This window comes from Galleria mellonella, unplaced genomic scaffold (assembly GCF_026898425.1).
Source record: "Galleria mellonella isolate WM207_F2 unplaced genomic scaffold, CSIRO_AGI_GalMel_v1 utg424, whole genome shotgun sequence".
Classification (NCBI taxonomy): Eukaryota; Metazoa; Arthropoda; class Insecta; order Lepidoptera; family Pyralidae; genus Galleria; species Galleria mellonella.
This window is the reverse complement of record NW_026442097.1, coordinates 1,806,391-2,023,249: the sequence shown is the minus strand read 5'-3', so window position 1 is coordinate 2,023,249 and position 216,859 is coordinate 1,806,391. Positions and strand designations below refer to the sequence as shown.

At 36.2% G+C, this 216,859-nt stretch overlaps 11 protein-coding genes and 2 long non-coding RNA genes across 17 annotated transcripts; 8 read left to right on the top strand and 5 right to left on the bottom strand.

Annotated features, from left to right (window-relative positions):
* The first annotated feature begins 338 nt into the window (after nucleotides 1–338).
* Nucleotides 339–2,512, top strand: LOC113519493 (uncharacterized). The gene is made up of 2 exons (XM_026904608.3): nucleotides 339–483; nucleotides 2,043–2,512. Exons 1-2 carry the CDS (start codon nucleotides 430–432, stop codon nucleotides 2,469–2,471), a joined length of 483 nt encoding a protein of 160 aa, XP_026760409.2. The 5' UTR covers nucleotides 339–429; the 3' UTR covers nucleotides 2,472–2,512.
* A 1,269-nt stretch (nucleotides 2,513–3,781) lies between these two features.
* Nucleotides 3,782–71,788, bottom strand: LOC113519494 (ITG-like peptide). Of its 2 annotated transcripts, none has more exons than XM_052898297.1 (6): nucleotides 71,673–71,788; nucleotides 63,976–64,123; nucleotides 29,307–29,445; nucleotides 11,151–11,261; nucleotides 7,669–7,805; nucleotides 3,782–5,988 (listed from the first exon to the last, which is right to left on the bottom strand). In XM_052898297.1, exons 1-6 carry the CDS (start codon nucleotides 71,678–71,680, stop codon nucleotides 5,869–5,871), a joined length of 663 nt encoding a protein of 220 aa, XP_052754257.1. In that variant the 5' UTR covers nucleotides 71,681–71,788; the 3' UTR covers nucleotides 3,782–5,868. The 2 variants fall into 2 exon arrangements, with proteins under 2 accessions (XP_052754257.1, XP_026760410.2); XM_026904609.3 differs by having other exon boundaries at nucleotides 11,151–11,258.
* On the bottom strand, nucleotides 20,784–25,959 carry LOC113522127 (uncharacterized). The gene has a single exon (XM_031912442.2). The coding sequence runs from the start codon at nucleotides 25,679–25,681 to the stop codon at nucleotides 22,853–22,855; it is 2,829 nt and encodes a 942-aa protein (XP_031768302.2). The 5' UTR covers nucleotides 25,682–25,959; the 3' UTR covers nucleotides 20,784–22,852.
* Nucleotides 32,698–35,058, top strand: LOC113519579 (hemolymph trypsin inhibitor B). The gene is made up of 3 exons (XM_052898305.1): nucleotides 32,698–32,825; nucleotides 33,671–33,725; nucleotides 34,790–35,058. Exons 1-3 carry the CDS (start codon nucleotides 32,762–32,764, stop codon nucleotides 34,899–34,901), a joined length of 231 nt encoding a protein of 76 aa, XP_052754265.1. The 5' UTR covers nucleotides 32,698–32,761; the 3' UTR covers nucleotides 34,902–35,058.
* On the top strand, nucleotides 41,037–44,818 carry LOC113519578 (trypsin inhibitor-like). Of its 2 annotated transcripts, none has more exons than XM_026904691.3 (3): nucleotides 41,037–41,145; nucleotides 42,785–42,836; nucleotides 44,623–44,818. In XM_026904691.3, exons 1-3 carry the CDS (start codon nucleotides 41,082–41,084, stop codon nucleotides 44,729–44,731), a joined length of 225 nt encoding a protein of 74 aa, XP_026760492.2. In that variant the 5' UTR covers nucleotides 41,037–41,081; the 3' UTR covers nucleotides 44,732–44,818. The 2 variants fall into 2 exon arrangements, with proteins under 2 accessions (XP_026760492.2, XP_026760491.2); XM_026904690.3 differs by lacking the exon at nucleotides 42,785–42,836 and adding an exon at nucleotides 42,699–42,753.
* LOC116413752 (trypsin inhibitor-like) lies at nucleotides 50,884–52,757 on the top strand. The gene is made up of 3 exons (XM_031914467.2): nucleotides 50,884–51,033; nucleotides 51,747–51,804; nucleotides 52,476–52,757. Exons 1-3 carry the CDS (start codon nucleotides 50,961–50,963, stop codon nucleotides 52,585–52,587), a joined length of 243 nt encoding a protein of 80 aa, XP_031770327.2. The 5' UTR covers nucleotides 50,884–50,960; the 3' UTR covers nucleotides 52,588–52,757.
* Nucleotides 55,258–58,325, top strand: LOC116413762 (uncharacterized). Its single transcript, XR_004224237.2, has 3 exons — nucleotides 55,258–55,404; nucleotides 56,615–56,641; nucleotides 58,074–58,325. It is a non-coding gene; the product is annotated as an uncharacterized LOC116413762 (long non-coding RNA).
* LOC116413771 (kunitz-type serine protease inhibitor LmKTT-1c-like) lies at nucleotides 61,038–63,583 on the top strand. Its single transcript, XM_052898304.1, has 3 exons — nucleotides 61,038–61,193; nucleotides 62,558–62,609; nucleotides 63,188–63,583. Exons 1-3 carry the CDS (start codon nucleotides 61,106–61,108, stop codon nucleotides 63,297–63,299), a joined length of 252 nt encoding a protein of 83 aa, XP_052754264.1. The 5' UTR covers nucleotides 61,038–61,105; the 3' UTR covers nucleotides 63,300–63,583.
* A 4,627-nt stretch (nucleotides 71,789–76,415) lies between the features above and the next one.
* Nucleotides 76,416–78,881, bottom strand: LOC113517894 (uncharacterized). The gene is made up of 2 exons (XR_008253234.1): nucleotides 78,665–78,881; nucleotides 76,416–77,125 (listed from the first exon to the last, which is right to left on the bottom strand). It is a non-coding gene; the product is annotated as an uncharacterized LOC113517894 (long non-coding RNA).
* An 11,054-nt stretch (nucleotides 78,882–89,935) lies between these two features.
* Nucleotides 89,936–165,126, top strand: LOC113516087 (uncharacterized). The gene is made up of 10 exons (XM_052898292.1): nucleotides 89,936–90,148; nucleotides 95,733–95,843; nucleotides 148,822–148,917; nucleotides 154,299–154,405; nucleotides 155,850–155,998; nucleotides 156,630–156,710; nucleotides 158,257–158,406; nucleotides 160,157–160,304; nucleotides 161,199–161,337; nucleotides 162,064–165,126. Exons 2-10 carry the CDS (start codon nucleotides 95,786–95,788, stop codon nucleotides 162,273–162,275), a joined length of 1,140 nt encoding a protein of 379 aa, XP_052754252.1. The 5' UTR covers nucleotides 89,936–90,148; nucleotides 95,733–95,785; the 3' UTR covers nucleotides 162,276–165,126.
* Nucleotides 165,127–167,549: 2,423 nt separating this feature from the next.
* LOC113515877 (uncharacterized) lies at nucleotides 167,550–207,358 on the bottom strand. Of its 3 annotated transcripts, none has more exons than XM_031914468.2 (16): nucleotides 207,094–207,358; nucleotides 188,413–188,524; nucleotides 187,736–187,889; nucleotides 183,937–184,121; nucleotides 183,055–183,126; nucleotides 181,773–181,858; nucleotides 181,033–181,130; nucleotides 179,919–180,063; nucleotides 176,816–176,921; nucleotides 176,066–176,147; nucleotides 175,572–175,665; nucleotides 174,671–175,036; nucleotides 173,598–174,082; nucleotides 173,194–173,275; nucleotides 172,220–172,316; nucleotides 167,550–171,662 (listed from the first exon to the last, which is right to left on the bottom strand). In XM_031914468.2, exons 2-16 carry the CDS (start codon nucleotides 188,509–188,511, stop codon nucleotides 170,547–170,549), a joined length of 3,267 nt encoding a protein of 1,088 aa, XP_031770328.2. In that variant the 5' UTR covers nucleotides 188,512–188,524; nucleotides 207,094–207,358; the 3' UTR covers nucleotides 167,550–170,546. The 3 variants fall into 3 exon arrangements, with proteins under 3 accessions (XP_031770328.2, XP_026755974.2, XP_031770329.2); XM_026900173.3 differs by having other exon boundaries at nucleotides 183,064–183,126; XM_031914469.2 differs by lacking the exons at nucleotides 187,736–187,889; nucleotides 188,413–188,524; nucleotides 207,094–207,358 and adding an exon at nucleotides 185,534–186,209.
* LOC113515887 (coiled-coil domain-containing protein 113-like) lies at nucleotides 177,942–179,324 on the top strand. The gene has a single exon (XM_026900183.3). It carries the CDS (start codon nucleotides 178,024–178,026, stop codon nucleotides 179,263–179,265), a length of 1,242 nt encoding a protein of 413 aa, XP_026755984.2. The 5' UTR covers nucleotides 177,942–178,023; the 3' UTR covers nucleotides 179,266–179,324.
* A 4,356-nt stretch (nucleotides 207,359–211,714) lies between the features above and the next one.
* On the bottom strand, nucleotides 211,715–215,545 carry LOC113516125 (probable NADH dehydrogenase [ubiquinone] 1 alpha subcomplex subunit 12). Its single transcript, XM_026900500.3, has 4 exons — nucleotides 215,361–215,545; nucleotides 213,996–214,137; nucleotides 212,884–212,940; nucleotides 211,715–212,330 (listed from the first exon to the last, which is right to left on the bottom strand). Exons 1-4 carry the CDS (start codon nucleotides 215,459–215,461, stop codon nucleotides 212,193–212,195), a joined length of 438 nt encoding a protein of 145 aa, XP_026756301.3. The 5' UTR covers nucleotides 215,462–215,545; the 3' UTR covers nucleotides 211,715–212,192.
* Nucleotides 215,546–216,859: the final 1,314 nt, after the last annotated feature.

Below are 216,859 nucleotides of genomic sequence, written 5' to 3'. Positions count from 1 at the left end.
CAGTTCCCTCTGGAAACTATCTTGGTGAATTCTAGTGGAATTCGTCACGATGGGCCAACTGTTTTCATCCACACCTATCATGTCTCACTGGTGCCCCGCCAGCGTATACCGATAGCGCAGGCGGGGTTACCATACCATTTTCACCTATTAAAACAATATTGATAACAATGTTAGTTTGATAACATAGTAATATGTTACATAAGTTATGTTATATGTTTCTAACAATATACTATACAATATGTGTTAATATTAAGCCAACTTCTCATATTATATTATCTACTATGTAATTTTGCAATTTTTTCATATATATATTACGTTTAATATTATTTTTTAATACAAAGTAAATCAGATATTTGGGGAAGTAAGGTGTTTTGGGTAAAACGAAATTGACAAGCAAAAAAAATATATATATATTTTAAAAAAAAAAAAATGTCACTCAAAATAACGCTTGCATTGTTCTTAGTCGCTGCTTGTACTTTAACGGTGAGTTTTAAATATATTTTCATGTTATTCCTTTAAGGAGGAGAGTTCTCAATTCATCCATATTTTCTATTATTGAAAGAACGGTTTTTTTAGGCAGAAAAATCTGTGACACTGCGACCTTTCCATGATCTTTGTGGTCGCCCTTTTGTAAAGTTCGCTGCTAACTCCTATCAGCGATAGGAATTTTAAGATGTTCTTTGTAGCGATGTTTTTTATCTTCTCAAGGTATAGAGTGTGTTTTCCAAAGGAGATATATCGTTTATGTACGAATAGGCTACAGCCACACATTGAGTGCTGCGGCGTTTCTTCCTCACTGTGACAAAATCTGCAAACACTTTTTGGGCATAAGCCTAGTTGGGCCATGTGCTTGTTTAGTTTGCAGAATTTACATTTTTAATGGTACACAATTACTTAATAAATTTTGAGCCGATATTGATGGTTCTTTTTGCAATCGACAGGGTCTGCCATGTTAACTTTGTGACATTTAAAACTGCCATTGTTTCTGCTAACTTTCCCATGACTATTTCCCTGCATGTGTCAACACATAAAATATCTATTCTTATACTATGTATTAAGTTAGGATACATAAGTTATATCCTAACTTAATACATAGATATTAAGTTAGGATATAACTTACTCAAATTTTATTCAAATCCAATAAATACCTACCCAAATGTTGTCTGGAAGAGATTGCTCAGCGATAAGGCCGCCTTTTGTATCACTTCTCTTTAATATTTACTGTATTCGTTATTTTTTTTTATTTGGTGCAATAAAGTGTAAAGTAAATAAATAAATAGCTAAATTTAAATGTTATTGAGTAACAAACATATATACATAAAATAAAATATTAAAATGAGCATTTTTCATAAGACACATTTCTTGCGCCAAATAGCTACCGCATTGTTTCTTTACTCCCAACCCAAATATTGTCTGGAAGAGATTGCTTTAGCTACCGTCTTTTGAAATTTATAAGCGTAATAATGTTGCCAACCCACTTGCCAAGCGTGGCAAATACTGGCAAAACCCTTCTTTATGGTCTTATGTTTATCAGTGGACAGTTAAAGGCTAAAAGTTTTAAAAGGTCGGCAGCACACCTGCAATGCCGCTGGTGTTGTGGGTGATCATGGGCGGCTGTAGTCACTTACCGTCAGGTGAGCCGCATGCTCGTTTGCCCCCTGCGTAGTAAAAAAAAAAATAATATGATGATGATGAATCTTAGGCCACTGATGTCAGATGACGGGCAGCAGCGTCCCTCTTAAAACATCTCTAAAAAATCTAAATGCGTTTGCCAATCCCAGTACTCCTCTTATGGAGAAGACTTCATCAGTGGACATTCAAGAGCTCATATGATGACGTCCTTAGAGTATCCCTAATTGATATAGCAGAACAATGTTTGCCGGGTCAGTTCATATATGTAATGTAACTTACAATTAAGAGTTAATAAATATGTACATACAAACATATTTACAAGTTTAGGATACTTTCATCCAAATTTGCATGTGTGCAAAGCCATGAATTATAGTCGAAAATTAATACTAACTTCTGTGTTCTATCCACAGCCCCCAGTCGCAGCGACAGGCGTCCAGCTCCCAGCAGTATACCCCCTCGTCAATGTTCTTCTACCACTTCTGAATAATGTCTACAATCTTCTGCTCTCACTTCTTTCAATCTTCGACACACTACCGCCCTCTATCACTTGCATGATACCCGTAGACTTGGGCGCATTGGAGACGTCACTGTTGAAGCTTTACTCCCAAGCGTTGGCAATTGTCAACTTCTTAAGATCACTACCCGAGTACGCGGCCGGTGCTAACCCGTCCACTCCGCCCACCAACATAGTTAATATCCAAGGGTTACTGTCAACCCTGATATCAACAGTTACTGATCTAGCTGATGATGTGTTGATTGGAATCGGCGGTGGACTGCTACCTGGACTTCTGCAGTTGGTGCTGTGTGTTGTTCAAACATTACTCACTCTATTATTGTAAATTTTAGGTTATTGTTATTTAATAAATATAAATGAGTTATACTTTGAATTTTTATTTGATCTTTTTTATACCACTGAGGTCGCAAAGAAGAATACGGCCCACCTGATAGTAAGCGATTACCGTAGCCTATGAACGCCTACAATACCAGGGGCATTGGGCATTACCAGAGGGAGACTTTGTACAAAAGTCGATTACTTGGGTACCTCGGTTCCATTCGTGTTTTAACCGTGAAGCAGTTGTGTTTGCATGGCTGTGTTTCGGTTTGAAGGGTGGGATATGGCGTGAATTTACTGGATACAGAGGAATAACACCTGAGTCCTCAGGCAACGCATGGGGGGTATCATGGGCGAAACAGTATACTCTGTTATGTCCATGGTACTGCTCATGTCTATAGGCGACGGTTACTATATTCCATCAGGTGGGCCGTCAGCTTGTTTACAATTCTAAGTTGTTTTAAAAAAAAGGGCATTACCGATTTGGCGATTTGCCGAATTTTGCCAATTCTGAAGAAACCTTTTTACCTCCCTTTTAAAGAACCCCATTGTAGTCTCTTAGCAAAACCTTGGCAGGAAGCTCATTCCATAACCTTAGTATTCGAGGGAGAAAACTTATTTTATTATTATTATTTCAGCCGTTACCTGTCCACTGCTAAACATAAACCTTCCCCATAAGAAGAGTTTTGCCAGTAGTCGTTACGCTTGGCAGGCGGGTTGCAATCGTGGTTAGGCTTTAGAGATGCTTTAAGAGAAACGCTGCTACCCATCCCTCGCCCTCCTTAGTTGCCTGTTACGACACCCACGGGAAAGGAAGGGGTGACCCATCCTATGCCGGGTACGTAATAATGTGATATGACATTTTTTCATCAGGCATTAACTGTCCACTACTAATTACGGAACAGGCCTATTTATAAAGAGAGTTTGGCAACCGCAGTTAGACTTTAAGAGGAACGCTGCTGGCTATCTCTCGACCATTAACTTCCCTTAGCTTTTTTTTTATACAACTTAGAATGGCAAACAAGCTGACGGCCCACCTGATGGAAAGTGGTAACCGTCGCCTATAGACATGAGCAGTACCATGGACATAACAGAGTATACTGTTTCGCCCTTGATACCCCTCCATGCGTTGCCATTCCTAAGGACTCAGATGTTATTCCTCTGTACGCAGTAAATTCACGCCATATCCCACCCTTCAAACCGAAACACAGCCATGTAAACACAACTGCTTCACGGTTGAAACACGAATTAGCTGCCTCTTACGACACCCACGTATACGTACGACTCAAATGTATAGGATATTAAATAACAACTACATTGCAGACATAATTTGTATATTATAACACATAATAATATGTTTAATACATAAGTTGCAGTACAGTACAACAATTCAACTTATATCTAGCTAACAATTATATTATGAATTTCTTGCTTCACTATTTCTATAAGCCATACTAATTCTTAGGCCAATCTGTAACTTTTCATATATAATATTCCATGTCGAAAAGTGTAACCAGTAAACAAATAGAAAATGTATTCGAGAAGATATTTGATATCTTTAACAACTATTTAGAAGATTCATTGGCAGAAAAATATTTTTTTTATCCTTTATTTTTTTTTTCCCCCATTTTTACTTATACATCTTCAGAAAATATGTAGACACATCACAGTACTTAGGCTAAGTTTTTTCATCATTATTAAAATACAACAGTGTGTTTTTTTTTTCTTAAAACCGTGTGTTTTTTTTTTTATATAAAGTGTGTTACGTCTAATATTAATTTTTAAAAAAAAACGACTATATTTATTATATTGATATGTATTTTACCTAGGCACCTAGAATAGTTTTGATTCGAAAATTTTTTTTACCTAAAATTTTATAATAAAAAATTAAGCGAAAAAATGAAAAAATATATTACACTTATATGGTAAAGAGCAGCTTATGCTTATACATGATATGTTTAGTACGTAGTTTAATATAATAATAAATTTAACACCAATATTATTAAATACTACAATTATACCATAAATGCCCCAGCCAGTAAGATATGTATTTGTTTCAATCTTTGAAGACTTAGTTACAATTAATATTTAAATCTAATCATAGTTTAATTTTAAATTTAATGATTAAACATATTAGAATACTAATAATGCGATGTTTCACGCTGTAATTACTAATATTTAAATAACATTCATAAGTATGAATTAGTTTTTAAACATCCATTATAATTAATTTTGTTAAATTCTAAAATCTCTACACATGTAATTAATTTAATTAAAAATAAAAACTAAAATGATATGTCTCGATTTTTGTCTATTATATTTTATATGATTCTTTTTTTAATTTTTTAAAACTTTAATAATTTCGAAATAAAAGCATCATTGCTAATCGGTCAACCATTATTCAAAGCAATATATTCATTTATTTTTTCCAACAACGCTTCGAAATTACACTATTAAAAAAGTAATAATTACATAAAAAAAATATATAGATAGTATAAAATAGCTAAAAACAGTCATTAGTGTATTGATATTTAAGAAAATTAGTTAATAAATTTAAATTTAAAAAAATAATTTAATTATGTTAAGAAGTTATTTAACTCACGAAAATAAACTACAATATTACAAATTAATTTATCTTTACTATACATTTTAATAACGTAATTTCCAAGCTTGATTTAAAATTTAGAAAAAATGTTAAAAGTTTCGAATTAAAAAGTTGCAAACCATAAATTATATAGACTTTTTTTAAATTATTAATTAACATATGATCGTGAAGTAAATACAATTACATGTTAAATACAGATTAATTACAGTTATACAGAATACACTGCAATTAATCTCGAATACATAAACATGTAATTACTGCCTGTTACATGAAACATTATATTTATGATCTCCAAAGTATTGTTCGTATGAATTATATCAATATTTTAATTAATTTATATTTAGATAATATAATATAATATTAAAAAAACTAATGGAAAACTTTTAACATTTTTTTCCAATTCCCCTTACCTTTTACTAATAAAAGCATGTAATTCATTATTGATGTATTTATTATATGTCAATATAACATACATGGTTAGGTATAGTCAGTATTATAATATTTTTATTAGTAAAAGATATTATGAAACATACTTTACACAGTCTGTAATGGACAGTTACATTAAAATTTCGTTTATTTTTGTTAATTGTATTCTATGCAAATAAAAATAGCAATTGGTATTTACATTTTGTAATGTAATTAATTAATTTTTGTTGACTGTATTTTTACAAAATAGTTGATTGTATTCTTTATGAATAAGAATACCAATCGCTATTTAAAATTTCAATTTATCATGTTAATAAGTTTTTGTGTGTATTTTAACTGTCTATTATATACTGTGTAAATGTAGTGAGTTAATTTAGTGTAGTCTGTAAACGCCAACCCGTTTTTCTCCGGCTGTATGCTGCACAAACTCTCGGATCTGGTCCGTAGCTACTGGACCGATGCAGACCAAGGGTTCTTTGAAGTATCCGCAGCTCTAAAAACCAGAAAGAGAATATATATACGAGTAATATACATGGATAATTAAATAGGTACAAAATGACAAGGACTATATATACTGCGTGGGGGGAAGGGATTGTTAGTAATGGGGATCTAATAGCTCTATTGCTAATAATGTACCCTATCAGGTTGATTTCCACGCGGTTCCTCCTGGAAACCATCTTGTTTAATTTTTATAGAATTTGTCACGATGAGCTAACTGACCTTCTTTCATCCTCACCTATCATCCCTCACTGGTACCTCGCCAGCGTATACCAACAGTACATACATACACATATATAAATATATACTACGTACATCCTACTAATTTTAATTATGCAACTTAGAATGGCAAACAAGCTGACGACCCACTTAATTGAAAGTGGTAACCGTCTCCTATAGGCATGAACAGTACATTATACATAACAGAGTATACTCTCGAGTAACTAGATGATTTATGTACATGAAAGATATTTAATTTAAATATCTTCCATGTACATATGTTTATATTTTTTAAATTAAAACGTCATCTAGATAAAAGTGGTCTTTAAGTGGTTCATTGGTATTCTATAGTTTTCAAATCCACACATACGAAGTAACGGGTAAATCAGCCTTTAACTGTCCATTGCTAATAGGCCTCCCCCTTTGGAAGTTATGCCAGTAGTTGCCACGCTTTGTAGGCGGATTGGCAACCGCAGTGAGGCTTTGGAAATGTTTTAAGAATGACACTGCTACTCATCCCTCGACCATTAAACTTTAGAGGAATAACATCTGAGTCCTCAGGAATGCCAACGCATGGGGGGTACCATGGGCGAAACAGTATACTCTGTTATGTCCATGGTACTGCTCATGTCTATAGGCGACGGTTACCACTTTCCATCAGGTGGGCCGTCAGCAAACATGCCATTCTAAGTTGTATAAAAAAAAACTCCTACAGTCGTCTCTTACAACACTCACGAGAAAGAAAGAGATGGCCTATTCTATGCCAGGACTAGAGGACAAACATACTATTATTATATATAATATGTAAAATAATAAGTAATGTAATAATAGCAAAAGCCTAGAATTAAGATTTGAATACACACAAAATTTTCGTTTGCATTCCAGAAATCAACAATACGAACTCAACAAATTGAACGCAATTCGTAACCGAAATTATTTGACTTACTAACGTTATAATTGTAAAAGTTTGTACTGATGTTTGCATTCGGGAAGTTCACGGCAGCTACACAGGGTGATATAAAAATTATCAGAGTTCTGCCAGTGTAACCGAATATGTTAAAGGAACGTGGGTCGAAATATACAATCTTTTTTTTTATACCACTGAATTGGCAAACAAGCTTACGGCCCATCTGATGGTAAGTGGTTACCGTAGCCTATGAACGCCTGCAATACAAGAGGTATTACGCGCGCGTTGCCGACCCTGAAGAAACCTCTTTACCCCCCTTTTGAAGAACCCCATGCTGTAGTCTCTTGGGAAAACCTCGGCAGAGAGCTCATTCCACAACCTGTTACATTTTTCCCGCGACTCCGTCTGCCTAATCGCAATATGATCAGGGAAATATTATTCTATATTCTTCTCTATCCCATGTAATTCTCTGTGTTTCTCAACAATTTTTATGTTGCGACCCACAAAAGGCAAAAATCTTGCGACGTTGCTACTCATGAAAGTTATTACCTTCCTGGGCTTCTGGCGGTGTCTACGCTGCATGATGCAGCACAATCCCCTGGTGATGTCGCATTCACTCGAGGAGTTGCAATCATCGTTGTACTGTTTGCGACCAGCTGACGGTGGACGGCACACGTGCATTTCACCTGCGAAGAATAAAACCTGATGTTAAACATAGCGCACTACATGTAAATAAATAATTGATTGATTAATCGATTGATTAATTGGTTGGTTGATTGATTGATTAATTGATTGACTGTTTGATTAATTTTGTTGGTTCAATGATTGGTTTATTGATGGATTGCTTTATTGATTGCTTGTTTGATTGATTAATTGCTTAACACATAAGTGCATCAGTTATAAACAGATTTGGAATTTTTTTATATTTTCTGAAAAGACAGACATTACCCATTGGTAATTTCATCAAAATCGGTTCAATAATTTAGTTTTGAAATCAAAATAACCGGTTTTATTACAACCGAAGTTGTATTTTTTTTATTATTATCTTATTGATTGAACATTATGTTTTTAGACTATTTGTTAGATTTTGTATATACTGATTGGCCTGATTTTTCTGTATCGCTGGTCTGGAAGTTTTCTTTGAAAATAAAATCTTATTTGGAAACATTTTAAGTGACGCCCACATATTTTCTTTTATGTTTCATAAAATTCGTTGCTTCAATATAAAACGGGGAAAAGTAAACAAATAATTTGTAGATATGAGAAAAAAGAATTTCTGTATAAGTTTATAATATTCCTTTGATAAACTTAAGCTGTTTAATTTCGTTTTCAAGTTGTTCACAGTAAAGTAATTTTGTAATTCGAAAAGTTTTGCCCTATTTAATAAATCGTAGATCTCGCGAATTTATTACCGTTAAATTTTAAGATAGCAATTTTATTTTTAAGGTAGCTACTTAGCGATAAGGCGCCCATAGCTGCGTCTTTACTTCACTACTTCAAATTAGACTTTTTTTTATACAACTTAGAATGGCAAACAAGGTGACGCCCCATCTAGTGTAAAGTGGTAACCGTCGCCTATAGACATGAGCAGTGCCATGGACATAACAGAGTATACTGTTTCGCCCATGATACCCCCCATGCGTTGCCATTCCTGAGGACTCAGGTGTTATTGAATGAATGAATGAGTATTCTTTATTTACATTATACAATATAGGAAATAAGCGAGACAATTTACAAACACAACGATACAATTGTATAAGTACAGTAAGGCGGTGTTATTCCTCTGTACCCTGTAAATTCACGCCATATCCCACCCTTCAAACCGAAACACAGCCTTCACGGTAGAAACACGAATGGGACAGAGGACCCAAGCAATCGACTTTTATACAAAGTCTCCCACTAGTAGAGTTTTTTATTTATATATTTATTTATTCTTTATTGCACAATAAAACTTTGTACAAATGGCGAGCTTAATATCATATGGTATTCTCTACCAGCTAATCATTAGGTAAAAACAGAAAGCGTATGAAGAGAACAGATATGCTAAAAAATATGTGACTGAAACATACTGAAATAATTATACATAATGTGTTTTATATACATATTTTTTGTATCAGCTATTAACTTTCCACTGAACATCTTCCCCTTGATTTTGCCAGTAGTTGCCACGCTTGGCAGGCGGATTGGCAACCGCAGTTAGGCTTTAGAAATGTTTTAAGACGCTGCTGCCCTTCTTCGCCCCTCTTAGTTGCTTCTTACAACACTCACGGGTAAATATAATTTGGTAATTTGAAAAGTTTTACCCTCTTACCTAGGTGATAGATCACGCTGATTTATTACGGTTAAATTTTAAGGTAACAGAGTTATTTTGAAGATAACTATTTAGCGATAAGACCGCCCATAGCTGCCTGTGTACTTCGCTTCTTTCAATTAAGATTTTTATGCACATATTGTTAAAATAATTTATATTTAGTATCAGCTGTTATTTGTCCACAGTTGAACATGAGTCTTCCCCTTGGGGGGTATTGTCAGTAGTTGCCACGCTTGGCAGGCGGTTTAGCAACAGCAGTTAGGGCCTTGGAGATGTTTATTAATATAATAAAATACCAAAATCAATAAGAGAACTATCAGTAAGTCACTTTAAATTACGGTTAAAAAAATGGTTACTGGAATGCAATTTTTATTTAATAAATGACTTTTTAAAAAATTAAATGAATGTATGCAAATGTGTAATTTCATTTGTATTGTATGACATTTGTTATATTATTGACTTGTTATGTATTTGTTTTTGTTTAGTTTGTATTTGTATTTGTTTAGTCTGCTACCACTAGTATGTGTGCGGCTGCCAATATTTATGGATTGATCCTACTAGGCTATTAATATACGTAAGCCACTAAATTATAATACTAAATTTGCACGCCTTTAGATAAGGCGAAATGTGTAGATCTATTATATTTAAGACCATTATTATTACCACATCTCTAGCAAATAAATAAATTATTATTATTATTTAAAGAGGGACACTGCTGCCCATCCTTTTGTCGCTTCTTAAAACACCCACGATAAAGAAAGAGGTGGCCAATTCTATACCGAGCCCACACGAAGGATAGTAGATATTTTCCGGACAAATTCAGGGGAACAAAGTCGTAGGTAAAAGCTAGTCATATATAAATCCATTGCTTATAATTTTAGTCTTCATTAAGTAATTAATTAAACATACCCACCAGCAAACAGAAGGAAGGTCACAGCAATTTATTAATTGAAGCACGAAACAAGGATAAAGGGACTCCAGCGGTATTTATAGAAATGACGGTCTTAACATACGTGACTCTAATAATGACGACAAGTAATGAAGTTAACAGAGTATTTCAATAAAACATAATGAGAATGTAAACAAACGAATAGTACTAGCCACTTGATTAGAATTATTTTCAATTGCCTTCAAAAAAATAAGACGGTTCACATTTCTGTTGTGTTTTATTTTTGTTTGTTTCATAACTCCGTCGGTTATTAACTTTTTTTTTTATATAACTTAGAATGGCAAACAAGCTGACGGTCCACCTGATGGAAAGTGTTAACCGTCGCCTATAGACATGAGCAGTACCATGGACATAACAGATAAAACTGATTTGGAAAATTATTTTTTTTATCTGAAAGGTTTTTAAATTGTTGTTTTGGATATTTTATCAAAATCGGTTTTGTAGTTTAGTTTTCAATCAAAATAACAAGTTATGCCGTAATTGAAATCTGGTTTTTTTTTAAGAAAAACACTTTTATTATTATATTTATTTATTTAAACTTTAATGCGCCGTTGTTAAATTCTATATTACATATGGCGGACTTAACATCGAACGGTGTTCTCTACAAGTCAACCACGGGGCAAACAGAAATTGCTGAATTTCTTACGGGTTCTTGTCAGCAGATAACATTCCGAACTTAGCAGTAGAATCATAAAGAATTCACGATTTGAAAGAGCTTGAAAAAAGTCTATTTAAAAAGAAAATCTATTTCCTTCTACTCGGTATACGTACCTGGTACCACTTCTTCGCAGACCAGACCGGCATCACATTGGTTCTCCCTGTTACATATTTCACCGAGCTTCCTCCCGGCGAACGCTGGCAAACAGCGGCCGCCGTCGTCTGGTGACAAACGAAAACAATTGTAATTGTAAAAATCTTTATCGTACATAACTCAGATTAAATACTGGTAAATGATTTAATATACAATGGCGGACTTATCCCATAGAGGGATCTCTTACAGTCTTACAATGTTAAAAAATAAAGCACATTTAAAGAATAACTTTCTTATAAGGATGATTTTTTGACTATATTTTTAATAAACAATGTTAGTGAAGTAAACAATTTAGTTTCATAAAAAAACAGCAGCTTCAATCATAAAACACACATTCACACACACACAAACACACACCGACAACACGCACGTACGCAGAGTACGCATTATCACATCCAAGTGCGCTCCCACGCGCGCACCCACGCACGCACCCACGCATCCACGAATTCATCCATGCTCGAATACACATACATAAAAATTCAAAGAACGACGCGATGTTACATAAACACATGCATTGTAAATATTTTAACTGAAACTGCGTAATTATACTCAATAGCAGAATATTATAAATAGACTCGCTTATTTATAAATAGACTTCTCAACAAACAGTTCTTTGTTCCACAAAGAAATCCATTTAGAATTATTTTGTTTAATTCCGCTACCATTAGTGTGCGTCAAAAAATAATTGTAATCGATAATGGTAAAAAAAAAATATTATTCAAAAATGTTTAAACCTGAATTAACTGGAATAAAAATATTTCCTTCTTTCCTTCTTCTTTATCAACTGACCGATGATGAATTGAATTTTCGCAATATGAAGAACAGTAAAATGTTTACAAAGAAATACGGCCAATTCAATCGTCTTGCAAATGATATGGGACCAAACGGAGTTTTCTATCGAATGTTAAAAAAAAATATAAAAATCTATTCAGAACTGACGACATAAACGTGTAAAATAGCTACACAGGAAATACAGACGAATAGAGAACTCCCTTCTTTAACCGACTTCAGAATGGTAGGTTCTAAGTTCAGCGTTTTTTTCCATTTGTGTTGGTTGTTATCTCATATCTCCGTCAGTTAAAACTAGATTTGGAATATTCTTTTTTTTTACTTGAAAGGATGTACTTTCAGATTGGCGCCTTATAATTTTATCAAAGTCGGCTAAGTAGTTTAGTTTGTTTTTTTATGCAACTTAGAATAGCAAACAAGTTGACGGCCCACCTGATGGATAGTGATAACCGACACCTATAGACACGAGCAGTATCATGGACATAACAGAGTATACTGTTTCGCCCATGATACCCCTATGCGTTGCCATACCTGAGGACTCAGGTATTAATCCTCTGTATCCAATAAATTCACTGCCATACCCCACCCTTCAAACCGAAACACAGCCATGCAAACACAACTGCTTCACGGTAGAAACACGAATGGGACAGAGGTGCTCAAACAAACGACATTTGTACAAAATCTCCCACTGGTAAATCAAATTTATTTGTTAATCAAAATAACTGATTTAGCAAACAAACAAACTCACTATGAATATTTTAACAAAGAAACCTCTGCATCCATAAACTTTCGAATATAAAATTTATCTTAAAAACATTCCAAACAGAATACATAAGCGTAAAACGCTAGGAGTCGTTATCTTTAACAATAAAGAACGCGGAGGGAGATTCATCATGTTTATAGAACCCGGTGGTCTACCATAAAATGAAATTCCAAATTTTCGGGCTCAATTTCGTATTTTTGTTCGCACCGAAATCGGCTCAGTAAATGCAGCTTAATATTTCGTACATCATAAATCCTATCCTAATAGTGCAGAGGAATGATATTTTAACATTTTTAACAACTTTAAACGGCATGTATAACGTAATTTTAACATCAAATTTCAGTTTCGTTCGTGCCCGAAATTTCGGAAAATATTTCATGGTAGGCCCTCCGAGACGTTTGTTCCACGACCAATTTACATCATGGGCGGCGGAAGCGTCCGTAATATCGTTGCCTTGTCTGCAATCAAAAATATTTATTCAACCCTTACTACTGTTGTGTGGAAATGAATTTGTCTGTTGGCGTCTTAACGGCTTTAATCGTGATTTTTTTATTTATACAACCTAGAATGGCAAACAATCTGACGGCCCACCTGATGGAAAGTGGTAACCGTCGCCTATAGACATGAGCAGTACCGTGGACATAACAGAGTATACTGTTTCGCCCATGATACCCCCGATGCGTTGCCATTCCTAAGGACTCTGATGTTATTCCTGTTTAATGTAGTTTAACTGAAGTTTAACGTAAAATAAGTAAGGATTGTGTTCCAGAAAAAACCGACATCAATTGTGACAAATCCAGTTGTTTTGATCTAAAACCCAAACTATTGAACCGATTTTGATAAAACTTCTACGGGACCAATCTGTAAGTATATCCTTTTAGATAAAAAAGAATGTTGCAAATCGGTTTAGGACTAACTGAATTATGAGGTAATAAACATTAAAAAAAATACAACAGTATCGAGTACCTCCTTCTATTTTTTTTTTTGATGGGTGATAATGGGATGGGAACACCAGCCGCGCTATCGGTATACACTGGCGGGGCACCAGTGAGAGATGACAGGTGAGGGTAAAGCAGGCCAGTTAGTTAATCGTAACGAACAGTGGCGTAACAATAGAGTGGCAAGGCTGGCAAAATGCCACATGCCCCCGACCCAAAAGGGCTCAAGAGGCTGCGAGCTCAAAAATATTTTTTTGTACCTGAGTATTTTATTTTACTTGAAAAGTATTTTTTTTTTACTGATAGGGCCCCATCAAAAAAGTTTGCTACAAGCCCCAAATAGTTACGCCACTGGTGACGAACTCAACAAAAATCGTTCACGATGGTTTTCAGGAGGAACCACGGGTAGGTCGACATTATAGGGCGCATTGTCAGCAATGGGGCTGTCAAACTCCAACGCCTTCAATCCCTTTTCCCCCTTCTATTCCTTCTATTTGAAGCCACTTGAAAAGTGACTTCGATAAACGATTTTCAATTTAATTATAGGAGTTTGATATACACGTATTATATATATTTCGGCCATTAAACATGTCCTGATCAAACGGACGAAGCTGCAGGTAAAAATTAGTGTGAATATAATAATGTCCTATCTGATACAATAACAATAACAATACGAAGAAAATACCCCATTACCACTACACCTAATAAAATGTTTTTACCACAGGGCCTAAGTGTGAAAATAAAATAATTTTCTAGGACACGGAACACAATAAAGTTTGTACGTGGGACTTGCTAATAGCTTTTGTTGTTTTATATTTGTTTTTATTGTCTCTTAACTACGTGACGGTGTTTATTTCGAATCAGAAAAATCTCTCCCTAGATCCCTCTTTTTCTTTTTTAACCCCCAACGTAAAAAGAAGGGTATTATAAGTTTAAAGTGCTGTATGTCTCTGCGGCATCGTAGCTTCTAAACGAATGGACAGATTAAGACGCGGTTTTTTGTTTAAAAGCTGACGTGATAGAGCCAAGAACTGACTGCAATTTTTGAAGATCTGTTCAGGCATTTCAAGATCATTGTTTCGAGCTCTTGTTTTAGGTTTGTTTGTATAGGGGCTTTTTTTTATAATTAATTTATACTTATTTATTATTCAAACTTACAGTGCATTTGATGTAATAGTATGTTAGTTGTACTTTTCTGTAACAAACAATGCTAATAGCGATCACGTGGCAATAAAGAGAACTAATTCATGATAGTAATTTAAGTTCCAAAAACCCTTTGCCATCAACAAGACCGTCTCTTATCAATAGACTTCAAGAAATAAAGATTGTGTCCCAAAAAACCGACTTCAATTGAAACAAACCCAGTGATTTTGATTTAAAAACAAAACTACTGCATCGATATGTTTAAAATGCTATGGGACCAATCTGTAAGTACATCCTCAGAAAAAAAATCCCAAGTGGGTATACAACTGACGTAGTTATGAGGTAACTAACATGAAAAAACAAACAACCGAACCGAGAACCGTCTTATTTTTTTAAAGTCGCTTAAAAATAACTTGTAAACGAGTCTAATTTACTAAAGATTACTTCTATTTTATTCTGTTGAAGCAGTTCAGTAATAATTTAGATCAGCAATGCTCTCCATTCTAATCCTACAAAAATTCAACGTCACGCGAACCGGATATTAACACTTCCTGGTAAAGCGCTAACATTAAACAACATGCCACCCTGGCTTAATTCCAGAGAATGTTTACATGCGAAACATATTATTTGGCGCTGTCACAATAAATCAGAATGTCCTTTGACATTTACTAGATAACGTTCCTTTATTCACTACATATATATATATATATATATATATATATATATATATATATATATGTATCACATTTCCCATATTTAGAACTAACAAAATCTTTCATCGTGCCTCCCACCAAATTGTTTATAATTACTCCTCTCCATCCAAAGGTTGCCTAGAAGAGATCGCTCTTAGCGATAAGGCCGCCCATTGTTTTCTCATTGTGATTATTTCTTGTAATTATTTATATTTATAATAAGTTTACTATTGTAATCTTTTGGAGGAAACAATAAAGAGTATCTATCTATCTATCACTATATGTATTTATCTATAGACATGTCTCTACGTAGTAATAACAAAGTCGCTTACCATCGTTTGTACGTTCAGACCTATTAAACTATGCAACGGATAAATGCAGTTGCCATCAAAAGATAGAGTAATTCAAGAAGAAGTTTTATACGTACAGATTAATATTTATTATATTATGCACACACACACACACACAGCAATAACCATGCCTAGCAGACGGATTGGCAACCACATTTAGGCTTTGGTGAAATTTAAATAGGGACACATCCTTCGATCATTACCTCAGATCATAATTCCCTTAGTCTTCTCTTAAGATACCCACGCGAAAGAAAGAGATGGCTCATTCTATGTCATCACAAAAAATCGTCGAGATCATACGAAAAATCTGATGTATATTTACATTAATAGCTTATCAAGATAAGTTCATAGTGCTCTAGAGTTTTTAGTTGATTTTTCTGATTTTAAATCCACACCCACACACACACACACACACACACACACACACACACACGCACACGCACACACACACGTACACGCACACGCACACGCACACGCACATAACATAAAAGTATTTGAATCCTATCTACTTAGTAATAATAGTTTTTATTATAAATAACTGCGGTAAAAACAATATTTAGATGTGGCGAAAGCATTTCATAGGGTCTCAAGTGTCTTTCCACTCTTGCTCTCAAATAAAGAGAAACAGTTATACTTGAAAAATGCAATTGTATTTTGAAATTATCTAAATTTAAAGTACATGGAAATGAAATCGGTGACCTGAATAGTCCTGATTACCTCATCAATTTTGGCGTACCACAAGGGCGTGTGATTGGACCGTAATTGATTTCGAATTCGGAGAGTAACGTGAACGAACGTCAATACAAGATATGTATATATTGTATTTTATTTTTTTATTAAAGAAAAACCTACAGCTAGAGAATTTCATAATAAAAAAGACAGGAAAGGCAAAAAGCTAATTACAGATTTGCACAAATAAAAATAATAATAAATACATAACCTTGCCAATACTTTAAACACATTATAGGTAGCATATTTTTATAAACTAAAATTTCATCCCAACCATCTGGACGAGTGGCGGTCCTCCACCGTGCGTTTTTCAAGGCACTTTCTCCCACGCACAACCACTCTTTGGAATCAACTTCCAGCAGCAGTATTTCCGAACCGATACGACAACATAACCTTCAAGAAAAGAGCATATTCCTTTTTAAAAGGCCGGCAGCACACCTGCAATGCCGTAGGTGTTGTGGGTGACCATGGGCGGCGGTAGTCACTTACCATCAGGTGAGCCGCATGCTCGTTTGCCCCCTGTGTTGTAAAAAAAAAAAAGATAGGCAGTTATGCAAAATAAAAATTTGAAATCACACATTCAAAGAAAGATGAACTATCAAAGAATTACTGACTCAGCACATGTCTTGAGGATTCTATCTTAGAATTAAATAAAACTAAATCGAGATCTCTAGATATTTTATTAAAACTGTCGCTTGCAGGCCTGAAATATGATTTTTTTTTCTGTAATTAATAGAAAAAAATGGAAGAATTATGGTGCCATTCGTTCTTAATAATTTAATTGAGACACTTATTATAATGTATGTAACCTGAGGAAACTAAAATTTAAGAACTTTAGTCTTAAATTGACAAAAATCTAGGGTTGATACTAAAAGTAAACTACAATATCTCACTGTATTATTAATCACTTTTTTTCATATTATTTGTTATTAATTCTACGTTATTTTTACTGTTTAAAGTATATAAATGTTCTATTTTGCCCTTATCCTGTAACAAAGATTCTGAGGACATTTTTTTTTATACAACTTAGAATGACAAACAAGCTGACAGCCCACCTGATGGAAAGTGGTAACAGTCGCCTATAGACATGAACAATACTATGGACATAACAGAGTATACTGTTTCGTCCATGATACCCCCCATGCGTTGCCATTCCTGAGGACTCAGGTATTATTCCTCTGTACCCTGTAAATTGACGCCATATCCCACTCTTCAAACCGAAACACAGCCATGCAAACACAACTGCTTCACGGTAGAAACACGAAAGAGACAGAGGTACCCAAGCAATTGACTTCTGTACAAAGTCTCCCTCATAATGAAATTGTTGTAATTATCCCTTCAAATTGCCCAATTATAAAGGGATTCGGTGTCTAAATGGACGGTATCAAATTAAACTGTTGTCTACCTGCAATATCACTCTACTTCATATATCTCAGGTCGTTGGTTTACATGGATGTTGTAACTGTATCAGCCTTTAATTGACCACTGCTGGGGGAAAGGGATTGTTAGTAATGGAGACTGAGAATCCCATCGCTAGCAATATACCCAACCAGGTCGACCTCCTCGCGGTTCCCCCTGGAAACTATCATGGTTAATTCCTGATGAATTCATCATGATGGGCTAACTGGCCTGTTTTCATTCTCATCTATCACCCTTCACTGGTACTCCGCCAGCGTATCCCGTTAGCGCAGGCGGGGCTACCATACCATTTTCACTCATCAAAAAAAAAACTGACCACTGCTGAATATAGCCTCTTTCATAAGGGGGGTTTTGCCAATAGTTGTCGATGAACAATATGACCGAAATATCCAAGAATCTCCCGATAGCAGACTGTCAAGGGCCTATCTTTTATGCGTTTTTATTTTTATTAAATAAATTAATAAATGTTCATAAAGATAGAAGATGCTCTTTAAGTCTCCTCTTAACAAGATTTAGGAGTTGACTCACGGATAGACATACGCATAGGCAATTGTTATCTTTCAAAATATTTATTTAATTTACAAATTTTTTTATTTCAATTTATGCACCGCCATTTGCTCTCTCTGTTGATCGTAACGGTTGACTGGTAGAGGAATGCCATCAGGCATTAAATCCGCCATGTACATATTTTCTGATCTGTGTAAAAGTATAAATAAATAAATAGGCGTTTTTTTTTTTTCATTTAAGATTTTCCTCTTGTCGGTGCGACTAATTCATGCATCTTCTTCCAGCCAGCTGTAAGCTTAGCTGTAAGCTACCAACGGGGTCCACGGGTGGTGGATAGTGGAATGACCGTCAGATATGGTGGTTAGCTCTGAATATATAGAATAAGGAGCCCCCAACCAACAGCGGTAGTGTCAACAAGATGTAGTGGGTTTGGTGGGACAAGATTACCTATAAAAAGCTACAAGAATCTTATGACGATACAATGACATGGCGAATAAATGCCGCCATTAAAAAAGCATTCCTCTGATATGGGGCAGCAGCCATATCAGTACTGGTAGAAGGCCGAAGAAGAGACCTCTGGAAGGGCTTCTATTCAGCGATCAGAGGGCGAAATATCGGTCTCTGAATTGGGGTGAAGAAAGCAAGATGGGAAACTACTGTACTATAATCCCATAAGTAGCAACTAACGGAATGTAAAAATAGGCATAATAATGCAATAAATAATAATACTGCATTTACTAAATAGAGAATCTACATAGATATAATAAATTACGATTCCCTCGAGAGGCCAGATATCATTTCCAGACCACAAACACTTAATGTAATCAATTGGGCAGGCCATTAACAGGCTACCAATTAGCGGCGTTTCATTTTATACGCCCCCAGCAATACCACACTACAAAAGGTTAGGGCCCCAATATAATACAACGGTCGTTTGAACGCGTACATAATGTTATGTTAGGATGTTGGCGCGTGTACCCTACAAAAAGGTTTCATTTACTTTTTTGGTTTCTACGTATAAATTAGATTTACATTATATATTTTGAATGTCTCATGTACTAAGCTTTTACCCGCGACTTCGTTCGCGTGACCGGGATAATAATTTTATATCCTTCTCCATCTCGTATAGTACGTGGATACCAAATTTCATAGTGATTGGTCAAGCCGTTAAGGCGCTATAAGGTAACAAACAAACACACTTTCACATTTATAAATAAACTAGCTGTTGCCTGCGACTTCGTCCGCGTTTCCGTGGAGAGAGGAGGAGAGGGACACTTTGTACAAAAGTCGATTGCTTAGGTACCTCTGTCCCATTTGTGTTTCAACCGTGAAGCAGCTGTGTTTGCATGGCTGTGTTTCGGTTTGAAGGGTGGGATATGGCGTGAATTTACTAGGTACAGAGGAATAACACCTGAATCCTCAGGAATGGCAACGCATGGGTATCATGGGCGAAATAATATACTCTGTTATGTCCATGGTACTGCTCGTGTCTATACGCGACAGTTGCCACTTTCCATCAGGTGGACCGTCAGCTTGTTTGCCATTCTAAGTTGTATAAAAAAAAAAATTAAAAAAAAAACAATAATATAATCAAAAATAATAAAATCTCTATTGTATGTGTTGTAATTTTTTCACCGCATAATAAAATTTTTCTGTTTTGCCAAAGGTTGACTGCGAGAGAATGCTATATAGTATTAAGTCCGCCTTTTGTACCAGACATTTTTTGTAATGTGGTCAATAAAGAATAAGAGTGCGTGCGTGCGTACGTACCTGCGTGTGTGTGTGTGTGTGTGTGTGTGTGTGTGTGTGTGTGTGTGTGTGTGTGTGTGTGTGTGTGTGTGTGTGTGTGTGTGTGTGTGTGCGTGTGTGTGTGCGTGAGTAACAAACGTTTGCGTGTATATCTCTGTTAAAGCGATTCCCTTGGGATTTATATCCCGAGAGATAGTTTCCTTCGACTAGACTGTCATCACAGGATCACGATTCGGGCAAATTAAGGAGTTACGAGCGTACCTGGATTCTGCTATGGCGGCTGCTGCAGGAACCGATTTGCGTGTCACCACACCACACGCGCGGCGGAATTAGTGTATATACACCTTCACTATCACAGCACCGACATACAGCTTGATAATTTGATAGTTTTAATGAATTAATTATTTTTACACGTAATTATGTATGTGCGAGCGGCGTTTCTCAGATTCGAGCGGGAAAAACGAACAGAGCCGCCATCTTTTTTCCCAGCAGCGGCGCGGGTGTACTCGGCTCCTTTCGGCCCTAGATCGTGAAGTATGTCTGTCCTTGTCTACACGAAATGTGAATTTAAACTAGTTGTGGCGCAAACATTCCCCCGGCCTTAAAGGGTTGCCTTTAAAAAAAATAATAATATATATATATATAACTGGGAAATGAATAGCAGATGATGAGTTATAGCAATATGCGGAAGATATATATATATAAATAAAATGAGCGGTATATTAATGTGTATAAGATTAATCATAAGCGGGAAATTATTTGAGATTATGTGAATACGATATATGAATTAAACTTATATATATAACTAAGCTAAATCTAAATTTCTTTTAAATTAAATATCTGAAACTATTGATGCGGCAATGGGCACAAACGAACTACCGGGCGAAGGTAGCTACCCTTTGACGTCCTAACAGTGACCACTCGCGTGGTTCCGTCTTTAGAAGGATGTACCTTTTCAACGACAGCTAATGGCCATGAAAAGGGCGGTGCGTTGTCTATTACTATAATAACAACAGTACCCTCTTTAATGGGAACTGATGGAAGATTCCATTTAGCGCGTGTCTGCAATTGATGCAGATACTCCATTCGCCACCGGCGCCAGAAAGACTGTACAATGCTATCCAAAAGGGAATGGCGTTGATTTAAATCGTGCGTGCTAGCTTCTGGCGCTGGGATGGATGAAAGAGGGACAGTGTTTAAAAAATGAGCCGGCGTAAGAGCAGACGGCTCAGCGGGGTCACTACTTCTAGCTGTGAGTGGACGCGAATTAATAAGTGCCTCAACCTGAGAAAGCACTGTTATAAGTTCCTCATAAGAGAGAATTTGTGATCCTATCACTTTAAACAAATTATTTTTAACAATTTTTACGATGCTTTCCCAACTTCCACCGAAGTGGGGAGCAGCGGGAGGAATGAATTTCATATTTATGCGATTTTCTGAAAGTTCTAATTCTAAATGCGGGCGATATTCATCAAGAAATTTATATAAATCGCGAAGATACTTGCGAGCACCTACGAAACATGTCCCATTATCCGTATATAAACAGTTTATTGGGCCTCGGCGAGATAAGAATCGTTTAAGTGCGGATAAGAAACTAACCGTGCTTAAATCAGTAGCAACTTCAATATGAGTAGCACGGGTTGTCAAACACGTGAAAATACATAGCCATGCTTTGCGGCTTTTAACCCCCCGACCACGAATAGGTGTATACTGTAAGGGACCGGCATAGTCACAGCCTACATGCGTAAATGCCTTATCAACTTGAGTGACGCGGTGGCTCGGTAGATCGGCCATAAGTGGAAACGTAGGGCGCGGTTTTATTTTAAAACAAGCGTTACATTTATGAATGCGATAACGTATTAAGCGGCGAGCGGACTGGATCCAGTACTTCTGCCTGAGTAAGGACATAAGTAGCTCTGGTCCAGCATGAAGATGCTTCTTATGATAAAAATCAATAAGAATATCGATAACATGATCGCGGCGCGGTAAAAGTAGAGGATACTTAGTACAGTAATCCTCAGCGGAACTTGACAAGCGACCACCGACGCGAATGACATCGTCCTTGTCTATAAATGGTCGGAGCTTGTTTAAAGCGGAAGAACAATATTTATTATTTTTTAAATTATTAAATTCATGTGCAAAATAAACTTCTTGCACGGCGCGAATTAATTTGATTTCAGCAAAGTCTAAGTCTTCACTCGTAATAACGATATTACGAGGAAGGCGTTTAATAAATTTATAAATGTAAACAATAGTCCGTAATAATTTTGAATATCCTGAAAGGCGTTGAGATAGCGCGTAAAGTAGTGATTCAGAGGTATTTGAAATGAATGTGTGTATAACAGTCCGTTGTTCGGGAATGTCTTCATTCGATAAGTCGTGATTGACAACAAGTGGCCACTCGGCCGGGTTACTTAAAACCCATGAAGGTCCGGTGTACCATAGCGGATGGTTTACTAGCTTGTCTGGCGTGAGACCACGAGAAAGGCAGTCTGCAGGATTGTCGGAACCAGCAACGTGATAGAAACAGTCTGCCGGGACGTTATCGATAATTTGTACTACCCGATTGGCAACGAAAGTTTGTCAGCGGTGCGGAGAAGAGTAGATCCAACAAAGAGCCACTTTCGAATCACTAAAAGCGTATATTTTATTTACAGGATACCGTGGTGCGATGGTATCAGCAACCTTACGAAGTAGTTTTGCGAGTAATACGGCTGCGCATAATTCTAATCTCGCGATGGATACAATTTTTACAGGCGAGACCTTTGACTTGGCGCATAATAATTGAACAAAATATTTATTATCAACCCGAATGTGTAGGTAGACTACACCGCCATAAGCACGTTCACTAGCGTCAGCAAATCCTAAAATATTCAATTGACAATCCTCAACCACTCCTAGGTGTCGCGGTATGCGAAGCCTATTAAGCGAAGGCAGTTCTAAACAGAACTGTCTCCAGGCTGCGATGATATGATGCGGGGGTTGAGCATCCCAATCACATTTTAACAACCAGAGTTCCTTAATAAGGAGCTTGGCGTACAAAATAGTGGGAGCCACGAAACCTAAAATGTCCCATAAACGGGCTACAGCGGAGAGAATAGCGCGCTTAGTACATATAGCGTCTGGCGTGATTACTTCGAACCTAAAAGAATCATTAGATTTATCCCAAAATAGACCTAAGATCTTGTGCGAGGTGGAATTATCAAATGATTTGTCACTGAGGGTTTTGTGTGTATCCGGGATGTGAGCAAGCACGTCGCTGGAGTTGCTCGTCCACTTTACAAGATCAAACTGAGCCATTTTAAAAAGTGCAATGAGCTCGTTACTGATGGTAATAGCCTGTTCATCTGTCATAACAGAAGATACAATATCATCCATATATAGTGCAGACGAAACAACAGCGGCAGCAGCAGGGAATTTATCCCCTTCATCTTCAACTAGTTGGTGAACAACACGGAGCGCGTGAAATGGACTCGACCTCAGTCCGAAGCATACACGATTAAATTCATATTCAGTCACAGGATCATCTGTACTGAAGCGGTACAAAATTCGCTGAAATCTACGATCAGGTTCGCGTACAACTATTTGATGAAACATTTGACAACAGTCTGCGGATATACAAATTTTAAAAAGACGAAAATTAATTAAAATACAAAATAAATCACCCTGTAGGTTGGCACCACTATGCAATATATCATTTAACGAACGACCAGATGTCGTTTTACAACTGGCATCTAAAACCACGCGCAATTTAGTGGTGACCTTATCCTCTCGTAGCACTCCGTGATGTGGAATGTAGTACGAGGGTAGAAGTGAATCATCTTGATGCGATTTGACTGGACTTAAATAGCCCTTATCAATATAGGTGCGAATTACTTCATTATAAGTAAAACGAAAATGAGGTGAGGCTTCCAACTTACGTTCTAAACATAAATAACGTCTATGTGCGGCAGCGAATGAGTCGCCTAAGGAGAACATGTCCTCGCGAAACGGCAAGGATACGATATATCTACCACTATCATCACGAGTAGTGGTGGCGCGAAAATAATGTTCACACTCGAGGTCATCGGCACTCTGAGCGGGCGGCGCGGTTATCTCCTCCAATTCCCAAAAACGTTGGAAGAGAGTGTCCATGCGATCATGAATCACGGAACAACACGAGGTTGTATATGCGGTATTTAATAATGCGGAATTAGGCGATTCGGAATTAAAAGTGGGTACGGAACCCATAACTACAAACCCTAAAACGGTTTGTATCGCGGGCGGAATATTACGGTGCTTGCTATGCACAATACCCGGCAATAGCAAGTGCGGGAATATAGAACTACCTATAAGTACGTCTATGTTACTAGGAATGGCAAACTCGCCGTCTGCCAGCGGTAGGTTTTTAATGTGTGAAAATGCGGCGGTATTGACAGTAACGGAAGGCAAACTGTCCGTAATACGGTCAACAACAAGCGCGGAAATATTAAAGTTAACATTTAAATTAAAACGAGAAAATATATTAAATTCTACTGAACCCTTAACGGTTTTTTGTGAGCCACCGATACCCTTTACCATCGTGGATGAATATTTTAATTCATTTAATAAACCTAAGCGGTCACAACATTCATAAGTAATAAAATTACTTTGGGACGCACTGTCCAATAAACATCGAACTAAGTGTTGTTTACCTAATGCGTCATACACAATAACCTGTGCGGTCGCTAGTAACACGGTTTCGTTACTGACCGTACAAAGCGACAGATTACTCTGCGCGGCTACGGCCGCGCCGCTGTGTGACGGGGACAGGGGTGAAGCGATGCAACTAGAGGGCGCGGGCGCGGGCGCGGACGATTCGTGCGTGGGCCGCGAGCTCCGCTCCGTGGCAAAGTGTAGCAAAGAATGATGACGCTTTTGACATACACGACACGAAGATTTTGATGTACAAACACCTGACTTATGTTTGGTACTTAAACAATTTACACATGAATTGTTGACTTTAATATGTTTATAACGATCGAAAGGTGACAATTTTTCGAATGCACTACATTTATAAAAATGATCATGCATATTACTATTACAAAGTGAACATTTTATAGGTGTTACACTTGAAACATAAGACTGCGGGTTTGGATACTTATTAGAAGGCGGGCGGTATTTATTTAACTTTGTACTGGTGGCGGGCGCGGGTTGTGTATTTTCATAAATACGGCATTGCGTTTTTATAAAATTAATAAATCCGTCAAAATCCCGTGATTTTGTTATAGAAGAGTGTAATTCGAACGCGCGTAATGTTTCTGAATCGAATTTACGTTTCGCAATATATAATAAAATGAAATCAGATAAATTTTCTATACCTAAACCCTTTAACGACATAGCGGCGGTGACATAATTATCTATAAATAATTGAAAACTTGCGGCGGAAGGCATGTTGCCTAATTTAAGATTTAAAATCTGGTCTAAGTAATTAGAACCGAGAACGTGAATATCTTGATACTTATCAAGCAGAGACTTAAATATAATTTCATAGTTTTCGGCGCAGGGTGTAATACCTGCAAATACCGATTGTACCTTGGGTGATAACTTGCCCAGTAAATAATACAGTTTTTCTGCGTTTGTAAGTGAGGAGTTGTCGTGTACAGTAGATTTGTAACTGGCGTAAAATAAATTCCAATCCTGATAATTCCCACTGAAGCCGACTAATTCCAGGGGGGAGCCTGGGCCTAGATACAGGTGCATCTATCCCACTCGAGTTCCCGCCCGTGGGCGCAGAAGAAAGATCAGAAAATGTCTGTTTAATTGAACAAAACATATCCTCAAATGAGTCATATACATGAAAATTAGGTACAGCAGAAGGATTTTCATCAAGCATCTTCTCATTATATTCATCGAGTACGTCTTGAAACTTATTACGAACGTCATCGATGGTTATACATGAACTAAGAAACATACGTCTTTTTTCTTCCGATTCAGTAGCCAACTTCGACTTATCGTAAATACCTTGTATTCGTTGAAATAAAGCATTACGTTTAGCTTCTAACATAATAAGTTGACGACTAGGTGAAAAGGTAGGCGCATCTTTGTCTTTACGAGACATAATGATTTAATGCAATATAACTATAGGTAATTATACAAAGTGACCTGTCAATAGACAGCGTAAGCGGACCGTAACGAAATAAAAATGCAATGTAGGTATGCAGCGAAAACACGGTTATAAGTGTTGCATAGATTACTATATAAAATATAACGGAATGCGGGATATATGTAATTATATTTGTATATTATGGGTGTGCGGGATGTGTATATATTAAATATAGTATACTTATAGGATAAAACTATAAGACTATACTATAAATGCGATGCTGAATACTTATTATCTAATGAAATAATAAAGAGGAATGCGGGATATTATATGGTATTATAAGCGGTATATAATAAATATGTTTATAAATAATAAACTATTACACATATAGGTGCTTGTTGCGGTATAATATAAAGAAATAACAAGGCAATCCTATACGGCTGCGCGGGTATGTCTGAGAAACTATAAGTTGGTAGTATAAGAATAAATAAGCGGATTTTATATTATCAATTTTGAAAGCGGTTTATAATAAAAATATTAAACGAAGGACCTTGCGAATAAATAGCAAAAGGGGTACGTTATTAAATGTAACTCAATTTAAAGATAGTAAATGCATCCGGTTCGTAACGGGCCAAAAAATGTTAAAGCGATTCCCTTGGGATTTATATCCCGAGAGATAGTTTCCTTCGACTAGACTGTCATCACAGGATCACGATTCGGGCAAATTAAGGAGTTACGAGCGTACCTGGATTCTGCTATGGCGGCTGCTGCAGGAACCGATTTGCGTGTCACCACACCACACGCGCGGCGGAATTAGTGTATATACACCTTCACTATCACACCACCGACATACAGCTTGATAATTTGATAGTTTTAATGAATTAATTATTTTTACACGTAATTATGTATGTGCGAGCGGCGTTTCTCAGATTCGAGCGGGAAAAACGAACAGAGCCGCCATCTTTTTTCCCAGCAGCGGCACGGGTGTACTCGGCTCCTTTCGGCCCTAGATCGTGAAGTATGTCTGTCCTTGTCTACACGAAATGTGAATTTAAACTAGTTGTGGCGCAAACAATCTCTGTATAGTTGTGTGTATTTGCGTAAAATGTCTTCACTACAATATTTCAACAAATGAATGTTCAAACTTCAGTCGTTGTATTTCGAAACGAGCACTTAGCAAACGAATGCGACGGTATACATAGCCGCTTCTGTCCAACATTATTTTATGTCGTAAATTTACATAGCTCTCCGCTCTTAAGGAAAATGGCGGAGCGTCGCCGCGGGTGTTAGGTATTGTTCTGATTTATGAATGTTACTTTGCCAGTTATGTTTTCAGACATTTGTTTCACGACTCGAAATGGCGTGCGAGCTAATGGCCCACGTGATAGTAAATGGTACCTAACCGTCGTGTATTGACAGCGTCCCATTATAGCAATGTACCTTGTTAGGTCGACCGCCACGTGGTCCCTGGAAACCATCGTGGTTAATTCTTGTGGTATTCGTCACGATGGACTAAACTGACCTGCTTTCATCCTCACCTGCCATCTATCACTGGTGCCCCGCCAGTGTATGCTGATAGTGTTGGCGGGGTTACCATACCATTATCACCAATAAAAAAAACCGTCGTGTAAAGGGGGGGAAGAGATTTTTAGTAATACGGACTACCAGTCTCATTGTTAGCAATACACTTTGTCAGGTCGACCTCCACGTGGTTCCACCTGTTAATTCTTGTGGAATTCGTCACGATGGGCTAATTGACCTGCTTTCAACTATCACTGGTGCCCCGCCAGTATATACTGATAACGCAGGCGAGGTTACCATACCATTATCAGCCATATAAAAAACGTCGTGTATAAACAAAGATAACCTATTATTAACCATCTTCCAAAAAGACGGAAGTTTTCAATTCGGTATGTCTTTCTTATATTTATTGAAATAAATATTTTTATTCAAGTAAACTCAGACTTAAGCATTTTTGAATAGTAACTTTCATTGCCGCCCATTCGGAACGCAATTTCAACCAAGAAGAACGGTCAAGGAAGCTGTTGATATTTTCAAAAAGTTTAATTATATAAGTAATAAATATGTAGGAATACAAAATGTTAACAAGTATCAGAACATAATATACCTCATAACTCCGTAATTTATAAAATGGTTTGGAAAGTTTATAACTATAAAATCGCAACGCATGGGGGGTATCATGGGCGAAACGGTATAGTCTGTTATGTCCACGGTACTGCTCATGTCTATAGGCGACGGTTACCACTTTCTATCAAGTGGATCGTCAGATTGTTTGTCATTGTAAGTTGTATAAAAAAAAGTTCCTTTTTTTATCTGAAAGAATATACTTGCATTAATATGGGACTAATGTCCCATAGAAATTTCGTCAAAATTGGAGCAGTAATTTAGTTTTTAAATCAAAATAAGTAATTTTGCCATTATTAAAGTCTTTTTTTTTTTTCTAAAAACACAATTTGATTATTATACGTTTGTTTGTAATGGATAAACTGAAAAACTACTCAGCCATTTTTTTTTTATTATTTCAGCTATACAAAGCTTTATTATCAGCAACATTAGGCTATTTATTATTATCAAAATTTCCATCCATGGGAAACTAGGGCGAATCATCTCACCATCTCCGCAATTATTAGTTCACTGCTGAACATATGCCTCCCCCATAGACTATAAAGAACGTTCCTAAGCCACCTTTTTTTTTTCGTGGCCTGCCTCATGCAGACCCATAAGCCCCGGGGGAGGCTTATGGGTACTGCCGTATTCCTACCGGCTAAAACCACCACGGCATCCCTCGCCGCGCCATAGTGTTGGGGACCCGGGTTCCCTTTCGAAATCCACCGAACCCCAATTTCATTCAGCATTTGAAACCGTCACTCCATCTAGAATGGGGCCGTCCTACACTGCGTTTGTCTGTACGGGGTCACTACTCATGAAGCTTTCTTCCCGGTAAGACAGTACCTGTTTCCAAACATAGTAGACCACGGCAGCAATCACCGTTGGTGGTACAAGGAGAGCTGTAACAGTGGGCCGGCTCATCGATGACGTCATCAATTCGGTTTCCCTCCAAGGCTTCAGCGTACACCTCCTCTGGCTCCATCTGGTGGAGAGAAAAGAATAATTTAAAGTACCGTCAAATACAGAAAGATTACAGGAGATTTTAAAGATTACATAGACATAATAAGTTTGCGAGCACACAATATGCTCTTTTAATCTGCTCTTGAATATATTCAGCGATTGACTTTCACGAATATGCAGTGGAAGAGAGTTCCACAGTCTTTTATATTACTTTTATCTACCTTTTGCAGTGAGAGATTGTTTCTTTTTATACTACGAAGATAGCAAACAAGTATACAGCCTGTCTGATGGTAAACGGTCACTGTAGTTCATAGTTTTTACAAAAGTCCATTGCTTGGGTACCTCTGTCGCATTCGTATTCCAACCGTGAAGCAGTTGTGTTTGCATGGCTGTGTTTCGGTTTGAAGGGTGGGATATGTCGTGAATATACAGGGTACAGAGGAATAACACCTGAGTCCTCAGGAATGGCAACGCATGGGTTGTATCATGGGCGAAACAGTATACTCTGTTATGTCCATGGTACTGCTCATGTCTATAGGCGACGGTTACCACTTTCCATCAGGTGGGCCGTCAGCTTGTTTGCCATTCTAAGTTGTATAAAAAAAAACACCTGCAACACTAGGGGTGTCATTATCGGTGCACGTCGGTTGGGGGGGGGCAAGGAAGAGATTATTATTAATGGGATCCGACCACCCGATTGCTAGCAATAAACCCCATGGTAGGCCTTTCTATTTATGGTTTTTCTACTTCCAAAATGCACGTGTACGAAGTAGAGGACAAAGAACTAATTATGTTTATAACTTGTTATTGTACCTCCATGATTAACTGATTGTGAAGCCAAACAGACGTATCTTGTGAGTAAATAATAAATATTAATTTATTATTAAACAAAAAACAATTTTCGTCATTATTTCTTCTTCATTGTTGTTTGTTCAGGTGCATATACCATATATTAGCGTTCACTTTATTTTTTTTTTCATACCACCAAACAAATATGTCGTCAGTTAGAAACAGCCTTGAAATATTAACAAAAAAATGTATTAATTTTCATTTTCAACCGACTAAGACAAAAGATGTTCTCCGTTCGGTTATATTTTTTTTTTATGATTGTTTACTTCGTAAATCCAATATTTGTAAAACGATTTGGATAGGTCTTTTTTTTATCCGAAAGGATATACTATTAGATTGATCCCAGAGGAAATTTTATCAAAATCGATTCAGTATGTTATTGTTTAAATTAAAATAATTGTTATTGTCACGATTGTTTTTTTTTTTTGTGGTATAATCTTAAATTTTCACATAATATCATGTATAATTTTTTATAGATCTACTAGCCGACCCTGTAAACGTTGTTGTGCCATATAAATTTATTTATTTATTTTATTTTTTTATTTATTTAATACAAAAATCCACAGCTCTTAAAAAAACAACTTACATGCTGTCTCTTATAAATAGGAGCCAATAATGGAATTTAATTATATAAACGAAAATTATATTTTTTTAGCAAGGTAGGCAAGTTAGAGTGGGTGTATGGAAGTAAAATAAATAAGGGATAGAGCCACCCTAATCACCTAGCGGTATGAAATATACTTTACGACCTATTTTCATGTCTGCAAAATATACATAAAAGTTTATAAAAATAAATCGAACCGTTCCGGAGGAGTGCGACAACAAACATCGTGACTTTAGATTTTTATACATATGTTACACATTTTACACTATTTTACACTTTATTGCACTATTTATAAAATAATAAATAATTTTAATGAGAAGTGATACAAAAGGCAGCGTTATCACTATGCAATCTCTTCCAGACGACCTTTGAGTTCATTGAGGACATATTTTGAGAAAAAAGACAAAGGGTAGGTATATATATAATATATACGTGTATATATGTATGTATAATGCATATATATATATATATATATATATATATATATATATATATATATATATATATATATAATAGTAGATGTTACTTATGTAATTACGCTCAAACGACTCCAAGGATTTGAAATCCTATGCTTAAAGTTAGGATATAACAAGGGTAGGTTATATCCTAACTTTAAACATAGGATAGGATACGTTATGTACTGATGCACGTGGGCGAAGCCACGAGAAACAGCTAGAAGGTACATAAAATTTGAGATCGGTTTTTAAATTTCTTAAAAATTAAGACAACACATTGTAATATACATAAAGAACGTTATTTGATCACATTCACACTTGTGTTTGTTAATTTGTTCCAATGAGTAAGAATCATGTTCGTCAGAAAATTAAGGGGAACTACATTAAATACAAACAAATAAATATTGCACTTTTTTTTTTAATAGGTGCGGCTGAAATGCTAACCCCGCCTGCGCTATCGGTATACACTGGCGGAGCACCAGTGAGGGATGAGCCGTCGTGACGAATTCGACAAGAATTAACCACGATGGTTTTCAGATTTCTTGTAAATGGATGATAATGGAATCGTAACCCCGCCTGCGCTAACGGTATACACTTTTTTTTAATGGGTGATAATGGAACGGTAACCCCGCCTGCGCTATCGGTATACACTAGCAGGGCACCAGTGAGGAATGATTGGCAAGTATGTTGATGAGCCATCGTGACGAATTCGACAAGAATTAACCACGATGGTTTTCAGGTTTCTTTTAAATGGATGATAATGGAATTGTAACCCCGCCCGCGCTATCGGTATACACTGGCGGGGCACCAGTTAGCGATGAGTAGAGATGAGGATGAAAGCAAGTCAGTAAGCCCATCATTACGAATTCAACTAGAATTAGCCACGATGGTTTCCAGGGGAACCACATGGAGTTGGACCTGACAGGGTATATTGCTAGTAATGTAGCTATTTGACCCCATTACTAACAATTCTGTCTATTTATCTATATGTTTGTTTCAACATTTCTTTCCCTGAAGGTGTAACTTAAGATCTGGTTTACATTTCATCTGGATACACGATCTAAAAGTGATCTATTTAATTGATTTTCCAGCTTCTAAAATCCACACAGCGTCCAGCTTTGAAACCGCACTGTACATGACCACTTATGTTCAAGCGTGTGAGGAAGAAATTCCCTGATGATAACGTGCGGTGCAATGATGAAAGGTGTCTGTGGGCATTATTTAAAATTGAATTAACTTAATTAACAAATTAATTAATTTCCAATTATTTTATTATTTATATTAAGAACATTAACTCTTCCCCTTAATAGTGCATGAAATTAATGTAAATATAGTACAATATAAAACAGTAGGTGTTGTACTGTTCACTCGACATTTCCAATCGACACCAATCGACTCCAATCGATTCGCTCCACCACACGTGTGTAAAAATGTATAAATTCATCGCTCTTATTGTTATTTTATTTATCATGTACAATATTTGTAACGGAGACGGTAAGTTAGTTATTTATTATTTTATATATTTTTTAAGTAACTTAAAAAGTAAACTTAACTCATATTTGAAAAAAAAACAACAGCTGAGTTTCTAGCTTGTTCATCTCAGCTGAAATTGCATACCGAAGTGGGTGGTAGTTTTTTAAAAAAATATGACAATTCAAAAATGCTTATTATTATTGATTTTATTTGAATAGAAAATATTTATTATTATTACATTGTATTATTAAATTGTAAAACTATTTGGAAAAATTATTTCCTTTTTATCTGATTAATTTAAAATTTATATTAAATCGAAATAACTGGTATTACCACAGTTGAAGTCTGTTTTTTTTTGTGGAACAAAATCCTAAGACGTTTATTTATTATATTATTTTATTTAATTATTTATTTAACACATTATTACACTAACATTAGAGGATTAATTACTATTTATTTTAATATTAATATCATGATATAATAATTTCTGTTAATAAATTTATTTACTGCACTCGCATGCGCGCGCACGCGCACTCGCATGCTCACACACACACACACACACACACACACACACACACACACACACACACACACACACACGCACGCACACACACGCACACGCACACACGCAACTCTTCATTTTAATATTAAACCATATTTATTTTTACTCCGCAGAAGTCCCTTTTACTTTTAATTATCAGTACTTTATTAAGGGGAACCTGGTGTCTAAGATACAAGTTACGACTTAGTTTAGGCTCCAGATCTCGCACAAATTACGATACTTTTGTTTTGTATAAAGTAAATAATCTATACATTGTAATTTGTGGAGATGAATAAACTTATTTTATATATTTTTTTCTTTACAGACGACATTTGCTCCTTGCCTTTAAAGACAGGACCGTGTAGAGCGGCATTTCAAAGGTGATTTGTTTTTTTTTTAATGCAATACTATCAAGTCATCATCATTATCATCATCGGTGATAATCAGCTGTTGACTCTCCATCGCTGCACATACCAGAGGGAGACTTTATACAAAAGGCGTTTGCTTAGGCACCTCTGTCCCATTCGTGTTTCTACCGTAAAGCAGTTATGCTTGCATGGCTGTGTTTCGGTTTGAAAGGTGGGATATGAGAGTGAATTTACAGGGTACAGAGGAATAACACCTGACTCCTCAGGAATGGTAACGTATGGGAGGTACCATGAGCGAAACAGTATACTCTGTTATGTCCATGGTACTGCTCATGTCTATAGACGTCGGTTACCACTTCTAATCAGGTGGGCCGTCAGCTTGTTTGCCATTCTAAGTTGCATAAGAAAAATATCCCCATAAGAAGGATTCTGCCAGTAGTTGCCACGCTTGGCAGGCGGATTGGTAACCGCTGTTAGGCTTTAGTGATATTTTTAGAAGGACGCTGCTGGTCATTCCACGACTATTAAATTCGCTTACTCGTCTCTTACGTCACCCACGGGAAAGGAAGGAGTGGCCCATTCTATGCCGGAACCGACACGGCGAAGTATCCACCATTACCCATGCCAAATTTGTAATGTTTTTGGACATTAGCGGACTGTCTTATAGTCGTGTCTCTTATGCCTTTATTTACATTTTCGTCAAAGTTCTTTTATAAAAATTACTAGCTGACCCCGTAATCGTTGTTTTACTACTTATTGCTAAATATAAAAATCGCGATTAAAATACAGGGGTTGATCGTAAAACGATGGAAATTTAAAGTTGTATATATTTTTCAATGCTAAATTATAATAAAATAAAAATAAAAAATTTGTCAAAAAAATAAAAAAATTAAATATTTTGGGGTGGGTCACCCTTATCATTGAGGGGTATGAAAAATAGATGTTGGCCGATTCTCAGACCTATCGATATATACACACAAAATTTTATGAAAATCGGTAAAGCCTTTTCGGAGAAGTTTGGTAACAAACACCGCGACACGAGAATTTTATATATTAGATAAAAAAAATTTTTTCAGATACGGCTACGTCGAAGGCAAAGGCTGCGTACTATTCACGTACGGCGGCTGTCAAGGGAACGCGAACAATTTCGAGACATTAGAAGCGTGCAAAAACGCGTGCGAGAACTAGTGTTACATGAACCTGTCATTACTTTAAACGATTTTTATTTATTTATTAAAAAAAAATAAGTGTAAATAAATTATTTATATACAAAAATAAGATTGAAAATTGTTCAAATAGTTGTTACATGAATAAATGAAAAGTGTTGTTGAAATAACATGTTTATTATTTATTTATTAAACCCGGAAGTAATAATAAGGGTTTTGTAAGGTTGTGATTGTGTTTGTGTGTCTGTCTATGGCATCGTACCTCCTAAACGAACGATTACGATGCGGTTTTATGTTTGAAAGAAGTGGTTCGTAGCTACAATTTATGAAGTTCTGTTCAGGTGTTTTGAGGATTTATTATTTTTTTTTATTTTATTTAACAGAATTCTTTTACCAAAGATATAGATTTTTTACTAGTGGTCCGTCCCGGCGTCGCACAGGTGGACATTTTTAACATTTCCCTTCACTGCTCTGCTCCTATTGATCGTAGCGTGATGAAAAGTATACTATAACCTGTCCAGGAGTATGAAGAATAATTGTACCAAGTTTCGTTAAAATCCGTCAAGTAGTTTTTGTTTCTATAACGAACATACAGACAGACAGACAGACAAAAATTTTACTGATTGCATTTTTGGCATCAGTATCGATCTCTAATTACCCACTGATAGTTATTTTGGAAATATATTTCATGTACAGAATTGACCTCTCTACAGATTTATTATAAGTATAGATTTATGTTACCGTTACCACCCGTTACATAGGTGTGTAAATGTTCTTTTTACAGTTTCTAAAATACAGTAATAATATTAAGAAGTAATATTAACAAAATGAATTACGTTAAATTGCAATTACTACTAATAAATTAATACTGGGCCACCTTATACGACATGACGATTTTTTTTAAAGCATAATAGAAGGAAAGATACAGGGCAAAAGAGGAAGAGGAAGACCGAGGATTAACTACATAGGACAGATAAAGGAAACACTAGGCGTCATGTCGTATAGGGAGATAAAGGATATGGCCTGGGATAGAGCTGGCTGGAGGAAGATGCATGAATTAGTTGCACCGACAAGAGGAAATTTTTAAATGAAAAAAAAAAAAACTAATAAATCATGTTTAGTTTTTACAATGTTGTACATAAATTATAAATTACAATCATTTAAAAAAAAAACCTTTTACAGAATAAAAACAAGAGAAGAAGAGATTAAACACATTTAAAAGAAATTTGTAGAGTAATTAATTATCAATTAGACAGTCGAACAGTTTTCTTTCAAATTTCCTTTCACCAGAGAGAGACTTTGTACAAAAGTCGTTTGCTTGGGCACCTCTACCCCACTCGTGTTTCAACCGTGAAGCAGTTGTGTGTGCATGGTTGTATTTCGGTTTGAAGGGTGGGATATGACAGTGAATTTACAGGGTACAGAGGAGTAACACTTGAGTCATTAGGAATGGCAACGCATGGGGGTATAATGGACGAAACAGTACAGTATGTCCATGGTACTGCTCATGTCTATAGGCGACGGTTTACACTTTCCATCAGGTGGGCCGTCAGCTTGTTTGCCATTCTAAGTAGTATAAAAAAATTTTACCTAAGTTACTTGAATAATAAGTAACGAAGTACAATAATTTTAATGCTGTATTTTTTTTTCATAAATATAACTTACAAGATAAATACAGTTACAAGTAAATAAAAAAAATACAACTTATAAGTAGGTACTTGATAGACAGCAATGACATTGAAACACGAAAAATAACACATCATTCTTGTTTTTTTCAAGAATAGAAATACAATTTAAATAGGCTTACAAATAAATAATAAATTGTATCATAAACAATTGTAAAATGGTTGTTTTTCATTCCATTATTTGTACAAGTGTTCGTTTAAATAATTTATTTTCAAATAATTAAAAAAAAATACGAGGTTCTCAAAACGGTTGTATTATTTTTTTTTATGTTTATTACCTCATAATTTCGTCAGATATAAATTTATTTTCATTTTTTTTTTGTCTGAATTTTTGTATCTGAAAGTATATCCTATACTTTCAGATACAAAAATTCTAAATCATTCGAAAGCCTTAATTATTATATTCTTTATTGCACTGGTAAATTACATTGTTAATGCATTTATAAATATTGTGAGCGAGGGTGGACTTATCTCTGACAGAGATCTCTTCCAGTCAACTCGATGCAGTGAGAAAGCATGTTGTTAGCGGGTAGCTGAAGTGCTACAACTATTAATATTTAGAGTACATAAACAAATATACAGTTAAATAAAATATTAAGATACATAATAAAATGTTACATAAATACATATACTATAAATAAATATAATACCTACCTACTTATACAATAGATGTTAAAATAAATGAATATACTATTTACATTAGAAATTTCGTTTTATGATTTTAAGATTTGACAGTTCAATTAGAAAAATACAGAAAAAATACTACTCAAGGGAAAGAAAATGTGATTTCAACCTCTTCTTGAGAGAGGTAATAGAGGGACTCTCTTGTATGTGGGAAGGGAGTTTGTTCCATAACTGGACAGCTCGATATGAGAAAGAGTTGCCCACAAAATGTGTCCTACACACAGGAAGTTCGAGCGTCCTGAACTGAACTTGACAGGAGCATTTAGGACGGACTGGTGGTGGTAATAATTTAAACCGGGAGCGGAGGTACGATGGAGAATTGGGGTTACTGAGTATGTTATAAAGGAATAGAAATTTAGTGAATGATTTTAAGGTTTGACAGTTAATTAAAGGTGTTTTTAGAAAATTACTATAAGAAATTAGCACTTTTAAGTAAAAATAATGTATGTGTATTAACAAGGGCTCTCACTGGACACTGTAAACTAAACAAGCACATGACCCAACTAGATTTACGCCCGAAAAGTGTTTGCAGATTTTGTCAGAAGCCTTTCCCAAAAGGGGAATTTTGCCAGTAGTTGCCACGCTTGGCAACCGCAATTAGGTTTTAGAGATGTTTTATTAGGGACGCTGCTGTCCATCCCTCGTCCTCCCTTATTCGGCTCCTACGATACTCATGGTTAAGAAAGAAAGAGGTGGCCTACTCTATGCTGGAACTACACGGCCGATTTGCAAAGTTTCGAAGCAATGTCTACTATTAAAGCCACTATTACACGGAGTTTTAATCAAATATTTCTAATACAGAATATCTGCAAAAACTCATATATGTACGAGGTTTGTCCGGAAAGTACGTATAAAAGTTTTTTAAAAATTTTATTTTACAATTATTCAGGTAAATCAATTTTATCCCCTTCAAAGTACTCCCCCTGTGACATAATGCACTTGTGCCAACGCCGTTTCCACTGTGAGAAGGCTCCTTGATGGTTGTAGGTTTCTCAGCTGCCCCGTCGTAGCTTTTTTTATCTCATTTATGTCCCCCAAATGCCGCCCCCGATAATATGGTTTTTGGGAACAAGAAGAAGTCACACGCCCGGCGAATAGGGGGGTGTTCGGTCACCGTAATGGAATTTTTACTCAAAAACTCACGGACAACAAGAGAGGTGTGTGCAGGGGCATTGTCGTGGTGAAGAATCCAACGCCCCTCTCGCGCCAATTCTGGACGAACTCGTGCCACACGAGCTTTGAGGCGTCTGAGCACATCGACGTAGAATTTTCCATCAACTGTCTGGCCTGGAGGGACGAATTCTTGATGGACAATCCCCGAACATCGAAAAAAACAATCAACATTGTCTTGACATTTGAGCGGGATTTTCTTGATTTTTTTGTTCGTGGTTCCCCGGATGTCTTCCACTCTTTGCTTTCACGGCCATTCTTGCCGAGTTTCGAGAGAAACTATTACGACGCGCTGCTCTTCAACGGAAGCGGGCTCCATGCCGACGGGGTTTCGTTAAGAGGTAACTTCACAGATGGCGTGACAAGCCAAACGGCGGTCAGACCAGATATTGTATATAACTTCTTTCTCGCATTCCAGAACACTTTTATACGAACTTTCCGGACAGACCTCGTATATAAGTCATACGTCAGCCATATGTCTGTGTGTGTGCGTGCGTGTGTGCGTGCGTGCGTGCGTGCGTGCGTGCGTGCGTAGGCGGCGTTCGTGCGTGTGTGCGTAAGTAACACACGTCTGCGTGTATCTCTCTGTATATTTGTGTATATATTTATATATCTGTATATTTCCTAAAAAGACGCTGCTGCCCACCCTCGCCCTCTCTTAGTCGCCTCTTACAATACCCACAGGAAAAGAAGGGGTGGCCTATTCTATGTTGAGGCCACACAGCTAAATAATGGGATCTTACTTTTTGCCTGTTGCATAAAAAATAAAAAATAAATTTGTACCTATTTTTAGTTTTTTTTTTGTTTTACATGACAAAAACAACATAATTTACAGCCCTGTTATTCTTTATAATAATATATGGAATGCATATGTTATTTTTATGTTATTTTTATTTATTCAAGTGAATAAAAATTAATTATTTTCTCAATCATAAAAGTTAAGGAGAATAATACTCAACTAGGACTTTTTAAAGCGATTTCTGGATACTATATGGCTAGATGGAGACTAGTTATTAAACATGTCGAATATGAAAAAAAAGATTGTTTTTTTTTGGTGAAAATGGTATGGTAATCCCGCCCGCGCTAACGGGATACGCTGGCAGAGCACCAGTGAAGGGTGACAGATGAGAATGAAAACAGGCCAGTTAGCCTATCATGATGAATTCATCAGGAATTAACCATGATAATTTCAACAAATTGACAGACAAAAATTTTACTGATCGCATTTTTGACATCAGTATCGATCACTAATCACCGCCTGATAGTTGTTTTGGAAATATATTTCATGTACAGAATTGACCTCTCTACAGATTTATTATAAGTATAGATTTATATGCTTTTGTTTCGTATGGTTCCAGCTTATAATAGGCCACTTCTTCCTTTCCCAGAGATGTCGTAAGAGGCGACTAAAAAATAGCGAGGGATGGGCAACAGCGTCCCTCTTAAAATATCTCTAAAAACCTGCGGTTGTTAACCCGCCTGCCAAGCGTGGCAACTACTAGCAAAACTCCCCTTACGGGGAAGGCTTATGTCCAGCAGTGGACAGTTAACGGCTGAAATAATAATAATAAGGACTGCAACTGAACAGCAAAAATAAATTTGAGATACGTAGAAAATCTTTAAATAAATAAATCTAATATTAATATAATCAAAGAAGAACCGAATCGAAATCAAATTGAATGGACATCAAATAGACCCAACGACGAAGTAGATGGTTCGTTTAACGTCTATTCAGTATTAGCCATGGGCAGGATCGCGGTCGATGAAGCTTGTCCCTTTCAGACCTGAACGATACGGGCGTGAGTTGTAACTTTAAAAAATTCTAAAACCGCGCGCAATTCATTTTAACGCACGAAGCTGAAATAACATGATAGTGAGATTCTAAACCAGCCAATGAGAAATCATTTTAGCGGTTAGGTGGTGCAGTAGTCTCGTGCGTGCCGGCAAGATGGCTTGGCTCCAAAACACGAAAATATATTTAATCTGAAAGAAAAGAAATCTTGGGTCTGAAAGGGTTATGGGTGCCGTCAACAAAAAGTTTCTTCTGATTTTTTTTTATTTAATTAGCATGCAAATATATTTAAAAAACTATGGATTTTTTAGTACCACTTAAACCTCTTGGGCTTGTGTGTGATACTTTACATTTCGTTCTCAAATGTCAATATTTACATTAATATTCTGCTGTTTTAGCAAGGTTGGACAGTAAATAAGCTTTCAGTTTAAACTTTTTGAGATTACCAGAGGGAGACTTTGTACAAAAGTCTATTGCTTGGATACCTCTGTCCTATTTGTGTTTCAACCGTGAAGCAGTTGTGTTTGCATGGCTGTGTTTCGGTTGGAAGGGTGTGATATGGCGTGAATTTACTGGGTACAGAGGAATAACACCTGAGTCCTCGGGAATGGCAACGCATGGGGGGTATCATAGGCGAAACAGTACACTCTGTTATGTCCATGGTCATGTCTATAGGCGACGGTTACGACTTTCAATCAGGTGGGCCGTCAGCTTGTTTGCCATTTACAAGTTATATAAAAAAAACCTACAGTTCTTCTCCTTAATTCAACATAAAATTATGTAAATAAAAAATACTATATAAAACATAGTTTACTGGTATATTTTATATAATTCTCAACTGACACAAAACAGTTCATTTTAAAACTGTAAAATGTATAAACTTGTCTCTTTTCTTTTGACTTTTTTCGTCGTGTGTAACATTTGTTATGGAGACGGTGAGAAAGACATTTTTTTTTAAATTAATGTATGGTAATAGAATGTGGTCCCGGCATAGAATTGACCACCCATTCTTTTTCCTAAATTAATGGTTGAGGCATGGCCTACAGCATACCCTCTTAAAACATCACCAAAGCCTAACTGCCTTTAACTGCTTTTCTCGAAACGTTTATATGGAGACACTCTGTATATATAATTTAAAACTAGACCAATTAAATTATAAAATCAATCTTTTAAATTAATTAATTAATTAAATTTCAAACTGTTTATAATTACTCCTCTCCATCCAAATGTTGGCTGGAAGAGATCGCTCTTAGTGATAAGGTCGCCCATTGTTTTCTCATTGTAATTATTTATTATAATTGTTTGCATTTATAATAAGTTTACTATTGTAATCTTTTGGAGGAAACAATAAAGAATATCTATCTATCTGTCTACTGCTGAACATAAGCCTAAACCTTGGGGCGTTTTTCCAGTAGTTGCCATGTTTGGCAAGCGGACTGGCAACCGCAGTTAGGCTTTAGAGATATTTTAAGAGGGACGCTGCTGCCCATCCTTCGCCTTCTCTTAGTTGCCTATTACAACACCCATGGAAAAGGAAGGGGCGGCCTATCCTATGCCATAACCTCACGGCCACAGAGGTCCTGGCATATATATCCACTATCATGTCATCATTATCATGCAGTACATAATATTTTAATCTCAATAATTATATGAAAAAGAAATGTTTTGTTTATAATGAAAAAAATTTTAAACCACTTATAAAAATTCCTCCATATGTAAAGAACTGTATTTTATTAAAAAAAAGGGGTCGCTAAAAGCCGATACATACGATACCGATAGATTACAGCATCGAATCTCAAAAACGGGTCAACTTTTTGTCAGCCAATTGTCAAATTAGTTGACTTGTTTTTTTTTTTGTCAGTGTTCTGTATACTTACGCACACAAATGTATCTTGACGTATCTATATTAATCTGTATAAGTCTGTTAATTATTTAATAAATAAAATAGCAATAAAATTTACGCATTAAAAAGATATAAAAATTGTAAAACAAAATATAGAAGTTATAAAGGAAACACTAATAACTATTTGTCACGCAAAATTGTATAAAAAGTTGGCCCGTTGGTCGCTTTTCTCGAAGCATTTGTATGCAGACACTTTATTTATATAATTTAAAAATAAAGGTTACTTATTAGGTATCCAAGTCATTAAACATATGCCGAATATGCAAACGAAGTCACGGGTAAAACTTAGTAACGAATAAGTCGCTGTGTTTGCCTAATCTACTTATGGCGTGAATTTACTGGGTACAGAGGAATAACACCTGAGTCCTCAGGAATGGCAACGCATGGGGGGTATCATGTGCGAAACAGTATACTCTGTTATGTCCATAGTACTGCTCATGTCTATAGGAGACGGTTACCACTTTCCTTCAGGTGGGTTGTTTGCTAGCCTAAGTTGTATAAAAAAAAAAACTTTTTTATCCCTTTGAAAAAGGCAAAGACGCTAAGCCCATACAGCCGATGTTTTATGAGTATTCCGCTTTACAGATGATACATGCTGCCTGCCTTTAGTGACAGGACCATGTAAAGCAGCTATAAAGAGGTAATTCAAGTTCAATATTTTCTGTTCTCAGACATATGCTCCCTGCCATTAAAGACTGGACCCTGTACTGCGATCTTTAAAAGGTAAAACAACAATTTGATTAATTCTTTGCATGATTTTGTTATTGGTGAAATAAATCAAGGTGATATAATTCATGTTCAAAATTAAAGAAACAATGGTTAAAAAAGTAAATTTGACAGCTATGTTTTTTTTTTTCTGCAATGGACATTAAAACCCAGACACGATCAACTTGAAGTGAGCTTGTTCTTTTATATAATTTTTGAGCATTCAATGTTATGATGGAAATTTCCACCATTATGCAAAGAAGGGTTAACACACTGCAGCTACTACTATGGCAACGCATGAGGGGGGGTATTATGGGCAAAACAGAATATTCTGTTATATCCATGGTACTGCTCATGTCTATAGGCGAAAGTTATCACTTTCCAATAGGTGGGCCGTTACCTTGTTTGCCATTCTGGCATAACAGAAAAAACCTCCACATCCGATATTGTGGATTTGATCTTCACACAATTTTAATTTCATCATCAATCAGAATTTACTTCATCATCAGAATAGCCCATTAGTACAATAATGCTCATATAATTAATTTTTAATTATTTTATACGTCACATTTTACTGTTTGAGAACATACATTAAAATACCAATGGCATCATACCGCGATTAATAAGTTCTCTACCTACCGACTTGCGAAAAAATATCACTGTTAAAAACATAGAGTTTAAACTGAAAGCTTATTTACTGTCTAACCTTGCTAAAACAGCAGAATATTATGGTTGACTGGGAGAGAATGCTTTTAGCATTAAGTCCGCCATGTACACATATTTGTACTAATGAATAAATAAATAAATAAATAAATATTAATGTAAACATTGACATTTGAGAGCGAAACGTAAAGTATCACACACAAGCCCAAGAGGTTTAAGTGGTACTAAAAATCCAGTTTTTTTTTATGTATTTATGCATGCTAAATAAATAAAAAAAAAAACTACTTGTAAACGACGTGTCAAAAAAAGAAGGCAGTTTTTAAGTTAGGCCTTCAGGAATAGCACACGCTATAGTAGCGCAAACCGGAACCATACCAGAACAAACATACAGTCAGACAAACAAAATTTCTAAAAAAAAAACATTATTTTAGCTTCCTAAAACGTTTTGTTGTACATATTTTTAGTGGCTTCTTCTGTGTACAGACATTGTCCTATTTCAATTCTGTTATATTGGTAAAATTGGGGAAAGCACGTGCATTTTTAATAACTCATGTCTCCGAACCGTTTACTTTCCTAATAGTGAAATTAACAAAACTTAGTTGTACCTCCTGCGAAAATGAACCGAATTATTAATTCACTCTTGCGCCACCTACCTACTTCTATATGTTCTCCTTTAACCAAAGGTTGTCTGTAAGAGATTGCCCTAGCGATAAGACCGCCTTTTGTACCTCTATATGTATATTTTGATCTGTACTCCATGCTACTGTATTTCAGTTGGATTGTTTATATGTCATTATTTATTTTTATGTTTTTGGTGCAATGAAGAGTTAAATAAATAAATAAATGCACCAATATCAATTTAACTGAAAACTTTGGTTCCGTACCTTCAATGCACTGTGTCTTTACAAAGTCACTTGTGCATTTATAATATTATATATTTTTTTTAATATTATTTTAAGGGCTTTTACCTTATTCAGGTATATCAGTCCTATAGTCCCTGAACTGATTTCTCAAACAAAACTTTATCTACTTTAGAATTCAAAGATTGCCACTGCTACAAATAATAATCTTTAACGGTACATTCGATAATTGACTTCAATTTTTTTAAACGTTTTTGTGATTTGTTCTTAATATTTTTCAGATACGGCTATGTTGAAGGGCAGGGCTGCATCGAGTTCACATACGGGGGTTGTGATGGAAATGCTAATAATTTCAAAACACTATCCTCCTGTATCGCCGCTTGTGGCTAGTAACTATCCTGTTTCAACCTTTTTTTGTTTCATCCTATAATTGTTTCTATATGTACATGAATAAAACAAATACATTGTATAAACAAATTAGTAGTTTTTTTTTTATTGTCAACCGATTTAAAAAAAAGGAAGTTCTTAATTCGATTGTATTTCTTTTATGTTTGTCACCTCATAACTTCGACAGTTGTAAACCGATTTGGAAAAATATTTTTTATCTGAAAGGTTATGCTTACAGATTGATTAAATTTTATCAAAATGGATTGAGTAGTTTAGTTTTTAAATTTTGGTAAGTTTATAAAATTCCCGTTGAGCATGTATATCGGCCACCCCTTCCTTTCCCGTGTGTGTCGTAAGAGACAACTAAGAGTATTTAATGATCGAAGAATGGGCAGCAGCGTCTCTCTTAAAACGTCACCAAAGCCTAACTGCGGTTGCCAACCCGCCTGCCAAGCGCGGCAACTACTAGCAATACCGTCTAATAGAGAGAGGTCTCTGTTCAGCAATGAACAGTTAACGGCTCATCTGATGATAATGATGATGTACTCGTATATAGACATATTTTCTTCAAACTTGCTGGAATCTCGTCGAGTAACTATGACCCATCCCTCTTTAAAAAGAACGTCTTCAAAAAGAACTTAAAAGTTCTTATACCAAGGAGAAAAGAGTAAGAACATGGCCTGCCATCTCTAAAGGAGAATGGCCTATATTGGTATACGGATGGCTCCAATATGGCAACAGGGGGGGAAAGGGATTGTTAACAATGGAGTTTGACTGCCCCATTGCTAGCAATATGCTTTATTAGGTCGACCTTCACGTGACTCCCCCTGGAAACCATCGTGAACAATTCTTGTTGAATTCGTCACGATGGGCTAACTGACCTGCTTCATCCTCACCTATCATCCTTCACTGGTGCCCCGCCGGAGTATACCGATAGCGCGGATGGGGTTACCATTCCATTATCACCCATTTAAAAAAATATGGGAACAGGTGCTGGAGCTAGAATCGTTTCAAGTGAAAACGAAATAAATCAAAGCACAGGGAAACACTCTACTGTTTTCCAAACAGAAATATATGCTGTTACTACCTATGCAGCTATGAATCTAGATAAACATGTAAAAAACAAGAATATTTATATTTTAAGTGACAGTCAATCGACTTCAAAGCACTTGTATCAACAAGGGTGAATTCAGGGTTAATCTTAAATACTATTCAAAACTTAAATAACTTGGGTAGGCATAATAGGGTTAATTTGCCATGAACCCCTGGACATATAGGAATTAAAAGTAATGAAAAGGCCGATGAGTTGGCGAGAAAGGGACATGTGAGAGAGCGTATGTAAGGTAAAAGCAGGAAAAGAAATAGAGGACTTGAACGGTCTGAGGCATTCTAAAAAGTTCTTAAACGACAATGCTGAGGGATGGGATAAACTCATCTACAGCGGTGGCAGACAATAGGCCAGGACTCATAATGGGTACCTTAACTAGACATATACCAGTAAGACATATATTACGATGGATCTATCCTCGGACACACTGTACAGATTATGGGGTGAGAAATCTGAATCGATCTCCAAGTCACATCACCATATGTAGAAATAACAGAATTTTTCATCGTGCCTCCGATCAAATTGTTTATAATTACTCCTCTCCATCCAAAGATTGAAGAAGAAGAAGCAAGAAGAGATCGCATTTAGCGATAAGGTCGCCCATTGTTTTCTCATTGTGATTATTTCTTATAGTTATTTATATTTATAATAAATTTACTATTGTAATCTTTTGGAGGAATCAATAAAGAGTATATAGATACTGTTCCATAAGTGTTCCATGGATATAGATAGCTATATCCATGGAACACTTACGTTGGCAAATATGCGTGTAAGTCTACTGGGAACGGCTCATCCAGAGCCAGGGGACTACAGATATCTTAAACCGCGGGTTACCGTTAAAGTAACACAGGGTCTATAAAATAATGGTACAAGGTTGGAGGAAGCACAAAAGATCCCGATGAGTCGACTATAACGGCTTAGCTGACCCCATATGTGAATAAAAGATAAGATGACCCTTCGATCATTAAGTTCCCTTAGCCTCTTACGATACTGACGGGAAAGGAACAGATGGCCCATTCTATGCTGGGACCATAAGACGATCAATATCAGGCTAGTTAAAAATATATTTTATTATTATTATTATTGCATGTATCACGTTTCAATATATTTCTTCGTGTTTATTTATTTTTTATTGTGTGCATTTTATCTTTATTATAATATTTTTTTTTAATGGATAAAAATGGAATTTAACCCTGTCTGTGCTTACGGTATACGCTAACGGGGCACCAGTGTGGGATGATAGGTGAGGATGAAGCAGGTCAGTTCACCTATCGTGAAGAATTGAACAATAAATCAATCACGATGGTTTCCAGGGGGGATCGCTTGGAGATCGACATGATCAGATACATTGCTAAGTTTTATTTTGTTATTTAATTGAAGGTGAGGTTTCGTCATCATCATATCAGCTGTTAACTATCCACTGCTGAACATAAGCCTCCCCCATAAAGGAAGTTTAACCAGTAGTTGCCACGCTTGGCAGGCGGGTTGGCAACCATAGCTAGGCTTTGGCAATGTTTTAAGAGGGACACTGCTGCCCATCTCTTGACCGCTAAGTTCCCTTAGCCTCTGACGATACTCACTGGAGAGGAAGGTGTGGCCTATTCTATGCCGGGAACACACGTCCAAAATCCGACTCCAGATATTTCTGAGCTACCTCTAATGTCTTTGTTACTATATTATACACGAAATTGAGAACAATATAAAGTACTTAGTTCTGATTGATGGGAAGGAGGATAATTTCCGTTAAAGTTCAACAAATGAAAATGTTGATGTAAAAAAAAAGAAAAATACACAAAATCAAACTCATTTTCTATTCGATTTCAGAGAAAACTCATTGTAGACTGAAATAACATGGACTGAACTTTTATGGAGACAAGATTATTAAATTATATTTTTGAAATGAAACGTTGCCTTCAGGCGTAGAAAAAAATCTATTATATTTCGAGTTTCGTTCAAAGTTTTATATTTTAATAATTATTTAAATTGCCCGTGTGGTCCTGTCATAGAATGGGCCACCCCTTCCTTTCCCGTGGGTGTCGTAAGAGGCGTCTAATGCAGAGCGAGAGATGGACAGCAACGTCCCTCTTAAAACATCTTTAAAGGTTTAACTGCGGTTACCAATCAACCTGCCAAAAGTGGCAACTACTGGCAACATCAGTGGACAGTTAAGGCTGATTTTTTTTTTATTATTTTAAGGGCTTTTACCTTATTCAGGTGTGTCAGTCCTATCGTACCCTGAACTGATTTCTCAAACAAAACTTTATCTACTTTCCCTGGACGCGGAAAGAGAAGAATTAATGGGCATCAATAATTTACAGAGATGTTAAAAAATTTCTGGTTTAAGTTCAACTAACATAGATTGAATGAGACAAAAAAAAACATCAGTGGACAGTTAAGGCTGATGATGATGATTGATTACAAGAAATAACATTTTTTTGCGTTTTATTTTACTGGGTTCAAATTATTTGTGTTTATTTATACAATTATACCTATGGTTTTTTTTTATACAACTTAGAATGGCAAACAAGCTGACGGCCCACTTGATGGAAAGTGATAACCGTCGCCTATAGACATGAGCAGTACCATGAACATAAAAGAGTATGCTGTTTCGCCCATGATACCCCCCATGCGTTGCCATTCCTGAGGATTCAGGTGTTATTCCTCTGTACCCAGTAAATTCACGCCATATCCCACCCTCAAACCGAAACACAGCCATGCATACACAATTGCTTCACGGTTGAAACACGAATGGGACAGAGGTACCCAAGCAATCGACTTTTGTAAAAGTCTCCCTCTGGTTACAGATGTAGATACCCTAACACACTATAGGCAGTCAATAGGTAAATTATATGTAACATAATTATACACAATAAGTTTTACCAGAGGGAGACTTTGTACAAAAGTCGATTGCTTGGGTACCTCTGTCTCATTCATGTTTCTACCGTTAAGCAGTTTTATTAACATAGTTGTGTACAGGATACAGAGGAATAACACCCGAGTCCTCAGGAATGGCAACGCATGGGGGGTATCATGGGCGAAACAGTATACTCTGTTATGTCCACAGTACTGCTCATGTCTATAAGCGACGGTTACTACTTACTATCAGGTGGACCGTCAGCTTGTTTGCCATTCTAAGTTGTACAACACGTACGTGACACTCCTAGTGTTGCAAGCATCCATAGGCTACAGTGACCGTTTACGATCAGACGGACTGTATGCTTGTTTACCACCTTTGTGGTATAAAAAAATGTAGTTACTGGGATACAGCGCTGTAGACGACGGGCAACTAGACAAAGTTGCCCTACAATAATTTTTTGTCCAATTTGGATACGCAACCCTAAAAACTGACCAATCATTGTAACTGACGTCACCTAATTCCCTTTATAGATGCGCACACTTGTTTATTCTCCTTCAAAGGTCAACGGAACAAGCCTTATTGTTTAGTGACCTTTATCGAATTAATTATGACAATAAATAAAATTTGATATTAAAATTAGATAGACCGTTTAATGCCAACTAAAATAGGAAATATCAATCTTTCATGTCGTGGGTTTGGAAAATTAATTAGATTAATGAAAAGGTTAGGGTATGGGAGGTATCACGGGCGAAACAGTATACTCTGTTATGTCCACGTTACTGCTCATGTTTATAGGCGACGGTTACCACTTTCCATCATGTGGACCGTCAGCTTGTTTGCCATTGTAAGTTGTATAAAAAAAATCAGATCGACCTCCACGTGATTCCTTATTTACCAAACATCATTATTACCCCGTCAACGTTTACCGATAGTGCAGGCAGGGTTACCATTCCATTTTCACCCATTAAAAAATATAATAAATTATATAGCCATGTACATGTAGCCACAAACGTGAGCTAGAAATAATAGTTAAGTCATTAAATACAAACATAAACATTTGTAATGTTATTTTTTTATATATTTTTTATTTTTTCCGGTTAATAATAAAAAATTTTTCTTCGTTGTAAAATAAAAATGATATCTAATGAATGTCAATAATTTTTAATGATTTTTATATAATAATGACTCGATCACGCTTAAACAGCTACAAATATTAATATAAACAAAAAATTTTAACCAAACTGTACCTACTTAGAAGATATTATGAGAAAAATTGATAGGCAGGATCCCAAAAGTACCTAACAGAAATCAAAACAATGTTTTAGTCGGTCATTTGTAAACCTATCTGGAAAACTTTTTGTTTTATCTGAAAGGATATATTTATAGATTGTACTCATAGAAATTTCATCAAAATTGATACAGTAATTAATTACTAATACTAATATTAAGTCGTGTAATCTAGGAATGGAATATGCCACCCCGTCACATGGGTTTTTTTTATATATATAACTTAGAATGGCAAACAAGCTGACGGTCCACCTGATGGAAAGTGGTAACCGTCGCCTATAGACATGTGCAGTATCATGGACATAAAAGAGTATATTGTTTCGCCCATGATACCCCCCATGCGTTGCCATTCCCGAGGACTCAGGTGTTATTCCTCTGTACCCAGTAATTTCACGCCATATCCCACCCTTCAAACCGAAACACAGCTATGCAAACACAATTGCTTCACGGTTGAAACACGAATGGGACAGAGGTGTCCAAGCAATCGACTTTTGTACAAAGTCTCCCTCTAGTAAAGGGTCTGGGTCTCTGGGTATCGTAAGAAGTTACTAAAAGAACTTAATGATCCAGAGACGAGTAGTAGCGTCCTTCTTAAAACATCACCAAAGCTTAACTTTTGTTTAATATTTTAATCTTTTGAAGGAAACAATAAAGAGTATCTATCTATCTATTTATCTATGCACAAATTCTGTAGGCGTTCCAACTTATTTAATCGTTCCTCTATAACACCCAGACAGGATTACTATTATTATTACCAAAAAAATATCAAAATATCACTGACAGGCGAACAAAGTCGCGGGTATAAACTAAATGTGTATTTGTACATAAAAAAGTAATGTAAAAATGCAAATAAAAGTCTAAAAACGTGGCTATAAACTATTATCAGTCGATATAAAATAGGAAACCCGCTGTCATACTGCTAATACAGTACGAGCGCTTACTCTCAATCGATACAAATCAGTCGAACACGTTCATACAGGATGTACAAGTTAATTGTACTTATGGCGTTCTTATTCTTACATGCAGCGACATGCAACGATTGTGGAGGCTATGGTGAGATTGTTTTATTTCGTTTTTTATACCACAAAGAACTATTGAGGACAGAAGGGGAAAAATGTTAGGACACTTGATACGACACGACGAACTTATGAACATTATAATAGAAGGTAAGATAGAAGGAAGAAGGGGAGAGGGAGACCGAGACATAGTTACATCAAGGCAGATCAAGGAAGGAGTTGGTGTCGTGTCGTATCAAGAGGTGAAGAGACTCGCTGCAAATCGTAGTGAGCGGCAAGAGCTCCACCGACAAGAGCGCAGCTCTTAAATAGGATAGATAGACCACAAAGGTAGCAAGCAAGCATACATACATATATAAGTCTGATAGTAAACGGTCACTGTAGCCTATGGACGCTTGCAAGACTAGAGGTGTCACGTGCGCGTTGCCGACCCTGAAGAACCCTTAATATACCTTTTTTGAAGAACCCCATACTGTAGTCTCTAGGGATAACATCGGTAAATTCCATGGCTTGAGCAGTTGTAGGAGAAAATATCTCTGAAACCGCACTGTACGTGACCATTTAGGTTCAAGCGTGTGAGGATAAATTCCCTGTCGATGGCGAGCGGTGCGATGGCAAACATCAATTTTATAACATTACTAGATATATCCAGCGGCTTTGCTCGCGTGATCCATTATATATAGAAACCTAAACGCTAATTTAGGACACAATCTACAAATGCGTCAAGTATTTTTTTTTTTCTGATCACAGATACGAGTATATGTCATCTGCCATTAAGGACTGGTTCGTGCCCAGGGGTTTTGAAAAGGTAAAATTATTAAATAAATCGAATATGTATTATATCCATCGTATGGTCCCGACATAGAATGTTTTAATGGGTGAAAATGGTATGGTAACCCCGCCTGCGCTAACGGGATACGCTGGCGGAGCACCAGTGAAGGGTGATAGATGAGAATGAAAACAGGCCAGTTAGCCCATCGTGATGAATTCATCAGGAATTAACCATGATAGTTTCCAAGAAAAACCGCTAATAAATAAACCGCTAAATATTGCTAGCAATGGGATTATCAGGTCAACCTTCAAATAGTTCTCATTTTTCCGGGGAACCGCAAGGAGGTCGACCTGGTTGGGTATATTGCTAGCAATGGGATTCTCAGTCTCCATTACTGACAGTCCCTTTCCCCCTAACAGCGGACAGTTAACGGTTGAAACGATAATGATGATGTGTGTCTTTCTATACTAACATTACAAAGAGGAAATGTTTGTTTGTTTGTAATGAATAACTCAAACACTCTTTGTTTATCGTAACGGTTGACTGGTAGAGAATGTCATCAGGCATTGAGTCCGCCCTGTAGACATATTCTAATGTGGGCAAAAGTAAGTAAATAAATAAATAACATTTAAACGCGATATCAATTCGAAAAAAGAATTTAAATCAGATTAATTTTTTATCTTTGTTTATTTTTTTTTTTTTTTTAGATACGGCTATGATGTAGCAGTTCACGACTGCGTAGAGTTCACGTACGGGGGGTGTGACGGGAACGCTAATAATTTCGATACTTACAACGAATGCATCGTCGCCTGCGGCTGACATTTCTGTTTCAACCTTTTCCTATTTCAACCTCTTCTTGTTTCATCCCGTATTAATGTCAAAAGTCGATGTAATTTCAAAAGTAAAAAAAAACTTTATCATAACTAACTTAATATTTTTTTTGCAATCAAACTGTGTAATAATTTGAAATAAAACTGCATTCTCTTCTATTTTTTTCTCTTATCTTTCGCCTCTTGCCTTATCCTTCCTTCCTTGTACTTTAGATAATTCTAAATGTTTTTTGGGGAAAAAAATTTTTTTGGGGAAGGTCACCCTTATCATTGAGGAGTATGAAAAATAGATGTTAGCCGATTCTCAGACCTACCGAATATGCACACAAAATTTCATAAATATGGTTAAAGCCGTTTCGGAGGAGTTTGGTAACAAACACCGTGACACGAGAATTTTATATATAAGATATATCATTGTCAGGTCGATCTCCACGTAATTCCTCACCTATCAGCCGTCACTGGACTCCGTCAGCGTATACAACTAGCGCAGGCGGGATTCCTATTTAATTTTCACTTATTAAATAAAATACATTATTAGTAATCATTCTTTAAAACCACATATTGATTTGTCCTCGTATTAGAATTCGTAGAGTAATTGTAGTGTTCAAAAATATTCGACCATATAAATATCGTCAGTCCAAAATTAATGAAAACAATTTACTTTGCTATATGCCAATCTCTTATTCTGTACTGTATCGATTTCTGAGGAAGTGCATATGGGACACGTTCTCATGCTAGAAAGAGCGCAAAGATGTATTCTAAAAGCTAATAATTTTGCCCACACACTTATTCTACTGTACTTCTATACGAAGAGAATAAAGTTCTAACTGTAAGATAATTGATCATTGAAAACTTGTACTTGGCTTACATAAGATAAAAAATTTGCAAATATTTATGTTCGCTGCGAAAAACGTCGTAGTAACTTTTATTTAATAACCCCAAAATGCGACACACCTTTTATCCAAAGATTCCCTTATTACCTTGGACAGATATTTATTAATTACAGCAATATTAATAAAAAGATCAATACATAACAACTAAGTTTCTATAACTGCAAACATAAGCTCTTTAAATAGCTTTTTACATTAAACTATGAAAGTACAGAAGATGTGTTATAAGTCATAAGATTGAATAATAATGCATTTTGCATTTGCAAAACAGCTGTATCTACAGAATACGCTTTGCTCAATTTTATTGTCGAATAAACTTGACGCTTGACAGATGAATTGATTGGCTGCGAGCACTCAGGTAAAGGAATACCTCCTTGCCCAACTTTATTGTTGATCAACTTGATGCTAAGAACAAATGCATGGGTGTTTTCTTAGATTTATCGAAGGCATTCGATAACGTCTCAATCCCCTTACTGGTAAATAAGCTAGAACGTGTAAGGATACCAGGTCTAGCTCTTAAATTGTACACGGATTATCTTACTAATCGTTCACAATGCACTAAAATCAGTAACTATGTTAGCATAGAAGAGAAAATAGATTTCGGTATCCCTCAGGGAAGTATGTTGTCTCCTCTCCTTATTCTGATTTACATAAATGAACTATGTGACCTATCACTTTCTTTTACTAAAATTATAGCTTACGCAGACAACATTGTGATTTTATTACATGGCAAGGATTGGGATACTGCTAGAAAATATAGTTTACCTTATATAGACAATTTATAGCCGTATGGTCCCGGCATAAAATAGGCCATTCCTTCATTTCGCGTGGGTGCCGTAAGAGGCGACTAAGGGAGGACGAGTCTTTCTCTCTATCTCCAAAGCCTAACTGCGATTGCCAATCCGCCTGTCAGGCGTGGTAACTACTGACAAAACTCCTCAAGAGGGGGAGACTTATGTTCAGCAGTGGACAGTGGACAGCGAATATGATGATGAGACAATTGACAACAAAATTAACAAAAAAAGATTAACGTATTACGATTAAGCTTTTATAACTGCAAATATATGCACACACACACACACACGCACACACACACACACACACAACGTATAAATTCTTAGTTTTAAATGTACTAATATGTAGTTGACTGGGAGAGAATGCTATATACTATTATGTCTGCCTTTTGTACCAGACATTTTTTTTTGTAATGTGGTCAATAAAGAGTAAATAAATAAAACATAAATAAATATGTAAGTGCTAATTAATTATGTTTATGCTAGTGACGGTTGGTGTCAAAATTTGGTCTTACAAATCAAGGGAGCACTGAAACCTATAGTACAGGTGTAAAAGCCAGTTTGGGTTCATGTAACTCCTCTCTTTTTAAGGTTGCCTGGAAAAGATGGCTATTTAGCGATAAGGCCGCCCACCGTTGCCTCTTTGTCTTGCTTTTGTATAATTAAGTTTCTGTAAATAGTGAGTTATGAGTCTGATAATTTATATATATAGGAATACCGCAAGGATCAATTCTAGGGCCATACTGTTTATTAAGTTTGTAAACGATATTAATTCAAGTTTTTTGTTAAATTTTACCATAATTATGTAGATGACGTTAAAATCTATAAATTATTCGACATTCCTAACTACCGACGAACAAAGTCGCGGGTATTAACTACATGTGTATTTGTATATAAAAAAGTAATGTAAAAATGCAAATAAAAGTGTGAAAACGTGGCTATAAACTATTATCAGTCGATATAAAATAGGAAACCCGCTGTCATATTGCTAATACAGTACGAGCGCTTACTCTCAATCGATACAAGTCAGTCGAACACGTTCATACAGGATGTACAAGTTAATTGTACTTACGGCGTTCTTATTCTTATATATATTGATACTCGACGCAATTAAGGAAAATCGTGAGTTTGTTTTTTAACGTATCCTATTAGATAAGTTAAAATTTAACTTACATCAAATTAACTTACTTTATTTATTTTTGAAGTCTGTTGATAAAATCTTAGAATATGTCAGAACAAAATAAGCACCATATGGAAAATCGCTGTCATTGCCTATAGACAGAAACAGTACCAAGGATATGACAGAACAGAGTATGAAAGAAATGGTATCCCCTCATTGGTTATTATTTTTGTGGTGGTCTTTGGAGGCCGGTATAAAAGTTATATAATAATACTGGTATTAATGGTATTGATTGCCAAATTTCTCCCTTCAAACCAGAACGTAGCCATTCGAGCACAACTGCTTTACAACAGAAACACGAGTGGGATAGAGGTTAATTTTTGTACAAGGATCCTTATTTGCTAAACCCATAAAGTCGGGGGGGAAAGGGATTGTTAATAATGAGGTCAAATAGCCCCATTACTAGCAATATACCCTGTCAGGTCGACCTCCACGTGGATCCCCCTGGAAACCATCGTGGCTAATTCTAGTTGAATTCGTCAGGATGGGCTAACTGTAACGATTAAATTGTATAATAAATTACCCACTGCATTAAAAACTATTAAAGATTGGAGAATTTTGAAAATAAAACTTTGTACTCTTTTGTTGGAAAGGTGCATCTACTCAATTGATGAATTTTAAAATACTCTTTCATTATTTTATGCCTTACTGATGACTTTTAAATTAATTGTAATGTTATTTTTTGACAATTATTATTGGTTATTTTGTTGCTTCATATTTTTTTTTGTTTGTTATATTTTACGATATCTTCTTGTCACTTGCAAAAATATTCAACACAATGCAATATTGTAACGAATAAAATAAATTGAATTGAATTGAACTGACCTGATTTCAACCTCATTAGTCATCTATCACTGGTACCCCGCCATTGTATACCAACAGCGCATGTGGGGTTACCATTATTTTTGACAAAAAATCTAAATATCACTGACAGTCGAACAAAGTCGCGGGTATTGACTAAATGTGTATTTGTACATAAAAAAGTAATGTAAAAACGCAAATATAAATCTAAAAACGTGGCTATAAACTATTATCAGTCGATATAAAATAGGAAACCCGCTGTCATACTGTCATACTCAATCGATACAAATCATCAATCATACAGGATGTACAAGTTAATTGTACTTATGGCGTTCTTATTCTTACATGTAGCGCTACTCGAAGCAATTAAGAATATTGGTGAGTTTGTTTTTTAACGTATCCTATTAGATAAGTTAAAATTTAACCTACATCAAATTAACTTACTTTATTTCTTTTTGAAGTCTGTTGATAAAACCTTAGAATATGTCAAAACAAAATAAGCACCGTATGAAAAATGGCAATCATTGCCTATAGACAGAAACAGTGCCAAGGATATGACAGAACAAAGAATGAAAGAAATAGTATCCCCACATTGGTTATTATTTTTGTGGTGGTCTATGGAGGCCGGTATAAAAGTATATATAATAATACTAATGGAGGTGTTATGCCTTTGTGTCATTGGTATCGATTGCCAAATTTCTCCCTTCAAACCAGAACATAGCCATTCGAGCACAACTGCTTTACAACAGAAACACGAGTGGGATAGAGGTTAATTTTTGTAGAAGGATCCTTATTTGCTAAACCCATACAGTCGAGGTTTTATGGGTATTTCCCTTTACAGACGGCACATGCAGTCTACCATTAGCGACAGTCCTTTATAGAGTAGCGATAAAAAAGTGTGGTAAAAGATTGTTAGTGAGGGTCTAACAGCCCTACTGCTAGCAATGTACCTTATCAGGTTGACCTCTAAGTGGCTCCCCCTGAAAACTATCGGGATTAATTCTAAAATTCATCACAATGGTTATGACCTGCTGACCTGCTTTCATCCTCACTTATCATCCCTCACTGGTGCCTCGCCAGCGTATACCGACGTACGACATTTACTTATCCTGATATTATAAAGAGGAACGATTTAATTACTTTTTTCGAATGTATAAACTCAACCGATTTTAAAATTTCTTACACCCATAAAAAGCATATATCAGCGAGTAACATATACTACATAATAATTTTCGCAAATTCTATTTACAACACAGAGACCAATTCTATCTATAATACAGGGTTCTTCAAAAAAGAGATAAAAAGATTCCTTTAGGACTGGCAATGCACACACAATGCCCTTTGTATTGCAGACGTTCATAAGATATGGTAACCGCTCATCATCAGGTGGGCCGTACGATTGTTTGCCACCTCAGTGGTATGAAAAAATCTACCCATGTAAGGCCGGGATGGATTACTAGTTTACTAGTGTATTAGGTTTTTATCACTCAAAAATACATAGATATTCAGATATATTTTTTATATTAGTTACCTCAGAACTCCGTCATTTACACTGATTTAAAATTTCTTTTATTTGAAGGGTATGTATAATATGTATGTACTCGTATCTCTGCAGAGCACGAGTATCTCTCTCTTTCTCTCTCTCTCTCTTTTAGGTAAAAGTCTATCCTCTTTTTTACTTTCTTTCACTCATATTCAAACACATTTAACTGATGAAATACAACTTAATAAACATGATAGTCTTGTATGAATATTTTATAAACAATCTCCCTCTAAAATTTGACTCATGGTAATTTTTTTTCAATTTCAGTTAGATTATAGCAAACGGCTGCGTAGCGTACATGGATGGAAGGTGTGATGGAAATGATAATATTTTCGCTTCGATTGAACAATACGCTTTCATCTGTGACTACTATCATTCCTGTTTCAACCTTTTCTTGTTTCATCCTGTACTTATATTCGATGTAATTTCGAAATTAAAGAAAGCTGCATCATAACTTACTAAATGTATTTTACAATCAAATTGTGTAATTATTTGAAATAAAACCGCATTCTCTTCTTTTTTCTTCTCTTATCTTTCACCTCTTGCCTTATCCTTCTTTACTTGTACTTTAGATAATTATATAATATGCATAAATAATAATTATTATAAATAATATTAGTATAATACAGGATTGTATCCCACAAAAGAACCCGGCTTCTATTATGAAAACCCCCATTTTTTTTATTTAAAAACTCAATTAATGAAACAATTTTGTTGAAATTTCTATGAGGTTAATCTCTAAGTGTGTGCCCCGACATTCAATAGGCCACCCCTACCTTTCCCGTGGGTGTCGTAAGAGGAGACTAAGGGAAGACGAAGGATAGGCAGCAGCGTCCCCCTAAAACATCTTTAAAAGCCTAACTGCGGTTACCAACCCGCCGGCCAAGCCTGGCAACTACTGGCAAAACTATGTCCAACAGTGGATAGTTAACGGCTGAAATAATAATAATATATCCTTTCTGATAAAAAAAAAATTTGCATATCTATATAGATCTGACGGAGTTATGAATTAACAAACGTAAAAAAAAAATACAAATGACTAGAATCTCCACCTTTTTGACGCCGGCTGACAAAAATCATTATATCAACCTCCATATATCATGCCCACTGCTGAACATAAGCCTATTTTCTCAGTTACCACGCTTGGCAACTGAATGGAAATTCCTGTGATTGACTGCGAGCACTCAGATAAAGGAATGTCTCCTTGCTCAACTTTACTTGTTGATTGATAATGTCTCAATGCCCATACATATTTTTACTTACATATATACATATACATATATATATATATATATATATATATATATATATATATATATATATATATATATATATATATATATATATATATATATTATGTAAGCGCTAATTATTTATGTATATGCTAGTGACGGTTGGCGTTATAAATTTGGTTTATAACGCCATTCTTACAAAACAAGAGAGCACTGATGCCTATAGCACAAGTGTAAAACCCAGTTTAGGTATACAGGATCCTCACTTTTTAAGGTTGCCTGAAAGAGATGGCTATTTAACGATAAGGCCGCCCACCGTTGGCTCTTTGTCTTGCTTTTGTGTAATTAAGTGTTTTTCTCTGATTTTCTCGATATTTTTGTATAGAGTCAAGCCTTGGACAATAAGAGCAAAGGAGCGGAAAAAGATTGATGCTCTCGAGATATGGTGCTGGCGAAGGATGCTGCGAATTCCCTAGGCAGGAAAGCGCATGAACATATCCATCCTGTCGCAACTCCGAATAAAAGATAGGCTCTCGACAGTCTGTTATCAGAGGATTCTCGGATACTTTGGTCATATTGCTCGCCGACAATCCGACAATCTGGACAAGCTAATGGTTGTACGCAAGATAGAGTGAAAAAGACCACGCGGACGATCACCTAGTCTATAGTCGGACCAAGTAACCGCCGTTACGGGACTATCAATTGCAGCTGCCCTGCGAGAGCTTGAAGACCGTGCGAAATGGAGAAATACCATAAGAGAGGCAACAGACACCTTTCAAGGACACGATCTTCATGTCCAGTGATGAAGTGGACAAAGAGAGAGAGAAATAATTAATTGTTTTATTTTGTTTTTCATATTATTAATTTTTATAATTTGTATGATTTTTTGAAAGGGAACAATAAAAAGTATATAAAAAGTTTTAAAAAAAGGTCACTATTTTTTTAATAATATTTATACGTTTACTACTCAAACAGCTACACGTGTCTTGCTAGTATAATGAAATTGTAACTGGGCGGTGTTTGTACATGGGAGATAATTAAAAAAATTATAAAAATAACGATCTTAATAAGAGTACCCAACAGAAACTAAAACAATATTTTTTTGAAAATTTGTCTTCCTTTCTGTCTATATGTTTTTTCTTAGATCATGTAAAAGTTACTACACGAAATTGGATGCGGTTTACATTCCTTTCAGAAAAAAAATCTAAATTTGGTTTACAACATATCCAGTAGCGCAGACGGGGTTACCACTATTATCTATTAAAAAAACAGCCCCATTAGCAATATAGCAATATACTGGCAATATACCTTAACACTTCTTTGCTGGGGGAAGGGATTGTTAGTAATGGAGACTGAGAATCCCATTGCTAGCAATATACCCAACCAGGTCAGCTGTTCTCTCTAGAAACTATCATGGTTTGCATGATTTTTTTTTTATTGGTGAATTAAATCAAAGTAATATAATTCATGTCCAAAACTAAAAGAAAAGTGGTTAAAAAAATAAAATTGACAGTTATGATTTTTTTTTCTGCAATGGACATTAAAAAGGTATCCAGACACGATCAACTTGAAGTGAACTTGTTCTTATATATAATTTTTGGGCATTCAATGTTATGATGGAAATTTCCACCAGTATTTTACATACTAGAAGGGTTAACAGGTCCACTTTCACGCGGTGGAAACCATCGTATTTAATTATTGATGAAGTGGTCAAGATGGGCCAAGTGACCTGCTTACATCTTCACCTATCATCTCTCACTGGTGCCCCGCCAACATATACCGATAGCGCAGGCGGAGTTACCATTATTTTTCATAAAAAAAAAACAAAATAGTGATATTTAGATTTTTTATGAAAAATAATAGTAACAGGCGAACAAAGTCGTAGGTATTAACTACATGTGTATTTGTACATAAAAAAAGTAATGTAAAAATGCAAATAAAAGTCTAAAAACGTGGCTATAAACTATTATCAGTCGATATAAAATAGGAAACCCGCTGTCATATTGCTAATACAGTACGAGCGCTTACTCTCAATCGATACAAGTCAGTCGAACACGTTCATACAGGATGTACAAGATAATTGTACTTATGGCGTTCTTATTCTTACATGCAACGGCATGCGACGACGACGACGACGAGGACGATGACGAACCTGGTGAGATTGTTTCATTTTTTATTTTTATTTGTTTATTCATTTAGATGGATAGATAATTTATTTACATTACTTACAGCACACAAATTAAAATAAAAAAACATACACATAATACACAGTAAAAGAGATAAAAGAATGAAAATAAAAAAGCACAAATAAAAAAAACAAAATATATAAACTAACAATCTCCTGGAAGAGATCGCTCTTAGCGATAAGGTCGCCCATTGTTTTCTCATTGTTATTATTTCTTGTAATTCTTTATATTTATAATAAGTTTACTATTGTAATCTTTTGGAGGAAACAATAAAGAGTATCTATCTATCTATCTATCCTTTCTTTCCCTTCCTTCATGTGTGTGCCACAGTAACACAAAATGGCCACAACTCTATTGCTTTGCCCTTAAAAGAGCAAAACACTGATATTCTATACTGATATTTAATTCTTCATTGTACACACCAGTTATAAGAATATGACAGTGGTAATCAAATGTACAAAGGCGAGCTTAACTCTAACAGAGTTCTCTTCCAGCAACACGCAAAGTGGAAAGGAGCGTCAATGTCAGCGGGTAGAGCGGTGTACAATTTTTAAATAAACTAGACATAATTAAATTAATTACATTTATTGCAACTTAGAATGACAAACAAGCTGACGATCCACCTGATGGAAAGTGGTAACCGTCGCCTATAGACATGAGCAGTACCATGGACATAACAGAGTATACTGTTTCGTCCATGATACCTCCCATGGGTGGAAAGGGTTGTTAGTAATAAGTTCTAATAGCCCCATTGCTAGCAATATATCCTCTCACGACCTCCACGCGGTTCCATCCGTGCGGAAATCATCATGTTTAATTCATCATGGCGAGCCAACTGACCTGCATTCATTCTCACCTATCATCTTCCACTGGTGCCTCGTCGGTGTATACAGATAGCATGGGCGGGGTTACCATTCCATTTTCAGCCATTAAAAAAAATACCCCCATGCGTTCTTATATATATATAATCTCATAACTCCTACATTTACAACTCGACTTGAATTTTTTTTTTACCTGAAAGGATATACTTTCAGATTGGTCTCAAATAAAAAAAGTGGGGGAAGGGATTGTTAGTAGGGGGTCTAACAGCTCTATTGCTAGCAACATACCTTATCAGGTCAACCTCCACGTGGTTCCCAGCCACGTGGAAACCAATGTGATTAATTCTTAAATTCATCACAATGGGCTAACTGATCTGCTTTCATCCTCACCTATCATCCCCCACTGGTGTCCCGCCAGCGTGTACCGATAGCGCAGGTGGGGTTACCATTTCATTTTTATCCATTAAAAAAACTATAAAGAAGGAATTTTAATTCTTTTTTTCTTTTCACAGATATATGCAATCTGCGATTAGACGTTGGTTCGGGCTCAGAGTCTATCACACGGTAAAACTATTAAAATACGTCTGCTATGTGTGACATACACCTATCTTTATATAATCCAGAGGGAGACTTTGTACAAAAGTCGATTGCTTGGGTACCTCTGTCCCATTCGTGTTTCAACCGTGAAGCAGTTGTGTTTGCATGGCTGTGTTTCGATTTGAAAGGTGGGATATGTTTAACAACTTACAGAGGAATACATACCTGAGTCCTCAAATGGCAGCGCAAATGGGTATCATTCAAACAAACATGTCCATGGTACTGCTTCTTAGGCGACGGATACCACTTTCTATCAGGTGGGCCGTCAGCTTGTTTGCCATTCTAAGTTGTATAAAAAAAAAAAAACCAAAGGTTGTCTGTAAGATATTGCCCTAGCGATAAGACCGCCTTTTGTACCTTTATGTGTATATTTAAATCTGTATTTCACTTGAATTATTCACTTGTCATTGTATTTGTTTATGGTGCAATAAAGAGTTAAATAGATAAATAAATAAACACAATACAGTAAGTACGATAGTCTTACATAAAACTTTTATATACAATCTCCCTTTCTGTTTTAATTTTTATTTTTTTATTTATTATAGTTATGGCTTTATCGGTTCAAGAGGCTGCATCCCGTTCACGTACAAAGGAAATGGAGGAAATGCAAACAATTTCAGTACCCGTTCCGCTTGCCACAGATTTTGTATTTACTGACATCCCTGTTTCAACCTTTCCCTGTTTCAACCTCTTCTTGTTTCATCCTGTATTAATATTCGATATAATTTCAAACGTAAAAAAAAAACTGATTCATAGCTTACTTAATATTTTTTGCAAGCGAATTGTGTGTGAAATGTGAAATAAAACCGCATTCTCTTCTCTTTTCTTCTCTTATCTTTTACCTCTTGCCTTATCCTTCTTTTCTTATACTTTAGATAATTGTATAATGTGTGCCAATAATATAAATTTTAGTATAATATTGTATCCCACAAAAAAACCGACTTTAATTGTGACAAAATCAAAAAGAATTTAGATTTTTAATTAATTAATTTAGATTTTTCACAATTGTAATCTTTTTGTTTGCAATTGTATACAATACAATAAAATTGTAAGTACACGACATCTGTACATGAAAGATATTTAAAAAAAAAAAGATATTAAGTGTACAAATAAGCCTAATAGAAGGCAAACCGCCGTATGGTCCCGGCATAGAATGGGTCACCTCTTCCTTTCCCGTGGGTGTCATAAGAGGAGACTAAGGAGGGCAAGGGACGCTGCTACCCTTCCCTCTTCCTCCCTTAACCGTCTCTTACGACACCCACTGGAAAGGAAAAGGTGGTCCATTCTATGCCGGAACCACACGGCGTAAAATAAATATAAGATTTAAACTTACCTGTCCATACGCATAGTGGCGATACGGGCCCCTCCCGTAGCCCAAATTAGCCAGCATATCGGAGCTGAACCGGTTGAATAGGCCACCCCACGCGTGGGCAGTGGCCACACAGCTCAGCACCAGGAACGCGTTGACAGCCATGGTGGTGCTACGGACAAAATTTACAGTTGAATAAATAAATACGTCTTCAAGTTATTGTACATCATCATCATCATCTCATCATCATCATCATCAATCCAGCCTTAGTAAGATACGTCCTTACTAATATTATAAATGTGAATGTGAGTTTGTTTGTTACCTTATAGCGCCTTAACGGCTTAACCAATCACTATGGGGGGAAAAGGGATTGTTAGTAATTGAGTTTGACAACCCCATTGCTAGCAATATCCCCTATCAGGTCAACCTCCACGCGGTTCCCCCTGGAAACTATCGTGAACAATTCTCGTTGAATTCGTCACGATGGGCCAACTGACCTGTTTCATCTTCATCTATCATCATTCACTGGTGCCCCGCCGGTGTATACCGATAGCGCGGATGGGGTTACTATTCCATTATCACCTATAAAAAAAAACTAATCGCTATGAAGTATTATAATTTACTTATGTAGTCTTTTGGAGGAAACAATAAAGAGTATCTATCTATGAAATTTGTTATATACGTACTATATGGGATGTAGAATGATATAGGCTAAGAACAAGGAATTACATAGAAGAAATGATAAAATAAAAACTATATATCATATAGTTGCCTCCTTTCTTCTTATGCAAATATAATTAGTAAAAAGAGGACGAAAGATACACCATCAGTTGCTATTTCTTGTTCTCAATTCATAGCAGACTAGAAAATGTGTATGTAAAATTTTTGTTCATTTACATTACTATTTTATATATTCGACACAGTTTATGTAGAAAGTATGCAAGCAAGTTTTATCTTTTTTTTTATACAACTTAGAATGGCAAACAAGCTGACGGCCCACCTGATTGGAAGTGGTAACCGTCGCCTATAGACATGAGCAGTACCATGGACATAACAGAGTATACTGTTTCGCCCATGATACCCCCATGCGTTGGCATTCCTAAGGACTCAGGTGTTATTCCTCTGTACCCAGTAAATTCACACCATATCCCACCCTTTAAACCGAAACACAGTCATGCAAACACAGCTGCTTTACGGTTGAAACACGAATGGGACAGAGGTTCCCAAACAATCGACTTTTGTACAAAGTCTCCCTCTGGTATCTGAGTCTGGTAGGATTATACGACCGTATAACATTTTCTATATGGACGGAGGAGTATGAAATTTGGCACACTTTTAGTTTATATATCGAACGATTTATATAAAAAATAAGAAAAGAAGAAGGGCCAAAGTAAAAGTACCCGTAACCGGCGAGAATGTATGAAAAGATTGATGAATGTGGAAGGAGCGAAAGAGGTTTGTTTGAATCGAAGCATTTGGCGTTCCATTGTTTCTGCCTACCGTAATGGGAGACAGGCGTGACAGATATGTATGTATGTATGTATATAAAAAATACATTAAATTAATAAAAAAAAATACACACAATACCTACGTATTTGACACATACACACTATACACTTTTGTTTATTGTTAAAGTCAGTGGTCAAATTGAGAATAGATTAATATCGTTTACCTTTAATATTACTTGTCTATAGTCTCACTGAATGTCAAACATAACCATAATAAATTAATTTATTACTATATATGTTATGGTCGAATTTCGACCACGGGGCGACCACTAGTAATAACAAATCCAAAGCATTAATACATATAAGTATCAAAGCTGAAAAAAGAGAAATGTCGATTTAATTTAAACGCACAAGTATTTGAGTTAATTAACTTTTCAAAACATAAAGGGGTTTATAAAAGAGATCTAATTCATGAAATTGTTTATTAAACGTGTTTGTGGAACGGTAAAGAACATATATATGTTTTATGTAAACGAGAGGAACATATAACCGTATTAAAGCCGAGGTTTTATATAATATAAAAGTATTTTTTTATGCAACTTAGAATGGCAAACAAGCTGACGGCCCACCTGATAGAAAGTGGTAACCGTCGCCTATAGACATGAACAGTACCATGGACAGAGTGTACTGTTTCGCCCATGATACACCCTATACGTTGCTATTTCTAAGGACTCAGGTGTTATTCCTCTGTACCCTGTAAATTCACTACCATATCCCACCCTTCAAACCGAAACACAGCCATGGAAACACAACTGGTTCACGGTTGAAACAAGTTAAAAGTGAGTTAAAATATAAAAGTACGAGGTCGTAGTAATTTCTACCGAAAGCCTACAAATATAAATTAAATAAAATCAAATTAAACCTCCATCCCACTGCGATGAATCGTTCAAATTAAATTGTGAAGTTCCATGATACTTTTTTAACAATTTGAATTTAATGGCTTCAATCCTGCAAGTGAGTTTCGTAACGCAATTAGCGGAATTTCTTGACGGAAAAAAATTTTAGCTTCGAATATCGATTGTAAAAGGAATCATGTAAATTGGTTTAGAATCATGTAAAAAGGTTTACCAGAGGGAGACTTTGTACAAAAGTCGATTGCTTGGCTACCTCTGTCCCATTCGTGTTTCAACCGTGAAGCAGTTGTGTTTGCATGGCTGTGTTTCGGTTTGAATGGTGGGATATGGCATGAATTTACTGGGTACAGAGGAATAACATGTGAGACCTCAGGAATGGCAACGCATGGGGGTATCATGGGCGAAACAGTACACTCTGTTCAGGGTACTGTTCATGTCTATAGGCGACGGTTACTGCTTTCCATCAGGTGGGCCGTCAGCTTGTTTGCCATTGTTTGCCAGCTTTAGTAATTTTAGCTGTGAACTAATAAGACTAAAGAAAAATGTCTACGTAAAGAGAAATGTCTCTTTTCCTAGACTGCTCGCCATTGACAGAAGAAAAAAGAAGATTGAATCCATCCTCACCTAGAACCTGAATGGTCACACAATGCAATTTCAGAGGAGCTTTGTCGTCCTAAGAACAAATAAAGAACAGAAACAGAACTTATAAACCTTTTACAATAATTTTAACCAACATTTAACATTTAAATTACTTGCTTACGCACACACATACACGCACACACCCTTACACACACACACACACAGAGAGAGAGAGAGAGAGATACGTACGCACGTACACACGCATACACGCACGCACGCACACGGACACGCCCACACCTACGCACATCCCAACTCACATTGAATATTACATATTTAAATTAATCTTATTCGCCGCACCATTACTGTTAAATTACTTGCTTTGACTTCCACGAGACAGGCTTTGCCTAAAGTGCGCTCATAGCGCCGTATTGTACCGTAGGCTAATTTTGTATAAAAAAATAAAGTTACTGTTATTATAAGTACATATTACGTTATTATTTTGCTTTTAAATTAAAATTAATAGATGTAATAATTATGTACTTATGCTTTAATTTTCATTACCAAAATTAAAAGCATATTTGTTTGAAAGAGTGCTCTCGTTGTACCAACTTTTGAAAGCTTACTAATTAATTTAAAAGCTCTTAGTAGTAAGTAGGAAAAATAATAGTATATAATTTCAAAAAGTTGCTAAAATTATGCGCAACGTCTTCACTTTAGTGATGTTGATGGAATTTCAACTTTAAAAAGATGGAGGTACTCAATGCGGTTGTATTATTTTTTGTATGTTTGTCACGTCATAACTCCGTCAGTTGTGAACCGATTTGCATAATTCTTTTTTTATCTGAAAGGATATATATATATTTACAAGTTAGTCCCATAGAAATTTTATCAATATCGATTTAGTGGTTTCGTTATTAAATCAAATTGATTCAAACTGATTTTGCCACGATTGAATTTTTTTTGTAACTTAGAATGGCGAACAAGCTGACGATCTACCCGGTTGAAAGTGGTAGCCGTCGCCTATAGACATGAGCAGTACCATGGACATAACAGAGTATACTGTTTCGCCCATGATACCCCCCATGCATTGCCATTCCTGAGGACTCAGATGTTAGTTAGCAATGGGACTGACAATCCGCATTATTAACAATCCCTTCCCCCCTGACGGTATAGGTTAAAACAACGTAGGCCGGGTCAAATATGACTATAATAAATTATTGGATTCCGTGAAAGCGGCCATTTGTAAAATTAATGAATGCAAACAAGACAGATCTTTGTCATAACTGAATGATTTATTGAACAGATTATTTCGGGGGCGATACATTCGAAAATACCCATAGCTAGACTAGACAATTATCCCGACTTCACTTGTGAGAGATATTATAATAATAACTAGCTGACCCGACAGACTTCGTACTGCCTCAATCGATATATAAAAGATCTAAACATTTGTTTAAATAAACTTAATATATATATATATATATATATATATATATATATATATATATATATATATATATATATATATATATATATATATATATATATATATATATATATATATATATATATATATATATATATATATTTGATGAATTCATCACGATGGGCCAACAGACATGCTTCATTCTAACCTCAAACTAGACAGTAAGTTCAGGTCGACTTCCACGAGGTTGCATCTAAAAACCATTACGGTTAACTCCTGTAAAATTCTTCACAATGGATCCACTGACCTATTATATATTATATTATACCTGATACTATCGTGAATAATTCTTGTTGAATTCGTCACGATGGGCTAACTGACCTTCTTCATCCTCATCTTTCATCCCTCACTGGTGCCCCGCCAACGTATACTTTTCTTTTTTTATGGGTGAAAATGGAATGGTAACCCCGCCTGCGCTAACGGGATACGCTGGCGGAGCACCAGTGAAGGGTGATTGATGAGAATGAAAACAGGCCAGTCATCCCATCATGATGAATTCATCAGGAATAAACCATGATAGTTTCCAGGGGGAACCGCGAGGAGGTCGACCTGGTTGGGTATATTGCTAGCAATGGGATTCTCAATCTCCATTACTAACAATCCCTTTCCCCCAAGCCAGCGTATACTGATAGCGCAGGCGGGATTACCATTCCATTATCATCCATTAAAAAACACTGTCCACTGCTGAACATAAGTCTTCCGCTTGAGGATTGCGGATTAGCAACCACAGTTTTTTTTAATGGGTGATGAGGGTATAGCAACCACACCTGCGCTATCTGTATACACTGGCAGGGCACCAGTGAGAGATGACAGATGAGGATTAAAGCAGGTAAATAAGCCCATTTTGACGAATTCAACTAGAATTAACCACGATGGTTTCCAGGGAGAACCACGTGGAGGTCGATCTGATATTTTTTATTTGGGGCTATTTGGCTCCATCACTAACAATCCCTTTCCCCCCTAGCAACAGCAGTTAGGCTTTAGTGATGTTTTAAGAGGGAAAAAAAAAAGCTGCTGCCCGTCCCTCGCCCTCCCTTAGTCGCCTCTTACCACATCCACGGGAAAGGAATCCTTTCAGATAAAAAGAGAATTTTTCAAATCGGTTTATAAATAACGTTTCAAGGTAACAAACATTAAAACAAAATACAGCCTAATTGAGAACCTTTTTCTTTTTAGGGTTCCGTACTAAAAGTGTACAAAGGAACCCTTATGGTGCGACTTTGTCTGTCCATCCGCCTATCAACTTGAAATTTGGAATAATTTCCTACATTGTTGTAACGTATGTATGTATGTATTATCTATTCTTATGAATATGTTGTGTGTGATTAGTAACAAACAAATAAATGATATATCTATCTATCTATAACGCAATGGAAATACTTGAAAAAGTATTTATATTTGCTTTACTAAGGGGTTCAAAAGGGGTATTCAAAATTTCATAAAGGTCTTTCTACTCCAATTGCGTTAACACGTGATAGGGTTAGAATTGGCCATTTAAAAAAAAATCTCTATTTCGAAGTAAGTTGAAAAATTCAGCCGAATCGAGAACCTCGCTTAAACACATTACCCACACTTCTTCCCCAGTCGGGTGAGAGCTGTTCTCACAAAAGTTCCTTTAACTCTATCCGGATATATCTTTATCAACAGCCCTGCCCGGATTTACCGCGATCTTGTATTAAGATAAACAAGTTAGTTTTGCCACAAATCTTGAAATACGGTCTAAATCCCATACCGAGGGGCTAACGCAGATAGGGGCAGGGATTGTTAGTGGCAGGGACTAGCGGCCCCATTGCTATCTATATACCCAATCAAGTCAACCTTTATGCGGAAAGCATAGTGGTTAAATCCTGGTGAATTCATCACAATGGGCTATTAGACTGGCTTTCATCATCGCCTATCATCCCTCACTGGTGCCCCGCCAGCGTATACCGATAGCACAGGCGGGGTACCATTTCATTTATACTCTTTTAAAAAATCCCAAACGGTTAACACGTAACAAACAACGTAACACGTAACTAACAACGTAACACGTAACTAAAAACGTAACACGTAACATGATCTATACTGAGTACCAGAGATTAACAAGGACCTATTAGGAATCCACGACAACTAAAAACTATACAATCTAAGTATTAATCACATAAATGGCAGTCCACAATATTTTTTTTTACAACATAAAATGGCAAACAAGCTGACGGCCCACCTGATGGTAAGTGGTAAGTCGCCTATAGACATAACAGTACCGTGTACGACACAAAAGTAACTATTACATGGTATCTTCTTTTTATACAACTTAGAATGGCTAACAAGCTGACGACCCACCTGATGGAAAGTGGTAACCGTCGCCTATAGACATGAGCAGTACCGTGGACATAACAGAGTATACTGTTTCGCCCATGATACCCCCCATGCGTTGCTATTCCTGAGGACTCAGGTGTTATTCCTCTGTACCCAGTAAATTCACGCCATATCCCACCCTTCAGACCGAAACACAGTCATGCAAACAACTGCTTCACGGTTGAAACACGAATGGGACAGAGGTACCCAAGCAATCGACTTTTGTACAATATCTCCCTCTCTTGAGTCGCCATTCCTGAATACAAAGATGTCTTTGTATCTTATAATTCTACTACTATATCCTACCCTTCAAACCGTAAAACAGTCATTTGAACACAGCTGCTTCACGGCAGAAACTAGAGTGGGATAGAGGTACCCAAACAAATCACTTTTGGACACCCCTAGTTGAGAAAAAACCTGAATTTCAATAATTGAAAACCTTTTTTTTTAAAGTCAAATGAAAAAGGTTATGTGATCTACGTACACATGAAATCGTATCTATTCTGTTCATTATTTAAAACTCTAAAAATTTAGTTTTAAATTAATATAAATGTCAATTTGCTTAATTTCTTTTTAATCTATACTTTTTTAATTAAGCAATTTGTATCTAGTTAAAGCTGGCTGGATAAAAACTGTGTCATTTACAATTCGAATCTCTCTAGTTCTAAATAAAAAATAAAACTGAACTAGACCGAGTGTAATTTAAAAAACTTTCGTTCTAAATTTAAAAATAGATCTATTCTAAAACATTTATATTAAAAACTCTCTTTTATAAACCTCCAAGGTATTCATCTAAGCTAATTTTGTAAAGAAGAAATATTTTTTGTATGTAAAGCTCAAAACTTAAAAAACGCTTAACCGATTTAAAAAAAATTTAAACATGGGCTGGATTTTATATTCAAAATAACCGTACGAAACCGGGGCCTGTTGCTAGTATTATATATATGGAATACTCACCGATGCATGGTGCTGTCCGTCCGGCAGTCAGAGATATACTGCTTGGTTTTCGATCTATATTCAAGCTCTTAGTGCGCATGCATGGGTCTAAGGATGTGTGCACACTGGAGTGGCGGTTACAGCGAATTAAGCTCGGTTTACATTACTAAAACCTGACTTGAAACAAACACTTAATATGCGATACAGGCAGCCGTTATTTTGCTTGTTATCCTGATTTTAATATTAAATTAAAAATTTCGTAAGCACCCATTATATTTTAATGTAATAATTACGGGTTTTAATAGTCAATTAAAAATTTATTATAATTAATTAAAAATTAATTACATCTAATTAAAAATTAATCATAACAAATTAAAAATTAATCATAACAAATTAAAAATTAATTATAACAAATTAAAAATTTGTAACTAATTACATCGAAAAAGCTCGACTAGTTCCGGAATCAATTCGTGATCCTTACTCATGAGCGATTGTGGCGGAAGCACGAGCCGTTACATTAAAAAATAAATCCTATTTCCTAACATTGTAAACAAGTTACTCGCCCGGATTCGAATGGTTGTACTAATGAAGAGAATGAGACCAAATCTCTATGTCACTCCCACGTATCCACTTTTTAATTATGTAATTTTTTTTTTATTTAAAATTTTCCACTATTCCATACGATTTGTAAAATTTTTTTTAATACAACATTTTTTTTAACTTTGTCCTGGCAAGGGAAAGGAAAAGGGAAAGGGAGTAATGGGAACTAAAGACCCCATTGCTGGCAATATACCCAACCAAGCCTCCAAGGATTTTCTGGAAACCATCTCGCTGAATTCCAGGTGTTTTTACCACGATGGGCTAACTGATCTGCATTGAGTGGGAAAGGGATATTTAGCAATGGAGTTTGACAGCCCCATTGCTAGCAATATACCCTATCAATACCACCTCCACGTGGTTCCCCCTGGAAACCATCGTGAACAATTCTCGTTGAATTCGTCACGATGGGTTAACTGACCTGCTTCATCCTCACCTATCATTCTTCACTGGTGCCCCGCCGGTGTATACCGATAGCGCGGGTGGGGTTACTATTTCATTATCACCTATAAAGATAAACTGATCTGCATTTTCATCATCACCTATCATACCTCATTGGTGCCCCGCCAGAGTGTATCGATAGCGCCGACAGGGTTACCATACTGTCACTCTCTCCCAGTCAACCATAGGGAAGTGTCAGAATTTTTTTAAATGATAAATTATAATATACATACATTTTATATTTTTACCTTTTACATTTTATATTTATATATATAAAGGAATAAATATATACCAGAGGGATACTTTGTACAAAAGTCGTTTGCTTGGATACGTCTGTCCCATTCGTGTTTATACCATGAAGCAGTTCTGTTTGCATGGCTGTATTTCGGTTTGAAGGGTGGAATATGGTGAATTTACAGGGTACAGAGGAATAACATCTGAGTCCTCAGGAATGGCAAGGCATGGGGGATATCATGGGCGAAACAGTATACTCTGTTATGTCCATGGTACTGCTCATGTCTATAGGCGACGGTTACCACTTTCCATCAGGTGGGCCGTCGTTTAAATGTAGTCCAAAAAATTCAAGATTTTTAAATTGTTGTGCCTCATGTTGTGTCGCGGACTTTTGTAGATATTTATAAGATCTACAATGCCATTCTAAGTTGCATAAAAAATATACCTATATACGCAACCAGATAAATATATAAATTATATGAATAAATGATAAAAGAATAAAAAAATTATGAATAGCTACAATTGTTGTGATGAGTTAATTAGACTAATCACCAGTGTGAACACACCTTATTGTCCCAGCTCGAGCCAGAACCATTTACTTAACACTGACATCCTCCAGGCTTTACTTTCCTATGTTTTTATATCGCCACCTCCTAAAATAACACCCTTCGACAAGCTGTCGCCCCCGTCTCTGCTCCGCAAGTAATTAAGGACAAGTTTACCTTGTAATATGGAGCTGGGTGAAGGGACTGGTAATAATGGGGACTAATAGCCCCATTCGGTGTCCCGTGGGAATCCTTAAAGTTAATTGCTTGTCATTTCGTCACTATGGGCTGCTTTTATCTGACTTTGTTTTTTTATACCACAAGCATACAGTCCGTCTGATGGTGAACGGGTCACTGTAGCCTATGGACGCCTGCAACACTAGGAGTCTCACGTGCAAGTTGCGGATCCTGAAGAAACCTTAACCCTTTCATTTGGTTAAAAAGGTCAGATTGCTCGTCATGATGATAATAATTCGTCGAGAATTAACTAGTTTTTAGGGGACGTCGCGTGACGTCACGATGGGTCAACTGACCTGCTTTCATCCTCACCTATCATCCCTCACTGGTGCCCCGACAGCGCAGGTGGGGTTACCATTCCAATGAAAAAATATTTACGTTTTATAGCATAGATGGATTTTTAGTTTACCGTTTCGTAGACTCGTAGACATATTATTCGTGTTAATAATAGTGGTCACCCAAATCCTCCCCCCTCCCCCCCTTCAAAGAAAGAAAGAAGAAAGAAATATTTTTGTTCAAGTAAACTTCAATTCAAACATTTTTGAATAGTCTTTTTTGTTATTAATCAAAAAGTAATGTTGATTCTTTTGTTAAATGTGAATGTAAAAAAATGGCTGTATTTCGATTTGAAGGGTGGGATATGGCGTGAATTTACAGGGTACAGAGGAATAACACCTGAGTTCTCAGAAATGGCAACGCATGAGGGGTATCATGGGCGAAACAGTATACTCTGTTATGTGCATTATACTGCTCATGTCTATAGGCGACGGTTACCACTTTCCATCAGGCGGGCCGTCAGCTTGTTTGCCATTCTAAGTGGCAATGAAATGATTGAAATACCTTATTCAGGCAGTAGATTTCCTTTATGACCCACACAATGTAATAGGATTTGTTATATATATATATATATATATATATATATATATATATATATATATATATATATATATATATATATATATATATATATATATATATATATATATATATATATATATATATATATATATATATATATATATATATATATTAAAATCTTAGTGTATGTTTTATCTCTACATGCTATCTAGACGTAGGATTAGGAGAGACAGTATACTCTGTTATGTCCATGGTACTGAATAAGTAAATCTATAATATACAACTAAACTGTTCTATACCTTTTTTAAACATAATCAAAATTGAGTTTATTTTTAACTGTGCGATTTTTACCCTTGAATATTCTATAGTTTTGTTTCAGCTTCTCAAAAGTTGACTGTAAGAGATGCCTCTATGGGATAAGTTAATTATTTTAACGTGTCCAATGTAAATTATGAACAATAAATATTTTACAATACAATACCATACAATAATCTTCGGTAACTTAATTAAACAAGAAAGACTTTAATTGTGACATCTGTCTATAAATCTATAGGTAGATGTCACAATTAAATATATATATATATATATATATATATATATATATATATATATATAACAAGATTACCAGAGGGAGACTTTGTACAAAAGTCGATTGCTTGGGTACCTCTGTCCAATTCGTGTTTTAACCGTGAAACAGTTGTGAATTTACAGGGTACAGAGGAATAACACCTGAGTCCTCAGGAATGGCAACGCATGGGGGGTATCATGGGCGAAACAGTATACTCTGTTATGTTCATGGTTGCTCATGTCTATAGATTTTTCCATCAAGTGGACCGTCAAAATTCTAAGTTGTATAATAAAACATAACAAGATTCAGATTTTTCTACAAAATACCTGATTTTTCTACAAATTGACATCAGATGTCGTACGTGATATTGGAAATACTTCTACAATACAGACTTCAATGGATGACGTCAAAGAATAGGGGGTGAGTAGGAGGGGGTGGGTGAGACGGTGGGCGGTTAGGTTATCCATTCATACCGACCCCTTAGCCTTAGTCCCTTAGCCTTTTTATAAGCTGTTCTCTATTCAAACGGGCGATAAAAATACCGTTACATTTTTTATAGTTACCGTTACGTTATTCGGTGGGGGGCGAATTGATAATCTTTTATTAAACCACTGAGTATATGCAGACATACGGCCCATCTGATGGTAAGACGTTACCGTAGCCTATCAACGCTTGCAATACAAGAGGCATGCACGCGTTGCCGACCCTTTAGAAATTTCTTTACCTCCTTTTTCAAAAACTCCATGCTGATTTCATTGTTTTTACTTTATTACACAGGGGGCAAAGGGGCATGCGGCTGACCTGATGGTAAATGAATACCGCCGCCCATAAGCATCTGCGACACCATAGGAATTGCAAGTGTGTTACCGTCCTTTTGTTTATTAAAACAACTATTGTTTAAATTGTTTAAATAATTTAAAAATTTTCTTTTAAAAAAAACTCGCCTCAGCCATACCAAAGCCAGTTTTGTTTTTAAAACTTAACTATTGGACCGATTTTGGTAAAATTTCTACGGGACTTAGGCTGAAAGTATATCATTTTTGGACAAAAATAAATTTCCAAAACAGTTATATATAATAAATGAAAGAGTTCTGGGGTTACCACGCTTGGCAGGTGGTCTGGCAACATCAGTTAGGCTTTGAAGATATTTTAAAAGGGACACTGCTACCCATCCCCTGACCAATAAGTATCCTTAGTCGCCTCTTACAACACCAACGGGAAAGAATAGGATGGCCCATTCTATGCCTAAACTACACGGCGACATTAAAAATAAAAAGCAAAACATAATATTCACATATTTTATTTTTCTTACAAAAATCGAATTAATAATTGTTAATAAAATGTCAAATATAAACAAAAGTATTTATATTTATAATGTTTTAATTTTAACAAAATCTGAAATAAAACTAAATGAAGTCACAAAATTAAATTAAACTATATGCACTTACATTAGAATCGTAATACTGGCTACTTACTTATTTTTATTATTTTGTTTAATCCCGCTATCATTAGTATACGTGAGGAGTATGAAAGCTAAACAATAATATTAAAATAATTTGTATGAAGTCAGTGAATACAAGTGGCTTAGAACCGTTCTTTTTGGCAGTCTATAGAAGAGGCCTATGTTCAGCAGTAGACAGATAATGGATGACATAATAATGGATATCTCATACATAATAATGTAGCGGAATTAAACAAAATAATTTAGTGGAATTAAACAAAACAAAAATAATAATAAACCAACAAAATAATAAAAAACAGTCAGCTTAATACGTGTCCTTAGTGATTCTATAATTTAACTATATCACAATAATAGTTTTTTTTATCATTTTTTAACCATAGATTAGTGGCGGGGGAGGAGGAGGCAAGGGAGGCAGAGGAGCGTAGACACCTCCGAAGCCTCCATATCCGTAACCATAACGGACTCCTCCGTAACCATAACCATATCCATAGGCCGGACGACCCCATCCCCCAATCCAATGGGCGTTGATGGACTGGAAACAAAACCATTTAATTGAAAATCATTATAGTTGATTGCATTTTATTATATGTATTTTTTACATTACTTTTACATTACTTGCATACACCCGCCCTGACTTGCCTACCTTGCTTTAGAATTATATTTTTCATTTATATAATTAAATTCCGTTATTGGCTGTATTTATAAGAGACAGCATGTAAGTTGTTTATTAAGAGCTGTGGATTTTTGTATTAAATAAATAAATAAATATTTTTATTCCCCCACTATTTCATTTCGATAGATGACGACCTCAAATGCATTACAGGGGGTCAGTGGATGCAAGAAGTCAGGATCGTTCCTTATGGAACATGAATGGCTAATGGCTGAGATGATGATGATGATGATATTTTCACTCATCTTTCATTAAAACTAAGTTTCAATAAAAAAAAATGTACACCTGCAGAAGTTATCAGATCCTAGGCTAATATTTAAAACAGCAGTATTCAAGATATCACATTATATAAACATGCCATTCTTGAAGACTATGGTGTTATACCTCCATACTCCCTAATTTCACTGCCATATCCCCTGGCCGTTTGGTCTCGGCATAGGATAAGCCCTTCCTTTCACATGGATGTTATAAGAGGCGATTAAGGGACGGCAAGAGATGGGGAGCAGCGTCCCTCTTAAAACATCTCTAAAGCCTAACAATTGCGGTAGCCTATCCGCTTGCCAAGCATGGCAACTATTGGCAAAACCCCCCAAGGGGCGCCTATGTTCAGCAATGGACAGTTAAAGGCTGACGATGACGATCCTACCTTTCAAACCGAAACAGTCAAACAAGGACATCTGCTAGATAATAGAAACTAGAAACAAGAGTTCCCACTCTATCCCCAAAAGCACTCAAGCAGACGATCGTGAATTGTTTTTAAAAAAAACTACATAATTGTTATGTAATACATAATTTCATCAAAAACATAAATGTAAAATAAGGTGTCGTTTTGTCTCCGCCAAAAAAAATTAAGGTCTATATGGGAAACAAAGATGGGACGGAGGAAAGGGATTGTTAGTAATGGGGTATACTTGACTTTCGCATAGCTAGCAATACACCCTATCAGATCGACCATCACGCGGTTTCCTCTGGAAACCATCGTGGTTAAGTCTAGTGTAATATATATATATATATATATATATATATATATATATATATATATATATATATATATATATATATATATATATATATATATGCGTGTGTGTGTAGGTGTAAGTATATAAATATAATAATGAGTAGGGATAATATTTATATTATTATACGTATCACATCTCCCATATTTAGAACTAACAAAATTTTTCATCGTGCCTCCCACCAAATTGTTTATAATTACTCCTCTCCATCCAAAGGTTGGCTGGAAGAGATCGCTCTTAGCGATAAGGTCCCTCATTGTTTTCTCCATGTGATTATTTCTTGTAATTGTTTATATTTATAATAAGTTTACTATTGTAATCTTTTGGAGGGAACAATAAAGAGTATCTATCACAGTACAGTATAAAAAATAGTGATAATACTAACCTGAAGGATAACGAAAAAGGTAGCCATAAACACAAATGACCTTAGAAACGAGTCCATCCTAATACAGGGCTCGGAAATTATGTGAAAATATTTAAATAACACATACAAATGTTACAATCGGACAAATTCACTGATATAAAATGTACAAACTGTTGCGGATAACAAAATTGGTCATATATATATTTCATATTTTACAAACTTGTAAATATTCATTGCAATATATCTGTGGTAGCCTTATTTGTATGTGACATAGAGTTCAAATTCGACAAGTTTTATATTTGTGAAGAGATACATTGAATATTGTATTTGTTGTTTTGGTGTTATTCGATTTTGACACATAAGTGAGAAGTGGGTAATTTTTGTTCCCCATTTTCATACCTAATTTGGTAACGAACAATGATTTTTGTAATATCATCTTATCTAGTATTTTTTTTTTTTATCATACCGTGATCACGGCCGTGTGGTCCTGGCATAAAATAGACCACTCCTTCCTTTCCCGTGGGTTTAAATATCTGTCAAATCTTAAAATCATAAAACGAAATTTCTAATGTAAGTAGTATATTCATTTATTTTAACATTTATTATATAAGTAGGTAGGTATTATATGTATTTATAGTGTATGTATTTATGTAATATTTTATTATATATTTTAATATGGCACAGTAAAGAGACAGGCAGCAATATTTAACTGTATATTTGTTTATGTATTAATAGTTGTAGCACTTCAGCTGCCCGCTAACGAAATGCTTTCTCACTGTACTGGGTTGACTGGAAGAGATCTCTGTCAGAGATAAGTCCACCCTTGCTTGCACAACATTTATAAATAGATTATTTTATATGTAACTTACAAGTGCAATAAAGAATATATATATATATATATATATATATATATATATATATATATATATATATATATATATATATATATATATATATATATATATATATATATATATATATATATATATATATATATATATACACGGTTTTTACTTTTCGATTGAAGAGGGTTTTTTTTTCCAAGACTAAATGTACTTATTGCAAAAAAGAACTCAATTTCAAGTAACATTTAGTCTAAATTTAATTGACAAAACTTTTCTATCTACTATTACTTACTAAGATAATGAAACTGCTAACAGGAATTTTAACTAGTTTCTAACATTTAACAAACATTGTTAGAGTTAGTTGAAGCAGACATTAGGTGGTAAAATAGTTTTAAAAATAAAAAAAAAATACATTAGTTTAGTATAAATTCCACTGGTATAAATCCCACTATCCTATCCCACTAATCCTTTTATTTTTTAATGGGTGATAATGGAATGGTAACCCCGCCTGCGCTGTCGGTAGACACTGGCGGGGCACCAATGAGAGATGATAGGTGAGGATGAAAGCAGATCAGTTAACTCATCAAAATGCATTCGACAAGAATTAACCACGATGCTATCAATGATGTAAGTCCCGCCAGAATGGACCACGCCTTACTTTTCCGTGGGTGTCGTAAGAGGGGACTAAGGGAGCTTATGGTGGAGGGATGGGCAGCTGCGTCCCTCTTGAAACATCTGTGAAAGCCTAACTGCGGTTGCTAATTCACCTGCCAAGCATGGTAACTATTGATAAAACTCACCTTATGGGGAAGGCTTATGTTCAGCAGTGGACAGTTAACGGCTGAAATATTCAGGCTGAAAAAAATAGCCCCATTACTAGCAATATACCCTGTCAGGCCGTCCTCCACGTGGTCCCCCCTAGGGACCATCGTGATGAATACCAAATGTATTCATCACGATGGGCTAACTGAACTGCCTTTTCATCCTCACCTATCATCCCTCACTAGTGCCCCGCCAACGTATACCGATAACGCAGACAGGGCTACCATTTCATTATCATTCATTAAAAAAAACATGAACAAATTTACGGGGAAGTACATATAATATAACATGTTACGTTCCAAACTTAGTAATAATTATCGACACATGTCTAATTAAAAAAAAAAACAAAACGAGTCATGTGTATTTGGAAATTACCAAGTAATAGTCGATTCTGTAATGTAAGTAAATCACATTATCGTACTGTGTAAATATCAGTGTCAATGATCTTGATGATTTATACCTTTTTAACGATTTACTAATGATATATATAACATATGATAATGATTTACCAGAGGGAGACTTTGTACAAAAGTCGTTTTTTTTTACAACACAGCGGGCAAACGAGCATGCGGCTCACCTGATGGTAAGTGACTACCGCCGCCCATGATCACCCACAACACCAACGGCATTGCAGGTGTGCTGCCGACCTTTTAAAAAGGAATATACTCTTTTCTTGAAGGTTATGTTGTCGTATCGTTTGCTTGGCCATGTCTGTAGCATTCGTGTTTCTACCGTGAAGCAGTTGTGTTTGAATGGCTGTGTTTCGGTTTGAAAGGTGGGATATGGCAGTGAATTTACACGGTACAGAGGAATAACACCTCAGGAATGTACTCAGGAATGGCAACGTATGGGGGGTATCATGGGCGAAACAGTATACTCTGTTATGTACATGGTACTGCTTATGTCTATGTGGCGGTTACCACTTTCCATTATGTAAGCAGTCAGCTTGTTTGCCATTTTTCTAAGCTGCATAAAAAAATAAAAAAATAAAGTGTTTTAAATAACAAAAAAGTTGAATCCGATTATAAATACAATAAAATTTGAATTAAACGTAAATACCTATTCTCATATTTATTTATACTTTGTTTTATTTACATTTAAATTTACACTTTATTTTACACAAAAATTACATTGTTATAATTTATATTAAATGAAGATCAGCTTTCACACAAAAAACCGCATCATAATCGGACAATTCGTTAAGGAGCAACGATGCCACAGACAGATAGACAGACACGTGAAACTTGATAATTGATGGAAATTTTTGCGTCGGGGTTTTTTTTTCTAAATCTAATTTCTAAACTAAAATGGTGCATCCGGGAGAGCTGCATCGATTGCACTTACGCGCACTGCAGATGCGCCGACCATTGATATATGTAGTGATGCGCTTTAGCCCTATTACATATCGATATTATAATATTTATTTTTATTTATTTATTTATTCATTAGTACATACATCACTGTCCATGACAGACATCGCTGTCTGTACATGGAAGATATATAAGAAAAACTATTATAATGCTTTATGACAAAACAATGATTTTTAGAATTTTTGTCTGTTTGTTTGTACGTTTGTGCACCCTAAACGTAAAAACGGCTTAACCGATTTGAATGCGGTTGTCACTGATACGTTGCGGTTTTCTCCATTTAACATTCAGTGTTTATTTTATTTCAATCGGTTCATAAATAAAAAAGTTACATCAGTCTAAAGATTCGCATATCAAATGCTATAAAACAACTGTAATAATAGTCTGCTTCACGGTAGAAGCACGAATGGGACAGAGGTGCCCAAGCAAACGACTTTTGTACAAAATCTCTCTCTGGTAAATGTACTATGTCTAAAATTACATTGTGGTTAAAAGCTCGTACATGGTTGTAGAAATAGTAGGTAGTACAATAACCATAAAAGTAAAATAGTCGTACTTCATTGAATATATCTTATATATAAAATTCTCGTGTCACGGTGTTTGTTACCAAACTCCTCCGAAACGGCTTTACCGATTTTTATGAAATTTTGTGTGCATATTGGGTAGGTCTGAGAATCGGCCAACATCTATTTTTCATACCCGTCAATAATAAGGGTGACCCACCCCAAAATATTTATTTTTTATTTTTTTGTCAATTTTTTTTATTTTTATTTTATTATAATTTAGCATTGAAAAATACATACAACTTTAAATTTTCACCCTTTTACGATCATATATATATATATATATATATATATATATATATATATATATATATATATATATATATATATATATATATATATATATATATATATATATATATACATATACATGTAATATATATATATATATATATATATATATATGTAATGTAAATAGGACTCTATTTTCCGCGCTTAGCCTCTCATTTGGGCCGTCGTGCGTATGAGTCGTGGCTAGTACAGCCAACCTAGCTCCGCCCAGAGGCACAAAAGCTTTCTAGGATCTTCACAGGCCTCACGAAGCGACCTCACCGTTCCGAGGATTTCTAAGCGTTGACGGGCCACTGCTTCACATTCCAAAATTACGTAAGCAGCCGTTTCTTCGGCGTCGAAACAGCCTCGACATAGAGGGCTGTCTGTGGCTCCTACTGTGTATAAATGTTTGTTTAATGAACAATGGCCCGTTATTGTCCCTATCATTATTTTGAAGTTTTTTCTATCTAGATGTAATAAACGTTTTGATAGTCGTTGTATATAGATAGTCGTCGTAGGCCCGACCAATTTTGATTGTCTACAATCAGTAGCCTGTATCCATCTTTGGTTTTGTATGTCAGCGGATCTTTGACGAATCCATATTCGAAATTGCAAGAACGGAAGAGGAAGAAGTGGATACGGGCCTACCACCCTCGTTCCTGAACCTCTTCTAGTTAGTCTGTGGCAATATATATATATATATATATATATATATATATATATATATATATATATATATATATATATATATATATATATATATATATATATATATATATATATATATATATATATACATGATTTTGTATATTCACCTATATAGAAATTAGGTTTAGTATTATAAAAGAGATTTCTACCAGTCAACATACAAACCCTATAGTTTTTATATAAAGATGTAAAATGATAAAAATAATACGATAAATAACAAACTATTTGTATTAATATTTATTTAACTCGATAATCGAATGAATTATATATAATATCGACAAATTATTTAACGTATTAAACACATCCCTAATAGTCCTGTTTTCCGCTTGCGTCATATTTGTACTTGACCTGCCTTATCTGTTATGTTCAATTTTAACGATAAACAACCATCACGCGATAATCAACCTTGTTATCTTCAGTATAAGGCGCAACATATCTGCAAAACCGACTTGTACCGATGAAGTCCTAACTAGGGCGGGCAAAGCTAAGATTTAATTATTAAAGATGTCTAGATTAGAATGTCTGAAAGCGGAAAGACAAAGATAAACGGCCAGTTTAGTAAACGGTTCATACATTTTTGATGAACGTCTGTGAGAGTCTTTATTTCAATGGAATTTTTATTCTTATCATGGTGAGTGGTCTGAGGAATCGTTCGGAATGATACCTGCTGCTGATTTTCACCACCGTACAATCCGCCATAAAAATAAATGAAGCAGTTGTGTTTTCATGGCTGTGTTTCGGTTTGAAGGGTGGGATATGGCGTAAATTCACTGGGTGCAGAGAATTAACACCTGAGTCCTCAGGAATGGCAACGCATGGAGGGTATCATGGGCGAAACAGTATACTCTATGTTCATAGTACTGCTCATGTCTATAGGCGACGGTTACCACTTTCCATCAGGTGGGCCGTCAGCTTGTTTGCCATTCTATGTTGTATAAAAAAAAAAAAAGATCAGTTGGCCCATCATGACGTATTCATCAATAAGTAACCACGATGATTTCCAAGAGGCACCCCGTAGTGGTCGACCTGACAGGGTATACTGTTGCAATAGAGCCGCTATTCCACATTGTTAATAATCCTTTTCCCCCATTCCTGAGGACTAGGAAGTCATTCCTCCATACAGTGGAATTTAACTACGATATTGTCTTATTTTTTTTTTTTCTATATTATATAATATTATGTTTTTTGAATAAATGACTAATGACTAATGCAAATAAAGTATACTCATTCATTCATTCATTCGAACCATATCTCATATCCCATGCATTTTAATAGAAACACAGCCATTAATTTAATGAAAGGGAACTTAACGATCGAAGGATAGGCGGTAGCGTCCCTCTTAAAACATCACCAAAACCTAACTGCGGTTGCCAATCCGCCTGCCAAGCGTGGCAACTACTGGCAAATCCATCCTTTTGAAGAAGGCCTATGATGAATGATGAAGGGATATGATGATGATGATGACAGCAATGAAAGCACAGTACGGTGGTGACAGAAACATTAGTGGGACTATAGTACCCATGCCGATGACCGTGTAAAGTACATCAGAGGGCCTACCATGAAATGTATTCCGAAATTTCGGAGCCAAACGAAATAGAAATTTGATGTTAAAATTACATAATACATGCCGTTTGGAATTATTAAAAATGTTAAAATATTGTTCCTTTGGACTTTTATGATAGGATGTATGACGAACGAAATGTTAAACTCCACTTATTGGTCCGATTTTGGTATAAACAAAAACACGAAATTGAGTCCGAAATTTCGGAATTTCATTTCATGGTAGACCCGCTGATTAGAAGCACAGTACCTTGATGGTGATGCGACGTGCTGAAGAAGGGCCAAATTAAAAGTACCCGTAACCGGCGAGCGTGTGTGAAAAGATTGATGAATGTGGAGGAAGCGAAAGAGGTTTGTTTGAATCGAAGCATTTGGCGTTCCATTGTTTCTGCCTACCCTAATGGGAGACAGGCGTGACAGATATGTATGTATGTATGTATGTACCTTGACGGCAGAAATACAAGTAGGACAATACCCATACCAATTCTAAAAGTTCTCTCGTAGTACTACCATGATTTTACCACAACCAATAATTTTAATTCTGCGTGCACTGTTCTTATAATTTTAATAATTGTATATTTTAAGTATTGTATGTTTGTTACCTGTATTTTTTTTTTTATGTTTTGCTGCTGTCAGTTTTGTTAATATGTAATCGATGACTTAAGAAAATGTTGTGTACATCTGTTATTATTGGTGTAAATGCAAGATGCAAGCCCGGTATATCAATTGAAATCAATGTCTGTATTTACATTGTTGATGTACCTTTTAAAAATAAATAACAGACAGACAGACAGATAGACAGATAGACAGATAGACAGATAGACAGATAGATAGATAGACAGATAGACAAATAAATAAATAAATAAATGCCAACGACTGTATACCCTCTCCCTCTGATTAGAACTTGTATACTGTAATATTTTATTCATAAAAGGGTTTGTTACAAATTGTAGTAGTTTTCACGTCTGACGGCAAGGGAACTCATTAATTTAAATACCAATGCCATGGATATAAAAATACCCTAGATACACTTTCCTAAAAGCCACCACGGGTCATTTTTTTATGCAACTTAGAATGGCAAATTAGCTCACGGCCCACCAGATGGAAAGTAGTAACTGTCGTTTATAAACATGAGCAGTAGTACCATGGACATAACAGAGTGTACTGTTTCACCCATGATACCCCCCATGCGTTGTCATTCCTGAGGACTCAGGTGTTATTCCTCTGTACCCTGTAAATTCACTGCCACATCGCACCCTTCAAACCGAAACACAGCCATGCAAACACAACTGCTTCACGGTAGAAACACGAAATTTGACGACGAAGACGATTGTGGGTATCTAGGACTTTTTTATATCAATAAGGTCCGCTTATGAATTTCGTATTCGCCTTTCGAGGTTAATGACTACGCGCCCTAAACTGTGTCATTGTGGAATTAATCAAATTAAACCAAGTGATGGTGGTACACTAGTCCCCTGCTGCGTTGGGTTCTAATATACTCGGCGGGGGGAGTTGTTAGTAATAGGGAGGTTAGTACCCGTTGCTATCAATGTACCCTATCAGTTCGACCTCCACGCGGTTCCCCTGGAAACTATCGTTGAATTGGACATGATAGGCTAACTGACCTACCTTTTCATCCTCACCTATCATCTCTCATTGGTACTCCATAAGTGTATACCGATAGCGCAAGCGGATTTAATGTGCCATTTTCACCTTTTAAAAAAATATATATATACAGCGAAATGTAGACATCTCGTGTTATGTTTAACAATGCCAACAGTCGACAAAAAAAAAAACAAAAAAAAAATATTTATACACATTTTTTTTAATGGATAACAATAAAGTTGTAACCCCGCCTGCGCTAATGGTATATGCTGGCGGGACACCAGTGAAGGATGATAGGCGAGGATGAAAGCAGGTCAGTTAGCCCATCATGATGAATACACCTGGAATTCATAGATTTAGTTTGTGATAATCTATAAAACAGTAATTTTGCTAAATTATCAAATTGAAATATATGGTTAAAGGATAAGCTAAGAGAATTGGCGCCATAGAAACAACGCCATAATAAGTTATAAAGCCTTCAGTAAATTTTTTTCAACTAACTTCAAAAAGATTCGGTTCGGTTTCGGTTTTCAATTCTATTGTATTTTTTTATGTTTGTCACCTCATAACTCCGTCAGTTGAAAACCGGTTTGGGAAATTCTCTTTTTTATCTGAAAAGATATACTTACAGATTAGTCCCATAGAAATTTTATCAAAATCGGTTCAGTAATTTAAATTTCAGACCAAAATAACTGATTTTGTTGCAACTGAAGTTATTTTTTTGTGGGACACAATCATTAATTATTGGTAAATAAAAAAACAGGCAAATATCTCGATATGGGTATTATTGCTACTCATATTTTAGTAGGCGCTTTTAGTTCAACGGAAAAGAACTATTTTTAAGGATGAAAATGTAATGGCAACCCCGTCTAATGATATATGAGAATATGAGGATTATAGTTACGAATGAAATCAGGTTAGTTGGCCCATCACAACTGATCCGCCTTCAGCCTAGGTGAGGCTGAAGACGGGTCAGTCATTCACTGGTACCGGTATTCATTTACTGGTATAAACTTTAAGAAAAGAGCATATTCCTTTTTAAAAGGCCGGCAGCACATCGCCACTGCCTTTGGTGTTGTGGGTGATCAAGGGCGACGGTAGTCACTTATCATCAGGTAAGCCGTATGCTCAAAAAAATTAAGAAAAATATAATTAATAATAGAAAAGATTTGGTTTTTTATTTGCAATGAATAAACTCAAAAACTATTTTCAAAATTATTTCACCTATAGAAAAATTACATAATCCACTATATAACAGCCCATCTTTTATTTTCAAAAACCTCATAAAACTGAAGCTATGTAGTTGCTAGTTTAGATTTAAACATACGTTAGACGCTCTTTTGTTGTAAAACTTCGAAATACGTATTTAACATTCATTTATTTATTTATTCCTTATTCACCACATTACAGAAAATGTCCGCTACAAAAGGCGGACTTAATACCACACAGCATTCAGAGTAAGTTAAACTTTTTTTTGTGGTGAGACCCTACGTTTTTTGTCTCGTAAAAATCTGCATTAGTCCACAAAAAAAATACATTGAAAACATGTTTCAATATGGGATTGGATCCCGCTATTTGTCTGACAGTGGCATCCCAAAACCAGTTCCGGTCAATGACCCCCGAATGTAGCTCGATCTGCAATATTAGGCTACCAATTCAATATTATAATTCTCCAATCAGAAATCCTAACGAATGTCACATGTATAAAAGTAAAGGTTCTAATATTGTAAATAGGAAGGGGGATTGTAAGTAATGGGGAAGTTAGGCCCCATTATTGGCAATGGGTGGCACCTCTACGTGATTCTCCTTGGAAACCATCTCCCAGGAAAGAGCATATTGATTTTTAAAAGGCCGGCAGCACACCTGCAATGTCGCCGTCGCCTATAGACATGAGCAGTACCATGGACATAACAGAGTATACTGTTTCGCCCATGATACCCCCATGCGTTGCCACTCCTGAGGACACAGGTGTTATTCCTCTGTACCCAGTAAATTCACGCCATATCACACCCTTCAAACCGAAACACAGCCATGCAAACACAATTGCTTCACGGTTGAAACACGAATGGGACAGTGGTACCCAAGCAATCGACTTTCTCTTAATAATATAATACTCATCATCATCACCATATCAGCCTTTAACTGTCCACTGCTGAACACAAGCCTCCCCTTGGGGGGTTTTGCCAATAGTTGCCACGCTTGGCAGGCGTATCGGGAATCGCAGTCAGGCTTTAGAGATGTATTAAGAGGGACGCTGCTACCCATCCCTCGCCCTCCCTTAGTCGCCTCTTACGACACCCATGGAACAGAAAAAGGTGTATTTTAATGGGTGATAATGGAATGGTAACCCCACCCGCGCTATCGGTATACACCGGCGGGGCACCAGTGAAGGATGATAGGTGAGGATGAAGCAGGTCAGTTAGCCCATCGTGACGAATTCAACAAAAATTTTTCACGGTGGTTTCCAGGGGGAACCACGTGGAGGTCGACCTAATAGAGCATATTATTAGCAATGGGGCTGTCAAACTCCATTGCTAACAATCCCTTTCCCCCGGATAAGAAGGGGTTTTTTTTAATGGGTGATAATGGAATGGTAACCCCAACCGCGCTATCGGTATACACCGGCGGGGCACCAGTGAAGGATGATAGATGAAAATGAAAACAGACCAGTTAGCCCATCATGATGAATTCATCAGGAATTAAACATGATAGTTTCCAGAGGAAACCGCGAGGAGGTAGACTTGGTTAGGTATATTGCTAGCAATGGGATTTTTAGTTACATTTTAGGTACATTTTTACTAACAATCCCTTTGCTCCCGGAAAAGAAGGGGTGGCCTGATCTATGCCGGGACCACACGGCCAATATAATATTAGTATAGGTTAAATATGTATAATATAATTGTACCTTAAGGGGTTAAAAACCTGAAATAAAAAAAAATTTATTAGACTAGTTCTATCCCGCAGTTTCACGCGTAAAATATTATATATTCTAAATTAAGATATAACCTGTCCATGGAGTTTTAATTTAAAACCCTTCACTAGTCTTAACGTAAATATGTAACAAACATTCGTCCAAACATCCTTTTTTATAACAGTGTTGCACAGGGGGAAAAGGGATTGTTGGCAATGGAGTTTGACAGCCCCATTGCTAGCAATATGCCCTATTAGGTCGACCTCCAAGTGGTTCCCCCTAGAAACCATCGTGAACAATTCTTGTTGAATTCGTCACGATGGGCTAACTGACCTGCTTCATTCTCATTTATCATCCTTCACTGGTGCCCCGCCGGTGTATACCGATAGCGCGAGTGAGGTAACCATTCCATTATCACCCATTAAAAAAACAGCGTTGCACAGTATAAAAAAAAACTATAATAATTGTAGGATCTTACTGACGAAATAAGGATAAGAAAGCAAGGATAACACATTCAATTATCTAATTATACGTACTGGTACAAACTAATCGGAATCAGTAGAAAACCAACAATGCCTTTTCCGAAACCGGCTGTGCTGACGGTCTGCGTATGCGCATAACGTCATCAAAGATTCAAGGCGAGCCGCCAGTCGCTCCGCTGCACTCGTGACGCGTGGACGTCCGCGCTCGACGATCGAATTGAAACGAATTATAAAAAAAAAAAAACTAAAAACAAACGCAATGTTTTAAGTAGTATGGTGACATCCTTGTTATCATCTCATCGAAGGCGCCATTTTGTTTGAACAGCTGTTCGTTTGGAGGTTATACTGTTGGACTGTTATGCTATAGTGGTAAGATATGTCATACACTCTCATATTAGTTTTTTGTGCTATTCAGATTTGGTATTATTAAATCTTAATACATTCCCTTTTATTTATAGACATACCTTCACATTATTATTAAAAAAAAACAAGCCATTCGGTAATCAATGACTAATTTGACATTTAATGTCAAATCAGTATAAATAAGTCTCTTCTTTACCAAATTATGTTACTCGGTAATAAATTATTAATGTAACATCTATAAACAAATATAGATAAATCTATACAAAAAAAATCTACTTACTATAAATCATACTACTCGGTAATTAATTCTAAACTTGACATTCAATGTCAAATTCGTACATAATAATTCCCATTATTACCAATCATGTTACTCGGTAATCAATATGTCTACAAAATAAGCTCCCTTCTTATAAAACAGGTTACTTGATAATGCGTGTAAATAAAAATCAATTACTGAATGTAAGCGCATCATTTTGGAATTGCTGCATTTATTTGGCTATTTTTTTGTTGTATTTTAATTGTCAGCTCAATGTGTGTATGCAAGAAAATATTTGATAAATCTAATGAAAAATTTAAAAAAATCTATGTTATAAAATCCCCACATAAAAAGTAAGTGAGTGCGAGAGAAGACTTGGATTCATTTTCTTCATTAGTACACCCGTTCGAAGCCAGGACATGTAAATTATAAATGTAACATTTACGAGTAATATCAAAAACATTCTCTTAATTTTGTCACTTGGTAATTAGTGATCACATGAATTTTCAATATCCATACAAAATAAATTATTTTACTGTTATAAGAAATTGGCCTTACTTTAAATCATGTGACTTGGTAATCAAATATTGATGTAAAGTTTATTTCCAATCAAGCTATTTGGTAATTTAAGTTTGACATTTAATGTCCAATCATAAATGAGAAAGTAACTTTGTATATATGTCCATGTGTTCTTTTTACACCTAAACTGATTTAATTTTGGTGTAAAGGTAAATTGTATGTTGGAGAAAAATATAGGCTACTTTTTGTTCCGAAAATAAAACTTGAAGAGGAGAGATTTCTCAAGTAAAAGACATGAAACTGGATTTAATTATGTTTTTAGTAAGAAATAAGGAATGCTTGTGCGTCTTTTTTTTTAAATGAACTACTTTAAACACTAATTCTATGCAAAAGAAGTCACACACATTAGTTAGTAATTACCAAAACTCAGGCCACTTGGTAATTAGGCAATATTAATTTGTCATTTAATGTTTACAAAATATACTTCTGTATCTCTAAATACAAGAATAATTATCAACATAACATCCGTTAATTGTCCACTGCTGAACATAGACATCATCATCATCATCATCATCATCATCATCATCACCTTCCTACCCTTATCCCAATTAATCGTTGGGGTCGGCCTAATATGTTTTTATCCATATTACACAAAGATTTGGCTTATAGTTTTACGACCTTGCCTGACGTCAATCCTCTTTGGGAAATAGGCCTCCTAATATTAGAAGATTTTACCAGTAGTGACCACCCCTATAGGCTTAAAAATAATGTATATATACTAGCGACCCGCCCCGGCTTCTCACGGATGCACATTACATCACATCATATTAGAAACCTCCAAAATTATCAGTGTTCTTCTACTATATTATGCATGTATTGTACATATAAAGCTTCCCCTTGAATCACTGTATCTGTTAAAAAAACTGCATCAAAATCCGTTGCATAGTTTTAAAGATCTAAGCATACATAGGGTCAGACAGATGGGAAGCGACTTTGTTTTATACTATGTAGTGATAATAGTATATATTTAATAAAAAAAAAAAAGTATATATATTTGCCCATTGCTTGACCAGCGTCCAGTGTTAAGTCCGCCATATGTACTTAGTTTTACTGTGCATTAAAGTTTAAATAAATAAATATTTATAAAAGGGGTATATATATATGTATATATGTATGGGGGATATATATATATATATATATATATATATATATATATATATATATATATATATAAATTTAAACCTTCTTTTAACCACTAAAATAAAAATAAAATCTAATATTTTAGCAACAACAATATAAGAATAGTTAAATGAAATAAAGATATAAATAGTAAACGACCGAATGTTAACCAGTAGTTAAACTTAAATGCGCAAGAGTCTATGTGTTGTGTAAGTTTATGTAACTAGCTGCGAGTGTCGACGTGTTTTAGGTCAAGACTGATGTTTTAAAATGTTGTTCGAGTCAAACAAAAAGCGACATCACAAATGTAAACAACAATAAATTTATTAAAAATAAAAAAAAAAGGAAGGAGTTGGTGTCGTGTCATATCAAGAGGTGAAGAGACTCGCTGAAAATCGTAGTGAATGGCAAGAGCTCCACCGACAAGAGAACAGCACTTAAATGGATAAATAGATAGAAAAAAAAAAGTCCGGTGACCTCGAAACGCCTGGATAGATCTTCCTAAATCGTAGCCAAGGACTATGTCGATAGATAGATATAGATAGATACTCTTTATTGTTTCCTTAAAAAGATTACAATAGTAAATTTATCACGTTAGCTTTCAATAAAAACGCATCATAATCGGACCATTCGTTTAGGAGTTAATGCCACAGAGAAAAACAGAGGTTTAGGGGGAGTAAGGGATTGTTAGTAATTGGGATTAGCAACCCCATTGCTAGCAATAAACTGTATCAGGTCGACCTCCACGCGGTTTCTCCTAGAAACCATCGTGACTAACTTATCGTTGAATTCGTCACGATACGCTAACTGACTTGCTTTATCATCCTCAGCTTTCATCCATCACTGGTGCCCCGCCAGCGTATACCGTTAGCGCAGGCAGGGTTACCATTCCATTATCATACATTAGCGGGGAGAAATCGGAATCCATGGAACACTTGATGTGCAACTGCGATTTGTTGGCAAGTATGCGTATGAGTCTACTGGGAACGGCTTATCCAGAGCCAGGGGACTACAGATATCTTAAACCGCGGGATATCGTTAAGGTAACACATAGGATCTATGAAATGATGGTATAAGGCAGGGGGATGCACAAAAGATCCGTATGGGTCGACGTGCATCGGCTTAGCTGACCCCATATGCGAAAAATAAGATCATACATAAAAAAAAAACTTTTTTGTGGTAAAACCCAATGGTCTTACCACAAAAACTTTAGTATGTTTTGAAACAAATATTATAATCAAATCTACGGCTTGTACATCCGAGTGTAGACCGTATGGGGACAAATGTCACTGGGTAACACACATTGCAACCGGATTCGTCGACGCCAATCAAACAACTTTATGGTAGGGCTAGTAATGACTAGGAGATATTATGTAGGACTCCGCTATCAATAATAGGGTTGCCAACATTTTTGTTTCAGATGTTTATAGATTTTTTTTTTTTTTTATTAAATAATATTATATTTTAATCTGTATTTCATGCTACTGTATTTCGGTTGAATTGTTTATATGTCATTGTTTATTTTTATGTTTTTGGTGCAATAAAGAGTTAAATAAATAAATAATTAATATTAAATAAATGTGGTGATTTATTTATATTTATTTATTTAAACTATAATGCACAGTGAAACTCTAAGGTACATTTGGTGGACTTAACGCCGGACGGTGTTCTCTACCAGTCGACCATTGGGCGAACAGAGAAATAAGTAGGCGGTGCATTATTGAATAGAGGAAATATAAAATGTAATATTTAATATATTCATATATTATAAACATATAATTAGACTAATATAAACATACACCTATTAATAAGGATTATATAAGTAAGCCATGTGGTCCCAGCATAGTATAGACTTTCTTTCCTATCCCGTGGGTGTCGTAAGAGACGACTAAGGGAGGGCTAGCGATTCAAAGCCTAACTGCGGCTGCCAATTCGCCTGCCAGGCGTGGCAACTACTAGCAGAACCTCCTTAGGAGGGAGCTTACGTTTAGCAGTGGACAGTTAAAAGATGCTATTTTAATATGATGATATTAGTAAAGGGGAAAGGGATTGTTAGTGACGAGGACTAATAGCCCCATTGCTAGCAATAGACCCTCTCAGGTCGACCTCCACGCGGTCCCCCCTGGAAACCATCACGGTTAATTCTTGTCGAATTCATCATGGTAGGCCAACTGACCTGCATTCATTCTCACCTATCATCTTCCACTGGTGCCTCGTCCGTGTATACCGATAGCGCGGGAGGGGTTACCATTCCATTTTCAGCCATTAAAAAAAAAGATATTAGTATGATTTCAATCTGTACTCGACTTAACGTCTCGGAACATCACTAACGTTAATAAAACAAACTATATACTATGGTATAACGTGGTCCACGCATGGCCGGCAGCCCAACAGAGCGTATCAGGTTCGATTCTCGCGCTGTGATTGATAATTAAATTAATTACAGAGTGCTTTGACTCCGTACGTGCTTCGAAACTAGTGATGTGAAATGGCTTTGTTCATATAATTGTGTTAGTTAACGGCAATGTGTGGGGGGGAAGGGATTTTTAGTAACGGGGTCTAAATGCCCCATTTCTAGCAATACACCCTATCAGGTCGACCTCCACGTGGTTCACTCTAGTGCAGTTCGTCACGATGGGTCAACTGACATGCTTTCATCCTCACCTGTCATCCCTTACTGGTGCCCCGTCAGCGTATACCGTTAGCGCAGGCGGGGTTACCATACCATTATCACCCATTAAAAAAAAACAGTAATATAATTAATAATTTTTTATGCAACTTAGAATGACAAGCAAACTGACGGCCCACCTGATGGAATAACACCTGAGGACTCAGGTGTTATTCCTCTGTACCCAGTAAATTCACGCCATATCCCACCCTTCAAACCGAAACACAGCTATGCAAACACAACTACTTTACGGTAGAAACACGAATGGGACAGAGGTACCCAAGCAATCGACTTTTGTACAAAGTCTCCCTCTGGTAATAGGACCGCAAAAAAGCCAAAATAACGGTCATAGCCCGAAGTATAAGCAAGCTGAAGTAGCAATGGGCTGGTCACAGAGCTCGAAGAACCGACAACTGATGGGGAAAAAAGGTATTTGAGTAACAACCCTGTACGGGCAAACGTAGTGTAGGACGATCCCTCACTAGATGGAATGCATTGCATGCAAGCAGTCAGTGGATGCAGGTGGCTCAGGAGCATTCTTTATCATTACCAGGTGTATTTATCACGATGGGCTAACTGACCTGCTTTTTCATTCTCACCTATCATCCCTCACTGGTGGCTCGCCAGCGTATACCGTTAGCGCGGACCGGGTTTTTTTTTTATGAGTGAAAATAGTATGGTAACCCCGCCTGCGCTAGCGGGATACACTGGCGGAGCACCAGTGAAGGGTGATAAATGAGAATGAAAACAGGCCAGTTAGCCCATCATGATGAATTCATCAGGAATTTACCATGATGGTTTCCAGGGGGAACCGCGAGCAGTATCTTGCTAGCAATGGGATTCTCAGTCTCCATTACTAACAATCCCTTTCCCCCCGCGGACCGTTACCGTTCCATTACAAAAAAATCCGTTTAAAAAAAAAAGTATTTTTTCTCCATATTTATATGTATAATTTATTATTGTTTCAGATATTAGATAGTGTATTGTGACTGGTGCCAAATTGGAATATTATACAGTCAAGATGGCGTCCGTTAAATTTTTCCTGTGCTTAAGTTTGATTCACGCGGCTCTGGGTAAAGGTGAGCAATTATTTATATTTTTTACTACCGACCCGGTTTTACTTCGAATTTTTTTTTTTAAATAAAATATAGCCCTTGCACTATATTGGGATATAGTGTATATTCTGGTATGTATATATTATAGAGGTCACTGGAATTTAGATGGCGAAAAAAGTTAGGTTGACTGGAAGAAATCTCTTTCAGAGATAACTACGCTTTTGTTTATATTGTTATTAACTTCTTGTTATTATATAGATATTAGATATATTACATTCTCTTTTTTCTAATTTCTTTTATAATTATGACAACGTACCGAATATATAAATATTTGTTGAATATATACAATACTTAGATTATATAGATAGAGTGTCTCCATAGAAATGCTTCGAGACAAGCGGGTCAACTTTTTCATACAATTTTGCGTGATAAATAGTTATTAGTGGTTTCGTGTTTCACCCATAAAGCAGCTGTGTTTGCATGCATATATATATATATATATATATATATATATATATATATATATATATATATATATATATATATATATATATATATATATATATATATATATATATATATATATATATATACATATATATATATACATATATATATATATATATATATATATATTTTATGCGTAAGTACATAGAACACTGACAAAAGAAACGAGTCAGCTAATTTAACAATTAGCTGACAAAAGTTGACCTGTCTTTGAGGCTCGATGCTCTATCTCTATCTAAATCTTAGATTGTAAGAATACATTAAAGATATCATGTTTCTCAATATACAGTTATTGGATATTGGACATATATATAGATTTTGTAACTTAATAAAATATTTATCGACTACCACTAGTTCTATGCAGGACTACAAGTACACGGTTTACACAGAGGGATTGTGTGTACGCGGACAAAAAGTCCGTTGTTTTTTCAATTAGGCCTTAACTCTACCGTTTCAGAATATCAGTGGGGGGAAAGGGATTGTTAGTAATGGAGTTTGACAGCCCCATTGCTAGCAATATGCCTTATTAGGTCGACCTCCACCTGGAAACCATCGTGAACAATTCTCGTTGAATTCGTCACGATGGGCTAAATTACCTAGTTCATCTCCTCACCTATCATCCTTCACTGGTGCCCCGCCGGTGTATACCGATAGCGCGGGTGGGGTCACCATTCCATTATCATCCATAAAAAAAAAACTCTACCGTCTACCAGGTCAATCCACCGTCACATCCCACGTGTTTACAATTAATGTGTCATAACTTTTTTTTTTCATTTCAATGACTCAAAGTAACGGTTATTTAACTGTTATTGAACGCTAAACAGTTAGACAAAAATATCTTATTCTATATAGAAATATCAATTATAGTATTATAAATGAACTGGCTGGTTGGACGAATGTCGTTTTGTGTTTGTACACAGGATAAAATTTATATATTATTTCTTTTTAATAATTTATGTTCTATTCTGTTTCTAACGTCTTTCACTTATATATTCATTTCGAAGCAAAAATTGAAAATAAATTAAAAAATCACACACAATTCCACATTCTAAATTCAAGCACACATTTTAAATCTATAGTTATACGCACAATTCTATGTTCTAAATTCAAGTGGACATATTAAATCTATAGTTATACGCAAAATTCTACGTTCTAAATTCAAGTAGACATTTTAAATCTATACTTATGCACACATTTTCTTGTTCTAAATTCAAATTTGCATTTTAACTCCCTTATTCATAAAAACTAAACCCTTCTAAAATCTACTTTAATACCACTATTACTACTTTACCTTCTTTAGTCTTTATTTCCTTTCTATCTCTTTTTCTACTGTTCACTCATTTTCTTTTTAATTGTGAAAGAGACAAAACAGTTCGATGGCTAAAACAGGTTTACCAGAAAGAGAAGAGAGAGAAGCTAAAAGAGATTACCATGTTTTAAATTTATGTAGAATTTTGACCCTCTTATTGATAAAAACGTCAAACCTCTTCTTTTGTCTCTTTCTTTTACATTATATTCCCAATGTTAAAGAAAATAACAAAACAGCAAATAAAGAGATTGAAAATACGGACTAAAGAAGGTAAAGTAGGTTACAGTTGTAGTACTATTAGATTTTAAAAGTTTTTATGAATAAAGGCATATATTATATCTATACTTATATACATAGTTCAGAGTTTTAAATTCAAGAAGACATTTTAAATCTATACTTCTAAGATAATTTATCCTGACTGACTCAGTGCACAAAACTGTAAGTAAAAAGTTTAGAAAGCTGAAATTTGAAACATACTTTAATTTTGTAACTTAAGCAATATTTCTGAACAATGTAAAGCAAAAACGTAACACGCGTGCAAAGCCGTGGGCAACAGCTAGTGTTATATGTCTGCGTAACGTTCGTCGTTTAACGGTGCGTTTCATTCAATTTAAAATAAGAATATTCAGATTCCTATGCGTAATAAATATGTAATAGTAAATTAAAAAAAAAAATAAACCAATGACGAAATGGAAGATTGTATCTTATTGTACTGTTGCTATTTGAATAATTTTTTAGGGTTCCGCACCGAAAAGGTACAAAGGAAAAGATTTTTAATAACATGTATTGTATTATATGAATCCGAATCTACTATACTGCGCAATAAAATGGGGGAGACTTTGTACAAAAGTCGATTGCTTGGGTACCTCTGTCCCATTCGTATTTCTACCGTGAAGCAGTTGTGTTTGCATGGCTGTGTTTCGGTTTGAAAGGTGGGATATGGCGTGAATTTACAGGGTACAGAGGAATAACACCTGAGTCCTCAGGAATGGCAACGCATGGGGGGTATCATGGGCGAAACAGTATACTCTGTTATGTGCATGGTACTGCTCATGTCTATAGGCAACGGTTACCACTTTCCATCAGATGGACCATCAGCTTGTTTGCCATTTTAAGTTGTATAAAAAAAGATGGAGTGACGACCTCAAATGCATTGCAGGCAGTCGGTGAATACAAGTGGCTCAGGACCGTTCCTTATGGTAGTCTATGGGGGAGGCTTATGTCCTGCAGGGAACGGATTAATGGCTGAGATGATGATGATGATGATGGTGATGATACTGTACCATCATAATGTTTCTTGCTACTATGTGTTTTTTTTTACAAACTTGTACAATATATGAATATGAAAATAAAAATTAAAAATGTGATAAACTATTACTATGTATATCAGTAAAAAATAAATAAAATCATGCTTCAATTTAAAATTTTACCTCATTTTTTTTTTATTTTAAAAAAACAAAAACCACTAGTCTCGATTCTAGTGCCATCTAGTATTGCGTATCTAATTTTGTTTAGGGTTTAATTAGGTTTAAGATAGATCATAAGGGAGGTTTTGTAGTTGCCACGTTTGGCAGGCGTGTTGGCAACTGGCTAAACACTCCTTATGAGGGAGGCTATATTTAACAATAGACAATTAACAACTGCTATAACTAACGATCTGGCCCGTCTTCGCACGGGTAGAGAGAATTTTTTAAAATAATCCTGTATTACTTACAGATTTTTCTGTAGGCGAAAGAATTTTCCAACTCGATTGATTAGTTTTTTTTTTCAGTTTAACCGTTATAAACAAACAATCAAATCTTTCCTTTGTGTAATAATACATCTATGTAGGTACGGAGCCCTCGACGCGTGAGTTCAACTCGCACGTGACTAGGCTTTTTTTATAATAATTCCCAAATTCTCGAATTACACACTCCAATAAATACGACCGCACTTTTTCACCGGCTTCCCCTATAAATACATTAATATCACCTTTGTTCCTCTGTAAATACATTAAAATCACCTTTGTTCCTCTATAAATACATTAAATCACCTTTGTTCCTCTATAAATACATTAAATCACCTTTGTTCCTCTATAAATACATTAAATCACCTTTGTTTCTCTATAAATACATTAAATCACCTTTGTTCCTCTGTAAATACATTAAATCACCTTTGTTCCTCTATAAATACATTAAAATCACCTTTGTTCCTCTGTAAATACATTAAATCACCTTTGTTCCTCTATAAATACATTAAAATCACCTTTGTTCCTCTATAAATGCATTAAAATCACCTTTGTTCCTCTATAAATACATTAAATTACCTTTGTTCCTCTATAAATACATTAAATCACCTTTGTTCCTCTATAAATACATTAAAATCACCTTTGTTCCTCTATAAATGCATTAAAATCACCTTTGTTTCACTATAATTAGATATGAACACTTGCTTATCGATTTAAATATTGGGTACTTATAATGAGACCATTTTATTTTGAATTCTCTCATTTTCAACCGACTTCAAATGAGAGGTTCTCGATTCGGTTGTGTTTTTTTTAATGTTTATTACCTCATAACTCCGTTAGTTCCAAACCGATTTGGAAAATTCTTTTTTTTATCTAAAAAGACATAATTGCAAATTGGTCCCATAGAAATTTTATGAAAATCGACTCAGTATTTTAGTTTTAAAATCAAAATAACTGTTTTTTTTTATACCACTGAGGTGCTAAACGAGCATACGGCCCGCCTGATGATAAGCAGTTACCGTAGCCTAAGAACGCCTGCAATACCAGGGGTATTACGCGCCCCTAAATTGATTTGGCCACAACTGAATTCAGTTTTTTTTTTTGTAGAACATAATTTTCCAAATCGGTTTAGAACTAACGGAGTTACGAGGTAACAAACTTAAAAAAAAAAACACGACCGAATATAATAATACCTCCTTAAAGTCTGTCCAAAATGGTTTTTTGTTCGAAGCAGTTATCAAAAATAATAATGACAAATTGTGACATGTCGTGCCAGACAGGTGGATATGTGATGAATTGCTTCTCTTTGCAGCTTACACCGTATAGTCTGTCCTTGTCTATTGAATGATTGAAGCGTTACAGTTCAGTGAACCGTGGTTTTTTTTTTGTTCACCGTTATTAATCATCTTCAAACGTGCATATACTAAGTACCTAGTCAATGAATAAGTACTAACGTTAAAATAGTTTCACGTTAACATTTAAAACTCCCGTGTGGTTCCGGTACAGAATTTTTTTTATACCACTGAGGTGGCAAACAAGCATACGGCCCACCTGATGGTAAGTGGTTATCGTAGCCTATGAGCACCTGCAATACCAGAGGTATTATGCGTGCGTTGCCGACCCTGAAGAAACCTCTTTACCCCCCCCCCCCTTTAAAGAACCTCATGCTGTAGTCTCTTGGGAAAACCTCGGCAGGGAGCTCATTCCACAACCTGAGCGTTCGTGGGAGGAAACATCTCTGAAACCGCGCAGTACGCGACCATTGAGGCTGTAGGACATGAGACTGAACTCCCTGTCGATGGCGAGCCGTACGAAACCTTGAGTCTTAGGAGAGATTTTGCCTCACTCTGCGTGTTCTACCGCCTGTACAACGGATTGTGCTCAGAGGAATTGTTCAATATGATGCCCACAGCCACTTTCTACCATCGTATAGAATGGACCGCCCCTTCCTTTCCCGTGGTTGTCGTAAGATACCACTAAGGGAGGACGAAGGATGGGCAGCAGCGTCCCTCTTAACACATCTCCAAAGCCTGACTGCGGTTGCCAATCCAGTTGCCAAACGTGGCAACTACTGGCAAAACGTCCCAAGGGGGTGTCTTATGTTCAGCAGTGACCATTTAAAGACTAATATGGTGATCATAATGATAAGATAGGAAATTACATACATAAAAACATATGGAAAAATATCTGTATATATTATAAATCATAGTGTGGGAAAGGAAGAACCTAAAAATATAATAAAATGGTAAATTATTATTGAAAATGTAATTAAATATCTTGTATATATAATAACCCGTTCTGTGGAGCTTATTTAGTATCAAGACGCTAGGGTTGTCACCTATCTTGTGTTCTTTTATTTCTAACTGAACTTCGTATTCAAACGAATTCAATAAACAAATTGCGACTCTCAATTCGATTATACTTTTTGTTACCCCATAACTCCGTTATTTGTAGACCGATTTGGAAAATTCTTGCTTTATTTGAAAGGATATACTTACAGATTGGTTTTGTAGAAATTTTATCAAAATCTGTTCAGTTGTTTAGTTTTTAAATCGAAATAACTAGTTTTCCTTTTTTTTTTGATGGGTGAAAATGGTATGGTAACCCCGCCTGCGCTAACGGGATACGCTGGCGGAGCACCAGTGAAGGGCGATAGATGAGAATGAAAACAGGCCAGTTAGCCCATCATGATGAATTCATCAGGAATTAACTGTGATAGTTTTCAGGGGGAACGGCGAGGAGGTCGACCTGGTTGGGTATATTGCTAGCAATGGGATTCCCAGTCTCCATTACTAATAATCCCTTTCCCCCCAACTAGTTTTACTGAACTGTAGTACTGAAGTCTGTTTTTTTGTGCGACACAATTTTTATTTTGTTTATTACCTCATAACTCTGTGATTTATGGACCGAATTTGGAATTTTTGTTTTCTGAAAGAATATAAGTACTTACTAATTCTGTAGAAATTCTACCAAAATCTTTTTAGTAGTTTATTTCTAAAATCAAAATAACCTCAAAAAAAAAACTTGGCAACAATTGCCTACAATACAACTTAACAAACAATATTAGTTTTTTTTTGAGGTACACAATTTAATTCAGTGGTCAATTTTCGAGTGTTTACAGTCACACACATGCCTATTAATGGTAGTGGAATAAAAAAAAAATTATTACTAGTGGTCGCCCCGTGGTCGAAATTCGACCATAACGTATATTGTAATAAATGAATGTATTATGGTCACGTTTGACATTCAGTGAGACTATGGACAAGTAATGTTAAAGGCAAACAATATTAATCTATTCTCAATTCGACCGCAGACTTTAACAATAAACAAAAGAGTATATATGCGTGTGTGTGTCAAATACATGGTAGGGTGTGTAATGCTTTTTTATTGATTTAGTGTATTCTTTATACATAATTTTAAAAAAAATATTAGTATTCTTTACTCCTCCTCTGTATAAACTACTAGCGACCCGCCCCGGCTTCGCACGGATGCACATTACATCACATTAGAAACCTGTAAAATTATCAGTGTTCCTCTACAATATTATGCATGTATTATACATATAAACCTTCCTCTTGAATCACTCTATCTATTAAAAGAAACCGCATCAAAATTCGTTGCGTAGTTTCAAAGATCTAAGCATACATAGGGTCAGACAGATGGGAAGCGACTTTGTTTTATACTATGTAGTGATAATAGTATATATTTAATAAAAAAAAGTATATATATTTGCCCATTGCTTGACCAGCGTCCAGTGTTAAGTCCACCATATGTACTTAGTTTTACTGTGCATTAATTGTTCCTCTAAAAAAGAGGTACAAAGTTTTTGCTTCACATACCAATATATAGATTACGTTATTTCCCCTCGTACTAGCGATTATTATCACTTTGCATCGAGCTGTCAGTTCGCCACTCCCTAATCCCTGTAGTAATAAACGTAAGGTAGACAACCCTAGCGCGTCACGCTCTTGTTAATATCAACAATGGTGTTTCTATGTGCTTATTAGATACAAGATTCTGTACTTTCGTGTTTCTACAAGAACATATCTCTTATTCTGTAAATAACAATACTATTATTATAATATTACACGTTTTGATCTAACTAGAACTCTTTTTTTTAAGTCGGTTAATTATTTTTTTTTATATTATTTATTGGATTCTTGTTTTTTATTTATTTTTTTATACGACTTAAAATGGCAAACTGTCTGACGGCCCACCTGATGGAAAGTGGTAACCGTCGCCTATAGACATGAGCAGTACCGTGGACATAACAGAGTGTACTGTTTCGCCCATGATACCCCCCATGCGTTGCCATTCCTGAGGACTCAGGTGTTATTCCTCTGTACCCAGTAAATTCACGCCAATTACGATTCACGTTTAAAACATACAATAATAATAATAATTAGAAACAGTGTAAGCAGAGTTAAACTTATCTCTGAGAGAGATCTCTTCCAGTTAATCCAACACAGTGATATAAGGAGCAATAGTACCAATCAATTGTCAAAGGCTACGGTAGCCACTTACCATCAGGTGGGCCGTATGCTTGTTTGCCACCTTAGTGGTATAAAAAAAAAATAGTCAAAACAACAATAAATGTTTAAATAATTCACAAATCATTATATCTATATTTGAAATGTACTCTCTTCTGTTTGTCCTCTGACCTGTTCGTGTTTCAACCGTGAAGCAGTTGTGTTTGCATGGCTGTGTTTCGGTTTGAAGGGTGGGGTATGGTAGTGAATTTACACGGTACAAAGGAATAACGACTGAGTCTTCAGGAATGGCAACGCATGGGGGGTATCATGGGCGAAACAGTATACTCTGTTATGTCTATGGTACTGCTCGTGTCTATAGGCGTCGGTTACCACTTTCTATCAGGTGGGCCGTCAGCTTGTTTGTTATAATAAAGTGTTGTAATAAACGACTAAGGGAACTTAACGATCGAAGGAGGGGCTGCAGCTTCCCTCTTGAAACATCACCAAAACCTAACTGCGGTTACCAATTCGTCTGCCAAGAGTGGCAATTATGGTAAAACCCCCCAAGGGGAAGGCCTTTATTCAGCAATGGACAGTTAACGGCTGTATTTTCATCATCATTTATTTACCCAGTAGAAGCCACGTAATAAGCCTAGTCTTACACAGTTTTAAACCCACACCAGAGCGAACGACCTTTGCGCCAAAAAAGGCAAGCCTGATTTAAATAGAGTACAGTATAAATGCACCTTACGGTCGAGGGTTAAGGCTGCCTTTCCAACAGCCAGGATCCGAGCTGATCGTCCTACACGGAACCTTCCCTCCTACGTGCGGTGACTGTGTAATATGATTTCTTTGGTGAGTCAATTAATAAATGGTTATGTGAATTTACGTTCACGTTTTTAGGGTTCCGTAACTTTCAATGGGAAGACGGGAGCCTCGTATAAAAATTTTCCTTGGACTTCAACGAATACTATTAAAAAAAAAACATCCGAATTGCCCCAAGCGATCTCGAGTTTCGCATTGTGCAAGATATTTAGCGATTCGTTATTAGATTTCCATGCCTTAAAAAAGAAAACTGAAGGAAGACTTTACTTTGCTGAACAAATGAAATCAATGAATGAATGAATGAATAATAACTTAATTTGGCTGCATACAAGTTATTACATTAAAAATATCTAATATTAAAAAAGACTGCATTTTTATACAACTTAGAATGGCAAACAAGCTGCCCGCCCACCTGATGGAAAGTGGTAACCGTCGTCTATAGATATGAGCAGTACCGTGGACATAACAGAGTATACTGTTTCGTCTGTTTACTGTTTACTCTGTACCCTGTCTGTTAGTTTCTTTATTAAATTAAAATAAATAATTTTGACACAATTGAAAACAGTTTTCTTTTTTTTGGGTAACACAATCTTAAATTATTAAAATGCAAAATGTGCATGTCATTTTGAGGCAGAATATCAAATACTAAATGTGAACAAAATTTCATATTATTTGCGCGTACGATTCATAATGCATATTATTGACATACATGCACGAGGATGCATGCGAATGTTTTTCGCTTCGAAGAATTGACATTTATTTATTTCATTGTCGTGATTATGCAATGATAAATAGCCGATGGCAATGTTTACAAATGACCGTGTACGGTTACATAAGAATCCTCGATAAAGGACAAGTATCTATCTATGTACAAAAATAAAAATAAGGCGACGGCACTTCATGTTGGTAAACGGATCATTGAAAGCGACGAAACCGATTTAAATAATACTAGCGACCCTACTCGGCTTTGCACGAGTGCAATATAGAAACAATATGATGTCAGTGTGGTGTGATTAGTAATATTAGATTATATAGTTAGAGTATATAATCTAATATTACATCGCCATAGAAATGCTTCGAGAAAAATGAGTCAACTTTTTCATACAACTTTACATGATATATATTTAGTTATGATTCCTTTATAACTTCTATATATTTTTTTTTGTCTTATAAATTCTGCATCTTTTTAATACGTAAACACTCATTATATTTATTAAATAATACGTTAAGATACATTTTATGTGTAAATATATAAAAAAAACTGAGAAAAAAACAAGTCAGCTAATTTGACAATAAACTGACAAAAAACTTGATCCGTTTTTGAGGCTTTATTCTCTATCTATGTATATAATCTAAGTTAATAATATTACTATTGTAGCCGTCAAAATAGCTTCACATAATTTGTATTTTTTTTTTTATTAAAATACATAGTATAAGAAGCAATTTGTATAATATAGAACGCCATCGCTGACTTTTTTGTAGCCCTAATAAAGAGGAACGGTTCTATCATACATTATTTTATTTTATTTCAGCATTTTCGATGGAAGATATTTTAGTAGATTTGATTTCTTCCGACATCTTGAATAATTATCGTCATATTTCAACAAATTAGCACAAACGTATATTAAACTACACGTATAAATCTTTCTCTTGAATCATTCCATCTATTGATGAAAACTGCTTTAAAATCCATTGCGTAGTTTAAAAGATCTAAACGTACAAACAGTAAGAAGCGACTGTGTTTTATACAATGTAGAGATTTCCAAACTAAATCCAAAACAAATAGATTTACAATTCTCCTGTATTGATGTGTGGTATTGTTGCCAATTAAATGTATCATATCAAGATGTTGCAATGATTCAAAAACGTTTATCAACATTGGATTTTTTACTTAAGTGACTTCCCATCTAATACAATGAGATTCTCATATCATCTGTATTTTAAGCCACTGCAAAAACATTTTTTTTTGTGATTATATCAAATTTAGAATAAAAATATGAAATATGATACGTATTCAATTCAGGTTTACACAAACTCATTATTCAAAAGCGCGCCCTTTTATTAATCTACACATGGGTATTATTAATCTATGACCATCATAAATCAATATGGCGTCTGATTAATTTTACATGTGCAAAGTTTTGATCACAACGTTATGGAAATTAATCGCGTTAATAAATTATTGCTTCGCAAATAAAATAAAATACTTAAATTGTGACAAAATTAATGTGAATGTAATCTTTGGAAGTGACCTCTCTCAATTCCTTTTGGAAGTCACTATTAATTAAAACTTTTTAACTTTTTGGCGGGAATTTATCTATGGTTATGAATTTATAAAATTAGGTACGTTTACACGTTACAGAAGATTGTCGTTTAGCTTAGTGGTCACCACACAGCCAAGTAACCAATCGTTTTATATTCATTTCCAAGTAGTAGGTACCCATAAAAACTGCTTCCACCACTAAAACATTTTTTAATGGCCTCCATTTCACTCTTTAGTCTCTGGTCGCCGTTTAAAGCGATTTTCCCATTGAAACCTTAATCTTCGCCCGAGATGTCCGGTCATTAGAAAATATTTAACGTTCCACTGTTTAAGCTCTTAAGAACATGCCGTGCCATTAATTATGAACACAACAATAAGTAAAATTCCGGGAATAGTGCGCCGGTCACTTGTTAATCTTTGTTTTGTCTCATACGCTAGTGATGGGAATGAACTCGATTTATAATTGCAGCATATTAGTACCATAATATATGTATTTATAATCGATTGATTTATTAGTAGAATGTATTTATTTTATATATTTATAAATTAACCTAGATACTGAAGACTGTGTACAAATGTCGTCTGCATGAGTAATTCTGTCCCGCTTTTGTTTATCCTTTAACAAGCTGTATAAAAAATAAATATACGTATTGAACACGTGCAATATTAGAGCCAGACTCGTCTTATGACATAAAATTCTTGACTCGTAGTAACCTGTAATTTCACGGCCATAATCTCACCCTTCGAACTAGAACACAGCATGCAAAGAAGCCGCTAGTTGGAAGTATCTATAGGTGACTATCTATAACCCGCGACTTTGCCCGCGTGAATTTTTATGAGTAGACAGAACTAATTCATAATAATAATTTTAGATCCCAAATTGCTATAGAGAAGCAACAGTATTATTCTTTCGCCAATCACTTTCAGATAATACAAAACATGTAAACGAAAATTTATAATAAATATCGTGCAATTTTCGCGACTATTTCCCTACAACAATGGCCTATAACGGTGTTTCCCAACGTGGGGCCTACGCCCCACAGGGGGCCAATTAAAAAATGGACTTGAAGCGATTTCAACCCTCTTGCTTCGGGTCATTTAAATGCAATGCTACGAGTAGATATCGGTGCCAGATTTAACAAAAGTAAATAAAAAAAATGCTGTAAATACTTATTAGATATAATTTCGTTTGACGTTACTAAAATATCAACTGGGCAATTAGAGTCGTCAAGTAAACTTTGTCGGCAAAAATTATATATGGGGGCATAAAAAATTTAGAATTGTTCAAGTGGGGCATAGCACAAAAAAGGTTGGGAAACACTGGCCTATAAGATGCGAAAGATTTTTTATAAGTCGACCAAAGTCGTGAATAAATTATATAAATATATATGTCACATCACTATTTCTTAGTACATGTAAATACTGTCGAACGATTATCGATAAATCGCTGTATTGTAAATCTTGGGACTTCAAAGCGATTTGAATTTTAAACTAATACGAATAAGGTTGTCATTTTGAGTTTAAATAACAATTGTTCGAGATTAAATTCTCTGGGGAATATTTATTGCACATTGTTGTCAACGGACATATTCCAAATTTGAATTATTTTGTTATCGCACTACTTGGACTTTGCACAAAAGTCTTCTGCAATTTTGTATGACTACCCACGTCCCACTAATGTTTCTACCCTGAAGCAATGTGCTTGCATGACTGTTTTTTTATACCACTGAGGTGGCAAACACTGAAGACACCTCTTTACGCGCCTTTACGAGTTTAACATTTCGTCATACATCCTATCATAAAAGTCCAAAGGAACAATATTTTAACATTTTTAATATTTCCAAACGGCATGTATTATGTAATTTTAACATAAAATTTCTGTTTCGTTTGGCTCCGAAATTTCGAAAAACATTTCATGGTAGGCCCTCTGTTTTGTCTCTTGCTCTAAATTCTCATTTCTTCATCCTTACCTCACATCATCCGTTCTGTTTATTGCCATTGGATTTCGTTCGAATGGTTCGGTTCCATTCGACTCCGTTCGGCTCAATTCGGCTCCGGTTTTTTTCTAAAGCGATAAAATAAAATAACACACGTATATATCACCTTTTTTTTTTATTTGTTTTGTTCTAAAGCTCGACACTCACTTATTTTAGTTCGCATATAAAACCAACGAGTATTGTTTGATCTTATCAGTAACTGGAACAAGGCGACCTCTGTATTTCGGGGGGAAGAGACGAGAGGAGAGAGGATTGTTAGCAATGACAACTAGTGACAGCGTTGCCAGATTGGATATTTTTCCCCAATTTTAAGTAAAAATTTTTAAGATCGCAAAATGTTGGGAAAAAAATTCTCGAAGAAAATCGTATGGATTCGGGGAAAGAAATTTGATATTTGACTAAAAAAAAACAATACTGTTTCCTCTCCTTATTGTACGCACATTGCCCGCTGCTAATTAATGCTTCTTTCAACTCAGGGTTTGCTCCAAAAAAACTGTTACAGAATTAAGTTCGCCAGTTATTGTATTCATAACTAGCGGCCCGTCCCGGCTTCGCACGGGTGGACATTTTTACAACATTTTAAAAAGTGGTTATTATGACATAACGATAATAGTTGGACATATAGTATCGTGAAGTTTTTTGTAGTTATTGATATTTTCATCAATACCGTAGAACATACTTTTGTTCTATCACCAATAGTTTCCACAGCGCACGCGACCAAAGATATTTTATAGCATTTTTGACATTTTGAGTTACGTTACTAAAGTTTTAATAAGGATCCCTAATCTCTTCTAGTAATAAATATATGCCTATGTTATTCAGGATGAATGTAGCTTTCTAATGGTAAAAGAATTTTTGAAATCGGCAAAGTAGTTTTTGAGTTTATTAATTACAAACATACATACACACAAAAATAGAAATCTTTTCTCTTTATAAGTTATATAATTAGTGCAGATAAATTATAACAATGTAATCGAATGTAAGAGATCGCTTATCTTGATATACCATCTAGAAATAATATATTTTATGCAATATGCAATTTTCATACTTCTTAAATTCACGCTTACGAAGTAACTAGCAAAGAGATAGGACAATATAAATGACGTAGTAACTTAGATTATATAGATAGTGTCTCCATACAATTGCTACGGCAAAAACAGATCAACTTTTTTCATCTATGCTGCGTGAATAGGGTTACCATAATGTAAATTTATTACCGAATAGTAAGGGAGAAAGCATATTTTAAAATTGAATTAAAAAATACAAAAATCTTATATTTGAAAAACCCAGATAAATTCTTCACAATCATTCATAACAATGCCTATTTTTGCAAAAACTATGATTTATATTTAAGTATGTAGACATAAATTTATGTTTTCGTTTTCAAATAATTGAAAATGGCCGCCATTTTAATCAATACATTTGTAAGTAATATGCACATATATTTGTATATTATATCAGAAAATATTTCCCAATTCTAATATAAAAATCATTCTGATCTGGGAAGTTTTTAATCTAAGTTATTATTTTTACTTGCAACACTGAAAAGGAATGCATATGTTTTGATTAGAAAAAAAGATATGTGTTGCCAATTATAAGTATGGCTTACTAAAAGTTGTCCTTTTTTACACTTGATGCTTTATCTATATAATCTTTGATATAATCTAAGCGTATAACTAGTAGCAACCATGTATTAAATTATTATAAGCTCAAAGCCACAAATACTAGTGTTTATCGACAAGCAATAAATACTGTCTGTCGACAGATATAAGTAAGTAATGCTTAGGGATTGCAAATAAACCTGTCCGTGAGAATTCCCATCGATGCAGCATCGAAATAATGCTATCGTTTGAAAATCGAATACGTGTTTCATGGTAGCGGACATGATGGCGGGAAAAAAGTAAAATTGACAGCGTTTTAAAAATAGAACGCATTCTCGCCGCGGTGCCGATCGTGCACTCTTTTTTTTTTTTAAGCGACATTAATATTTTGTTCCCATGTTAACCTGCCAGTGTTTTTGTTTTTACACCGATGTGGTCTACGGGCAGTTACTTTTTTTATTGCACCATTTTTACAGTCATCAACGTGGCAATTTTTTAAAAATGTCTTCTTGACAAGCTGATCGTTAATGTAACATCTCATTTTCTTGCAAGTACTTATCAAATGAATCATATTATTTAGTGACAGATTTACTTCTATTCATTTTCTTTCTTTACCAACTTGCTTTACTTATTCCCAATGTCTCCCGTTTTTTTCCTTAAACCTTTCATCCTTACTGCAGGTGGCGGATACCACCAACAAATGCATTCCCAAATAGGGTTGAGGTCAGACAGGCCGACGGAAACCAGAAGCCAAGGTCTTGTGTAATACAAATAAAAACATATTACCGCGACCCCAAATATTTGAGATAAGGGCAGAAAGATGGTGATGATGATGAGCCATCAAATAAATATATTTTGCTCCGTAAATTAAAAAAAAAAAACTCGATTGCTCAGCAAAAAACGACCAGTGATAATGTAGCCAGTGTCAATCTGGATGATATATGGTTTCTAATAATACTCCATACATCCAAATCCTTTCAGACATCAGTGAAAAGGATCTGTTATATCAAATTACATTTAAAAAATTACATTTTCATTATATAATCTACCAGAGAGAGACTTTGTACAAAAGTCGATTGCTTGGGTACCTCTGTCCCATTCGTGTTTCAACCGTGAATCAGTTGTGTTTGCATGGCTGTGTTTCGGTTTGAAGGGTGGGATATGGCGTGAATTTACTGGGTACAGAGGAATCACACCTGAGTCCTCAGGAATGGGAACGCATGGGGGTATCATGGGCGAAACAGTATACTCTGTTATGTCCATGGTACTGCTCATGTCTATAGGCGACGGTTGCCACTTTCCATCAGGTGGGCCGTCAGCTTGTTTGCCATTCTAAGTTGTATAAAATATATATATATATATATATGTTATATAGAGGAATTTCGGTGGAATATTTACTTTCATCACCTACTTCATCTCACACTTAGGTGCTGGTTCAGGGCTCCCGTAATTTGTGTTATCGGTGTCTATTTTTTCTCGATTTATATGTATGCATATAAAAACAATAATAATAACAAATAATAACCTAAACTCACCCCAAATAACCGAAGATTATTAATATTTTTAATCACTGCCGTGGAGGTCGATGGTTGTTCCCGCGTAAAAGTTGACACACAGGCGTTGTTGCACGGCACTCACACCAGAGGGCAGGCGTTTCCATATATCCCCGTAATGACTAATTTACAGGGACAATATATATTTATATGTGTGTGTGTGTGTGTGTGTTGTAGAATTGTGAAAGTGTGGTGCCGCGAAGTAAAAATATTGCAGATAAATTAAACAACCCCCGCCCGAGAAAGGCTGAATGCCTTTATCAAACAAAACCGCTTAAAATAAATAAATATTGGAAACTGTATAGACCGCACTTATACAGAACCCACTTATGAAACCGCAACAAAAATAATACTAATAAATTAAGAAAGCTAAACTAATACATAATAAATAACAAGGTTGCAACTAATTAGAGGGAAGTCTGCAAATCTTGACAACTGGACGCGTTATAGTGCCAGTTGCAGTCTTAAGTTTCACAACTCGTACTACACTGTCTTTACCAGGCAACAACTCTAAAATCCTGCCTAATCTCCACTTTAATGGTGGTAAATTTTCATCTTTAATTAGAACTAAATCGTCCACCTTGGGAGGGTCTGTAGGAGACATCCATTTATTCCGCATTTGAAGAGTATGGAGGTACCGCTCACTCCACTTTCTCCAGAAACGCTGTGACAGTGCCTGAATAAGATTATACCGATTTAACCGCGAGTTAGGAATATCCTCAAAATTATATTCGGGCACTGATAACAAAGATCGACCGATTAAAAAATGTGCCGGTGTTAAGACTTCAAAATCTTGAGGATCTTGTGTCAAAGGACACAAGGGCCGGCAATTAAGAACCGCTTCTACTCTAGTAAATACCGTTACTAGCTCCTCAAAAGTTAATACCTGGTCACCGATGACCCTCCGTAATAACGTTTTGGCTGCCTTTACCGTAGCTTCAAAAAGACCTCCAAAATGTGGCGCTGCTGGCGCATGAAAACGCCAATTAATATTTTGTTTAGCAGCAGTACCACTAAGCTCCGCTTGTACTTCCCGAGAAGCTAAATACCGCTGTACTTCATCCAAATGTCGGTTTGTGCCTACATAATTGGTGCCATTGTCCGACCGAATTACACTCGGGAGACCTCGTCGAGATGTAAACCTGGTCAAAGCTGCCAGAAAACTATCAGTAGATAAGTCCGTAACACATTCAAGATGAATGCACTTAGTAGCTGAACAAATGAAAACGCACAGATACGCCTTCAAAGTTTTTGCATTTCGCAAACGTGAATGCTTTATAATAAAGGGTCCGGCAAAATCCGTTTGCACAGTATGAAAAACTCCCGTAGCAATCACTCTATCGGTAGGTAACGAAGACATCAAGGGTTCCGCGGGTTTAGCCCTTGTCCGAAAGCATGAAATACATTTAAAAATTCGGCTACGTATAACTTGACGTGCCGAAATAATCCAAAATTGACTTTGTAAAATAGCCTGCAATGCCGTTGAACCTATATGGCAATGCATTTTGTGATAATGATCAATTATTAAAACCGTTAATGGATGATCTTTTGGCAGAAGAAGAGGATGTTTCCTATTAAAAGACAAATCGGAATAATTCAATCTTCCTCCTACACGTAATAGACCATCCTCACTAACGAAAGGCATAAGCCGCCGCAACCCTAAAGAACAAAGACTCTTTCGATTAATACAATCCAAATCATTAGCAAACGCTGTAGTTTGAACCAATTTTATTAACCGCAGTAAGGCAAATTGCCTTTCCTTTGCTGTCAAAACACCGGTAACTTTATGATTTGGATTTTTAGAATTATTAATAAACCGAAAACAATAAGCCACTACCGCTAGCAGTACAGTTAATGAACTAAACCGCGTAAAGATGGGATTCGCTTCCGTCTGTACCATATGAACTTTTACCATCGTCTTGCGAAGACCAGGCAAATCGCCTTCTGCCTTTTTCATTATATTCTGAGGCCAGGTATCAGCCTGACCTTTAAGCCAAGACGGACCCCACCACAATGTGTGTTCGAGCAATTCCGACGCGCGACAACCACGACTTGCAACGTCTGCAGGGTTCATTTCCGATGGTAAGTGCCGCCACTTTATATCTACACCGCTATTGACAATCTGTGACACTCTATTTCCTTCAAAGGTCTGCAAAAGATGAGGTGAGATCCGCAGTCATGAAAGTACGATAGTGCTGTCTGACCAACAAACAATATCTTCAATATCCACCTCATTCTGAATAGAGTCCACGACGTATTTGGTAAGCCGTACCAATAATGTCGCGCCACAAAGCTCTAGTTTGGGAATGGTAAGTTTGGACTTTACTGGTGAAACTCTTGACTTGGCCATCATTAAAGTTACAGTAACCTCACCACAGTTATTGACCGCTCTCAAATAAACAGCTGCGCCATAGCCGAGTTCAGACGCATCAGCAAATCCATGAATAGAGCAAATCTTAGAATCTCCTAGGGCAAACCGCTTCAGATTAAAACTTTCAATTACAGGCAAATCCTTTAAAATGCCTTGCCAATCCGCAACAATATCCGCAGGTGGTTTGTCATCCCATGACAACTTTAATAGCCAAAGCCGTTGCATCAGAATCTTACCTTGTAAAATGATTGGAGAAATCCAGCCCAATGGGTCAAAAGTTCGAGCTACCGTCGACAAGATGAAACGCTTTGTACATATTACATTATCATTTAGCTTGGTATGATAAGAAAAACTATCATTACTGGGATCCCATTGGATGCCTAATATTTTAATGAAGCTAGGCCCGTCCGCATTATCTACAAAGATACGAGGTTTTTCTAAATCTTCCTCAGATATGTCTCTCAATAACTCCGCGGTGTTAGAGGTCCATTTATTGAGATCAAATCCGCCCAATTTTAATAAACCGGTCAGATCCCGCTTAAGATTTTGTGCTTCTTCTAGCGTATCCGCACCACCCAAAATGTCATCCATGTACACGGAAGTACGAAGAAGACGCGCCGCCGCCGGAAACCGTGATTCTTCGTCCTCAGCCAACTGTCTTAAGGTCCGTATCGCGAGATAGGGACTCGACTTCATCCCGTAAGTGACGGTATTCAATTGATAAAGTTGAAGAGGCATATCTGGGGACTCTCTCCAGAAGATGAGTTGATATGGCCGATCTTTTGGGTTAATCAAAATTTGACGGAACATCATTCGGATGTCCGTTGTAAATACATATTTATGTAATCTAAATCTACAAATAATCTCCATTATGTCGCGCTGAAGCTTGGGCCCCGCATGCAAACAATCATTAAGACTAACTCCGTTACTAGTGCTACCACTAGCATCAAATACGACCCTTATATTTTCCGAACCTACTTTAAAAATTCCGTGGTGGCATATAATATAAAAACAACCGGAAACATAGTCTTCTGGTTTACCGACGCAGAGTGACATACGAGTATGTCCCTTTTCCGCATAGTCTCTCATGAAATCTACATATTTTTTACGCAACGAGTCATTACGCTGAAGCCGTTTTTCCATTGCCAAGAACCGCTTCTTAGCTAATGGGACTGAATCTCCAAGCAAAGGTTTGTTGGATAAAAAAGGCAAATGTACAACATACCTACCGCCCTTATCCCGCTGATGAGTGCTTACAAAAATAGACTCGCACTCCATGTCCATAGGGTTTTTAACCGCGTGAGGAAGGTCTTCAATTTCCCAAAATCGTTTCAAAATATCATCCGTAGAAATGTTAGAATAAAATGTATGAGAAGAATGAGTAGCCCGAGGACATGGATCTGTAGCCATAAATGTGACAGGACCAGTCAACACATGCCCGAACACCGTATTCATCGCACGAGGTAAGTGGTCGTGTACCTTGATAGTACCGCCGCCTAAATAAATGTCCCCAATAAGATCCGCGCCAATCAAAATATCAATTTCTCGACTTATAAAAAATTGTTCATCCGCAAGAACTAATCCTCTATAATTATCCTCTAATCGAGGTGATAAGGAGAATCCTGGCAAATTACGAGTGATTTTATTCAAAACTGTAGCCGTTGTAAAGAGAACAGGTAAATCCGCATACTTGGGTATAATAGTCAAGTTAACAACCCCTTTACAACCGCTTACAGGAATATCGCTTAGCCCCGTGACTGTTACTACGTTAGATTTAAACCGCTTTAATCCTAACTTATTAGCACAATTTTCAGAAATAAACGTACTCTGACTGCCGCCATCAAGCAGAGCACGTGCCTCTAGATAATATCCGTGTGAATCTAATACCCGAACCATAGCAGTTGCTAGCAAAACTGTATGTTGGTAGGTCCCACAGGGTATTGCTTGCGATGACATTCCTCCAAACACGTTATTAATACTTGTACTCGTCGATTGAACCGTGGCCGCAGGGACCGTCACCTGAGGTACATGGTCCGGAGCATTCGTATTACTCATGATGTGATTAGATGGTGATCGCTGTTGCCGCTCCCGCGCCCCCGCAGGGAGGTCAAAATGTAATAATGAATGATGCTTTGGCGAGTTGCATTTGTAACAATTTCTATTATATTGACATTGTGCAATATTGTGACTATTAAGACATCGAAAGCATAAATTATTCGATATCACGTGACGCTTTCTAATAGTAGGCGTTAAACCCAAAAATTTCTCGCACTTGACAATGAAGTGACCCGCTGTCCCGCAATATTTACAAGATGTGGTAGAATGATTTTGTATTACCGCATGGGCAGCTCGTACCGCTGCTAGAGCTGGCATTCTACGCCGCATAGAAGTGTTGGAGTCAGGAACCGCACTGGACTCCAACTTTCGTATTTCACATTCCAAAAATTTTAATAAATCCGAAAAAGTAGGTAGTTCCTTTTCCTCAATCTTGTTTTCAAAATCTTTTTTTAAGTTGTTATCCAATTTTTGAAAATTAATATAATATAAAATATATGACCACGAATCTACTGGAAAATTCATCTTTTCTAACGCCTTTGTATTTTCTAATAAAGTATTTACAAATAATTTAAGACCACTTAAATTCCTAGAATTTACTGGTGGCGCACTCAATAAATTGTGCAACAACTTATCCGCCAGTAACCGCTTGTTACTATACCGCGCTTTAAGCAAGTCAATTGCGATCGAATAATTATCACCAGTAACAGATAGGTGTTGAATTAACGTTTTGGGCTCCCCTACTAATGAACCTGACAAATAATATAATTTTTCCGTATTCGATAAAGTTAAATCTTGACCGACTAATGAATGGAAAAGTTCTATAAAGGAATTAAACTCCTCTAACTTTCCAGAAAACGTAGGGAGTGTCAACCGAGGAAGAATTGCCTTAAACTTAGCAGTGGAATCAGTATTTTGATTATCACTACCGCAATCATGTTTTGTTTCACTAAACAACTCGAGATGACGTCTCTTAATAAAGTAATACCTTTTGTTATAAGTTTCGTATACGGCTTTAAGTTTATCTAAATCCGAGTCATCCGCCTTAAGTTGCATTTCAAAATGCATAGAAACAAATTCTTGGTAATGAGTGTCTAAATCGGTATATCTAACTCGAAACTCATTCTTTTGTTCTACTGTTAGTTGGTCTGTCCGCACAAGATCGTATATAAGATCGATATTCTGAACTACCATATCGTACTTCATTTGTATTCTTTTAACCGCAGCCATTTTTAAGAAAATATTTATTTTAATTATAAGTTAATCTTAAAATATAAAAAATAACAAACAGAAAATAACTTCAAAAAGTATAACGACTTGAATATTCAAACAATTAGATTTATCCTACAATAATTTAAAATAACAAAAATATATAGGTACTTATAGATTTCCTATCTTATAAATCTACAAGTATATACAAAATAAATAACTAAACAAATGGAAACTATGTGATTTACCAAACTAATAACCACATAAAAGGATTATTCTCCTTTTATTGTATCCGCTTATTTAAAATAAAATATTGTAAAACTAATAAAATTAACAATGCTTATTTACCGATATAAGCCTTAAATAAATATGTTATATTACAAGACCGCAAGAAAGAAATAACACTTATTAATAATAGAACAACCTTAAAATCAACAAATACAAAAGTATCTAAAACCGCAAAAAAAAAAAAAAATTAATTATACTTTTATGTCGAAAAAGTATCCAAGTAATTAGAAAAAATCCCCTTAAATATAAAAGTGACAAAAATAAAAACGCAAAAAGAAAGAACCGCATCCAGATTTGAAACACCGACCTCCAAATCGCAATCCGCCGCCCGCAAAGTTTTCCCAATATATGAATGAAAAATAGTGTGAAATTACTAAACACTATCCGCTACTAAACCAGGTGCAAACTTTATCATTTATTATTACCGCTAATAAATAAGACCGTATATTTACTTTATTATTTAAAAACAATTATTCCACAAAAACAATCAGAGGATGATAATCTAGCTGCAAGATTTAGAAAAGAAAAACAAAATACCTAGTGTGTACGGTGAAATGAAGTTTTTTTTTTTTTTTTTTTTTTTATGTAAATTGAATGTGAATATGAAAGTGTAATTATATGGGGGGTCAATCAAAATCATATATATAAATACCTAACACTGAAACATAAATATTACCGCAAAATATGTGTACAGTGTATAAGTTTCCGATTACTACTTTAATAATTTTTACAACGTAGGTGGAAGCATATGACCTACGTGTATCCGCGATTTTAAGTATTTTCTTTGTATAAATGATTTAAAATAGACAACGATAACGGGTTATAAATCCGGCTCGAAGGACCAAATGTTATATAGAGGAATTTCGGTGGAATATTTACTTTCATCACCTACTTCATCTCACACTTAGGTGCTGGTTCAGGGCTCCCGTAATTTGTGTTATCGGTGTCTATTTTTTCTCGATTTATGTGTATGCATATAAAAACAATAATAATAACAAATAATAACCTAAACTCACCCCAAATAACCGAAGATTTTTAATCACTGCCGTGGAGGTCGATGGTTGTTCCCGCGTAAAAGTTGACACACAGGCGTTGTTGCACGGCACTCACACCAGAGGGCAGGCGTTTCCATATATCCCCGTAATGACTAATTTACAGGGACAATATATATTTATATGTGTGTGTGTGTGTTGTAGAATTGTGAAAGTGTGGTGCCGCGAAGTAAAAATATTGCAGATAAATTAAACAATATATATATATATATTTTACAACACAGGGGGCAAACGAGCATGCGGCTCACCTGATGGTAAGTGACTACCGCCGCCCATGATCACCCACAACACCAGCGGCATTGCAGGTGTGCTGCCGGCCTTTTAAAAAGGAATATACTCTTTTCTTGAAGGTTATGTTGTCGTATCGGTTCGGAAATACTGCTGCTGTAAGTTGATTCCAAAGAATGGTTGTGCGTGGAAGAAAGTGCCTTGAAAAACGCACGGTGGAAGACCGCCACTCGTCCAGATGATTGGGATGAAACTTTAGTTTGTGGCGGGTTGTACGGTGGTGAAAATCAGCAGCAGGTATCAATCCGAACAATTCCTCAGAACACTCCCCATGATAAATTCGGTAGAAGATGCACAGAGACGCAACATCTCTGCGCAGTTTCAATGGGTCAAGTCGGACAGTAAGGCGTTGACTATCGATAATTCGAGCCGCCCGACTTTGAATGCGGTCTAACGGAAGGAGTTGGTACTGTGGCGCTCCTGCCCACAGGTGAGAACAGTATTCCATATGCGGCCTGACTTGGGCTTTATATAATTTCAGGCGGTGTTCTGGCATGAAATATCGTCTCACCCTATTGAGCACTCCTAACTTTTTGGAAGCTATCTTAGCCTTCTCCTCCAGATGACCGCAAAACTGGACGTCGCAAGATATATCAACGCCCAGAATTCCTAGACTTGACTTTTTATCAAGGGAAGTGCCCTGAAAGTGAGGAGATACGACAAACGGCGTCTTTTTTGCGGTAAACGCGCAGACTTGTGTCTTTTTGGGGTTAAATTGGACAAGATTTTGTTCACCCCAGATCGAAACTTGATGGAGTGAAGTTTCAATTTCAGACACAAGTCTATTCCGGCACTCATCGGTATGTGCCCGCGAGATCTTTGCATGACCGGTATATAATGTATCTCCTGTACTGTCGTCCGCATAGCAATGAATATTACTTATCTGTAACATATCATTGATATGCAGAAGAAACAGAGTCGGAGATAGTACACAGCCTTGCGGGACACCAGCATTCAAAGGTTTTAAATCAGAGCATGCACCGTCGACTACGACCTTAATGCTACGTTCCTTGAGAAAACTGGCGACCCAAATGCACAGTCTCGCAGGCAACCCAAATGAAGGTAGCTTTGAAAGCAGCGCTCTATGCCACACCCGATCAAAGGCCTTCGCAATATCCAGACTAACTGCTAAGGCCTCTCCCTTACTCTCGATTGCCACTGCCCATCGGTGTGTTAAGTAAGCTAAAAGATCACCGGCCGAACGTCCCTGTCGAAAGCCATACTGGCGATCACAGATCAGCCGGTGCTCTTCTAGGTACCGGAGCAGTTGACGGTTAATGATGGATTCCATAACCTTCGAGAATAAGGAAGTGATAGCTATGGGCCTATAGTTAGCTGGATATGAGCGATCTCCCTTTTTAGGGATCGGATGCACCAGAGCAGTCTTCCAAAACTTTGGGACTATGCCCGATGAGTAGCTAAGCCGAAAAAGACGCGTAAGAACCGGAGCCAACTCTGGTGCGCACGTCCTAAGCACAATTGGAGGAATACCATCAGGCCCACTCGACTTATGGATTTCGAGGGAGAAAAGTGCTCTACGCACTGAGCTATGCGTGAATTTAATGTCAGGCATAGAGCTCCTACAACACGTGATGGTCGGTGGTGGTTTCTCCCCGTCATCCAATGTCGAGTTTGACGCAAAGATGGATCCAAGAAGATCGGCCTTTTCTTTAGCGTTCTGGGCCAACGAGTCATCCTCCCTGCGCAAAGGTGGAAAAGATGACTTACAGAAATTCCCTTGTGCAGCTTTGGCAAGAGACCAGAAAGCTCGAGTCCCAGAGGGCAAACTAGCCAGTCTCTTGCCAATTCTACTAATATGCTCTGACTTCGCTGTGGCTATAACTCTTTTGAAAGACCTAGAGGCAGAGTTATACTTCTTTTAAGAGCACTGGTGTTAGGATCTCGCGACGCCACACCTTTAGCCCAGGTTAGGAAGCACTCCTGTTTCAGACGAGATGCTGTTCTACAGGAGGCTCCATACCAGGGCTGGGATTTCCCGCCGACGGGCACCACAGAGTTAGGAATAAATAATTCCATTCCCTGAAGCACCACATCAGCAATGGAATCGGCAATGGGGTCGGGATCATCCAGTGTGAAGCAAACCTGCCTCCATGGGTAAGATGCGAAAAAAATCCGCATCTCATCCCAATCTGCCGACCTGTAGTGCCAAATGCGACGTCTACCCGTAGAACGAGGTGGAGTCGGACTCGTAAGAGGCACTTCGCTCCGCACCAAACAGTGATCCGACGATCCAAGCGGGGCTTCGACGGAGATCACATAGTTGTCTGGGTGGGTGGTCAGCAGAAGGTCCAGCAGTGAAGGTGAATGGTCCAACACATCAGGGATTCGCGTAGGCGAGGAAACAAGCTGTGTCAGACCATAAGCCAAAGCAAAGTCATGAACAGATCTTCCCGCATAGTCGGTTGTACGCGAACCAAGCCATTCAGCATGGTGGGCATTAAAGTCGCCAACAATCACGACTTCAGCGGAAGGAATCTGCTCAAGCAGGGAATCTGTAGCCATTTGGACGTGCTCAATTAGTTGGTCGGTTTCAGTGTCAGTATATATATATATATATATATATATATATATATATATATATATATATATATATATATATATAAATTACATAGCGTTTAAAAATGTTTAAATATCGTGCCTTTGGACTTTTATGATAGGATTTATGACCAACGAAATGTTACGCACAAAATTGAGTACGAAAATTAGGAATTTGATTTCATGGTAGATCCCCTGCTTTCGTCCTTCCCTACCATCCTTCAGTTTGGTACTTTTTCGGATAGCCTCCTTTCGAATTCTATCAAAAGAAAGAAACTCCGTGCGTAGCCCTCTCCATAGCAATAATAGCAAGCAGTATGTAAAAGCTTCGAGTTACTCAGCGAGCCATGTTCCCTGTACGGTTACCTTAGCAAATCATAATCGTCATATCAGTCTTTAACTGCCTACTGCTGGACATTATCCTCCACCTTGTGGGGGTTATGCCAGTAGTTTCTACGGTTGGCAGGTGGATTGGCAACCGCAGTTAGGCTTTGGAGATGTTTTAAGAGGGACGCTGCTGCCCATCCCTCGCCCTCCCTTAGTCACCTTAAGATATAAGATATTTTATATACTGATTTAGGAGATCATCGGCACCATATCAGCCGTGAACTATCCACTACTGGGGGGAAAGGAATTGTTAACAATGGGGTCTAATAGAATATATTGCTCGCAATTATACCCTATCAGGTCGACCTCCACGCGGTTCCCTCTGAAAACCTTCATGGTTAATTCTTGTTGAATTCGTCACGATGGGCTAACTGACCTGCCTTTTTATCCTCACCTGTCATCCCTCACTGGTGTTCCGCCAGCGTATCCTGATAACGGAGGCGCGGTCACCATTCTATTATCACCCATTAAAAAAAACTATCCCTTACTGAAGGCCTACCTACCTAGGCTCCCCCATAGGCTGCCTTTGCTATCCAGTTAGACTTTGGTGTTCATTCCTTTATTAGGCCTCCACCATTAAGTTCCTATAGTCGCCTCTAACGACGCTACAAAGAGTTTTGTTTAAATCGAAGCATTTGGCATTCCATTGTTTCTGCCTACCCTAATGGGAAACAAGCGTGACAGATATACAGCCACGGGATAGAGTTAATATAGAACAATTGGAACACACAAGTACAGAGTACAGAGGTGACAGTCGTAAATAACTTTATTACCCTGTAATCCATTGTAATACATCAGCATTTTTGCATTTTAATACAATTTGATGTAACGAAAATAAATTACTTACTTACCCACACACGTGTGTACTTACGCCAAACACGTATTTTAACCGATTTCAAAAAGGAGAGACTTTTGAAATCGCCTTTATTTTTCTATCATATAGCCTGTCCACTGATGCAATACCCGTTTGTTTATATTTTTGAGAACTTTGAATGAATGAATGAATGAGTATACTTTATTTGCATTATACAATATAAGGAATAGGGGGGGAAAGGGATTGTTAGCAATGGAGTTTGACAGCCCCATTGCTAGCAATATACCCTATCAATACCACCTCCACGTGGTTCCCCCTGGAAACTATCGTGAATAATTCTTGTTGAATTCGTCACGACGGGCTAACTGACCTGCTTCATCCTCACCTATCATCCTTCACTGGTGCCCCGCCTGTGTATACCGATAGCACGGGTGGGGTTAACATTTCATTATCACCCACTAAAAAAAAATATATGAGGAATAAGCGAGACAATTAATAAATGTAACGATACAACTGTATATGTACAATAAGGCGGTCTTATTGCTGAGAGCAATCTCTTTTTTTATACAACTTAGAATGGCAAACAAGCTGACGGCGCACCTGATGGAAAGCGGTAACCATCGCCTATAGACATGAGCAGTACTACGGACATAACAGAGTATACTGTTTCGCCCATGATACCCCCCATGCGTTGCCATTCCTGAGGACTCAGGTGTTATTCCTCTGTACCCTGTAAATTCACTGCCATATCCCACCCTTCAAACCGAAACACAGGGGGGAAAGGGATTGTTATACCAACAATATACCCTTACAGGTCGCCCTCCACGCATGGTTCCCCCTGGAAACCATCTTGGCTAATTCTAGTTGAATTCGTCAGGATGGGCTAACTGACCTGCTTTCATCCTCATCAGTCATCTATCACTGGTGCCCCGCCATTGTATACTGATAGCGTAGACGGGTTTACCATGCCATTATCACCTATTAAAAAAAAACCGAAACACAGCCATGCAAACACAACTGCTTCACGGTAGAAACATGTGGGATGTTAACTTACTAAAGATGGCCATTTACGAATAGTATTACTAACATTGATGTAACAACCGGTTGGTATTTTGAAATTAGAACTTTTACCCATGTATGTATTGTCTGTGGTAACTTACGCCTTAACTAAATACGATTTTTTTTAATGGATGATAATGGTATGGTAACCCCGCCTGCGCGAGGGAAAGGGATTGTTAGCAATGGAGTTTGATAGCCCCATTGCTAGCAATATCAGGTCGACCTCCACGTGGTTCCCCCTGGAAACTATCGTGAACAATTCTTGTTGGATTCGTCACGATGGGCCAAATGACCTGCTTCATCCTCGCCTATCATCCCTCACTGGTGCCCTGCCAGCATATCCCGATAGCGCAGGTGGGGTTACCATTCCATTATCACCCATTAAAAAGAAAAAACTCTGCCTGCGCTATCGGTATACACTGGCGGGGCACCAGTTAGCGATGATAGGTGAGGATGAAAGCAGGACAGTTAGCTTATCATGGTAAAATCACTTAGAACTGAGCACTATGTTTTCCAAGAGAAACCGCGAGGAAGTCGACTTGACAGGTTGTATTGCTAGCAATGGGGGTAGTATTCCCCATTCATGAATTATCATGGATATCAAGGACGTCACAGTATAGTCTGTAATGGCCATGATACTGTTCACGTCTATAGACACATTTAACCACCTTCCATCAGGCAGGCGGTCAACTAGTTTATACTTGTCTATGTACATATGGCGGACTTAACACCGGACGGTGTTCTCTACCAGTCGACCATTGGGCAAACAGAGAAATAAGTAGGCGGTGCATTATTGAATAGAGGATATAAAATGTAATATTTAATATATTCATATATTATAAACATATAATTAGACTAATATAAACATACATATATATATATATATATATATATATATATATATATATATATATATATATAAAGTAACTGTATTAAAAGTGCAAATAAGACAATCTATGACTCAAACAGTATATATATATATATATATATATATATATATATATAAATACTTAATATATTAATAGTTATTGTGCTCTTCAGAACAGCAACCAATTCAAAAATTCATTAAAATTTGTCCAGCTGTTCTGGAATTATAAATATTGTAGCGACCGGACTATATTTTCTGTATATATATAGATAAAATATTAAAATATTAGATTTTTTCGGGGATAGAACCCACGACCATTGGGAGGCGAGGCGGTGTGTCAGACCACTACACCAGCAAGGTCGCCAGTGGGCATTGTGTATTGTATGCAACTAGCAACTTAAACTGCCTTTGTTTATTCTATGTTGATATTTATTACTGTTTCAACCTTCTCGAGTATGTAACTATGACTATGTTTCAACCCTTCTTTGCATAATGGTAGAAATTTCCATCATAACATTGAACGCCCAAAAATTATATAAAAGAACAAGTTCACTTCAAGTTGATCGTGTCTGAATACCTTTTTAATGTCCATTGCAGAAAAAAAAAACGTAGCTGTCAAATTGATTTTTTTAACCATTTTTCCTTTAATTTTTGAACATGAATTATATCACCTTGGTTTATTTTAACAATAAAAAAAATCATGAAAAAAAGAGTTAAGTTTAATTAAAAAAAGATTCAATTCTCAATTTATTCGGTCTTTTATGGCTTAGTTAGGCGATTACCTTGTCCATTCTGAACCGATTTTGATTATTTTTTTTGTAACCTTATTACAGTAGAATCTCGATTATCCGAAATAATCCGAATATTTGGTTATCCGGACTTATTTTTCACGCCTCTAATTACCGACTTAGAAATGGTATTACGTATTAAATGAATGAATGAATGGTTTATTTTCACTTCACGAAAGGTAGTATAAAGTGACAACTTGAGGTACAATTTGATATGTAAGACCAATTTTGCGAGAGACTGGCGCTTACGGTAGGTTTTGAGGAACCCGTGTTACAAGTCACCAGTGCCCCATCTCCATGGACTACACAAATACAAGGCAACCAATTAGTGTTATAATACATAGATAACAATAATAAGATATAAAGTGCAAGAATAAACTTTACATTAAAATTGGGTAAATAGGTATAATGTAATCCATTATGTTTATGTCGGCGGTAGTCAGTTACCATCAGGTAAAGGCAAACGAGCCCCCTGTGTTATAAAAAAAAAAAACAAATAAAAAAAAATCCAAATCTGTTTACAACTGACAGAGTTATGAGATAACAAACGTAAAAAAAAATATAATCAAATTGAAAACCTCGCTATTTTTGAAGTCGGTTGAAACTTAGAATATAAATAGTAATATAGTAAAGCATGTATTTATGCCATTCCGTACATTCTGCGGCAAAGTGGGGTAACATACAAACACATATCTGGCGCCGGACTCGAACCTGCTTACCTAGACAGGCCGGGTAAGGTGAGGGAATGCAGTCTGTTAATTGCTTTCACATTTGAGCCATCTTTAATTAATGTCTGTATGAGATGCCCTTTAGCCGACTTTGTAAAAGAGTAATTGTGTTTTTTTCGTTTTACTTTTTATTCTACTGAGAATAATAATTTTATTGAATAATTATATGTTTACATACTTATAACTGACTAACATATTTAAATTATATAGATAAAGCGTCGAGCCTCAAAAACGAATCAACTTTTGTCAGCTAATTGTCAAATTAGCTGTTTTTTTTAGCAGTGTTCTATATACTTACGCACACAATATACCTTGACATATCTATATTTAATTATTAAACAAATAAAATGAGTGTTTGCGTATTAAAAAGATGTATAATTTGTAAGACAAAATAAATATAATAGTTATAAACGAATCACTTATTGTGTATCACGCAAAAATTGTATGAAAAGTTGACCCGCTTTTCTAGAGGCATTTATATGGAGATACCCGATCTATATAATCTAAAATATAGAAATTTATAAGGAGTGGGAGACGGATTTAGTACGATATATATATATATATATATATATATATATATATATATATATATATATATATATATATATATATATATATATATATATATTCTTTATTGCACTAAAACATACAGTAACAACAATAAGTTAATAACAATGTTAGCAAAGGCGAACTTATCTCTAAAAGAGATTTCTTCCAGTCAACCTAACGCAGTGCCATAGGAAGTAGTGAGTGGGCAGTAGTGGTGCAAGACAGAAATTAAAATAAATACGTGTTCAAGATTTGGCAGTATAGACGTTTTAATAAAAAGTAATTTTTCGTACTTGCAATATTAGAACCATAGATATAGACCGTTTAACCGCTAGAAGGTCAAACATTCAAATTTTGTTAACGGATAGAACTACACGCACTTTTGTATTTACTTTAATTTATTATAAAACTTGAGGCACGGACAAGCATTTCATTTCAACCAAGAGCTTCTCACCTTCAAGCGCAAACATACGTGTTTTGGACCTTCGTTGCCGAATAATAATACGCAAAGTACGAGTCAGCGACCATTGGACTCATCGTATGCCAATTCATCGCACAAGTTTTGGACTACGAGAAGTGAGAAGACATCTAGTAAGGATCGAGGTTAAGGCGTCGGAGGAGCAGCAGCAGACAGCAATCGTCCATAAGCGCATTCCGGAGCGGTCTGCCATCCTCCCTAACCCCATCTCCTTCGCTTCAATTGTGTCACACCGTGCCTTTAGTCACGTTACAGTTCTTGTGTTCAGCAATAAGAAGCAGCTTTGTGTCGCAGCTAGCACAGGCTGATCTTACAGACCAAGAATCAAACGTAAGTACCTTCATAATTTGCCAAAATGAGTATAAATGAGGCTAGTGTTAAAATTAATCGTGAAAGATCCCCTAATAGGCTAATCGCTAATAATGAAAATGATAATGAATTGCTTAGGGACCTAGTCAAGACGCGTGGCATATTAAAAAGCAGGCTTACTAAATTTTCTAAGGCCGTTAGTGATATTACCCTCGAGCAATTAACGAATCAAAAATGTGCCGATGTAAAATTACGCATGCAAGGTATTACAAGCTTATTTGCAGAGTTTAGCGATGTTCAAACAAAAATCGAAAAAATTGTACGAGATTCAGATTTAGATTCACAGCTGACGCAACGAGAATTGTTTGAAGATTGCTATTATCATGCACTAGCTCAAGCTGAATGTTTGCTCAAATCGGTAGAGGTCACTAGCGCGTCCAGTAAGGGCAGTAATAGGGCGTCACAGTCTATAAAACTTCCGACCATCTCCCTACCTGTATATGATGGAACGTATGAGCATTGGATCGAATACAGAGACATTTTTCTATCTCTAGTACACAATTCCGATGAAATTAGCGATATTCAGAAATTCCACTACCTAAAATCGTCACTAAAGGGAAGCGCGGAGTTAGTTATCGATTCCTTAGAATTCTCTGCTAGTAACTATGTGGTAGCATGGGAACTACTTCTCAACAGATACAACAATAGCAGTCTGTTGGTGCATAACCACGTTAAGGCCTTATTTACTATTCAAAAACTTTCTAAGGAATCACCACATGCACTCAGAAAACTAACAGACATTATTCTAAGAAATTTACGCGCATTAAAAATATTAGGTGAGCCTACTGAGTACTGGGATACTTTAATCATATTTATTATAACGTCTAAGTTAGATGAAACCACCGAACGTGAATGGGAACAATTTAAATGCACCACACGAAAATATATTAATGATAATTCTTCACTGAAGGTAGATGATTTACTTATGTTCCTCAGAGACAGGGCTGACATGTTGGAAACATTGCTAGTTTCACACAGGGTTAACAGTGACGTTAAAACTCAAAACGCGACTTCACAACAATCGTCATATTATCCGTCACATAAAAAATCACAACATAAAGTGCACTGCAATGTTTCCACCAATAAGTCACAGCAAGGTCGAATCACGTCTACTAAAAAATCGTGTTTAATGTGTAACGCCGATCATCCACTTTATTCATGTCAAACATTTTTGGACACTAACTTAGACGCTAAACTGCAATTTATAACCGCAAATAAATTATGTGAGAACTGTTTACGTCCAGGGCATTCAGTTAGTATGTGCAAATTTGGACCTTGCAGACTGTGTTTTAAAAAACACAACACGCTTATTCATAATAACGTGACTGATCGAGTAGCGGTCGTATCAATGCATCTATCCGACACTGGAACCCCGGGTTCTAGTCAAATGACCCCCGCGACCGTCGCACCGCCCGCGCCGTCCATCCCCGCGCAAATTCATTCGTCTCGAGTAAACAGTGCACACATAGATAATTCTAATTTAATTCACAAACAATCTACTATGCGACCCGTTATATTGTCTACAGCTATAGTCGAGATAGCCGATAGGTACAATAAGTTTCACTTAGCACGCGCGCTTCTCGACTGTGGTAGTCAACATTGTTTTATTTCTAAACCACTATGCGATTTAATTAATATAAACTTAATACAGTCCACTTGCGAAATTCGAGGTGTCGGCAACACAGTAACAACGTCATCACAGATATGTGATATCGAGATCAAATCACGCATTGACAATTACTCCGCACGCATTAAATGTTTTGTGTTGCCGCACATTACATCTACGCTATCTACTGCTATGTATAGTCAACGCGCGCAGTCTTTTATGATACCTGACTATATACAGCTGGCTGATCCACAATATTATGAATCTCAAAATATTGATATTTTAATAGGCGCAGACTTATTTTGGGACTTATTATGCGAAGGTAAAATGAGATTACCCAATGGACCCTTTTTACAAAATACAAGGTTAGGTTGGATTATTTCAGGGCCTATTGAGTTTAACACGCACAATATCAATACGTCTGTCCAATGTAACTTCACTCAATCCATTGACACTCAGTTACGACGGTTTTGGGAGTTAGAAGAGGTGCCTAAAACTAGTGACATACAGACTGACGAAGAACGCTCTTGTGAGGAAGCTTTCATTCGTACTACCACGCGCAATAGTGACGGAAGGTTTTGCGTCAGCTTGCCACTGAAACAGTCGCCATCTGTTTTGGGTGAATCTTTGTCACAAGCTGAACGTCGTTTTTTGGCACTAGAGAGGCGATTAGAACGTAATTCTAACTATAAAAAATTATATATTGAATTTATACACGAATACATCGAATTAGGTCATATGACGCGAGTAACTTCATATGGAACCCCACACTATTTCTTACCTCATCACGGCGTGTATCGTGAGCACAGCAGCACAACAAACCTTCGCGTGGTGTTCGATGCGAGTGCCGTCACCACTAGTGGAGTGTCTTTAAATGACATTCAACAAGTCGGACCTCCTTTGCAGCGTGATTTAGTTGACATCCTGCTTCGTTTCAGACAACATAGGTACACTGCTTGTGCAGACGTCGAAAAGATGTACAGGCAGTGTCTCCTAAACGAATTACGACGCGATCTCCAGTTGATTGTGTGGCGTGACAATTCATCTAAACTGTTAGGTATTTACCGATTGAACACGGTAACGTATGGGACAGCCTCCGCACCGTTTCTTAGTGTTAGGAGTCTAAAGCAGCTGGCACTCGAATGCAAAGACTCAGAAGAAGAAGGACTCTTCTATTTTGTACAAAAGGCTTTTGTACAAAATAGAACGGCAAAAATATATGAGTTGGGGAAGGAACTTCCATGGCGTCATGTCAGAGAGAAGAAAAACCCAGCTGATCTAGTCTCGCGTGGTATTCAGATGGAGGATCTTTCATCTTCTACTTTATGGTGGGAGGGCCCATCTTTTCTTCGTCACACTAACTTCAGTTGCAATAATGTATCATTAAATTCACTTGACTCCCAGCAACTATTGCCCGAGTTGTAATCCATTGTGACGCATTCTTACGCTACTGATCAAGACTGCGAACGTATATTCTTTCCATTTGTTGGATTTTCTCAGTATAGTCGCATGAGACGAACTGTTGCATATATGCAACGTTTTATTCATAATACGCGCAATAAAAATACTCAACGGTCAGGTACTCTCACTGTCACTGAATTGAGGAAATCTGATGTAACTTTGGCTCGATTGTCTCAACTAGAATCGTTTCCAGATGAGTATATATAGGTTACTCACAAATAATAATACTCTAGTTAATAAACATAATTTGTATAAATTAAATTTATTTATTGATAAAAATAAATTAATTCGTGTTGGTGGTCGGATTGTAAATTCTCCCGACTTTAATTTTGATAAAAAACATCCGATTTTAATTTCATCTAAACATATTTTCTCCCTACTACTATTCAGACACGAACACAAGCAGTTGTTGCACGCAGCTCCACAGGCGCTTCTTTATAACTTACGTGAAATGTGGTGGCCAATTGGCGGTAGAAACTTAGCATGGAAGGTTGTTTATGATTGCATTATTTGTAAACGCTTGAGAAGTATGACCCCTACTCCCCTTATGGGAGATTTACCAAAGGAACGCTTAACTTCGGGCTTTCCTTTTATGCGTTCTGGGGTGGACTACGCTGGACCAATGTTCATACTTAATCGTAAGGGTAAAGGTGCTAGGACGACAAAATGCTATGTGTGCTTATTTATTTGTTTTGTAACGCGCGCTGTTCATTTAGAACTTGTCAGTGACTTGTCAACAGATGCATATTTATTAGCGTTAAAGAGATTTATATCTAGGCGTGGCAAACCATGTGAGATTTTTTCTGATAATGGTCGAAATTTTGTTGGATTGATGAATGACTTTAAACATTTTTTAGCTAATTGTTCGTCACAGATTATAGAATATGCCACGGCTCAGAATATTCAATTCACATTCATACCGCCGTATGCGCCTCATTTTGGCGGATTATGGGAAGCTGGAATTCGGTCCTGTAAGAATATTTTACGTCGTATAGTAGGAAACGCGCACTTAACCTACGAGGAGTTCAGTACAGTGTTGACACAAATTGAAGCGGTCCTGAACTCCCGTCCTTTAAACCCTATGTCCTCAGATCCACAAGATTTGTCGCCTCTTAGTCCAGGCCATTTTCTGGTGGGACGTCCACTTACTGCGCCTGCTGGTGATGACTTCACTGAGACGCCTGTTCATCGACTGACACGTTATCAACGAGTTGAGCAGATTCGACAGCAATTTTGGTTCCGTTGGGCGAAGGAATACGTGTCAGAACTTCAAACAAGGACTAAAGGAAGGAAGAACACACTTGAACTGCAGCCTGACATGCTAGTAGTTATTAAGGACGACAACCTACCGCCGCTAAAATGGCATCTCGGTCGAATAGTGAAGATCTTCCCTGGCAAAGACGGCATCAGTAGAGTAGTCGATATTCGCACATCGTCAGGTATCGTGAGACGCGCTTACAGCAAGATATGTCCCTTACTTGATGACTAATTCTAGTTTTAAGGTTTTAAAATTGAAAGCTGAAGCTTCCAAGGCCGGGGGCATGTTCAAGATTTGGCAGTATAGACGTTTTAATAAAAAGTAATTTTTCGTACTTGCAATATTAGAACCATAGATATAGACCGTTTAACCGCTAGAAGGTCAAACATTCAAATTTTGTTAACGGATAGAACTACACGCACTTTTGTATTTACTTTAATTTATTATAAAACTTGAGGCACGGACAAGCATTTCATTTCAACCAAGAGCTTCTCACCTTCAAGCGCAAACAATACGTTTATGTGTATATGTGTATGTATATATATGTATGTACGTTAAATACAACATATAAATATCAAATACAAGAGAACACAATGATGACAGTCTTCTAATATTTTTTTATATTTAAACAAAATTGGAAAGATAGAATGATTTTAATCTTTTTTTGAACAAATATATCGTCATAGTCGTAGAATACTGACGGATCTGACAAATATTACATATAAAGATCCGTCAGTATTCTACGACTATGACGATATATTGCGAGACAGAAATATTTTCCATAAACTATTTGCTTCGTTCAACTAAATTATTAAGGACTAGGTGTGGGTAATATGTATATAGCAATATCTATTTATTTAGACAGATTAGATTAGATAGATAGATAGATTTATATATACTGACCCAATAACGAATATGTTAAAAGTCTTGTTATCCAAAAAATAATATTGGATAACAGACTTTTAATGTACTCGAATATAGATATCCGACCGATATGGACGATCATAGGCGGCGGTAGTCACTTGCCATCATGTGAGCCGCATGCTCATTCGCCATAAAAAAAAGGATATGAAATTTATAAATGATATGTGAAATAATTAAAATTTCTAATTAATACATGAAATTTAATATTTACGGCCTGGGATTCGATCTCAGATGCCGCACTCGTTTTATCGAGCATGGTGTCAGTGTGTGTGAACAATGGCGGCTCCCGTGCTCTTCCCATGGTCACAGATCTGTCACGAGATATCAGCACGTACATGGGAATTCGCCTGATGATCTCAAATTGTAGTATTAAAAAGTAATGTACTTTGTGAAACCTGAGATTTGAATCTGTCTTTTGTTATTTAGATAATGTACGTATGAGAACATTGTTTTTATAGCGGATTTCTAAAGGAAGGGATTCCTTTTTTTTATACAACTTAGAATGGCAAACAAGCTGACGGCCCACCTGATGGAAAGTGGTAACCATCGCTTATAGACATGAGCGGTACCATGGACATAACAGAGTATACTGTTTCGCCCACGATACCCCCCATGCGTTGCCATTCCTGAGGACTCAGGTGTTATTCCTCTGTACCCTGTAAATTCACGCCATATCCCACCCTTCGAACTGAAACACAGCCATGCAAACACAACTGCTTCACGGTAGAAACACGAATGGGACAGAGGTGCCCAAGCAATCGACTTTTGTACAAAGTCTCCCACTGGTAAATCTTAATACGTTAATTTCATATTTTTCAACAAACATTCGTGTTTCTACCGTGAAGCAGTTGTGTTTGCATGGCTGTGTTTCAGTTTGAAGGGTGCGATATGGCGTGAATTTACAGGGTACAGAGGAATAACACCTGAGTCCTGGGGGGAAAAGGGATTGTTAGTAAAGGAGACTGAGAACCCCATTGCTAGCAATATACCCAACCAGGTCAACCTCCTCGCAGTTCTCCCTGGAAACTGTCATGATTAATTTCTGATGAATTCATCATGATGGGCTAACTGGCCTGTTTTCATCTTCATCGATCACCCTTCACTGGTGCCCCGCCAGCGTATCCCATTAGCGCAGGTGGAGTTACCACTACATTTTCATCCAATAAAAAAAAACCCCTGAGTCCTCAGGAATGGCAACGCATGGGGAGTATCATGGGCGAAACAGTATACTCTGTTATGTCTATGGTACCGCTCATATCTATAGGTAATGGTTACCACTGTCCATCAGGTGGACCGTCAGCTTGTTTACCATTTTAAGTTGCATAAAAAAAATATTCATTGTCTTTTGCCTCATTTATAAATTAAAAAAAAAAAACAAAAAAAACATAACACTGCGCTTCTACAGTGGCCATTGATATAATGTTGTGTTCACGATTTCTTGTTATGCCCATACGAAACGTGAATACGCCGCGGGCGCTCAAACTCATTACTGTACATTCTCACAATTGGGTAAAAAGTGTGTAATCTAATGCAATTTGTAATATTTCACTTGAAATCTCTGGCATTATGTAGCGAGAGTAGGGTTGTCGACGACCAATTCTTGTATTGTGTTTTTTTTTTCTAATAGTTGATAATGAAACGGTAACACCGCCTGCGCTATCGGTATACACTGGCGGGGCACCAATGAGGATGAAAAAGGATGAGTAAGGATGAAAAAGCAGGTCAGTTAGCCCATCGTGACTAATTCAACGATAAATTAGTAACGATAGTTTCCGGGGGGAACTATTCCTATGGGGTATGGGAACCTATGTGGTATAACCCCGCCTGCGCTAACGGGACAAGCTGGCGGAGCACCAGTGTAGGGTGATCGATGAAAACGAAAACAGGCCAGTTAGCCCATCATGATGAATTAATAAGAAATTAACCATGCCAGTTTCCAGGGGGAAGCGCGAGGAGGTCGACCTGGTTGGGTATATTGCTAGCAATGCGATTCTTAGTCTCCAATACTAACAATCCCTTTCCCCTCTATGTTGCACAGTTGATATTATGTTGTTAAAGAGAATAAAATATTTTGACAACCCTAAGTGGAGTACCCCAAGGTATTTCGTGAGGTACGACCATCATTTTAAACTTACGCAGAATATCGATCTGCGGCGTGGTCGGGTTGGTAAATAGGATCGAGTCCCGGGGCGGTGCGTAATTAGACATTATTACGTGTCTGCTATGATCACGACAGTATACGAATGTGGAGTGTACAGGGCACATAAATTTCAAATTTAACATTTTCTTCTTATTCCCAATTATTTGGGGTCGGCATATCAATGGCCACTGCAGAAGCGCAGTGTTATGTTTTTTTGTTTTTTTCTTTTTAATTTATAAATGAGGCAAAAGTCAATGAATATTTTTTTATGCAACTTAGAATGGTAAACAAGCTGACGATCCACCTGATGGAAAGTTGTAACCGTCGCCTACAGACATGAGCAGTATCATGGACATAACAGAGTATACTGTTTCGCCCATGACACCCCCATGCGTTGCCATCCCTGAGGACTCGGGTGTTATTCCTCTGTACCCTGTAAATTCACGCCATATCCCACCGTTCAAACCGAAACACAGCCATGCAAACACAACTGCTTCACGGTTGAAACACGACATGGCACAGAGGTATCCAAGCAATCGACTTTTGTACAAAGTCTCCCTCTGGTGAAGGTTTGTAGTAAGGTTTTAGTTTTTATTAATAAGGGAATTATTATAGTATATATAAAATGTTTAAAATTTTCAAGAATCTTACAAAACAAGGAGCTCATTAATAACGCCTTCTGTTATCGCTTAAAAAGATAAACTAGTTATTAAAAAAAAAAAAACTTAATTTTTATTCAGGCATAAAATAATCGTAGCATTTTACTGTTAACACAGCGATAAGTCGCTTTAAGGGGGTTAAATAGTGATGTGCCTATACTTTTATGAATATCGATAAAAAATAAGCTTTCTTTATAAATATGAAAGGTTATTTATTAATTTATACTTTTGCACATATTAGAATATGTCTACAGGGCGGACTTAATGCCTGATGGTATTCTCTACCAGTCAACCGTTATGATAAACAGAGAGAGTCAATGGCGGTGCATAGATTTAACAAAAACAATTTGTTAATTAAATGAATATTTTGAGGGATAACAACATTAATACATTTTAAGATAAATATACATACAAACAGATGGAATATATATTATTTTATGATCTCTTTTTTTATCTTTTTTCTTTATTCTATTCTTATTTTAATGTATTTATTAAAAAAAAAGTCATCAAAATTGCAATTTATTGCTAAAAACACATTTATATATTATTGAAAAAGAAATATCAAATGACGATATAATAAATTACAACCTACATAACTCACTGACAATCTAGCTTTCTACACGTGAAAGGATTTTGAAAACTGGTTTAGTTTTTTTTTTTTAAATTTATCTATTACATACAAATCAAATCTTTCCCCATCATAATATTAGTTCAAATAATAAAAGTAAATAGAAATGGTGAAGTTTCAAACGGAAAGGAGAATGCATTCGTTATAACGTACCGCAGAATATTATTCTAGACTAATTCGCTCCAACTATTCATTACCTGCGCTTTATGCAACCAGAAATGCAGCAGAAATTTGCATGTTTGCATCGCATTTGCATTTTATACGAATATATGATACCGGAGCTTGTGAGACGAGGTAATTCTGAACATTAGACTTAACAATGTTGTTTACATGTAAAATATAAATAAAATAACTTAATAATCTTGCTTACTTATATAAATAGACATGTTTAGTATTTTCATCCAGTAACTTGGCATAATATGAAGATGAAAGACCTAACCGACGAGTTTTTATTCGTTAAGGAAGTTTTATTTATATAAATCTGTCCTTTTAAGTCAATATAAAATATATACATTATTATATACTTGGTTTATATATTGTATCCCTATTTGATTTATATATTAACTATTGTCAAAATATTCTATGAGGCTATATAAACATAGCTTTCTTCATGCGGGGAATTTTACCAGTAGTTGTCAGGCTTTGCAGGCAACCGCAGTTTGGCTTTTTGATGATAAAGTTTTAAAAAGGACGCTGCTGCCTGCTCCTACTCCATAAGAAGAACTCAACAGAAAAGGAAGGGGTGGTCCATCCTACGCAGGGACCTACACGTCGAGTGCAGGATTAGAATATGTAATATATATTCCAATATCAATTATGTACAACGTACCTAATAAGAGGTACCTCTTCTCTGACATTTTTTCAGTTTCTAGCAGTGTTTTTGTTGTAAATCTTCAAATATATAAAGTGAATTATTAGAAAAAGAAAAATGTACTCAGAGAGAATTGTGTATTTTTATTAGAACAATGAAGGACAAGATAAAAATTAATGTCGAACAGTAATTTTAAAAATATGTCAAAGTCTATATATCAAAATATTTCCAGCCATTATTAACAGCTTTATTACTATTTGTCAGATGTTTCCATTATACCTAGAGTAACACTATTTTTTTCCTCTCACGCAATTAACATTTCAGGAAACTAAAAAGCCCGTACAACAATTTTATTTCAAACCCAAGTATTTTTATTATTTCTTGTTTAAATGCAACTAATAATTGTTATCGTACACTAATTATTACAGTTTCTTTATATATTCGCATGTAAAAAAGTAATAAAAACTATGATATACTAACAAATATACATATATATTTACTGTAGATTGTTTAAGTCTCTTGTATATGTATTTATGACAATTGTATACAGTATTTTTACACTCACCAGAAGGAGACTTTGTACAAAAGTCGTTCGCTTAGGCATCTCTGTCATATTTGTGTTCCTACCTTGAAGCAGTTGTGTTTGCATGACTGTGTTTCGGTTTGAAGGGTGGAAGGATATAGCAATGAATTTACACGGTACAGAGGAATAACACCTGAGTCCTCAGGAATGGCAATACATGGAGGGGGGTATCATGGGCGAAACAGTATACTCTGTTATGTTCATGATACTGCTTATGTCTATAGGCGATGGTTACCATTTTCCATCAGTAATACCCTATTTTTTTATGAAAATATAAGAATCTTTTTTAAAATCCAAAAAGGATATCTTAATTTCTAATATATCTACATTTATTATGTAGTTTTGTTTCTAAATCTATTCAATTTATATTAAGAAACTTATTACTACAATTCTACATATTTATACAGAGAGAATTATACGATAGATATGTTTTGGCTGCCATATGTGTAAGACAGAACCATCCGGTGCCTTTTTTTTCTTACAAATACAATATCGAAAACGTATCTACTGACAGGTTTTAGTGCCACTTGTCCAGGGCAGACAATTTAACTTTTAAACAAAGCTTATTATTGCAAAAGTCTATCCCAAAATTGCGAATAACTTTAACAAAAAAAAAATTAAAACAAATGCAAGGTAAATATTTTGATTAAAGATTTTTTGTGTCTTTAGCAATCGAATTAATTAAAAATCAATAAAACTAAATCCATTTTTTATTAATAATTATAACTTTAAACAAAACAAATTTATATTTGTTTAATATGTTTGTTTAATATCGATAAAATATGACATCCTGTCCCATCTCTACGCGTGTCATGGTCTACTTTTTTTACTGGTCGTAAAAAACGCAATATGAAAATGCGAAACGAGGTACTACTAACCCCTAACTGGTTTGAACTGGGCTAGTGAGCGCATACAGTTACAAACTTAATTAGGGATCCGTACGGAGTGAAAAACCCAAAAAGTTCCTTAAAAACTCTAATATCTATAGAAACTTAAATTTTTACGTTTTCTTAAGCGACTTGCAAAACAAGGAGCTTCTTTCATCGTCATCCCATCATCAACATGGACCTCCCCCGTAAAGGGAGATTTGCCAGTAGTTGCTACATTTAGCAATCTATCGCCCTTCACTGGTGCTCCGCCAGCGTATCCCGTTAGCGCAGGCGGGGTTACCATACCATACCATTTTCACCCATCAAAAAAAAATATCCCATGCTTTTATGTCGCTTGAAAACGAACATTCGGGTACATTTATAAATCGAACCACTACGTGAAAAGTACATTGATAATTTACATCAACTTAAAATCTCCAATTCGAATTAAATTACAGTTTTTGAACTTCAAAAAAAAACACTTAAAAAAAGAAGACATACCTACATTATTTAATTTATCTACAATAGGTAAAACTAACTAGAGGTGAGAAAAAAAAAACTAAACAAAGAACGCATGCCAACAAACAATATCTCCTTTAAATTCAACGCGTTTGAAACGCGGCAAAACGGACATAGTCATTTGCACGTTCCTTTTACAAATTCGCACATCAAATGGGCCGCGCGCGCGCCGGTGACGTCACGGGTCGACGGCCAATCACGTACGCGACCGGACGTAGCGGACGCGAGCCAGACTTCTGTCTCTTCTGTCCCGCTCCATTTAACTTTATACGGTACCAGTGTATTTGCAAAGCAATAAATAAAAGATGCTCCATGACAACTTTTAGATATTTTGCTCAGCAAAAAAACAGCGTGTCTAACCGCGACACGTTCGTATCGGTCGCCTGTAGAGTTGAATTCTGTGGAATATACTGTGACGCCCACGGTACCCATATAGGCATATTTAACAGGGAGTGCTGGGTGAGCTGCGCCCATCCCAGGCTGTTAGTGAAGCTCTTTATCTATGCGCAATTTAATTTGATTTAAAAACTAAATTACTGAACCGATTTTAATAAAATTTCTATGAAACCAATCTGTAAGTATGTCCTTTCAGATAAAAAAAGAATTTTCCAAATTAATTCACAACTGACAAAGTTATCAAGTAACAAACATAAAAAGTACAACATTTTCGTAGTTGGTAAAAAAATACGGCGCGACAAGGTGAAAAGGATATTTGACGTCATTTTCAAGTGAATATGGCAGACAAAGTCCCTGTAGAAGGCTAGTTTCCAATAAATCCCGCACAATAGGCTGTTAAAATCAGTATTTATCATAAATTTCTACCGGCGGCCATTTCTCGAGGCGGTTTCCCTTACGTGGCCGGTTGGCGAGTAGTACATCATTGTACGTCCACAAATCACAAGCGCTAGCGGACAAATAATATTATATTAGGTAGACACAAATACATTTGCATTATTCTAAAAAATGCTTTATGCAAACTCATACACCTTGTGGGAGGTGAATGGGTACTGTGGGAATCCCCCCGTAAGGTGAGAGTGTACCCACCAAAAACCAGACGATATACCCTCGAGGTGCCATATGTCGGAGACATGGGTTCGCTTTCGCACTCACCACATCTCCGATGGCAGCGACCCGCCCTCTGATGGTAAGAGCAGGTCTCCTCTCTCAAGATAAGGTCGCTGGCGTGCTCACCCTACCACTCAGGAGATGCGCCATGGGCTCATCCCTCACTGGTACTCCGCCAGTGTATACCAATAGCACAGACGAGGTTACCATTCCATTATCATATACTAGCGACCCGTCCCGGCTTCGCACGGGTATACATTACATCACATCACATTAGAAACCTTTCAGATATAAAATTATCAGTGTTCCTCTACTATATTATGCATGTATTATACATATAAACCTTCTTCTTGAATCACTCTATCTGTTAAAAAACCGCTTCAAAATCCGTTGCGTAGTTTTAAAGATTTAAGCATACATAGGGACGGACAGACAGCGACAGCGACTTTGTTTTATACTATGTAGTGTTTTTTTTTACAACACAGTGGACAAACGAGCATGTGGCTCACCTGATGGTAAGTGACTACCGCCGCCCATGTACACCCACAACACCAGCGGCATTGCAGGTGTGCTGCCGGCCTTTCAAAAAGGAATATACTCTTTTCTTGAAGGTTATGTTGTCGTATCGGTTCCGAAATACTGCTGCTGGAAGTTGATTCCAAAGAATGGTTGTTCGTGGAAGAGAGTGCCTTGAAAAATGCTCGGTGTTAAAAACTTACCGTTGAGATCCAAACATTCTCTTTTTAATCGATATTATTCACAGATCATATTGTCCCTGGTTTGGTCCAGGATAGTCTAATAACATATTGTGCTAATATTTTTCATTCTGTCACATATTTTCTTTATATAACTTGAAATATAAAGCAAGTTGACAGAAATCTAAATTTCCCATAGCGATATAGCATAGAGTCGACTAATGGAACGTAATAGTCGAGGTATGGGCAATAGTGTTTTTGTTTATACAACTTAGAATGGCAAACAATCTGACGATCTACCTAATGGAAAGTGGTAACCGTCGCCTATAGACATGAGCAGTACCATAGACATAACAAAGTATACTGTTTCGTCCATAATACCCCCACGCGTTGCCATTCCTGAGGACTCGGGTGTTATTCCTCTGTACCCAGTAAATTCACGCCATATCCCACCCATCAAACCGAAACACAGCCATGCAAACACAACTGCTTCACAGTAGAAACACGATTGGGATAGAGATGTCCAAGCAATCGACATTTGTACAAAGTCTCCCTCTAGTGGCGTGGCAACTATTAGCAAAATGTTGTTTACAGTTAATGGCTAAAAAATCATGTATTAATATTGTATTAATATAATAAATCTGGATTTTCGTAACGATGGAAGAATAAATGTTTGTTACTCTTTCACGCAAAAACTACTGAACGAAATTTAGTACAAGGGTCAGTTACATCCTGACTTAGTACACAGGATACTTTATGTACTCAATCACGTGGGCAAATTCAAGGGATACGGCTACGCGAACTCTACTAACTTGCACCACCAAACAGTTAAGTTTTAACTGACAATATAAACTGCAAATGGGCGAATAAACTTATAACCCTTATATGGTTTATTGACTGTTTCCTATAGATGTTCGTTGCCGCATACACATACATACACTGCATAGTATGTTTTTTCCCCCTCACGCACTATTTTCACTCCGTGATGCACAGCCAACATAGGATGCCACTTTCTTTGAATACAGAGTCATTCTAATATAAACTAGCTTTCACCTACGACTTCGTCCGCGTGACCGACATATAATAATCATAATAAAAAAAATATTTTTATTAAATAATTTTATATTAAATTAAATAAATTTAATTTTGGAATATGAAAATTTAGAATTTAAATTTGATTCAGTAATTATGTAATACTGTAATGTAATAAAGGTTTATACATTCAAAATACACTTTAAGATAAAAAAATATAAAGGCCGAATTAATATACAAATGACGAAGTTCTGAGATGAGAAACAGAAATAAAATATAACCAAATTATTGAGAAACTCTCCCTTTTGAAGTCGGTTAAAAATAATTTATTTATTTAATATTTTATTGTACATACCAACTATACATAAACTATGACAGAGGTAATCAAATGTACAAAGGCGAGCTGAACTCTAAAATAGTGATAATAATAATATAACACTAATAAATTAGTGTTATATATATATATATATATATATATATATAACACTAATAAATAATAATTTCCATTACGATATTATACCGGTAAATAGAAAAATTAACTACTCTGAACCTTAATAGAGCACTTTTATCTGATTATAGTACATCAAAAACAACAGTACGTTCTAAATTTAAAGTTTAAAATTACTGCTATCATCATCACCATCATCATCACCATCATCATCATAACAGCCGTTAACTACCCACTGATGAACATATTCCTCCCCCATAAGGAGGGGTTTGCCAGTAAGAAAGAAAGAAAGAAATATTTTTATCAAAGAATCATGCGACTCACACAGTAGCACACAAAACAAGAACAAAAGAAACAAACAAAAAACAATGGTATACAAATAAAAATCATTTTCTGTTCAATTAAAATCTAAATAAAAAAAAAATTAATAAATAAATAAACAGTAGAATAACTCTTGAATTTATTATCAATATCATTCCAATCTATTTTTTTTTTATGGATGAAAATGGTATAGTAACCCCGCCTGCGCTAACGGGATACGCTGGCGGAGCACCAGTGAAGGGTGATAGATGAGAATGAAAGCAGGCCAGTTAGCCCATCATGATGAATTTATCAGAAATTAACCATGATAGTTTCCAGGGGGAACCGCGAGGAGGTCGATCTGGTTGGGTATATTGCTAGCAATGGGATTCTCAGTCTCCATTACTAACAATACCTTTCCTCCCCATTCCAATCTATTGCCAATGAGAATTTATTTACTGCACTCATGAAACATGAGTTAGGAATTAGGTTATAATTGGGATCGGTTTACAATAGTTCGCATTGACAAGTTACACTAATATGTATGCGTTAGAAAAATTTGAAACTATTTAGTTGCTAGTGTAGCAGTAGTTGCTACGCTTGGCAGACGGATTAGCAATCGCAGTTAGACTTTGGTATTGTAATGAAATTTAGTACAAGGGTAGGTTATATCCTAACTTAGTGCATAGGATACTTTGTGTACACACTTCACTTTTTTTTATACAATTTAGAATGGCAAACAAGCTGACGGCGCACCTGATGGAAAGTGGTCACCGTCGCCTATAGACATGAGCAGTACCATGGACATAACAGAGTATACTGTTTCGCCCATAATACTCCCTATGCGTTGCCATTCCTGAGGACTCAGCTGTTATTCCTCTGTACCCTGTAAATACACTGCTATATCCCACCCTTCAAACCGAAACACAGCCATGCAAACAACTGCTTCACGGTAGAAACACGAATGAGACAGAGGTACCCAAGCAATCGACTTTTGTACAAAGTCTCCCTCTGGTAATCATTGCCATGTTGGTTTCACATTTAATTTTGTGACGATTGAAATAGCTATTTGTGACTATTGTTGTCCCATATTTTTGTTTGTTTTTGTTTTGGGTATTTGAACCTTAATTTTAAACTATTAGGTAAAATTTTCCTATGTATTTCATACTTTATGTGTTGATTCACGCCGGCAAAGTTACGGAAAATAGCTAGTTTGAAAAAAAAACTTTAAAAAATGTAAAGACTAAGAAAATAACACGCTGTATACAAAGAATGCATTAAGAATGCATTTATTCAACAATTTCTACGGAAGAGTATCCACGTGTCGCGGTTCAGAGCGCATACTAGTCACGGCCCGCGGGTTCGTACGCACTGAGATTTGTTATCGTAATCAAGTTCAGTGATATCAGATATACGGACAGCGTAATTTGTACGTATTCATTGCATTGTTTCTTTTTGTCTGAACTATCAATTAAATGATCCCATCTGTACATCATCGAGTCTATGTTCCTCTTTTACATTTAACTCGCTTTATGTAAGTACTTATTTCCTTTAAAAATTTGTAATCTATTTTTCAACCGACTTAAAAAAAAGATGTAAGTTCTCAATTCGTTTGTTTTTTTTTATGTGTTAACTCACATAATAAATTCAAACCACCATCTTTTTTGTGAATTAATTTGAAGAATGCTGAAAGAAGAAGAAGAATGGACCATCCCTTCCTTTCCCGTGGGTGTCGTAAAAGGTTACTGAGGAAACTTGATGGACGAGGGATAGGCAGCAGCGTCCCTCTTAAAACATTACCAAAGCCTAATTGCGGTTGCCAATACGCCTGTCAAGCGTGGCAACTTTTTTTTTTATACGACTTAGAATGGCAAACAAGCTGAAGGCCCACCTGATGGAAAATGGTAACCGTCGCCTATAGACATGAGCAGTACCATGGACATAAGAGAGTATATCGTTTCGCCCATGATACCCACCATGCGTTGCCATTCCTGAGGACTCAGGTGTTATTCCACTGTACCCAGTAAATTCTCGCCATATCCCACCCTTCAAACCGAAACACAGCCATGCAATCACAACTGCTTCACGATAGAAACACGAATGGGACAGAGGTACCCAAGCAATCGACCTTTATACAAAGTCTCCCTCTGGTAAAACCCTGCAATATGGAAAGACCTATGTTCAGTAATGGAAAGCTTTGTTTTAATGGATGAAAATGGAATGGTAACCCTGTCTGTGCTATCGGTATACGCTGGCGGGGCACCAGTGAGAGATGAGAGGTGAGGATGAAAGTAGGTCATTTGGACCATCGTGAAAAATTCGACATGAATCAACCAAGACGGTTTCCAGGGGAAATCGCGTGTAAGTTGAACTGTTAGGTATGTGTATGTTTGTTTAATTTACATTATTTTTACCTGTACCTTTCCTGCTCTAAATTACCCGCCAATTAAATTATTTTCCCTCTAACTACACTGGGTTGGCTGGAAGAGATCTCTTTCAGAGATAAGCCCACCCTTGCTAACAAGTTGTTAAACTAATCGCTGTATGTATTGTTTAAGTGCTATAAAGAATATATATATATATATATATATATATATATATATATATATATATATACTAGCTGACCCCGTAAACGTTGTTTTACCACTTATTGCGAAATATAAAAAATCGCGATTAAAATACAGGGGTTGATCGTAAAACGATGAAAATTTGAAGTTGTATGTATTTTTCAATGCTAAATTATAATAAAATAAAAATAAAAAAAAAATTGTCAAAAAAATAAAAAAAATATATTTTGGGGTGGGTCACCCTTATCATTGATGGGTATGAAAAATAGATGTTGGCCAGATTCTCAGACCTACCCGATATGCACACAAAATTTCATAAATATCGGTAAAGCCGTTTCGGAGGAGTTTGGTAACAAACACCGTGACACGAGAATTATATATATATAAAATTAGATATATATATATATATATATATATATATATATATATATATATATATATATATATATATATATATATATATATATATATATATATACATATAAAAATATACCCAAAAAAAATTAATGATCTTGCGGCATTTCCGCGTTGGATTGCCAGAGATATCCTTTGATCCAGATACGAACCAGAACGGCGATCATGGCCCCTATCCGCAATGCGCAGACTCAACTCTCTTATAAAGGATTTTTTTTATACAACTTAGAATGGCAAACAAGCTGACGGCCCACCTGATGGAAACTGGTAATCGTCGCCTATACACATGAGCAGTACCATGTACATAGCAGAGTTGCCAAAGTATTTATTTGTATTGTCAACATGTCTAAACAAATAAATAAATAAAACTCTTACTAGCTTCAAAACCTCTTTTAAATCCTATTACCTCTCCCTTTAGTACTATTTTCCTGTGTACTCTCTTCGTTTTCCTTCGTCATTTTTTTTCTGTAGTATATGTGCTGTTACGTAAGTGTATATTATGTATATATTTAATTGTGTATATATTATATATGTATGTGTATGTATGTATGTATATATGTTTGTATATGATAATATTTATATAATAGTGCGCCAGCTATCCTTTGTCTTTTACTCAATGTCCTCTACCCAAGAGGCGATAAGGCCGCCTTTTGTATCACTTCTCATTAATATTCACTGTATTTGTTATTTCTCTTTTTACTCGGTGCAATAAAGTGTAAAATAAATAAATAAATAACAAAATCACTGAATCGATGATTTTTTCAACGCTACATTATTTTAACTATAACAAATGCTACAGAGTTATAAGGTCGTGATGACCACATCCATTAGAGGCAAGAGTCGCTGGTTCGACGCCCGTTACGGTCGGGCGGCGTGCGTCGCGTGTGAACGGGCCTTTATCGAGTCGATTTTAATGCGACTTTAAATCCGTCTGTAGATGTTGCGATTTGTTTTTGTTTTCATATTTATTGCTACGTGTGTTTGATTTGTGTTAGCCGACTTTGAAAGAGTTGCGTCGCAAGTTTTATTACGGAAGGAGAATGGTTATTCATTTTTTTTTTTTATGGATGAAAATTAAATAGTGATCCCGGTGCTACAATGGTATATACTAGCGGGGCACCAGTGAGGATACACGTGAGGATAAAAAGGCAGGTCAGTTAGCCCATCCTGATGAATACACCTGGAATTCAGCACGATGGTTTCCAGGGAGGATCACGAGGGACCATAGAGGTCGACCTGACTCCTGAGAGAGTATATTGCTAAAACTGGGACTGGCTACCTGCATTACTAACAATAACTTCCCCCCCCCCTTCCACATTAGTCCCCATTGCTATTAATACACCCTATCAGCTCAACCTCCACGTGGTTCCCCTTGGAAACCATCGTCAACGATTCTTGTTGAATTGATCACGAAGACCCAACTGACCTGCTTCATCCTCACCTATCATCCTTCACTGGTGCCCCGCCAGCGTTTCATCATCTATTATTTTCTAAAAATATTCACACGTGACCTGTTAAATTATTTATTAAAACCAGTTCCGAACGCAGCGACCTCTACCGTGCGTGACGCATACTTACATCATGTTCGCAAGGTCCTATAACGTTATCAGACAATTGTGAGATTCGTCGACTCACATTCAAGGTAAAACAATAACGAAAAAACAGCAATTTTCTGCTAAAATCCAACCGAAAAAAGTGAAGTTTTTCAATTTTTTTTTTTAATATTTATCACATTTTTTTATACATGTTTTATTATGTTTCGTCCATGATACTCCCAATGCGTTGCCATTCCTGAGGACTCAGGTGTTATTCCTCTGTAACCTGTAAATTCACGCCATATCCCACCCTTCAAACCGAAATACAGCCATGCAAACACAACTGCTTCACGGTAGAATAACGAATGGGACAGAGGTGGCCAAGCAAACGACTTTTGTACAAAGTCTTTAGTAAACATTATTTTATTAAAGTCCTAAATAAATAAATTGCCGTGTTCATCGGTGCACATGTCGGGGCATAGAATCTGCCACCCCTTCCTTTCCCGTAGGTGTCGTAAGAGGCGACTAAAGGAGGGCGAGGGATGAGCAGCAGCGTCCTTCTTAAAATATCTCTAAAAGCCTAACTGCGGTTGCCAATCCGCCTGCCAAGCATGGCAACTACTGGCAAAACTTCCCTTGTGGGGAAGGCTTATGTCCAGCAGTGGACAGTTGCAATAATAATAAATATCGGTAAATCAGTAGCGTATTAAACCCGTCAGAAGTCCGGGGCTGCAAAGCTGAATGAGGCCCCCAGTTAAAGAAATTGATGTATTTTTACAAGCATTTTACATTCAGCTCACATTTGTAGGGGGGAAGGGATTGTTAGTAATGGGGAGGTTAGTCCCCATTGTTATCAATATACCTCATCAGGTCGAATTCCACGCGGTTGCCCCTGGAAACAATCGTGACAAATTTATCGTTGAATTTGTCACGATGGGCTAACTGCGCTGCCTTTTCACCCTTACCAATCATCACTAGTGCCCCGCCAGTGTATACCGATAGCGCAGGCGGGGTCACCAATGTATTATCATCTGTTAAAAAAAGCTCACATTTGTATGTATATAAAGTTGCCTGGAAGAGATCGCTCTTAGCGATAAGGTCGCCCATTGTTTTCTCACTGTGATCATTTCTTGTAATTATTTATATTTATAATAAGTTTACTATTGTAATCTTTTGGAGGAAACAATAAAGAGTATCTATCTATCTATCTATATGTATGTATGTTCATGTATGTATATTTATTTAGTTAAAATCTTACAAGTGAAATTTAAATCATACATACAATATGGGTGAGAAAAATGGAGGCATTTAGAGACCTATCAGATCCAGAAACCCACGAGTCCGTCATTAAATTAATTACAACTCTATTGTTACAGGTTCAGAGTCTCAAATCGAATGCACGCCCGAAGTTATGAGGGTCACCGTACCCATGGATGGTGACAGGCAGATCTCGTATTTGGACCAATTAAAAGGTAAGATTTATATAAATAATGAAAGAAGAACTAATATTATTAATGCTTCGATATCTACGAGTCTAGTGCCTTAGTTCCCAGTTTTTTTTGGTGCTGGAAAGTGATAACCGTCGCCTATAGACATGAACAGTACCGTGGACATAACAGAGTGTACTGTTTCGCGTACGATACCCCCCATGCGTTGCCATTCCTGAGGACTCAAGTGTTATTCCTCTGTACCCAGTAAATTCACGCCATATCCATATTCACCCACCCTTCTAATTATAACACAGCTACGCAAACACAACTGCTTCACGGTAGAAACACGAATGGGACAGAAGTACCCAAGCAAATGACTTTTATACAAAATCTCCCTCTGATATATCAAAATGGGTGACGCTCCATTTTGATATAGCCTTTACCAGACGAACACTTATATTCTTTTTTTCTTCTTCTTCTTTCCTTCTTTTTGTTCTTCTTTTTTCTCCTCTTCATTTCAATATAACTTATATATTCATCGTCATACCAGCCGTTAACTGCCCACTGCTGGACATAGTCCTCGCTCTATTTGTGGACAGTATTTGCCACGCTTTTAGATGGAAAAAAACATTTATGCCGATCTAAAAATTAGTCATCCGTAAAAATCTGCTTCTGGGGACGGGCGTCCCCAGTACTCATATATGTATGTACATAACAATGTCAAACCGTTCACTTGTTAAAAAACACGTGGTATTTATAACAATGCACTCGGTTTTGCAACTGTGACCGACTGTAACACAAAACAGAATGATCTCTGCCACTTAACTAGGGTTGCCACTCGTTCGACTTTGGATAGGGCACTCTGATTTTTTTGAAAAAAAAAAAATATCCCTAAGAATTGTTATATACTAAGATTATATAGATAGAGCGTCGAGCCTCAAAGGCGGGTCAACTTTTTTAGTCAGCTAATTTGACAATTAGCTGAATCAGGAATGGCAACGCATGGGGGGTATCATGGACGAAACAGTATACTCTGTTATGTCCATGGTACTGCTCATGTCTATAGGCGACGGTTACAACTTTTCATCAGATGGGCCGTCAGCTTGTTTGCCATTCTAAGATGTATAAAAAAAATGGAGTTCTTCAAAAAAGGGTAAAGAGGTTTCTTCAGGGTCGTCAACGCGCGCGTAATACCTCTGGTATTGCAGATGTTTGTAGGCTACGGTAACCGCTTGCCATCAGGTGGGCCATAAGTTTGTTTGCCACCAATTTATTCTTAAATAAATAAATAATGAATACTCGTAATAAAAATCAGCTGTCCTGACCTTGAAACGACACGACGAACTTATGAACATTATAATAAAAGGTAAGATAGAAGGAAGGAGGGGAAGAGGGAGACCGAGACATAGTTACATCAGGCAGATCGAGGAAGGAGTTGGTGTCGTGTCGTGTCAAGAGGTGAAGAGACTCGCTGAAAATCGTAGTGAGCGGCAAGAGCTCCACCGACAAGAGCGCAGCACTTAAATAGGATAGATAGATAGACAGCCCTGGCCACTACATAATCGTATGCGAACGCTCTCATTTGCTAATCCCACCACTTTCTCACAGATTGGCAAACGGTAATCTGTCTTGTTAAACTCTAACCGTCGCCTGCGAATCGTTACAATGGACTCTTTAAAACTGTACTTGCCAATTTTACGTATTAACTTGTTCTTACCCGATCGCCCAAAAAAGGAGGGTAATGTTTTCAGGTTTCGTTTATGTGTGTGTTCTTTATTGCACCACTAGCGATCCGACCCGACTTCGTGCGCGTAGATAGATAGAAAGATGAATTGGTATTTCATGGAATTTTTACAACGTTTATAGACATGAGCTGTACCATGGACTTAACAGAGTATACTATTTCGCCCATGATACCCCCCATGCGTTGCCATTCCTGAAGACTGAGGTGAATGTACCCTGAGTAACATGGGCTATATTTATTGCTAGAAGCGATTAGGGGTCCTTACTAAAACTTTAGTAACGTAACTCAAGGTGTAAAAAAATGCTATAAAATATCTTTGGTCGCGTGCGCTGCGGAAAATATTGGTGATAGAACAAAAGTATGTTCTGCAATATTGAAGAAAATATCAATAGCTACAAAAAACTTCGCGACACTATATGTCCAACTATTATCGTTATGTCACAATAATAAGTTTTTAAAATGTTGTAAAAATGTCCACCCGTGCGAAGCCGGGACGGGCAGCTAGTTAATGAATAAAATGTAATATTAATATTATAATATTTATTTATTTATTAATACCAAGAGGAAATATTAAACTCAACAGAATCTAGTATCTTATTAATGTTCTGGTACTTCTAATTCTCTCAACACCAAACACGGTACGTCACGTTTCGTATAACTGCAATGATTTATTGGCCATCGCATTGTGCAGACGGAGCCGCGGGCTAAACTATTATCGGCCGCATGTGACGTAACAAGCGAAGCGACAGCGATTACGAAGCGATTCTCGGTTTAATTTGCACGTTTCTTATGTGTCAATTATCAATTAAAAAAAAATAGTTCGATATTCAAAAATAGAAGTGAGAAGATTTTTTTTTTTATACAACTTAGAATGGCAAACAAGCTGACGGCCCACCTGATGGAAAGTGGTAACCGTCGCCTATAGACATGAGCAGCACCGTGAACATACCAGAGTATACTGTTTCGGCCATGATACCCCCCATGCGTTGCCATTCCTGAGGACTCAGGTGTTATTCCTCTGTACTCTGTAAATTCACGCCATCGCGTACGGAGTTCTTTTTGAGACTTCTGTGAAAGATACACAAAAAAAATAGACTTCAATTGTGATAAAAAAAGGTTTTTTGATTTAAAAACTAAACTGAACTAAACTAATTTTCATAAAATGTCTTTGGGAGCAATTTATAAGGTTATGCAGCAGCGTCCCTTATAAAATATCTCCAAAGCCTAACTGCGGTCCCCGATCCGCCTTTATTTTTCTTTTATTCGTGGGGAAGTGCATCATGCAGACCCAAACGCCCCGGGGGAGGCGTATGGGTACTGCCGGACTCCTACTGGCTAAAACCACCACGGCATCCCTCGCCGCGCCATAATGTTGGGGACCCGGGTTCCCTTTCGTAGTCCACCGAGTCCCAATGACATTGGCCCGTACCAGCTTGCGGGCCCCAACTCAAATATGGAGCAGGCGCTTGATGTTAAGCGCCCGCCCACTCGTCCTCGATCCGTCTGCCAAGCGCGGCAACTACTGGCAAAACCCCCCAAGGGGGAGGCTTATGTTCAGCAGTGGACAGTTAAAAGCTGATATAATGATGCATTCAAGGGAAAACCGCGTGGAGGTCGATCTTATAGGATATATTGCCAGCAATGAAGTTCCTAGTCCCCACTATTAATAATCCCCACGTATACTTGTTTATTTATTTATTTTGTGCTACATAGGTAACAATGGATGTTAAAACAAGATAAGTCCTCTATGATCAACCTCGTCTATCTTCTTTTCTTTTCATTTAAGAGTTTCCTCTTGTCGGTGCAACTAATTCATTAGTTGCCACTTATGGGATTATAGTGCAATAGTTTTCCGTCTTGCTTTCTGCACCGCAGTTCAAAGACCGATATTTCGCCCTCTGATCGCTGACTAGAAGCCCTTCCAGATGTCTCTTCTTCGGCCTTCTACCAGTACTGATATGGCTGCTGCCCCATATCAGAGGAATGCTTATTTAATGGCGGCATTTATTCCTCATCTATCGAGGTATACAAATTCGCAAACATATATACAAGAATAAAAAAAAAAACAAAGGAATCCAATAATGTCGCATTTTCAGTAAAAAAAAATCATTTTGTCATTCGACTTTAAGTTGTTACGAATTTAAAAAAAAAAAACATTTCCCGCTTCTGCCTCTCAAATGCAAACACAAATCTGAGACAGCTGCAACAATGTATTACTTTACAGATGGACAGATCAATAGGCCGCTAACGTTGGAAATATATCACGACCGGTTTTTGATTTAGCGCCTCGAATCACCACGACCACTCGTCACAATTACCACTTAATTCAAATCTTTCCAAATATCCTCGTTGCGAGGAACCCCGCTGATCTATCTTCTTTTTTTTTATCTTTATCCAAATAGACTTATTTACAAGCACCTTTAATTCTTCTTTGCATGTTTTTTTTTATTGGTGAAATAGATCAAGGTGATATAATTCATGTTCAAAATTAAAGGAACAATGGTTAAAAAAGTAAATTTGACAGCTATGTTTTTTTTTTTCTGCAGTGGACATTAAAAAGGTATCCAGACACGATCAAATTAAAGTGAACTTGTTCTTTTATATAATTTTTGGGCATTTAATGTTATGATGGAAATTTCCACCATCATGCAAAAAAAAGATTAAATCGTCATTTTTTAATCTACTGCAGTGTTCGGAAAGTTGTTGTCTGTTGAGAAGAGTCCGCAAGAAACTCAACAGTTACACTTTTAAATCTGTTAACATTATATGAATTTATTTAAATGTACTATGTCTAAAATTACATGGTCGTTAAAAACCCGTGCATGATCGATTAACACCATGCACTTTTGTGATTCAAGTTATCGTTTAGTGTGTAATAGGCTTTGTTTAATAAATGTTTTTTAATAACAGTTATAAACTTATTAAAAGACAGATCTGAAGGAGGCTTATGTCACTGATTGGAGGTGGGAAAATATTGTTAGTACGAGAATATATTTCAGTCCACAAAACTGTCTATAGGCGACGGTGAATTTACAGGGTACAACGTATATTGGAAATAACATTCTTATGTAAAATGTGAATACTATAACTATCAGTCCTCGTGGAATGGTCAACTTGTGGCGGCGTGGTGGGCCGGGTCATCATATGGTCGAGCGAAACAATATAACTCTGTTATGTCCAACGTACTACTCATTAATTGTCTATAGGCGTATTCAATATTTTTTCTTTTTGAGTATTTAATTGAATTAGTGCTAATTCACACACTTAAACTTAAAAATGTAAAATAATAATAATAATATTTAAAAGAGGGACTTGTCGTTCTTCGTTCTTCTTGTGATGAGACAGCTGTTTAAAAAAAATGTCTATTCAAAAGTGCTTCAATGTAAGTTTATTTGAATAAATGAAAAAAATTCTAAAAAAAAAAACTAAAGATGTATCCTGTCAGGTACTACGCGGTTCCCTTTGGAAACCATCTTGATTAATTCCTGCTAAATCAGTCACAATGGGCCAATTGGCTTCACTTCTCTCTATCATCCCTCTTCGGTTCCCTACCAGCATGTACCGATAGCGCATGCGGGGTTACCAATCGATTTTCACCCATCAAAAAAAAAAATAACAATGGGCCTTTAAAAAGGTAACTTTATATCAGTAACTACATAATAATCTTGTCAACTTGCAGATTACCAGCCCTGCAAACCGGTGCTGGACGATGGGAAGGCGACATTCATGTTAGACCTTCAGGATCCGCACAAATGTGGAGTCACCAGAGTGCTTAATAAAATTACAGTGAGTATTGAAGGAGGTAGAAGTCTGAGTAGTATAAGATTATTTTATTTATTTACACTTTATTGCACCAAGTAAAAAGAGAAATAACAAATACAGTGAATATTAATGAAGTGATACAAAAGGCGGCCTTATCGCTAAGCAATCTCTTCCAGACAACCTTAGAGGGCATTGAGTAAAAGACAAAGGATAGTTGGCGCACTATTATATAAATATTATCATATACAAACATATATACATAGGGGGGAAAGGGGATTGTTAGTAATGGAGACTGAGAATCCTATTGCTAGCAATATACCCAACCACGTCGACCTCCTCGCGGTTCTCCCTGGAAACTATCATGATTAATTCCTGATGAATTCATCATGACGGGCTAACTGGCCTGTTTTCATTCTCATCTATCACCCTACACTGGTGCTCCGCCAGCGTATCCCGTTAGCGCAGGCGGAGTTACCATACCATTTTCACCCATCAACAAAAAACATACACATATATAATATATACACAATTAAATATATACATAACATAGATATACTTAACAGCACACCAACAGAAACTCTAAGATGGAATGACTAAGGATAAGTGACTAAACACTAGATGGAGTGACGACCTCAAATGCATTGCATGGAGTCAGTGGATGCAGGTGGTTCAGGACCATTCCTTATGGCAATCTATAGGGGAAGCTTATATACAGCAGTGAAAGATAATGGCTGAAAAGATGATGATTGTAACTGATTGATGATGTATTGAAACTTGCAGACTATTCCAGGCCATTAGTTTTTTTTTTTTTTTATACAACTTAGAATGGCAAACAAGCTGACGGCCCACCTGATGGAAAGTGATAACCGTCGCCTATAGACATGAGTAGTAGCATGGACATAACAGAGTATACTGTTTCGCCCATGATACCCCCCATGCGTTGCCATTCCTGAGGACTCAGGTGTTATTCCTCTGTACCCAGTAAATTCACACCATATCCTACCCTTCAAACCGAAACACAGCCGTGCAAACACAACTGCTTCACGGTAGAAACACGAATGGGACAGAGGTACCCAAGCAATCGACTTTTGTACAAAGTCTCCCTCTAGTTTGATCACTTGTGGCTATCTATCCATCTATCAGCCCTTTAAAGGAGAGGGAAACTAATCTATCTAAAGATACGTCATCACTATCGCATTTATGAGAGAAAACGGGATAGCAACATCCAGTGTCCTGTTCCATCTCGTGTTTGTGTTAAATGATAATGTATCTATGGGTAGATCCGTTTGCCAGTTATCTAGAAGGACAGGTCGTTTACCTCTTAGCGCTATAAAGTCTTAACCGATGACTACAAAATTTGATATACACTTGCTACTTATATGGAATGAAAAAGCATAAACAAAGTCGTGATTAAAAGCTAGTATCTTATAACAAGTTAGTCTTTATGTAAATTAACTCTTTATTGCAGGGTAAACGCACATTCTACCACAAAATCGTGATAGAAGACGCCATCGGTGGTAGAGAGACGGTGACAGTTAGGTGCGTGGTTGCGAACAAACTGCGCGCCATCTCGCGTAGAGCTGCTGAGGGATTCCCCCTGGACTTCAATGAGCCAGAGTGAGTAAACATGAGTTGACACTCCTCTAACCTTTGTAACGTAATGGTGGATAAGTTGCTTTGTGTGAATGAGGTCGATTCTCAGTTGGGCTCATTTAGGAAATGAGCTTTTCTTAATTGGCTCAGGTCTGTTTTAGGTTGTGCCGCTAGATTTTTATTGCCTGGATCCTCATAACAAAGAGTGTCCTATAGTCTTTGTTGTGAGGTTCCAGGAGAAACCAAGCGATTGTATGATTATGTAGCACTTATTAAAAAGAATATCTAGAGAGAGAGAGAGACTTATACAAAAGTCGATTGCTTGGGTACCTCAGCCCAATTGGGGTTTCAACCGTGAAGCACTTGTGTTTGCATAGCTGTGTTTCAGTTTGAAGGGTGGGATATGGCGTGAATTTACTGGGTACAGAGAAATAACATCTGAGTCCTCAGGAATGGCAACGCATGGAGGGTATCATGGGCGAAACAGTATACTCTGTTATGTCCATGGTACTGCTCATGTCTATAGGCGACGGTTACCACTTTCCATAAAGTGGACCGTCAGCTAATTTGGTATTCTGATTTGAGGAAATCTTTTCCCATCCATTCCAACTTCCTCGAAGTCTTACTCTTTCATTAACTAATGTACTTGTTGCAGTGTCCTGAACATCACACGATACGAAGAAGGCCATGCCCCTGAACCAGTTCTGGGTGCTATTGTGAAGGAGAATGGTAAACAGTAAGTAATTTATTTAGACTTTGGATCCAAGGGTTCCATGTAGGTATATTGTTAAATCAGGTATTAATTGTCTATTGCTTAATATAGGCCTACCTCATAAGGGGAGTTTTGCCAGTGCTTGGCAAAAACGCTTGGCAGGCGGGTTGGCAAACGCAATTAGGCTTTAGTTATTTTAAAAGGTTCGTTGCTGCCCATTCCTCTAACATTAAGTTACCTTAATCGCCTCTTACGACACCTACAGGAAAAGAAGGGATGGTCCGTTCAATGCCGGGACCACACGACGTATGTATAGTAATAATAGTGTTGTAGTTATAGTAAAGCAGAAATTAAATGAAGAAATATACCTCATAAACATTTATGATCAACCAAACCTAATCACAAAGGAGTGATTTCACCAGCTGGCTTCCTAAACTGATCCCTAAGATGCAGTAAATTTGAACCAATTTTTTTTTACAATTTCGTACCAACGAAATAAAAAAAAAAAAAAACAAAAATAACGTAGATATAAAAATTTTAATTAATGACATTGTAAACTTGGAGTAGGTACCCTAGTTTACAATGTTAATGATAAATACAGTAGTATTGCCGGGGTCAATAGGGGTGACAAAATTTTAATAGCTTGGTGGGAAATGTAAAAGCATTTGCTATTAAAAATTACCTTCACTGCAAAGAAGGTACAATCCTATTTTAGCAAGCTATTCTATTGCTAATTGGGCTAGCTTATCTACAAGACCAAGAATATAGAGAAGCAAAATGCTAACCCCTACTTATAACCCCTTTAATTCGATACTCTGTCAACCCTTTTGTAGAGAAGAGGAGGGATTGCTAGTAATGAGTCTAACAATCCATTTGCTAGCAATCATCATCACTATTTCATCCGTTACCTGTCCACTGCTGGACGTAGGCCTCCCCCATAGACTGCTATGCCGGTCCCGAGCTACCTACATCCACAGACTCCCTGCAATGCATTTGAGATTGTCACTTCATCTAATTAGTTCTACATTGCGTTGCTTGCAATATATCCTGTTAAATTAACAATTAATTTTAAAGTAACAATGTGAGACATCTAGGAAACCATCGTGGTTAGTGCTTGATGACTTTGTCATGATCAACCAATTGACTTGACTTCATCCGAACCTATTACCCTTCATTGGTAACCTGAAAGCATGTTATCGTGCAGGCGAAATAACTATTCCATTACCATCCCATAAAATACCCTTTATAAACCATATTCAACAGGGGAGGAAAGGGATTGTTAGCAATGGAGTTTAACAGCCCCATTGCTAGCAATATACCCTATTATGTCGACCTCCACGTGGTTCCCCCTGGAAACCATCGTGAACAATTCTTATTGAATTCGTCACGGTGGGCTAACTGACCTCCTTCCTCCTCACCTTTCATCTGTCACTGGTGCCCCGCCGGTGTATACCGATAGCGCGGGTGGGGTTACCATTCCCTTATCACCCATTAAAAAAAACCGTATTCAACAATTTCATAACACATTAATAAGCGTTAAAAATTCATTGCCCAAATTAATTCTTTTCAGAGTCTCCGGAGAGATCTCGGTAAGTCCAGGCACTCCGTTGTCCATGGAGATCTTCCTGGACGAGATGTCAGCGCCGGTTTACGGACTACTCGTCAGTTATATGCACGTGACAGATACTGGAAAACAACAGGAGACTATAATACTGAATGGGTAAGTGGCCAATAATCTTAGGTTTATTTATTTATTTAAGGCAAACAAGCAGCTAAAATAATACATAATTATATACTTAAATAGTAATTTGGTAGCCACTAGAATTTGCACAAAATAAAATACAAGTAAACGAAACACAAAATTAGACAATACTAAATTAAACAAAATTAAATAAATATAAACAAAATTAAACAAATATAAACAAAATTAAACAAACAAATACTATTGAAAACTACAGCAACATTGTCAATAATAATGCTCAGAAGGTAATAAAAAATTTTTTTAGAAAAACACAGGTTACAGTCATTAATATTGTTTTATGGGGCATTGCTTAATTAATTCAGGAAGTTTGTTATAATTTTTTTTTTTACATAGCAGTGCCATTTATAAAGTATCAAAGTTCGAGGGATACAATCCAATACTAAACTCTCTGGATTACGTGTGTTAAGTTTTTTTTTATGTAACTTAGAATGGCAAACAAGCTGACGGCCCACTTAATGGAAAATGGTAGCCGTCGCCTATAGACATTAGCAGTACCATGGACATAACAGAGTATACTGTTTTGCCCATGATACCCCCCATGCGTTGCCATTACTGAGGACTCAGGTATTATTCCTCTGTGCCTTGTAAATTCACTGCCATATCCCACCCTTCAAACCGAAACACAGCCATGCAAACACAACTGCTTTACGATAGAAACACAAATGGGACAGAGGTGCCCAAGCAAACGACTTTTGTACAAAGTCTCCCTTTAGTATTACGTTGGTATATATAAATACAATACAAATATTAATATAATATAATTTAAAAAAGTGCTGTAATAATTGTCAGGTATAAGTCTGCCAGTTAGCAAATTTTTGATACTTTAAGTTGCATTATTATAATTTTCATAGCGATCTTTATTTTTTTTTAATAATATACAGTCTATCTTACTCGCTAATAATGTAGCTTTCTATAGATGAAAGAATACTTAAAATCGGTTGAGCAGTTTTTTTAATTTATTCATTATTAATAAACATACAAAAAACCAAACCTTTCCTCTTTATAATATCCCAGGTATAATATCCCAAATGACGTCTACGACTCACATAAGACGTCAGTATTAAATCATTTTATGGTCGGTGACTGAAATAAGGGGGGAAGGATTATTAGTAATGAGGAGGTTAGTCCTCCTTGCTACCAATATACCCTACCAGGTCGACCTCCACGCGGTTCTTCCTGGAAACCATCGTGACTAATTTATTGTTGAATTCGTCACGATGGGCTAACTGACCTGCCTTTTCATCCTCACCAATCATCCCTCACTGATGCCCCGCCAGTGTATACCGATAGCAAAGGCGGGGTCATCATTCCATTATCATCCATTACAAAAAAATATGACGAATAATTGCTACCTGGGATTAATTCAAATATCAAACGCCGATTGCCGGGGGGAAAGGGATTGTTAGAAATGGAGACTGAGAATCCCATTGCTAGCAATATACCCAACCAGGTCGACCTCCTCGCGGTTCTCCCTGAAAACTATCATGGTTAATTACTGATGAATTCATCATGATGGGCTAACTGGCTTGTTTTCATTCTCATCTATCACCCTTCACTGGTGCTCCGCCAGCGTATACCGTTAGCGCAGGCGGGGTTACCATACCATTTTCACACATCAAAAAAAAAAGCCATTTGCCATATCTGTAACCGTCGTTTTCCTCGAAAAAATAGGGTATGTTTTAATCTGCTTGTTTACTTGTGTGACCAGCTGTTCAGTGGATCCCTACCTCTTCGATAACTTCGTGACCACTGACGGTGATCTGCTCGCAGCTAAGTTCAGAGCCTTCAAGTTTCCTGACACCACTTACGTGCAATTCAAAGGGACAGTCAGCGTATGCCTTGATAAATGCCAAGGAGTAAGTTTTTATTTTTTTATTTCATAATAAAATGGTAGACCCGCCTGCAGTGATAGGCTGGCTAAGTACCAGTGAGGGAAGATATTTATTTATTTATTTATTATTAGAAGGTAGAACAATATGAAAGCAGGTCTATTGTCCCATCACAATTAAATTATAGACGGTTTCCAGGACCGTTTGGAAGACCTATTGGGATATGTTTTTTATGCAACTTGGAATGGCAAACAAGCTGACGGCCCACTTGATGGAAAGTGGTAACCGTCGCCTATAGACATGAGCAGTACCATGGACATAACAGAGTATACTGTTTCGCCCATGATACTCTCCATACGTTGTTATTCCTGAGGACTCGGATGTTATTCCTCTGTACCCTGTAAATTCACACTATATTCCACTCTTCAAACCGAAACACAGCCATGCAAACACAACTGCTTCACGGTTGAAACACGAATGGGACAGAGGTAACTAAGAATTTATAGGATACAAAGATCCTGTAAATTCACTGCCATCTGTGTTCAGAGATATAGATGTTATTTCTATTATTATTATGTTGTAATTTAAATTTAATAATATAATTTCATTTAATTATATAATACATGTGTTATTTTACTGATGCTTTCCTGGGTGAGCGTAATGGGAGACTGTAAAGCCCACTTAGTTGATAAAACAAATATATAAATATTGCTAGCAATGGGGGTCAAAAAAAGCATCTATTAAATCGGTTTATAAAAAAAATACGAGGTGACAAACGTAAAAACTATAAGCAAATTGAGAAATTAGTCCTTTTTTGCAGGTTGTCGAAAAAAATAATACCTTCTGTGCCGTCGGACGGCACAGAAGGTATTATTTTTTTCGTCTTTTAAACTCTTAACAAACTGTTAATTTGCCCTCCAGGTGCAATGCACGAACGGCGCAACCGGCTACGGCAGGAGACGGAGGTCCATCTCATCAGACAGTATCTCCAACAAAGTGTATGAAGTCTCCCTCACCACCTTCATCAAGGTGGACTCCAACGGTGGGGAGAAGGAGGCTGGTCAGTAATTCAATACGCCTATTTCGGACTAACTTTTTCCATCGACTGCGTGGATTTTGGAAATACAACTTAATATTGCATTTCACCAAAAAATAACTGGAATGGCAAACAAGCTGACGGCCCACCTGACGGAAAGTGGTAACCGTCACCTATAAACATGAGCGGTACCATGGACATAACCTTTGTTTCTAATTTCATTTAAACACTTTATAATATAATTATATGAGTCATTAACTACAATAGAGAATTTTGGCAGTAGCTGCCACGTTTGGCAAGCGGTTTTTTTTTTTATTGAATAATGTAATGGTAACCCCGCCTGCGCTATCGGTATACGCTAGCAGGCCACCAGTGAAGGATGATAAATGAGCATGAAAGTTAGTCAGTTAGTTCATCATGACAAATACAACAAATATTAATCACAATGGTGTAGAGGAACCGCGTGGAGGTCGACCTGACAGGGCTTGTTAGCAATAGGTTAGTCCACATTACTAACAATCCCTTTCCCCCTGGCAGACGGATTAGCAACCGCAGTAAGAAACTAATGGAACTCAACAGTTCCCTTAGTCGCCTCTTCCGACACCCACGGGAAAGGAAGGGGTGGTCCATTCTATGCCGGGACCACAAGGCATTTAAAGAGTGTTCCCTTGACATTTAACTAAACTTGAAATATATTACAGTAATCTTACTTCATTCTAATTCCATTGCAACTTGTGTTTTAAATTGCAGAGGACTTCCTCACCCACCTGAAGAACCTGAAGATCGCGAACCAGCTACTGGGAGATCAGGACGGCACACCGGCAAGCATCTCCGAGTGGTCGCAGGACAAAAAAACGCTGTCCCAAGACCCGCCATCAGTTCCAGCGCTTTCCAGCGCTAACGTATTCAATTTACATTGTACCCTACTAGCTTTAAGTGTACTGCTGACATTTTTCAAATAACTAACAATTTTTGTGTTTTAATAAAAAGATCTCGTAATTTTGTACAACCAACTTGGATTGTCTGCAACTTGAAGTGAAACATAAGCTGACGGCCTGCTTGATGGGAAATGGGCTAATTTGACAATTAGCTGACAAAATGTTGTCCCGTTTTTGAGGCGCGCTGCTCTATCTACCTACATCTACACTAATATTATAAAGAGGAAAGATTTGTATTTTTGTGTGTATGTATGTTTGTAGTGAATAAACTCAAAAACTCCTTTGCTAATTTCAAAAATTCTTTCACCATTAGAAAGCTACATTCACCCTGAGTAACATAGGCTTTATTTACGGCTAGAAAAGATTAGGGATCCTTACTAAAACTTTAGTAACGTAACTCAAGGTGTGAATACAATGCTATAAAATATCTTTGGTCGCGTGCGCTGCGGAAACTATTGGTGATAGAACAAAAGTATGTTCTTCAATATTGAAGAAAATATCAATAACTACAAAAAACTTCGTGATACTGTTTGTTCAACTATTATCGTTATGTCACAATAACCGCTTTTTAAAATGCTGTAATAATGTCCACCCGTGCGAAACCGGGACAGGCCGCTAGTATAATCTAAAATATGAATATATAAAAAAATATATCAAAGTGGTGTTAAAAACTTTTCTATAGAATACAGGTACTTAGCAGTAAGCGTTTATAGGCAACGTTAACCGGTTGCTATCAGGCGGGACGCATGTCTGATTGTCGAATTGTTGACAATCGTTGTATAATAAAATTCAATCTATACCAGCTTTGGTCTTAAAGCTTGGCTATTAAACCTAACGCAGAATTTCACTTCATAAAAATTATATTATTATTAAATTTATTCCAAGTTGAATGTACTTGATGAAACTCGGAAGTTCCACTCAGAAATTGAGTGGATTGTCCGACTTTTTTAATTGGGTCTGAAGGTTTCTATAAAATACGAAGCATTGAAAATACCGGACAATGAAGTAATTGTCAAATCAAGCATAACAAATTCGCAATACCGTATAATTAAAAATAGAAATAAAAAAAAAAACATATTCTTTTCATAATTTTAAATATGGTATTCTATTTTAAAGTTCGAATACTAAGAAAAAAACAAAAAAAAATAGTTGATTTGACAATAGCTCATCTTTTTTCTACATAAATTACTTGAATATTGTCCATTTTCAACTTTTTTTTTTACAAATTTACCGTCCTTTTTCGATCTTATTTTTAGTATGTAAGGAAAAGTGATTTTATTAAAGTAACCTTAGTTTAAGCGATTAATAATAGATAAGAGCTATAACTATGATCTTGACCCGTCTTAATAACTGCTTAAAATATAACTGTAAATATTTACAATGCGCACTATGTGTTTGCAAATATTATGTAAGTACCTACCTATGTACGAATGATTTATGTATTTAAAAAAAAAATAATGCCTTTGTTATCAATATATACGCCTTTTCATTACTAATAAAAAAAAAGAGAGCTAAGAACTGAAGTCGAATGGATAAAGTATTTTACGAAATCAAATTAAAAATGTTCAACTAAAGAATAAAACTGTCTAAAAATTCACTAATTAAATTTAAATTAGACATTGAAATAAACAAAATAAATAATAAGAAAGTGCAAACATTAATATCGTTCGATTATCTGTAACATCTAAATCAAAACTGAATACTAGGCAGCGTGGTCATTGTTCTTAGCCTGTTCCTTACACTAAACCTAAAAAAAATATAGGTAGGTGGAAAAATATAGAATTTGCAAACACATTTTAGTCAAACCATAAATACAATACAGATTATGGAACAATTTTTCGCAACACAACAATAATAACAAGAGAAAAATATAGACCAACTCAAATGTTTCCCGCCAAAACTTTTTTTTTTATACGTAAGTATTATAAGAAATTGACCGTGTATTACGTATTAACTTTTTTTTTATTTTAAACCTAGTTAGTATCTAGATTTAGTGACACAAAAAGTATGTGTTAAATTATTAAAACAATAAATGTACCAATCTATTTAATTTTTTTTTCCGATATAAATCAGGAATAAATAAGATATATTTACGCGTTTTAAAATCACTAGTCTTATTAATAATTCATATAGAAGCCAGGGTTACTACATTTTTGTTTTTAATTTACTTGAGTACTTACTAGTTTTTTCTTTAAAGTACCTATGAAATTATTTTATTAATAAATTAACTTTTTAAATTATTGAATATTCAAGCATGAATCTTGGCTTATCTGATTAAAACTGTACTTAGATATTTATTGAAATATGAGTTTTAACCTAACAAAATTGGCAACAATTATGGCCCAGCTGGATATGCATATTGTAATAATGTAGATATAGCTATTTACACTTCCCAGGTTGTAATTATTCGTTATATTGATGTCCATTTTTAGTCATTCTCGACGTAAGAGACTTGTCGTAACCTCACAGTGTTACAATACGACGTATTTCTGACCTATCCAAGACGTCTGTCGTCTTTACGGTTAACCCTAAAGTCAGTGTGAGGTACGTATTCTGCGAATATTGTACCAACAATAAAATGACGTAAAAATTACGCCTTATTTGAGTCGCAGACGTCACCTTGCTACCTAGATGGTATTTTATATGTATGTACTTAAGATATAAATATATTATAATGTATTTACAATATTTTTTGTCTGAATTTATGATTTATTTAAACTGCCACCTAAAAATTGTAGTTGATAAATTTAATACATTAATTACCTAACGCTGAATGCTGAGAAATACTGAGAATTTTTTTTTACTAAAATATTAAATTGCAAAGATAATAAATAAAAAACATAAATTTAATAAAAAAAAAATATACCAAACTAAATGTGTCGTTTTATTGAGCAATAAAATCCTACATTATAGACGTGGAAGGAAGAGAACTTTTCTGTCCACGGATACAAATTGTGCGACTTAGTTTTTTTTTATTATTAATAATTTTATTTTAATTTTTCTATTTTTTTTTTTATTATACTACAGTAAACGCTCTATATAAGCAACTTATTTGAACTAATTTCAATGAAAAAAAATCTTATTGGGAAAAATTTTTTATAGGAAAAAAAGGAGTATAAAAATACTTACCGTGTGGAAAATATTTTTACTTATTTCTTTTACTAACTAAGCTGAGTAGAATAAATAAAATATAAAGAATGTTGCTTATAGACAGGTTGCTTTTATAGAGCGTCCGCTGTAATCGATAATGCAGTGTAATCTTGGCATAGAAAGGGCCTTTTTCTTTCTCGTGGATGTCGTAAAAGGCGACTAACGGAAATCAATGGTCGAGGAATGGGTAGCAACGTCCCTCTTAAAACATCACCAAAAGCCAAACTACGGTTGCCAGGGGAGAATCGGATTGTTAGTAATGGAGACTGAGAATAACATTGCTAGCAATATACCCAACCAGGTCGACCTCCTCGCGGTTCCCCCTGGAAACTATCATGGTTAATTCCTGATGAATTCATCATGATGGGCTAACTGGCCTGTTTTTATTCTCATCTATCACCCTTCAGTAGTGCTCCGGCAGCGTATCCCGTTAACGCAGGCGGGGTTACTATACCATTTTCACCCATAAAAAAACTGCGGTTGCTAAGCGTGACCAAATACTGGAAAAACCCACCTTATAATGTTCAGCAGTGGACAGGTAACGGCTGATGCAACAAAAATTAAGTTCCCTTAGTCGCCTATAACGACACCCACGAGAAAGGCAGGGGCGACCCATTCTATGCCACACGGCGGTTTATGCATTTATAAATTAATAAACACATTTCTTCCTTTTCTAAAAAGGTTTGAATGAAGTTTAGTAGACGAATAAGCACAATGGAAGCCAAAACAATATTTTTTTGAGAAATTTGACTGTCCATCTCTCACTCTATGTCTATTAGGTCTATTTAGAGAAAAAAGTACTGCGCCAAATTGAATGCGGTTAACACAGTTATAAAGGTCTAACTTAAAACCTTAAGACTTATCTTATATTTTACCAGAGGGAGAGTTAGTACAAAACTCGTTTGTTTGAGCATCTCTGTCCCGTTCCCATTTGTGACATGTGCCCCGACACACAAGGCGATTTATTTATAAGGGAACATATATTTAGGACTTTAATAAAATGATATTTATTACAGACTTGGTATAGAAGTCGTTTGCTTGGCCACCTCTATCCCATTCGTGTTTCTACCGTGAAGCAGTTGTATTTGCATGGCTGTGTATCGGGTTGAAGGGTGGGATATGGCGTGAATTTACAGGGTACAGAGGAATAACACCTGAGTCCGGGGCGAAAGGGATTGTTAGCAATGGAGTTTACAAACCCCATTGCTAGCAATATGTATTATGTACCTCCATGTGGTTCCCCCTGGAAACCATCGTGAACAATTCTTGTTGAATTCGTCACGATGGGCTATCTGTCTACTTCATCTTCACCTATCATACTTGTCTGGTGCCGCGCCGTGTATACCGATAGAAGGGTGGGGTTACTATTCCCTTATCATTAATAAAAAAAACACCTGAGTCCATGAATGGCAAGAAGCGGGCAAAAATCTAATAAATAATAAAACTCATTCAGATTTCAGTCTTTTAATAGAACCATTATTAATAACTGGGAGAATTACTATAAACTCTTTTAGCAATATCCTCTTTATTTATACACATCCGACATTGAAATTGCGCTCTTAACGATTCGAAATAGAATTCAAATTCAATTTTTCACAAATAAACTATAACGTCGAATGTAGCCTGCTACAAGAGTTTATGGTTCAGACCCTGGTAATCTAACAATATACATAATTGGAAAAAACTAATCCAATTGGCAACATACAGAAATAAGAATGTTTACATTATATCGTGTAAAACTATTTTTCTCAAAAAAAAAAACAGTTTAAAAAAATGTTTAACTAGAGCATGGGTAATATCAATACGGCTTCAATATATATATATATATATATATGTATATCGGATCGGTATCCATATTACCCATGACTATATTGAACTTAGGAAAACATTTTAAAACTTGAATACGAAGCACCCACGTTGGTATTTCTACAGATAAGTAATTTGTCTTAATATTAAAAAAAAAAAATTACATGTATTACGTTTAATATTTACAAAACACTTGAAATGGAAGAAAAAGGAACTAAGTTACACAAATCGGGAACATTTTTTTTTTTATATATATATATATATATTTTTTATATATATATATATATATATATATATATATATATATATATATATATATATATATATATATAGATATAATATGTAAGTATATACTTTCAGATAAAAAAATTATGAAGTCAGTTTTGAACTGACAGAGTTATGAGGTAACAAACATAAAAATGTACAACTAAATTGAGAAGTACCTTCGTTTTTAGGTCTGACCCTCTAGACAAATGGCAAACGAATTCGTCGATGGAATCGACATCGTTAGCGAGTCCGTGAGACAGAATGAGATACCACTGAGGTGGCAAACAAGCAAACGGCCCACCTGATGGTAAGCGGTTACCGTAGCCTATGAACGCCTGCAATACCAGAGGCATTACGCGTGCGTTGCCGACCCTGAAGAAACCTCTTTACCCCCCTTTTGAAGAACCCCATGCTGTAGTCTCTTGGGACAACCTCGGCAGGGAGCTCATTCCACAACCTGAGTGTTCGTGGGAGGAAACATCTCTGAAACCGCGCAGTACGCGACCATTGAGGCTGTAGGACACGGGGATGAACTTCCTGTCGATGGCGAGCCGTACGATGGTAGACAGTACTTACGGACTCGCTAGCGATGTCGATTCCATTGTCGAATTCACTTGTCACTTGTCTAGAGGGCCTGTTAAGAATGATCGTGTTGACGGCCCTAATCATAGATTTCTTTTTTTTTATTAAATTTGAGCGCATTGGACCATAATCTCATCTGGCCTTAAATGATGACGTGGTTTTAAAATATAACTCGCAGATATTATTACTGTATGGATAATAGCAAATAACTAAATGTGCTAAAACTAATTAATTTAATCCCAATAAAGTATTTAAAATGCCAAAATCTTAGATTATATAGATAGAGCGTCGAGCCTCAAAAACGGGTCAACTTTTTGTCAGCCAATTGTCAAATTAACTGACTCGTTGTTTTTATCAGTGTTCTATATACTTACGTACACAATGTATCTTGACGTATCTATATTTAATTATTTAATAAATAAAATGAGTTTTTGTGCATTAAAAAGATGCAGAATTTATAAGACAAAATAAGTATAAAAGTTATAAAGGAATCACTCATAACTATTTATCACGCAAAATTGTGTGAAACAGTTGACTCACTTTTCACGAAGCATTTGTATGGAGACACTCCATCTACATAATCTAAGGTCAAAATTAATTAGAACTATAGTATTGTTATTTATTTTTAAAAATAAAAACAAATAATTATTCAGTGAATTATGGAAAAAAATGTGCTTATTTGGTATTTCTGTTATGGGAACGATCACAAAATTATTTGTATAATATGTAAGATTGACAGATTTTTAATTACGTGATTTATTGTCGAGACACGTGCAAAGAGTTCAGATTTTTTTAGAAGAATGAGCGAGGGCACAGTTGCCATTACAATAAATTCTGTGTTGGGTTGCCAACAAATTGAGAAAAAATTCTACTAAAAGAGTAGGTACACAAAAATATTCAGATGGATAGTAAACTGTTATTCCTTCGATTTTATATAAATCGAATAGGATAAAAGTCGTATTACTCTATCTACTTCTACCATGCTATTTTTTATTCAAAAATTTTCTTTACATTTTTCCTAAGAAAAAAAAATTAGGAAAACTAACGTTGTGCATTTTATTGTAATAATTTTAATGTAATTTCAATTCTTTTTTGTTATTATAACAATACCAGAGGGCCTACCATGAAATATTTTCCGAAATTTCGGAACCGAACGAAATACAAATTTGATATTAAAATTATATAATACATACCGTTTATAACTATTAAAAATGTTAAAATGACTTTAGACTTGGTAGAATTTATAAAGAACAAAATGTTAAGCTCCATTTACTGGGCCGATTTCGGATGAACAAAAGATCGAAATTGACTCCAAAAATTTGCAATTTCATATCATGGTAGACTCTCTGATAATAACTTATTTACCTCTAAACACATTTTCGTGAAAAAAATCGTCATTTATTACATTTCTATTAAAAAAAAAAACAAAAATTTTTGGGTAAGTAGTTCTTGAAATAATGTCAGCCAAATTTTTCTTTTAAGTACTTAGTTTCAAGGATGATTATTGTGTATTTTAATGTTTTCATCCCAATGACTATCAAACAAAACAATTTTGGTCACTTTTTACAAATATGTCTAAGTTTTCCTAATTGGCACAATACATTACATGTTCACAATACATTTGGAAGGGACACAGTGTCCTAATTTCTAATATAAAGTTCTCGATTATTATAAAAAAAAAAAAGTTAATTATTTAATAAAAACGTTACTACTACATTTCTTTAAATAAATAAAATTATAAAAAAAAATATAGTGTTCTGGTTTAAAAAAAAATTACTGTTTTTTTTTTAAAATACTGGTATGTTTCATTTTTCGAGAAAAAGTTTTTTTTTGTAATTTGATTATATTATTCAAAGAAAAAGGTTTGCCCGTACAGAGTCGCCACTCGAAAATCTTTCTTCCGCATCGGTTGTCGGTTCTTCGAGCTATGTAACCAGCCCATTGCCACTTCAGCTTGCTTACCTTCGGGCTAATTGTAAATTGTAATTTGAGTATATATCCTATATTAATTTTATTTGTGCAACATAGTTGTCGTGATTATAAATTGAAAAATAAAGTTTGAAGAAACGAAATTTTGTATACATGTCTAAATATTAAAAAGAAAATCCTTTTTTTAAAAACCAAATTAAATAGTCACTTTTAATAATAAAATCTATGAAAGTTTTTATTAATTCGCGTAGTATTCACAATCATGTTACCCTCTTGTGTTACCATATTAAAAAAAAATTGAGTATTTTTTAATCACAAATTGAATAATTCGAGTCCTAAATTGTAACTAAAATAGAGAGCACTTATTTATGAGACGACCAAAAAAATTTTCTAGGCAAATATATGAAAAAAAAAATAACTCCTTATTAATTAATACTATAATTATAGCTTATTTATATCACTACCTTTCATCTGAATCTACAAACAAACACGAGTTTCATCAATTACAGCATATTCACAGTTACCTAAATATATGGAACACATGATCTGACCATAAACAACTCAATCAGTCACCTGCTTCTCTGATCCACTCTGCCATCCCGAGTCCATGGTGTTCGTGTCACTATAGCAATGGTGGTGGTTTGTCTTTAAAATCTCATCCTTTTCCTCCCTAACCGCTTCGTACTGTGAATCGGGTCCTAAGCACTTCGAAGGTTCTGGATCGTTTGAATACACTTGATCCTGTCGTCTGTCGTCTTCGTCAGACAAAAGTGACTCTTCTGTGTTAGGCGATAAAGGCGAAACTGTAGGTGGGGGTGGCACGAAAAATTCCGGCTTACTAGAATCAGAACTCGACTGCCTGGGATGCTCTTTCGGCAAGTTCTTTGGACTCGAGCGCGGCATCCGCAGTGGACTCATGTGAGTCCGCATCTTTGGACTACCTTCGATTCGAATACTGGAATTCAAGTCCGACATCCTCCTGTCTTCGATTCGGTCCAATCGGTCGCTGCGTTCGCTCATTCGATCACTAATACGGGAATCGTTCATTCTGTCGCTGATTCGCGATTCGTTCATTCTGTCACTAATTCTGGAATCGTTCATTCTCTCTATACGGGACTCGTTCAGGCGATCTCTGGAATCGTTCATTAGCTCTCTCAGTCTCGATTCGCTCATCCTATCACTAATACGCGAGTCGTTCGTTCTTTCAAATCTCGACTCATTCATCCTTTCTATTCTCGATTCGTTCAAACGATCCCTAGAACCGCTCATGCGCTCACTCAGTCTCGTTTCGTTCATCCTGTCGCTGATTCTCGAATCGTTGATCCTTTCAATTCGCGAGTCGTTCAATCGATCTCTGGAATCGTTTCGGTCGCTGACTCGAGTCTCGTTCACACTGTCACTGACTCTTGAATCGTTCATTCGATCGCTCATTCGCATCGAGCTGTTAAGTTGCTCGATTAATTGTTGTTCAGTCAATCGAATGGCATTCATTTCTTGGCGCTGGTTCTTCGTGTGTTTGTCGTTCTGGCGCGGGCGACGTTTCGAACCAACTTGGGGTTGAGGGCGTTGTTGTCGCGTGAGTGTGAACGAGCCCGTGTCGGACTCGGACGTGGACTCTGGATGGTTTTCTATCGTGCCAACTAATGCTGACACATTGGAGTTCATGCAGCAGTCGGCCTGGAAGAAAAAAAAATATAATTAAAACAATAGTATCTTGCGACATTACCCGCATATACTAATATATATAGAGAATTCTATATACTAATCTATCTATGTACTAAATTTTATATAATTTATATTTTATATATCTATTTATGTAGTTTAAAATATATATGCATATTTCTTTATACTATTATTATTTATTTTATATACATACGTATATATTATTAGTTGTTATTTTCTTTACCTATCCCAATAATGAAGTACCGCGTTCGTGACCCACTGTTCGTCCCAAAGGTTGACTGGTAGAGAACGCTACTAGCATTAAGTCCGGCTTTTGTACCTTATTTTATTTTGGTCAATAAAGTTATTTGAATAAATAAATTTCATTCAAAACCCGTTTAAACCACTCCTAGATGACGTATCAAGGAGAAACACATTAGATTTTCGGTTAGACCCTCAGGAATATAATTGTAAAAAGTGCATCCAATTTGGTCCAGTAATTTCCACGTGAGACCATAACAAATGTATAGAAATATAAATAGACAGACAAACAAATAATAAGTCTGTTATACTTTGACAGAGACGTTACAACAACTCGACACGTCAGCGAAGTATACTTCTGACTCAGCATTCTGGTTGCCGTTGCGGTGGCAGTCCTGCATTGAAGCCCTGTAAACACAAAAGTTCAAATGTTTTTTTATACCACTAAAATGGCAAACGAATATACGGCCCACCTAATGGTAAACAATTACCGTAATACCAGGGGCATTACGCGCGCATTGCCAGCCCCGATAAAATCTCTTTACGCCTTTTTTGAAGAACCCCATGCTGTAGTCTTTTGGTAAAACCTCGACAGGGAGCTCATTCGTGTATGTACAAGTTCAATGTATCTTGCTAATAAATATATCCGTTCGCTAGCTTCTCCCCCCGACTTTGTATGCTTGGATTTCAGAAGTCAGAAATATAATGAAATTGACTACTACTAGATCATGTATCAAGAACAAAACATACCATATGAAAATAGAACGTGTTCCTACCGTGAAGCAGTTGTGTTTGCATGGCTGTGTTTCGGTTTGAAGGGTGGGATATGGCATGAATTTACAGGGTACAAAGGAATAACACCTGAGTCCTCAGGAATGGCAACGCATGGGGGGTATCATGGGCGAAACAGTATACTCTGTTATGTCCATGGTACTACTCGTATCTATAGGCGACGGTTACCACTTTCCATCAGGTGGGCCATCAGCTTGTTTACCCATCTGAGTTGCATAAAAAAAAAATGAGAAAATACCAGTTTTTAAGTTAAATCTTTAGGAATACAACTGTGAAAATAGCATTCAATTTGGGCTAGTAATTTTTGCTTGATTCCAGACAGAAAAAAAACTGAAACAGATACACAAAAATTTCTAAAAACTATTGATTTAGCTTCAACTGGTCTTGTTAAAATGTCGCATAGAAATATTTCTTTTTTTTTTTTTCTTTTAATATATACTATGTACAGACATTGTTCAGTTACAATTTTATTACATTAATATATTTTGCTTACCTGATTGGAGAATGCTTATCATTTTGGAAGCCAAGATTCTCCTTGCCCTGCTTAGGGCACGAATCGGTGCTTTGATCTGAAACTGAGAATTAATAATTTATTTAATTAATGAAACAATACAATTAACTAACAATAATCGTTAATAAAATAAATTAAGTAGTTAAATAATTTATTAAACTATTTACTTATATTAATTATTTCAATTTAATTATTTCTTTAAAGTAATAATTTAATCTAATACGTTATATATTAAATATTTTTTTATTGAATTATATATCATTAAATTATATTATATAATTTAATTATAGAAATAATTAATTAATCAAAGTAATTAAGGATTTAAATTTTAATTTCAATGGGATTTATTATAAATAAAATAATTATGTAAGATATAATAATTTTACCTTTACTTCCAGTTTTTTGATGCAAACACTCGATCGCAACATTGTCTTCTAATCTACAATCCCTGTGCAAATTACCAGCACTCATGCCTAAGGATCTCTGACAGGCCCTGTACGGAACCAAATGGCCTCGTAACGTATTAAATCGCCCGTCCTGTGGGCCCATATGTCCCATTTCTTGCATACGAGCTATATCATTTACATCTGTAGGATACATTTGAGCTAGATGACCCAAGTCAGGATTCAATCGACCCATATCTGGATTCAATCGATTCATATCGGGATTCAATCTACTCATTTCCGGATTCAATCGACTCATCTCCATGTTTTGGGGGACATTGTGCATCATGTATGAATTGCGAGGGCACGCGTGAGGCTGTATTGGTATGTTTGTATGGTCGTGTATGGGCATTGAGTTGCGGTGGACGTCTATGTGATGGTGATGGAGAAGAGTGGTAGCTGCCGGGTCTTGGTGATGCAAATGATGTCTGAAATTATAATGAAATATAATGCAAGATAATATACTAATATTTTATTTTGTAAATAATTTTATTGAAGCATTGAAATTATTATTTGTTAATTTTCTATTATATGTTTCAATTTCAAAACGGTAAAATATGCCAGATACGTCGTATTACATTGGGCGACAATGTACAAACGCTCTAACTTAAGTATTGTATTTATAACACATTGGATGATGTTCATCATATGATATCCGAATGTACGAAATACAAAACACAAAGGGAAGTATTGATACAGAAATATAGTCTCAATAGACAGGAGATTGGTTTATTTTCAAATATACTCGCAGAGCCACATTCCGGAATGGCAAAATCTTTAATTACTATATTTTTGTATCAATAATTCCCTTTATGAAAATAGACTACTAAGATATTATGTATTATTTATTTATGTATTAATGTTTTAAGTATGTGAGGTATTTTATAAAATTAGAGTATTCTGAGGCTGACATATCCTTATAGGATAAAAGCCTCTAAATAAAAAATATTAAAAAAAAAGTATTATGTAAAAAAAATTCAAATAATGTAAAATAATATCAAATCCTCATGCCTTACCTGCTTCCACTTCTCCCTTGAGGACTGTAAGGTGGCGGTGGACCCCAAACACCAGTCTGAGCATCAAAACTACCGCTCGCCTCCCCAAACCCTTCCTGTCCGAATTGAGCGAAACTGGCCTGACTTTGAGCGAAATTTGCCTGGCTTTGAGCGAATCCGGCCTGACTTTGGGCAAATCCGGCCTGACTTTGAGGGAAGTTGGCCTGACTTTGATTGAAATTGGCCGGTTGGTTGCGGAATTGGCTGAAATTGTAGGAGCGATCTTCGTAAGACGGCTGAGGGTTGGTGGTGGGGGTGGTATCGTTGTCACAAAAACCATACGCGCTGTCTCCCGATTGAGGAACGGCCCCCATACGACAACGGGAACTGAAATAGGATGTATTTCTCTTTAATAAATATACACTTTACATATTTACCATATGTGTATACCACTTTCCATCGGGTGGACCGTCAGCTTGTTTGCCGTTTTAAATTACATAAAAAAAATCGAGCCTGTTGCAAAAGTCATGGCCGGACAACGTGACTGATCTTTCATGATGATGTAACTAATATGAAGTCTTACATTGTTAAAAGTTTCATAAGTACACAGTAGATTAAGGGTCCCGAATGGTCCCAAAACTAGTCGAGCTTTATCGACCAAAATACAATTAAACCGGTAGTGAAGTACAATCAGACATTAGAGCCAGTAGAGACTAAAGTATGGGATTCTTCAAAAAGGATATATTAAAGTTTCTTCAGGGTTGGCAATGCACACGTGACATCGCTAGTGTTGCAGGCGTTCATAGACTACAGTGACTGTTTACCATCAGACTGGCTGTATGCCTGTTTGCCAACTTTGTAGTATAAAAAAAAATTATTACATTAAAATACTTAAAGTCTTGCTGCGTGCAAATGCACTTACTTTTGACTGTTACTCCTCGGCCATGGAAACCAGCTCCATGCGGATGTCTTCCTTCCAGTTCCAGGATTAGGAGAGTACAAATTGCCTATGCGGCCTGAAATGGAAAAATATTTCGTAACATATTAAACTGTCATTTAATTGTCGAGGGATGGGCAGCAGCGTCACTATTAAAACATCTCCAAAGCCTAACTGCAATTACCAATGCGCCTGCCAAACGTGGCAACTACTGGCAAAACTCCCCGAGGGAGAGACCTATATTTAGTATTGAATAGTTGATCTCTAAAATAGTATCATTTTATAATTATTAAAAGAACGAGGGATGGACAGCAGCGTCCCTCTTAAAACATCTCCAAAGCCTAACTGCAGTTGCCAATTCGCCTGCCAAACATGGCAACTACTGGCAACCCCTCACCCAAAGGGGAAACTTGTGTTCAGCAGTAGACAAAGGCTGATATGATGATGATGATGATGATTGTATGATTAAAAATACTAACCTGGCGCCCAAAACCTGTGCTGCAAACTAATGTCCCATGCTGGCTGCGCTGGGTGACACTGCGCACAACAGCTGCAGTTACTCTGCAAAGAAAAGGAAGGGTATTTTTTTATTGGATGAAAATGGAATGATAACCCCGCCTGCGCTAACGGGATACGCTGGCGGAGCACTAGTGAATGGTGATCTATGAGGATGAAAACAGGCCAGTTAGCCCATCATGATGAATTCATCAGGAAATAATCATGATAGTTTCCAGGGGAACCGCGAGGAGGTCGACCTGGTTGGGTATATTGCTAGCAATGGGATTCTCAGTCTCCATTACTAACCATCCCTTTCCCCCCCTAAAAGGAAGGAATTAGTAGTAATTGGGACTAGCTTTTTTACACTACTATAGTGGCAAACAAGCTTACGACCGGGGAGAAAGGGATTTTTAGTAATGGAAATTAAAAATCCATTGCTAGCAATATACCTAACCAGGTCGACCTCCTTTCATTCTCATCGATCGACTGTGCTTCTGCCGGGGGTTAGTTTGCCATCTCCTTTCCTTAAGAAGGGAGGGGAAATAACAATGCATGACGGATACCATGGGCACCAGAGTACATCCTGCGATGTCCACACATGCTCTACAGATCTGTTGATGATAGTTACCACTTTTTATTAAGTAGGTAAACTTGTTTGCCATTCTAAGTATAGTAAAAAATACTTTTGTACTTTGATTTTCGCTTGAAAAACTCCAAAACAAAACGCTTACCTGTACTTGACGGCTGGGCTGTTGGGAATTCTGCGTCGCTGGTGGACGGTACAACGACCTGCATCTCAGTTCTAGTTGCTCCCAGTACATCTTCTTGCGTTCATGACTGTAACATAAACACTCATACATTTAGTAGCGGACTAATGGCGTGAATTTACACGGTACAGAGGAATAACACCTGAGTCCTCAGGAATGGCAACGTATGGGGGGTATCATGGGTGAAACAGTATACTCTATTATGTCCACGGTACTGCTCATGTCTATAGGCGACGCTTAACACTTTCCATCAGGTGGGCCGTCAGCTTGTTTGCCATTCTAAGTTGTATAAAAAAAAGGTCATAAAATTTGGCATAAAACATTCATTAATCATCATGATATCATTGCAAATCATTATTAATGTTATTTATGTATATATGTATATAGATAAAAATGTTTATAATTACTTCTCTCCATCCAAAGGTTGCCCGGAAGAGATCGCTCTTAGCGATAAGGCCGCCCATTGTTTTATCAGTGTGAACATATCTTGTAACTGTTTGTATCTATTTATAATTAATGTATTTATATTTAATTTTACTATTGTAATCTTTTGGAGAAAACAATAAAGAGTATCTATCTATTATATATATATTGTATAGGTATACATTATTTTCTTTACCAATCTGAATAAGGAAGTCCCGCGTTCGTGATTCACAAAGGTTGACTGGTAGAGAATGCTACTAGCGTTTAATCCGCATTTTGTACCATATTTTATTCTGGTCACTAAAGTTATTTAAATAAATAAAATACAGGTAATACTTGATACAGATCAATAATATATTTCCCCAATTACGCGGAATAAATCGCGTTAAAAAACTGGTTTCACATAAATAAACACACACATCAAAAAACACCTATTGAACACTTGTATACGACCACGTAAAATATACGACCTCATTATCACGCTTTTATTAGAAAAACTAGCACACTCTGTTTCTATAGCAACGAATATATTGTCAGGGAAACAAGAAATTTGACTAGTCACTAAATCAACCAGACACCATTGAAATTACGACCTTAAGTACAGAACGGTAAGAAACACCTCACTATTCCGTGACAGATATTGGATTTATAACACATACTTCAACACTTCTACAGTTTTCACCGCAGTGCCTTGACGTTAACGTTGTCTAGAGTTTACGAATAATTTTTAATGTTTTAAAAAATCAATCATGTCCCAGTCACAATCACACACGCATAGAACTAGTATTAGTCAACACTCGAGATCTGTGAGTCACTTCATACAAGATTTAGACGAGTTGACCGATACGGAGCTGATAAAACTAGTCAACGATCTGAAGCACCAAATAAAAGTTCTAAATTTGGAAAACGAAATTTTCGAAAGAACCATAATTAGACTGGAGCCATCGTTGATGCATGGTATCCAACAGGCGTTGGAATACGCCCATAAACTCCAAAGCAGCTCATCCATGAACGTTGGGAGTTTTGTCAAGTCGCAGACTTCTAGAATCGGAGGCCTGGATTCGCTTACGAGTCCGTCAAGAATGCTGACAAGTCCGTCAAAAGTGTCCACAAGACGGGTCGAGTCGTCTGTTAAACTTGGTGGTACGATCATATTCGGGACCGGTCCAAGGATTAACGTGTTGGAGAGATCCGAACTTGTGTCTTCCGAAATGGAGATCCTAATTCACAATTTAGAAAAAGCAAGAAATAAAGCCTCAAAACAACAAGCACTGTTAAAGGCTCAACTTGAAGAGATCGGTATAAGAGTGAACGATATAGTCAAAGCTAATGAAACATTCAACGAAGAAGTGATAATTGAAGGCTGGGATAAAATAGCTCAAAGGATCCCAGCTGAAATATGGATAAGATTTATGATGGAGTGGCTGAAGATTTGTGATAGTCAAATAGGCAAATTGAGACTTAGGACTAGCACACTGAATGCACAATTCAGTAAACTGAAAAGCCAGATAAAAGTAAAATCCGAATTGAGCGAGAGTCTAAGAGCTGTAGATTTCCAGAAACTTAAAATAGAAAACAACGAGTGTGTTAACATAATTGATAAGAAATTACAACAGTTGAGTGAATTGAAAAAGATGACCGGGGATGCAAATTTAAATTTGACGATACATAAAAAAGCAATGATGGAACAGAACACTTACTTAACAAATATAATTAATACTATAAGAAAGAAAGAGAAATTGACTATGGAATTAGATAAAGAGAGAGAAAAGATACAAATACAAGTGGACAGTTTGGTGAAGAAGCTTGATGAAGTGAAGACAATAAGGCAGGCATACGAAGTACCAGATATAATGGATTACGTATGCGTCAAGTCTGAAGTGACTGATTTGAAACACAGTATCAAACTACTGGAGAATAGATCACACATACAGCAAATTGCTTTGACTTCGCTCAATAAAAAATTAAATTCAATGTCCGTAAAAACGTAACTATTTGTCATTGTTTGTTATTTCTTAATTTTGCTAAACTGTTTCGTTTTAATACTATATTTAATAGACTGTTATTGCAAATTATTTTCTTAGAAATATACTTGGTATAATAAATTTTATTAAACTTAACAATTGTCTGCCTGTACGTCTGTATAAAAGAAATCTGTCACTATTTAATATCACACTCGTATTTATTTGGATTGTCTGACATACGATTTTTTCTCTCTAGAAAAAATCGGTTAATTAATCAATACAAAACCGCTAAATACCGGGAAATTAGGCTATTTTGAATTCCGATCACATGGAAGATTCAAAAACAAGTTCTGAAATAAATAAATACCACATAGCGTCATCTAGTTACAAGCTAACCAGAGATTGGACTATAGGTAATAGATAGCAGATACGTTTACTTAAAAATGTTCGTATTGTTTTAAATAGATACATACATACTAATAGCTTAAACGTGAAAGTGAGTTTGTTTGTTACCTTATAGCGCCTTAACGGCTTAACCAATCACTATGAAATTTGCTATACACCTACTATATGAGATAGAAAAGGATGTAGGCTATATTTTGTCTCAGTAACCATATTCCGGTCACACGGTCGAAGTTGCATGTAAAAATTAGTAACAAATAAAACAATTTTTAACTTACCTAAGCAGTTGATATGCCAGCATACAGCTGAATATGCAGACCAGCACAGCAGTGACAGATAAAGCAAAGACTCCCCTGAGACACCAGTAGAGGGCGCCGTGTACGACCCCGCAGTCTTTCACGCCTTCAAACACGCAGCGAACTCCTGGATAGAGAAGATGACATGTACAGTTCTTTCAATAGATAATAATATTCCAATTGATAATTCCAATTTGGTCACCGAATGGGTAACACTAGGCTCCGAGTAGCGATCTAATAATTTGCTTGAAGATACCTCGTTTAGAGGTGAAACATGTGTAGCAAATCGTGCGTAAACAAAATGGCAGTCAGAGATGGATGTCTAATATGGAAGGTTGTGGAACTTCTGCTAGTAATAGTGGTGGTCAATCCTCGAGTGTTGGCAGTCGCACACATACTAATGGTAGCGGAAGTAAACAAAATAATTTTAATCAAATAACCAGTGATATAGACAATACCTGATTCAGTAAAATGATTTCAATAGAACTTAATGGAGATATAAATAAATAAATAATTGACCTGACCAAATCAAAAACCAATCAATTGATTGAATGCTTTTGTTACTAATTTTATTTAGAGGATATTTCTTTGATAATATCAACAAATTTGGAATTACATTGTCATTAAGTAGTATCGAAACAGGTTACATTTTAAACCAACACCTAGTAACTAGATCTTGGCTGCGTTACTCCAGGAACTAGACGCACTTTGTACAAAAGTCTTTTGCTTAGACACCTCTGTCCTATTCGTGTTTCTACCGTGAAGCAGTTGTTTGCATGGCTGTGTTTCGGTTTGAAGGGTGAAATATGCCAGTGAAATTACAGGGTACAGAGGAATAACACCTGAGTCCTCAGAATTGGCAGCGCATGGGGGTATCATGGGCGAAACAGTATACTCTGTTATATCCATGGCACTGCTCATGTCTATAGGCGACAGTTACCACTTTCCATTAGATAGACCGGTAGCTTGTTTGCCATTCTAAGTTGCATAAACAAAAGAACATGTTTGACATTCATGCATACGACTTCTATACAGTTTCTCTTAAAAATAAATTTAATACAAGGTATTAAAAAACTTATAGCATACGGATCCTCACCATCATCGTCAGCCGGATGCTGGCCATCAGCCGGTGCAGAGAAGCACGTGCAAGTTCGTGTCAGCTTTGTGTACTCGCAAAGCTTCAGGGTTTGAAGTCTGGAACAAGATATTTCAAGTAAGATTTTCTCCCCATTCTAAAAGATTCAATCGAGAAGATATATAATATAATATATGAGCCCTAACAAATGGCCTCGTTGGTTCCTCGCTCGTGGAAGCATCTAGAAAACTCATTCGGTTAGTTTTAGAACACAAAATCGCGAGGTTACAAGTAGATTTTGGGTCGCAACAACTTCAGTATTAGTATGACACTTATCATTGTTAACTTTTCAATGCTGAACATCCCTTATGGGATTTTAATAATAGTTGCTCTGCTTGGCAAGCGCATTGGCAAGCACAAATAGGCTTTAAAGATGTTTTAAGAGGGACGCTGCTGCCCACCTCTCGACCATTAAATTCCCCTAGTCGCATATTACGACACCCACGGGAAAGAAAGAGGTGGCCCATTCGATCGAGAAGAACTGGCATGAAATTAATTTGACAGAAGGAGATAAACGGATTTGCCCAATCAACCCTTCCCTTCTATCTTATTTGCCCTATACCCACTAACTTGCACTCTACCCTCAAATAACATTTTGCGCCCAATATACAGGCATCTCGCTATCTGCATCAAATGAGGACGGGATGGATAAATAAATGTATCTCTAAGGTCAAAAAAAACAAAGAAGGAAGTGTACTTACTTATTCATGTGTATAACGGTGGTGGTAATTGTGACCAGTACGCAAGTAAGAGCGCAGACAAGACAGCAAGCGCCCACTACTTTGATCTGAAAATTACCACATAATTACAAAATATACTGAGTCAACAAAGCTGGAAAAATATTACATAGTTTTTTTTTTTTTTTAACCTAATATGGCAATGCTGAGTGAAAGGGATTGTTAGTGATGGAGACTGAGAATCCCATTGCTAGCAATATACCCAACCAGGTCGACGTCCTCGCGGTTCCCCCTGGAAACTATCATGGTTAATTCCTGATGAATTCATCATGATGGGCTAACTGGCCTGTTTTCATTCTCGTCTATCACCCTTCACTGGTGCTCCGCCAGCGTATCCCGTTAGCGCAGGCAGGGTTAACATTCCATTTTCACCCATCAAAAAAAATGGCAATGCTGGTAATCTTACTCATGGAATGTGGTAACCACCGCCTATAGTCATGGACTGCGTACGCTAAACATAGGCTTATATGTTTATATTATGTTATGCTATGATGGTAGTACTCCTCATGCGTCACCATTGCTGAGGACTAAGGTGTTTTTTTTTGCTGGGTTATTGGGTTAATATCTTATGCAGGCAATTTTTGTACAGTCTTCCTCAAGCGTGAATCTTTTATTTTATATTATATTATTTTACCAAAGGGAGACTTTGTACAAAAGTCAATTGCTTGGGTACCTCTGTCCCATTAGTGTTTCAACCGTGAAGCAGTTATGTTTGCATAGCTGTTTCGGTTTGAAGGGTGGGATATAACGTGAATTTACTGGGCTGTACCCAGTAAATTCACCACCCCAAGAATAACACCTGAGTCCTCATGAATGGCAACGCATGGGGGTATCATGGGCGAAACAGTATACTCTGTTATGTCCATGGTACTGCTCATGTCTATAGGCGACGGTTACCACTTTTCATCAGATGGGCCGTCAGCTTGTTTGCCATTCTAAGTTGTATAAAAAAAATTACTTCGTTAGATGATATAAATTAACGAAAAATAAAATGGTTTCCATTAATACTTCTATTTCTTCCGCCAAGCAGCTTATTCCAGTTTGAAGTACCAGATATAGCAGTGACATTACTGTATACTATGAGCCGAGATCATCACGGCACGAGGGACTGCATCGCGCGATTGACACCTCGCGTGTAACCAATCGTTCTGGGGTTTGCAATCCAGAAAAATCCATACGCCGAGTCTGTCTATGATTTTAATATTTTCTATGATAATTTATTTATTAATATATCAGTAAGACATACTTTTCTTACCATATAGCTGTATCTGTTCCTTCTTCGCGCCAAACTCATTATACAGACACCAGTTAATACCAACTGAAACAAAAAGTATTATATTCAAACCAGTTCGGTTTCTCAAACCACTAACAAACAAATTCCTCTATGCTATTACTTTTGGCTAATTTTCAGTAGCCTCCAAGAGCCCTTCCCTTCTGTCCTTCTCTTTCTCTCTTCGTTTCTTCTCCTCTTTTCATATTCACCTTTGCCTCTCACTTGTCTATGTTTCCTTATTCTGCTAGTTATTTTTCCTATTTTACCTCTTCCTCTCTACCGTATTCATCTTAACCTTCTTTCTTTTTTTCTTTACATTCACACCTTCTAGACAAGTAGCAAGCGAAGTCATTGATGGAATCGACATCGCTAGCGAGTCCGTGGGATAGCAACATTGGGTGTCTCATTCAAACTCATGGACTCGCTTGCCGGTTCTATTGACGAATTCGCTTGCCACTTTTGGGACCACTAGAGGGCCAGATCAAGGACTCAATAGAAAATTATATAATTACCACAGTCTTTCTCTTTAGTCCTTCCGTCCGCTCTTACTTTCATCTTTTCCTTCTACTTTTTCCCTCTTCCTTCCTTTCTACACAAACCAATTACTCAGAACATAGTCAAACAAAGTCAAACTCCTTACTCCATGCTGTGAAGTGGGAGTACGGGAAAGAACCCTAACAGCCAGCACGGTATGCTGTCCACAACACAACAGACGGTTCCCTAAGCTAAATGCAACTACTTTCTTCCTTGTCTCCTTTCCTCTGAAATCCTAAAATCCTTCCGTACTTTCTTTTCTCCTTCCTCCTTTCTTACTAGCTCTCTCACTCAAAAGCCAATCAAATTCAAAATCCTCACCATAGCTGCCGGTACAGCGGCGGGCACCGTCTCAAGGTGCTGCGGGGAGGCGGTAAAGAATCTGAGCACTATGTGCTGCGCGGCGAGGAGTCCACCCAGCGCGGCTGCCAGCGCGCCGCACCCCACGCACCACCACGCGTACTTGTGGCGGCGACATGACGTCACGTTGTTTATCCCCACTGATGCTGGAATGGAAAAGATGCAGTCTTTTTTATTATTACTTCAACCGTTAACTGTCCACTGCTGGACATAAGCCTTTCCCATAAGGGGAGATTTGCCAATAGTTGCCAAGCTAGGTAGGCGGGTGGCAACCGCAGTTAGGTTTTTAGAGGGAGGCTTCTGTTTTAAGAGGGATGCAGCTACTCATTCCTTGGCCTCCCTTAGTCGCCTCGTATGACACGCACGGGAGAGAAAGAGATGGCGTATTCTATGCCGGGACCATGCGGCGATTTTTTATGATACTTAATAAGTAACAATACGTCTGACCCATTCGTGTTTTTGCTGTGAAGCAGTTGTGTTTGAATGGCTGTGTTTCGGTTTGAAGGGTGGGATATGACAGTGAATTTACAGGGTACAGAGGAATAACACCTGAGTCCTCAGGAATGGCAACGCATGGGGGTATCATGGGCGAAACAGTATACTCTGTTATGTCCATGGTACTGCTCATCTATAGGCGTCTGTTACCAATTTCCATCAGGTGGGCAGTTGTTTACCACTCTAAGTCACATAAAAAAAACCTAATAAATTTCTTGCGGCTTTGCCCACGTGAATCAATACATATCATATATGCTAATTTAGGATGTAATCTATCCGTGTACATACCAAATTATATTTAAACCCGTTTAGTAGTTATCGCGTGAAAGAATAACATACATACTCAAACGCTTTCACATTTATGGTGGTACGAATAGCAAGATAATGGCAAAAGAGCTGGGGGGAGGTATTATAGTTAGAGTAATAATGGTGTCTTACAACAGCCCCATTGCTGGCAATATACTCTGTTAGGACGGCATCTACGCGGTTCCCGGTAGTTAAGTTTTGTAAAATTCGTCATGATGACGACTGCAAAAAGAATTATGAAAATCGGTTCAGAATTGACGATGCTACAGCCTAAGATAGTCATGAAAAAAATTTAAGCCTTCAATCGTAAAAAAATATAGATTCAAAGTGGAACCAATTGGTTCCACTTTGGGACCCCTAATTAGGGGTCCTCGTTGTCACTTCAGCAACTTTTTAGCTAAATCTAGCAACATACATATGGATCTTGGCTATAGAGTTGACAACACTAGCGATTGAAACAAGATTGTACTTTCTTGTGAAAAGTGTTACCAATAATAATACTTATACATAATAATTATATTCGAATAAATAAGTAAATAAATAATAAATAAGTGATCATATTCCAAAATATGTTTGGCTAAAAGACTAGAATCCAAGCTAAAGCCCTAATAAAAAAAATGAGCTTAAGAAAAATTTATTTATTAAAATATTTATTAAAATCACTACTAAACTGACGAAAATATGTAACAAAAAATAGTAAAAAAAAAATAGTAGATTGAATAGATCTACTCCTTTTTGAAATCCCAAAAAAAATTACCAAAATAAGGAGGTGGCGGCACATAGTGCTGTGCCACTTCGGCCGCAATCGTCGACTGTGGTGCTGATACTTGGTATTGTAACACTTGCATAACACTACACATTTGCATGCCATGCACTAAAAAAAACTTGTCTATAGTCCAAAATAATCACAACACTGAAAAGTCCGATTTCCCGCCATTTTTATACAATAAAAAAATAATGCCAATTTTTTTTTTTAATAAAATCACAGATGTAGAATTATTCAACTGTGTTTACGGAAGTAAACAGACTAGTGATGCGAAGTTTCGAATACCGCGCCATTGCTATAAAATCGATATTACAACCCACGCAAACGTAAGGAACGATGACCCTTTTATTAACAACAATATTGTTTACACTATCAAACGCACTGGCTGTATGAGTGTGGTCATTTTGTCTTCACAGCACTAAACAAAATCAATTGCATTGTCTATTTTTTTTTCTTTTTGTAACAATAAAACTAAACTCTCCTTTATTTTTCCCTCCTTATTATATGTGATTTGATCAAAACCAAAATGTAACACGTTTATTACAACAAATAACACTTCGTATACAGTACAAAGAACTTGGAATTAATAATAATAACAATGTTTTTATTTCAATAGAATTGGGTTACATTATTTATTCAGAGGTCCGACTAGGTTATGTGTTAACAATGGGGCTAACTCGCGCAGAAGCAATGGACACTTTATAGGGTGCAGGTAAAAAGATCGTAAACTGAACTGATTTAGGATTGTGACAGCAGTTTGCCGCGTAAATTTAACTAACCTGTCATAAAAACGAAACAGAACTTAGTAGATATTTTTATAAATGTTATCAAAAATGAATAATGTTACAAAAAGATAATAAAAGAGCGTGTTGGAATTTTTCTGTGATCCTAAATTAAAAAAAAATATATAATATATATTGTTATAACCTAAAATAATATGATCTAGTAATTTAGTAAACTAGTAATGTAATATGGTTATGTACAGCATATAATAGCTCCAATAGGTAAATAATGAGTAAATGAAAACAGAAAATATTTATTTATTTATTCAATATTTTTTTTAATGTATGGCAATGCAATATTGTCTTTTTTTATAATCTACGGCACAAACGAAATATTTTATCTACTGTATGGGTCTAAAATATTGAGTATTTTAACTATGAATTTGTTCCTAAAAATGTTTTTTGTCTTTATCTAATTAAAAAAATAGAGTTAAAAGAAAATTTAAATTTGATCACAAAGTTTTTTGTGTCTAATAAATTCGAACTTACTACCTTTGCGATATATAAGTCAGAATATACCTATACCATTGATCCATAATTCTCTCGAAAAATGGACAAAATGAAGACAAAATTAAACAAAAATTTTTTTTAAAATTTAACAGTCGACAAATATGTCGACTGTCCCATTAGAAAATATGCTCATGACATTAACCCATGGTTCTAAACATATATTTTTTTAACTGAATGAATAGCACAGGTAGAATTGAGAAACCATTGTCCGCAGGTACATTCAAGGTTTTAATATGTCGGTATTTTCGTATACGTGAGAAGATTTTTTCCTATTGCACCTGCATTACATTTATTTGCGAAATATATTACACTATTGCGTTCGAGACAGTGTCGGTGTCTTTCAGAATCTTTGTAAATTCCCCGGAAACCATAATTTTAAGGAGACAGGTATTGCTTTTGTGTATTTATGAATAAGAAGATAAAGTGGACACTGGTTGGCGGGATGAAAAGAATTAAATATGTGTAACAAGAGAGAGATTTTATGCAAAAGTCGTCTGCATTTTTTTTCACCTTTGTGACAACCATGTTTCTGCTGTGAACCAACTTGGTTCGCATATCTGTGTTTCGATTTGAAGGGTAAGCAGACAATGAAATAACTGAGTAGGGAGGTATAAACCCTTAGGAACTCTTAGGAATGACTCTATCTCTGGTCGGTTAAAGGAGTCAAATTTAATACAGTTTGTATTTTAATCGCTGACCACTCCACCAGATATTACCTTCATTACAAAAATAATATAGTGTTCTTGCATTACAAAACCGTGTGGTCCCAGCATAGAATAGGCCATCCCTACCTATCCCGTGGGTGTCGTAAGAGAGACGCTGCTGCCCATCCCTCACCCTCCCTTAGTCGACTCTTATATCTGTACGTGATAGTGCAATTCGAGCCTTAGATAAAGCTTACCATTATTTCTTCTATTAGTGGCTGCTAGCACACTGGTTGGTGGGCGCGGAGGAAGCGCTGGTGGTGTGTCGGTCTTGGCCGGCGGCGGTGGACCGGGATCGTCCGCGCATGCGTACTGCGCCGACGAAGGCTTACAAGTGCAAGCCACTTGGTACTGAAAAGTTTTAAACAAGTTTCGTTAAGGCCAGATCCATATTATAGAGAACGGTTACAGAGATGTTTCCTCCCATGAACACTCCCAAGTTATGGGAATAGCTCCACGTCAAGGTTCTTGGAACGGTCTGCAGCATGGGGATCTTTAACCTTAGAGGATATATTACTAATAATGGAGTTCTTAAAGCCCATTACTAAATTATTTCCCCCAGAAAGACGGTAATTTCGTAAATTCTTTCTTTCTTCCAAATCAAGTTAAGGCGCTAAAAGGTAATAAACAAACAAATTCACTTTCACAATTATTATACTAAGGATAACTACAAATTCATACAACAAACAACAACATGGTCATCTCTTGCCCGCCGGATGATGTGTGGGCAGGCGACGTAGGGGCCTCGGGGCGTACCCCATTATCCCGGCTTCTACTCCGGAGGCGACGACCTCTGGGTCGCTGGGTTTTCAGCCGGCATACACTGATGGTCTTTGTATGCCGGCGTGGTGTCTAAATTAATACAATTACTGACCTTATGCAAGTCGGACGTAACAGAGGCGCTGGTGTCGCACTCTGGACATGCTTCTGGTGTAGGAGAACTCCGCGCTGACGTCACATCCGCCATCGACATCTCGGCTTTTGGTCTGTTAACAATTAATAACAATTTTGATACGTTATACGTTTAAATAAAATGGCCGTGTGGTTCCGGCATAGAATAGGTCACCCCTTCCTTTCCCGTGTGTGTCGTAAGAGCATATCAGCCTTAAACTGTCCACTGCTGAATATAATCCTCCCCCTTGGAGGGGTATTGTCAGTAATTGCCAACAATTGGCGGATTGGCAACCGCAGTGAGGCTTTAGCGGTGTTTTAAGAGGGACGCTGCTGCCCATCTCTCGCACTCCTTTAGTCGGCTTTTACGACACCCATGGGAATAGTATTATTACTATTCTTATAATTTCATTTTAATGGTGGACCTCCTATATTTTTTATCGAACTCACAACAGTTACATCATGACGATCATAAAGTTATTTTTACAATAATAAAAAATCTATAATCCTTTTTTTTTTATAAAACCAATTCAAAAATATAATAAAAGATAATTAGAAAATATCGACACTAATTTTTTTCGAACATCACTAAAACCATAAACAATAATCGGTAAGCACTATTTTTTTTCACATTACCCGCCTACTCTAATTTCATTTATTAGGCAATTGCACCTTACAGTTTGGTATTAAGATCTAAAATGCTTTAATGCCTTATTAGAGAAAAAACAATATGGTCGATATGCCAGTAGACATCATCTGCCATTTAACATCCGGTCCAGAGGGACAGCTGTCAACCGACTAAGACAAAGATGTACAAGTTTAACGTCCGTATGTGATTTTTGTATAAAATACTAGCGATCTGCCCCGACTTCACTCGAATAGATAGAAAGATAAATCAGTATTCTATATTAGCTTTAATACGAATAGACAAATTTTTGGTATTTTGAGCTACATTCAGTGGATTTTTTTTGATGGGTGAAAATGTTATGGTAATCCCGCCTGCGCTAACGGGATATACTGGCGAAGCACCAGTGAAGGGTGATAGATGAGAATGAAAACAGGCCAGTTAGCCCATCATGATGAATTCATCAGGAATCAACCATGATAGTTTCCAGGAGGAACCGCGAGGAGGTCAACCTGTTTGGGTATATTGCTAGCGATGGGATTCTCAGTCTCCATCACTAATCCCTTTCCCCCCATTCAGTGGGGTTACTCTTGAAATAAATTCCAATAGAACGATATTGGAATTAAAACATTACACATTTCCGAATTGCATTCCATACCGTTCTGATAGATGCATATTAGTGCAAATTGCCAATGCAAACTATTGCAAACGGATCTTAATTTTAATGCCTAATTGTTATTCAAGTAAGTGTAGTACAAAAATGTCATTGACATTAGATTAAATTGGTATCGATATTAGATTCAAGAGTATGGTTGCTAGCCCGGATTATCTATTAGGCAGTGTAGGTAGCCTAGGCGCCCGCTGTCGGCTAGGGATTCCGCGCTCTGATATATTTTTTTCGATATATTTTTAGATGAAAATTACAAATGGAAATTGGTATCTAAACAAACGCTCAATGAAAATATTATTGCATTGCTTTTTTTTTATATTACATCCTAATATTTTAATACATTTCGTAAGTTACTATATGTAGATGAATCGTAGTATTTTTTTTTGTAAGCGAAACCTACATTGTCTAGAGGCCTTGACATAATTAATCCGGCTCTTGTTACATTATTGTTATTTTCTATTATATATAGTTATATATTAAATGTAATATATTAATATATTAAATAGTAATATATTAATATATTAAATAAATAAATAAATAAATAGTATCGTGGCCTTTTTTGTTTTACAAAAAAGTCCACAACACTACATATCTAAGTTCAATATCTCAGCAAAAAAGATGGCTTTCATGTTAAAAGTAAAAAAAAAAATTTATTTTTTTTGTAAATTTTACAAGCCTTTCAATTTAAAATCTTAGAAAATATTAGTACAGTATTTTCATACACGACAAAATACCAGTCTCACTAAAATGTATTGACGAGTTTGAAAGTTACACAAACAAATATCACATCAGTGCGAAGCCGGGGCGGGTCGCTAGTATTATATAAACTTTTAAAAACTTTTAATAAATAAAATAAAAATAATTTTTATTCAAGTAAACCTAATAATAAGCATTTTTAAATTTCTGCTATTGAAACATTTCAAGAATCCAGTAGTAAGTAACATAATCCTTCGACGAAATGTAACATAATAGTGTAACTTTGTAAATCTACACCACTACACCGCGTTGGTACCGCATTTTACTTCCCACGTTTAAAACAAAAACCGCAGTGAATTCGTTGACAAACCACACGCGCGAGTAGTGATGTCCCAGTCAAGCTGATTGAATGAATGAATGAATTTTTTTCATCAAATATTAGTGGTTGCCAGTAACAAAATTTAAAATTCATTACAATTATTCAGCAATATTTACAGTTACAAAAATAAGTGTTTAAATGATTTTTTACGAGTAATAAATACAATATATGGAATTCGAATGCACGATACTCGAATACAGAATTAGAGTATTTGCTGCACTCGTATAATGGTCGTAAATTTTCGTGTTTGTTTTATTATTTTATTAATTTTATCCTTAATTATTAAAGAAAACTATCAACAACATCATCATACCAGCCATTAACGATCAAATGCTGATCACAGACCTCTCCCATAAGAGGGGGGGTTATATCAATAAATAGCATCCTTGGAAGGTGGTTAGTAACCGTAACCCATTCCTTAGACCATTAAGTTCCCTCAGTCGCCTGTTACGACAACCTCTGGAAAGGAAGGGCCCTTTCTCTGCCTGGATCACAGGACAGTAAGAAAATATGCATACGACACTGAAGAAAATATTACCTCTTAAATTATTGAATATTAATTAATAAATAAAAGTAAACTTCACAAATCAATTGACAAAATATGTATTAATTAATACAAACAAACATTTGAGTAACAAAAAAGGCCGATTTGGCCCATCACTACACGCGCGATGGCGGGTGCGATGACCGCGCCACCATTAAATCATTTCTCACTACGCACTGTTGGCACTTTAACAATTTTTTAACTAAACCTATCAACTATTCGAGATTCAAAAATTTAAGAAAAAGATAAATAATTAATTTAAAAATGTATATTGACTAGACATCACTATTCCTATTCCTATACGGAGCAACCAACAAACACAAAACGCTGATCTATGATGAAATTTGAATTCAGAACGCGGAATCGTGTAACTTTAATAGCTAGTAGTAACATAAATTATTTACAATGGGAAAGGCAAAGAAACTAACATATACAGCCTAATCTATCTATCACCAGAGGGAGACTTTGTACAAAAGTCGATTGTTTGGGACCAGAGGGAGACTTAGTAAAAAAGTCGATTGTTTGGGTACCTCTGTCCCATTCGTGTTTCTACCGTGAAGCAGTTGTGTTTGCATGGCTGTGTTTCGATTTGAAGGGTGGGATATGGCGTGAATTTACTGGGTACAGAGGAATAACACCTGAGTCCTCAGGAATGGCAACGCATGGGGGGTATCATGGGCGAGACAGTATACTCTGTTATGTCCATGGTACTGCTCATGTCTATAGGCGACGGTTACCACTTTACATCAGGTGGGCCGTCAGCTTGTTTGCCATTCTAAGTTGTATAAAAAAAATCTAATGAAATTATTTATTTATTTATTGGATGTCATATAGGTAGATATGTAACATAAACCCATTTTGAGTCGTTATCATCTTCCTTACCTTATCCCAAATATATGTTTGGGGTCATCGTAATAGGTTTTTCTCGTCCATTCCTCTCTATACGCTTTCGATTTCCACATTCACTCTCATTATGGCCATATCATATTTCACACAGTCCATACATTGTTATCGACTTCTTGTTGTTACTGTATGTTTTAGTGCAATAAAGAATATAATACATGTCTTCTCAACCAACTTAAAAGAAGATGGAGGTTCCCAATTCGGTTGTACTTGTTTTTGTATGTTTGTCACCTTATAACTCCGTCAGTTGTAAACCGATTTGAAGGATTCTTTTTTCTTTTTTTATCTGATAGGAGTTATGAGGTGAGAAACGTAAAAAAATACAACTAACTTGATTTAAAATACAACTAAATTGATTCTTTTTGAAGTCGGTTAAATATTGTAACTAACCGATGTCTGTACATGGGAGATAGTTAAGATTAATTTAAATGAAAAGTCTTAATAAAAATAGAAATTTTGTCTGTCTCTCTAAGTAATAAGTTCCTTCCCGTATCATGCAAAAACTACTGCACAAAATTAGATGCGGTTTTCACAGTTCTATCCCTGAAGATCTAACTTAAAAACTGGTGTACATTTTGGCATTGCCTACTTCTGTGAGCTTTCTCTTGAAATATATTCCAATAGATCGATATTGGAATTGAGATGTTTCGCTAATCCCCATTTCTAACAATGGAGACGACTAACGACCTCCGCATGGAGGTCGACCTGATATTGCTAGCAATGGAGCTGTTAAGACCGCATCACTAACAATCCCTTCTCCCCAATTTCAAGAGTAGACCTTCTGAAGTCCACACGTACGAGGTAACTGACAAAAAGCTGGTACAAAACAAATTCGAACAAATTAAGAAATTCCTCCTGTCTGACGTCATCATCATCATCATATCATCTTTTAACCGTCCCCTGCTGAACATAAACCTCCCCTTGGAGGGTTCTGCAGCAGTTGCCACGATTGGCAGGCGACTTGGCAACAGCAGTTAGGCTTTAGAGATGTTTTAAGAGGGACGCTGCTGTCCATCCTTCGCCCTCCCTTAGTCGGCTCTTACGACACCCACGGGATTTGGGTAGTGCTCAGAGGAATTGTTCAATATGATGCCCACAGACACTTTCTACCATCGTACGGCTCGCCACCGACAGGGAGTTCATCCTCATGTCCTACAGCCTCAATGGTCGCGTACTGCGCGGTTTCAGAGATGTTTCCTCCCACGAACGCTGAGGTTGTGGAATGAGCTCCCTGCCGAGGTTTTCCCAAGAGACTACAGCATCTTCAAAAGGGGGGTAAAGAGGTTTCTTCAGGGTCGGCAACGCACGCGTAATGCCTCTGGTATTGCAGGTGTTCATAGGCTACGGTAACCACTTACCATCGGGTGGGCCGTATGCTTGTTTGCCACCTCAGTGGTATAAAAAAAAGGAAGGCCTATTCTTTGCTGGGAACACGGTCATGTTTTCGATGTCGCTTAAAAACAATCACGCATTATGTTATTTTAACCGGCGTTACGTGTGGGCGATGGGTATATTTTGTTCACTACACAAGTGAAAGTTAAATATTAAACATAAATTGTTCTCACAAATTTGTATAATTGCGTCTCATTTTTCTTTGGACAATAGAAAAAGCAACCATGCCGAGGGTCAGTGAAAGTGCATTAAGATTTTTAGCTCGTTTAAAAACCATTAATTTTAATATTGACCGCGTATACTATTTGTGGTGTGGTCCCGCCATAGAATAGGCCACCCCGTAAGAGGCTACTAAGGGAGGACGAGGGATGGACAACAGAGTCTCTCTTAAAACATCACCAAAGGCTAAATTGCGATTGCCAATCTGCCTGACAAGCGTGGCACCTACTGGCGAAAACCCAAAGGGGAGACTTATATCCAGCAGTGGACAGTTAATGGCTGATATGAAAATGAATTCTATTTGTACTTCACGCTAGGTCGTTTAAGGGGTTAGCAGTTAACATAGTACGAATTGTCTCTAAGACGATTCTAGTACAAAACTCGAAAGTTTATAACCACGGATGGATGTTTTTTACTCTTTCACGCTAAAACTACTAAACAGATTTGAATGTAATTTGGTACAAGAAGATTATATCCTCACTTAGAAAATAAGAAACTTTTTTATACAAATTAGAATGGCAAACAAGCTGACGGCCTACCTGATGGAAAGTGGTAACCGTCGCCGATAGACATGAGCAGTACCACGGACATAACAGAGCACTTATACTGTTTCGCTTTACTTTATTTAGTTTACTGATACACGCAAGCGAAGTCGCGGAATACTAGCTAGCTGGCTAGTCCTTACTAATATTTATATATTTTTTTTATACCACAGGTGGTAAACAAGCATATGGCCCTCCTGACGGTAAGTGGTTACCGTAGCCTATGACCACCTGCAATACCAGGAGTATTACATGCGCGTTACCAACTCTGAAGAAACCTCTTTACCTCTTTTTTGAAGAACCATGCTATAGTCTCTTGGAATAACCTAGGCAAAGAGCTCTTTCCGTAACCTGAGCATTCGTTGGAGGAAACATCTCTGAAATGGCGCTGTCCGCGACCATCTGGGCTCTAAGGTATAGGGGTGAATTCTCTGTCGACAGCGAGCTGTACGATGGTAGAAAGTAGCCGTGGGCATTATATTGAACAATTTCTCTGAGCACAGTCCATTATACAAGCGGCAGAACATGCAGAGTGAGGCAAAATCTCTCCTAAGACTTAAGGGTTCGATATGGGTTTATTTGTTACCTCTCAGTGTCTTCTTGACATCTTTTGATTATCTTGAAATTTGGCATACACGTACTATAAGGAATAGAGAAGAATACTGGCTACTTTTTATCCTGATCACGCGGACGACGTCGCGGGTAAAAGCTAGTATTATATTTCTCCACAAACACAACAAACAGCGACTTCAATCGTGACAAACACACACAGATGCACGGCGAGACGTTTCATAAATAGGAAGTATTTAAATTTAGAACGCGGAACCGTGTGTTTACGATCTAAATTCGACTTTAACAGACAATATAGCCGTGCGGTCCCGGCATAGAATGGGCCACGCCTTCCTTTCCCGTGGGTGTCGTTAGAAGTTACTAAGGAAACTTAATAGACGAGAGATAGGCAGTAACGTCTCTTTTGAAACATCACCAAAGCCTAACCACGGTTGCCAATGCACTTGCCAAACGTGGCAACTACTAGCGAAACCTATCAAAAGGGGAAGGCCAATGTCCAGCAACGGACAATTAACGGTAGATATAATGTTTATTTAATAAGTACTGACGATTTCCGTGGGGCAGTGGTGGGCGCTTTGCTTTGCGTAAATAAGGTCCCAGGCTCGATCGTGCCCACCCAGAATCATATGAGGTGGGCACGGTCCATCCAGTCCCCCTTTTAAATACTATAAAATGGACAATTCTTAACAATACAATAACATATGTCATGGCTAAAACAATAAATTAAACGAATTGTAAGAGAGCGTAACAAAACTTAACGCATCCAAAAACATTCATTAATCAAATTAATACATACATATTATTGTGTGTGTAGACTGATTGATGTATATGGCCCATTTATCGTTCATACAAATCTTAAACTGAACTAGAACTTAGTATTTTATTCTAAAAAATACCAGAGGGAGACTTTGTACAAAAGTCGATTGCCTGGATACCTCTGTCTTATTCGTGTTTCAACCGTGAAGCAGCTATGTTTGCATGGCTGTGTTTCGGTTTGAAGGGTGGGATATGCCGTGAATTTACTGGGTACAGAGGAATAACACCTGAGTCCTCAGGAATGGCAACGCATAGGGGGTATCATGGGCGAAACAGTATACTCTGTTATATCCATGGTACTGCTCATATCTATAGGCGACGGTTACCGCTTTCCATCAGGTGGGCCGTCAGCTTGTCTGCCATTGTAAGTTGTATAAAAAAAAACGTTTTGCTCCACGAAAATAAAGTGACTTCAATTGTGACAAGACTAGTAATTATGATTTAAAAACTAAAGTATTATACCGATTTTGATAAAATATCTAAGGAACCAATTTGTATATATATATATATATATATATATATATATATATATATATATATATATATATATATATATATATATATATATATATATATATATATATATATATATATCCTTTGAGAAACAAAATCGATTTACAACTGACGGAGTTATATGAATCGAATTCAAAACACTCTTTTTTTTAGGCAAAATACCCTAATATCGGGGTGAACGCCACAAAAAAAGAAAAAAAAAACACTCTTTTTGAAGTCACCTGTACATAAATATCGACTAGTTACATCACTATTCTTATATTATGAGCTAGCAACTCTCAATTTTACCTATTTTTATTAATTCTAATTTTAAAATATATGATTATAATGTATGATACTGGAGTGAACCCTATCTATTGCTAAAATAATAAGTAAAACCGATTTAAAATTGGCAACCTTATTACGTAATAGTCACAAAAAAAAACAAATTGAGAAACTCCTCCTTTTGGAACGCCGCTTAAATAAAAACGTAATGACATGATTACTCCTCAAAATCTCAGAACACGATTTACACGAAAGTATAATTGATAGATGGCGGGAAATTTTATGGAATCACGTTTATCACGACCCGTCACGGTCTCATCTTGTTGTTAGTCTGTTTTTTTTTTCTTTTTTTTTTCTCTCTTTCAAACTTTTTCTTTATTATTTTCTTTGGAAACCAAGTACGTATTGTGCTAGGGTTGTATTTTAAAGTTTATCAACCGAAAAAAAAAGTAGATTCGACTGTTTCTTGTCGAGATGAATTACTATATAATACCGGTTTTTGTGGATGTTACTCCGTCTTTACTTATTGTAAACCGGTTTTGTGTGTTATTTTTTTTTAATCGAAAATGTTAGTACTCTATAAAGGGGGTTCGTTTTTGCGAAACAGTTTCTGTTATCATTATTGGCTATTTTTTTTTTTAGTTGTTCATTTCTTCCACTCATTGCGTATAATTCCATTATATATTTTTTTAAAAGTTTATTCTATTCAAAATATAATCGTATTTTTATTACTGTTATCATCATCATCATCATATCAGCCGTTAATTGTCCACCCTTGAACATAGGCCTCCCCCTATTGGGGAGTTTTGCCAGCAATTGCCACGCTTTGCAGATGGATTGACAATCGCAGTTAGTCTTTGATTATGTAAAACATCATCAAACAAATATCAAACAGGACGATCTTGACCATACCTGGACCAATTAATTCCCTTAAACGCCTCTTACGACGCCCACGATAAAATACACTTATAACGAATTACAATTTAATATTGAATATCTACGATTATAATTTTTGCTTGCACCAAATCAATAATTTAAGCTCAATCTTTAATACCACAAAAAGAACAGACTTAAATTTTTTGTTTACAGCACAGCGGGCAAACGAACATACGGCTCACCTGATGGTAAGTGACTACCGCCCATGATCACCCACAACACCAACGGCATTGCAGGTGTACTGCCGGCCTTTTAAAAAGGAATATCCTCTTTTCTTGAAGATTATGATGTCGTAACGGTTCGGAAATACTGCTGCTGGAAGTTGATAATTGTGACAAAACCGACTATTTTAGTCTAAAAACTAAACTGCTGAGCCGATTTTGATAAATTTTCTACGGGTCTAACTAGTAAGTTTCAGATAAAAAAAGAATTTTCCAAATGCATCTAGATTTAGAACTGTCGGAGTTATAAAGAAGTAAAAAACACGAGAAATAACTACAACCGAATTTAGCATCTCCTTGTATTTAATGTCGGTTGAAAATACAATAATATTTTTTACCTGCATACTTTTAATGCGGTGCTGTTTTTTCCGATTTTTTTTTTATCTATACCGATTTTGGCAGGTAGAAACATCCCTATTGTTGTCTATGGTTTTGACGTTTTCGTTTTCAATGGCGAACTTTCAGAATGTCAGATATGTTTGCGCGGCAATTCATAATATGCCGAAATATGTGCAATAGAATAAAAAATACATATTATAAAAAGGAGTGCCCTGTGTTGAGGTAAAAAAAGAATAGACTCAATCTTTGTTTTTTTTTTATCTATAATATTATGGTTAATGTCTTTGATGAGAGCTGTGTATTTGCTGAATAAATTTAAATGTCTAGGAATAAAGGAACAAGAACAATTAGAAACATGTAAGAAAAGAATTATAGAAGTAATTATAAAGAAGAACAGCGTTTTCATTATCAAAAAATACATGTTATATTACCTCGCCGCGTCTGTCTATCTGTATGTTCGCGATGATTTCAAAATGTTACCATTTTCCATCAGGTGGGCCGTCTGCTTGTTTGACATTCTAAATAACATTAAAAAAGTACTCTATTTAGATTATATATATAGATTTTCATATTATATATGAAGCATTCATAACTATTTATCACGCAAAACAAAACCCGCGTCACGCGGACGAAGTCGCGAGTAAAAGCTAGTAAGTAATACTTTTTTTAAACAACTTAGAATGGCAAACAAGCTGACGGCCCACCCGATGAAAAATGGTAACCGTCACCTATAGACATGAACAGTACCGTGGACGTAATAGTGTACTGTTTCACCCATGATTTCCTTGTGTTGCTATTTCTGAGGACGAAGGTGTTATTTCTCTGTACTCTGTAAATTCACTGCCATATCCCACCCTTCAAACCGAAACACAGCCATGCAAACACCACTGCTTCACGGTAGAAACAAGAATGGGACAGAGGTGGCCAAGCAAACGACTTTTGTACAAAGTCTCCCTCTGGTCGAAATACAGTCGAAAATAAAACATTCCTCTTTGCAGTCGGCTAAGAAGATATTAAATTGCTCTTTAAATTACAGTGAGGTCAATTAAAGATGACCGCGTAAACTGGTATATTCGTGTCACAAACTGTCATACTAAGCGCAGGCGGGGTTACCATACCATTTTCACCAATAAAAAAAACTGTCATACTAATTGGACTATTAGTAATACGGACTCCCATTGCTACCTATATACCCTGTCAGATCGACCTCCACGTGGTCCCCTCTAGAAACCATAGAGCTGAATTCCAGGTATATTCATCACGATGAGCAAACTGACCTGCCTTTTCATCCTCACCTATCATCCCTTACTGGTGCTCCGCCAGCGTATACCGTTAACGCAGGCGAGGTTACCATTCCATTATCATCCATTAAAAAATCCCCATTAATCGTAAACCGATTTGGAAAATTATTTTTTTATCTGAAAGGATATACTTACAGTTGGTCTTATGATATTTTGCAAAATTGGTTCACAATTTTTTTTTTTTTAATTAAAAATAACATATTTCTCCTACACTTGAAGTTAATGTTTTATTATGAATCTAAATCTTAAATTACAACAAAAGGGGTAAATTTTGCAGAGAAATCTAAAATACTTGTTTTGGAAGTCGGTTATACGAGGTTTGTCCGGAAAGTACGTATAAAAGTTTTATAAAAATTTTATTTTACAATTATTCAGGTAAATCAATTTTATCCCCTTCAAAGTACTCCCCCTGTGACATAATGCACTTGTGCCAACGCCGTTTCCACTGTGAGAAGGCTCCTAGAAAGTCCTCTGGTTGTAGGTTTCTCAGCTGCCCCGTCGTAGCTTTTTTTTTCTTTTTATCTCATTTATGTCCCCCAAATGCCGCCCCCGAAGTACCAATTTGGTTTTTGGGAATAAGAAGAAGTCACACGGGGCATATACAATTTTTTTTAATTACAAATCCGGCGAATAGGGGGGTGTTCGGTCACCGTAATGGAATTTTTACTCAAAAACTCACGGACAACAAGAGAGGTGTGGGCAGGGGCATTGTCGTGGTGAAGAATCCAACGCCCCTCTCGCGCCAATTCTGGACGAACTCGTGCCACACGAGCTTTGAGGCGTCTTAGCACATCGACGTAGAATTTTCCATCAAATGTCTGGCCTGGAGGGACGAATTCTTGATGGACAATCCCCCGAACATCGAAAAAAACAATCAACATTGTCTTGACATTTGAGCGGGATTTTCTTGATTTTTTTGTTCGTGGTTCCCCGGATGTCTTATCGAATTAGATCGGCAAAAATTTCACGACCATTCTTGCCGAGTTTCGAGAGAAACTTGATTACGACGCGCTGCTCTTCAACGGATAGCGGGCTCCATGCCGACGGGGTTTCGTTAAGAGGTAACTTACAGATGGCGTGACAAGCCAGTTCGCACCGCACGGCGGTCAGACCAGAACTGAAGCATTGTTAGGGACATAAGGAAGGGGTCCTGCGCTTACCTGGCCTCCCCACTCCTCTTTCTCGCATTCCAGAACACTTTTATACGAACTTTCCGGACAGACCTCGTATATAAAGAAGCCCATTGCTTAAATTGTATGATCCATTTCCAAGGAATAATACAAAGGAACACATTCACCGATATGATGAGTCTCTCAGTAAACAAATATGACCCACTTCTGAGTAATTGGTACAAAATAATTCAGATCAGCGTGATACCACAATGGGTTTTTGTTTTGGTGTGAAAGTGGATCACCATATCTGTTGAGGAGTGGAATTAAATGTTTTATAATTTTATCAGTTGTTCTATTATTGTTATTTATAATTTTACAATATTTTTAATTTAAATAGTGGAAATTTCCATCATAAAATTGAATGCCCAAAAATTATATAAAAGAACAAGTTCACTTTAATATGATCGTGTGTGGATACCTTTTTAACATTTTGTCCATTGCAGAAAAAAAAACATAGCTGTCAAATGTATTTTTTAACAATTTTTCTTTTTATTTTGAACATGAATTGTGTCACCTTGATTTATTTCACCGATAAAAAAAAACATGCAAAGAAGGGTTAAATGTGGCACAACACATTGGTTTTATTTTTAAGTATTATTTTTAACCAACACAGAGTAGTAATATAAAAGATAGCTGTCAGCATAGAGTATACATATACAATTTTTTTTTTAATTACTAAACTATCTTTAACAATATCAGCTTTAAACTGTCCACTTCTGAATATAAGCCTCCCCTTGGGGGGTTTTACTAGTACGCAAAACATGCACGCGAGGTAACAAACATAAAAAAAAATACAATAGAATTAAGAATCACCTTTGAAGTCGGTTGAAACAATATTAGATTTCAATAATATATTTATTGAGTAATAGTGGCATGGCATGTAAGCATGAAGTAGGTCACAATGACTTCATTTTAAGATACTTTTATTAAACGGTAAAACATGATGTACGTTCTGTCTAATCTATACTTATAATAAATCTGTAGAGAGGTCAAATTACTATCAGGGTGTGATTAGTGATCGATACTGATGCCAAAAATGCAATCAGTAAAATTTTTGTCTGTCTGTCTGTATGTTCGTTATAGAAACAAAAACTACTCTACGGATTTTAACGAAACTTGGTACAATTATTCTTCATGCTCCTGGGCAGGTATATAGTATACTTTCCATCACGCTACGATCAATGAGAGCAGAGCAGTGAAGGGAAATATTGGGAAAACGGGAGAAGTTACTCCATTTTTAAGCTTCCGTCGCGTGTGCAGCCTTAATGGCCACTTTTTAAAATGTAAAAATGTCCATCCGTGCGACGCCGGAACGGGCCGCTAGTAAATAATAAATTATAACTCCGTAAATGAATGCGTAATGGACAATTGAATATGAGGTGAATAATAATAATAAATATTTTTTATTCAAGTAAACTTAATAATAAATTTTTTTAAATATGTATGTAATATGTATTAGAAATCAACTGCCTAGTTCGGAATGCAACTTCAACTGAGAATAACAGGCAAGAAAGACAACTGTTGCTTTTTTTTTGGGGGGGGGGAGGAATTGTTAGTAATGGAGACTGAGAACCCCATTGCTAGCAATATACCCAACCACGTCGACCTCCTCGCGGTTCCCCCTGGAAACTATCATGTTTTTTTTTTTCCAAAACTATCATGGTTAATTCCTGATGAGTTCATCGTGATGGGCTGACTGGCCTGTTTTCATTCTCATCGATCACCCTTCACTGGTGCTCCGCCAGCGTATCCCGTTAGCGCAGGCGGAGTTACCGATACCATTTTTACCCATCAAAAAAAAAGCTGTTGCTTTTTTCTTACTTAATGTTAAAAGCATTATCTCCCAGTCAACCTTAGGGAAGTGTCAGAAAATACGAATGCGGTACTAATAATAATTGATATATTTTGTAAAAATTTACATATAAAACAAATAAATATATATTTATTTATTTATAGAATCACCAACATAAGACAGCAAAGCATTTCAATACAGTACACAAGTGGATTAGGACTAACTGTTACTTACAATTAGAAGCAACCACAGTAGGTATGCTTTGAGTTTGAGAAACATTAAAATAGAATTAAATTGTTGAATGTTATTAAATGAATTCAAATATTAATATTAATAATATAAATAACAGTCATAAAGATTAGAATAATATATAATACTTAATTACTACTAATTAATTAAATATTTTTATTGCTTGCTTCCATCCATCACATGGATTATTTTACCTATTTTTTATGTAAATAAATACATTAAAATAGACAATAAAACCTTTTATTAACAAAAAAAAAATAAAAATATTGCCTAGAAAGTTAATAACAATTATAATTTTATACTGTTAACGCTGCATAATGATTTATTTATTTATTTTACGGACATAACCTCTAAATACCGCAAACATATTATACCTAAAGGTATCAAAATTCTTAACACGTGCGATGCTAGTTATAGCTGTATGGCATAATGTTCGAGCCCCTTTTTAATCGTTCTTAGGAGTTGAGTGTAAAAAAAAAAGAAATTCCAGGACCGGTTTTGCACCTGCCGCGTTGCTCTTCAATATTTATATAATAGCTACTTTTTAGAGATCCGTAGTCAAAAAGCAAATATGAACTATATGACATATTAGTTTTTACCACGACTATCTATTTGTACAAAATATACAATAAAACCTTAGATTATGAATAAAACTTTATAACGTGTTGCCAGCCTCAATTAAGGAACTACGAGTTTCTAAATTTAAATCTGCGCTGTATACCTTACTATCATAAATCTTTATATATTTGAATTCATGGCATTTTAAAAATATAGTTATTTTTTAATTGGCTTGATGTTCAAATAGGTTATTTTTATATTCAATGATTTAATTAATTTTTAAGCTTTTGACAATTCTGACTGACGTATTCTTCCGTTTCATCCGACTTCATATGGAAGGATCTAAATATTTTAAATTGATTTTTTTTTTATAATTTCACGGTTTGGAAAGGTGTTTATCTGTTCAGAAAAGCTCATAAGAAACTCAACAGTAAGAAAGAAAATTATGTTAAGTTATACTAACAGTTTGAACCCACAGATTTTTTTTTCATCGATTCAGTAGTTTTGTTTTTAGATCATAATAACTAGTGTTGCCATAATTTAAATCGTTTTCTTTTGTGAAACACAATTTAATTATAAATCATTTTGACATTACAATAAATATATTGTAATAATAATAATAATGAATGATTACCGCAGTTAATTATTAATTACTTTTTTTAATCTATTCTTCTTCTTCTTTCACCTAGCTATTATCCCAGTTTATTTAAGGTCTGTATTCCTAGCAGTCCTGCGCCACATACATGGTTATGTCGCCATTTCATGTCGTTCTTTATTGTTTGCAACCTGTGGGCCTACCACTAATATCTTCCGAAATTTCGGGACCGAACGTAACACAAATTGAATGATAAATTTTTTTTTTTTTTTTTTTCGAATTGAGCACAGCGACAGTACACATTTTATATATAAATTAAATAACATTTTTTGTGTAGCATGCTCATATGCATAGCTATAGCAGGCGTGCACAATATTGACTACAGATTGCTAGCATATAAAGGTCGTAATATAATTAATATAATAAATTAAATTTATAATTACATATTCTTTATTACAAAATTCAATTAAATATAAAACAAGACTGGGCAATACAATCAAATCTACATGGTGTTCAGTATCTTACCGCGAAACACTGCCAACGAGTCATGGCTTACGTCTATATCTGGATCTAAACCGGAATCTAAATCTAAAATTACATGATTCATACCGTTTTAAAATATTTAAAATGTTAAAATATAGTTCTTAATCAACAATCCTACCATTATAATCTTTGGATTATAATGGTAGGATTCTTTACGAACGAAATGTTAAGCTCTATTTACAGTTCCAATTTCCGTTTTCGCCCAATGGTCGACTGGTAGAGAACACCGTCCGGTGTTAAGTCCACCAAATGTACATAGAATTTTACTGTACTTTAAAATATATATTACTGAGGGTACCAATCGAATCGATAAGTCGATTTTCGATTAGTAATCGATTTTTGACAACACTATGTCACGATCTATGGTGCTAATCGATGCGTGAAACATGGGAAAGATGATTATAGGATGGGGGAAAACAAGAAAATGGAAGGGGGAGGAGTTGTGGTCAGCACGTAGCCACAACTACCTATTCTTGTGAGAATAATACCATAATCACAGATACTGCTGGACATAAACCTTCCTCTTGGGTGGTTTTTCCAGTGGTTGCTACGCTTGGCAGTCGGTTAGCAACTTCTATTAAGCTTTAGAGACGTTTTAAGAGAGACGCTGTTGCCCATCCTTCGCTCTCCCTTAGTCGCCTCTTACGACACCGACAGAAAATGAAGGGATGGCTTATTCCATGCCGGGACCACACGGCAATGTTCTAATTATTTGTATATAGTTCGCTGGTAGTATTTTCTTTATAACCAAGGGGTCTACCATGAAGTGAAATTCCTAATTTTCGGAACTCAATTTCGTATTTTTCTTCGTACCGAAATCGGCCCAGTAAATAGAGCTTAACATTTCGTTCGATCGTAAAAAGGTATGATATTTTTACATTTTTAATAGTTTTAAACTATTAAAAATGTTTAAGTACCTATCGTGTAATATTAATTTAGTTTTATTTTTTTGGTTTTCTTTCTTTTTATCTGCAGTCGACTCTTTCATAACAACCATAATCAAATAGTGTCTTCTGTGAAGATTTGCGTTTTGAGGAGCAGTCCACTGACAGTTCTCTCGGAATGATTTTGTAAAGCTCTTCAAACTCTAGTGTCAAGGTTCAATACAAGCCATCGTCTCAGTCTTGTACATTGTTGTGCTGTGAGTAGTTCTCCAGCCAGGTCATTCGTATGATTTATAAGGCGCTGTTTATATTTTTTGCTGTTCATCCTTATCTCTCCTTTTACAGTATTGATTTGCATATAGTTATGCGTGTAATAATTTTTTTTTAATGAATGATAATGGAATGGTAACCCTATCCGCACTATCGGTATACACCGGCGGGGCACCAGTGAAGAATGATAGGTGAGGATAAAGTAGGTCAGTTAGCCCATCGTGACGAATTTGTTCACGATGGTTTCCAGGACACACCACGTGGAGGTCGATCTAATAAGGTATATTGCTAGCAATGGGGCTGTCGAACTCCATTGCTAACAATCCTTCCCCCCCCCCCCCCCCACCCCGCGTGTAATATTAATAATCAAAAATAATGTAATATTAATAAATAAAAAATTTGTTTCGTTCGATCCCGAAATTTCGGAAAACATTTCATGGTAGACCCTCTGATTAAATGTGAAAATGTAAACAAACATATACAAAAAAACAAGCAATAATACTAACTTTATTAGTAACCGTCCAAGCCAACGACCGACCAATTAACCGCACTTACTATCAACGCTCATACTTGATAACTGTGGGAGAGACTCATATAACTGTTTCATTTTCCATTAAATCATGATTACATGATGACTTGATGACAATTAATTACTAAGTATATAGGTAGTTTAATAGGTACATATTATATTTGTGTATTATACTATATATATATAGTATAATACATATATACCCAGTAAATTCACGCCATATCCCACCCTTCAAACCGAAACACGGCCATGCAAACACAACTGCTTCACGGTAGAAACACGAATGGGACAGAGGTACCCAAGCAATCAACTTTTGTACAAAGTCTCCCTCTGGTAAGGTATATATATTTACTTATATATATATTTATTTATTTATACCTATCGGTGTTTTCAATTGTAAATACATATTATTTATTTATCTTTAACTATAACATTATAAGTCGATCGGTACACATGTATGACTGTAACTACTAATGAACTGTCAGTTTTCTCATATTGGGTTTGCTAGAAGAAATCTCTATTGGAGATAAGCTCACCTCTATGCACTATTATGTTTGTTTTTTTTCTGTTTCAATAACTTTTTGTCTACACTAATATTATAAAGAGGAAAGATTTGTATTTTTGTGTGTATGTATGTTTGTAATGAATAAACTCAAAAACTATTTTGCCGATTTCGTAAGTTCTTTGTCGATGATGATGAAAAGATCTTTGTTTTATGTCGTGTAAATAAGAACAAAAAAATATAGATTTTCTTCTTTTATTCGGTATTGATTAATGAATAAAATCCATAACTAATTTTGAAAACCAATACCAATAACCAATAATAAACTGTTTGATTTACTTTTATTTAATTATTTTTATCACTGGACAGACAGTAGTGTAATACCATTATTCAATGTAAATCGATCAATTTTAAATTACAATAATCATATCGATAAAAAATTGCAACACTATCCACCCTCGACTGTGAAGCTATTCTATTTGACAACAAAAAACTTTCCTGTCCAAACATCCTTATACAGTTAAGTGCCTAACAAAAATTAAGACGCTTACTTTCGAAACTAGTTTATCTCTTTGTTCAACACCGTCCACCATAACAGCGTACACCATCGAAAATCGAGCCTCTAACATGCCAAACTTACCATAAGCCGAGATCCTGTTTTTGTAACACTATAACCTTTTTGCACGCATAAACTATTTCGAAACACTACATAAAAGAAATGTACACACAACCATGCCACATAGAGGTCGCTAAAACATTCACTTCACGCCACAGATCGTGAACAATAACTTTTTGTTTGATACATCATTATATTTTCTTAATAATTTCACTAAAAAAAAAATTTTATCAGACTGCAGTGCGTGCAATCAGATGCGTCTGTGAAGTTACGCGTCGCATCTTGACTGGATTCGAGTCGAGACCAAGATATTTTTACCTGTGTAAGCAAAAAAAGTTACCAACATCAACTGAGCTTATTGGTCACACAAAATATATACGTTCTTATTCCTTGTCGCGTTGAGTTCGATGTCGCTTGTCTGTATCAATTGCGTTAGTGTGACTTCACTCATTTAATCTTATTAGAATTTGAGCGTTAAGTTGCGTGGTTTAAGTAATATTTTCGTCTGATATTATATTATAAAAGCTTGGTCCGTTCACTGCGTTTGTATTGTGCTATGAGCAGTCGCTATAAAACAATGTTTCCTAAACTTTCGTGGAGACGGCGCGAGTTAAACCAACTGGCCATACAATATATTACAATGACAGGGCTACTCGTAAATATTGTAACAAACAACATGTTTTCACGAAAATAAATTACACAAAACGTCTCAGTTTTCTTATTTTACTATCGATAATTTTAGGAGTTTCCCTGCACTATGAATTGTACGTATTTAAAAAATTAATTAAAAATAGAAGCATTTTTTTATTTTGCACTTGTTTTTTATACTTTTTTATACTTGTGCACACATTAAAATATGTCTACAGGGCGAAATTAATGCTTGATATATTACTATACTAATATATGTATATTAATATACTCTAGCAGGTCGATCTTCACGTTTTACGTATGGGGAGTATCATGGGCGAAACAGTATACTCTGTTATGTCCATGGTACTGCTCATGTCTATAGGCGACGGTTACCACTTTACATCAGTTGGGCCGTCAGCTTGTTTGCCATTCTAAGTTGTATAAAAAAAAATATAATAAAAAAAGCTTCAGCTAATTCAGTTGAATTAGCAGAAGCTTATTTCGATCGAGATTAGATCGGTTATTTTATAGCATTTTATATGTCATTCTTTAAATTGATATAACTTTTTTATTTATGAACCGATTGAAATAAAACAAACGCTAAATGTTAAGTGGAGTAAACCGCAACGCATCAATGAAAACTGTATTCAAATCGGTTAAGCTGTTTCTGAGATTAGCATGCACAAACGTATAGACAAAAATTCTAAAAATCATTGTTTTGGATTCTATTGCGTTTATAAAGCCTCCCTATAATTAGTTTTTCTTATACATCTTCCATGTACAGACAGCGACGAGTTGCGATTTTATTATATGTATTGATTATTATCTACTACAATGCTTCTAATATTCAATCTCATTTAATGCTTTTTTGTAAATAGTACATTACTGCAGCGGCCAACAAATGAGGCATAGATGGATGAACGTGCAAATGTGGGCCGAGACGTAGCCGAGGCACACATACGTGAGTCCATCAATACCTAGTTGTGGCCAAGGCTTGTATAGTGCTTTTCTTAAACAATGCATGGAAATCAAAAACACAATTTTACTTTTTAAGTTCAGTGACGAATAACGAACAAAAATAATTTTTCACGCACCATAATGTTCCTTTGATTTTTTTCAATAATCAGCTTTTTATTTGCAAGCCAATTCGAAATTTAAATAAAACCTTTTATTTGTTACCTCCTTGATAGCCATGTTTCAAAGTAAAAGGTCATTCCATTTTTAAATTACAGGTCAGATATGAGTTTACATAGTAATTTATCTGGCCGCAAAACACGACAGATATGGATTTTCATACAACTTTTGCCGGCCGCTGCCCGCATGTATCTTGGCTAGTACGGCAATTTTGATTTATCTCGAAGAAGATTGGTAAAATAATGCTCACATTTCCAAGCATGTTTGAGAAAATAATATATAATTTCGGACACAATGTAATTACATTGTTATTTTTTTAATAAATAACTAATGATTGTTCTTAACTGTTACGTAAATACGAATAGACACTCCCACCATAATCCAAGACTAATTATCTAAAAATAAACCTCCTTTCCGTAAACACGGAACTGAGTGAGACGTGACACCATTTTTTAACGGACTTCAAAAAGAAGTCGGTTATCAATTCAGTTGTATGTTATTTTTTTGTTTCGTAACTCCATCAGTTGTAAACAGATTTGGTATAAATCTTTTCTTATATAAAAAGACATACTTGCAGATTTCTACTGGTTTAGTTTTTAAATCAAAATAACTAGGGGTCTACCATGAAATGAAATTCCGAATTTTCGGACACAATTTCGTATTTTCGTTCGTACCGAAATCGAGCCAGTGAATGGAGCTTAACATTTCGTTCGTCATAAATCCTACCATAATAGTCCAAAGGAACGATATTTTAACATTTTAAATATTTTTAAACGATATATATTATTTATTTATTTATTACATCAAATGTATGAGCTTTAGTCTTCCAATACGCTCGCCAAGGAAAGCATCAGTACAATAACATATATAAAAAAAGGAATAATATATGTACATACATAAAAGGAATGATATAAAAAAGATTTAACTTAACTACAAATAACTTTAGAGTCTAAATCTCTCACACAAACACTCTGTGGTCATCCGACGAAACTCCAGCAAGTTGGGGGCAAATACATCCAATTGCGGATACCGGCTCAAAATATCATTAAAGCAATTTAGTAAGTTAGAATCGCAAACAAGCTGACGGCCCACCTGATGGAAAGTGGTAACCGTCGCCTATAGACACGAGCAGTACCATGGACATAACAGAGTAAACTGTTTCGCCCATGATACCCCCCATGCGTTGCCATTCCTGAGGACTCAGATGTTATTCCTCTGTACTCTGTAAATTCACAGCCATATCCCACCCTTCGAACCGAAACACAGCCATGCAAACACAACTGCTTTACGGTTGAAACACGAATGGGACAGAGGTACCCAAGCAATCGACTTTTTTTCGGTCGGCCCTGAAATTTCGGAAATATTTCATGGTAAGCTCCCAGATCTACCTCCACACTCCCCTCTAAAAACCATCGTGGTTAATACTTAAAAATGTCTAACAAACTGACGGTCCACCTGTGGTAACCGTTGCATGTAAATCCAAATAAACTTGTTTTTAAATAGTTTTTTTTTTTTTTTATAATTATTTTTATAATCTCGTGAGAGACTAAACACATGAAGAGCACTGTTGGAATACTAATACACACTGCGATATCTGCGCCCAATGTAATATTGTGACTTCTTTTATATACAACTTAGAATGGCAAACAAGCTGACGGCCCACCTGATGGAAAGTGGTAACCGTCGCCTATAGACATGAGCAGTACCATGGACATAACAGAGTATACTGTGTGACTATGAAGTTTGAGAGCCACTGGCCACACCCGTGGCGCTGCGAACTGGTTTTATACATGGACGTAACAACTGGGCCCGGCCATACGAATTAACTCATTTCGGTACTGTATCCGCAGAGAATAACACCAACTGAAAAACAATAATGTCTCTCTTTCTACCAATGAGTAGGGAACAGTATTTTGCTAGTAATGGGGACAATCTGCCCCACTGCTAGCAGTATTATTGTTTGCATGGCTGTGCTTCAGTTTGAAGGGTGGGATATGACAGTGAATTTACAGGGTACAGAGGAATAACATCCGAGTCCTCGGGAATGGGGGTATCGTGGGCGAAACAGTAAATTCTGTTATGTCCATGGTACTGCTCAAGTCTATAGGCGACGGTTACCACTTTCCATCAGGTGGGCCGTCAGCTTGTTTGCTTTTCTAAGTTGAATAAAAAAATATCTTTTTTTTTAATGGATGAAAATGAAATGGTTACCCCACTTGTGCTATCGGTAAAGGCTCATGGGATAACAGTGGGGGGAGAAAGGGATTGTTAATAATGAGATCCAACAGACCTATTACTAGCAATATACCCTAACAGATCGACCTCCACGCGGTTCCCCCTGGAAACCATTATCTATCATCCCTCACTGGTGCCCCGCCAGCATATCCCGATAGCGTAGGCGGGGTTACTATTCCATTTTCATCCAAAAAAAAATCCCTCACTAGTGTCCCGCCAATACCGTTAGCGAAAACGGGGTTTGGAATGGTAATTCCATTATCATCCATTAAAAAAACGGGGAACCAGTGGAGGGGGAGGGAAGGGATTGTTAGTAATGGAGTCTAACTGCCCCATTGCCAGCAATACATCTTATCAGGGCGACCTTCACGCGGTTCCCCCTGAAAACCACCGTGGTTAATTCTAGTAGAATTCGCCGCAATGGGCTAACTGACCTACATTGGAGGGAAAGGGATTAGTAATGGAGCTATTTGACCCCATTACTAGCAATCTACCCTGTCAAGTCGACCTCCACGTGGTTCTCCTTGGAAACCACCGTGGCTAGTTGAATTTGTCAGGATGGGCTAACTGACCTGTTTCATCTTTATCTATCATCCCTCACTGGTGCCCCGCCAGCTGTTTCCGTTAGCGCATATAATAAAACAAATTATATAATTTTATAAATAGTTTTATTTAATTTTCTACTTAAAACTAGGTCATTGAAACAAACAGTATTGTGTAGTTCTGAAATGTAATTACTTTGTCTACCCTACCCATAGTAAACATGTCTTTATAATAGACAAACAGACGTTTTATATATATATATATATATATATATATATATATATATATATATATATATATATATATATATATATATATATATATATATATAATATATTTTACAGATAAATTTAAATTTTTAGAGAATTATATTTTTACCCTTGAACCTTCTACAGTTTTCTTTCAGCTTCTCAAAGGTTGACTGTAAGAGATCCCTTTATGGGATAAATCTGCCATTGTAATTAAATCATTTAATAAGTCGAATATAAATTATGTACAATAAAGATTTTTTAAAACAAAAGACTTTTAGAGATAGATTTAGATTTTTAGTACATAACAGAATAAGCGTGTGGTAATTTCAATTACTGGCTAGTCTTCGGCTTTGGCACCCATGCCTCAACCTTGGGTCTGGTGGTGCTGTATGGAGTATACTGGCCGGTGGTACCCGATAAGTTCTCTGTGAAGTCACTCATCCATTTGTAATGAGGTCTGCTGGGATCCTAGAAAAAAAAAAATAGACAAATTCAATAGACATTAAAAAAAATTAAAGTAATTTATTATTATTTTTTTATTTATTTATTTATTTAGGTTCACCAACAATTGTTTCCACAAAAAAATGTAAATATATATACAATTATAAAACTTAGAACTAACAATTTTTTATACGCAAACACAGCATATATTGATACATTTATAACAAATAAGAAGAAAAAAGTAATGATTAATTAACCCAAAAATAAGACAGTCTGCTGATTTTCAATAATAGTACAAATACATAATTAAAAAATAAATAAAAATAGACTTCAATTGTGACAAAATCAGAAAAGGTCAGTTACCCCATCGTGAAGAATACGCCTGGAATTCAGCACGATGGTTTCCAGTGGGGACCACGTGGAAATTGACCTAACAGGCTATACGAGAGGTCAAAAAGCTCGCGGAATGAGGAAGGGGGTTGAAATTAAATATGGAGTTGTAAAAAAAACTGAAGTCAGTCTTTTTTTTTTTGGGACAAAATCTTTAATAATCATTATAAATCTTGAAGTTTCAAATTACCTGGTGCGGTGGTAGATCGGTCTTGTAATGCATCCAACCAAACCATTCAGCTGGGATCTGAAAGGAATAAATAAAAATAAAAAAAAGTCATTAATAATAATTACAATTTTGTTCCATAACTCTTCTTTGCATGATTTTTTTTTAATGATAAAATAAATCAAAGTGATATAATTCATGTTCAAAATTAAAAGAAAAATGGTTAAAAAATAAATTAGACAACTATGGTTCTTTTTTTTTCTGCAATGGACATTAAAAAGGTATCCAGACACGATCAACTCAAAGTGAACTTGTTCTTTTATATAATGTTTGGGCATTCAATGTTATGATGGAAATTTCCATCATTATGCAATGAAGGGATAAACAACTAACATTTGTTTTTTTAAAGATTATGTTAATTTTTATTCAATGTCTATATAAATATTCAATTAAATTCAATAATTTATTGCTATTTCATGTTGTAACAATATAGGTCTTAAGTTTATTAAAGGTAAAGAATCAATATGAACCCTGGAAGGGCGCAGCGATCACATTAATAAATATTACATAAAGTATATAAATAAATTTTTACATTATATATATGTAGTCGTGAATTAACATAAATAAAACATTATTACATTGAAACAAATAGGTACAAATACAATTAAATTTTCTCATTGAAAAATTCCTGTAGTTTAGAATAACTTTTTAAATAATTAAATATTTTCTTAGAGCTATTTTAAACTTTTTAGAATCATCTACACTTTTTATGTTTTTTGATATTCTATTGTACTTTTTTTTTTTATTATATTCATAATATGGAAGATTAATGAACTCAGAAGAGAACAGCAGCAAAGAGCATGAAATAACACAAAATAAGTGAGTCGTTAATCTCCCTTATTTATAAAGACAATTAACATTTATTCCAACAAAAAATACTCTGTTATGAATCAATATGGAGTAAACATGTAAATAAACATTGTAAATTGCAAAAAAAAAAAGTAGTTCAAAATCATTGATACCATCATACTGCTATTGATGATTATCAACATCACATCAGCTATCTCTCCACTCTGATTACAAACCTACCCCTTGGGGGAGCTTACATGATAGTAATATTACAGTTAGTTTCTGACCTGACTGCCATCATAATTCATGTTATAGTTGTCGGAGTACTCCACCCAACGGTTCCGGCCGTAGAAGAACCGAGGGTTCTCATAGTACTTGTTTCCATATTTGTCCTCGCCAACTAGAACTCCGTCCTTCAGCTCGTCCTGTCTGAAATTTATAAATGTTACCACAAAAAAAGTCTAACTTGCCATAGACAAATGTAAAATACATATTTACATGTCTTACTACAAAAGGGTGTTTAACAATATAAAAAAATGGTGGTATTAAAGTTATCTTTTTTTTTTATGAATCCTAGAATGGTAAACAAGCTGACAGCCGACATGATTGAAAATGGTAACCGTCACCTATAGAAATGAACAGTACTATGGAAATCATGATGTTTTAACAGGAACTCTGCTGCCCATTACTCTGCCATTAATTTCCCTTCACCTCTTATGACGCCCATGGGAAAGGGAGATTTGGCCTATTCTATACCGGAAACACATGACTCTTTAATTTCTACATACTTTCTACAAAAACTACAAATAGTTCATAATAATAATAAAGCCTCTTTATTCTTATATCCAATAATAGTTTTAAATTGTATTAATTACATTATGGTTAGTACAAGAAATCTTAATGTATATGTTAGTTAATTTGTTATGTAGTATTTTGGATTTTGAGCTTCATATTGGGAATAGACATTCTGGCTCCATTCCTCTTTTATTTTTATTTTTTTATATTTATTCAATTTTCTTCCACTATATGCAAATAGTTCATATCTATACTTAATCCATGAAATCAATTGATGAATAAAAAATAAAAAAAAAAAAATAAACTAAAAAGTAAAAAGAAAAAAATATTTGGTCAATAAATGCCCTTAGGTGTTTAATCCTTAACTCTACACTTAATAATAAAAAAATATTTTAAAACAAAAAGAAAAGCACTAAAACTGTGCACCACTCAGCTATATGCCATGTAATTTTTGGTCATGATGACACTTTAAAGTGGTGTCTATTTATTTACAAAATGTTTATTCATACTTTGTTATAGCTCCTTTAAATGTGTAATTTTTTTATGACTTGATATTTATTGACAAGTGGCATGACTATTATAAATAAAGGGAATACTATTCAAGGTGATAGATACACTGTAAAATTCATATAATACAAAGAGACATAATCAAGAATGTAAACAAAAAAATAATTGCTCATTTTTATGAAACAAAAAAAATATTCTCAACACTGGCACTAAATTTAAAAACATTATTTTTAATCTACTAGTATTCCAATTTCAAAAGCATCAAGTACTTGTTTCTGTATGCGTTTAATTAAACAAATCTGTGATAACATAACCTATTGTCAATTACATAATTGATTTATTATTTTTACCTGTAAAGTTTGTAAAGAGAAGCTCTTATGCCACCATTTTGGCGGATAATATTGAAGAACGTCGCTACTTTATCAAGCGCTAATATTTTTCCAATCGACATTTTCTGGGTATTTTTGAACGATTTCTTCAAGAAATAATAAAAATTTTGATTTGACAATGACACAACACTACACAGCTGATCAGTGTTGCCAACCCAGTTTTTAATTTTATGACAAATTTAGAAAAATTTTATATATTTTTTAATATAATTTATAATATCATTTAGTCTATTTAGTAATTAAAGTAGAGAATTCTAGAGATATGTTTTTTTTAAATATGAAAATAAATGCGAAGAAGACGAAGGTAATGGTTTTTGAGAGGAATGAAAGTTTAACGGCATGCCAGATTATGATAGGAGATGAAAAAGTGGAGCAAGTGAGTGAGTTTCTATATTTAGGTTCTTTGTTTACGAGGGATGGGAAGTGTGAAAGAGATATTGAGAGGAGACTAAAAGCGGGAAACAGTGTTAACGGTGCACTGCTCTCGATTATGTCAAGTAAAAATGTATCGAGCAAAGCTTTTTTTTATTCAAAATGACTTCAACACTCATGTATGGAAGCGAATCATTGGCAGAAGAAGCATTTGCTGTACAGATGAGAGCTTTGAGAAGTATGTGTGGTATTACTTTAAAAGATACAAACAGTGTGATTAGAGAGAAGTGTGGACTGAAAGTCGATCTCTGTTGCGTTGGTTTGGTCATTTGGAGAGGATGGATGAAAGAAGAATTACGAAAGAGATTTATCGAGCAAGAATGAATGGAGATGTCGGTAGGGGCCGCCCTAGACGGACGTATGTCGACCAAATAGGCAACGTGCTGAAGAAGGGCCAAATTAAAAGTACCCGTAACCGACGAGCGTGTATGACAAGATTGATGAATGTGGAAGAAGCGAAAGAGGTTTGTTTGAATCGAAGCATTTGGCGTTCCATTGTTTCTGCCTACCCTAATGGGAGACAGGCGTGACAGATATGTATGTATGTATGTATGTTTTTTTTATTACAAAATGCATTATTATCATTATTTTTGACACAAAATTTACATCTCTCTCCTTAAGGAGAGGAAATGACAAACTGAACCCTGTCAGAAGCGCAGTACGCCGGAATTATTTCTACTATCGTATGAACCGTTAACTGTCCACTGTTGAACATAGAACTCTCCCATAAAAGAAGTTTTGCCAATAGCTGCCACGCTTAGCAGGAGGGTTCGCAACTGCAATTAGGTTAAGATAATGTTTTAAAAGGGATCCTGTTACCCATTCCTTAACCATTAACTTCCATTAGTTGTCTCATACAATATCCAAGGGAAAGAACGGGGTGACCCTTTCTATATCAGAGCCAAACGGCACAATATATATTACATCAATCCAAATTAAATTAATATTTGGCATTGGCATTGTTTTTCTTTTTCGACAGATCATGTTTCATATTTTAACTTACAAAACTTTTAATCAAAACATAAAAT

What these genes read in the sequence shown, in the direction of transcription:
- LOC113519493 (XM_026904608.3), top strand. Translation starts at nt 430, where the DNA reads ATGTCACTCAAAATAACGCTTGCATTGTTCTTAGTCGCTGCTTGTACT. An exon ending in TCGCTGCTTGTACTTTAACG is followed by an intron (nt 484 to 2,042) that starts GTGAGTTTTAAA and finishes TTCTATCCACAG; the next exon opens with CCCCCAGTCGCAGCGACAGG.
- LOC113522127 (XM_031912442.2), bottom strand. Translation starts at nt 25,681, where the DNA reads ATGCCTTCCGCCGCAAGTTTTCAATTATTTATAGATAATTATGTCACC.
- LOC113519579 (XM_052898305.1), top strand. Translation starts at nt 32,762, where the DNA reads ATGTATAAATTCATCGCTCTTATTGTTATTTTATTTATCATGTACAAT. An exon ending in CAATATTTGTAACGGAGACG is followed by an intron (nt 32,826 to 33,670) that starts GTAAGTTAGTTA and finishes TTTTCTTTACAG; the next exon opens with ACGACATTTGCTCCTTGCCT. An exon ending in TGTAGAGCGGCATTTCAAAG is followed by an intron (nt 33,726 to 34,789) that starts GTGATTTGTTTT and finishes AAATTTTTTCAG; the next exon opens with ATACGGCTACGTCGAAGGCA.
- LOC113519578 (XM_026904690.3), top strand. Translation starts at nt 41,082, where the DNA reads ATGTATAAACTTGTCTCTTTTCTTTTGACTTTTTTCGTCGTGTGTAAC. An exon ending in TAACATTTGTTATGGAGACG is followed by an intron (nt 41,146 to 42,698) that starts GTGAGAAAGACA and finishes TCCGCTTTACAG; the next exon opens with ATGATACATGCTGCCTGCCT. An exon ending in TGTAAAGCAGCTATAAAGAG is followed by an intron (nt 42,754 to 44,622) that starts GTAATTCAAGTT and finishes AATATTTTTCAG; the next exon opens with ATACGGCTATGTTGAAGGGC.
- LOC116413752 (XM_031914467.2), top strand. Translation starts at nt 50,961, where the DNA reads ATGTACAAGTTAATTGTACTTATGGCGTTCTTATTCTTACATGCAGCG. An exon ending in CAACGATTGTGGAGGCTATG is followed by an intron (nt 51,034 to 51,746) that starts GTGAGATTGTTT and finishes TTCTGATCACAG; the next exon opens with ATACGAGTATATGTCATCTG. An exon ending in TGCCCAGGGGTTTTGAAAAG is followed by an intron (nt 51,805 to 52,475) that starts GTAAAATTATTA and finishes TTTTTTTTTTAG; the next exon opens with ATACGGCTATGATGTAGCAG.
- LOC116413771 (XM_052898304.1), top strand. Translation starts at nt 61,106, where the DNA reads ATGTACAAGATAATTGTACTTATGGCGTTCTTATTCTTACATGCAACG. An exon ending in CGAGGACGATGACGAACCTG is followed by an intron (nt 61,194 to 62,557) that starts GTGAGATTGTTT and finishes TTCTTTTCACAG; the next exon opens with ATATATGCAATCTGCGATTA. An exon ending in GGCTCAGAGTCTATCACACG is followed by an intron (nt 62,610 to 63,187) that starts GTAAAACTATTA and finishes TATTTATTATAG; the next exon opens with TTATGGCTTTATCGGTTCAA.
- LOC113519494 (XM_052898297.1), bottom strand. An exon ending in GCCACTATGCGTATGGACAG is followed by an intron (nt 29,446 to 63,975) that starts GTAAGTTTAAAT and finishes TCTCTCCACCAG; the next exon opens with ATGGAGCCAGAGGAGGTGTA. An exon ending in CTGCGAAGAAGTGGTACCAG is followed by an intron (nt 7,806 to 11,150) that starts GTACGTATACCG and finishes TATTCTTCGCAG; the next exon opens with GTGAAATGCACGTGTGCCGT.
- LOC113516087 (XM_052898292.1), top strand. Translation starts at nt 95,786, where the DNA reads ATGGCGTCCGTTAAATTTTTCCTGTGCTTAAGTTTGATTCACGCGGCT. An exon ending in TCACGCGGCTCTGGGTAAAG is followed by an intron (nt 95,844 to 148,821) that starts GTGAGCAATTAT and finishes CTATTGTTACAG; the next exon opens with GTTCAGAGTCTCAAATCGAA. An exon ending in GTATTTGGACCAATTAAAAG is followed by an intron (nt 148,918 to 154,298) that starts GTAAGATTTATA and finishes GTCAACTTGCAG; the next exon opens with ATTACCAGCCCTGCAAACCG.
- LOC113515887 (XM_026900183.3), top strand. Translation starts at nt 178,024, where the DNA reads ATGTCCCAGTCACAATCACACACGCATAGAACTAGTATTAGTCAACAC.
- LOC113515877 (XM_031914468.2), bottom strand. Translation starts at nt 188,511, where the DNA reads ATGTCGATGGCGGATGTGACGTCAGCGCGGAGTTCTCCTACACCAGAA. An exon ending in TTACGTCCGACTTGCATAAG is followed by an intron (nt 187,890 to 188,412) that starts GTCAGTAATTGT and finishes AAAACTTTTCAG; the next exon opens with TACCAAGTGGCTTGCACTTG. An exon ending in CCGCTGTACCGGCAGCTATG is followed by an intron (nt 183,127 to 183,936) that starts GTGAGGATTTTG and finishes TTTTTGTTTCAG; the next exon opens with TTGGTATTAACTGGTGTCTG.
- LOC113516125 (XM_026900500.3), bottom strand. Translation starts at nt 215,461, where the DNA reads ATGTCGATTGGAAAAATATTAGCGCTTGATAAAGTAGCGACGTTCTTC. An exon ending in TGAATTATGATGGCAGTCAG is followed by an intron (nt 212,941 to 213,995) that starts GTCAGAAACTAA and finishes TATTCCTTTCAG; the next exon opens with ATCCCAGCTGAATGGTTTGG. An exon ending in CCGATCTACCACCGCACCAG is followed by an intron (nt 212,331 to 212,883) that starts GTAATTTGAAAC and finishes TTTTTTTTCTAG; the next exon opens with GATCCCAGCAGACCTCATTA.